The following is a 243042-nucleotide window of genomic DNA, read 5'->3' as shown; positions in this document are numbered from 1 at the left end:
AGGGGCCCGGCCCCGCTGCCTCCGCAGCTCACAGACTAGTGCGGGAGAAGCCACAGCAAGATCTGAAACCAAAAATGCACTTAAGTGACATATTGTATGGTCGACTGAAGACCCAAAAGACAGCAGGGTCGGGGCAAACTTTTGAGCAGACTCCTAAGAGTTAGAAGGTGCTCTACATCCTCCCTCTGGAGTCTTCACCACTGCCCTAAGTGTTTTTGGACAACTGTAACCGAGGGAAGGTTTTTATGTCAAGCAGAACCCAGGCTCCTAGTGCAGAGGCTCCCATGTGGCCTTTCACATGAAGCCACACAGGGTGATTAGCTGAAGACAGTCTTCCTGTTCCCACTGACCCCCGACTCCACTGCGGAGGCCCTGCTCTCCGGGTTCTAAATGCAGCTCCAGTCCTTGTTTGGTGGGCAGGATTTCCTAACGGTGGGTGCTGCTCTGAGCACCTGGGGACTGTTCTCAACCACCAGAGGCCAGGAGGTAGATGAAGGGAAGCTGAGGCTGCTCTGGCAGTTGGAATTTAGAGACAGTTTACTCAAGCAGCTTGCAAACTCCTGGCTTACTCCAGCCAACTCCTCAAGCTGGCTTTTTGTTACTCTTTGGCTGCCTTTGATGGTCACCAGAACCGGATTTCACTTGGAGAAAGAGAGTGAATTAGGGTGACCCGAGAACACACTGTGATTTGCCCCACGCCTGGCATTCCTGGGAGTCAGCCCTGAGGCAGGGAGTGAACAGCAGGGTTGATAAGAGGGAGGCGACCTTGGCAGAAATAAGACCTCCCTTCCTGTGTCTTTTTTCCTAGTCCTTTGCCAGCCCTGCCCCCAGGTTGTAGAGCACCTAGTGAACCAACTGTAGAGGGAATCACTGCTTGTTTTTTTGAGGGGGTCACCAACACTCATATATGTGTGGGCATAAAGGAGTGTGGGGAGGAACAGTCCTCATGGCTCACATTTATAATGAGCTGTTCCTCAACACACGCCTGACCCCTGCACAGCTATTTTTCCAGTAGGGACAAAACCCCAGCCCTCTGATGACCAACATTTCTCAGGGGTGTAAAAAACTAGGAACAAGAACCCCCCTCGGCCTCCCAAAGTGCTAGGATTACAGGCTTGAGCCACTGTGCCCACCCAGTTTTATTCCTTTTCTAGTGCCTTGTTTTAAAGGCTATTGTACAATTTTGGGTAGGGATTTAGATGGGTCAGTCTGAACCTTGATGGGTTTAGCTCCTGTAGAATATCAGTAAAATTTTTATTTCATTTTACTATTATTTTTAATTTATTATTTTGTTTGTAGAGATGGGATCTTTCTGTGTTGCCCAGGCTGGTCTTAAACTCCCAGCCTCAAGCGGTCCTCCCACCCTGGCCTCCCAAAGTGCTTTTCTTTTTTTTTTTTGAGACGGACTCTTGCTCTGTTGCCCAGGCTGGAGTGCAGTGGCACGATCTCAGCTCATCACAACCTCCGCCTCCCAGGTTCAAGCAATTCTCCTGCCTCAGCCTCCCGAGTAGCTGGGTCTACAGGCGTGCACCACTATACTCAGCTAATTTTTGTATTTTTAGTAGAGACGGGGTTTCACTATGTTGGCCAGGTGGTCTCGAACTCCTGACCTCATGATCTGCCCGCCTTGGCCTCCCAAAATGCTGGAATTATAGCCATGAGCCACCCCGCCCAGCCTACAAAGTGCTTTGATTGCAGGTATGAACCACCCACCACACAGGGCCAGTAGAATTTTTTGACTGTAAGAGAGCTTCAACTTAATGTTTGATTTACACACCAAAGTACTGATAAATCAATATCCAAATTAGCTATGACCTTATTATGGACAGGAAGGGCCTCAGGGACTAGAAGGAAAAAAGCCTCAGGAGAGCATGTCATGTGGCAACTCCATTCACATAATGAATCCCTCTCTATTAAGTTATTAAAGTATAGTGTCACAAAGTAGAAGAGAATGCCCCTCAGTTGAAGGTCCGAGGCACGGTTTTAGGCTGTGGCCTAGGGAAGTTGTGTTGAGGATGATTAGATAGGCGTATGACCCAAGAAGTGTATTGATATTAAAGGAAAAAAGGTATAATAGTGATCAAGTTTAAGATTGATATTTTGTGCCTATATCCATCAAGTTTGTAAGTTGTCCTTTATGTTTTAGAGAAATGTTTCCTTATGGGTTTAAAGGCAGAATGGGAAATTGAACACCTTCATCGGTGACTTGATTTTTGCTTTTAGTTTCTTAATTCTAGGGTTCTTTCAAAATGTTCAAGGAGGTTTTGGCGATCTGGCCATGGGGCTATTTCCCATTCTAGTTTTTGTTTGCATAATAAATCCCCTATTTCTGGTTTAAGGCCATTCATAAAAAGAGAAAAGAATCCCATCACATCCGCTTCAAGATCTACTCCAGAATTCTGCCACTAGATAGTAAAGGACCTAGCCCTGAAGTCTCCATCAGACTTCTCTCTTTTACATATATATATATGTATTTTGCTTCAGTCCATGACCTGCTGAACAGACTTCTCTCTTGACAAAGAATTAATTAGAGCACATTTTGGTTTCACAGGGAAGACTGAGGATAGCCTCCAAAAGACCTTGACTAACATTCACAGCTTCCCCAAACCCCTTCAGCTTCCTACGCAATCCATGGTCTTTGAAATCACCGTTGGGCCAGGCATGGCAGCTCGTGCCTATAATGCTAACACTTTGGGAGAAGGAGGCGGGAAAATCACTTGAGCCCAGGAGTTCAAGACCAGCCTGGGCAATCTAGTGAGACCCTGTCTCTACAAAATAAATAAAAAAATAATCATTGGGGGGTTTTCCATTCTGACTTTTTCATTGAATGTTTTGCATCTGAGGCTCCAACTGGCATATAAATGAATTGCTATAAATCTGGCTGCTCTGGATTATATGTTTCTAAAACAATTCGAAGTCCCATTTAGGCCTTTGTACAAGGGCTTTCAGCTAAAAATGAAAACGGGGCTTAAAATCCCCCATAGAGTTTTATTTATTTATTTATTTTTCTATTCTGAAGTTAAGTGAGCTTTGGGGTATTTAGCCAGCCAAGAGGAAAGGGCCCGAGGTAGGGAAAAGGGCAGAGATGGAGGAGCATAGGGTAGGGGAAAAGAAATAGGTCTCAGCTGTGATATTGGGGCAGGGGAGGTCTAAAAGATAGTTTTAAGTAGTTCAGCTTTTTATTTTGCTTTGGCCAAGCAATCTGTTAAGGAAGTAATTTTTGGGGCTGGGTGTGGTGGCTCACTCCTGTAATCCTAGCACTTTGGGAGGCCGAAGTGGGCAGATCACTTGAGCTCAGGAGTTCAAGACCAGCCTGGGCAATATGGCAAAACCCCATCTCTACAAAAAATACAAAAATTAGCCTGGCATGGTGGGCAGGTGCCTGTGGTCCCAGCTACTTGAGGGGCTGAGGTGGGAGGATCGCTTGAGCCCAGGAGGCAGAGGTTGCAGTGAGCTGAGATCGTGCCACTGCACTCCAGCCTGGGTGACAGAGAGCCTATCTCAAAAAAAAAAAAAAAAAAAAGAATTTTGGAATCCTATTTCTTTTGTATGCTTGCTCATGCTAATGAAAAAAATGAAGACCATTGGATGTTTAGAATTGTGTTCACTTTGCAATCTAAAGTGAATACTTTTGTTCATATCAGAAATTCCTCATAGTGGCTACTGCAATTCTAAATTATATTTGGGGAAATGATGATGCTATCTAGACAAGTAAGTGTACACATTTGGGTGACAGCATAAATACATGCAAGAAGCAGAAGTCTGGCCTGAGGAAGCCATAGACAGGTTGATACTGAGACAGACCCATGAGAGTCTGCGAATGGTGAGCTGACAGTTGCTTGTGTATCCTGTGGCTCAGGACTCCCCAGCCTCATAGCTAGACCTTTTCCAACTGTAACCCTGATGAATTTACAGTTCCCAGCAGACAGAGGGTCCAGAGAGATTGTCCTGAACCAAACTCTTTTTTTTTTTTTTTTTTTGAGACGGAGTCTCGCTGTGCTCCCAGGCTGGAGTGCAGTGGCGTGATCTCGGCTCACTGCAAGCTCCGCCTCCCGGGTTCATGCCATTCTCCCACCTCAGCCTCCCAAGTAGCTGAGACTACAGGCGCCCGCCACCACGCCCGGCTAGTTTTTTGTATTTTTAGTAGAGACGGGGTTTCACCATGTTAGCCAGGATAGTCTCGATCTCCTGACCTCGTGATCCACTCGCCTCGGCCTCCCAAAGTGCTGGGATTACAGGCTTGAGCCACCGCGCCCGGCCCTGAACCAAACTCTTAAAGACAAAATAAGACACGTCTGAGAAAAGTTCTCATAAAGTTTTGATCAGAGACAAAATTTGTCCCTGGGCCAGCTAAGGGACAGACTTACTGAGACCTACACTTGTCCTCTTCATTAAAAACTTTCCTCTTACAGATGCACAACAAAAAATGACTAGGATGAACACAGACAAGTAGTAGCGTTGTTAGTAATAAGGCAGATATCCACCAAGGAGAAAATATTTTCAAATATGGTCAGATAATCAAAGGGTTCTTTATTGGTAGAAGAGAAAACAGGCTCAGTATTTGGGAAGCTAAATAAGCAGATATATTTATTTCTTATTATTGTTTATGTTTTTAGAGACAGGGTCTTGCTCTGTCACCTGGGCTGGAGTGCTGTGGTGCAATTATAGCTCACTGCAGCCTTCAACTCCTGGGCTCAAGCCATCCTCCAGTCTCAGCCTCCCAAGTAGCTGGGATTACAGGCACACGTCACCACCCCCAGCTATGTTTTCTAATTTTTTTAGAGACTGAATCTTGCTATGTTGCCCAGGCTGGTCTCAAAACTCCTGGCCACTAGCAATCCTCCCACCTCGGCCTCCCTAGTCTCTAGGATTATAGGTGTGAGCCATCACACCTAAGAGAAAAATTAAAAAAAGAAATTGGAGCTTGGGTCCAATGCAAGACTTGCATCTCTCATTGTTTCAGTCTGAAAGAACTCCAAGCAGGAAGCTTAAGAGTCTCAGAGGATCACCCTATTTCTGAGTCAGGGGTCTTGGACTGCAGTGTTGAGGAGGTCTCAGTTGGATCACTGCGGGCCTCAATAATTGAATGCTGGCTCCCTAAAAATACCATCAAGACAATTTTTACGATAACACAAAGCTTAGCTTGTTCTCATGGCAGGAAGGGAGAACACTACCCTGACAGAGTCATAGCAGTATCTGGAATAGGGAAAGCAAAGTTGGAATAGTTATAAAGTGTTGAGGTCTGTTTTATTTTTTTATTTTTATTTTTTTGCTTAAGCTCAGTGGCAAGAAAGGAGTTTATTTTAAAGCAGCTCTTCCAATGACGGGACTTGATTAGGACTGGGCAAGGATCATGATACAATAGTATCATAGCTCACTGTAGCCATGAACTTCTGGGCTCAGGATGAAGGAGTGTGGGGAGCAACAGTTGTCATGGCTCACATTTGTAATGAGCTGTTCCTGAACACACGCCTGACCCCTTCACAGCTCTTTTCCAGCAGAGACAATACTTCAGCCTTCTAGTGACCAATGCTTCTCAGGGGTGTTGGTCTAGTAATCAAAGGCCTTAAAGAGCAGTAGTCTTAGGGCCAAGCATGGTGGCTCACGCCTGTACTCCCAGAACTTTGGGAGGCCGAGGCGGGCAGATCATGAGGTCAAGAGATTGAGACCATCCTGACCAACATGGTGAAACCCTGTCTCTACTAAAAATACAGAAATTAGCTGGACATGGTGGTGCACACCTGTAGTTCCAGCTACTCGGGAGGCTGAGGCAAGAGAATTGGTTGAACCAAGGAGGCAGAGGTTACAGTGAGCCGAGATGGTGCCACTGCACTCCAACCTGGCGACAGAGTGAGACTCAGTCTCAAAAAAAAGAGCAGTAGTCTTCATACCTTGTTCCAGGATTGGGATTGTTGGGACAGGGCAAAGCGATGGTTTTGAAGTGAGGGTTTTTTTGTTTGTTTTTGTTTTTGAGACGGAGTCTCCCTCTGTCATCCAGGCTCACTGCAACCTATGAGGGGAGGGTTTTTAAAGTGTTTTAGAGAATAAAAAGCAGTTTGAGTCTATCTATTGAAAAGTCACAGGCCGGGAAAGGTGGCTCACGCCTGTAATCCCAGCAATTTGGGAGGTTAAGGTGGTTGGATCACTTGAGGTCAGGAGTTCGAAATCAGCCAGTTCAAGACCAGCCTGGCCAACATGGCAAAACCCCATCTCTATAAAAAACACAAAAATTAGCTGGGCGTGGTGGCATGCATCTATAATACCAGCAATTCAGGTGGCTGATGCACAAGAATCGCTTGAACCCAGAAAGCAGAGGTTACAGTGAGCTAAGATCGTGCCACTGCACTCCAGCCTGAGCAACAAAACAAGACTGTCTCAAAAACAAAAGTCATCGAGTTCATTTAAATGGTTTCTTCTGAAAACTTCTGCAAAAAAACAATGAAGTTATTTACAACTTTTATCATCCTGGGTAAGAGTTTCCTGCATAGTAATACCATGTCAATGTCAACAGTACCCTGGGTGTAGATGGTTTCTGTTCTTCCTGTGTACTGACTTAAAAATTTACTTTGGATGATTATTATGACATTCTCCTCGCCTTCATCAAATCATTCTTATACTAGTTGCCACAGTGGCTGTGAATAGTTGGGCTGGAGGTCACAAAGTGCCCCCAGCCATCAGAAGTAGAGCACCAAGTCTAATGAGATGTCCTTCCCACCTTCTACTCTGGCCTCTTCTTTCATAGTTACCATGTGGGGTCCCCCAGAGCCCTGTGTTCCCAGCACATGCTAGATTTCTGACCAGTGCTCTGCCTTTTATGACACTTCACCTTGCTGTCACCCTAGAAATCCTAAATTTAAATATGAATTAAACATTTGCTTCATGATCAACAGTCATTTCAGCCACTCAGATCATCAGTATATGTGATGTAGAGCACAATGACAACTGCCTTCCCAATTTTATGTAGTCATGTGCATAGCCCAGGATCCTTACATTCAGAAATCAACTTTTACTCATTACCATGATCATTGGCTCAGAGCGTATCTTGCCCATGTTATCTTATGTCTTACTTAATTTCAACACTGAACCAGCCCTCCCAGAATGTTGACATTAAAACTCTGACAGGAGCTCGCTATATGGTCTTTTCCTTTGACAGCTGCCTGAAAAACTACATGTAATCATTACGCTAAGAGATGAAGTCCTACAAAGGCAAGCTTCAAAATCATGAATTCTTTGTGCTGGCACATAGTAGGCACTCAGTAATTATGTTATATTAATTTTAGAATCTCAGACTGTTGAAGATTTTCCCACACTTGGAAGACAAGAGCTTTGGGGTGTTTTTTATCCCCAGTCACTCACTTCATGATTGAGATACCAGTATCTCTCCACGCGCTACGCGCTGCCCTCCCTCCCACCATCCCAGTCCCTTCTGTTCCTCAGGGTCCCAGGTGACTCCTGTTTCTCGTTAGTGGCTTCTGTGTCATTTTGCAAGACTGCTACAATGGGCCCCTCTCCAGAGCAGGAGCCCATGATTTCTCCATCTTGCCCAGTGCTGGTTCTCTGCCCAGCTACTGCCATCCTGAGGGAGAGAAGCCACCCCAACCCACAAGGGCTCAGAGCCTTTTCAGTGCAGCTTGGCTGGTCTGGTTTTATGTCCCACCACTCCTAAGGCTAGCCTTGAGTGTCTAGCCACTCAGAGATTACAGCGGTTTTGAGCCTTAAAACACAGCTTTGCTCCATCTGTTTTTCTTTTTTGAGATGGAGTCTCACTCTGTTGCCCAGGCTGGAGTGCAGTGGCACGATCTGTGCTCACTGCAACCTCTGCCTCCCGGGTTCAAGCGATCTTCCTGCCTCAGCTGCTTGAGTAGCTGGGACTACAAGCATGCACCACCACGCTTGGCTAATTTTTGTATTTTTAGCAGAGATGGGGTTTCACCTTGTTGGCCAAACTGGTCTCCAACGCCTAACCTCAGTGATCCACCCGTCTCGGCCTCCCAAAATGCTAAGACTATAGGCCTGAGCCACTGCACCTGGCCTCCACCTGCTTCTAAATTAATCTGTCTTTCTCTTTCTTTTCTTCCTCTTTTTCTTCTCTTTTAAAAACATTTTTGTTGGCCGGGCGCGGTGGCTCAAGCCTGTAATCCCAGCACTTTGGGAGGCCGAGACGGGCGGATCACGAGGTCAGGAGATTGAGACCATCCTGGCTAACACGGTGAAACCCCGTCTCTACTAAAAAATACAAAAAACTAGCCGGGCGAGGTGGCGGGAGCCTGTAGTCCCAGCTACTCGGGAGGCTGAGGCAGGAGAATGGCATAAACCCGGGAGGCGGAGCTTGCAGTGAGCTGAGATCCGGCCACTGCACCCCAGCCTGGGCGAGAAAGTGAGACTCCGTCTTAAAAAAAAAAAAAAAAAAAAATTTTGTTGTAAAAAATAACACAAAGGAAAGTGCATACATGTAATTATTATACAGCAAACTCTTATTAACCATCAACTAGGGTCAATAAATAAAGTTTCAGGCTGGGCACAATGGCTCATGCCTGTAATCCCAGCACTTTGGGAGGCCAAGGTGCGAGGATCATATGAGGTCAAGAGTTTGAGACCAGCCTGGTCAACATGGTGAAACCCCATCTCTACTAAAGATACAAAAATTAGCCAAGTGTGGTGGGGGCACCTGTAATCCCAGCTACTTGGGAGGCTGAGGCACAGGAATTGCTGGAACCCAGGAGGCAGAGGTTGCAGTGAGTAGAGACCCCGCCACTGCACTCCAGCCTGGGTGACAGAGCAAGACTCTGTCTCAAAAAAAAGAATCCCAGAAGCCCTACATTGCTTTCTGATATCTTTTCTCAGATTTAGGAAGTTTTTTCTATTCCTAGTTTGGTAAAGGTTTTTAAAAAACATCATGATTGAAATTGAATTTTACGAATACTTTTTTGCACTTACTGAGATTGTCATATGATTTTTCTCCCTTAGATCTATTAACATGGTGAAATACTTTGATTTTCAAAGGTTAAACCATCCTCACATTTCTGGAATCAACTTAGTTGTATTAATTTCCTATTGCTTCTGTAACAAATTAGCACACATTTAAATGGCTTTAAACAACATGTATTCATTATCTTAAAATTCCTGAGGTCAGAAGTTCAAAGTGGGTCTTATGAACTAAATCAAGGAGTTGGCAGAGCTGCATTTCTTCTCAAATCTACTACTGATAATTTGTCAGGGATTTAACAATTTTATTGATTTTTTTTTTCTCTGTTTTTGTTTGTTTTTACCCCAAAGAACCAGCTGGCCTCTAGAAACATGAATAGAGAAGATCAGTTCTAGAGGCCAACTGCATTCCTTGGCTGGTAGCCCCTTTCTACATCTTCAAAGCTCATCACTCCAACCTCTGCTTCCAAGGGCACCTCTACTCTCTGACTCTGACCCTCCTGTTTCCTTCTTAGAAAGACTCTTGTGATTATACTGGGCTCATGGAGATCATCCAAGATAATCTCCCCATCTCAAGGTCCTCAATTTAATCACTCTGCAAAGTCCTTTTTGCCATGTAAAATAACATTCGGTCTGGGCATAGTGGCTCATGGCTGTAAAACCAGCACTTTCAGAAGCTGAGGCGAGAGGATCGCTTGAGACCAGGAGTTCGAGACTAGCCTGGGCAATATAGCCAGACCCTGTCTCTGTTTAAAAGAAATTATATTTAATTAGCTAGGCATGATGGTATATGCCTATAATCCCAGCTGCAGCTGAAAGCTGCAGTGAGCCATGATTGCACCACTGCACTCCTAAATAAATAAAATTCATAGATTTCAGGGATTAGGACATAAACATCTTTGGGGGCCATTATTCTGTCTACCACGTTGATCAATATGTATTTTCCTTTTTATATACTGTTTGATTTCAATTGCTAATAAAATGTTTTGTTTAGAATTTTAGTATCCATGTTCATGAGATACGGCTAAATTTTCTCATCTGGAACTGTGTTCACTGGCTTTTGGTCATCAAAATTGTGATAGCTTTGTAAATGAATCGGAGAGTGTATATATATATTTTTCTTTTCTCCAAAGAGTTTGTATAAAGCATTATTTTTCCACTTAGCTATTTATGGGAAGGTTTAAAAAATACTGATTGGATTTCTTTTAAAATTATAGGACTTCAGGCCGGGCGCAGCGGCTCACGCCTGTAATCGCAGCACTTTGGGAGGCCAAGGAGGGCGGATCACCTGAGGTCAGTAGTTTGAGACCAGCCTGGTCAACAGGGTGAAACCCTGTCTCTACTAAATATACAAAAATTAGCCGGATGTGGTTGCAGGCGCCTGTAATCCCAGCTACTAGGGAGGCTGAGGCAGGAGAATCGCTTGAACCTGGGAGGCAGAGGTTGCAGTGAGCCGAGATCATGCCATTGCACTCCAGCCTGGGGTACAAGAGCAAGAATTCGTCTCAAAAATAAATAAATAAATAAAAATTATAGGCCTTCAAATTTCCATTTCTTCTTTGGTCAATTTTTGGTAAGTTTTTTTTTTTTTTTCCTAGGAATACATTCCATCTAGCATTTTACGTTTTAGGCATGAAGTTAACTATAAAATCCGCTTATCTTTTAAGTGTTTGTAGAATTTATAGTGCTATTTGAATTTTCATTACTGGTATTTGTATTCATTATTTGTGCATTATCTCTTTTTAAAATTTTTCTTGATAATTTTCCAGGGATTTATAAATTTTATTACTTTTTTAAAAACAACCAGTTTTTGTTTATAACGATCCTCTCTATTACATGTTGCTTTCCACTTCATTAATTTTGTTATCCTTATTTTTTCATTTATCTTATTGTATTCAAGTTTCTTCTATACTTATATAACAGTAGGGAAAGGTTCTAGAGGCACCCAGGCTAGAAGCGTTTTTTTGTTTTGTTTTTTTCTTTTTTTGAGACAGTGTTTCACTCTGTTGCCCCAGGCTGGGGTACATAGTAAAAAAAAACTCCCCCCAAAATCTCATGGCTTTCACCAACTTAGTTTATTTCTCACTCATGCCACCTATTCCACCCAGCTTAGCTGAGTTTTTCTCCACATTTTCACTCTGGAGCTCAAGCTAGCAAAGCAGCCACTGTCTAAAACATTGACAATTATTATGGCAGAAGGAAAAGAGATGATATGGTGAACCGTATATTGATTCTTAAAACTTCTGTCTAGGTGTGACACATTTCTGTACATATTCCACTGACCAGAGGAAGAAATATGACTCAGCCTAACACCAATGCCCAGAGATGGGCAGTGAATCTTTGTGAATAATAATATAGTATCCCATATCTTATTTTTCTAGCTTTTTGCAATTCAATCTCAGCTCATTTTCAGTCTTTCTTATTTTTAAGATATATGCATTTAAGATATACATTTCTGTGTTAGCTGTACCCCATAAGCACTGATACACAGAAATTTTGTTAACATTCAGTTCAAAAATTTTTTACATTTCCTTTATGATATCTTATTTGACCTACGTGTTATTTAGAAGGGCTATTTATTTATTTATTTATGTATTTTGAGACAGGGTCTTGCTCTGTCGCCCAGGCTGGAGTGCAGCTGCGCTATCATAGCTCACTGCAGCCCCAAACTTCTGGGCTCAAGCAATCCTGCCTCAGCCTCCCAAGTAGCTAGGACTACAGCTGTGTATCACCACACCCAGGTAGTTTTTAAATTTTTCCTATAGAGATGGGGTCTGGCTCTGTTGACCAGGCTGTCTCAGAACTCTGGGACTCAAGCAGTCTTCCTACCTTAGCTTCACAAAGTGCCAGGATTACATGCATAAGCCACTGCACAAAGTCTAGAAGTGTTTTTTTGTTTTGTTTTTTTCTTTTTTTGAGACAGAGTCTCACTCTCTTGCCCCAGGCTGGGGTGCAGTGGTGCGATCTTGGCTCACTCCAACAGAGAAGTCAGTGAGGTCTTACTTGCATGTAGTTGAAGTCACAGGAGGAGAGGAGAGAATGAGCAAAGACAGTAGTTGAAGAGATAATATCTAAAATTTTCCAGAATCAATGAAAGATTACAAGTTCGGGATCAAAAGAGGTTGAGGCTGCAGTGAGCTGTGATTGCACCACTGCACTCCAGCCTGGGTAATGTTGTCAGACTCTGTTTCAAAAGAAAAAATAAAAAAGTCCAAGGTTTGAAATCATGTAAGTTTATTCACTGGTATAATGCAGTTACACCAGGGGTAGGGGGAGCAGGGAGCTTTAAAAGCCACATTTATTTTGAAATTAAAAAACACTTCTAGTCATGCCTGTAATCCCAGCACTTTGGGAGGTTGAGGCGGGTGGATCACCTGAGGTCAGGAGTTCGAAACCAGCCTGGCCAACATGGCAAAACCCTGTCTCTACTAAAATACAAAAATACAAGAATTAGCCAGGCATGGTGGCAAGTGCCTGTAATCTCAGCTACTCAGTAGGGTGAGGTGGGAGAACCGCTTGAACCTGGGAGGCGGAGGTTGCAGTGAGCTGAGATCGCGCCATTGCACTCCAGCCTGGGGGACAAGCGCGAGACTTTGTCTCAACAACAACAAAAAGGAATCTTGTGGAACACATGATTCCTATGCTGAACACATAGGAAGTATGGGTTGTATCCACAAAAGCCACTTTATTTTTATCTTCCATTGACTTTTAATTCCTTTCAATGGGGGTTAACCTGGTCTTTCCCTAGCTAGAATCAATTATTAATGTTGCTTAGGGAAAAATATAAAATAAACATGGGTTTTTTGGGGGGAGGTGGCAGGGGAGAAGTCAGCTTAGGAACTGGTTTGTGAATTGCCTTTTCACATCAAATGAGTCAGTTGATACAGTCAGGTTAATTTATTCTGACCAGGCATGTATCAACATTTTATTGATTGATTGACTGATTGATTGAGCCAGAGTCTCGCTTTGTTGCCCAGGCGGGAGTGCAGTGGTGTGATCTTGGCTCACTGCAACCTCCGCCTCCCAGGTTCAATAGATTCTCCCGCCTCAGCCTCCCAAGTAGCTGGGATTACAAGCGCCCGCCACCACGCCTGGCTAATTTTTGTATTTTTAGTAGAGATGGGGTTTCACCATACTGGCCAGGCTAGTCTCGAATTTCTGACCTCAAGTAATCCACCTGCCTCAGCCTCCCAAAGTGCTGGGATTATAGGCATGAGCCACTGCACCCGGCTCAACATATTGTTAAAAAAAACACAAGTGGCTATGGTGGTGCATGCTGGTAGTCCCAGCTACTCAGGACGCTGAGGTGGGAAGATCGCTTAAGCCCAGAAATTCAAATCTAGTCTGGGGAACATAGCGAGACAACCCCCATCACTGAAATAAATTAAATAAATAAATAAATAAATAAATAACAAGTACAGTGCAATGAATAGATCTGTATTATAGAAAAATACTGAAAGCTGAATGGCAGCAGCCCACATCCCTAAAGGCCAATTTGTTGAAGGATTAGTTAGTTCAATATCCAAGCTACCCCATTTGCCAAACATATGATTTACCAAAAACTAAGAGTACTCTTGAAATTTCCAATGAAGGCTGTGGCATGGTGGCTCACGCTCATAATCCTAGGATTTTGGGAGGCCAAGGAAGGCAGATTGCTTGAGCCCAGAGCTCGAGACCAGCCTGGCCACCATGGTGAAACCTTGTCTCTACAAAAAATACAAAAATTAGCCAGGCGTGGTAGCAGTGTGCCTGTAGTCCCAGCTATTCCAGGGCCTGAGGCAGGAGGAATGCTTGAGCCCAGGAGGTTGAGGCCACAGTGCGTTAAGATCATACCACTGCGCTCCAGCCAGGGTGACAGAGTGAGACCCTATCTTGAGGAAAAAAAAAAAAAAGAAAGAAAGAAAATATCCAATGAATAGTAAGGTACTCTTATGAATATCACATGGAATATTTTTATTCAAGATTTTCCTCAAGTTTTCTTCTCATATTCTATTAAAAACACCATGCTCAATATATTTTATAATTTTTCTTTAGAATATTATTATACGCACATACAAAATATAAATTCTTCACAAATATGATTATATTCCACAAATGTAAAACCCAAGCTTTCAGTTAATTGGAGAGCTAAGCTCACAAGAAAGTAGGGAAAATTCTCAATATTCAAAAAATTAAGAAGGAGTTAACTTAGTGGAGAGAAGGGAAGAGTGTTGATGAACTGATACTAAAGCTTCCCTGGGGGGTTTACAGTTTTACTGGTTTACAGGGACTTTGAGGTTTTTTTTGGTTCCTTTAGTTGGGTTTTTTTTTTTAAAGAGACAGGATCTCATTCTGTCACCCAGGCTGGAGTGCAGTGGCAGGATCATAGTTCACTGCAGCCTTGACTTCCTGGGCCCAGGCGATCCTCTCATCTCTTCCTCCTGGGTAGCTGGGACTACAGGCCCACACCACCACGCCTGGCTCTTTTTCTAAAAATTTTCTATAGGCTGGGGGTGGTGGCTCATGCCTATAATCCCAGCACTTTGGGAGGCTGAGGCGGGTGGATCACCTGAGGTCAGGAGTTTGAGGCCAGCCTGGCCAACAAGGTGAAACCCCGTCTCTACTAAAAATACAAAAAAAATTAGCCGGGCGCGGTGGCAGGCACCTGCAATCCCAGCTACTCTGGAGGCTGAGGAAGGAGAATCGCTTGAACCTAGGAGGCGGAGGTTGCAGTGAGCTAAGATCGCGCCACTGCACTCCAGCCTGGGGGACAAGAGCGAGACTTTGTCTCAAAAAAAAAAGTTTTTCTATAGAGACAGGGTTGTCCTATGTTGCGCAGGCTGGTCTCAAACTCCTGGACTCAAGCGATTCTCCAGTCTCGGCCTCCTAAGGTGTTAGGATTATAGGCATGAGCCACCACACCTGGCCAACTCTGAGTTTTAATGGAGACTGCAACAAGAGAAGAAATTTGGGGTTAAAAAGAGTAAAGAGACAGATCTGATACTTTCATATATGACTAGGACTCTCCAAGGCCTAGACCTTCTGTGATATCGTGAAATAATTATATTTGGTCTTTGACCCTGTTTTCTAGCATACAACTCCTACAATCCTTAAGAGACTCCGCGGTGATGTCTTCTTGTAAGCTAATGGTTGACTGATGGCTGGCAGACCCCAGGTAACTTCAGAACAGCAGCTCTTTACTGGAAAGACCAAGGTGTGATCAGAAGGTTGGGACTCTCAGCCCCACCTCCAACCCCCAGGGAGGAGAGAGGGGCTGAAGGTTAAGTTGATCACCAATGACTAATGGCTTAGTCAATCGTGCCTATGTAATAAAGCCTCCATAAAAACCCAAAAGAACAGGGTTTGGAGAGCTTCCAGAGAGCTGAACACATGGAGGCTGACAGGAAGATGAATGAGAAGACATTCATGGGCTGGGAGGGTGGTGCATTCCAACTCCATGGGGACAGAAGCACCTGTGCTCAGGACCCTTCCAGACCTCACCCAATGTATCTGTTCATCTGGCTGTTTATTTGTTTTCTTTAAAATAGCCTTTGTAATAAACTGTAATAAAGAGGGAGTCTTGGGAACCCCATCTAGAAGCTGTTCGGTCAGATGTTTTAGGGGCCTTGGACTTGTGACTGGTGGTAAGGGGGGGGCTGTTTTATAAAACTGAACCCTCACCCAGCAGTTTCTGAGGCTATCTCTAGGTAGATGGCATCAGAACTGAATTGAATTGGAGGCCCCCCAGCTGGTGTCTGCTGCAGAATTGATGTGCTTGCTCCAGTGTGGGAAGAGCCCCCCGCCCCTCCCCACATTTTGGTAGAGATGTCTTCCGTGTTTTTTGTTGCTGAGTGAGAGAAACTCTGAGTGGTTTCTACCTCTCACAACTTTAGGGATTGAAGTACCTATGAACCAGAAACAAAACTTGCAGAGATGCACAGAGAAACACAGTAAAGCTGTATGTCTTGGCCTAGCCGCTTGACTGGGAAAAATAAAAATTTCCCCTAAGCATTTATAATTACACTCTGCCCGCACTCAGGTCTGGAGTTTAGTCTAATACTACCTATATAAACCAGGGACCCACAAGTTAAAAAAATAACTAAAAATGTATAGCAGGCAGATAGAAGCTAACATCAAATCTCTTTGAGGAAACACAGCCTTAACCCAGGCCACACAGGACTCCCATAAACAAAGCCCCACTAAAAATGAACTCATCAAAAATTATAAAAATGCTCAAGGAAATAATCCACCCTGAGTAATTGCTGAGAAATTCTGAGGAGGAAATGGTATAGGGCTAACACAACATTATAGTATCAGCCTGGCACCAATACTCCACGGTTAAAATCTCCAGGTCATCAGAATCTATGTAAGTAACTAAAGTTGTTGTTTGATGACCCTGGCCAGCCTGCGCAAGGGCACGCTTCACACACTAGAATCTTTGCTGGATGCCAGCTAATCAGCTTTCCTCCACTCAAATATAAAACCAAAAAAACCCAAAAACTTATTGTTCCCAGAATGTCTTTAGTTTTTTATTGTTATTTCTCTCTCTTATTTCTTACAGGGGCCCTCACCCACTGACTAGTGTGGGTCGGCTGCACATTAGGAGGTAAGCACTGGGTGGGCCAGCGAGCATTACCGCTTGAGCTCTGCCTCCTGTCAGTGTCAGATCAGCGGTGGCAGCATGAGATTCTTATAGGAACGCAAACCCCACTGTGAAGTGTGCATGTGAGGGATCTAGGTTGCACACTCCTTATGAGAATCTAACCAATGCCTGATGATCTGAGGTGGAACAGTTTCATCTTGAAACCACTGTCCCTTTCCCTACCACTTCCATGGAAAAATTGTCTTCCATGAAACCAGTCCCTGGTGCCAAAAAGTTGGGGATTGCTGTCTTATAAATCCTTTTTTTGTTTATATAGTTTAATGGCTATTTTCTTTAAAGTGAGCATATCCTTTGCATGAAGATAACTATTGTCTTTGAGTTATGCTTTGACAAGAGACAAGAGTAGACACTATTGCAGGACTAGAGCATAAGAACTTCAGAGAAGAGAATGACTAGACTATGAAGAGAAAGTATCCTTCAAATAACTAAATTAGACTTGCCCCTGAGTATTTCATGTTCTGGGATGCTATTATAATGGTATTTTAAGCATTTCCATTTCTACTTGCTCATTGCTAATATATAGAAATACCATTAATTGTATATTGTGTCCTGTGACATTGCTAAATCAATAGCTCTAGTAGCTTTTTTCTACGTTATTTAGGATTTTCTATGTGCATGATCATATTATCTGTGAATAAAGGTAGTTTTACTTTTTCTTCTTAGTCTGTATGCCTTTTACATCTTGTTCTCTAATGGCTCAAAGCTCTAGTATAATGAATATACTAAAGCATTTTCAATAGTGTTGAAGGTGGACATCCCTGCTTTGTTTCTGATATTAAGGGAAAAGCATTCAGTCTTCCACTCTAAGAATATTAACTGTGGGTTTTTAACAGGTGCCCTGTCAGGTTGAGAGAGTATCCCTCTATTCCCAGTTTGCTGAAAGGTTTTTTTTTTTTTTTAAATCATGAATAGGGATTAAATTTTGTCAGATGCCTTTTTAAAATTATCATATAGTTTTTCTTATGATCATATATTTCTTTAAGTACCGAAGGAAAAGAACTCGGAAGTTTTGTAGACAGCCACATTTTCATTTTAATGTGAGAGTAATACAGATATCCTCAGGCAGGGGAGACCTCAGAAGTTTGCCACACAAAATTCACAATGAAAATGCCTTTGAAGGAGGTGTTCAAGTAGATAGGCAAGTTCAGGAGAAACTTCAAGAGATATGGGATGTCGGGTGATCAAATTTTTGATAAATGTATCTATTTTTTTTTCTTTTTAAAGGTTAAGACTAAGGCCAGGCATGGTGGCTCACGCCTGTAATCTCAGCACTTTGGGAGGCTGAGACAGGTGGATCGCCTGAGTTCAGAGTTCGAGACCAGCCTGGCCAACATGGTGAAACCCCATCTCTACTAAAAATACAAAAAATTAGCTGGGTGTGGTCGTGGTTGCCCGTAATCCCAGCTACTTGGGAGGCTGAGGCAGGAGAACTGCTTGAACCCAGGAGGCAAAGAATACAGTGAGCCGAGATCGTGCCACTGTACTCCAGCCTGGGTGACTGAGCAAGACTCCATCTCAAAAAAAGGGTAAGACTGAAGAAGAGAATGTTTATCTAGAATAACTAATGTCAAAAACCCCAAACAAGAACAACATGATGAAAGAAGAGAGGCAGGCAAAAGGGATATTAAGGAATGCTAATTTATGTGACTTAATACATACATTGTGTATTAATGTATACATAATTAATACATATACCTTCCCCCTAACATGAATTTGAAGAAATCAACACAGACTTTTCATTAGGAGTGATGTGTGCTTTGATAAAGTCAGAGATGGAAGAACCAAGGTCATCAAATGCAGATGGCCATCATTTTCACCACCCCAGTTTATAGTATATCTGAATTCAGAACACCACGACACATGCCAACATTCCAACCTTTTAACACCACAGTTCACCCTTATCAGAAATACGAATAAGGGAGAGAGAAATACAAAGCCCCATCCCAGCTGACAGCAGGGCCTAGAACATGTAACCCATTGAGGTCACCCTCATGCAATGCAAGGGTGACAGAGCAAGACCCTTTCTCTAAAGAAAAGAAACTGCAGTTTTTTTGGTGGCAGTGTATTAAGTTCTCATTTGGAGAATCTGGAAACCGCACCCTTGTTTTTTCCTCTAGTTGTGCAGAACGCACACCTTTTGCATCCTACTCCCTGTTGGAAGGAATTTCAGGGTTCAGAGATTACCACAGGGCTGAACAGCAACAGACTGTTGTTGACCAGGCTTGAGATTTTAGGGACACAGGATTACCTCAATCATTTGTTAGACTTCCGATCAATTTCATGTATCGTAATCACAAAGAACTTATCTAAAATCTTATTTATTTATTTAGAGACAGAGTTTAGCTCTTGTTGCCCAGGCTGAAGTGCAATGGTGCGATCTCTGCTCACCTCAACCTCTGACTCCTGGGTTCAAGCAATTCTCCTGCTTCAGCCTCCCAAGTATCTGGGATTACAAGCATGCGCCACCACACCCAGCTAATTTTGTATTTTTAGTAGAGACGGGATTTCACCATGTTGGCCAGGCTGGTCTCGAACTCCTGACCTCAGGTGATTTGCCGCCTCAGCCTCCCAAAGTGCTGGGATTACAGGCATGAGCCACCTCACCCAGCCTATCTAGAGTCTTTAAATTGTTTTTATGCAATATTTTTCTATTTATTTTTCCAAATAAGTAATACATAGTTTACAAAATCAAAGCAATACTAAAAAGGTGTAAATTGAAATCTTATTCTCACCCCTATTCTCATCCACTCTAGAATCCCCTACATAGGTAAAACATTGTCTTGAGACAATTCAAAACAGCTGAGGAAGGAGATGCCGCCTAGAGGCCATTCTAGTATCTTAGGATGGCCGTCCTATCTCCTGATAAAGCTACCTCTTTGTCTCTACTTGTACTAGTTTCAACCTGAGAACACAAAGTAAATGGGGTATTTCAGCAAGGTTCCAAGTTATGAGACTCTCAGCCAACTTAAATAGTAGGCTGCAGGTAAAGAGATCCTCTCTTACCAAGTCCTTACTTTCTTTAATCTCTGCTTTCAAATTAGTTATTTCTAATCTAGAGTTGCCCCTCTCTTGAAGGAGTTTGCTGAAAGCTACTAAAAAAGGCAATACTCACTAATGTTCCACATTGCTCCTGAGATTTCTCCAAAAATATAGCTTTGGTTGGCACGTAGTCTGTATCCAAGGTCCAGCAAGTGACAGTTTCACTACTGCTTATAAGTGTCACCAACTTTCCAGTTTGAAATAGAGTCTTTTAACACTGGCTACCTTAACCTCCAGTTAGCCAATTCCACATTTTAGTATCTTGTTTTTAGCATCCTGCTGCTGTACCAAATTATTTGCCTGTTAGGAATGGGTTCAGCTACAAGTTACAGAACACCCACCTATAAAATGACTTAATCAAAGGTGGCTTCTCACTCATGGACCATAGTGGGGCAAGAATGGAAGTAGGATGGTCAGTTAGGAAGCTCTCTCTCAAGTAGTCCGGCAGCATCATCTACTACTGGACTAGAATGGTTTAGTGGAGGTGGAAAGAAGTCAAAGACTCAGGATATACTTTGATAGCATCAACAGGCTTTGCTAAAGGATTTAAAGGTAAAGGAATGAGAGAAATCAAGAATAGCGCATAGAATTTTAGCTTGAACAACAGAATAAGTAGCAGTGACATTTACTAAAATGGACAAGACTGAGAGAGGTGCAGGTTTGGGGGTGAAAATCAAGATTTTAGGGGGACACATTACGTTTGAGATGCCAGTCTGACATTCATATGGAGACATCAAGTAGGCAGTTATTTACAGGAGTTAGGAATTACACACAGAGGTCACTGTCAGAGAGCCATATTTTGGAGTCATCTATTTATAAATGGTATCTAAAGCATAGGACTAGGTAAACTCACACAGGAAGAGAGGGTAGAGAAGGTGACTCAGGACAGAACCCTGGATACTTTGATATTTATAGGTTGAGAAGCCAATTAAGAAGCCCAAGAAAGGATAACCAGAGAGGTAGCAGGAGGACCCAGAGTGTGTGGTGTCAGAAAACAAGAGAAGAAAGTGTTTCTAAGTGAGAGTGGTTGGCTTTGATAAAACAGTGTTGAGAGGGCAAGTAAAATAAAAACAAGAGATCAAAGAGACCACTAGATTTGCATGGAGATTGCAGTTTCAGTGGTATGGTGGGGGAGAAAATAGAGCAAGTTTATATGTTGATGGGAATTATCTGGTAGAGAGGGAGTGACTGTCGATTCAAGAGAGATGTAACAGAGGATAACATCCATAGGAAAAAAATGAAAGCAATGGCTAGAATGAGGACACTTTATCCATCTACCAGACACTAGCTTCTTGACACTTCATTTGTCTTATTTATATCTCTAGTAGCTCCTAGTAGAGTGCATAGTACATAGAAGATATTCAAGAAATGTTATTGAATTAATGAATAAATGAACAAAGGGAGGGGTGGATGAATGGATGAAGAGATGGATGAATGGCAGGTGCAGGGTAGAAGGAACTAGATCAAACTAACCCAAAGTTCAGAGTAAGGAAAGAAGAATGGGTCTTGAATTAATAGAGTTTCCTCAAAACTTAGGGATTCTTTGTCCCGGTGCGGTGGCTCACCCCTGTAATCCCAGAACTTTGGGAGGCGGAGGTGGTGGGAGAATTGCTTGAACCCAGGAGTTCGAGACGAGCTGAGCAACATGGAGATTCTTTTCTTTAAAAAAAGAAAAAAACATTAGGGATTATGGGATTTTTCTCAGGGATGGGGTGACAGATTTCAATCTCAGATGAAGGTGGGAAAAGGTATGAGACAGTCAATGGCAGTGGCGTTAGCCAACTTTCAAGGCATCTAACTACTTAGCTACTTCCTTTGTCTTTCCTGTCCGGACCCAGGCTCATCTGAAAAACGATTATGCACCTTTATGGACAGAAATGGGAGAAGCGTTTTAAAAAAAACCACGGTCCTGCCGGGCGCGGTGGCTCACGCCTGTAATCCCAGCACTTTGGGAGGCTGAGGCGGGAGGATCAAGAGGTCAGTAGTTCGAGACCAGCCTAGCCAACATAGTGAAACCCCGTCTCTACTAAAAATACAAAAATTAGCCGGGCATGGTGGCGCGCGCCTGTAATCCCAGCTACTCGGGAGGCTGAGGTAGGAGAATAGCTTGAACCTGGGAGGCGGAGGTTGCAGTGAGCCAAGATTACGCCACTGCACTCCAGCCTGGGACAGAGCGAGACACCGTCTCAAAACAAAAAAACGAAACGACCGTCCTACACTATTTATCCATCAGGTTAATAGATACTCACTGAATGTTAATCTTGTATAGGAGCACAGGTGTAAGGGCAGGATTATACAGGGATGATGTTTTCGTTTCCCTATTTGTTCGTGAGTCTGTTTTTAAGTAATTTGTCCTCTCTTGAATGACAAAAGCTGCTGACTTCACGAACGGTACAGGGAAAGTGGTATTTGAACTGGGTCGCATAGTCTTGCTGGGACTCCTGTGGAAGCGAACAGGTAGGTACAGCAGCTGCCGCAATTTGTGCAGTGGGGCTGGCACAAGCTGGAAGCAGGCAATCTTGAAACGTAGCGTCCAAGGCCGGCTCCAGCGTGTTCTGGTCATTTCATCAGGAAGGAATTAGCATTCCTATTATCTTTCTTCCCAACTTGCTGCAGGACGAACCAAGAGACCTGAACCAACAGCCCTGTATAGCAGAGGTGGAACGGAGTTGGGAGCCGGCCTTGGAGTCCGCCCCATCCGGATCCGCCATCCTACGTCGCACGTGGAACTACGTCCCTGAGGGCTTCCGGGGTTGCCTAGCAACCTGCCGGGCCCCTAGGGCGTCCAGCGGCCCAACTGGAGTGGAGCCGAGTGTCGCCCTCGGGAAAGCAGGTAGAGGAACTACGTCAGTCCTGCCTGTGCTGGGCGCGGGCCCATTACACGTGGACTCACGCGAGCCTTCCTCACAGCCCGCCGTCGCGCAGCGGGAGGGGCGGCGGCGCCAATGGGCGAGCGGTAGGGAGCGCGCGTGCGCAGGCTAGGTTGGGGGGGGGAGGGGGCGGGGCGAGGCCGAGGAAGAGCGTTCTGGGGACGGGGGCTGGTGAGGCTCACGTTGGAGGGCTTCGCGTCTGCCTCGGAGACCGTAAGGGTGAGTGAACTAGCGCACAGTCCTCAGCGGCCGGGATCCCGGCGCCTCTCCTTTGGGCTGGGGGCTTGGGCTCAAGATGAGAGGCTGGAGCGGTCTAGGGGCGGGGGCTGGGCCCCCAGGCGGTCTCGGGACGCTTAAACGGCTAGGAGCACGGCCTGTCTCCCAGGGCGGAAGCCTGTGCCCCATCTGGGCTCTGGAGCCAGACAGGGCCGGCTGGGCAGATCTCCGCCCCCTTCGCTGGTCCCTGGGGGCCCCAGGATCGGCCTGTGGGACCAGCTGTGTCGGGTGGACACTGCTCCTGGCCCGGACCAAAAGCAGCGGGCTGGAGGCGTTACTCTCCATCTGCTCCTTGTTCCCCCATCTCCCTCTGGGGGAAACCTTGGGTCCTGTCGTGCCCGGCGGGGGAAGCTGATCTCCTATTGTATTCCCTCTCTGGGCATGGCAGTGCCATCCACCCAGGTGCCCAAGCCAGAACTGGGCATCATTCTCACTTGCTGCACTTATTTACCCACCCACATCTAATCCCTCGCAAAGCTGTCTTGGATACGTTCATTCTCCAGTCCCATCCCCCTACCCTACCTAGTTCAGGCCACCTTTTCTCCTCTGAACTACTTCGGTGTCTTCCTGATGATGCCTGCATCTCTTCTTCATCCTTACAGTTTGTACTATACAGAGAGGCTAGAGCTGTGGTCTTAAAACAGAAATCTGATCATGTCATCAGAACCGTCCCCCTCTTCCCTTACCACCCTTCGTTGGATTCTCATTGCTTTTCCAAGCTCTTGAACAGAGCTTACAAAGCCCTTCATGACCTGTCTTCTTTTAACTTTAGATTCATTTGTCTCCACTCTACTGTGTCTTCAACCATACTGTATCTTTTTTGGTTCTTGGATCAGAACAAGTTCCTTCTGGGTTTACATGTTCCTTCAATATGTTCGTCATGTCTGAGGCACTGTCCTTTGGTTGAAATAATCCTTCTTATCCTTCATGTGTTATTTCAGTTGTGAGTTGGTGATTTGGTGGTACCCCATGGGTGTCTGCCTGCTGGTCTCTCTTTTCTGCCAGGTTGTAATCTGTGTGAGAGGAGTTTATCGAGGTCATATTACTATCTTCAGCACCTTGTGCTATTAGTACGGTAATTAAATGTATAAATGAAGCATGGGTGCTTCTTGGGCTCCCTAGATGAACAAATAGATCAAGTTATTAATATTAAATACCTGCTCAACCCTCAGTCCGTGTAGAGGTTTCTTTAGCCTAGAAAGTTGGTTATTTTCTTGCCTTTGTTGCAGAACCATAACAGGGGTAAGTGAGAAAGTACTGGTCAGTTTTTCTTTGGCATTGGCTGTGGGTACAGGATGTCTGGATGTTGGTGAGTGTGGCTGCTTTGGGTTTGAATTCTTAACCAAGGGCCCCTGATCTGAGGGAGAAGCTGCTACTAGCTGCTGGCAGGAAGGCTGGCCCCAAACTCTTAGTGCTGATAGGACTGATAACACAACAGGAGGGAAGGGTTGGGCCAGGTCAAACCACTGGAAGTCCCCAAAGGAAGTTCCAACTTAGGCTAGATCTGCTGTGGGATAGGGAACCATACACCTAGGTGCCAAGACTCACTGCCCTGATTCAACCATGAGCCAGGTCAGCTCAGCAGAAATCAATAAGGTAAATGAGAGACAGAGGAGCGAGGGTCCTGACTCTCAGAGAGGGAGAAAAAGAGAAAAATGGAAAAGGAGAACAACCTGTGATCGTATGTTCAGGTCAAATGAGTGTGAGAGGCTGCAGACTGAGGTCGGATGAGAGATCAATTGGTGTTGGCTGGAAGAATCCTGAGGTGACATTTGAACCTGTCCTGGAAGGAAGGTGGAGATGGACAGATGGAACCAGTAGGAGGGGAGGCTGTGGTCCAGGAAGAGGCTGGCAGAGCACGAGGGGAGCACTGTAACAGCCAAGGCACTGGGAGGCGCACTGCTGCTGATGGTCCAGCACTGCCCTCCCAGGACTGAGGCTGCGCCTTGTGAGGGCTGTCTCAAGGTATGGGTTGTGCTCTGAAGTCCCTTTGCAGAAATCTCTCCTCCCTTGCGTTTTTCTTCAGCCTGGCCTTTATAATTTCCTAAAAAAGGCCAATGAGCTGGGGCTTATCTTCAGGCTGTTTGCCCATGGCCTTGAGCTAAGTAGTTAGAGCATGGATGATGCAACCTGTTATTTGGGCAGAGGGAGTTGCTTATGCTTTCTTTTGACTGTCAGCAGTTTAATTTGTTATGTGGCAGTTAGATTCCCTGTTTTCTATCTTTTCCTCCCTTGCCTGCCTTCCTTCCTTTCTTCCTCTCTCTTTTTTTTCTTTTTTTTTTTTAATTAGAGAGGGAGTCTCGCCATGTTGTCCAGGCTGGTCTTGAACTCCTGGGCTCAAGTGATTCACTTGCCTCAGCCTCTCAAAGTATTAAGATTACAGGCATGAGCCACCATGCCCAGCCTGATTTCCTGTTTTCAATGTACCGCTTGGAGGAATTTTTTTTCTGTATGTTTATCGATTCGGCTTTTGTTACATTCCAGTAGTTAGAAACCTGCAACACCAAACCAAAATGAGACAAGTTCAAAAATCAGTGGTTCTTGGCCTTTATCCTGCCTCCCTTAAAGAAGGGATAATTTGGACTCATAGTTACTACATTATTAATCACTTGGTTGCTTTTTGATGTTATCTAAATAGAATTTCCCCTGCCCCCGACACACACACACCAAATGGATATGTTAAGCATCCAATCACATAGTTGGAGGAAATGGTGCCATGGGTTCCATGATAGATATCTCCAAAAGAAAAGTTTCATCTTCAGTTACAGTGACATTAAAAATTGGCAGCATATCTGCAAAGGTGGTCCCCCCAGCTCCCCAAGGACCGTGGCACACAGGCTAAGAACGAGCAGCTTCTGTTCCAGGCACTGTGCCTCATACTAGGAATGTGGATTCAGTCCAAGTCCTCTCGAAGCCCGTCCAGCAAGGGGCACTGACAAGTAATCAGGCAGTTTTTCAAGAATTCATTAACACACAAGAAAACAAAAGAAAAAAAAAAAGAATTCATTTGCAGCTGTCATCACTTGTGGACAGGAGCGTTCTGAACGGAAGCACTTGGAAGCCTGCAGGAAGAATACCTACGCTAGACTTGGAAAGGCCTCACTAGAGGAAGAGACATTTGATGTAAATGAGTCTAAAAGGCTTAGGAGGAGCTGGATTCCCTTCTCTGATCCTTCCTGTCCCAGAACTCTAAGATGTGTGGTCAGAACAAGTTGTTCTGCTATGGCCTAGGCAGTCACTGCTAGTAGTTACCTGAAGCCTTGTTTTCTGGTACCAGGTACAGTGGCAGTGGCCTTATCAGGGTCTGGACACTTTTTTTAAAAAATTTTTTTGAGACAGTCTCATTCTGTTGCCCAGGTTGGAGTACAGTAGTGTGATCTTGGCTCACAGCAACCTCTGTCTCCTCTGTCTCCTGGGTTCAAGCGATTCTTGTGCCTCAGCCTCCCAAATAGCTGGGATTACAGGTACACGCCACCACGCCCAGCAAATTTTTTTTGTACTTTTAGTAGAGAGGGGTTTCACCGTGTTAGCCAGGCCAGTCTCAAACTCCTGACCTCAAGTGATCTGCCCACCTCGGCCTTCCAAAGTGCTGGGATCATAGACGTGCGCCATTGTTCCTGGCCAAGGTCTGGGCACTTTTATTTGGTAAAATTGTAAGTGTCGTTTCTGTTTCTAAATTATTTTCTGGAGATAAGAATTAACCGGAAACTCCTTTTGTATCCCATCCATATAGTATTGGGACAAAATTATGGGATAGATTACATTGAATACATATTCATAAAAAAATGTAGCGATTGCAAGCTCCGCCTTCCTGGTTCACGCCTTTCTCTTGCCTCAGCCTCCCGAGTAGCTGGGACTACAGGCCCTCGCCACCACACCTGGCTAATTTTTATTTTTGTATTTTTAGTAGAGATGGGGTTTCACCATGTTAGCCAGGATGGTCTCAACTCCTGACCTCATGATCCACCCACCTTGGCCTCCCAAAGTGCTGGGATTACAGGCGTGAGCCACCGCGCCCAGCCGAAAATCACAATTCTAATCTCATGTCTCAAGATAATTTTTGTTATTAGTGTATGAAATACACATTTTTATTGTACAAAAGTGTAATATTATTTATAGCTTTTTTGCAGCCTGTTCTTTTTCATTCAATATACATTGAGCATTCTTTCCTATTACGTATGACAGATTGCTTTTTTTTTTTTTTAACTACGGGTATGAAAGGTCTGAGATGGCCGGGCATGGTGGCTCAAGCACTTTGGGAGGCCAAGGCGGGTGGATCACCTGAGATCTGGAGTTCGAGATCAGCCTGGACAACATGGTGAATCCCTGTCTCTACTAAAAATACAAAAATTAGCTGGATGTGGTGACACACACCTGTAATCCCAGCTATTCTGGAGGCTGAGGCAGGAGAATTGCTTGAACCTGGGAGGCAGAGGGTGCAGTGAGCCAAGATTGTGCCACTGCACTCCAGCCTGGCAACAGAGCAAGACTCCGTCTCAAAAAAGTAAAAATTAAAAAATAAAAGGTCTGAGACAGATTGCATTTCGATGTCACTGTTTAGGAGTAGACTAGATTCGAGGTGCTTTTTAGCATCTTGGAAGTTTCTTTCTTTTTTTGGTAGTGGGGGACACGGTCTCACTCTGTTACCCAGGCTAGAGTATACTGCAGCCTTGAACTCCTGGGCTCAAGCAATCTTCCCATCTCAGCCTCCTGAGTGGCTGGGACTATAGGAGTGCACTGCTACGCTCAGCTAATTTTTTATTTTTATTTTTGTAGAGATAGGGTCTCGCTGTGTTGTCCAGGCTGATCTCAAACTCCTGGCCTCAAGTGATCCTCCTGCCTCAGCCTCCCAAGGTGCTGGGATTATAGGTATGAGCCAGCATGCCTGGCCTATCCTGGAAGTTAGACATCCCAGTGACCATTGTCCCCTTTAAGGAGGGGGCCATGGGAAGCAATACTGGTAATGGGAAAAATGGATTTGGGAAATTTTTCTAAGTGTTGTAGGGTGGCACACTCACACTCTCAGGGTTCTGCCCCGAGAGCCTTTTAGGATGGGTAAGAGGGGCTATAACACCTCTACCTCCCAGCCCCAGGCACAGAGACAGCTGCAGCTTCGCAGCTGAGCCCTGTGTGTAGCGTGTGTAAGGGGATGACCAGTGCCTTATGGTTTGTTTTTACCACTGCTGGTTTGGGGCTGTGGACTACAATTGGCCTAATAGAAATCCCTGGCCTTGTTATCTAGCAGAATCTGTTTTGCCTTTTGGGAAGCGAGTGTTTGGTCAGGTCTTTTGTTTTTGTATGTAGGTCACCTGGCTACCCTTCACCTTCCTTTTTGAGGTCAGTCTGTCAGCCCTAGGACAGACCAAGACTTTCCATTGAATCAACAATTATTAAAGGCCTGCCTGACTCTTGGCAGGTAATACTGTGGGATTAAAGTTCTCCCTGCCCTCTGAGAACTTGCTCTGTAGCTGACTGTGTCATCTTATTGACCACAATTCCAAGTGTGGCCAAACCCTGGGAGTCCCCGATAGAATCCTGATTTCTCTGTAACTTTCCTTTCCAGTGCCTGCTCACCGTGGTTAAGTTACTTGCTACTGTCACCGACCAGGAGGTACAGAAGGAGGAGTTAAGGTGTTCTCCTTGTCCACTGCCACAGACCTTGATCTGACCCGCCTTACCACTTCCCTTGGCTACCATGCTTCTGCCTCTAGTCTTGCTTTTGCCACTTCATGCCTTCCCCGCTATGCCGCCAGATGAGTCATTCTGAAACCAAGCTCTGATCTCACCTCCCATTCACGAATTGTAAGTGACTGTCCTCTTTCTCTGCGGGAGATGTCAAGCCCTGGCCTAGTGTGCAAAGCCATGTCCAGTGCAGCCTGTCTAACCCTTGGAGCCACCTCTGTCCTGTCTGCTTCCTACCCTGTAGGCTGCAGGCCAGCTGAACTACTTGTAGTTTCTTTCCCGCTTGTGGGCACCTGCCACTCTGCTCCCACCATTCCTGTGGTCCTTCAGTCCCTGCATATCTGTCCAGACCCAGCTGCAGTGTCACCAGCTCAATCAGCCTTCTCTGATTTTCCTTCACCCGGAGGAGATTTCTTCCCCTGAACTCCTAGAGGGTTTTCTCTTTCTCCGATATTCTGGTATAACTTGCTGGCTGCCTTTCCTGGTGCTCTTGGTAGAAAATATTTCTTTCAGTGGACTGTAGCTTCTGGGAGGCAGGAATAATCTTCCATTCCCTTCAAGCTTTCACGTGTTGCTTGGCACTCTGCAGGCACTTCAGGAAACCTCATGAGCCTTCCTCTGCCATTTGAGTGACTTGGAGTGCCCAGGGTCATCCCGTAGTCTCAAAGCAGAGCTGGCATTGGGCCCTGTTTGACAAGCTCTCTTCCTAACCTCACTGCTTCATCAGGTTTCCCAGGATCATGCCATGTCAAGCCCTGAACGAAACCTTGGCTCTGATGCTCTGCCTTCCTCTTCTGTGTTTCCCGTCTCACAGATATTGATGACCATGAGATCCCTGCTCAGAACCCCCTTCCTGTGTGGCCTGCTCTGGGCCTTTTGTGCCCCAGGCACCAGGGCTGAGGAGCCTGCAGCCAGCTTCTCCCAACCCGGCAGCATGGGCCTGGATAAGAACACAGTGCACGACCAAGAGTACGTATTCAGCCCGGGCTGTGGTCCAGGGGCCTTCCCATCATCTGCAGCTGAGCCAGCAGCAAGGGCATGCTCAGTCCTCCTTTCCTTCTTCCTGTTTCTATGGCTCCTTGACATTCTTCAAGGATGATTCTTATTCCTTATTGCCACCTCTAAGTCAGGTATTCTTTTTTCATCATTGTATCACAGGTGGAAGATCTTTAGGCCCAAATGGGACAAATTACTTGTCTGAATCCAGTCTCTCCTTTTTTCACCACAGACAGACACACACACATACAAATAGACACACAGGTACACATACACAGTCGTGGTAGCAGAATTCAGAAAATAGCTAAGGTTTCTTGACTATAACAAGACCTTTTTTTAATCAACACGTTCAAACATTGAATCATTTCTTGCAGCTTTTGTCTTGCACCAGTTAGCCTCACACATTATACTCAGTTATCCTTTGTTTTTAAGGCTGGGTGCAGTGGCTCACACCTGTAATCCCAGTGCTTTGAGAGGCTGAGGCAGGTGGATTGCTTGAGCCCAGGAATTCGAGACCAGCCTATGCAATATAGGGAAACCCTGTCTCTACTAAAAAATTAAAAAATTAGCTGGGTGTGGCAGTACATGCCTATGGTCCCAGCTGCTTGGGGGGCTAAAGTAGGAGAGTCACCTGAGCTTGGGAAGTTGAGGCTACAGTGAGCCGAGATCACGCTCCTGCACACCAGCCTTGGTGGCAGAGTGAGTCCCTGTCTCAAAAAAAAATTGTTTTAAAAGACATATTTTTAAATTGGTGGCCTGAATATGTTATAACAAAGTTTTAATAATAAAGGGGAAAGAACACCCTAAATCTACCAGCATAACAGATGGTCTGTTTGACTTTCCCTGCTCCTGTCAAGGCCCTGTCTATCTCTATGTAATCCTCGAGTGTGGTCTGCCATTGCTGGTGTTTTTCTGAGCTGGAGGAAGTTTAAGAACTTGAACTTTTCAGAGTCCTTAAGATTTCAGCATGATCCCCGTGTCTCTGCCAATTGGCCTGAACCTGACTGTTGATTTTTAGGCATATCATGGAACATCTAGAAGGTGTCATCAACAAACCAGAGGCAGAGATGTCACCACAAGAACTGCAGCTCCATTACTTCAAAATGCATGATTATGATGGCAATAATTTGCTTGATGGCTTAGAACTCTCCACAGCCATCACTCATGTCCATAAGGAGGTAGGTGTGGCGGTGGTTTGGGGGGCTATATCACAGAAAGGCCTCCCTTTGTTAATTTGGTCCCTCGTCTTGTTGACTTGTGTTGTCCTTATGTGCCAAGAGTGCTGCTTCTCCACTGGGCATGGTGGCTCACATCTGTCATCCCAGCACTTTGGGAGGCCAAAGTGGATCACTTGAGCCAGGAGTTCAAGACCAGCCTTGGCAATATAGTGAGACCCTATCTCTACAAAACAAACAAAACAAAAATTAAAAAAATTAGCCAGGCCTGGTAGCACATGCCTGTAGTTCCAGGTACTCAGGAGGCCAAGGTGGGAGGATTGCTTGAGTCCAGGATGTCGAGGCTATAGTGAGCCATAATCATGCCACTGCACTTCAGCCTGGGCAACAGAGCGAGGCCTTGTCTCAAAAAAAGAAAAAGAAAAGAAAAGAAAGGTGCTGCTGCTTCTTTCTCTTCTGTGCTCTGCCTCTTTCTGTTCAGCGATCCTTCCAGAAAAGGATAACTTGCTGAGGCAGAAGTCCCAGGGCTGGGCATTTGTATCTTTAAGTGCTACAGGCATTACTGTTACACACCAGAGTATGAGAGTTAGTGCCTAAAAGACAGACCGCATTCAAACTGCAGAGCAAGGGAGAAGTTATTTCATTTGGGAAGAATGGTGAATTGAGACCAAGGGATTCAGGGACATGGCAGTAATTGAGGGCTATGTGATACTGTACAGTGCTCCAAAGTTTCTGAAGCACTTTCAAGTAGGTTAGAGATCTCGTTGGATCTTTGCAATCTTGAGTAGGCAGTGGCAGGCATTGTTAATACTTCCATTTGCAGTGGCACGTGCCCATAGTCCCAGCTACTCATGAGGCTGAAGTAGGAGGATCACTTGAGCCTGAGAGGTTGAGGCTGCGGCAAGCTGCGATCTTGCCACTGAACTCCAGCCTGGGCAATAGAGCGAGACCCTGTCTCAGAAAACAAAAAACAAACAAAACCCTCCCGTTTTCTAGGTGAGGAAACTGAAATCAAGATCTTGTGCCAGGCTAAGCACAGTGGCTCATGCCTGTTATCCCAGCACTTTGGGAGGTTGAGGCAGGAGGATCGCTTGAGTCCGGGAGTTCAAGACCAACCTGGGCAGCATGGCGATATCCCATCTCTACAAAAATTAGCTGGGCATAGTGATGCTTGCCTATAGTCCCAGCTGCTGGCGTGACGGGGGTGGGAGGGTAGTCTGGAGGAACACCTGAGCCTGGGAGGTCGAGGCTGGAGTGAGCTGTGATCATGCTATTGGACTCCAGCCTGGGTGACAGAGTCAGACCCTGTCTCCAAAAAAAAAAACAAATCCTTGTGCCTCCATGTTTAATGTCATTCCCCTTCTGCCACACTGCCCTCTATAGAGAGGAAGCAAGGCAAAGTCAGCCAGGTGGGTGGGGTTACATTGGCTGCTAGGAGTGCAGGTGAGGTTTGAAGGCAGCAAGGAGCATGAACGGTTTTGCCCAGGAGAATGGCATTATTTAGGGAAGATCCTTGGCTGTGGGAGACACACCAAAGAACATGAGGAGAGACTAATGTTAGGCGGAGGAATTAGCGTTCGGCAGTCCTGGCAGATGAGGATGGTGGTGGTAATAGGAAAGGGAAGGGTGAATGTGGGAGATATGACAAAGGAAGAACCAGCCAAGGATGTGAGCGGCCTCAGCCCACTATCCCTGGTCTTGGAGCATGGGAAATACTTTCTCCTCAAAGATCGTAACAGGTTCTGCTGATCAGCAGTGCCTGCTTCCTCTTGTTTTGATGCCAACTTGTTGTCCAATTCGTCACTATTTCTATTTTATCAGGCAAATTTGTGCACAGAACTGACCCTCAGGAGGACTGGCACTTTTCCAATTAAAAAAGAATGAGCTGTAATGAAACAAATAAGCAAAAGCCTATTTCGAAGGGCCTTCTTTTATCTGGCAAATGTAATTTCTCAACTGGATTATTATAAATTGACTCAATAATATATATTCTCTCTCTCTATATATATATATGTATATATATGTGTGTGTGTATATATATTCCTAGAAGTCGCCCCATACTCCATTGAAAGTTTTTGGACACATATGAGCGTGGACATTTGTTTTGTTTTTCTTTTTTTTTTTTAATAAACACTGCCCATGAAAGAACATGGATATTTTGGACATTAGCTAAGCACTTCTGATAAAATGTGCAACTCATCATTGTTTAATTTGTATTTTGTAGGAAGGGAGTGAACAGGCACCACTAATGAGCGAAGATGAACTGATTAACATAATAGATGGTGTTTTGAGAGATGATGACAAGAACAATGATGGATACATTGACTATGCTGAATTTGCAAAATCACTGCAATAGATGTTATTTGGCCATCTCCTGGTTATATGCACATGTGACCCGTGAAAATGTGATTGAACACTTTAGTAATGCAAAATAACTCATTTCCAACTACTGCTGCAGCATTTTGGTAAAAACCTGTAGCTATTTGTTACACTGGGGTGAGAAGAGATAAGAGAAATGAAAGAGAAGAGAAATGGGACATCTAATAGTCCCTAAGTGCTGTTAAATACCTTATTGGACAAGGGCTTGCTTAAAGCATCTGTATTAGTCTGTTTTGATGCTGCTGATAAAGACATACCCGAGACTGGGAAGAAAAAGAGTACTTGGACTTACAGTTCCACATGGCTGGGGAGGCCTCAGAATCATGGCGGGAGGCGAAAGGTGCTTCTTACATGTCGGCAAGAGAAAATGAGGAAGAAGCAAAAGCAGAAACCCCTGATAAACCATCAGATCTTGTGAAATTTATTCACTATCACGAGAATAGCACAGGAAAGACTGGCCCCGATGATTCAATTACCTCCCCCGGGTCCCTCCCACAACACGTGGGAATTCTGAGAGAGACAATTTCAAGCTGAGATTTGGGTGGGGACACAGCCAAATCATATCATTCTGCTCCTGGCCCCTCCAAATCTCATGTCCTCACATTTCAAAACCAATCACGCCTTCCTAACAGTCCCCCAAAGTCTTAACTCTTTTCAGCATTAACCCAAAGTCCACAGTACAAAGTCTCATCTGAGACAAGGCAAGTCCCTTCCACCTATTAGCCTGTAAAATCAAAAGCAAGCTAGTTACTTCCTAGATACAACAGGGGTACAGCTATTCCAAATGGGAGAAATTGGCCAAAATAAAGGGGTTACAGGGCCCATGCAAGTCCGAAATCCAGCAGGGCAGTCAAATTTTAAAGTTGCAAAATAATCTCTTTTGACTCCAGGTCTCACATCCAGGTCATGCTGATGCAAGAAGTGGGTTCCCATGGTCTTGGGCAGCTCTGCCCCTGTGTCTTTGCAGGGTACAGCCTCCCTCCTGACTGCTTTCACGGCTGGTGTTGAGTGCCCGCAGCTTTTCCAGGCACACGGTGCAAGCTGTTGGTGGATCTAACATTCTGGGGTCTGGAGGACAGTGTCCCTCGTCTCACAGCTCCACTAGGCAGTGCCCCAGTAGGGACTCTGTGTGGGGGCCCTGACACCACATTTCCCTTGTGCACTGCCCTAGCAGAGGTTCTCCATGAGGGCCCCTCCCCTGCAGCAAACTTTTGCTTGGGCATCCAGGCATTTCCATACATCTTCTGAAAACTAGGCGGAGGTTTCCAAATCTCAATTCTCGACTTCTGTGCATATGCAGGCTTAACACCACGTGGAAGCTGCCAAGGCTTAGGGCTTCCACTCTCTGAAGCCACAGCCCGAGCCGTATGTTGGCCCCTTTCACCCATGGCTGGAGTGGCTGGGACATAGGACACCAAGTCCCTAGGCTGCACACAGCCTGGGGACCCTGGGCCTGGCCCATGCAACCACCTTTTCTTCCTGGGCCTCCGGGCTGCCCTGACATGGCCTGGAGACATTTTCCCCACGGTCTTGGGGATTAACATTAGGCTCCTTGCTACTTATGCAAATTTCTGCAGCTGGCTTGAATTTCTCCCCCAGAAAATGGGTTTTTCTTTTCTGTTGCATAGTCAGGCTGCAAATTTCCAAACTTTTATGCTCTGTTTCCCTTATAAAACTGAATGCCTTTAACAGCACCCAAGTCACCTATTGAACGCTTTGCTGCTTAGAAATTTCTTCCGCCAGATAACCTAAATCATCTTTCTCAAGTTCAGAGTTCCACAAATCTCCATGGAAGGGGCAAAATGCTGCTAGTCTCTTTGCTAAAACACAAGAATCACCTTTACTCCAGTTCCCAACAACTTCCTCATCTTCATCCGAGACCACCTCAGCCTGGACTTTATTGTCCATATTGCTATCAGCATTTTCGACAAAGCCATTCAACAAGTCTGTAGCAAGTTCCAAACTTTCCCACATTTCCTATCTTCTTCTGAGCCCTCCAAACTGTTCCAGCCTCCACCTGTTACCCAGTTCCAAAGTCGCTTCCACATTTTGGGTATTTTTTCAGCAATGCCCCACTCTCCTAGTACCAATTTACTGTGTTAGTCCATTTTCATGCTGCTGATAAAGATATACCCAAGACTGGGAAGAAAAAGTGGTTTAATTGGACTTACAGTTCTACATGGCTGGGGAGGCCTCAGAATCATGGCGGGAGGTGAAAGGCACTTTTTACATGGCGGCAAGAAAAAAATGAAGAAGCAAAAGCAGAAACCCCTGATAAACCCATCAGATCTCATGAGACTTATTCACTGTCATGAGACTAGCATGGGAAAGACTGGCCCCCATGATTCAATTACTCCCACCCCCACCGGGTCCCTCCCACAACACGTGGGAATTCTGGGAGATACAATTCAAGTTGAGATTTGAGGGGGGACACAACCAAACCATATCAGCATCCTTTCAAGAATATTGGATAATTGCAGCTGAATACTCAGGAAGTTGACTGTAGTAGAAGACTGCTAGTTTCTTAATTTTAATTCACGTTACCTGAAAAGTAAAACAACAGGCTTTGCCAAGTGGATGCTTTTCAGTAACAGTGAAGGAGTGGAGTGAATGCCAAATGTTTGCTCTGGTGGTTCCTATCCAGGTAAACATGGTCAGTATTCTGTAAAGTTCCCCTGGCCTAAATGATTACTTGTGCTGGACAAGTGGATATTTATTAGGCTATTTCAAAGCCACAGCATAAGAATGTCAGCCTAGCCACAGAGTCTAAGATTCTGAGTTCAGCCTAGCCACAGAGTCTAAGATTCTGTATCCTCTGACATTTTGGAAATGATACACTACTGGCTTAAGTGATGACTCTTTTTCAGATTTTCAGTATTTTATACAACTACTGCCACATCCTTATACTTTATTGCTTTTCTGTCTTCAACCTGGGAGAGACCTTGAATTTAAGTGTGTTCTCTAATCGATAGTGTTTTAGCTTTCTTAATATTTCTATTCCACTCTTGTTTCTAGGGTTTTTTATTTGCAGTTTAGGAACTATTAGGAATGTCAGGACTTTATCAGCAGGGGTAAAACTACCACCTGGCCTAGCCTAAGTAGGAAGTGAAAAGATAATTCACCAAACAATGATTAATCAGATAGAAGTTCTAGTCAGGAGGGATATTGTTGAAGTTACCTCTTTTAGCCTAGATACATGGATTCTTTTCAAATCAGGAAAGATTAGAAAAGGAACCCAAAAAACCCTTTAACAGTGTGAATCTTAATAGTATTTGAAAATGAGAAGAAGCAAAAGATTATAATTTGGTTTATTGGATGTGATGGACGTTCTGTAATAGAAAACCTGAAATGATAATTGAATGGGAAAAAGAGACTACATAAAATTTGCCGTAAGATGTATACAGACTTATTTTCTTTATTAAAGTATTATAAGAAAACATGTATTTGTAAAAATGGTTTCCTGTGTCAAGTATTTGTGTAGTCAGAGCCGACTTGTAAACTATTCTTGTAATAGCTCATTATTTTGAAAGATTTATATGATGAATTCTGGATAAATGACCAATAAAACTGATGAAACAAAACCTCGAGCAGTTGATTTTGTTCACATCAGCTTCTCCTGCCACATGAAGTGTGTGTTTAATACAAATGTTCACACGTACCTGCTCTTATCATAGTTCCTGTGACTATCCTCGGCTATACCCTGTTCCTTTTGCAGGAGTAAATTCTCAGAATTCAAAGTTCCTTTCCCCTTTTAGGCATTTTTTTCTTCTGAATGAAATCACTCTGGGATCTTCATTCTCTGGCCAAATTTAGATTATGACACCATTCTCTAGGAGAATGCATAGTGTTTTCCCCTGGTCTGGTGACTATTTTTTAATTTGATAGCATTATTGAAAACATACTAGACCCAAGCAAAAAACAGTCTCCCCTGGCATTTTGAGAAGACACACTTTTTTCTGCCTTTTGAAAAGGAAATTATCATTGCCTCCGTCCCCACCCTCTGAGACCCTGGGACCTTGCAGTGACCCTTCTTCATCCAGAACTGCCCCTCTGGATGGATCTGGTGAATGGGCTCACAGTTGTTGGCAGCTGGGAGAGGGAGAGAAGCAGATCCTCAGACAGTGGAATCACCCCATCAAACAGACAAGGGTGGAACCTTCCTTCTCCACAGCTGGCTGCTGTTAGTAACCATTCCATGCTGGCCCTTGTGGTCCTGCTTGCCTGCCTTTCCTTATAAAAAAATTCTCCTGATGGGAGAGGTTCCTGGCACATCAGAGACACAGCATGACGGGTCTTTCCCTGCATTTGCCCTTTGTCTCCCACACATGAGGCCTTGGCTTCTTGCAGCCTCCCTCAAGAATTCTCCAGGATGTATAGGGAACATCTCTGCACCCCAGTTTCCTTTTCTCTAAAATGGAGGTAAGTATATCCAGCAGAGGCAGCCTTCTATGAGGAAAGAGCACAAGCTTTGGACTCAGGCAGGCCTGAGTTGAAATCCTAGGCCTGTTTCTTAGCATTGAAGTTTCTAGACTTCAGTTTATCATCTGAAATATAACTATAATAAAAGTTCCCTGCAGAAGGTTAACAGGATTAGCAGATTGAGAGAAAGTAGATAAAGCACCTAGTGCTGTGCCTGGTACAGAGTAGGTGCTAAATAAACAGTCATCTGTTCCCCAGCCTGGCTGAAGAGCCTGGGCTCCTTCCTCATTGAAAACTAGGGGCTGGAGGGGCTTTGCAGAAATTGATGACTCTTTAGGGGCAAGGATCAAAGGGTCTTCTCAGCTTCTTATATTCCTCCATATAAATGCCAAGTGAATGAATGGATGAATTAATGAGTGACTTCTCTCAAGGAGGAACTAAGGGTCATGGCAAGTACAATGAACAACACAAAAGTATTGACATAGGCCGGGCGCGGTGGCTCACTCCTGAATCCCAGCACTTTGGGAGGCCGAGGCGGGCCAATCGCAAGGTCAGGAGATCGAGACCATCCTGGCTAAAACAGTGAAACCCCATCTCTACTAAAAATACAAAAAATTAGCCGGGCGTGGTGGCGGGCGCCTGTAGTCCCAGCTACTCAGGAGGCTGAGGCAGGAGAATGGCGTGAACCAGGGAGGCGAAGCTTGCAGTGAACCGAGATTGTGCCACTACACTCCAGCCTGGGCGACAGAGCAAGACTGTGTCTCAAAAAAAAAAAAAAAGAGTATTGACATAGGAGCCAGACCAAAGGAGTTTGTGGTTCACCTGGTCTGACAGGTGACTTCTCTGTCTCTTCAGAATACCAGATGGAGATTCACTGAAGAAACTGAGTCAGAGAAACTCTCAGCTTGGAAATCCCAAGCAGAAGAGAGTGGGAATGAGAGACCATGCTGAAAACAGAACAGCAATGCCCTGGGAATGAGGTTAAAGGTTCTTTTTCTGGAGAAACTGAAACTGCCCCCAGGGAAAGGACCTTCAAGTCCTGACATTTAGGAGTTCCTATGAAAAATCTGGCTGGCCTCCTGCTCTCCCAGCAGAGAAGCCACTAAACTGAGTCCTTCCATGCCTCGACAGCATCAGATCAGCTTTCTAGTGTCTCACACTTAAATCTCAATGGATTATTTAGGATCATAAGACAGCTGAAGGAAAGCTATTTTTTTTTTTTTTTTTTTTTTTTGAGACGGAGTCTAGCTCTGTCGCCCAGGCTAGAGTGCAATGGTGCAATCTCGGCTCACTGCAACCTCCGTCTCCTGGGTTCGAGCGATTCTCCTGCCTCAGTCTCCCGAGTAGCTGGGATTACAGGCGCCCGCCACCATGCTTGTCTACTTTTTGTGTTTTTAGTAGAGACAGTTTTTCACTGTGTTGGCCAGGCTGGTCTCAAACTCCTGACTTCATGATCCGCTCGCCTCAGCCTCCCAAAGTGCTGGGATTACAAGCAGGAGCCACTGCACCCAGCCTGAAGGAAAGCTTTAAGGTGAAACAGAAATCAAAGCAAACTGAAAGGAAACATGAAGGAGATAATGCAGGGACTAGAAGATAACTTTTAAAAATTATAAGGCTGGGTGTGGTGGCTCACGCCTGTAATCCCAGCACTTTGGGAGGCCGAGGCGGGCGGATCACGAGGTCAGGAGATCGAGACCATCCTGGCTAACACGGTGAAACACCGTCTCTACTAAAAAATACAAAAAATTAGCCGGGCGTGGTGGCGGGCGCCTGTAGTCCCAGCGACTCGGGAGGCTGAGGCAGGAGAATGACCTGAATCCAGGAGGCAGAGGTTGCAGTGAGCCGAGATCGCACCACTGCACTCCAGTCTGGGCGACAGAGCCAGACTCTGTCTCAAAAAAAAAAAAAATTATAATCAGTATCCTCAGAGAGGTAGGACTTCATCATATCTATGAACAACATTCACATGCCAACAAAAAAAAGGAACAACTGGAAAAGAGAATCTAGAAATAAAAATGATGATACCCGTCTCCCATGCTTTCTCTTAAAAGGGTTAAAACATAAGCTCAGGGAAATCGCCCAAAAAGCAGAACAAAAAGACATATAGATAAGTGATAACAGAGAATGGATGAGAAAATAAGAGGATCTATCGCGGACATTTAATACCCAATCAATAGGAGTCACTAGGAAGAGAAGACAAAATGTGATAGGAGGAGGAGAGTAACCAAAACCAACTCAACCTGGAACGAGAAACAAACGGGCCCAGGAGGTAGGAATGTGAGAATTTTTTGGCCAAATTATGAACTGGCTTCAGACCAGACCAAGTCTAGAGCTCACTGTGCCACCAGGCTCTGCTCTCCTCCCTTCAGATCTGCATTCTCGGGCTCCATGTAGGGGCAAGATGGCGGCGCCTGCTCCAGAGTGTGCCCTTCAGCTTCAGAAAAAAACCCATCACGGCACACCTATGCCACACACCTGTGCCACGGCTGACCTAGAAGCCTCCTGGCATAGTGCTAAGAGAATGAACTCTGGCGTCAGACTACCTTGGTATCAGTCCTGGTTTTGCCATTTATTAGCTGTGTCGCTTGGGCATGCTACTTAGTGCCTTTGTGCCTCAGTTTCCTTATATGACAATAGGGATAATAATGATGGTATCACCTCATCTGGCCACTGTGAGGGTTAACTGAGTTAACATATGTAAAATCCTAACAACGAAGCCAGGATAGAGGAAGCACTTTTTCAGCGACAGCCAGCATTATTATTCTCAGTCCATCCCTGGACAAATCACTGAGGCCAGGGCCATGCTACATGGGCCAGTTGGCTCAGCCCTTGGTTATGTGCTGTGTCCTGGGTGAGGGGCTGCAGCCCCACTCGTAATAAAATGATTGACAGTGGGGAGGAGGCATTTCAGAGAAGGAAATCCGGGTACAATTACTGGAAGAGGCAGGTGGGGAGGTGCTGCACTGGATGCCATAGAATGATGGGCAATGGACCATTCGCTTCTTTCAGAGAAATATCCTTCCTGCCTGCTATCTGGTATTCTGGCCTCATGGCTCGACTGAGACCATTATTATACTGTAATGGAAGGCTCAGGCCTTCAGCAAAGCAGTTCAGAGGGCCGTGGGCACTGTATTCTCGCCTGTGCCCCCACCATCAACAAGAGGGGAAGCTGTGTTGCCTATTCTTTCTGTCAGCACATCATCATCCAGTTTTGTCCCCTGACTGCCGGGAATCACTCAAACTTACCTTCCAGGAACAAACAGTAGTTTTCAGACACAATCCCCTCTAAAACCATTTTAGGAAAACAAAAATTGTTCAACTATGCAAGGGCCATTTGAACAGATCTACATCTCTCAACACCTTAACCCAAAGCATCTGCACTGGGTTGCTTCCCCTCACCCCAGGCATTCCTTAGCAGGGAGGAGTGCCTGCTTTGCAGCCAGGAGACTGACAGATCCCTTCAGTAGGATACTTCCTGAGCAAGTGGGAAGGTCTGCCTACAAAAATTAAGTCATCCACCCAAGTCCTATAGACAGGAAGAGAGAATGGAAGTATGTCAAGAAGGCGCATGAGAGATGAGATGGGAGGCAAACAGGAAGGTCAACCATGTTCTGGTCTGTGCCCAGGATTCGATGGCACCAGGGTGCTGACTTGCAGATGGGGACAGGACTGGGAAAGTCTACAGGATATTGTGTGAGGATGAACATTTAGCAGGGGAACTCAAGGGAGGGGAGTCTGTATGTCAGATGTAATTGATTTTTACAGTAATGCTCTCTAAAATATATAAATGTGACATCTTTTCCCACTCTGCTTGACTACACAACTGTAATTCACTCTGTCACTCTTGGTGCTAGAGGAATAAAATGCTGGTGTTTTATTATAAAAATAACACACTCTCATTAAAGATCATTGGAAAGTACAGAATAGAGGAGGGATGAAAATACAATCTAATTGTCCAATATAGCCACTGTATTATGGTCTATCTCCTTTTGATGTTTTTTTCCTGTTTCTATTTTGTTTGTTTCTTACATAGTTGTAATCGTGGTATTTATACAATTGTATGTTTGTTTGTTTTACCAAAGGCATGCTCATGCATAAAACCTTTTCTATTTTTACCATTAGTTCTTGAGGAAATTGAGTTATTGAGGTTTGAGCAATTTTAAACCTTGGTCAATATTGCTAAATTGCTGTCCCAAAGAGTTACTCTAATTAAAACTTCATTCACATTGTATATAAAGAGGCTGTTTCCTTTAGCTAGACTCATAGCATATTCTAACAAGCATTTCCCTAAACATAGAGCAACGAGATATTAGTGCTTTTAAATTTCTGGTCACATTAGTGCTGTGTACACCAGCACTACATGTATCTACCATTTTATTCAGTTGTGTGTTTGTTTATTTGTTGATTCATTCACTGGATATTTATTGCGTGTTTGCCATGTAACTTCTTTGGTCTAGGCTCTGGAGTTAAATACTTTCTGAAGAAGAGAAAAAGAAAAAAGACCTTTTGTTTCTCATTTTTATTTTTTGTAGAGAATGGGTCTCACTGTATTGCCCAGGCTGGTCTCAAACTTCTAGGCTCAAGCGACCCTTCCACCTCAGCCTCCCAAAGTGCTGGAATTACAGGTGTGAGCCACCATGCCCAGCTTAAAGGCTTCCCCTGAGAGTATTTTCATCAGAGGACACAGATGTATTTTTGCATAGCATCCTCAATAAAAAGAGCTAAGTCACTTTTCTACCTCAGGAGAGAATTCATTATATTAAGAACTCTATCTATCTATCTATCTATCTATCTATCTATCTATCTATCTATCTATCTATCTATCATTTCAACCACGGAATTAATAGCAGAAACCATGAACATTATGTCTGAACTTTTTGGATCTTTAAAAACCAAACAGGACTTCTGCTTCTAGACAGATGGAGTAGAGGCACTTCCCCCTAATTTTTCTTTCAAATTACAACAAAAACCCTGGACTTTACAAAAACAACAACAATAAGATTCTGAAAAGTGGAGAAAAGAAAGCGGACTGTCCAGGGACCTTGAGGCCTGAGCAACAACGTAGTAATGAGTTTCCCAGTTTTTCCTTTTGCCTCATATATGTAGACTTGGAGCTAAGGAAACAGGAGCTCAGAAACACCAAAGGATGTAGAAAGGCCCTAACAAAAACTTGCTCTCTCTACCCAAAGGATGAAGAAAAGGACAAGCAAGACAGACAGCTTCCAGATAATAACCGCTCTGCTCCAACCAAACACCACAGGAAGGCCGTGGCCTCCCCCTGCATCCATGGCAGCAGAGTGGGGAGCCTAGCCTTCCACCCTCACCAGGGCTCGCCAAGGCACCCCACCTTGTTCCTGCTGTGGTAGCATCAGAGGAGGCCAAGAAGGAGCTGGGATTGTCCTGGGTGGTAACGAGTCCCCCTTTTGCCACTGGGTTAGTGGAGAACATACAAGAAGCCTGGACCCCTAACTGTCAATAGGGAGGCTCCCCTCCCCTTCCTGCTTGATGGTGTTGGAAGAGGTCTACTGGAGAGTGAGGACTTTCAGCACCGCCCAGTGATAACAAGGTCATGTCCACCACAGTGTCGGGAGAGACCACATGGGAGCCCAAACTCCTGCCCCTGCCTAGCAGTAATGATGAGTCCTTTCCTTGAGTGTCACTGGAGGCAGAGCAGGGAGCCCGGACACTGTCAGTGATAGGGAGGTACACCTCCTTTCCCCTGCCAGAGGGGTGTCCTAGAACACCAGCTAAAGCAGAAGGTTTACATAAGATCCAGTCTTATAACATATGATAAAAATGTTCAGTTTTCAGTGAAAAAAAAAATCACTCTTCATACCAAGAACCAGGAAGATCACGAATAAAGGAAAAAAGATGTCAACACTGAGAAAACAGATATCAGAATGATCTGATGAAGATTTTAAAGCATCCATAGTTAAAAGTGCTTCTGTGAACAATTATGAACATATATAAAACAAATGAAAACAACACAGTTCAGAAAATAAAGAAGATATAAAGAAAAGTCAAATTAAAATGTTAGAACTGTGACATACAATAATTGAAATAAAAAACTCAGTGGGGCCGGGTGCAGTGGCTCATGCCTGTAATCCCAGCACTTTGGGAGACTGAGGTGGGTGGATCACGAGTTCAGGCATTTGAGACGAGCCTGGCCAACACAGTGAAATCCCATCTCTATTAAAAATTCAAAAAATTAGCTGGGCATGATGGCAGATACCTGTAATCCCATCTACTTGGGAGGCTGAGGCAGGAGATCACTTGAACCTGGAAGGTGGAAGTTGCAGTGAGCCGAGATCTTGCCACTGCACTCCAGCCTGGGCAACAGTGCGAGACTCTGTCTCAAAACAAAAAACAAAAAACAAGGGGTAGGCTCCATGGCAGAATGGAGGGGACAGAGGACAGAATTAATGACGTGGGTGACAGAACAATAGGTGTTACCCAGTCTGACCAACAGAGAGAAAATAGACTGAAAAAGGCACACCCAGCATCTTAGGGACCTGTGGCCTATAACAAAAAACCTAACATTCCTGTCATCTGAGTTCCAGAAGAAGGGGAAAAGAGAGTTGGACTGAAAAAATACTCAAAGAAATAATGGATGAAAACTTCACAGATTTGGCAAAAGACATGAAGCTATAGACTTAAGAGCTGAGCAAACCCCAAAGAGAGTAAACTTAAGCAAAGCTACTCCAAGACACATCATGGCCAAACTTCTGAGGACTAAGGACAAAGCTCATGTATAAAGGAAAAACAATGGAATGACAGCAGCTATTTCAACAGAAGCCAGAAGGAAGTGGCACAACATTTTTCAAGTGCTGAAAGAACTGTCAATCCAGAATCCTATATCCATTTCAAGTATCCTTTAGGAATGAAGGAGAAATCAAGATATTCTCAATTAAAGGAAAACTAAGAGAATTTGTCCCTAGCAGATGTACCCTAAAAGAGTGGTGGAAGGAAATTCTTTTTTTTTTTTTTTTTTTGAGACAGAGTCTCCCTCTGCCGCCCAGGCTGGAATGCAGAGGTATGATCTTGACTCACTGCAACCTCTGCTTCCCAGGTTCAAGCAATTCTCTGTCTCAGCCTCCCGAGTAGCTGGGATTACAGGTGCCCACCACCACACCTGGCTAATTTTTGTGTTTTTAGTAGAAATGGGGTTTCACCATCTTGGCCAGGCTGGTCTTGAACTCCTGACCTTGTGATCCAACCACCTCGGCCTCCCAAAGTACTAGGATTACAGGTGTGAGCCACCGCACCCGACCAGAAATTCTTTTTTTGTTGTTGTTCTGTTTTGGTTTTGTTGTTGTGGTTGTGGTTTTCTTAGCATCTACATTAAGGGCACAAACTGAAGGAAATTCAGAAGCAGAAAAACAACACATAAGAGAACCTTAGAATATCAGGAACATGGTAAGCAACAATATAGATAGACACAATAGACTTTCTCCTCTTGAATTTTCTAAATGATGGTTAGGGATTGAAGCAAAAATTGTAACATAGTCTAATGTTCTAAATGTATGTAGAGGAGATATTTAAATGGGGGGAGGGTAAAAGAATGTAAAGAAAAGTAAGTTTTCTATCTGTCACTTTAAGTGGTCAAATGACAAACATAAAATGGTAGAGCCACCCTGGAAAACAATTGTCAGTTTCTTAAAAAACTAAACATGGAACTACCATATGACTCAGCAATTGCATTTTGGGGCATTTATGTTCACACAAAAACCTGCACATGAGTGTTTATAGCAGTTTTATTTGTGATAGCCAAGACTGGAAACAGTGAATGGTTAAACGAACGGTGGCACATCTGTTCCATGGAACACTACTCAGCGATAAAAAGGAGCAAACTCAGTAGAAAGGAAACAAACATGCTACAGTCTGGATGAATCTCCAGAAAATTACACTAAGCAAAAAAAGCCAATCCCAAAAGGTTATATACTGTATGATTCCATTTATACTGGATTCCTCAAATGACAAAACTATAGAAATGGAGAACAGATTTGTGGTTGCCAAGGATTAAGGAAGGGGTAGGAACAGGAGGGCGTGGGCATAGCTATTGAAGAGCAACAGGAGAGATCCTGTAGTGATGGGGATGTTCTGTTCCTTGACTGCACCAGGGCCAACATCCTGGTTAGGATATTGTATTATGGTTTTGGAAGATGCTACCATTAGGGGAAAACAAGGTCAAGGGCACGCAGGATCTCTCTCCGTTATTTTTTACAACCACATGAGAATCTACAATAATAAAAATAAAAAGAGTAATTAAAAAAAAGTGTTAAGGCCGGGTGCCATGGCTCATGCCTATAATCCCAACACTTTGGGAGGCCAAGGTGGAAGGATTGTTTGAGCCCAGGAATTCAAGACCATCCTAGGCAACCTAGTGAGACACTGTTTCTATTTATACTTTTAAAAATTAAAACAATTAAAAAGAAGTGTTGAAGGCAACATAATCTTTTCAACACCACAATGGCAGTTTGAAACTTCAGCCCTCTGGGACAGTGTCTCACTAGGCCCATTACTTAGTGTTTAACCCCAGGGACTGTATTGGTAGTGCTCTCGATAAAAGCCTGTTTCAGAGGCTCTCAGAGAATTTGCTTTGCTCCAACAGAATTGAAAGGAAACCTAGTCGCTGGGCATTTTCTGTCCATGGATTTCCAGTTCCCCTCTGGGTGGCTGGAGAAGGACTGCAGGTCATCCAGAGTGATGAGGCCCCGCTGCCCAGGGAGGGGAGGGAGAGTTTGAGGGGGTGGTATAGGGCTGGCCTCAGTGGCTCAAGTACCACGGGACTGAAGCAGGCTGAGGGTCCCCTGCCCCCAGCTGAGGGTACAGCCCAAGAGGAGATGAGGGGGCATGGCCATTGACGGCAAGCCTGAAACCAGAGATCCAACAGGCATGCAAATCAAGGAGATCTTGAGGAGAGATCCTGAGCCTCCTGCATGCCAGGGAATCAGAGTGCAGGAGGTAGTGAAGGCTTAGCCATGAGGGGGTCTCAGGTGTCTGTAGTTAAATTCCTGGGCTCTGGCCGGTGTGAGAAGGGAACGAGGTGACCGTCTCTAAAGGGACAAAGATGTGGTGGATGCTAAGCCAGGTGCCCCTGGACTTTTTTTTGAAGGGTTTTGGAAGTGCCCATTCTTGTAACCTGGGGGTTAATGGGAGCCCAGGAACCCATCCATGACAACCTCATCAACAGTCCAGCCTTGGGGTCCTGGAGCAGGTCATGGGATGGGAAGAAGGTGGTGCAGATAGAGCAGAGGCCGATGGTAACTGCGTGGAGGCCAGCAGGGAAAGTCTGGGGCCACAGTTGACCACCTCCCCTGCCTCAAGGTGAGGCCTCCAGGCTACAGCTGGGTACCTGTGTGCCTCCCTCTCTGCTCTTCTCACAGTTCATCCCCTCCAAGAAAGCAGACCTGCCTAGCCTCACTGACCACAGCTTCAGAGCCAGGCCTGGATTCCTACCCAAGTTGGGCCAACACATCATCTCCCCTGGGATTTGACCGGGCCTGAGGAGCACAGCAGCAGGCAGGAGGAGTGGGAAGGCACAGGAGCAGTAGAGCTCCATGCCCTTGCTACTCAATGTGTGGGCCACGGACCAGCAGTGTCACCCAGGGGTTTATGAATGTGAAACATCAGGCCCCATCCAGATCAGCTGAGTCAGAATCTACTTTTTTTCCCCCCAGATCCCATAGGACTGAAGAATCTACTTTTCAACAGATCCCCAGTGACTTGCATGCTCATTTAAATTTGAGAAGCTCTGCTCTGGAGAGGTCCCACAACACTTAACACCAAGAGGCCTGAGCTGCCCGGTTCCTGCTGCTCTGAGAGCAGGTGTTCCACGCTCCCTTGGATTCCAGGGTCCTCCTATTGAATTGCCTTTTCCTAACTCTGGCCAGCTTGGTTTCTGTATTGCTTTTAACCAAGAAAATCTTATCAATGCATAGGTGCAGGTCTGGTGGGGACAGTATGATTCAAGGGGAGGCTGACCTTGCCCAGAGCATCAGGCAGTTTGCCATACAACCAAACACCACCCACAGAGGCCCAGTCCTTTGTGTTCACGAATGTTTTGAGTCAGGGGAAAAAATAAATAGGCCAGGTGTGGTGGCTCATGCCTATAATTCCAGCACTTTGGGAGGCCAAGGCAGATGGATTGCTTGAGCCCAGGAGTTTGAGACCAGCCTGAGCAACATGGTGAGATCTTGACTCTACAAAAAATAAAATATTAGCCAGGCATGTTGGTATATGCCTGTGGTCCCAGCTATTTGGGAGGCGGAGGCAGGAGGATCACTTGAGCTTGGGAAGTTGAGGCTGCCATGAACTGTGATCATAACACTGCACTCCAGCCTGGAGGACAGAGCAAGACCCAGTCTGAATAACAAATAAAATAAACAAATAAATGCTTTGAGTCTTGTTAAATGAAAATCCTCCTGAAATGAAAGTTTCTAGTCATTTATCCTTTAGTATGAAGTATCTTCTCAGATTCTTGCCAAAGACCACTTTCTTGGTTGGACATAGGAGAAGTCACAGAAACCTTTCTATTTTTATACTTTGGTTAAAGGCCTGGCCCTGCTTTCTCAGAGAAGGCCTGTATTGAAATTGCTCTGGGGCTCTCTTTATTTATTTATTTATTTATTTATTTATTTATTTATTATTTTTTGAGACAGCGTCTTGCTCTGTTTCCCAGGCTGGAGTGCAGTGGCGCAGTCTCCACTTACTGCAAGCTTGCAACATCCGCCTCCTAAGTTCAAGGCAGTTCTCCTGCCTCAGCCTACTGAGTAGCTGGGATTACAGGTTCCCACCAGCACACCTGACTAATTTTTTTTTTTTCTTCTTGAGACAGAGTCTTACTCTGTTGCCCAGGCTGAAGTGCAGTGGCGTGATCTTGGTTCAAGGCAAACTCTGCCTCCCAGGTTCAAGTGATTCTCATGCCTCAGCCTCCCAAATCGCTGGGATTACAGGCACCTGCCACCATGCCTGGCTATTTTTTTTTTTGTATTTTTAGTAGAGATGGAGTTTTACCATGTTGGCCAGGCTGGTCTTGAACTCCTGACCTCAGGTGATCCACCTGCCTCGGCCTCCCAAAGTGCTCTGTTTATTAAATAAACTCTGTTTATTAAAAGAGAGCTCCTGAGGCTCTCTTTTAATAAAGTGCAAAGTCCTCTGTCTTTTCTCCTCTGGGAAGCCTTCTCTGCCTAGTCCAGCCATAGTCACCTGTCCCCTCTCTGAGGCTCTAGAGCAGTGATCCTTTACCTTTTGTGTGTTGTGGACCCCTTACAGAACAATGTTTTCAAATGCATAAAATGAGTGGATTTTTATGCATTTCAAATGCATAAAAGGATTTCGAAGAAATCAATCATATTGAAATGTAGGCATCAAAATATTTTTAAAATGAGTGATTTAGTAACATGTGCTTATTATTTTTCTTTTTATAAGGCTTTGTCAGAATATATGTGTTTCTTAATTAGCATAGTATGATCTAGTAGCAGGTCTACCAATCTCTTGTCAATTCTTTCTTTCTTTTTCTTTTTTTTTTTTTCCTTTTTTTTTTTTTTGAGACAGAGTCTCGCTCTGTCCCCCAGGCTGGAGTGCAGTGAGGGATCTCGGCTCACAGCAACTTCTGCCTCCTGGGTTCGAGCTATTCTCAAGCCTCAACCTCCCAAATAGCTGGGATCACAGGTGTGCGCCACCACACCAGGCTAATTTTTGTATTTTTAGTAGAGATGGGGTTTCACCATGTTGGCCAGGATGGTCTTGAACTCCTGGCCTCAAGTGATCTGCTTGCCTCGGCTCCCAAAGTGCTGGGATTACAGGTGTGAGTCACTGCGTTGGGCTCAATCTTTGTAATTTCAAAGTAGTGAAGACTAAAATGATTTGAGATATCTGCAACAACCATAATGTGATATGGAAATATTTATAATTTCTGTGAGCGATGAAGTTGCAGATTCTACATGACTTTTTGCGTTATTCATAATTGAAGAAAATGTTAAATTTCAGTTTGACGTTCATCAAAACAAAGACATAATTTTTTTCCACCCAAGTTTATAAGTCCCTGAACAGTACATAGAAAGGGTTGATGGGCCAAAGGTTAAGAGCTCTTGCCTAGATGGCACAGGTTCAGTAACATATAATACATTCATTATAACCACCAAAATAATGTGTTTTTAAAAATGCAAGCCAAGTACATGTGTACTAAAGTTCAATCTCCATCACATCTTCAACCCACTTGCCTAATTCTATGGGGTGGTGGATTCTTGTGCACAGTGGATCCAAGTCTGTCTGCTTTTGTTCCCAGAACTGCACTCCTACCCCACTCCCCGCATTCCAGTGCCTGGCAGGGGCTGGGCCCAGAAGGAATGTTCATTCAGCATTTGTTGACAATCTACTTGTGATAACTCTTTGATCGCCAACTTTTTAAGATTCCGAAGTTCTTATTATCAATCCTGACAATCATTGAACCCCTTAGTTCTCTTAATACAACATTTGTCATTTGCAGATGAACCACTAGATGGGAGCAGTGTCCCACAGAATGTCGTTTTCTAGGCCTTAGTATCCCATCCAGGGTTTTTACGTGTCACTTCTATTTCATTCCTGTAAAATCCAGGAATGACTGCTCTTCACCTCTCCCTGTATCAAATGGCCACCAGAAAAGCTCCACAACACACACACACACACACACACACACACACACACACACCCCAAAATCACTCGAAAATGAATAAGAATGTGAAAAGAATCAAAACGCTCACACTGACCTGCTTTGGGGAAAGGAATTATTAGCCTTTCCCCAAACAGAAGTGATGGCCAGAAAAGGGAGAGGTGATGGTGGCGCTGTGGACCCCGTAAACCCTGAGCTGTCCAAAGCAGTTTGCGCCTAGACCTCGAAGACGGAATCCACGTCCTGTCAGCTCCCAAGCCACTGTGCTTTCTTGCACCAATGCAAATGCTTCCTGAAAAATTCCAAACTGGTAACAGCTGAGCAGAAGGGAAAAGGCATTTTCCCCACCCTTTCATGAGGATGGCTACCCAGGGGAGACAGCCACCCCAGGCGCTGCAGTGAGTGTGGGGATGAGCAGACGAGCGACATGGGATTCAATGGCATGCAAGCTGAATTTGGACAACTGGGTAGATTGAAAGGGCCAGACCCTGAGGGAGAGGGAGTGAGGCTCTGACTGCTTTGCTCCCTGGGGCTTCCATGGGAACACGAATCCTTTAGTTTTAGTTTCAGCAAGTCCTCCAGAAGTTACCAAAGTCGAGAAAACCCTCCTGCTACCATTCCTCTTCAAAAAGTCTGAGAAAGCTAAAAGTCCAACGGAGGTGAGAAAATAAGGTAACTTTGCTTTTTAAAATGTTAGCCATCCTCTTGCAATACAAGCACCAAAGAGAAATCAAACAGATTTATTTATTGTCAAGCCTTGAGAAACAGACTAAGATAGTAGTGCTGTACAATTCTATTTTGTGAACTTTTTTTTTGAGACAGGGTCTCACTCTGTCACCCAGGCTGTAGTGCAGTGGTCTCAGGTCACTGTAGCTTTGACTTCCTGGGCTCAGGTGATCCTTACACCTCAGCCTCTCAAGTAGCTGGGACTACAGGTACATGCTACTATGCCTGGCTAAATTTTGTAATTTTTCTAGAGATGGGGTTTCACTATATTGCCCAGGCTGGTCTCGAACTCCTAGGGTCAAGCGGTCCACCTGTCTTGGCCTCCCAAAATGCCAAAATTATAGGCAGGAGCCACTGCACCTGGCCTGGTGAAAACACTTTAATATCTCCAAGGATTTCTCCATATTGTGAATGGTATCAGGAGCTTCTGACTTGGGATTCAAGTCCCAGGCAGGGTTCTTACTAGTTGCATGGCCTCTCTAAGCCCCAGTTACCTTTCCTGTAAAGCGGAGAAAGTCTGGCACTTACTTCATCGGATTGTTATGGAAATTAAATAGAAAGTGCTTGGTGCAAAACCTGGGGCATTTACTGATGACTAACTAATAAATTGTCTATTTTTATATTTTGCTAGGCGTGTATTTATTCAACCAAGCCTGCTGGATCTCTGAGGACATAAATTAAGATGAGTAAGACCCAACTTCAGCTTTCAAAGAATAGAGTATTTACTGTGCTATTATAAAACTGGGAGATAAAGGAGTGTATATACACCCACTGATATCATATTTCATGATTCTGAGATGTACTTTTTCATAGTTTAACATCTTTGACAACAGTTTTTAATTCTTGGTGGTAAAAAAAATAATAGTGTGACTTACAATCAGCGGAATCTTAGATTCGGTGAAAAGCAGCATAAGCGTAAAGAGAGTTTAATGATAGGAACAGAACAATCAGCTTACCACCATAATTCAGCCCGTAGGCACCCAATCAGAATTCCAGTACAGGGGACAGCTACAGAATGCTGTCTTCTGTCTCCTGGGACATGTCTGCTCCTCCCTCCACTGCTTTTGGGAGACAGGAGTAGGAGAGGCCTTTGATCTCAGTGCTGAGGGCTGGGTGGTACCCAAATTACAGTGCATGTATAGGTCTTTTTCTAGAATGCAGATCCTCAGCCTCTGCCTCAAAGGATCTGGTTAGGTTGGTCTGAGGGTGGAGGCCTAAGTGATCCAACCAGCTCTGGGTCCTTCCTGGTGTGAGGGGATTCTTTGCTTGGGGAGGAGTGTCACTGCCCTGGGCTTAGGAAATGATTTTTACCCAAAATCAGGAAACCTGAGCTTGCATTCAAATGCTGCTCCTCCAGTAGTGCCCGGAGGCTGGCTCATACCCGTGTGCCTGAAATCAGCCACAGTGGGAGCATTTACACCACAGTAATTGGCAAACTTTTTTTTTCTGTCTCTTTCTTTAGAGTCAGTTTACCAGCACAGAACTGCAACTTTTCTTCAGTTGGGTAACCTTGAAGATACTACTGAAAATCACTCCAAGCCTGTGTCTTTCCATCTGAAAGGGGATTATTATATTTCTCACCTCCTAGAGCTGTGGAATAAATGAGTCTTCAAGTATGAGAAAGCATTTAGCCCAGTGCTAGGCTCTAGTGATTAGCAGTTTATTCTTTTGCTCTAGAAGTTTCCTATAATGTTTTCTCCTTGGGAACTTACTGGGGAGAGAATGAAATGAAATGAACATACTTCATGATGAAATTCAAATCTCAGTGTGGATGATTAGCATTTAGCGGGAAGGATAATAGTAACTTTATGTAATCTTTTACAGTTTAACAAGCTGTATTTCATGTGGCATAACCTTACACCACAGACATTTTCCAGATGAGGAAACCAAGGTTCCTAGAAGTTGACTTGCTTAGAGTCATGTGGTGTTTAAGTGAGGCAGGAACAGAAACTTTTGATGTACTGTTGTCCCTCAGTATCCATAGAAGATTGGTTCCAGGACCCACACCCACGAGGACACTGTGGATACCAAAATCCATGGATGCTCAAGTCCCTGATAAAAATATTGTATTATTTGCATATAATCAACACATATCCTCCCGTGTACTTTAAATCATGTCTAGATTACTTATAATACCCAATACAATGTAAATACGATGTAAATAGTTGCTATGTTGTATTGTTTAGAGAACAATGATGAGAAAAAAAGTCTGTGCATGTTCAGTACAAACACAGCAATCCATTTTTCCCCTGAATACTTTTGATGTGTGGTTAGCTGAAATCCACGGATGTAGAAAACACAGATACCGAGGGCCAACTGTGCTTCCCACCATCCCATCTCATGACAGCAGAGCCTGTGTACAGAGACCTGGGTGGATAGGTGGTGTTAAAACAAACCTAATACCCAAACCAACAAAATTCCTAACCAAAGCTTAAAGTTTAGTTGGAAAGCTTAAATACCCACGTGGGAATCTCCTGAGGATGATGACCAAGTCAAGCCCTGGAGGGCTTCGCCATTGGCAGATGGGCTAGTGAATTCCCTTGCACAGACACATCGAGAGCCATGCAGGATAGTCTCACATCCTTCATACGAACCACCCGCACAGGCACCGTCTTCCTCGACCGGATTCCTTGCCTGCATTATGGGTCTCTGATCGTCACCCCCATCTTTGTAGGAAAAGCAGCACTCAGGCTGAAGCAGCGTTTCTTCCTCATTCCCTTGGCTGCACTTAGCCTCTCAGTTTTCTCCAAGACAAACATAAAATTCCTGAGAGCTGAGACTGTCCACCCTGGGTGTGAATGCAAATGGCGATTTAGCTTTTGGTTTCTCAAAGTCTGAACTTTACTGCCCAAGCTGCTTATTGACTTATGAGCTGATTAAAAGAAAGGAAAAAAAACAAAAAAACAAAAAAACCTCTCCCAGCTGAAAACACGCCCCGGACATTTCCAAAGTTTAAGTGAAGTTGAAATTCAGCAGCAGTTGGGCTGCAGTTGAGACAAGGGGCTTTGAGCCAGATCCAGCCTTCATAGTAAGAAGGTATTAAAGGGTCCAGCCTTGTAGCTCCAGGAAAGACAGTGTCTTCCCTTTAAGAGAGAAAAAGCTTTCAAAGTGGATTCTCTCAACCTTGGGCTTTGTGGAAAAGGTAGAAGCAGCTACCTTTCCTTTCTTTCTTCTTCGTTTTTTTTTTTTTTTTAGAGTCGTTGTCTTGGTCTGTGGCTCAGGCTGGAGTGCGGTGGTGCGATCTAGGCTCACCGCAACCTCCGCCTTCCAGGTTCAAGCAATTCTCCTGCCTCAGCCTCCCAAGTAGCTGGGACTACAGGCGCCCGCCACCACGCCCGGCTAATTTTTGTAGTTTAGTAGAGACAGGGTTTCACTGTGTTGCCTAGGCTGGTCTCAAACTCCTGAGCTCAGGCAATCCACCCGCCTCAGCCTCCCAAAGTGCTGGGATTACAGGTGTGAGCCACCGTGCCCGGCCCCTGCCATTTCTTAAAGGAGCATGCCACTACAATTCAGAGTTGCCACCATTTCCCAATTTTTCCTGCCACTTCACTCATCTGTAGAATAGACACCCATTAAAAAGTCTTTCAGCTTAAGATTCCATGATTAAGAGATTTATGATTCATCCACATTTTGAAATACTAAAATCATTTTGTTAAAAAATGCTTGCTGATGTGGGAAAATGCTCACAATATAATGCTGTATACAGGGCTGGTACTGGGAAGTCATGCACTAAAATGTGAACCATGGTCATCTCTGGGCTTTGAGATCACCAGTGACTTGCGTTGTTTTCACTGTCTGCATTGCATGTCATTATAATGATTAGTTTCTCTCTGATACTCTACTCTCGGGGAGACTGTAAGCTCTCTGAGTACAGGGTCTTTGACTAATGTATTTCTTGATATATCCACATCCCTAAGAACCAGAAGGCACTTGATACATATTTATTGAATGAATGACTGAATGAAAGGCTTCTTGAATTCAATAAATCACGGCACAATGAGCATATATAACTGTTGGAGGGCAAGGGAAGCAGTAGATGCAAATATTAATTTAAAAAATTAGTGTGTTCTGATGAAAATTCATACCCTCAAATGCTTTTATTAGAAAACAACATCAGAAACGAAAACCCGCAGAAGTTTGAATATTGTGTAATTAACCAATTGTTAAACAGAGCTTATCCTGTCACGTCAGTTTCTAGGAGAAGTCGTCAAGTCAAGTCCAGGAAACTGTAGGCTGGCGTCTCCAGCCATTGGGAGTCTCCCAAGAACACACAGAATCTTTCCAAGGAGTCAGTGCTGAACACACCTGAGAATCCAGAGCACAAGCAGTTTAGGAGCCAACTCAGGCCTGATCGGGCTGGGAGTTGGCAGGGGCAATGTTTACATTGGGTGAGAGTTTGAGCCTTTGATATGCAATTGAACTAGACTTTTTTATTATAGAAATTGGAGGCTGGGTGCAGTGGCACATGCCTGTAATCTCAGTACTATGGGAGACTGAGGCAGGAGAATCACTTGAGGCCAGGGTTTAAGAGCAGTCTGAGCAACACAGTGAGACTCTGTCTCTACAAAAGCAACATATATATTTATATACGTATATATAAATTTTAGTATATACATATGTAAATATATATGTGTTTCTATATGTGTATATGAAATACATATATATATAGCTGGGCATGGTGGTGTGCCTGTAGTCCCAGCTACTAGGGAGGCTGAGTGTAGAGGATTGCTTGAGCACAGGAGGTCCAGGCTGCAGTGAGCTGTGAGGATGCCACTGTACTCTGGCCTGGATGACACAGGGAGACCCTGCCTCTTCCTGCATCCTCCCGTTCATCAAATGAATGGATTCGCCCCGTCATGTGATGAGAGTCACTGTGGCCTTGAGGGCACAGGCACAGCCTCCTTTACCTCTGTGTCACTAGCTCACATGGGCAGCACACTGCCCAGCACCATCCTGGTGCTCCTCACATGCCTGAGGTGGTCTGCGAATGTTTGTAAATGGAATGAATGGAGATTCTCAGGCAGGTGGGTCCGCTGCCTTTGGATATTTGATGAAAGGCAGAGGAAAAAGAGAGCAAGACCAAGAGGACATGTGCGCATGTGACGATGGCATTGAGGGGCAACGGTTGTGTGCAATGGTGGGAGCCCCCAAACAGATCCAAGTTCTATGAAGAAAAATAGAATTGGCGAATGAGGCCCAGCAAGGAACAAGTGAATGAGAAATGAATGCATGTGAAACAGGCAAGGACAAAAGCTTGTTTGCTGGGCCAACAGGTATTGCCTCAATTTCCAAAGCTGAGAATGGTGAGCAGAAAACTAGCGCGATCCCCACGTAGCTCCCAAGTGCCCTCTGGGCCTCTAGGCTTGGATTGGATACAGCTGCTGCTCCCTAAGGTGCTATGTATGCCCTGCACTCTGGCCTCCTCCCAGGGTCTCTGTTGCCCATAGGGGCTGGGAGTCAGCAATCTGGCATCATGTACACAAGCCGCATGGTCAGCTTCTCCTGGGTAGAAACTCTGTCCTATTTCTGATTCCCTCCCCAGTTTGCTCTTGCTAGAAGCTTGCTGCTTGGTTGATTGGCCACATAGGGTAAGGTCCATTTAGCTTTCAACCTCAGCTGTGCATGAGAATCACCTGGGCAGCTTTTAAAGTCCAGGGCTCATGCTCCACCCAGAACAATGACATCAGACTCTCTGGGGTTGGGACCTGGGCAACAGGATGTTTGAAAGCCCTTCTGCCACCCTTTCCTTCAGAGTTGCTGCCAATGAGCAGCTGAGGTTGAGAGCCAGGGGTTTACCTGAACTTGGCTCTTTATGCTGCCTGCCCTGGCCTAATCCTGCTCTGGCCAACCCGGGGTGCTCCCTCCAAAGGCTTTCCTGGCAGTTGGGAGCTGGGGTGACCCTGCCGGCTGTCCAGGGCAGGCTGCCTCTGGCTGTAGAAGAGGTAACCATGGTCACCAGCCTGCGTGCACTGATTTCTCACAAGTGCAATTTATCAGGCAAAAATTTCTCTCTATATAGAAAAGTCCCACGCTTTGGTCATGAAGGGTAATTGAGGCTTTTAGCTTCTGTGTCACGGTCATTATCCATTTTCTCATGAGCCTAGTGACTATTGCCCACAGGGATTTAAGTTACATTCTCGGTCAATGAGTAACAGAGAGGATATGAAATGGGCATCCAGGCCAGGTGACTCAGCCAGGATCCCAGAAGCCCTGGCAAGCATCTCTTCCTAGACCCAACCCCTTGGTTGAAGTTTAGAATGGGCCTCTGCATCCTTGTCTGTAAAAGAGGGTGAGCGTTCACTTTTTGAGGTTGTGATGAGGGTTAAGTGAAGTAATAAACGGGTAAGTCTGGTGCATAGTGAGAGATGGCTCGTTTTAGCCACCTGACCACTGCTTTCCATTCCATTGCCTTCCCCATACTCCACGGGGCCCAAACACATGCACCAGCACACAGTTCATTTGCAGCAATGGCAGAGTAAATGTTTGGCAACCGAATTCCAAACAGCTATGAGTTAGGGTTGGTGTTGCAGGACTTCCAGCCCATGCCCTGGTCCTGCCAAGGCTCCCTGTCCACCTGTCAGCATCAGCACACAGTCCAGACAAGGCCTGCCCCTCCTCCCACTGAGGCTGAATGGCCCACAACTCCCAGCCTGCCTCCTCACCTCATCTGCAACCCTGTGTGGGGTTGAACCTGGGAATAAAATGTGTATTATTCTTCGTACTGACAGATAAGGAAACATGCATCAGCGGAAGTCAGCTATTTGGCCAGGTCACAGAGTCAGTTTCTCTTTTCCAAGTGTTTTTCCAGGGCTGTCTGCACTCAGGAGCAGGGCGTCCCCTGGAGGATACTCCCCCTTTTCCCTGGGGGAATGGAGCCTGGGAGGGAGAGAGCTGGTGCTGGGTCAGGGTAGCAGCTGGAGATGGGGCGGCAGGGCACATGCTGAGACAGCGTGGTGCACGTACGAGCATCTGGAGTTGGTCCAGGCCAGGTCTACCGCTCCAATGCAGCACACCTACTCACCCAGAAAAAATGGTCAATTGCTGACAAATGAGTGGGGTTTGTTCCTGGAAAGAGCCCTGGAGTGGAACCAGACACACCTGCATTATGATTTCAGGGCTGCTCCTGGCAATCTCAGGACACTGAAACAGTCATGTTTGGGAGAGAGCATGGGACAGGCATGGCAGGGGTGAGAGGTTGGACTAGGCACAGGTGGGAAGGGTTCCTAAACCTGGCTCTACCAGTTACCAGCTGAGCGATCTTGGGCAGAGTTAGCTAACTCTCTGTGCCTCAGTGTTCCCATCTGGAAAGTGACTATCTCTGGAAAGTGACAAATTTCCATCTAGAAATTGACTATCTCTGTCAATGAGTTGTTATGAGGATTAACTGAGTTAATACATAAAAAGCACTTGCAAAGTCCTTGGCCCAGAGCAAACCTCTGCAAACGTTTGCTATCATTCTAATGTCCATGAAGGTGCTGGCACATAGAAGGTTCTTGTTTCTCAGTGAATCTGAATTCACTGGTTCTTTTCCAGGGAGCAGGAGACAGCCAAGCCCTCTGTCTCCAGTTGCCCCATCCCATGGCCCCATGGTCCATGTCCACGACCCAGTTCGGCCTGGTCAAGGTGGGCAACAAGGTTCAGGCAGCCCAACCTGGTTTCAGGTTTCAAGCATAGAGGACGTTCTCTGTGTGCTTTTTGTGTTTGTTTGTTTTGTGTTGTCTGGGTGAAATTATAATTTGTTATAATTTGCATTTTCCTGAATACCAGTTCTACCCCTCCCCCACTCCACCACTTTGTTTATTGGGTTGCCTTCTAATTTCAACCCAGAGACATATGTAATTTTGCATAGCATGTGACTTGAACTTGACAGTTTACGAAGCACCCTCATACATAAAAAGCTAACCCAGTCCTCACAACCAGGAGATGGACGTTTTCTTATTGTTCCCATTTCACAGAGATGTGGAAAGCAAGGCTAAGACATTACAATGACTTGTCTGAGATGCAAGCGGCCTTAATACAGTTCTTCTAATATCCAAGCCTGTAGTGTCCCCTGGTCTACCAAAATACCTGTCTCCTGGTTTTCTGCATAGCTCTACACACTTATGCATTTTAAACTCTTTTCTTACCTAATATTATTTTCAGAAATGTGGTTATCTTTGTCTATGCTACCACTCTAGTCATCATCTGAATGGCTGCACAATTTAACATTTTAACTTAATTTACTCAGCAGCCCAGGTCATGGCTCAGGCCACTCTGATTTTGCTGTATTAGAAGCAGTGCTACTGCAAACTTTGGGGACCAGAACAATTTTCTTCTCCTGAATAATTAAAAAATGACGTTAAGGATTCAACAAGTATGAATTTATGCCTCTTGATTCACCTTAGTGTTACTGGCCTAAATAAAAAACCCTGGGCCTATTTACTCTTACCCTTACCCATAAATGCATGCATTCATTACTTCACTTAGCCATCCATCCATCCACCCATCCATCCATCCATCCACCCACTCACCCACCTACCCACCCACCTAACCATCCATATATCCATCCATCCACTCACCTACTCATCCACCCATCCATCCATCCATCCATTCATCCACCCACCCACCCACCCACCATCCATCCATTCATCTACCTACACATCCATCCATCCATCCATCCATCCATCCATCCATCCATCCACCTACCTACTCACCCACCCATATATCCATCCATATATCCATCCATCCACCCATCCATCCATCTATCCACCCACCCATCTATTCATCCATCCATCCTTCCACCCATCCACCCACCCACCCACCCACCTACCCACCCATCTATCCATCCATCTACATATCCTCCCAATATATGCCAAATTTCCTCTAAGCCTTAAATATATTGCAGAAGTTCCAAAAAAGTGTACATTCTGGCATATGTGTGTGGATGTGGGATTACTGGGGGAGTTCCCTGCCCTCCATCCTATTCCCCAATGTCTACCCTTTGGCTGAGGAACTTTTCTTAGAGTAGCCCTGTCGCTGCCCTGGCAACCCCTGCCAGCAACATGTTCCCAGGCTCTGCCTCCACCTCACTGCCCTCAGCAGACTCCCTCATTGATGCTGGCCGTCCTGGTTCCCTTGACTTTCCTTTGCTTATTTTGGAAGTCCTGGTCATTTAGCAGCAGGCACTGCAGTCATTTGGTTCCAGTTGTTTCCCTCGGGCCTGGCTGGTGGATGGTCTGTGCTGAAGACAGCTGGCCTGAGTTGGGGGAAGTCGGGGCCCTGCGGGTCAGAGACCAGCAGAACTCTGGGACATGCTCGAAGGCCAGTGGCCTGTTGTGGGAGAATTGACTGGGGTGGGCTTGGCTCCAGCTACCCCTTGGGGCCTTTGAGGGTCACAAGATATTTCTGAGGCGCTCTTTCTCCTGCCTATAGTCTGTAGCCCACCCAGCCCAGGCGGACACTGTGTGTGTGTGTGTGGTGTGGTGTGTGTGTATGTGTGTGGTGTGTATGTATATGTATGTGTGTGTGTGTATGTATGTGAATGTGTGTATGTGTGGTGTGTGTGTGCTATGTGTGTGTGTGTGGTATGTGTGTGGTGTGTCTGAGTGGTGTGTATTTATTGGTAATGTGTATATATATGTGGTATATGTATTAGCCGATATGTGTGTGGTAATGTATATTATTAATGTATGAGTATATGTGAGTGTGTGTACCTTGTAGTATATCACATTATTAGTAGTGTAATTATGTGGCAGTATTCATGTGTGTGGGTAATGCATGGGTGTGGTGAAGAGTATAGGTGTAAGGTGTGTATATGGTGTGTATGCACATGGGTGTAGTGTTGGCACAAAATGTGAATGTATGTGTGGTATGTCTGTGTATGTAATGACCTATGAAGTGTGTGCCATGTTGTGTGTGTGTATTTATGTATGTGTAGTGTATGTGTAAGGTAATATCTCTATGTATGTGTGTGTGTGTGTGTATGGTGTGTATGTGGGTGGTGTCTATGTATGGTGTATGGTGTGTGGTGTGTATGATGTGTATGTTGTGTGTGTATGTGGTGGCAGGTGTGTGAATGTGTGTATGTGTGGTGTGTGTATGTATGTGTGTGTCTGTGTGTGTGTGTGGCATGTGTATTGTGTGGCATGTGTATGTGTGTGGTGTGCATGTGTATGTGGTGAGTATGATGTATATATGTGTGTGGTGTGTGTGTGATGCGCGTGGAGTGTATGTGGTGTGTGTGTATGTGTGTGGTGTGTGTATATCAGTGTGATGTGTATGTGTGTGAGTGCATCTATGTGTGTATGTGTGTGGTGTATATGTGGTATGTGTGTGGTGGGTGTGGTGTATGTGTATGTGTATGTGTATGTGGTATTGTGTGTGGTGTGTCTGGTATGTGTGTGATGTGTATGTGTGTATGCATGTAGTGTATGTGTGGTGTGTGTGGTATGTGTGTAGTGTGCGTGGTGTGTGCATGTGTGTGGGTGCAGTGTGTGTGTACAGGTATGTGGTGTGTGTGTGTGGTGTGTGTAGTGTGTATGTGTATGTGTGGTGCGTGTATGTGTGTGAGTGCTTGTGGTATGTATGTGTTTGTGTCTGTGTGTGTGTGGTGTGTATGTGTGTGAGTCGGTGTGTGTGTGCGAGTGTGTGTGTGTGCGTGTCTGGGGGATATCAGGAAGCTCTCCAGGAGACTCTTTTCTCCAAGAGAATCTTGGCAATGGGTTTTTCTTTTTTAATTTAAAAAACCCTCCATTTGTTTATTAAATAGGTAAAATATTGCCATGGTAGAAAATACTGATAAGGAATCTTTTAAAATCTCTCTGATTCCACCATCTAGCAGTGCCCAGGCTAACACAGGACACAACCTCCTCTAAGGCATTAGTGTGGCTACCGCGTGGGGACTTGGCTGGGTGGAGGAAGGAGTGAGGCTGGAAGACGGGGGCTGGGGCCAGATGGTTCGGTGTCATAGATGGAGAGACAGAAGCCACATGGAGAAAGAATATGAACCTTGTCTTCAGACGAGGTCACAGCCTGACTCTGGCCACTCCTTAGCTCTGTGACCTTGGACAAATTACCCAACCTCTCTAAGCGTTCACTCGCTCATCTGAATGAGAACAATCATGTCTACCATGTAGGACTGAATGAGAGCAGACCTATCTTGTGCCTGACATGCGGTAGAATCTATTCAATAGCTTTCAGTCCTTCCCCAGGGAGTTCGGATTTTCTCCTGCGAAGCTGTATTTTAAGCAGCAGAGGGCAATGTTTATTTCTTATGACGGATGAACTGACTCCTTTAAAAGTATTTGTAGGATCATAGAGGCCAGTGTTGGTGCAGGTGTGAGGGAATGTGCACTTTCATAGGCTGCTGGAGAGGGAGCAGTTTCACTGGTACAGTCTTTTCTTGCAGAGTGGTTGGGTATTGTCAAATACATTTAGAAGAGCTCATTGGTTAGGACTGAGCTCCTGTGCTAGCATCGGACAGACCAAACCAAAATGGAGTCGCTGGTGCTGAAGCTCCACCCCAGAAAGCCGAAAATAAATTGTTTATCTGACCTTCCCAGAAATCAGGAGAGTGAGAGATAGTAGCCAGATTCCCAAACAAGCCAGTTCTAGCAGGCAGAATAAGGAAATCCCCTCTATTTTAACCCTATAAGGAGAGTAACTTTAAAATGACCGATCCACTTTTTGTTCACTGTTCCTTTCCTCAGCCCTTTTCTGTCTATAAAGCCAACCTCCTCTGTTCAGCTATTTTGAACACTCGTTCCAAAAGAGGTGTTGCCCGATTCATGAATTGCAAATAAAAAACAATGAAATTCTTTAAACTAGATTTGGTGTAATTTTATCTTTTTTTTTATTATTATTATTATTATTATTATTATTATTATTATTTATTTTGAGACAGAGTCTCACAATGTCACCCAGGCTGGAGTTCAGTAGCATGTTCTAGGCTCACTGCAACCTCTGCCTCCCCGGTTCAAGTGATTCTCATGCTTCAGCCTCCTGAGTAGCTGAGATTACAGGGTCACACCACAGTGCCTGGCTAATTTTTAGTAGAGATGGGGTTTCACCATGTGGGCCAGGCTTGTCTCAAACTCCTGGCCTCGAGTAATCTGCCTGCCTTGGCCTCCCAAAGGGCTGGGATCACAGGCATGAGCCTCTGCACCTGGCCTAATTTTGTCTTTTGACAGTGTTATGCATCAAAAAACTTTTTAAAAAAAGGTCTACCTTTTAGTCCAGCAATGCTACTGTAAATAACTTATCCAGTAGAGATGATCAGTCCAGATGCACTTACAACACTATTCATTCACAGCGTTGTTTCAATGTAAAAATAACAAATAAGATAAATATCCAACAACAGGGCACATGCATCCAGCTCTGACACAACCTTACCATGGAAACACAACCGGTCATAAATGTCAATGTACCAGTAACTAGTATATATCAGTAATGTACAGCTAGGTTTATTAACATGAAAAATGTAAAATGTTATTGAATGAAAATAGGTCACAAAAGAAAGGATGTACAGTATGATTTCATATTTGTAAAAAGTTGTATGTACCCGCATTGTATAAAAAATTTTTGGAAGGTTTCCAAGGCCCTCATCCCTGGTTTAAGAGACACCCTCGATTCCTTAAACTAAAGAATGTCAGCCATAGGGGACTTTAGTCACTGGTAGTCAAACGCATCACAAGCAATTCAGAAACTAGCCCCTCTGCCTGCAGCATTCGAGTTCTCCAGAAGGCACCCCTGGCAGCCACATCGTTAGAGTAGAAAGCAGATGCCTTCTGCCTCAGTTTCTCCAGGATAGGGTCAGGAAAGCATGTGAAGGAGACCAGCTATTCTTTACGTCATTAACTGAGGGGAATTCAGGCTTCCACAGAGACAGGAGAGACCAAGATTAAGCCTGGCTCTTTCCTCCTAAAAAGAACAGAAAGAGACAAGGTCAAAACTGGCTGTAGGACACAGCAGTTTGGATTCATCAGTCCCAAGGCATTTATGAGCACCATTATGTGCGATGCATTTTGCTAAGTGTAGAAAGGTCACAGAGCCAGAGTTCTTGTTCTTAGGGAGCTCATTCTAGGGGGAAACAAAAATAACCTTGATGTGACTGGCAAGAAGAGAGGGAGGTGACCCAGGGGGGAAGAGGTGTCCTGCATGGGGAAATAGAGAAAGGCCTCACTGAGGAGGTAAACCCTGAGCTGATCTTGAAGGATGCAGACAGGACAGGGGATTGATGTTAAAACAGGACAAGTGGCAAGGACAGAGGAAGAGGCTGCCCGCGCAGTTTCTCTGGGTGTCTGGGCATCTAGGCATTCATTGTCTCTCACAACAGCACCTCTCTGCTTCCAGCTTGCAGAGTGGGGAAAACAGCCAACCAGAGCCCTCAATTTACATGGCTTCTGGCCAGTGCAGTTGGGCCAAAGCTGGAATTGTAGTCCCAATTCCAATTTTCCATGTCTAATGCCCACTCCTGGCCTTGTAAATTGTGTCCAGGTGAGGGGGACATTGTATGGACAAGATCCAGAAGTCTCTGTAGCTGTAACCAAGAGAACTGGTGGGTGGAGGGCATTTCCCAGGGAAAAGGAGTGGGGTGGGATGCTGAGTAGACAGCCCCTAAACCTCCATGTAACCTCAGAGGGATGATTCCAACCAGAAACTGATGCCCATACAGCCCACGTGCCCTGTTATCTTTGAGACACAAGCTTCTGATTGAAGGACAGTGATTGTTACCCCAAATGTGTTAGGAAATAGTAATCTCCCAGATATAAGCTGTCCTGTGCACTTTGGGCTGGGGGCCCAAGCACATGGGTGTATGTACACACACATATACACACACATACGTGCATACACATGTGCATGCACCAGTCCACACACCCAGAGCAAGAGGAGGAACTCAACTCCTCCTGCAGTCTGCCTGCATCTGCAAAGGATCACCAACACAAACAATGCAGGGTGACTCATCACCTGTGACTAATAGGCCTGCGGGTCCTAAGGTCCTCACGGCAAATTTCTCATTATTGTCCTTTCAAACCTTCCGTGATGGGGGTCTCCCTAACCTGGCCTCCACCTCCAACCCAGAGGAGCCTGGAGGGAGAGATCTCGTTCAGTTAGGAGGGGAGGGGAAAGCCTAGAGGAATTCACCAGATCTGTGCAAGGGGGTGCTGGTGGGGGTGTTACTTCATGAGATGATTTACTGAAGATGTGCTTCAACACAGCACTCTGCACTGGAAATTCAGAACAAGGGATAATTTCCCCATAATCGATTTCATGGCATCTTTTCAGAAATCCACGGATGGTGCAAAGTGAGATTGGAGTGTTGAGCATGAGAAATGTCTCAGGGGGACCAGAAATTGCCAGTTTGAAAGCCATCATCAGCTGATGCCTGTAATACCGGCACTTTGTAATCCCAAAACCACTGCCCTGCCTGTGGTTTTGGTTAGCACGTCCACCAGCAGATGGGCCCGTCCAGGGTCCCGGTTGTGGAGTTGGGAAAGCATCTATTTATTCAACAAAGGAGGAACAGGAAGACCAATGTAACCGAGGATAAGAAGGAGGAATGGGAGACAGATTCAAATGATCCATGGAAGCCATCCTAGAGGTCTGCTATAGTTGGGATGTGATTTGTGCTCACCAAATCTTGTGTTGAAATTTGATTCCCAGTGTGGTGTTGGGAGGTAGGGCCTAGTGGGAGATGTTTGGGTCTTGAGGGTAGATCTCTCATGAATGGTTTGGTGCTGTTACCAAGGTAATAATTGAGTTCTCACTTTAGTGAGAGTAGATTGGTTCCTGCAAGAGTGGGCTATTATAAAACCAAGATGCCCCTCGGGCTTTGCCTTTTCAGATATGTCCACCTCCCCTTTGACCTTCCACCATGTGTGATGCAGGACAAATGCCCTCACAAGGACCTGAGCAGATGCTAGCACCATGCTTCTCAAACTTCCCAGCCTGCAGAACCAAGAGCCAAATAAACCTCTTTTCTTTGTAAATTATCCAGCCTCAGGTATTCCTTTATAGTAACACTAAGCAGTCCGGGAATGCTTAGGAGTGAGAACTCCAGGAGAAAGACTACTTCCTACCAGTCTTAGCAAGTTGGGATCAAAAGCTTTTCTAATTTGAATGAAAATTAGGAGAAAATATGAACTTCTTCTGAACTTCAAGCTTGTCAAGGGACATCCTGATTGCTCACATAATGCATCACATAGGATAGGCCAGGTTATGCTAAGTCACAAACAGCTTTAGAAAATCTTAGTGATTCAAAACAACAAAGGTTTCTTTTTTGCTCACAATGACATGTTCACCACAGATCTTCAGGTACTCAGCCTGTCCTAGTCAGCCAGAGGGCCAAGCAGCTATTATTTGGCACTTGGACAATTGTCATGGAAAAGAGTATGCTGACTTTAAAAGTTTCCACCTGGAAGCAACACTCATCCTTTCTGCTCATGTGGCAAGTCACATGGCGCCGCCTAACTTCAAGTGGACCGGGAGTAACCCCTTCCAAGAGTCCAGAGGAGGGAGGGCTGGAGTATTTGTGAACAGCCCTAATAACTTGCACGCTCAACCAGAGGACATGGCATGCAGTTTCCCGGTACAGACTCTATTGGCCTCAGGAATTCCGAGAAGGGAGACAGCATCATGGCTAGATTCAGGGAAATCTTCCTGGAGGAGGTGAAGTCTGAGGTTAACTTTGAAGGACAGTTCAGCTTTAGACCTATTAGATAAGGAAGATGGACCAGAGAGAATAGCCTGAGACAGTAGATTCGGAAGGTGACCAGGTCTGGAGGCCATAGTAGTTCTGTATTTACATCTTCTCCGAACCCTGGTCTCTTTCAAGCTCCAGAACGCATGCTGGGGAGGGCCGAAGGAAACGATTGGGCCGAGGCCAAGCAGAGATGAAAGTTCTAGTGGTTGTTTTCAAGGGTTAACCTGATCAGGAGAGGATAGTTGGTGGAGACCCCTCAACATCCTCGGCCGCAGGCCCTTCAACACCCATACTCATCTCCAGAGGAGTTCCAGTTCAGAGAGGCAGGCTCTAGCCAGACTGGCAGCTGTGCTCTCTGTCCCTCACTGACTCTTTCCTCCAGCAGATGGGCCCCAGGGCCCCACTGTCAGGCTATCTCCAGAACGAAATAAAAGCATTTTTATGAAAGAAAGAGACAGAGGGGGAAGTGAGTCCTAGGTTGCACCGCTGGTCACTCACCCAGAAAAAGCACCAACTGGGGGTCTTCATATAGTCCTGTGGACTGAGTACCGTAGAGAGAAGGAAAGACAGGACCTTGCTTGGGGCTGTCCTGGTGTGGAGGAGATGTGGTCCTTCCTTTTGAGATATCCTTAGGAAATGCCTTCAGGGTATTCCTGGTCTTAAAGGGAAGATAGAACTTCTCTGCGTCCTGTTTCTCATCCTTCATAGCAATTAATTGAAATTGGCAACAGGAACCCAAGATGGTCTGGGAGCAGGTGTTGGGAGGACTTCACACTCCTCCCAGCTGGGGCTGCTCACAAGAGAAGCCTTAGACTTGGCCTATCTAACTGCTGGGTTATTGCAAGGAGTAAATGAGCCCTTTGATAAGAGAGTGCTAAACAACAAAAACAACATTAGGAACAGATCATTCAAAAGCCAGGGCCTGCAGATTGGATGGCTTGATGTCAAGGCTCTGAGGATGGTTAAGGACTAGACTCCTCACTTTCCCTATAAGTGACTGCCCAATAGTGCCCTGGTGATGGGTAGTCTTCTGTGGGGCCAGCTCCTGGGGGATAAAACAGGAACCACAGGACAGAGGTGAGGAAGAAAGAATGGAGTGGGATGGCTGAGGTGGGCAGGATGGGGATGGGTAGGAAGCACAGGAACTGGAAGAGAATAGGGCAAAGTGCCTCCTGGGGTTGAGCATGGGAGAGGGCCCCACAGTTGGTTCTAGGGTGGGTAGGGGATGAATCACAGTTCTGGGATGAGGGGATAGAAGCCTGGTATATTGACCAGGCGGGAGGACTTGTGGCAGGAGATGGAAATTGTGGTGAGCTGTGTGAGTTTCAGATACACAGGGACAGCCAAAGGCAAGAGTGAAGACAGTCACAGCCTGGAGCAGAAGGCTGGCCTTCCCCAGGCTCGGATTCTGATGCCCTCACGCCTCTGGCTCCGAGTCAGGCTCACAAGCCCTGTGGGAATGTGTGGATGCTTCTGAGGCACCAGAGGGGCTGGGTACTGCTGAGAAGGGGAAGGTGGGGCTGAGGAGCAGACAGGGGCTTAGAGCAGGAACAGAGATGGGCTCCAGGGACTGGGCGGTGAGCTCCGTGGTCTCTTTGTGGACCAATATCAGGGCCAGGTTTTCACCCTCCCTAGAGCTACGTGTCCAGGAGCAAAGAGCTGCTTGGATTTTCCTCGGAGCACTGCATACGCTAAGAGGAGGAACAGAATGGCGTCTGCCATCAAAACTGTCTCCCTTCATTCTCTCATTCAGTCAGCACTGGATGCACCGTGGGTGGAGGCGTTTGGGGTGCTCACCTAGGATCCAGTCAGGAGATGGGGTGGTCTTCACCCCTGCACAGACCGCTAGGTGGCCAAAGATCGGGACTCTAGTGCTCAGACTTCAAAAGTGAGCACAAAGGCACATAATAACAAGAACAATAATAATAATAATAATAGTAGCAACACATTCTTATCTTGTGCTTGGCACTGCTCAAAGGACTTTACAGCTGGAACCCCTACCATAACCCTGCTATTGGCACCCACGTTTTACGGATGGGGAACTGGGCACAGAGAGGTGAAGGAATTGCTCCAGGTCCCAGGGCAGGAAGGGGAGCAGTTGGATTCCAGTCCAGACAGCCCAGCTTGTGGGCCTGTGCTCCCATTGGACAGGTACTGATCTGCTGGAGGGTTTCTGTTACAGCCAGCAAGTCCTTCACTCAGAAGATCCTGCCAAACTCAGGGCTGGGCGCTGTTGGGGCTCTGGGATCAGTGCCCTGGAGTCCTGGGCTTAGGAGTTGGGTGAGGCCTGCCAGGCAAAGGGGCCCTGGGGGTCCGAGGCAGGCAGGTCAGCTGAGCAGGGCTTCAGGGTGCAGAGGGAGGGGCAAGACACAGGCCCAGGCAGGGAGTGGGGGCAAGAAAAGAGTAGGAGGGAAGAAAGGTGGGGGACTCTCCAGACAGCAGAGGAGTGAGTTGGGAGAGCTGGGAGTGAGGGTTAAAATGACAGCAAATGCAGGCCTCATCTGGTCTATAAACAAATAAAATTGGAGCCACAGGGGGACCCAAACAATGTCCTGGAGACAGAACAAGTTGCCACACGCCCTGAGTGAGGCTGGACGAGGGTGGGCTTGAGAGCTGCTCCTATTAGACGCCTCACTGGGCCACAGTGTCAGAGACTCAGAAATGTGGTCAGTTCCAAACTCATGGGCTGCCTGGAGTTGGGGATGCTGGAAACGGGAGATAAGGACCTCCTCAAACTCGGGCAGTCTCTGACCTTCAGTGAGAACTCGGGAGTCTGCGGGGACTCTGTCCAGGAGGCACACAGGGAGCTTGGCCTAGAAGGCCAGAAATAGGGGCTCCAAGTCTGGCCCTGCTCCTGCCCGTGAGGGACCTTGGGTAGTTCACAGCCTGTCTAAGCCTCATTGGTGACATGTGCACTATAACTATTGCTATTATCAGAATTATTCTCATCAGTGGAGAGCCTTCTGGGGAGCCCTGCTCAGGCATCTGGGCTCCTCCTGGCTTCTGTGGGCAGGACCGCCCCTGACACCCCTGCCTACAGCAGGGCTTCTCAGCCTTGGCACTGGTGACATTTTGAGCTAGAGGCTTCTTTGTTTTGGAGGCTGTCCTTTGCATTTCAGGAAGCAGAATCCCCAGCTTCTACCCATTAGATGCCAGTAGCACCCCATCATGACAACCAAAATCCTCTCAAGACTTTGCCAAAGGTGCCCCTTGGTGAGAGCCATGGGTCTAAAGGGAAGACAGGTGAAGATGAGCCACAGGACAGATGAGCCAAGGGGCTGCACTGGCAGATCCTGGGGTGGGTCCCTTCATCTCTCCCAGGTCCTGTTTCCTGCTTCTTATCATGGGAAACAGAACTCTGAGCCTCCAAGACAGAAGGAGAGCTGCTGTTTGGAACCTGGAAGCTGTTTTAAGTTGGGTTGGGTGGGCTAGGGGAACACTGACTATCCCATCAGGAGAGCACTAGGAGGGAGGCATGTGGTCAGGGACACCTGCGTGCTTTGCCCCTACACGTAGTTCCACCTCATCCCTGGTGCTCCTCTCGTCTTCATTTCAGTTCAGATCCTTGCAGTTTTCCTCTGTACTATGCTGTTTCATAATGACGTGCCTTTGTACATTCTATTTCCTCTGCCTAGAGAAATTTACGTGCCTTGTCAATCTGTTGATCTCTTACTCATTCTTCAAAATCCAACCTAGGAACCATCTCCTCTGTGAAACCATCCCTCACCTCCCTGATTGAGTGAATTGCTCCCTTCATGGACCTTGTCTCTTGCCCTTCTCTCTAGAACGCCTGGCCTCAAGCAATCTTCCCGCCTCAGTGTCTCAAAGTGCTGGAATTACAGGCATGAGCCATCATGCCCAGACCTGCCCTTCTCTCAGTAAGGTTTTATTGTCTGTCTATTCTACTAGACTCAGAATTCCTGGAGGGAAGTTCCTTGAGTTCAGTGACACTCAGCACAGAGCCAGGCATGCCGATCGGCCCAATCAATATTTGTCGAGTTGAACATAATTCAGAGGCAGAAGGAGATTCAGCCCATTAGGAAGGCCAACGCCTCTGCCAAGGTAGGCTCTGAATGCCCTTTCTTACCGCAGGAACTTGTAGGACACCCCAATATAAACTAACGGAGAAACCACAACAAGCTGTTCATGGGGCACCAGCTGGTCCCAAAAGTGGAATTCTAGAACCTTAAAATTGCAAGGGGGCTCTGAGAGCCAACCTTCTTTACAGGCAAGGAATCTGAGGCCCAAAGAAGTGACAGGCTCTGCTCTAGCACACCCAGGTAGTTAGTGACTCAACTGGAACAAGAACGTAGGTCCCTGCAATCCCAGCTTGGGGCTTAGGCTGCCTCAGAAAGCAAGCTGGGCCAGGAGCCATGGCTCATGCGTGTAATCCCAGCACTTTGGGAGGCCGAGGTGGGTGGATCACCTGAGGTCAGGAATTCGAGATCAGCCTGGCCAACATAGTGAAACCCCATCTATACTAAAAATACAAAAATCAGCTAGGCATGCTGGTGGGCACCTGTAATCCCAGTTACTTGGGAGGCTGAGGTAGGAGAATCTCTGGAACCCGGGAGGTGGAGGTTGCAGTGAGCCAAGATCGCGCCATTGCACTCCAGCCTGGGTGACAAGAGCAAAATTCCATCTCAAAAACACAAAAAACAAAAAACAAAACAAAAAAAACCCTGACCCCTCCAAGGTGTAGCCCTGACTCTGAGGAGCTACGAGGTAGGAATCAGCCTCACACATGTGCACAGTGGCAACAACAGCACCTGCTTTGAAGGAGTCGGTAAATGTTACGAGGCACAATGGCAGCACACAGTAGGTCTTCATTAAGGCGAGGGCCCCCCGCCACCCCCACTTCCTGCTCCTCCTGGGAAGGTGCCAGCACTGAGGGCCGTTGTACAGTTCAGAATCAGGAAGTTTGTCACAGGCGAGGAGCCAGGGTTTACAACAGGAACTGCTGTTTCCTGAGAACTCAGTGTTCCCAGAGGCCAGCCCTCCCCTCCTCTCTCTGCTTAGAGCCCATCCACCCCCACTCCATCCCTACACAGAGTCACCCATTACTGTATGTTCAATGTGTGCTTTCAAATTTGCAGCCCCAGCCGCAACTTCACTCCCGAGGACCCGGCCCACATTCCTCCCTGCCAGCTGGACTTTGGCCTTGGCTACCACATCCTCACCCTAAAGACCGAAGGCCTGAAACCAGGCTCTGGTCTGCTATGGGACACATAGGCGGTTTGTCAGGAGCTGCTTCTAGCCCTTCCCTGCTACCCTGGGATCACTAGACTTGTCTATAGAACATGAAAGGATTGGATATGAGTCTAGGGGTTTTGTTAGCTCCATGGGGCACAAGACGTAGCTGTCTCTCCGTGCTCCTCCTCCCCATAATCTGCCCTCCGACCTCCAGCTTCTTGTCTTTCTTGGACTTGTCACCCTTACAAAATTAAATGCTTTTAGGGTCAGTGACCACATGCCAGGGAAGTGGGTCTCTCAACTGCAAACTCCCAAGGGCCAAAGACACAACCTTTTTATCTCCAAAGGCTCAAGGACACCGCCCACTCTCCTGTTTCTTTCTTTCTCTTCTTTTAAAATTTCTTTTCTTTTTTCAGTCGCTGCCACTGTCCACTCCAGGGGTCATGGTGAGATGGAGATGGCTTTAGATGCATATTCCATCAGAGGACTCAGAAGTACTCAAATCTTTCCTAACCTCTCAATCCTTCACAGAAAAATGTAAAGCAAAGTAATAGGATACCCTGTTGCCAGCTGGGGCTTTGACCCCCCTGCCCCAACCTAGGAAGCGATGCTGGGGCCACCTTTCTCCTCAGCCTGTCAGGCCCCATAGCCTTGCACCAAAGAACCTCTTTCTCCTACGGCCACACCTGAGTCTTAGGTGAGCAGAGGCTAGCACCAAGAAGCAGCAGGTGCCTCGATGTGTGGGCCTTTGTGGTCCAGGTGGCCTGCCAGGGAACAGACTTAGTATCACACTGTCTGAATGGGAGTGGACTTGCAGCAAGCAAAGAAGAAGGTGCAAGAAAGAGATGTCTCGGGCTACTTGGAAGCAGGTCGGGGAGGAACCTCGACAGAGAAACACATGCTGTAAGGGAGAGCAGCCCCTGGGCTTTCCCTCCCTGCACTCTGCAAAGTGAATGAGGGCTGGGGAACCAGCCCCAGGCTCAGCAGTGCCCTGGCAGAGCCAGAAAGGGGCCATGCCCATGTACGCTGAGGTTTTTAAACAGGCACAGTGACCCCACCCACTAGTGCAGTGACCCAGTTGACGTCTGAGTTGGCCCAGGAAGACAGTGAGAAGGTACAGAGAGACATTTTTTTTCCTGCAGAAGGCCACAGCAGTACTCCCTGCCCCAATGGGCCTGGCTTGCTTCCATGGGGTGACTTTGAAGGCTGTTCTCCTTTACCAGGTTCCCCCAAATCTTGATGGAGAATCAGGTAGCAGACAAAATATGTCACAGATGTAGGAGGTTGGGAGGGTTCTGCAGACCACACCTTCTTTCCTTAGAGAAGGCCCAGGATGCCTGGTGACCTCTGAATCCTGGCATTGTGTCCTAATTTGTGATGCCCCCTTCCCACACCTCAGAGTATTCCTGATTCTCACAAATTCCTCAAAAAAATGACTTACATAAAACAAATTTGCAAGCAGTTGGCATAGTGAAAAAGTGTGGACTCTGGATTCAGATCTGGGTTGCAGTTTCCACTTTCCTGATATGTAGCAGTGAGACCCTGGACAGGTTCCTAGCTCCCACAGCCTGCGTTTGCTCATCCCAGGGGATGGGGATGTTATCTTGCTGGTGGTTGTAAGGATCGCTGTGGAGACAACCTGTAGAGTGTCCAGGTTGCTCTGTGAGATGCTCCGTAAGTGGTAATGAGCAGTTACTTCAGACTTAAAAAGGAACTCAGATAGTAGTAATAAAAACCAGCACAGGGAAAGTACACATTTTATGCCAGACACTAAGCTAAGGACTTAAATCTAATCTTATTTAACACTCAGAATAGCTCTATGGGGTAGATACTATCTATTATGAACTGAGTGTTTCTGTTCCTGAAAATTCATATTGAAGCCCTAACCCCCAACGTGGTGGTATGGGAGGTGGGGCCTTGGGAGGTGATTGGGTCATGAAGGTGGAGCCCTCGTGAACGGGATTAGTGCCCTTATAAATGGAGGCCAGAGGTCTAGCTAGTTCTTTTTCCACTGTGTGAAGACACAGAGAAGTTGGCAGTCTGCAACCTGGAAGAGGCCCTCGCCAGAACCTGCCCATGCATGAAACACCCTGATCTTGAACTTCTAGCCTCCTGAACTGTGAAAAATAAATGCTTGTTGTATAAACCACCCAGCCGATGGTAGTCTGTTATGACAACCTGAAATACTATTTCCATTTTACAAAAGGAATTTGGGACACAGAGAGGTAAGGAACTGGTTCAAGAGCAGAACCAAGGCTTGAACCCAGAGATACTGACTCCAGAGTGGCCATTTTAGGAAGAGGTAGCAAGAAGGGGCAGAAATGAAGTTGGAGAACTAATCAAACATGGCCCAGAAGTTTGTCTGTTCTTAAGGATAGGATCCCCACTGAAACATTTGGTACAGATCTCATTTGGGAGGAAGCTCCAGGCAGGTAGCCCACCCCTATCCCCCGTGTTTGCAGACCTTGCTCTCTGAGCCATCCCAGGTGGGTTTTGGGTGGAGGGAGTGGTCTCTCCTGTCTTTTGGGGTCTCTGTTGAAAGAGATCATTAACCTCTCACCCAACTCTGATATATCCCAGGCAGCTCAGACCCAGCTAGTGTGGGAGGGGGTGGGGGCAGGGCCTGGCATCCCTCAGAATGTGGAGGGAAAGGTCTTCAGTAGCACACATGCTGGGAGTTTGAGCCAGCAGCTGTGATGGCAGCACTGCTGACTTGCAAAAGACATCTGTTGGCATGCAGGCGTTGTGAAGGAAAGCTTGTAATTGCAGCTATAAATCAAGTGCGGACAGAAGAAAAACTGTCAACCTCCTTGGAGTTATTTTGTAGAGTAGAGTAGAAAAATGCAGCTGTGATGTGATAGCTGGGTTGGCTGGATGTTGGCAGAGGAAGGACTCCTGGGGCCGTGGTGGAGGAGGGGGTCCCCTACCTCAGAAAGCATTGCTGTGCCCTTCACTTTCAGGATGACAAAACAGCCGGACTCCCAGAGGAAGAGGCCTCTTCACCATGGGGGCTGTCCTGGGAACAGCTGTGAACTAAGCCCAGTTTATCTTTAGCATCCTTGTTCTCTCTCTGGATTTGAGTTCTGGCTCTGTCACTTACAGCTCTGTGCCCTTTGGCAAGTCACTTAAAGAAAATAACTCTATGTATTGAGTTCCCGCTATCTGTTAGCTCCTGGGATTGGTCTTCTCAGCTGGAGTTTACCTTCTTCCTCACTAACAGAGACTGATTTTATTCGGGCTTCCACCTTCTCCCAGCCAGCCTCGGGCTTTAGCCCAGCTGGGGCCATCTCTAGCCCCTGAAGGTGGATCCCAGTTGGTTTCGAGCCAGTGAGAACCGTTCCACTTTTCTTACCTGTGACTGATTTAGGCATGGGCTTGTGACCCAATCCTGGCCAGTGAGAAGTCTGTAAGGGGTACTTTGGGAAGGTTTCTCATTTTATTCTCCTGAGATGCCCTGGATATTGTGCATGGAACCACTATAGGCATCCCGCTGCCAGCCTGAAGCTCACAGCAGCACTGAGGATGGCACCTGAGGCCTTGATGACGCCACTGAGCTTGCTCCTTTTCTGGAGCAAGGCTACCTGTGGTTTCTTGTTATAGGAGATAATAAATTTCTTACTGGTTAAGCCTCTTTGAGTTGGGTTTTCTGTTGATGGCAGTTAAAAACATCCCTACTGCTTCTTGCCTCACTGAGAAAGGGGCAGGAAAAACATGTTCTCTCTCCCACATTAGAGGATCCCATAGCTGGGTGGCTTGGTTTCTGAGGTGTCATTCTCTTATAGCTTTCACATAGCAAGCTGTCCCTGCCACCACTCAGGGTGCAAACACATCCCTTTGATGGCAAGATGGGTGGGCTCATGTAACAGCCATTTTGCCCTCCCAACACGCAGCCTGTTTTGCTGGATAAGGCCCATTGTGGCAGGTCTGTTCTCTCAGGCAGATGAAATGATCTGAGGAAGTGTTTGTTGCATAAATGTCTCTCACTGCTTGTTTTATGAGTTACTGGGTATGATGAGATATGTTACATGCAAGCTTGTGTTGGACAACATCGATGAATTATTAAGTATCCACTATCTAGTTTTGCCTTGGAATGTCTTGTGCTCCCTGAATATAAGATGAGGACTACAAACTCCACTGATCCCTGCTGGATATCTCTGACCTACTCATAATGAATGATGGGGACACTGCCCCATCTGGGACTCTCCCAGCTCAGCTTTTGCCTGAGGGAGGAACTGATTAATACGGGACTGATTAATGTGGGATACTTTCTGGTGTCAAAAAGAGGAAGATTAAAGGTCTATACCTTCTCCCTCTCCCCTCCACCCACTTCCAAGCCAGACAGCTGAGACCACTGAGATGCTTGTCCCATGTCCACCTGTGAGATGCTGAGTGGGAGGAGTGCAGCTGTGGTCAGAAAAAGTCCATTTCTGCCTAAGAGGACTCACAGCTTGCATCCCTTATTTGATAAACGCATCCTAAACAAGTAGGCTTCTGTTAAAACCCTGGAGGTCAAAGAATTCAAGCCAACAGCTCCCAGAGAGGATTAGGAAGACTGAAAATGGACTGTCCCCACTGCTGTCTACAATTAATTCCTTCTAGGGAGCTCTATAAGTCCTAGGCTGAATATGGGAGTTGTTGATGCCCTGGGGAGGTCAGGGCTACAGGAGCTCTGAGTCCAGCTAAGCCCCAGTGGGGTAAGAAAAATCTGTTCACTTCAGGGCCAGCCTCATCAGCTTGCAGACAGAAGTGGACCTCAGCCAGGAGAAGTCAGGGAGCTCTTTTGGACTTCACATGACCAGTCCTGTCGTCCTCATGAGGGCTTCATGTTGCTTAAGAAAATCGATCTTGTTTTCCTACAGGCAGTAGGTTCTTTCCCTGCTACCTTTAGCTAGAAGGAAACTCAGACCAGCAACTCAGACAGCAGCCTCTGGAATCTGCCTAGGTTCAAAACCTGGCTGCACCGTGACTATCTGTGTGTCCCTGGACTTTATGTGGCCACTCTGCAACTCGGCTTCTTGTCTGTGCAATGTGGAGATCACAGCATCCCTCATGGAGTGGCCAGGAGGGTGAAAGAAGGTGGCACAGAAGCCCATTCGGATCTGGCACATAGTTGTGAGCTCCCATGCGGGTCTCACAAAGCTGGGCTGTCTCCCAGGACTTGGTGACCTAGTTGCTTTGAGGTTTATCTGCCCCCACCCCATCTGTGAAACACACCTGCGTGCCTTGTGCTCGGAGCTCATTCCTGACTCTCATTCCGCCCTCATATGGGCTTTGTGAGAGGGTGGTCCTGTGTTAATGTTTCCATTTGAGCAATTTCCAGAGGTTAAGAAGGTTTGGGAGCAGCTGAGCATGTGTCCCCATAGCAACCCTGTGAAAGGGGGATGGGTATGTATTTAGAACCCCCCATGTGGTCCTGCCTGCAGTCCCCATGAGAATAGAGAACAGGCAGCACCTCCTAGTCTGCAAAACTAAGGTGTGGAGGGCCAGGGGCTGAGCAGGGAGGGGCCGACAGGAGGATGAGTTGGTGGACAGTCCTGGGGCACCAGAGCAAGGGCTCCAGCCGCAGACAGGGAGAGGGAGAAGGACTAGGGCAGGCAGCTCACAGCCTCACCTGTCTCATCCAGTAGAGAGGAAACTCACATACCTGTGAACCTAAGGCAAGAATACCGGGCAACAGATGTCACAAATGATGTCTCCCCAGGACTCTGGAGAAGAAGCGAGGGATGAGGGATATTAGGACAGCTCCCCAAGCTTTTATTCTTCTCAGAGCTGGGCCCTGGGTGCTTGGACCCATGTTGAGACGGAGTCCGGAGCTGGGGGAAGCACCCATCATACCCAGAAGGTCACGCTCTTGGTCTATCCTTTATCATGAGAGAACCTAGGGGTGAAGGGCACAGGAGACCCGGATATCTCTTCTCTGATGGAGCTTCAGCAGTTCAAAGGTGCTGCTTGCCCCCGTCTACCACCAGTCTGCCCCAACAGCCTCCCTGCCCCCAAGCTAGAGTAAGCTGTTTCGTTTGAAAAGTCTGCCTCTGGACTGGCTCTTTTTAGTCTAAAACAATACGACCATATCTGAAATAAATAAATAAATAAATAAAATAAAAGCTTGGGGAAAACAAATCAGCTGCAGTCCTACCAACCATGGTCCTTGTTCCCTTTTTCTCCCAATCTTGGTCCAGGTGCTGGCCTACCTTCACCATGCTGTTCTATGTCCTATTTGTGTCAGGAGCCTGGGTCACCCATCTGAAGATACGTTACCTCGGCTCCACACCCCTCCCAGATGTGCGAACACCCCTGTCTCTCCACGTTCGTCACCCTGCTCTGGACCTGGGAGGCTGGCCTGTCTTGAATGTACCCACTCACACCCCTGCCCTCTGGCCTTGGTGGGGTTTGGCCAGAGGGGAGCCCCAGCCAGAGACAATAAGGAGGAAGGAAGGAGGTTTGGGGATTCACTGTATCTGCTCGCTAGGGCTGCCATAACAGCATACCACAGGCTCAGGGGCTTAAACAACAGAAATGGATTCCTTTCGGTTCTGCCTTCTCCCTGTGTCCTCACACAGTCTCTCCTCTGTGTGTGTGTGTGACCCCGGTGTCTCTTAATATGTCTGGATTACCTCTTCTTCCAATGACACCAGTCAGATTGGATGAGGGCCTCAAATTTTAACTTAATCATTTCTGTCTAAGCTCATTTTCAAACATGGTCACATTATAAATTACTGGGGGCTACGGCTTCCACATATGGATTTTGGGGGAACGATTCAGCATAACATCACCTCCCTCCTTCCTCTTTGTGCGGTCACTGAGGGCCGGCTGTGTCCCATGACAGAAGGTCACAGCTTTGTCAGGCAGCGCCCCAGCTCCCTTAACCCCACTGCTTTCTCTCTTTCCCCACCTGCCCCCAGCCAGGTGGAATTAACGGTGCTGAGCTTTACCGCCTCTGAGGACTGCATGACCGACTGCATCTGGTTTCCCCCAAGCCTGCCCACACCATTGTAAAATGGTCCCTCTGTAACCCTGCTCACTCATCCACTCTGAGTGGTGCTGTCTCCTGCTGGCCCTGCCTGACACCTGGGTATGTTAGCCCTCCAGGCTGCTCTGAGGATTTCCATGAGGTGGGGCTGGGGGCCACTCCCAGTTCAGCTCTCCCTCGCTAGGAGATTCTGCCCTGGTCGCTTACTAAAGGCATGAGGATCAAGAGGGCCACGACCTTATGTGATAATAGATCTAATGACTAAAACACAACGTCCCGCACCTCCAAGACTCTGGCGTGAGGAATCCTCTGTGCACGCTCCTTCACAGACACCCGCTCGATGCCTGGATGTCCTACTGGGCAGCTCCTGTCTCCTCCAGCAGCCAGCCCCAACTCTCTCAAATTCCTGCTATTTCTTTTAATTTAATAGCCATCCCCCCACCGTCCCCTTCACATTTTGTGTTTCCTTTTATCCCGTCAGGGCCATTCCCTGGGGGCTTCACATTTCACACCAAAGAGGCCTCCTGGTACTGGGCCAAACAGATGCTCTCTAGGCAGACTCCACACCATCTTGTAAACCAACAATTCTCCTCCTTCCGCATTACGGCCTCTTTTTACCTCATATTCTACCATGACCCTCTTTCTATGTGTTGTGTAGTCTATGACATTTGGAAGAGGTAGCCTGCCTTTGTTTATCTGATCAGGCACCCTGTTGTTGGATATCTATGGCATTTATACTTTGTTAAACACATTTTTAGATCCAATTCCTCCTTTCTTCATTTCCCAGTTCTCAGGCATCGTGTATGGTTAAAATTAGGAGACGCTCAAAGTATGATTTCACAAATCACATGGTTTATTGCCCTACAAAGATGATATTTGTCCTAGGTTCACAATGCTTAAGGAGGGGGAGAGCAACATGAACAAATCTCACAGGGAATGCTCTGGGTAGACGGGGTGTATTAGTCACAGAGTGACTGAGTTCCAAAGTTACTAAAGTCTACTTGCTCAATTAGGATGCAAGCAGGCCTCGGTGGAGAGCGAAGGCTCATTAAAGTGTGGCGTGTCTCTTTTATAAGAGCAGCTCTTGGGAGAGAAGCCGTACAACACAACGGAGATTCACAAAGACACATACGGTCTGTCAATGCTAGAGGGCGGCACCAGTGTTGGCAGGCGAGGCTTCCAAGTTCAAAGGCTAGCAGGGTGGGGCCCTGTCGAAGAGAGGCTGACAGAGTGTAGCTTGCCACAGCCCAAGCTCTCAAAGTGTCTGTCAAACCCTTAGGTTTTCACATAGTTTGAAGTTCAGTGGTTGAGGTTGGTAGCTCATGCATACAATCTGATAAGGTGTGATGTCACATTCTTGATGGGGGAAGGATTACACTCCAAGTTCTTATCATAGAAAAACATGTCACTCACGTAGCAAGCTATGTTTGCATTTGGAATCATTTCCAAGCTCCATAATGTCAGGAATGCTGCAGTGGTCTGTGTATGTGGTTTCAGTCACCTTCCACATAGAAAGCTTTGACTTCCCCTGAGTTAATTTGAGCAGATGGTTATAGGTGGTTCTTGCTCAGGACCGTCGTTCAGAGGGACTCATGGAGACCAGAGATGCTCTCTTAAGACCTTGGAGCTCATCCGAAAGGGAACACCTCATGGGCCTGCTGAATGTGAAGTCCATGCTGAAGGAACCACGACAGGAGGAGCTGCGTCCCCAAACATTCTGATAGCTGCTCCTTGCTTTCCAGGCATTTCTGGGTAACATCCTACAACGTATGCAACAAGAAAATGAGCAATGAGAAGCCTTGTTGTGTTGAGCCTGACAAAGACCGAATTCCCCAAAGTCTGGCACAAACACCAGTCACGTGGCATCCTCTCAAAAAAAAGTGTTGAGTGGTCAAGGAAGTTTGGAAAACACTTTACCCACCATTAACGCATTTAGTGAAGTCTCAGAATCATGCATAAACTTTTTTTTTTGAGACAGAGTCTCACTCTGTCACCCAGGCTGGAGTACAATGGTGTGATCTCGGCTCACTGCAACCTCCGCCTCCTGTTCAACCAATTCTCCCACCTCAGGCTCCTGAGTAGCTGGGATTACAGGCATGTGCCACCACACTCAGCTAATTTTTGTTTTTGTTTTTGTTTTTGAGACAGAGTCTTGTTCTGTTGCCCAGGCTGGAGTGCAGTGGTGCAGTCTCGGCTCACTGCAACATCTTCCTCTTGGGTTCAAGCGATTCTCCTGCCTCAGCCTTCTGAGTAGCTGGGATTACAGGTGTGCACTACTATGCCCAGCTAATTTTTGTATTTTTAGTAGAGACAGGGTTTCACTACGTTTTCCAGGCTGGTCTTGAACTCCTGACCTCATGTGATTCACCTGCCTCAGCCTCCCAAAGTGCTGGGATGATAGGCGTGAGCCACTGAGCCCGGCCAATTTTTGTATTTTTAATAGAGATGGGGTTTTGCCATGTTGGCGAAGCTGGTCTCGAACTCCTGGCCTCAAGTGATCTGCCTGTTTTGGCCTCCCAAAGTTAAATATATTCATTTTAAAAATCCAATATTTCCCAAACTTATTAGACTTTTTAATGTATATAAAACACCAATTAACACCTCACAAAGCTCAAGATTCATGGAACAGACTTTAGCAAACATTGCCCTAAGACCCTAGAAGGCTCTTCTGAATAAAAAGAGAAAAACACGATTATCAAAGATGGTCCTTGCTTTACAATAATCCTTTGAAAATTGTTGATACAGATATGAGAGTTAACTAGAGTGTTGGATTAATGAGGCCACCCTCATCCTTCAGTTGGGCTAATCAGTGGTAGCCCTGCAGTATAGAGTAACACAGGAGAAAATACTAATTAGGTCAAGGAAGGCTTAAAGTCTTGAGCAACAGGCTGCATTTTTACTGCTACACAAATAAAGAAGACATTGGGAATATTTGGGACCTACTGTGACTCTTTTGAGAGAAAGTCAACAAGAAAGACTCGTAGTCTTCTCCAGACTTTTCCTTACCACTGTTTTTGAAGCCTGGCTCCTGAACTGGGGACAGGACAGGGGCTATGTTCTTAGATTCCCATCTAATAGGTCACCTGGCACTGTCATGCTTAGGCAGTGCAGAGGCAGCCTGGAGCACAGGCTCACCTTTCCAATTCTATTTATTTATTTATTTATTTATTTATTTATTTATTTATCTATTTTTGAGACAGAGTCTGGCTCTGTTGCCCAGGCTGGAGTGCAGTGGCAAGATCTCAGTTCACTGCAACCTCCACCTCTTGGGTTCAACCGATTCTCCTGCCTCAGCCTCCTAAGTAGCAGCTGGGACTACAGGCACCCACGATCATACTCAACTAATTTTTTGTATTTTCAGTAGAGATGTAGTTTCACCATGTTGGCCAGGCTGATCTCGAACTCCTGACCTCAAGTGATATACGCGCCTCGGCCTCCCAAAGTGCTGGGATTACAGGGTGAACCACCACGTCTGGCTCCAATTTTCTTTTATTCTTTTTTTTTTGAGGGGGGTGGTGGGGGGACGGAGTCTTGCTCTGTCACCCAGGCTGGAGTGCAGTGGCGCGATCTCCGCTCGCTACAAGCTCTGCCTCCTGGGTTCACGCCATTCTCCTGCCTCAGCCTCCCGTGTAGCTGGGACTACAGGCACCCGCCACCATGCCCGGCTAATTTTTTGTATTTTTAGTAGAGACGGGTTTCACTGTGTTAGCCAGGGTGGTCTCAATCTCCTGACCTCGTGATCCGCCCGCCTCAGCCTCCCAAAGTGCTGGGATTACAGGCGTGAGCCACTGCGCCCGGCCTGGTTCTAATTTTCTTCAGAATGAAGGTATGTGAAGCAGATTGTCCCAACTCTGTGCCATTTTAGTGCCTGCATTGCTTGAGATGGTTTTCCCAGGTGCGAAACAGGACACAGCAGGGTCATAAGCGCTGCAACCTACCTCCTTCCCTACCCTCCTACTCCCACCCTTATCCCTAGTTCCAGCCTTTCCCCGAGGTCAGGACCCTGCGGAGAGAGGCTGGTGAGGGTATTCAAGCTGTAGCTCCTGGAGGCAGAGGCTCAGGAACCACTAACTTCCCATCAACCCTGGAGCTGCAGCAGGGAGGTATTGACTGCTGCTAACAAGGGACTCACCTTAGAGAGACGGAGAGAAAAGGGAGGGGAGTAGGTGAGATACGAGGTCTGAAACAAAAAGGTCAAGAACTGGGGGTGTGTGGCTGGCCCGGGCACCCTGTTCATGCATTTCCAGGAGAGACCGACCTGAGGCGAGCACAGAACTTTCCCCAGCTTCCCACTGCAGCAATCCCTCAGTCACGGGTGGAAAGGCTGCCTGGCCGTGGGTGCTCAAGGATAGGCTTTTGAGTCACCTAGTAGGACTCCTCGCCCATGGGGCTGACCTTGTGCACACGGGCTTCCTTGTGAAGATGCTCGTTTAGCTGCAGGGAGTCGCACGGATGTGCAGGTGTCTCCGGTTCACAGCTGCAGAGTGAGAGGCAGGGGACAGCAGCAGCCCCAAGGAGGAGGGTTGCAAAGAAATCAGAGGAGGAGAGAAGATGCTCACAGCCAACAGGCTCTACACAGAGAGATAATGCAGCTTTTGGAGAGGGGCAGGGAGAGGGCACAATACTCTCAAGCCCGGTGGCATTATTCGAAGGACCTCATAAGAATAACAATAAAAACAATAATAAGAACCATGACAATGATAATGAGAACAATAACAAAATAATCATAATAGCTTCTGCCTCATTCATTTATTCAAGTAATATTTGTGGAGTCCCTACTGGGTGCCAGGCACATGCTGGGCACCCAGCATACAGGGAGGCAAGGTCCCTACCCTCCTGGCACTTACAGTCCAATGTGGAATCCAGTGAGCTTGCGAGGATTATACATAATCATGCACCATAATGGTGGTGACATTTATGAGACAGCCTCCCTGAAAGGACTGTGCTCTTCACCCGCGCTGCCTCGCTGAATCCCCACAACGAATCTCTGTGGCTAGTGCTTTTACAATTCTGTTTTGTAGTGGAAGAAGTGGAGGCTCAGGGACATGAAACCCCTTTCCTTCAGACATAAAGCCAGTATGTGACAGTGTGGACAGATATGGCCCGGAGTTACTAGCCCCCTTTCGGCAGCTCTTGGAGGGGAGGCTAAATTCTCACACAGAGGTGAGGAGAGCAGAACATGCCTGTGGAGGTCGGCAGGTCATGGGAGGCATCAAGCGGCCACACACAGAAGCCAGGCCCAGGCTCCAGGAATCTGGGGGTGAGGCTAAGACCATGGGGATGAATTGTGTCCAGGATGCTTTCAGCCTCCTTCTCTCACCTCCCCTTGGTGCTCAGGACCTGTTCTCTGCACCTCCACCCAATCTCCAGTAGATCCCCCCTAAGCTGTGGACTGACACAAGGGTTCTCCTGCCAGGGGGATTTGCATTCCACAGGAGATGCCTGAAGACTTTGTACACTGGTAAGCCAGAGAATGTTGGGTGTGACTGAAGTCTGGAAGTAGGAACCCGCTGGGCATTTGGGGTGGGGGGAGGGCAACCTGGTGGGGCAGGGTCCACGTGCATTGGGGAGAGAGAGAGGAAGATTGAAGGAAGATTGGGAATAACCTTAAGTGCCAGCATGAAGCCCTTGACTTTATCCTTTTGCCAGCAGAGCCATGGATGGCGTAGGCTGGACGCCCTGACAGCAGATCACTGGTACAATCCAGCTGGAGGCCTTGGGCCTCTAGGCCGGGCACGGCGTGGGAGAGTTGGGTTGGTGTCGGAGGGCTCTGGGCTGCCTGTAGGTGAATCCAAGGGCCTTCTCCTTGGAGGGGCCCACTCTCTCCCAAAGCCTGGCCCACTTCCCCAAGCTGCCCCCTTGTCAGCTCTGTGTAGCCGCCAGGCTTCCCTGCAGGGATTTGCTTTTCGCAAATAACAGAAAAGGGAGAAAAAAATCTCAAGCTCCCGGGACAGCGATAACTGGTTGTATCTGAAATTCAAGGGATTGACTAATAGCCCTCTAAGGATCAGGGTGACGTCAACACCTTGAATTACTCACCTGGTGTAAAATGGCCCCAGTCTCTCCAGCCCAGCAGCTGCTCATCATTGCTGCACAGTGGATTCATCTGAGGAACCAAAATACGTAGATAGATAGATAGATAGATAGATAGATAGATAGATAGATGCCTGGGCCCCATCTCCAGAGATCTCGATTGATTGGTCTGGGGTGCAGCTGGGATTGGGGTTTTAGCCTGTGCACAGGGCTGAGGACCATGGCCTCACAGACTTCTGCAGCGTGGTAGTCGGAGATGCCACCGAGGTTGGTCACAGCTCTTTCAAATCAAGGTACTTCCTGGAGGCCTCAGGGGCTGATTCTTGCTATATGAAGCGATTGTATTATTATGGTTCCTGAAATGCCCTGAGGTCCTGGGAGGAGAGTTCTGGATTCTCACCAGAACATTCTGAGACCTGACCTGAAAGGGCCCTGTCCTCAGCCTCCTGCCCTCTCCTCTCCATCGTGACTATTCTTTCCTGCCCTGACGTGGGATCCTTACTCCGTTTTGCCTCCCAAACCATTTATTTTGGACAATCATTAAAGATAAATGTTTAAAAAGTCATCTAAGAAAACATGTGTATCCCACTGGAAATTTCAAGGCAGTGAGTCATCACCCTCCTGGTCCCCCTCAAATTCCCATCTCTTATGTAAGGCTGAGTCATTTTTTTGTGAGGTCCGTGCATTACAGAAAAAAATTGGAAGGCTCTCAAGATGAGTGAGTGTGTGTGTGTGTGTGGGGGGGGGGGGCAGGATTGATTCATGTTATTTGCAGCTTTAGGGGACTGGTGGTATCCCTGAGTTAACATCAGAGATTCCTCATCCTCTGCACTCATTCTTTTTCTCTCTACTTCAATTTCCATCCAGCGATGTTTTTGCTCCAGAGTGCAAATGCAAGCCTTTGTCGTCCTGCTGTCCCAGCTCAGGACCACTGTCTGTCATGGGGCCTGAGGACAGGCAGGCCCATTGAGAGGGTGCTCCACTCCCCAGCGTGCACACCCTGAGCAGGCCCCAGAGCCCGAGAGGTGGATGAACTATGTCTTCGGGTCTAGCTTCCAGGTCTGGGTTCTGGTTATTTCTGATTTTCTCAGAAAAACACAGAGGCTATAGAGCAGGGTCCAAGAGAATAAAGAATTGCAGGTATTTCAAGGGAGCAAACTGAGGGAGCCCATTCTCTAGAGGAATGAGGTTGCTCTTTGGGAGTTTGACCATAAAATTGACACATAGAAATCAAAGCAGACAGAGGCCAAGCCATGCTAAAAGGAGACAGAATGGGACCCAGGCCAGTGGGACCCACATATCTAAAGGAAAAGATGCTGGTCAGAAGGGGTCAGGTCTGCAGCAGAGAAGTAGAAAAGAGCCAGTCCTAGGCACACGGCCACATCCACATCCCACACTGCCTGGGGACAGGGAGTCCAGTGTCCCCATTGGCAATGGCATGTCTCTGTTGGGGGGGGGTGCATGCCTCCCACTTTTGTAGCCTGAGATTTTCAATCATTTGCACTCAGTAAGGAAAGGTCCTGGTTCTGAGCCCAGAAGTCCAGGCCTGGCTCCTTAAGCACTGTGCCTACAGGAAAGGGAGGGACTGAATGTAGGGACGAGAGAGAGCAGCCAGCTGCTTGCCTCTTTTCTTGTGAATGAACAAATCCACTGTATTAGTCCGTTTTCATGCTGCTGATAAAGATGTACCTGAGAATGGGTATTCACAAAGGAAATTCACAAAGGAAAGAGGTTTAATGGACTTAACAGTTCCACATGGCTGGGGAAGCCTCACAATCATGGTGGAAGGCGAGGAGGAGCAAGTCACATCTTATGTGGATGGCAGCAGGCAAAGAGAGCTTGTGCGGGGAAACTCCCATTTTTAAAACCACCAGATCTCGTGAGATTCATTCACTATCATGAGAACAGTGCAGGAAAGAACTGCCCCCATAATTCAATCACCTCCCACCGGGTTCCTCCCGCGACACATGGGAATTGTGGAAGTTACAATTAAAGATGAGATTTGGGTAAGGACACAGCCAAACCGTATCATCCTTCTGGTTTGATACCGCGTGAGCTGATGTTGCATGAATTCCTCCCTTCGTCACCATGAGGTCACCTCTCATGGATGAAACGTAATCAGGAGAGAACCTGGAGGGGGTGAGGCCATCAGGTGAATACCATTCCGTGGGATCCACTGGCCTCCCCAGAGGTGTCCTTGGCTTCGCCAGAGGCCTCACCCCTTTCTTCTAACTTCCTGAGCTGTGCTGTCCAATATGGGGGTGGCCACTGGCCCCATGTGGTTGTCAAGCACTTGAAATGTGGTCAGTCTAAATTGGCATGTGGTACACAGGTCAAATACATATAGAATTCTGAAGACTTGGTGTGAAAAAAAAAATGAAGAATATCTCATTAATAATTATCTATACTGATTGTACATTGAAATAATATTGTGAATATACTGGATCAAATAAACAATATTATTAAAATTAATCTCACCTGTTTCTTTTTACCTTTGATCCTACCCAAAGGCCTGCCAGAATGAAAATAAAGAACAAAGACAACAAAAAAACAGCCGACAGTGACAGGATCTTGTGAGCCAAATATCAGGTGGGTGAGTGGTCACTGCACTCAACATTGTACTGGGCGAATAGTGTCCCTCTAAAACTCATGTCCACCTGGAACCTCAGCATGCGACTTTATTTGGAAATAGGGTCTTTGCAGACGTAATTAGATAAGATTGTACTGGGTTTGGCTGATTATAAATCCAGTATCTGTTCTCCAAGGCCACATAAAGACACAGAGACACACGCGGGAGGAAGAAGGCCTTGTGGTAATGAAGGCAGACGTGGGAATGATGCAGCTACAAGCCAGGGAAAGCCAGGGATTGCCAGCACCAAGCCAAGCTGGGAGGAGGCATGGAGGGGTGCTTCTTGTAAACAAAAAAGTATCTGAGTCAGATATCAATCAATCAATGTAGAGGTTTATTTTGCCAAGGTTAAGGACACACGCCCAGGAGACAGGTCTGTGCCTTTCTCCAAGGATGATTCTGAGGACCTCAGAAAAGGAGGTCCTCAGAGAAAAGCAGGCTCGAGGGGAAAGAGGTCACATAACTGAATCCATATGTTGCAAGAGAAAAGTAGGTAGGGGAATGGCCAATTATGTATTCCTTTCGAGTTCACTGTAAGATAAGGTGAACATTCAGTAGCTACTGTGGAGGTATTTTACTTTTTATCTGTCGCTATCTGCTCAGAAAAAAAAAAAAAAAAGAAGAAGGCAGCCTCTTCTATGACTCAGCTTCAGCTTAATATGTTTTTCTTTTGGCAGGGTGAATTAGAGTCCCAAGTTCGTTCTTTCTTTTCTTTCTTTCCTTCTTTCTTTCTTTCTTTTCTTTCTTTCTTTCTTTCTTTCTTTCTTTCTTTCTTTCTTTCTTTCTTTCTTTCTTTCTTTCGTTCGTTCTTGCTTGCTTCCTTTTTTTTTTTCTTTTTCTTTTTCAGGGTCTCACTCTGTCACCCAGGCTAGAGTGCAGTGGTGCAATCTCAGCTCACTGCAGTCTCAACCTTCTGGGCTCAAGTGATCCTCCCACCTCAGACTCCTAAGTAACCGGGATCACAGGTGCATACCACCATACCCAGCTAATTTTTGTATTTTTCATAGAGACAGGGTTTTGCTATGTTCCCCAGGCTGGTCTTGAACTCTTGAGCTCAAGCGATCCCCCTGCCTCGGCCTCCCAGAGTGTTGGGATTACATGCATGAGCCACCATGCCCGGCCTGGGCTCCCAAGTTTTTACTTTGCTTTCACATTCCCTGGAGTCTTCAGAGGGAGCATGGCTCTGTTGACACCATGATTTCTGACTTTTGGCCTCCAGAACTGTGGGACAATACATGTCTGTTGTTTAAAGCCACCCAGTTTGTGATAATTACAGCAGCCCTAGGAAGCAATACATTTAGTATGGAAAAACAATGTGAAATTTCTCATTAGTAACTTTTTATATGAATTAAATGATTGATTTGATAATATTCATTTGGGTTAATATAAAATATAGTATTAAAACGAATCTCACTTTTTTTTTACTTCTTACGAAATTATGGTGATTAAAAAACACTAGGTTGCATGGGTGACTCATTTATGGCTTGCTGTATATTTCTATTAGACAACGCTGTCCTAGAGTGTACCAAACAAGGGACTCTGAGGTTCCTGTGTGTGAGACCCTGTGCCTCTTCCTCTGGAAAAGAGATAGTGGAGAAGCTTTTAAAACAGAAGCCCCGGCAAGGCACAGTGGCTCACACCTGTAATCCTAGTACCCAGGCCAAGGTGGGTGGATCACTTGAAGTCAGAAGTTCAAGACCAGCCTGGCCAACATGGTGAAACCTCATCTCTACTATAAATACAAAAATTAGCTGGGCATGGTGGCAGGCGCCTGTAATCCAAGCTACTCGGGAGGCTGAGGCAGGAGAATCGCTTGAACCCAAAGGCAGAGGCTGCAGTGAGCTGAGATCACGCCACTGCACTCCAGCTTGGGTGACAGAGTGAGACTCTGTTTCAAAATAAATAAATAAATACATAAAAACATAAACAAACAAACAAAACAGAAGCCACACAAAGGCAGGAAAGGTTTCTCCACAAAGTCCAGCAGCAGTGTCCCCAAACACGAGGAAATATCAACATTTCAGCCTGAGGTGAGACCTGCAGGAGAATGGAAGTCCCTGGATAGGCTGGGACGAGGAGTCAGGAAAAGTCTTCCATTATGAGTGGGATAAGCCATTACGGCTTATAATGGAAAAGTCTTCCATTATGAGTAGGATAAGCCATTATGAGCCGCATTATGTGCAGCTCCTGGCCAGGGTGGGCTCTGCCTTTGAGGACAATCACAGTGCCCCAAAAGGGAACCCTGTGCAGAGAAGGCTAGGGTAGGTGGAAGGCCGGACGGCCACAGGGAATGCTCCTGTCTCCTTTGAGGAGGGCTGGAGCTAGAGCCCCACACCTGCTACACTTTCAAAGTCAGCAACCCACAGCCAGGCCAAGGTTCTAGAATCCTGCCGGCATGCCTTTGCTGGCCGTAGGCTGTGTGGGAGTGGGGTCTTGGGGTTACCCAAAGAACTCATTGGCTGTGGAGTTGGGGGTGTGGGGATGGAAGGTGGAGAGAGGGAAGCCACCTGGCTTAGCCAGACCTGACTCATGTTTTCCTTGGCTAGAGCTGGGATGCCTTTCAAGGTTTCTGTCCCAAGATAGCATGACTGAGCTGGGCAGCGGCTGGATGCTGTATTTCACTGCTTGTCCAGGCTGAGAGGGGAACCAAAGATGGTCCCAGAATGTGCGTGGCATGAAGGTCTCCCTTGGCGCTCGAGATCCCAGCAGGAGCTATTAGATTGCCTTTGGAGGTGGGAGTTCAATGGGATAGGAGTTGGATGGGGATCTGACCCAGGACCCCCAAACAGCCCTCACTTTTATGAGGGCCCTGGGATGCAGAGAAGCAGGCCAGTCTGGTTCTTTTTCAGGGATCGGAGGAAGCCCGGAAGTGACCTTGAGACCACTCTCAGGAGGCCCTGTCAGAAGAGCCCCTCCCTCTCTGCATAAAGGTAGCACTGGTTTTACTGTTGTGGTTACTGTTATATGGCTTCCCTGAAAACACCCAGACAGGTTTAAGAGCACAGCTCACCCCAATTCCCCCATGCAAGTCATCTGTACCTAACCGAGCCACTCTGTGTTTGCTTTGAGGGATACCTGGTTGCTTTTTCTGAAATCCCTTCTCCAGGAAACTGGTCCCAGCTCAAATGCCAGCTCGTTCCAGGAAGACTAATACAGCAAGTTATTTTTTTCTATAGATATTTACTGAGTGCCGCAAAGCCACGTGCCAGACCTCATCTAGGGACCAGGGCGTAGCAGTGAACAGCGCTTCATGAAACTCCATCCCATTCTCCCTTTCTGGGTATAAATAAAGGAGTCCTCAGGGGGTGGGATGGTACCTGCAAGGAGGCTGCTCAGGGAGCACGTGTTCTGACCAGTGAACAACTGGCTGGACCAAGGGGTCAGGCTCTGGTGGTGGCTTTGGACCCTGACTCAGCACTGTGTCAAAGCAACGGCGAGAGGTCCCCTGCCTGCGTGTTCATCGGCGGCAGGGTCTGGATGCCTCCGCCTGCTCTCAGCAAGGAGCCCGCTTCCCTCCCTGGGCCCAGCTCCAGTTCTCAGACTTTCTCCGTCTGCTTCTTATCTCTGTCTCCAGTGTTTAGAAAATGTCATCTTGAGCAGTCAGGGCTGTGAACAGCCGTGGAAACAAGGAGAGGCTTGCAGCAAGGGAACAGGGGTCCTACCAGGGCCCGGCTTAGAGCACAAAGCTGGTCAGAGCTGGAGGGGCCCTTGGAGACCAGCCTCTCCTGCCAGACACCTGCCTGTTCCCTCCCCGACCCCCACCTCACCGTGGGGAATTGGAGATTTGCAGTTTTGAAAGGTGGGGGAGAGAATGAGACTTTTTCTCCATCCCCAAACTTCCTCCCACCAGCACTAACTCAAGGGATATCCATTCTGTTTTACTTGATCGGAACAAGAAGACCGATTGGATCTGCTTAGGAAGACAAACCTCCCAGGGGCACGCTGTTCAGTCCACTCCTGCTGGGGACAGAAGACCTGCAGGCAGCCCTGGCTCTGAGACTTGCCCTTTCTCGGGGCAGCACAGGTTTCAAAGAAGGGGTGCCCTGGGGTGAGGGACAGAGACCCCCAACCTGCTTTCCCTAACATTCCAGGAGAACCCAAATCACCGGCTCTTCCAGTCTCTTGGCCACTTTCCAGTTCCCATGAGGATTAAAAGGAAGAAGTGGACTTTAACTCCAGCGATGGGACTGTGGATAGACTGAGGGTGGGAGTGCCCTGAGACCCACGGAGTCCGCCAGCTGGTTAGTCATAGACAAACACCTCCCCCTTGACTTAGGTGTGTACCTAGTGGGGGCAGAGCCGAGAGATAGATGTTTTCTCCAAATCTTTCCAGCCTTATGACTCTTATAATTAGACCTGGAAAAACATCTTTTCCTTTCTTCGTTTTTTTTTTTTTTTTTTTAAGACCAGATTGTCTCAAACACAAAGTGATCATTTGGGCCTTTGAAAAGCAAAAAAAAGAGAGAGATGACCTTTTGGAAACAATGCTTTATTTCCACATTCTGCTCCCCTACCCGCTGCCTTCATGCCCTTCTCCCCCTCTCCCCCACGGCCCCCGAAAATGCCCTGCTGCTGTGGCTCTGACTCAAGAGGAGATGGAAGATGACACCCCTGGGTTTCAAAGGCGTTTCCAACAAGGGCTCAGTTTCTTGCAAAGCCTCTGAGAAAACCTTGGCCAGTCTCCTGGCTCCCCACTGCTAGCCTCGAAACTGAGGCTGCTCTGCCTGTCAGGAAGCCTATAAATCCCCAAGTCCGCAAGAAGCTGCACTCTGGAGCTCTCCCCATTGCCATTGCTCAGACACCTGGCTGCAGGCCCTGGGCCGACTTCAACCAGTCTAGAAGCTGGTGTAAATAAGCACATTTATCTCAGACAGACCTCATTTTCTGACGAAGTGGATCCCCTCGGGGACACTAGCAATCAAAAAGTCAGTTGTTCCCTATGGGACCACAGCTCTTCCCCACTTGACAGCTGATATTTAATTGATGGCTGCTGTCCTCCATAAGAATATCACATGCTGTTCTTAGAGTTCCAGCAAAATGATAACTCCTTTGTCCCCAAGGCAGGGGAGCAGTGGCTCTCCACATATCTATCTAACCTGGGGTAAATATATATTAGGGTAACTGCCTATATATCATTGATCAAACATTCCAATATGCTGCTGCCCTTCTTGAAACTAGAACCAAGCACAGTTTGCAGACAGGAGTTCCTGGGAGTTGAGCAATCTGGGAGAGTTGTATTACTCAGAAATGTTTCAAGTCTGGGAGAAAAAAACAGGAATCTTAGTCTTAGAGAGAAAGATCTGGAAAAACATCAGCCTGGAAGCCTCAAAGATGTGAGACGTCAGCATTAGAAGGACAGAAGTCAGCAGTCGGGGTGGAATTCAGAGCCTCACCAAGGCCATCATGCAGCAAGATGTGGGGCAGACAGAGCTAGGTAGCTCCTCGGACGCTGAGCAGAGTGGCAGGCAGAAGGGAGCAGGAACATCCTAGGAAGGCCCAGGCTGCTCTGGGGAGCTCTGACAGAGAGGGGCTGTCCGACAGCCTGGCTGCCCAGATGCCTATGTTTCAGCCTAGTCCCACTCCTCAGTGGCTATCTGACCTCAGGCGAGTCCCTTGGTCTCTGTGCTTACTTCCTTACCTGTGGCAGGAGATGGAGATGCTCAAGTAAATGACAGAAACACGAAGGTCATGAACAATACACAAGGCAGGAGCCAACCGAGAAGGGCCGGGACCACCAGCCAAGTCTCACCAGCTGAGTTCCATCTCAGGCCCTGGAGGGAGCAGCATTTACAACCACAAAGCAGCATAAACGTGGCCAGCCAGAGGCCTTCTGCCCCTGGGGTGGGTCTCAGGAGCTCTTGCTGTACTGATGTTGCCCTAAGAGATCCTGGCTGGGCCTCTCCCCCTCGCCCCACTCCTTCCTGCTCGTGTGTTTGGGATTAACATTCATCCCTTGAACTTTTTCATTTTTCTACTGAGATGGAAACTTGGCCAGTGACCAGGCCTGGTTGTGCTCACAGTACGGCTGGGCTCAAGCCAAACTCACGGTAATTGTAATCATATGCGAGGTGCCGGCTCACTGGGCGCCAGGGCTGGGGGAGGCGCAGGGTTGCCAGGCAGTGAGAAGGTGAGGGAAGGGCGCTGGGCTGGGCGCCAGGCCCTGAGCCAGTGTGCAGACGGTATGGCCTTGGACTCCTGCCCTCACCTCTGTGAGCCTTGATTTCCTTGTTAATAAAATAAAGGGATTGGCTTATAGGAACTCTAAGGCCCCTGTCCATGCTGTGGGAATTCAGGATATTGTGGGATTTGGACCAGATCTCATGTACTGCCTTTAATTCCTACAACTCCGGCCTGGCCTTTCCTATCCACATAGAGGGACCGTGACCAGAGTGTCACGTAGGAGGGTTCCAGGTTCCCACCCCTGCCCTCCCTCATCAACCTACCTGCTTTCTCACAGGATACAGAGCAAGGAGGAGCACTCCGAGTCAGCAGGAACTGCAAGTGTCACTGTCCCAGGAAGGCAAGCACGGGAGTAGCAGAAGGACTAGGATACCAAGGTGAGATGGGGATGCTTTGAGAAGAGTCTGGAAGGGAGAGGCCGAAGATTATCCAAGACAGCCTTCACCAGCTACCCTGGGGTTCAAGGGCAAACCTAATTCCCATTCCCCATGAGCCCAGGGCTGGGGCTACCCTTCTGCTTGAGTCCACCCACTCTCCAGGGGACCACTGCTCTGCATTGCTGGGGCAGCCCAAAGAATTCTTCACTCCGTGGGTTTCTATGTCTTCTGTTCACACTGCAATCTCAAAAGCCTGAGAATAAAGAACAGGCAAAGGGCTGTGAACGGTCGTTACCTGGCTAATTGCTATTGCCCAAGAGTAAGGGTAACCTTGTAAAGCACCGTCTGAGGAGAGATTATGAGAAGTTTCTCCAACTTTCCAGAACCCTTGGAGTTTCTCTCTCCTCTCTCCCTTTCTACTTCAAATAAGTCTGCTCGCCTCTTCCTTTGTCCATCTCCATCATGTCCTCCCCTGCTGCTTTTCTCTTTCCTCTTATGCCTGCTTCTCCCTATCTATTAAGAGAAGCAGAGTAGAATGATCTAGCAGAAAGAGAATGGCTTGGGAGTCAGGCAACCTTGACCTCTTTAGCCTCAGGCTTCTAATCTATGAAACTGGGAAAATGACAGTCTAACATCAGCACTGCCGAGAAGATTGAACAGGATGTTTCCCCCACATCATTTTACGTAGCTTCTTTATCTGTGCCAGTGTGTCAGTCAGAGTTTGGTTATAATACTGGAAGCTGCTCTAGATATTCCAAATACACAGGGTTTTCATACAAGGGATTTAGAGGCATTCATAATAGACGGAAGGGCTGAATTAGGGAAGATCAGGGAAGCCACTGTCAGACCTCACAGAATCAGGAAGTGCCAGATTGCAGAGAAGGCATGGAGATCATTTCAATTGCCTGTAGCACCAAAGCAGAAAGCAGACAGCGTGCAGGAGCTTGTCTGAAAGCTGCCGTCTACCACGCATCTGCCCAGGCCAGTTCAGAGAAGGACTTTCTCTCTCCTTCAGCTTCTGACGCTTGTGCAAGTGCATCTTACTGCCAGAATCTAACTTAGAACCATGCTGGAAAGGAATGCTGGGGAATAAAGATCCCTGGATTTCCCTACCCCGGGAGACAGAGGACAGGCAGAGGGGAAGTGGAGGCCTGCTGAGCCTGGCAGCATCCCCCGTCATCAGGGCATAGTCTCCTGGTCCACTCAACCCAATGGCCCTTCCCACTTCCTCAGCTGCATTTGGCAGGAACAAAGGGTTCATATGCCATTGTGTTCTGGGAAGACGGGTAAGGGCATAGGAAAAGAGAAGAAATAGAAGAGTTATTTTACCACTTGTGGAGATGTGAAAAAAGGCAGTTAAAAAATAGTTGTCTTTCCAGAGGGCACACCATGAAGTCCTAGACATATGGGATGTCAGGAGCAAGCAGCTGGCTGCAGAAGTACCCCGGGCAGGTCCTCTTCTGTGCCCGCTCTCTCCATATCTGCAAAATGAAGGAGCTAAACTCTAAGGTCCCTTTCGGGGCTAAGCTCCCGTGACTCTGACCAGTGAGACAGAAAGATGATGTGCTTGGCATCCAGATGTGATGTTTCAGGTCCCCTCTCCCTCTCCCCTGGGTTCTTCTCTCAGCCTATACAAATACTCAGGTTTTCGCACCCTTTCAAGACAAACAACCAAACACAGCAACGCCTCCTGATGAGAGAGGGGATCTTATAATCCTCTCCTCAACTGCTGCTCCATCCTGCTCCTTCTTTTTACTTCCAAACCTCTTGAAAGACTTGTGCATGCGCACACTCAAGAGGAGACTGGTGTTCGAGCCCTCTTGGATTGCAGGTCTCAGGCCTTAGACGGGAAGAGCTGAAGAATTCGTCCACTGGCAGGTGAATAAAGTCAGTGCTGATGTCACCTGTATGGCTACTCAGCCTTCTGGAAGAAATTGCCTGACCGTGGGGTCCTGTGGCCCAAGAGGCTGGATTTTGAGCAACGTATTCGTTTTCTAGGGCTCGTGTCACAAATTACCACAAACTTGTTGGCTTCAAGCAACAAAAGTTAACAACAAAGAAAACAAACAACCTAATTCAACAATGGACAAAGGAACTTGAATAGACATTTCTCCAAGGAAGATACACAAACGGCCAATAAGCGCATGAAAATAGGCTCAGTATCATCAGTCATCAGAGAAATGAAAATCAGAAGCACAATGAGATACCACCTTCCACCTCCTAAGATGGCCATAAAAACAAAAACAATGCAAAACAAAAAATTGAGAAATAACAGGTGTCGGCAAGAATGTGCAGAAACTGGATCCCTTGCACATTGCTGGTGGGAATGTAAAATGGTGCTGCTGCTTGGAAAATGGTTGGGCAGTTCTTCAAAATGTTAAACATACAATTACCATAAGATCCGGCAATTCCATTCCTAGGTATATAAGCAAAAGAACTGAGAGTTGGGACTCAAACAGATACCTGTAAACTAATGTTTATAGCAGTATTATTCACAGCAGCCAAAAAGTAGAAACAATCCAAGTGCTCATCACCAGATGAATGGATAACCCAAATGTGGTATATATATACAGTGGAATACTATTGACCAATTTAAAGGAATGGAATTTTGATATATGCCATGACATGGATGGATCTCGAAAACAATATGCTTAGTGAAATGAACCGGACACAGAAGAACAAGTATCGTATGATTCCACTTACATGAGGTAGCTAGAGTAGTCAAATTCATAGAGACACAGAACAGAATAAAGTTTGCCAGGAGACAGGGAGAAGACAGAAGGGAGAGTGTTGTTTAATGGCTAAAATTTATGTTGCACATGATAAAAAAAAAAAATGGTGGCCGGGCGCAGTGGCTCACATCTGTAATCCCAGCAATTTGGGAGGCTGAGGCAGGTAAATCACCTGAGGCCAGGAGTTCGAGACCATCTTGGCCAACATAGCAAAATCCTGTCTCTACTAAAAATACAAAAATTAGCCTGGCATGGCAGCACATGCCTGTAATCCCAGCTACTCAGGAAGCTGAGACATGACAATCTTGAACCTGGGAGGTAGAGGTTGCAGTGAGCCGAGATGGTGCCACTGCCCTCCAGCCTGAGTGACAGAGCAAGACTCGGTCTCAAAATAATAATAATAATGTAATAAAAATAAAAAGAATAAAGAAAAAGATAATGATGATAACATAGCCTTGTTCATGTAATTAATGTTACCGAATTTTGCACTTACAAATGGTAAATATGACATAATGTTATGTATTTTTCACTACAAGAAATGTTAAAGCAAAACAAAACAAACATAAATGTATCCTGTCACAGTTCTGGAAGCCAGAAGTCTGAAATGGCAGGATTGGCCAGGCAGTGCTCCTCTGAAGGCTGTGGAGGAGAATCCTTCCTCGCCTCTTCCGGTCTCCCGTGGCTCCAGGCATTCTTCAGCTTGCGGCTGCATCATTCCAACCTCTGCCTCCGATGACATGGCCTTCTTCTGTGTCTGTCTTCTCCTCTGTGTGTCTCTCATAAGGACACTTGCTATCAGAATTAGGGTCCACCCTAATAATCCAGGATGATGCCATTTCAAGATTCTTAATTATATCTGCAAAGACCTTTTCCCCCAAAAAGGCCACATTCACAGGTTTTGAGGATTAGTATGTGGACATATCTTTTGGGAGGATCATTATTCAACCTATTGCAGTTCCCTCTCCACACACACACCTCTCCGGGTGACTGGATGGGATGTGAGCCTCTAAGCTCAGGGCAGCTCATCCATAGCATGGCCAGCTTCCTGTGATGTGGTGTAGACCGAGTGCAGGAGCTGGGTTGATCAAGCTCATTCTTTCTGAAACGGGAGGTGGGAAACATGGAGAGCCTGAGCCAGTTTGCAGCAGGGCCAGAAGGTGAAATGTGCTTTCCATGTGTGTCCAGTGCAAGCAGAAATTGCGAGGGAGCCGGTGCTGGACGTAAATAGAGGAAACCAATGAGCAGAGAGGAGAGTGAGGAGACACACAGTGAGGAAAGAGATGTCACAAGGGAGATCTTGAAGCCCACCGGAGAGACAGGCTGCTCCCAGGGATGGCTTTGGTTGCTGGCAGCCCTTCAGGTACATGGGAGGGCCACGTGTACCTTCAAAAGTTCCCTGAGACTTTTGATTCCACTTTTGAGTGACTGACTTTTGAGACACTCGCAAAGTCTTTTTGTTGGGGCCACTAGATCCTGATCAGAACAAGGGCAGACAGACATGCCTTGTTCTATATAAAGGTGCCTCAGCCTGAGGTTACCGTGGAAGACCCTTTATGAAGATGGCCTCAATAATTCCTCCTGTATAATGTGCCCCTTTCAATGTGACTTTGCTGCTCTTCCCATCTAGCAGTGAAGTTATTTGTCCTGCCCTTGAATACGAACTTGGCAAGGCGATTTATTTTGGCCGAGGGAATATTAGCAAAGGTGATGCAAATAGAGGTTTGAAAGTACTTGTTCATGGGGTTTGTCCTCTCCTTGGCTGTGGTTAGAATGTAGAGACCATGATGTGAATGAGCCTGAGCTAGCCTGTTGGAGAGACCACATGGAGAACTGAGGCCTTAAGCTGGTCAACTGCCAGAAATGTGAAGACATCTTTGACCAGGCAGCCCTAGTCAAACCACCAGATAACTACAGCTGCATGAATGACCCCAGGCAAGACCAGCAGGAGACCCACCAGCTGAGCCCAGCCAAATTGCCGACCTACAAAACTGCAAGCCAGTAAAATTGTTGCTTCAATCCACTACATTTTGGGATGGTTTGCTGTAGGGTGGTAGATGTGTTCTATAGTTCTCACCTAGCCAAGCCCCCAGCACCCCTAAGTGCAAAGCCAGGCTGTAGAGGCAGCTAGCAGGGGTGTGTGGCAGAAGCTATAGTTTGCCGTGAGTCGTCTCTCGTTTGTCTTTTTAGTAATAGCACAAGTCTACCCAGCTAGAGACTATATTTTCTAGACTTCCTTCAGCTAAGTGTGACCACATTTTTACCAATGGAATAGAATGAAAGTGATATATGCAACTTCTGTGCTGTTTATTTATTTATTTATTTATTTATTTATTTAGACAGAGTCTCGCTCTGGCCTGTGTTGCTTCTTTAAAAGGAACTTGCTTGCCCTAGACTTCCTCTTCCTGCAGGCTGGAATGCAGAGCTGGTGCCAGCAAGGGTGGAGCTCTGTGACAACCTCTATGATAGGGCTACTCAAAGTCTGGTTCACGGAACTGGCGACTTGATACAGTCAATGAGAAGGTGAGTACAGAAATCAAGATGAAGTGTTTACAAACTTTCATAACAAATTGACAAACTAATATTAGGCCTATTGACTATAACAGTAGAAAAAAAAATGGGATTTTAAAACCGTGTTTGGGCTGGGCGTGGTGGCTCACACCTGTAATCCCAGCACTTTAGGAGGCCAAGGCAGGTGGGTTGCTTGAGCTCGGGAGTTTGAGACTAACCTGGGCAACATGGTGAAACCCCGTTTCTACAAAAAAAAAAAAAAAAACCAAAAAACGAAAACATTAACCGGGCATGGTGGTGTATGCCTGTAGTCCCAGCTACTCGAGAGGCTGAGGTGGGAGGATCACTTGAGCCTAGGAAGTTGAGGCTGCAATGAGCTGTGATGGTGCCACTACACTCCCTGGGTGACAGAGTGAGGCCCCGTCTCAAAAAATAAACAAATAAGTAAATAAATAAACTGTGTTGGGGTTTTTTTTTTTTTTAAGTTTTAAGTGTATTCCACAGAAGTACTATTACTTTATAGCAAATTGGGCAAAAAAAATCTGGCTTTTCCTCTAGATAGCCTGAAAAGCACTGCTCTAGGGGATGGTGAAGTAACAAGTCACCCTGGAACTTAGAAGTGACTTGAGCCTTGCCAGGATACCGTCTTTTGGCCTGTCATTTTCAGTATACCACCTTTCTGCATACCACCTTTTTCCACAAGGCAGGACGTCTAGCAGCATGAAGGTCTACAGTCTGTCCTTCCAGCCTTACACCCGAAAAGGAAAGAGGCCTTCTCTCCTTAGCTCTATTTAGAACAATTTCTGGGAAGTCTGTGGCTAGTCTGGCTCAGGTCAGATTGCCAACCTCACAACCCATCACTGGGACAGGAAGGAAGGATCATGAAAGATGAGGTCTCCCCAGGAGTTCAAGACCAGCCTGGGCGACATGGTGAGCACCTGTCTCCATTAAAAAAAAAAAAAAAGATGGAGGCTCCCATTGGACCACACAGCTGAGGGTAGGAGCAGCTCCACAAGGGGGTGGTGACTGCTCCCAGGAGAAGGAAAGTACAGGGCAGATGAGAGATAAGTGTCCACCACAGGGAGTTCCCTGCTTTCTCCCAACTTCTTTATCTTGTTCCCCAGCCTCCTACAAAACCTTTCTACCAGGAACAGCCTTCCAGCTCCTAAACCAGGGGATGGGGAAAAGAGAGGGCAGCAGAGGCAACAGCACATGCAAAGGGCCGGAGGGGAGACGGGTCACACTACTTTTGTGAATGGAAAGCAGCTCAGGATGGCTGGTGTGTTCCAAATCCGGGAGCAGGAAGATGTGGGGCTAAAGACCAATTCTGAAGGGGGGTGGCAGGGAGTCCCCAACTGGCTATAACTTAAACAGAGGACCCTGCCTGCTATGTAGAGGACTGATGGGGGGCCAGGCTGGCAGCGAGAGACCAGTTAGGAGGCTGTTGGAGTCATCCAAGTGACAGATGATGGTGGCTGAAGAGTGAGTGATGTGGGGGAACAAGACAAGTGCATTCAAGAAACATCTGGAAGGAATAATGGGCAGGATTTGGAGATGAGCTTGCAGTGGGGGATATGGGAGAGGGAAGAGTCCTGAGTGACTCTTGGGGATGCCCATGCCGCTCACGAGGAGAGGGGAAACAGACAGACAGGTACGGATGGGGAAAAATGAGGCTGGCTTCCATCGTGGACAAGCTGGGTTTGGAGGTGCCAATGGAACATTCAGATTATCTTTGTTTTTTGCATACACCATTCCAGGAGCCTCTTGCCTGGCTGTGCACCATTTATTTTTTTCTTTTTAAGTTAAATTAATCTGACCTTCAGTGGTTTTCTACTTTCTATACACTTCCATCTAAGATCTTATCCTGGCACCTGAGGCCCTCTAAGATCTGATCCCCACCTCCTTCTTCTACCACATAGACTACTGCTTCTCTTGCCAGGCCTGTGTCCTGGCTGCATGGAACCACTGACTTTTCCCCGTTTGGAGTTCGCTCCTCCACACCTTTGGTCATATAGTTTTCCCATCTTGGAGTGCCCTCCTCTCACGGATGCACACACAAAATTCCATTCTTCCTTGAAAGTCCAGTTCATAAGCTACTTCCTCCATGAGGCAGTCCCTGACTCTTTATATGGGAAAAACCCCATGTATTTTAAATGATCACAGTATTTTATCTAAACCTTTGCCATCTCTCTCATGTCCTATCTGCATTATATATGTAAGCTTAGATGGTGATTGATGGGCTTGGTACTGGGGACATGGGTTATTTTGCTTGTTTAAGTGGCAGCTCTTCTGTTTTCCTTTGGGGAGTTTTCCTTTGGGGAGTTACCCTTTCTCCTGTGCTGAGCTCCTGTGCTTTAGACGGGGCTGACCCCACCGGCTCCCAGCGCAGCAAATCAGCACATTTCACTCCCTGGCTGCAGTGAGCAGTTCAAGGCTGGGCTCAGGACTCTTCAATCCAAGGTGAGCCCGGGCAGGACTTTGGAGGAAAAGGGCAGACGGAGGCTGTCAGCGGGGCTGTGCTAGGCAGGGATCCTTCCTTCCTCTTCCTAGCTTCTGTTGGCTGCTGGCAATCCTTGGCCTTCCCTGGCCTGTCCCCACATCACTCGGGTCTCTGCCTCTGTCATCACATGGCCTTCTCTCCTATCTCTTTGTGTCACTTCGTCTCTATGTCTTCAAGTCTCCCTCTCCATATAAGGACACTAGTCATTGGATACTGGGCCACCCTAATCCAGTATGACTTCATCTGAACTTGATTTCATCTCTGTAAAGACTCTGTTTCCAAATAAGGTCCCATTCACAGGTACTGGGAATTAGGACTTGAACATCTCCTTTTCGGAAAGACAATTCAACCCACAACAGACCCTGTCTACCCTGGGGCTCTCATCGGTCCCATGGGACACCTCCAGGCCTCCTCTCTCTCAGAAGACTCAACTTTCGGCTAAGCTCAGCACAGCCACCTCCCCTTCAGCTCATCCCTGAGCAGCTGGTCAGCCACGCCATCCCCAGCCCTTCAGATTTCTCAGGTGGAGGCCAGGTGCAGTGGTTCACACCTGTAATCCCAGCACTTTGGGAGGCTAAAGCAGGTGGATCACTTGAGGTCAGGAGTTCGAGACCAGCCTGACCAATATAGTGAAACCCCGTCTCCACTAAAAATACAAAAATTAGCCAGGCCGTGGTGGCACGCACCTGTAGTCCCAGCTACTCAGGAGGCTAAGACAGGAGAATTGCTTGAACCTGGGAGGCAGAGGTTGCAGTGAATCGAGATCACGCCACTGCACTCCAATTTGGGCGACAGAGCGAGACTCCGTCTCAAAAAAAAAAAAAAAAAAAAAATTTCTCAGGTGGAGGCCAGTCCACTGGGGCCCCAGAGTACAGGCATCCTGGCTCCTCTTTCAGAGACATTCTGATGAAGCCACCCTCATAGACTTACTGTGAGAGGCAGGTGCTTTCCACTGTCTTTCCTGCAAGAAGAGGAACATGGCATTCAGTAGGCAATTCCTTTCCCCCTTAATCTCCAACAACCTGACCCTCAGCCATAAGTAGGGCTGCAAGAGTTGTAAAAACCTAGGTTTTAAATATTTCCTTATAAAATTTGCATTTTGCTCCAATGGCTCTGGGAGCTGATACCCAGCATCTTAACATCTCCGTGGAAACTTCCGTTTTAACGTGATATTACACCCTCTCCTAAGGCCTGAGGAACTGGAGACCAAGCAGCCTTCACAGATGGCCTCCCTAGCTGGTCAGACCAGACCTTCCCCGGGAGAGAGAGGCCTCCGGAGCTCACCCTAAGCCCAGCTCTGCCTGCTCTGCGGACTCCCCTATAGCAGTAGAATGCTGTGTGGTGGGGAAGGAACCTCAGTGGACCCAGTGGATTGCTACTTCCTCATTCTGTGACCTTACACAAACCATTTATTTGGTTGAGCTTTGTTTTCCTCAGCATAAAATGGACATTAAAAAAAAATACAGTCCCAATCTCCCAGAGCCATTTTCAGCATTAAATGTGTACTTGTGACTCAAGTGGATGCAGCGAATATATTCAGCTCCCCGGTAACAAGTCTTAGTTGAAGCTTTCTGGCCAGCCCAGGGTGGGGGAAGGTATGGGGGTCTAATCCTTAGAGAGCTCACATCGAGTTGGGTGGATGACATGTGCAAGACTGAAAACAGAAATAACAACCGATATTGTGTAACAGCCACCGGGGAGATTCACAGGCTGGCCACGGAGCCCTAGGTACATTGGTGGCCCAATCTGACCTCTGTAGGGATTTGGAGGACGGGAATAATCCTGGTTTGGAATGGAGGTGGGCCTTAGGCAGGGCCCTGAGGAGAGTAAGATAAGCCGGGCAGAGGAGAGAGAAGGGCACCATCTCTCCCTGTGGCCTCCCTGCAAAGAAGGCCTGGACAAGTGTGAGTGGCGAATGGAATTACGCATTTGCTCCAGTTTAGGTTCATAAGTCAGCCGGCAAAATGATCCAGGGGCTGGTAGCACTTGGCCTTGGCTGCTCATTAGAATCAGCCGGGGAGTTTTAAGAACCACTGATGCCCAGGTCCTGCCCCATAGACTCCCGTGTAATTGGCGTGGGGTTTGGAAGAGCACCCCAGTGGATTCTAATGTGCAGCCAGGGTTGAGAACCGTTGTTACCCCTCACACCTCAGCAGTATGGCTTCTGTTTAAAAAAAAAAACAGTGCTAAGAGAGAAGGCAACTTTAATTTTAAATGTTAAATTGCCAGGGTGGGTTGGTGATGTCAGATTTCCCTGCCACCTTTGCCTGCCTCTAGCCGCTGCCCCCACATTTTCCCAGCTGCTCCAAAAAAGCCAAGCTCCTGCTCAAAACACTTTTTTCCCTTCTCTGAAAAGTCCTGTTCCCAGGAAATTCCTTCCTGACCCCCTCATGTCTCCTGTGGGAACACCTCGTTCTTAATGCTTCATTCTGCTTCTCAGGAGTGCCCTGATCCTCCAACATCATGCAGTTTTGCTCAAATGTCATCAGGTTGCAGAGAATTTTCTAGAAGGATCAGAGGGAGCCTTCTAAAGAGGCCACTGCAGCAGCAGAGGCCAAGTGGAAAGTATGCCGGACGGGGAGCCAGGATCCCCAGCCCAAGTGCTGACGCCGCCACTCATGGGCTCTCCACTCTGTGCCTTAACTTCCACATCTGTGAAATGGAGTGGCCCAGTGACCTCTGAGGTTCCTCCTCACCCTTGCTCTCTGAGACTTCAGAAACTGCTCCAAGCTGAACACAGCTGGGCCTGAGGCACGGTTCACCTCCCAGACTCTGCTTCCTGGGGCCTCAGCCAAGCCCCAGGCTTCCTGCCTGGTGAGCCACAGGCACAAGGGGCCTTCACAGAGTCTCTGCAGGGCTGTCCTGGGGAGCTGGGGGTGGGGAGGCAAAAAGCCTGTCAGAGCTAACACAGAGGCTTCGTCTGTGTCCAGAGCTGCGGAAGGAGTACACTGAGCAGCGCATAGGGACTCTACCTTGCCTCTCGATTTTTCCATGGCTTTTTCAGAACCTTTCATTTGCTCAAGTAACCCCTCAGCAGTAGAGACCAGTAAGGGCCATTAGCTCAATTTGACATATGAGGAGGCTGAGGTGCCGTGAGGAAAGCGATGCTGGAGGAGGCAGCATGTCAGCGCAGGTAAGAGCATCTGCTGCTCTACCACTTAGCCTTTCCCAGCCTCAGTTTCCTCATCTAAAGTTGCCGATACTCTGGACTGCTCTGGCAGGCCTGCCCATGCTCCTTAGAGAGGACAAGGAGGCCCAGGAACACCTTTGATCTTGGGGTGGGACCCAGGAGCCAAGTCAGTGCACAGGCAGGGCCCCGAGAGATCCATGATGGGTCAGGTACTTTTCTAGAACATTCCATACATTGTCTTGTATTATCTTCACAGCTGTCCTGTCAGTCAGGCATCCTTTGCACCATTCTTCAGAGGGACAACTGGAGTCTGAGTGTTCACACACAGCCAGGGTCCAAACTCGGTTTCCAAGTCATGTTCTTTCCACTACTCTGGGCCATCCTCCTTGGAGGTGGGTCCAGCGCTGGAGAGTTGAGGCAAGCTCTGATTCTGTGTTGTCTCCTTGTAGACAGATGGACAGCAGGTCTCAAACTCTTGCCCTCAAGTGACCCTCCCACCTTAACCTCTCAAAATTCTGGGATTTCAGGCTCAGGGCCCAGTCCAATGCAGGCAAGGAAACCAGAGAAGAGAAACTACTGAGTTTAAGAAACTTCTGCTTTGAGATCCTCTTCTTTCTTCAATCAGAAGGAATTTTTACCCAGAAATTTTACATGGATTAAAGTTATTAATACATACTTTTTAAAAACCAAGGCAAACTAAAAGAGAGACTTGAACAGTTACCAAATCTCTGGAGGGAGAATGTCTTTTATTAAACTTAGAAATGATTGAAGAGATCACAAAGAAAAATTAGCAGGTTTGACTACAGAGAAATGTAAATTTTCTGTATTAGAAAAAGACTGAAAAGGGGCAAGTGGGAAAAATATTTGCAGCATTTAAGGTAGATAAATTTAAAAATTATCTGCTTTTATTGATATTCTATTTCTTTCCTAAAATGTTTTGAGGAGGATATATTACATAAAGAGTCCATACAAACTGATAGTTACAAACAAAAAGCCTTATATGTATACAAATAAGCAAGGAGCATAATGAAGCAATTTACATAAAACAAGTTATAACTAGTAAATGGATTTACAGAAAAATGTGCAGCCTTCCTAATCACCAAAGAAATGCAAAGTTAAGTGGAAAGTTTAACTTGACACCCAGAACTCATGAAGATGTGATAAAATAGCTAGCCCCATACATTGCTGACCTGAGAAAATTGTTACAATTCTCAAGGAAAATAATATGGTGAAAGATATCAAGAACTATGAAAATATTTTTTATATTCAACGGTCATTTTAGAACTGGGAATTTATGCCAAAAATTCAACAATGTGAAAAGAGTTATGTGTACAAAAATCCTCACTGCAGTGATTTTTTGGGGTTTTTTTGTCTTTTTTTGTTTTTGAGATGGGGTCTCCCTCTGTTACCCAGGCTGGAGTGCAGAGGCGCCAACTCGGCTCACTGCAACCTCTGTCTCCCAGGTTCAAATGATCCTCCCACCTCAGCCCCCTTGCCTCCCAAGTAGCTGGGACTACAGGCACATGCCACCACGCCTGCTTAATTTTTTGTATTTTTAGCAGAGATGGGGTTTTGCCATGTTGGCCAGGCTGGTCTCAAACTCCTGAGCTCAAGAGATCTGCCCACCTTGGCCTCCCAAAATGCTGGGATTACAAGCATGAGCCACCATGCCCAGACTTCGTTGCAGCATTTTATTTTTTTTAAAGGGAAAAATTTTAAATGACCTAAATGTTCTAAAGTAGCGAAATGATTAACTGAAGTTTGTCCCATGCATTCAGTGGAATACAATATAGCCTTTTAAAAAGTGTATAAAAATGTATGGCAAATAAAAATGCCTGTGACAAAATGTTAACTTTAAAAAGCAGAATATGTAACTGCAATATTCAGAATATATAATTCATAGTATGAATATAATTATGTGAAAAAACACATGCATACAAATATGTGAAAGGCAGGCCTTCCGCCAATGTGTGCAAGGCCTGGGGTGGGGTATAAATGGAGACAACATGCCAAATGCCTAAATATTAAAAAGTAATAATTCAAGCTAACAAGCTGTCAAATCAAATATTTCACCTTCCTACCTTGTGATACATTAAGATATATATTGTAATCCCTAGGGTAGCCAGTAAGAAAATAACTCAACAATTATAGGGTAAAAATGAACAACAAAATTAAAATGGTTTACTAGAAGAATATAAGTTTAACATAAAAGAAAGCAATAAAGGAGCAACATAGAAACAAAACAGACATGAGACATGTAAAGAATAAAGAGCAAAATGATAGATATAAATCCAATAATATCAATAATTACTGTTATTGAGTGAATGTTTGTGTCCCCCACTGTAAATGTATATGTTAAAGCCCTAATTCCCAATATGATGGTATTTGGTGGTAGGGCCTTTGGAAGGTATTAGGTTTAGATAAGGTCACGGTGGTGGGGATGTGATGGGATTAGTATCCTTATAAGAATTGGAAAAGAGACCAGAGGTCTACATTTGAAGACACAGCAAGAAGGCAGCCTTCTGCAAGCCAGGACAAGAGCCCTCACCGGGAACTGAAATTTCTAGCACCTTGATCTTGGACTTCCCAGCCTCCAGAACTGTGAGAAATAAATGTCTATTGTTTAAGCCACTCAGTCTGTGGTGTTTTGTTATAGCAGCCCAAGCTAATCAAGACAACTACATTAAATTATAACAGCATTATTTATAATTACCCCAAACGCGAAATAACCTAAATGTCTGTCAAATAGTGAATGGATAAACGATGGAATACTAGTCAGCAATTTAAAAGGAACAAACTACTGATAGTTACTTCCATGTCAACAAACTTCAAAAACACTATGCTGAGTGAAGGAAGCCAGATGCAAAAGATGACATGTTATGTGATTTCACTGACACAACATGTCCAAAACAGACAAATCTACAGTGATTGGTGGGGACTGGCAGTGTAACAGGGATTGACTGCAAATGGCCACAAGGTATTATTGGGAGGTGATGGAAGTGTTCTATCTAAAATTGGATTATGGTGATTGTTATGGTGATGAACAACCCTGTACATTTACTAAAAATCATTGCACATTTAAAATGGATGAAATGTATGGTACATGAATTATGCCTCAATAAAACTGTTTTTAAATGCTAAAGTTAAAAAATATTGTGTGCTTATGATAACATCAAGAAATGAAAAGACAGCTCATTAACTCTTTAAAGTACACGCGTGTTTTTTTCTGTGATATGTGGTTCAGCTAGGTGCATTTTCTGGCTTCCCATAACACAGGGCTTCACAAACTTTTCCTTAAAAATCCAGATAATAAATACCTTCAACTCTGCAGAGGTATCTGTTGCAATGACTCAACTCTGCTGCTGTTGTTCAGTGAATGAGTGTTGCTGTGTTCCAATAAATCTTTATTTACAAAAACAGACCACTGGCCGGAGAGCTGTAGTTTATCAACCCCTGACAGTGTTTCCCACTGACAAAATCACACAAGAGCAAATGCAAGATCTACATTATGCTTATATTGTTCCCTGATATACCAGTCATGTTGGAACAGGTTCTCATTTCCAAAACAAGCATCATGGCAGAACAGACTGAACTTGATTGGCTGTTATGAGAGGGAAATGACCTAGTGCCTGTAAAGTCCCAAGTCACTGAGAGATTGGTGGCCCATGGATGTTTGTGATTATTATTAGCTATGTTTTATGGTTGTTGTTGGCATTACATTTGACTATTTATGTGATACACTTAGAACAGTGCTTGTGGCCAGGTGTGGTGGCTCACCCCTGTAATCTCAGCACTTTGGGAAGCTGAGGCGGGTGGATCACCTGAGGTCAGGAGTTCAAGACCCGCCTGACCAACATGGGGAAACCCCATCTCTACTAAAAATACAAAATTAGCTGGGCATGGTGGCACATGCCTGTAATCCCAGCTACTTGGGAGGCTGAGGCAGGAGAATCACTTGAACCTAGGAGGTGGAGGTTGCAGGAGCGAAACGCCATCTCAACAACAACAATGAAAAGGACAGTGCTTGCAATTTAGTTATTTTTTAAAGACTCCTTTTTGGAGTAGTTTTAGGTTCACGGCAAAATTGCGAGGAAGGTGCAGAGCTTTCCCATATACCCCCTGCCCTCACACTTGCATAGCCTCCCGTACTACCACTATCCCACTCCCACCCCCAGAGTGGTGCATTTGTTATAATTGATGAACCTACAATGACGAATCATCACGCAAAGTCTGTATGTTACATTAGGGTGCACTCTTGGTGCTGCACATTCAATGGTTTTGCACTAATGCATACTGACATGTATCCATCATTATAGTATCATACGGAATAGTTTCACTGCCCTAAATATCCTCTAGCCTGCACCTATTCATCTTTCCCATCCCGCTAACTTCTGATAACCACTGATCTTTTTACTGTTTCCATAGTTTTGCCCTTTCCAGAATGTCATATAGTTGGAATCATTCAGTAAGGAGCCTTTCAGATTGGTTTCTTTCACTTAAAACCTAGCAATTTAAAAAAAAAAAGCAGCCACCATTTTCATCAAATCTAAGACCTATAGCTTATAAAATTGTGGTAAAATACACATAAAATTTACCGTCTTAATCATTTTACAGTGCACAATTTGGCAGCAGTTAGTACATCCACAGTGTTGTGCAGCCATCACAGCTGTATCGTTTCAGAACATTTTTATTATCCCCAAAGGAAACCCCATTCTTATCAGGTAGTCATCCCCCTCCTCCGTCTCCTAGTCTCTGGAAGATACTTTAAAAAAAAAAAATCACTTCTTCAAACATTTGAGATTACACAGTACTTACAATCAAAAACGTCTTTTTCTTTTTCTTTTTTTTTTTTTCAGGGCAGGGTCTCACTCTGTTGCCCAGGCTGGTGTGCAGTGGCACATTCACAGCTCATTACAGCCTCGACTTCCTGGACTCAAGTGAGCCTCCCACCTCAACCTCCCTGGTAGCTGGGACCACAGGCATGTACCACCACACCTTGCTAATTTTTGTATTTTTTATAGAGATGGGGTTTCTCCATGTTGCCCAGGCTGGTCTCAGGCGATCCGCCCACCTTAGCCTCCCGAAGTGTTGGGCTTACAGGTGGTATGAGCCACCACACCCAGCCCCCAAAAAATCTTATAATTGTTGTTTATCCTATGGCGTTCCCACATAGTTGTCATTGCCTGAATAAGCATAAATTTGGTCTTTGCTCTTTAGAGCTATGAGTTCTAACCGAATGCATAATTTTGTCATTCCTACATATTTTATGTGTTGAGTTTAACTGCCTCTAAACTGCCTTCAAGAATGCTATGGCTCAACAAAGAAATGAAGATTCGTTGAATGTGAAGAAGAACGTGAAACCAAGCGGCAGGGCATAAACTCGATATTAATGGGCAAATATTCACCAACAGAGGCACTGCCAGAGTCTGTGCCTCTTCCAGAATCACAACCAGGTACTTTATGGGACAGGAAAGGAAGATATAAACAGATGAAGTTGTGCTATGTTTTGTTACTGAGATATGTCTGAAAAGACGGCATGTCACATATCAAGCAAGGCAACCAAGGGCCAGAGGAATTGTGAAATCCCTTGGAATAGCTAATAAACGATTTCAAAGTAAAGGGAGGTTGGTGTATCTGGTTCATGTATCACGTGAGACTATCGTTAAGGTATTATGATTCAGTTTAATGGTAGTATATTTTTTCTTGAGAGTACATAAAATAACAGTACATATTACAATTGATAGCACCTTAAAATGATAATATAACATTATTATCATCATCACATTGCATTGTTATTTCCACTTACTTGTCTGTTCCTCCCACTGAACTGTCAATGTTTTGAAGAAAAGGAATCTCTCTTATTTGCTACTGTATCCTCAATGCCTTGACAAATGTCTGGTATGTAGCAGGAGCCAACAAATGAACAAACACAATTTATTTGGGAGATGAAGCTCACAAATTTAATTAGTCTTAACACCTGGTTTTAAGGTTGCTGTGAAAATTAAATGAAAAACAGCTTTTAAAACCTCACCTATTACAGGGCTTGGCACAAAGTAACTACTCAATAAAGACTCATTGGTTGGTTGTTGTTTTTGTACCAGTTAGGATAGTATTTGGCTAAAGTGACAGAAGACCCAAAATATAATGGTGTAAACGAGAGAGAAGTTGATTATCCCTTCAGATAAGCAAAGTGTAGAAGTAAACATCCCAGGTATGGGAAGATACATGACCACCAGCATCTCAAGTTCCTTAGTTGTATTATTGTGCCATTCTCACACACAGCATCCACCTTATGGCCCAAAATGGCTGTTTGAGCTCCAGCCATCATGTTCACATTTCAGTTGGAAGGAAGTAGAAAAGGACGGCAGAAGAATGGTACCTCACCATTTATCAATACTTTCTCAGAGTCGCAATGACACTCTGTTTAGCTCCCATTGATCAGAACTTGACTACATCTAACATATGGTGTCTAGAAAATTCAGGCTTTTGTTCCTACACACTTTAGATGTTCAAAAAACAAGCAACTGTTACCAGGACAGACCCCAAAGCTTGGAAGGGGAGGGTTTGGAGTGTGCACTTCCTCATGCCTGCTCCAGGTGGCTCACCACTTGTGGATCCCCTTGGGTGGGCATGGGATGTAGGGGGTGAAGGCACACAGATAGTCCTAGGATGTGAGACAGTGACAGGAAAAATTGGGGGAGGGCAGACCTGGATTGTCCCAGTGCCTGTTCCCCTCCCACCCCCACCAGGAAGCACCCTGTGTCAGTGTCCTGTGCTAGCCAGGGGCCACTCCTGGGACCTCTGAGCCTACTATAGTCAAGTCAGCAGGTTGCTAGGCTGACTCTGGAACAGGTCAAGCCCTCGGGGGCATATGCCTTCTTCACATTGCTGTGGGAGTCTCTGTGGCAGAAGCCAGAGGCCACAATAGGTGAGGGTGTAGAGGGGTGCAGAGTGCAGGGCAGGGTTGACCTTGGTCCAGGTCAGGCCTGGAGTCTCACCAGGCTGCTGCCTCTCCTACAGAGGGGCCAACAAGGTTGAAATACCATCTGAGTCATCTTGGGCTGCCACAACAAAATATGGTAGACCAGGTGGCTTTAAACAATCAGGGTTTGTTCCTCACAGGGTTCTGGAGACTGGGAAGTCCAAGATCATGGTGCTGTCTGATTCAGTTTCTGGTGAGGGCTCTCTGTCTGGCTTGCAGTTGGCTGTCTTCTTGTTGTGTCCTCACATGGCAAGGCAGACAGCACTCTGGCTTCTCTTCCTCTTCTCATAAGGGCACTAATCCCATCATGGGGGCCCCACCCTCATGATCTCATCTAAACCTAATTGCCTCCCAAAGGCCCCATCTTCAAATACCATCACCTTGGGGGTTAGGGCTTCACCTAATCTCCAACATGCATTCCATAGCAGACATCTTATTCCATCTGGACCCCTGCTTTGGCCCTGGGTTCCTGCTTTGTCCCTATACTTGGCTGTCCCTTCAGGACATGCCCCATGGCTGGTGGACTTCTGCTCTAGAAGTGTCGGGCAGGGGAGCTGCACCAGGCTGGTGCCTCTGCTGAATGCACAGAGACTGCCCTGGAGGCGGGAGGGTGGCAGCTGCGAGGGTAGGCAGACCCTGCAGCCACATGTCAAGCTGACCAGGTTTTATTGTGATGATAAAACCACATAGTGCCTTCTCTTTCCGTTTTTTTCATGAGATTGCTGCAAAGTGGGTTGTTAAGAGGAGAACTCTGGAGGGGAAGGAGAGTCCGAGAACTGGTCAGAGAGAGACAGGACAAAGAGGCACAGAGTGAGAGGGAGGCAGAGAGTGGCATGAGGACCTGGAGAGAGTGGGGGACACAGGCATAGACACAGAGAAAGAAGGAGCCAGAGATAGAAAACAGAGTGACAAGGTGGCAGAGATCCAGAGACACATGGAGAGGTGAGGTCAGTAACGCAGTGCAGAGAGCACTTGAGGCAAGTGAGGCAGGACAAGGAGGATGGGGAGGACGGGGCATTGGGGGAGGGGAGGCAAAGGGCACGGGGGCCTCATCCTTCTCAGAGGCCCCTTCCCCAACCCAACCCATCCCAAGAGAGGCAGAAACAGCAGCACCCAGGGCAGAGCTGCCCACTGGGCATCCGTGTCTCCCCACACTCTTACCTGGCTGCCTGTCTCCTCCAGCCCAACACCTCACCTCCAAGTTAGGGGACCAGGGCTTGAGTGAGGAGGGCTGTAGGACCCCGAGGTCCCAGCTCACAGGGTGGCTGATCTCATGGGTGCAGTATGGCCAGGCCTACAGGCTGGGGATGAGGACCTCTGAAGCCCCTCGTAGCCCCCAGGCTGCCTGGACTGCAGTGAGGACTCACTCACACTTATGTGCTGTCGGCAAGGAGATAAGATGAAGGCTCAGGGCTGACAGGGTGGTGAAGAGAGTGCTCAGATCACCCTCAGACATCAGCGATGAGTCACCTTCCCTTGGGAGAATGTGGGCTTCCTGACCCAGGTGGCTGTGAAACATGCCCACCGTGAAGTGGATCAGTGGCCAGGCTGTTCCCTGAGAGCAGTCCCTGCAGGGCAGGGCAGGACCCAGGGTCCAGGCCTGGCAGGGGCAGGGAGGTGGCTTCCCTAGGACAGAAGTTCTGCTGGGGAGCCCCAGACGGCAGGAGCTTGGTTCTGGACCCAGGATTGGATGTGACCAGAAGCGACCAGGCAGGGCAGGAGACTAGTGTGTGTGCGTGCATGTGTGTGTGTGCACACATGTATGTGTGTTTGCATGTGTGAGTGTATGAGAGTGTGTGTGTGCATGTGTGTGAGTGTAAGCGTGTATGAGTGTTAGTGTGTGTCAGAGTGTATATGTGTGTTTGTGCCTGTGAAAGTGTGTGAATGTGCATGACTGTGTGTATGTGAGTGTCTGGGTGTATATGTGTGTATGTGAGCATGTATGAGTCAGTCTAGCGCCAGCGCTGTGCACACATACACTGTGTGTGTTTGTGTGTGTGTGGTGTGTGTAGGGGTGCTGGCTGTCAGGGGATCACAGAAAATAGGACAGGAAAACCCACCATAAGCCAGAGGGTGAGGACGGAGGAGAAGCAAGTTCACCTGCAGGAGCGGGCGGGGCCACCTCCTCCCTCTGCCTGCTTCCCCACGCGTCCTCAAGTGAGTGTCGGAGCGAGGCCCTTGGCACTGGCTCTGAGCCATCATGGGGAGTGGCTGGAGCTGCTGCGGCACCTCCTCAGGAAGTTCCCTGGAGCAGGGAAAGGTAACAGTGTTGTTCATAAACGAAGATGGTGATGAGGGAGGCTGGGGCTGACAGGTCCTCCGAGATCGGCTGGTCTGACCCTTGCAGTGTATAGAGAGGGGCAGGCACTCGCCCAGGTCCATCTCCTGACGCCCTGTTGGCTACCCTTCCACCGCCTCACAGCGTCTCTCCTCCGACTTGCCCATGTCTTTCCTGTCTCGTCTCAATGGCTCTCACAACAGCCCTGAGATGTGGGTAGGGTTGTTCCCATTTTACCAGTAGGAAAACTGAGGCCCAGTAGGTGACCTGCACACACTCGGGCCATCTGAGGCAGAGCTGGGCTAGCACTGACAGGGGTCTGGGCTCCCTGCTCAGCGCTCTCTCCACCTCGGCTGTGATGAGGCGGCTCATCTTCCACGGTGGGTGGCCCTCACTAAGCTCACATCCCCAGGCTTCCCTCCCCACCTCTCAGCCCCAGGCAGAACCTCCCTGTTGTGGCAGAGAAGGCGGTCAACTCTGAGTGGAGCCCCCACTCTGTCTCTCTGACTGGACCACTCCTTCATCTGAGAGATTCATTCCTTTGGCAGAAGTCTTCTTTTCCATGAGCCACTCTTAAATCTGCCCCCGCTTCCTCACCGTCTGCCCCAAGCCATCCTCAGTTCCTGACACCTCAGTGTGGGTGAGTGTGTCAGCCACTAGCCTTCCGTGGCAGGAGGCTTTGGGGGAGCCACAGCACGGTGACGCACGGGTTAATGTGCAATGAGAATATTTTAGATCTGAGTTATCCTTCCAAGACTGGAACATGTGGCTGCCAGAGGCCAGAGGGCACTGGTTCCCGAAGAGGGGAAAGGAAAGGGAGAAGAGTATTGAAAGGGCAGAGAAGATGGCAGGGTGGGGCAAGGACAACCTAGCAGAACTCGAGACATCCTAAGGGCTGGCCTTAGCAGGCCACTGCCCTCTGATGCACAGGGTCAGTCCCTCCCAGGCCCTGGAAGCCCACTTTTGCCCTCTCAGGAGCCCCCGCCCCCAGCACGTTTCTGCAGCACCAGTAACACGTTTCTATTTACCCCTGATTCCCCTGTGTGGCCCGTTCCACCCCACCAAAGTGGGCCTGCGCACCAGATGTGTCCCTCACTCCACTAGGAGATGTGTGGGAGACAGGGGCAGTCCCATTACCTCATCCCCTAGACCCCAGGCTAGGGGATCCCGGAAACAGGATGGCAGGGCCCTGAATTCATCAACCACCTGCAAACCTGCCCATCTGGGTTGGGTGCCCAAATCCTGTTTGGGGCCAGCTGGGCCAGGGCCCTTGCATAGACAGCACTCAAGAAGGAAGGGCAGCCCAGAGGAGAGGCCCAAGGGTGGCCAGTGAGCAGCCAGAGGGTGACACCGTGGGTAGCTGCCCTCCCCTGCAAGGCAGCCTTTTTAGTTTGTCAAGTGGAGTCAGATGGGTGGGGGAATGGCGGGGGCGGCGCTCAGTTCTGAGGCCTGGAGAGGCTGAAACGGCTCTGCCTTCAGGGCTTTTGCAGAAGCGCATCCTTCCCAGAGCAACCAGATGAAACTCAGCGGCCCTTAGGACAACCGCTTCCCTCAATGAACCTCCTCCCAAGAAGCTAGCTGTTGTGCCAGTTAGCCACCACCCCAGACAGAGTCCCTGCATGGGGCAGAGTTTCCGAGCAAGCCATCCAGGAGAGGCCAGCCCCCTCCTGCCCGCTATCTGGTTGCCTCTCAATTCCCGGTCTAAGCCCTTGGAGCAGGTCGTAGATGTGGTTTTGCAAATCACCTGGCACCAGTCATAATAGCTTTATGCGGAAAGAACTGCCTGGACCCTTTCTTTCCTCCAAGGAGCTCTGAGAGAGGCAGGTGCCAGAGCTCCTCGGGATGACACCTGCCTCTCTCAGAGCTCCTTTGGTATCCTGGATCTCAAGGCAGGATTTCTTCATTCATTCAGTAAACATTTATTGAGTGCCTGCTGTGTACCAGGCTTTGATAATGCAGGGGATATACAGTCCTTGGCTCTGCAAGGTTACTCCTTGCAGAGCCTTAGGAGTAACCCATGATTACAATCAAATTGGCGAGAACAGGGAGTTTTGGGAGCTCTTGGGGATCCTGATTCAGTACTAGGGGTCAGGGAAGATCGCCTTAGAACATGGACACCTAAGACAACGGCCGAATGATGTTCGTTAAGCAAGAGGGGAGCAGGGAAGAGCCTTCCAGGTAGAGAGGATGGCCTTGCAAAAGTGGGTATGGTGCTTTCCAGAAACTGCTCCCAGAGCAGGCGCTGGAGAGAGAGGGACGCGGAGATACCCAAGAGCCACTCACAGAGGGCCTTGCAAGCCTGGCGTGTTTACACCTGTCTCCAGTCTTCAGCCAGAATTTTTCTGGGCCTCCAACTCCAGCAGGAAATCCAGTGGGAAAGAGTTATTTCCTGCCCTCAGAGAGAAGAAAACAAAAACCCCAGCAATTTCTGCCTAACCCCAGAATGTGAAAGTTGACTCCTGCTGGCTGGGGTGACAGAGGATGAGAGACTTTTCTCTTTCAAAAACAGCGCTTATGCTTTTCTGTTTAGAAAGGTAACACGCGCCCTATGTAGAAAAGTGTACAGAGGAAGGTAAAATCACTTAGAATCTTCATGTGGAGATAACCAATAAAATATTTTGTTTTTCCTTCCAGTCTTTTTTTTTTTTTTTTAATGCACTTTTGCATTTGTTACATAGCTGTGGCAAAACTATATAATGCAATTTATTACCTGTCTTGTTCCCTTAATGTCTGTTTTAATGTTATTACAAATTCTTCGTGGTGTTTTTTTTTCAAACGGAGTCTTGCTCTGTTGCCTAGGCTGGAGTGCAGTGGCGCAATCTCAGCTTACTGCAACCTCTGCCTCCCGGGTTCAAGCGATTTTCCTGCCTCAGCCTCCTGAGTAGCTGGGACTACAGACGTGCGCCACCACCCCTGACTAATTTTTGCATTTTTAGTAGAGATGGGATTTCACCATGTTGGTCAGGCTGGTCTTGAACTCTTGACCTCAGGTGCTCCACCCGTCTCAGCCTCCCAAAGTGTTGGGATTACAGGGGCGTGAACCACTGTGCCCAGCCAAATTCTTCATTTTTAAGGGCTGTATAGTATGCTGCCATATGGCTGTATCATAGTTTACTGACGTTCCCTCCTGGGCACCCTTCCCATTGTGGTTTTCCTGGACTTTTCTAGGGTTCCCCCTCAGCCCACAAGACCCCAGCCCTCAGCAGCCCCAGAACAGCAGTGCCAGAGCCAGCCAGGCTTTGGAGTCACCTGCGGGGGCTGGGGAAGGCTCACAGGCTTCGAATAAGAATTGAGAATGTGGGGCTGGGCGTCTACATTTTTAAAAAGCCCCTCAGGATGCTGTGAAGCCACTCCCACATCAGCATTTGGAAGATGCCGTTTTAAAACCTTCTAGGCTGCATAGCACCTGCATAGCCACATGGATTTGATATAGCTCATTTTAAATTAGACAAATCACACCTATTTTGCAGAATTGCTGGGAAAAATAGAGATATGACTTGTGAAGCTCAGGGTCTGGCATACCTTAGGTGCTCAAAAAAATTGTGACTGCAGTTGTCATAATTCCAGGCAGAAGTCTTTGCATTGTGTCCCACTCAGAAGGACACTCTTGGTTCCTATACCCATCCCAGGAAGGGATTGTCTGCCTTAGGACCCAGTTCTCCTCATTCTCTTTTGCATCAAATACAGAATCTATGCTCACCTTTTCACGAACACATCTACTGTAGGGCAGTCAATAGAAAAAATCAAGCTGGGAGCAGTGCCTCATGCCTGCGTAAATTGGTGGCTCATCCCAGCACTTTGGGAGGCTGAGGCGGGAGGATTGCTTGAGGTCAGGAGTTCGAGACCAGCCTGGGCAACATAGTGAGACCTCATCTCTACAAATAATAAAAGTAAAAAAAAAAATTAGCTATTGTGGTGGTTCACACCTGTAGTCCTAGCTACGAGGGAGGTTGAGGCCAGAGGATCGCTTGAGCCCAGGAGTTGGAGGCTGCAGCATGAGCTATGATCATACCATCACGCTCCAGCCCGAGTGACAGAGACTCTGTCTCAAAAAAAAAAAAAAGTGACCCAAATCAGAACACATTGCCCATGAGCCAGAATACGTATAGTCAGGACTGTTCCGTATCGCATATGGTATTAGATGACCAGGAAGGACCTGCAATGGGTGGAGAGGTTCTAAACAGACGGTGAGGGGCTGTCGGAATCCCTCCTCCTATCTAATCAAGGAGGAGGTCAAACGTGAGGAAGGAAAAGAGGGAAATTAACCTTTATGAAAGTGTCAGCTCCAAGTGTAGTGTGGTTGTCGTGGTACAAACCAGTGGCACAAACTGTTACTGGTTGCTGATGAGCTGAGCACAGACATTGAGAGTGAGCACCTAGAACAATTTTACAGCGATTTTACATTGACATTACCACGGTACCCAAGTGTGTGATCGTTTTTTTGGAAAATAACTTTTATTGCATTTTACAAAAGCATTGATCTGTGACTGATTATATATTTTAAAAATTGATTCTTCACCACAGAGAGCTTGAGAGGCACTGACTTAGAGACTGATATTATGAGATCTCACACCACCTCTGCAGGGTCTTGAATTAGGGATTCCGTCACTTCTCCTATTGCCCCTCTCAGGAAGACAGCACCCATCCCATGCTTGCTTGCCAGGCTTTGGCCAGAGGAAGGCAGCCCTGTTCCCGGGTCCTCCATCCCACATCAACCACAAGGCAGGGGTCAAGACTCCCCAGGAAGAACCCAGGCAGAGTTTGGAGGATCTAGATTTCCCTAGGAGGACAGGGGTGTGAGACCCCCAGGACAGACCGATGTAGGGGGACTGGCATGTTCCTGAAGCTTTACGGGAAGGAAATTCCCTAGATAACTTCTGCCCTTCGGTTTAGAATCACCCCTCCTCATCAGGGAGCTTTCTCTTGTGTCTGATCTCAGTCCCTGCTGCTGGAGCTGAAGTCCTGCTCCATGCTGAGGCTGGTGCTAGCTGCTCTGGGGGCACATGCAATGGAGATATTTTTGTTAAGCACTTACTCTCATTAACTCATTTACTTTTCCTATGATCTCATGAGATAGGTCCTATTTTTATCCTCATTGCACAGGAGAATCTCAAGGAGGTTAAGGGACTGGCTTAAAATCACACAGCTAATAAGTAGGTTGGCCTCCAGCCTGCCCTACTCCAGGACCTGAGCCCCGAACCACAGTCTGACACTGTGACCTGCTTTCAAGAAGCTTACAGTGTAGTTGGGTCTATGAGACCCTTGAAGAATCCCAGCAGAAGCAGGTAGTCCAGAGTGTGTGGCCCAGGAACCTAGAGGAAGGAGGGACTCTGGGAGGAGGCAGCCAGCCCCAGGCCTTGCTCCTGGCTCCCCGTGCTCCCTTGGGAGGATGCTCATATCCTGTGTTTCTGCCTCCTCCCTCCCCAGATGTGATCTCACTCCTCCTCTCCCTGGAGGCCTCAGAAAAGTGGCTATTGTCTCCTCCCACACAGAGAGCTTGGGGACCCATGAGACCCTTCTCACTCTTTCGGGGGCAGCTCAGGTTCCCAGCAGTGGTAGGGTTGGGTGGTGCCCCTCAGCCTTCCAACTGTACCTTTTATATGGGTTTTTCCTTCCAGAAGGGTCTGCATTAGGAATCTAGAGGAAGGAGCCCTGCTGGAGTCCTTCCTCTTTCCCATTCTCCTGTTCCCTACCCCCTACTTCTGGTATTCCCTGCTCTTTGGATGAGGCAGAACAGGGCAGAGCAAGTGATATCAGGAGAGCCCAGCCAGTGTCCTGCTGTCTTAAGCTCTCAGTGGCGAGTCACTGAAACTCTCAATGTGCTCATCCAATAAAGGGGAGTTTGATGATCCAATAGGAAATGGCTGTGGAAGCTCTGCTAGCTCTAAGTGGCTCTGTCTGGTTTGGCTTCCCTCTCATTCTAGGCTTATTCAATTCTTTTTTTTTTGTTTTGTTTTAGATGGAGTTTTGCTCTTTTGCCCAGGCTGGAGTGAAGTGGCACGATCTCGGCTCACGGAAACTTCCGCCCCCCTGGGTTCAAGCGATTCTCCTGCCTCAGTCTCCCGAGTAGCTGGGATTATAGGTGCCTGTCACCATGCCCAGCTAATTTTTTAATTTTTTAAATTTTTAGTAAAGACGGGGTTTCACCATGTTGGCCAGGTTAGTCTTGAACTCCTGACCTCAAGTGATCTACCTGCCTCGGCCTCCCAAAGTACTAGAATTATAGGCGTGAGCCACTGCGCCTGGCCGACTCACTCAATTCTTCCAGCCTCCAAAGCTCGGCTCAAGTCCACTGCCTCCAGGAAGATGTCTCTGACTACACAAGTCTGGACCCAGTCCTCAGCCTGGAGGGGTAATTGTCCACACTTAGTGACACGAGGCTGTGTTCCATCAGCCCTAGAGAGCCATGGGGACACCAGCCAACCCTATCATGACCACGGGCTGGAATCTGCCATGCTGCCCCACAGCCCCAGGCCCCACACAAGCTCAGGCCTGCTCTGCTCAGAACTTCTATGCTTTAGGACTTGATGGTTTTTCATGTGCTTTACCTGGGATCACCAGATATGGGGGAATCTCTTAACTCAAAGGGAGACAGTTTGAGAAGAGATCTTTGTTCTTCTCACCACGCTGGTGAGGAAACTAAGGAAGGACCTGGGCAAAGTCACAGAACTGGTTTATGGATTGCAGAGTCAGGACTCGACCCGAGTTCGATGCTCCCAATATCCCGCAGGCTGCCACATTTGCCCAGGGCCTGAAGAAAGCCACACAACACAAGCGTGTGCACCTGGGGCTCATTAGACCTCTCAGTGGGCTTTTGCCTTTTCTTTGCTTCACCAATTGCTCCTCCTGGCATTCCCAACCTCTCCCAGAACCCTCCCGCAGCCCCACAGGGAGCCGGGCAGAGACAGTGATGGCTGGAACAGACCCTACACACTACATATATGGGGATCCCAGGCCGCAGCGGGTGCGGCTTTGCTCTTGGCAGGACAAACAGTCCTGGTTCCGAAAGGCCCCAGCGGCCAGGACAGAGTTTTAAATAGCCAGCGACAGGCCGATTGTGAGGCCCGGTTTAAATTAGTTGTCAGGGCTTCATTGAATCAGGTTTAATCGTTGATTGGTGCTGAAATGATGAATGAGATGTGGCTTTAAATAGGAAGCATAAGTGTTTCAACCTCACCCTGGGCTGGAACTGCAGGCATGATCTGGTGTCCTCTTATTCAAGGAGTTCTCTGGAGGAGGAGAGGCAAGAGGAGGAGTGACTGAGCGGCCTGGGCTGGCCTGGGCTGCTGCACCTGTTTCTGGGTGGGCTAGTGTTCCAGGACAGACATAAGGATCACCTGATGGAGGCTCAGGGAAGTAAGGTCTCAATAATTCAATCAATCAATCCTTCTTCAACCCATCTGTCCACCATTTTCCTTACAATCCTTTGACCAAGGGTGCTTATTCCCATCTGTGCCTTTGGAGGGGTCCCCAGACCAATCTTGCTGGAGTTGACAGAGGAAGTGGGGGGACAAGGCAGAGAGGAAAAGTCCACCATTCTTGGGAGGTCCTGCATTTGGAACTCATTCTGTCCCTCATCAACTGTATGGCTTTGAAAAGTCATATGAGCTCTCTGAGCCTCAGTTTCCACATCTGTAAACTAAGACAAAGCTTGCCCTGCCTCCCTCCTCCAAGGAGCTGTTGAGGGATCATGAGGGTTAAGGTGGGAAGGCGCTCTGAAAACTGTGATCGCTGCATTACTGAAGACTGATCGGCACCTCCCCTGCCTGGCCCTGGGCCAAGCTGGGGTCAATGGAGGGTGGAGTGTGAATGGGGAAAGGGAGCCCTCTATGTGCCTTTTGGAGCCCATGGACTCCCCTCACTGGCCCCCAAAAGGTCACTGCCTACTCAGTGGTGGTTTGGTACCTTCCCCAGGGTTGCTGGACAGTTCCAGTTCTCTGGGCCAGGGCCGGGTTCCCCACCCACCCTTCTCACCTGGGACCTCCCTGGTGGGTTCCCCCGGCTGCATCTTCCATCTCCAGCTTCCTCTCCACTTGGCCCCTGGAGCCAAGTGGGGCAGTCAGAAGAAAGGGCAAGAGAAGCCCCACAGAGCCAGGGTTGTAAACGCCAGTCTTCTTGGTAGAGGAAGCTGGAGGGCTGATTTCTGGGTTTGCCTCTCAAAGCTGGAAGAATGACAGCAGGTGGGAAGGAAGGACCAGCCACTGGTGAGGGAAAGCTGGGTAGCTCCAAGAAGGCACTGGAAACCTCCACAGTGGTGTTCCTGGGGCTCAGGGCTGCAGCAGCTGCTGCTAGTAATACCCTCCTGAGAGGGCCAGGTAGTAACCCTCATACCCATGTCAGCTGGCTCCTGCTACCCCTGGCTACACCAGACTCAGCAGAGTCCTCTTCATTAAGAAGGCAACTGTCCTGAAATGCCACATTCTTCATGATGTCACTCCCCGAGTTGGTTAGCAGCTCCCCATGGCCTGTGGGGTGGCGCCAAAGCCCCTGAGCTCACCTATGACAGTCCTCATGGTCAGCTCCACCTGTGGGTTTCCCCTCTCCACTTGTACTTTCAGCGGCAGAGGGGTGCACTGAGTGGACACAGGATTCCACACTGGAGTCCAAGCTCACATGTCTTGTTTTTGTTTTTTGAGACAGGGTCTTGCTGTGTCGCAGGCTCGCCCGTCTTGTCTTTGCTCCCTCACTAGCTGTTATCTGGTCCCAGCCTCCTCACCTGCTGGCATGAGGAATATTTGCCCCAGAGCAGGGCCATGAAGGGTTGGGAGGGGCTGGGAGTAGTTGGGAGATGGCCCCAGGACAGCAGCACAAGGTGCACCTGAGGAGCTCAGGAAGGGTGTGTTCAATTTCTTTCCTCAACTTGCAGGCTTGGTGGGATTGTTCAAGGAAAGAATCTACAGGGGGAAATGTGCTTCTGAAAACTTTTAAGAACTACACAAATTCTGGCCTCAGGAGCCCCCTTCTCCTGGATTTCAAGCAAAGGGGACTGTGCACTCCAGTAGGGCCTCCCAGCTGAGGTGTGGGCCACCTTCCTCCACCCCCAACATCCTCCGATTCCTACCAATTTCTCTCCCACCCTCCAGATCAGTGGCCTTCGGTTCCCTGTGGACACTAGCAGTCCTTTCTGCACCTGCACACCTTCTCTGCTCTCTGTCTTTGAGATGTGTGCCATTTCATCTTCTACCCTCAGCTGTGTTTTGAGTGTTACCACCTCCAGGATGGGGGATTTGAATCACCCTTGTTATGTTGTAAAGGGTGGGAAGACTCCAGCTGACCCCAGGGTGCATGTGGAGGTAAAAAAGAGATAAAACACTTTTCTTTTGTTTTTTTGTTTTTGGTTTTGGTTTTGGATTTTGGAGACAGAGTCTCACTCTGTCACCCAGACTGGAGTGCAGTGGCGTGATCTCGGCTCACTGCAACCTCCACCTCCCAGGTTCAAGCAATCTTCCCACCTCAGCCTCCCAAGTAGCTGGGACTACAGGCGTCCACCACCACACCTGGCTACTTTTTTTGTATTTTTAGTAGAGACAGAGTTTCACCATGTTGGCCAGGCAGTCTCGAACTCCTGACCTCAAGAGATGCACCTGCCTCAGCCTCCCTAAGTGCTGGGATTACAGGCGTGAGCCACTGAACCTGGCCAATGAAATACTTGTCTATTTTTATGGGTTTTTTTTTTTTTTCTCTTTAGCTTAAAAAAGTTTGTTGGGGCTGGGGAGTGGCCTACAGAGGAGATGCTTTTGAAGAGAAAAACATCACAACCCTGAAAATTCTGGTGAAGGACAGAAGGCTCAGGAAACAGGCTCCCCAAAAAGGTGGTCAGGGTGCCAGAGCGCGTGACCTGCTTTTCACGGTTTCTGAGCCCTCTCTGCCTGCATCATTGTGCGTTCCTCCCAGACATGTGAAGCTGGCATTATTGGAATGCCCACTTGCGTTGATGGAAACGAAAGTAGGTATTGTAATTCCCACTCCATAGAAAAGGAGCCAAGGTTTGGAGAGGTTAAATACTATCGATGATAAAACGACAATAGCTACCATTGGCTGAGAGCTAATTGTGTGCAGGCTCTCGGGGAAGTGCATTTGAGACATCCTCTCATTGAGTCCCTTAGCCATCTGGCAACGTAGACACAATCGCCCCCATTTGATGGAAACTCAGAGATGTTAAGAAATGAGTCCACATTTAGGAAGTGGCAGGGCTGGTTCTAGGACAAGGACAGGGGCAGCCAAGGGTCATCTGGGGCCACCTTCTCATCTCTGAAGAACAGACATGGCCAAGGGCAGAGCTCTGGCTTTCCTCCCTCTGCCTGGAGTTAGATTTAGGACTTATAGGACCCATAGATGAAAGTGACAGAGAGGTAGGTTTCAGTTCAACCCCTAAAAACATTTTAGATGAGACTTTCCTTAGAAATAAGGAACACCCAAGGAGTTCAAAGTCTGGATGAACCTTCTACCTGGAGTGTTGTAGAAGAGACTCCTCCTGTGCCTGGGACAGACAGGGCTTGGTCTCAGAGCTGGAAGACCATATCCCAGCACTACCACTGACCTACTCATGTCATGACTTTGAGCCAAGTACTTGACCTCTCTGAGCCACAGTTTCCACATTTGTAAAAATGGGAAAGTAAGGCCTTTCCAAAAAGATTGTTGTGTGGATTCTGAAATATGAAATAACAGATGCAAAAGCACTCCTGGCTTGGCCCAGGGTTGGCATCTGGTAAATACTGGCTGGATCTGAATCTAAGCCTGGTCGGGGCTGGGATCAGAGGACAGTGACAGTCCCTTGCCACTCTGAGTGTCTACGGCTTCCATCACCACACTGACCATGGGCCCTGCTTATTGTATCTGCCACAGGTAGCCAAATACCCAGGTGAGGATGTACCCACAGGATTGAGAAGAGACCTGCTAAGAGTATTGAGTTTAACTGCAGCACCACGTCCTTGGTTCAACTTCTTTTTGGAGGGGAGCGTGGAGAGAGGAGGGGAAATCTTATGATCCGTCTGAAGTGGAAAGAAAGCTCTTATCTCATTTCCTTCTCAGAACTACATGTGATGGCTGTGACTCGGCAGTGGACGTGCTGGGGAGAGTAACGGGAACTGACAGAGGCCTGGGCCGCGTTCTCTAGTCCTCTTCCCACAAAGGCTTCCAGAGAAGGGGAATCGGGCCCTCTTTCCTGTGCCAAAATAAACTCGCACTGTTTCCAGCTCCACGAGAGGCCTCGAGTGAAGCAGCCTTTGCCAAACCCTAAAAGGAAGGCAGGCTGAGCGGGGGCAGGGAGGGGGCCCTGGATGGGGGATGCACCCACCACCTCACTTTCTCCTGACTTTCCAAAAACTCCATGTGGGCAAGCTCTAAAGCAAATCTCAGAGGGCACCGTGAAAATCTGCGCTTTCAGGGGAGAAAGAAAGGACTGGAACTCCCATTTGTTAAGGGTCTACTACGCAGTAGGTACTTTGTTCATTAAGACTCATATTGGTGGGCTGGAGGCACATGAAGACCTGGGTTCAAATTCTGACCCCGACCCCATTTGCTAACTATACGACCTGGGCAGCAAAGAACTCTGAGCTTCCATTTCTCGCAGGTAAAATGGGCCTGTTATGTAACAGCAGTACTTCGGAGAGGTGTTGTGAAGGTTAAGTCGGGTAATGTGGTAATGTATGTAAAGTTCTCAGCATAGTACAGGGCATATAAATGTACTCAATATACATGAGTTATTATTACTGTTATACAGCTGCTACTCATAATAATGTCATTTTAAAACTTTCATGAAAATGCTGAGAGGTAGGTATCGTTAAATAAACACGACAGGTATGGAAAGTGGAGGCTCAAGAGAGGTTGAGGCACTTTTTCAGGGTCTGACAGTTAATGAGCGGTAGGCTCAGGATTCAAACTCGGGTCTGCCCAGCTTGAGGGCCATATGTGTTGCACCTGCATCTGAGATGAGGGCTGACTGGGTTTTCTGATACAGATGCCAAGTCGTTCTGAGGCTGGAAAGCTGGAAAACAGCAAAAACAGAGACTGCTGGGCATCACTTTCACGGCCCAACTGCTCCCCAGACTTCATAGGCTCAGCCACTCTCCAGCCGGGCCTGGCTGACCACCAAAGCCTATGGTTCTCCTTGCCAGGCCCCGGGGCTCCTCTGTCTTTCAGCATCCATCTGGAGTGAGCGTCTGCAGCGTGGACCCCGTCTGCACCACTGGTCCCCAGGCCCTGCACAGTTGGCCTCCTGCTCCCGCATGGACAGCTTGTTGGAGCTGAGCCAAAGCAGCCTGGGACTGAAATCCTAGCTCTGTCCCTCACTAGCTGGGTGACTCTGGGCATGTTCCTTGCTCTCTCTGAGCCTCAGTTTTCTCATCTGTAACTCTGGAGCAATAGTACCTAGTGAGCATTACGGGAGACAATGAAAATCACAGTAAGTGCTCCGAAGGTGTCAGCTCTCCCTCCTCCCATTCCCTGCCTCTGGAAATGGGTGCTCCTGGCTCTCCTGCTCACTCAAGATCATGAGGCTGTGAAGCCCCAAGCCAGGACCCATTTTTCATCCTGATATGTACTCTCTGCACGTCATCCTTAATGAAAAACGAATAACTCATGTGTTCGTTTCATTAAATGCTGCCCCCACAAAAGTGTGGGCTTGTGCAATTCTCCAAAGACTGTCAGCTGGAAGATATCTCAGAATTCCTCGTAAATCAAAAGGTTTCATTTTGCTGCCAAGACAGTCAACTCTCTTTGCCTGAATAAGGCGGTGGGCGGTGCTGGGCTGGGATGGAGTCGGAGACTTGCCTGCTTGTCCGGGCCTTGCCAATTACCCACACAGGAAGGGGGCAGACTGCTTGTGACTCTGGCAGAGAAATGGGTGGGGTGGGGTGCTGGATCCTACAGGGTCCTTCCTTCTCCTCCTCCGGTTCTAGAATTGTAGACTTGAGCTTTCCTTCTCCTCCTCCCTCTCCCAGCCCCCTCCCACTATGCTCCTCCCCCTCTGCTCCACAATCCCTGCCTCTCCAGTCAATCAGGTCAAATCAGCTCAGGGCAGAGTCTGCAGAGAAAAAGCATCTATGCATTCCTGGCAGAGGATGATCTTCTAATGCCCCTTAGCGCAAAAGCAGCCCTCCTTAGGGGTGAAAAGAAGGGCAGCCAAAGTCTGTGTTTCTATTGTGGGGTCCAGGAAGAGGGGGGCATTTGCTCACGGAGCTAAGGATGGATACATTTCGAAGTAAAAAGAGGGTTCCTCTCCTGCCTCCAGCTTTGGAAAGGACTCCCAAGCCAGCCCAAAGGGGCTTTGTGGTCACCTAGTGGAGCAGGTTGCAGGCCACCCAGAGGGGTCTGCACATTGTGGGTGGCAGTGGGGTGGGGAGTGCACAGGGTGAAGGTCCCAGAGGAAACTGGGCCTCCTAAAAACCACAGTCAGAGCTGGTCTCTTGGGGAGGGGCGATGAGGGTTGCAGAATTAAGTTTCAAGGTCTTTACTGCTGGACCAGCCGACTGAGAGTAGGAAATAGACGTAGAGGACCCGAAAGATCGCTTCTGAGTGCGGGGATTGGGAAGGAGAAGGAGACAAAAGAAGGACAAGGACAGGACAAGGATAGGAAGAGAGAGAGGCTGAGGGGACCAAGAGAGAAGTGAGGGGGGCAAGAGGAAGGAAGGGAAAAGGAGGCAAGAGGAAGAGAGAAGGGAGAAGAAGGAGGAAAAAGGGAGGGAGAAAAGCAGGCGAGAAGAAACAAAACCAGAAGGAAGAAGAGTGAGGAAGGAAAATGTTTCCCAAAACATGTCATCTGAGTGCCGCCATCCTTGACAAGGGGGTGGGAGGTGCGTCGAGCCAGCCTACATGCTCAGCTCACGTCCTGGGCCCATTGCTGTGCCTGTCACTCCAGAGCCTCCCCAAAAAAGGTGGGCTCAGAACCCGCCCATTGCACAACTCCAGGAACACGATTTACCTACAACACAAAGGGAACACGTGCCCTGGAGCGGTGCAAGGAGGTGGCACACCCTGTGTGGCTGACAAATCCCAGCAGCATAATAGTACAGGGACATAACAGAGCACTCAAAATATAGAATGTGTTGTCCTATTCGCTAAATCATTAAATATGCTGCAGTCTCTGTTTATACCACACTAGCACTTTTATGTTTATAAAACCACTCTATTCCCCATGGGAGGCTTAAAAAATCCCTTCACTAGTTCTGAAAATAAAATCCCCTATTTAACAAAGACCTGCAACCATTAAGATGTCTATCCATCCATCTACCTGTCCATCCGGTCATCTGGAGTCCATGCTTTCAGTGACCTTTTAATTGAGGATCTACAGTGTCAGGCACTCTGCTTTGGTACAAGCATGAAAATGTCCCAGTCCTTGCCCCCAGGGGACTCATCTTCTGCTGGGGAAGCACACTTAAGTAATTTATTATATATCATTATAAGTGAAGTCATGGATAAATAAATTTACCATATTCAGCATTCCGAGTGGAATAATAATTATATTAGCAATTGTTATCTGGGAAAAACAAGACAGAGCAAGACAAATCACGTGTGTGGAGTGACCATTATAGGTCATCTGTGATGTGAGTCCCCGATCCTTCAGCAGCAGGGGGCCTGCTCTCTCTACCTCTCAACTGTGCCCTGAGCTCTTGCTTGGCTGTGTGTCCTGAGTTCAGAACTCGCATCTAAAATGTTATTTCCTCTTTTTATTTAAAAAATAAAATCATTTAAAATGCAGGAAACATATGCATAGTTTAAAGCAGAACTATAAAGCAAATATTGGCTGCACATGGCGGCTCACGCCTATAATCCCAGTACTTTGGGAGGCCAAGGCAGCAGGATCACTTGAGCCCAGGAGTTCATGATCAACCTGGGCAACAGAGCAAGATCCCATCTCTACAAAACATTAAAAATTTAGTCGGGCATGGTGGCACATGCCGGTGGCACCAACTACTTGGGAGGTTGAGGCTGGAGGATCACCTGAGCCCAGGAGTTGGAGGCTGCAGTGAACCATGATCTTGCCACTGCACTCCAGCCTAGGCGACAGAGTGAAACCCTGTCTCTAAAATAAATAAATAAATAAAGCAAATACTTTTGTAACCACCCATGAGATAAATATATAGACTAGAACATCGCTAGTACCTGTGAAGTTCCCCACCTCCATCACCCCAGGTCCTTCCTCAGTCAAATCTCCCTTCCTTTGCCCAGAGGTAACACTATCCTGACTTTTCTGTTAATCAGAAAAAGTCCTATTGAATCTTGCTTTCCTTTATGGTTTTACCATTTATGTATGCACCCTAAACAGTATTAGAGTGAATGATAAATGCCATTTGTAAGAGAAAAGTAGCTGAATATCTGCAAATTCATACAGCTTCATATAGTTTAACCTACTCGTCTATTTTTAAACTTGGAAATAAATATACTGTATGCATTCGTTGATGATTTGCTTCATTTGGTCAACATAGCTACAGTTTCATTGTATATATTTTCACTGTTGAGACAAGCTCACAGTTAATGCATTTTATGTTTGATGGACATTTGAGTTGTTCCCAGTGTTTGGTCCTTACTGACAACGTTGTTGTAAAGCTTTCTTGTCTCCTGGTGCGCACGTGCATGTGTTGCCCTAGGGTATTTATCTAGGAATAAAATTGCTGGATGACATGGTCTTCAACATGACTAGATCAAGTCCAGTTGCTTTCCACATTGGTTGTACCAATTTATGCTCCCAGAGGCATCCGCATCCTTGTCATCTCTTGGTATTACAGACTTAATTTTTCCAATCTGGGGGGTACAAAATGGTATCTTATTGCGGTTTACATTTTTATCTCCCAGATTATTAATGAAGTTGAGTTTTTGTTTGTTTCTTCACCGTTTGGATTTCCACTTTTCAGACTTGTCTGTTATCTTTAAAAAAATTGTTTTTTTCCCCTCGATTTTTAGTTCTTTCTATGTTCTGAGTATTAGTCCTTCATTGCTTAAATGTGTAGTTCCAGTTTATGGTTTGTTTTCATCTCTTTATAGTCCCTCCTTGATCTCGCTCTCTCTCAAAAATAATTTACGATAAAATTCCAAACATATACAAAAGTAGATGGAATAATATGATGAATCTCCTTGTACCTATCACTCAGCTTCAACAATTACAATTTCATGGACAATCTCGTTGCACTTATACCTTTTCAACGTCTGCTCCTCTAGTTTTATTTTTAAGCAAATCTAAAACACTATTCATCATAAAATTTTGAGGATTTATCTCTAAAAGATAGTCTCTCTCTTCATAACATAACCACAATACCAGTATGACACCTAAAAATTTTTAAAAGAATTTAATATCACCAACTTTTATAATAACTTTTGATAAACAGAGGTGCTTAATTTTAATGCTGGTCTGCTTCATGGACCTATTTATTTATTTATTTAATTTTTTGAGACGGAGTTTTGCTCTTGTCACCCAGGCTGGAGTGCAATGGCATAATCTCAGCTCATTGCAACCTCCGCCTCCCGGGTTCAAGCAATTTTCTTGCCTCAACCTCCTGAGTGCTGGGATTACATGCATGAGCCACCATACCCGGCTAAGTTTTGCATTTTTAGTAGAGACAGGGTTTCACTATGTTGGCCAGGCTGGTCTCAAACTCCTGACCTCAGGTGATCCACTCACCTCAGCCTCCCAAAGTGCTGAGATTACAGGTGTGAGCCACCACACCTAGCTATTTCTTTACTTTCATATCTCATTAAAGAACTCTTGCTCTGAGACCACGAAGGTATTTGCTTCTCTCTCTTTTTTTAAAAGGTTTGTAGTTTTACTTTTCACATTTAGCTCTTTATTCCAAATTAAAGAGATTTTAGTATGTGGTGTGAAATAGAGATTCAATTTTTCCCCCTTATAGCTCTTTCCCGTCCCCCCTCCCCGGTATCATTTCTTAAAAAGACTTTTCCCCACTGCCCTGTAATCTGCAATCAGTCATATATCAAGTATCCATATATGTGTGGGTCTGTTCATGGCTCTCTCTTCTGTTTTATTGATCTATTTCTCTACGCCTGTGCTAATGTCACACTCTCTTAATTACTATGGCTTTATAATAAGTCATGATATCTGGTAGGGCAATTCCATCACCTTGTTTTTCTTATAATTATTGCACTTTCATGTGAGTTTTATAATAAGCTTACCAAATTCTACATGCAAAAATGTGTTGGGATCTTTATTGTGATGCATTGAATCTGCATATAAATTTGGGGAAAATGGCATATTTACAATATAGACTCATTCATCCATAAACATAGTATGTCTCTGAATTATTAATGCATTCTTTAATGTCTCTCAATAAAATTTTATATTTTTATACAAAATTAGCGTACATTTTGTTAGACTTATTCATAAATACTTCATTTGTGTTGCAAGTGTAAATGATCACTTTAAAATGTTTTATCTTCTCAATGTTTACGGTTCATATATTGAAATAAACTCATGATTTGCATGTTAACTTTATACCCAGCAATCGTGCTAAACGCTTTTACTTGGTCTAATAACTTGGGTTTTCTATTTACACAATAATATTGTCTGTACACATCTAACATTTTATCTCTTTTTCCCCAAACTTAAGTCTTAACTTGCTTGCTTTCTCGCTCTTTCTCTTTCTTTCCTTCCCTCCCTCCCTCCTTCCCTCCTTCTTTCCTTCCTTCCTTCCTCTTCTTCTTTCTCCTCCTCCTCCTCCTCTTCTCACAATAATATTGTCTATACATATTTATAGTTTTGTCTCTTTTTTCCCCAAACTTAAGACTTAATTTTTTTCTTTCTTTCTTTCCTCCCCTCCCCCCCCCCGCCCACCTCTTTCTTCTTATTCTTTTGAGGCAGTCATTCTATTGCTCAGGCTGGAGTGCAGTGGCACAATTGTGGCTCAATGCAGCCTTGATCGCCCAGGCTCAAATGATCCTCCCACCTCAGCCTCCTAAGTAGCTGATAGAACAAGTGCATGACACCATGCCTGCCTAATTTTTTTTTTTTTTCCCCCAGACAGAGCCTCTATTTGTTGCCCAGGCTGATCTCAAACTCCTGGGTTCAAGTGATCCTCCTGCCTTAAGCTCCCAAAGTGCTGGGATTATAAGCATGAGCCACTGTACCCAGTCTTCTCTTTCTTTCTTTCTCTTTCTTTCTTTCTTTCCTTCCTTCCTTCCTTCTTCCCTCCCTCCCTCCTTTCCTTTCTTCCTTCCCTCCCTTTCTCTTCTCTTCCCTTCCTTCCTTCCTCCCCTCCCTTTCTCTTCTCTTCTCTTCCCTTCCCTTCCTTCCTTCCTTCCTTCCTTCCTTCCTTCCTTCCTTCCTTCCTTCCTTCCTTCCTTCCTTCCTTCCTTCCTTCCTTCCTCTCTCTCTCTCTTTCTTTCTTTCTTCTTTCTTTCTCTTTTTTCTATTTCTTTCTTCCTTTTTTCTTCTTTTTCTTTCTTTCTTCCTTTTTTTGAGATGGAGTCCCACTCTGTTGCTCAGGCTGGAATGCAGTGACATGGTCTTTGCTCACTGAAACCTCCATCACCCAGGTTCAAGTCATTCTTCTGCCTCAGCCCCCTTAGTAGTTGGGATTACAGGCACGTGCCATCACAGCTGGCCAATTTTCATATTTTTAGTAGAGACAGGGTCTCAACATGTCGGCCAGGCTGGTCTTGAACTCCTGACCTCAAGTGATCCACCCACCTCAGCGTCCCAAAGTGCTGGAATTACAGGTGTGAGCCACCGTGGCTGGCCCTTTTCTTTCTTTATTGAAATGGGTAGGATTTCTAGTACAATATTAATAGAAGTAGTGATAGTAACCATCCATTTTTTTTCTCCATCTCAAAGGCTGGTTGGACAAGATGATCTCTTTCCAATGTAAAGATCTTGATTTTCCTCATAATCATCTTTCTGGCTCAAGCAACTACCCACAGCCTTCTAGAGGGAGACTCTATAAATCATAATTTATATCCAGACTTTATGTTCTTGAGACAAGGTCTGGCACTACTGCCCAGGCTGGAGTGCACTGGCACAATCTAAGCTCACTGCAACCTCCACCTCCCTAGCTCAAGGCTTCCTCCCACCTCAGCCTCCCGAGTAGGCGCAGACCACCATGCCTGGTTAATTTTTGTATTTTTCATAGAGACAGGGTTTCACCATGTTACCCAGGCTGATCTTGAACTCATGAGTTCAAGTGATCTTCCCATCTCAGCCTCCAAAAGCGCTGGGATTATGGGCATGAACCACCCAGCTATATCCAGACTTTTGATAGTTGCATATCTCTAGCCTGAATGTGGAAGATCCTGGAGTCTGATCTCTTCTCCAACATTTCGTATTGGTTGAGTAATTTCCTCTCAAAACCCCATTCCTCCTCGAACTCCCAAGTCATTTCTGGTTCATATTTTGAATCATGACTAATCGTCAAAAAAAAACCCCCAAAAAACAAACAAACAAAAAAACTGTGATGGCTGAGAGGTTGGCTGTGCCCATGTCCCTTTTTGAAGCTCTCTCTGCCCTCCTCCAGGGTGAGAGAGATGGACTGTGCCTTTGTTCCCACATCCTAGCACTGGCTGAAAGAAGTGATATGTGCTATCATCTCTGGGGTATCTAAGTTGCATCCAGATGTGAGAACACCAGATACAGCACAACTAGACTCACCAGGATCAGCCCCTTTCACCAGAGAAGTGCCTAATGTTCTGGTCTACTTATATTGAGGCTTGATAGAACAAACAGCTATTGGAAGAAGGTTTGCCAAATAAATACTGGAGATGGTGTTCATTATATTGTTCGACGTTCCCTACATGAGGACTCATATATTATGTTTGGAATTAAGTGTCAGTATAGTTAGTCTCTCCTGTTGAACTAACATGGTTCTGCAATGGGGTTAATACTTTCTGGAATTGTTTTTAGATACATTTTCATGTCCTGTAAACCGTGTTGTTCTGGAGTTTCTTGTACATTGGAGTAATGTCTGAGTCTCAGACAGAAAGCTAGATGTTGAGAGAGAAAAGGTTTACTAAATTCTTTGGACCCTCATTTAGCACATCAAGAGGTAGGCCTGGCTGACTACATTTTAGAAGATAATGAAGGAAAGCTTATCCCTCTATCCTCATAGACTGTGGGAAGGGGGAGGGGGATAGAGAGGGAACAGGTAGATCAGGCACCGGAGCTCTTCTCTGTCACTACCATGATTACCTTCCCCACCTTCCCCACCACTGTGTCAGGGCACAACCTAGAAAGTTGGGAGCTTTTAAAGACATGCTTTTAAAGCATGCCTGAAGGCCACAGGGAGTGTCTGGGCTGGAGGCACCCTTCTCCAGGTACGCTGGGTCCAGGAGAAGCACCCACACAAAGGGGTGGAGGTAGCACAGGAAGTAGGAAGTAGGGGAGCCTGAGACAGCACCTGAGCAGGTTTTGAGAATGCCAGTAGAAAGGCAGAGGCCTGGCGATAGGACTGAGTGACCACTAGGATAGCTGGCAGGGACCTCGGGCTCCAGCGACAGCTCCAGGCACAGCGCCCCAGAAAGCAAGATGAGGCCATTACATCACAGCGGTCATGAGCTCAGGGGGCAGGCTGTGAAGATCCAGGCAATACCACGGGAACCCAAGTGCCTCCCTCCTGGGCTGTACAAGACTCTGGTCAGAATCATCTGCCACACGGGGATTCAGCAGCCACAGACGGCCGTCTCCAAAAGGCTGACATTTACGTGAGTCAGTCAAATTATCTATGAAAGACAATTTTGAATCAAGCTTGAAATTTAACAAATTGGATAAAAGTTAGGATTTTACCCTCCTGCTTCCCAGTGGAACTGATAAGAAGACATTCATTATAAACAAAATTTTAGCCAGGTGTAGTGGCATGTGCTACTTGAGAATGTGAGCTACTTGGGAGGCAGAGGCAGGCAGATTACTTGAGCCCAGGAATTTTAGTCCAGCCTGGGCAACACATTGAGACCCCATCGCTTAAAAAAAAAAAGAAAGAAAGAAAATTGTAAAAGTTACATTTTTTCCCCAGAATTGCACTGTAGAGTGAGTAAATGTTTCCCCATTTCCCCACTACACGTCACTACACATACTTTTTATGAAACTAAGAATTATTTATCTCATTGTGGCCTCTTTTTAGCTACAGAGCTGACTCGCGTGTTACATTCAGTGACAACAAATGTTCTTGCACAAGTGTGGAAGGGGCACAAGAGTTGGAGTTTGGCAGGCCTGGGTTTGTGGCCTGGGCTGGATTGTGACTTTTGTAGACTCCAGGCACTTTTACAGTTGTGGACTCCTTCTTCCATTAAAAAAATTAAATATATTTTACCATTGTGTTGGCATGAGACAAATCTATTAATATCATATGTTAAAACATTTTTTTCAACTTGAATGTTCCTTTCTTTTCTTCTGATTTTAAAAGAAATTTTAAAACATTTAGTTTTAGCCCCTGAGTATCCTGGGCCCTGCGCCTATTGGAGAAGTGAGCCCTGCTTGTACCTTTGCCTGCCCTGGACATGCCTCTTTGCTTGTCTTCCTCATCTGTAAAATGGGGTTGTTGGACTAAATGATGGAGTGCATTCAAGGACACGGCACCTGGGGTAAATAAATGTGGGTTTCCTTTCTTCATCTCCATGGATTTGATTTTCTATTTCTATTTTCGTGATCTTGCTGCATATGTGGTTTTCATTGTGAGTCACCTTCAAAATTCTCTTTGGAAGTAGGTGGGGTATAAATTATAAATAAAAATTCCTTTTTACTTCCTCAGCACTTAGCACAATGCTGAGCTTTATATTCCCAATCCTTGTTTGTTGACTGTGCCGGTAAATGGCTCCCTCCTGGCCAACCTCCGCCCACCACCCTGTCCCACCCCAGCCTGACTGCTCTTAGAGGAGGCATCCTTTCTGTCTTTCTTTGGCCTCTTCTCTCTCCCTCAGAATTCTTCTTTCCTTAGTGGCCTGTGCTCAGCTGGCTGTCAGAGTGAGGAAGGTGCCCACTAAATGTCACACGGTGAGCTGGGTAATCTTCCCATAGCCCCACAAGGCACGGTGCGTGCCCTGCTCCACCCTGGAGGACGCTGTGGCTCAGCAAGGAATTGGCTCCATACGTGGTGGGACTGGGACTTGAACCCAGGCCTGTCTGGCCAGGCGGTGGCATGGTATGTTAAGCCTCCATGATTTGCAGTTTCCAGAGATCTGAGGGGGTTTCTTGGCACTGTTCAAATCAAACACTACTGGAAAACGTGGAGGTCCCTTGAGGTGTGTGCTTAGCTTTGTCACCATCCCTCAGGCCCCACCATTCACCTAGCTGGAAGTTTGTGCTGAAACTCTCTTCCTAAATGTTAGAGGGGAGCAGTGCCACAAGCAAGTGGGGAGGAAGCGGGAGCCACACAGCTCACGCTGGAGATGCAGTGGTGTGCCATCAAGAGGGTGGCCACCAAACACATTTCCTTTATTGGCCGGAATTTAGAGTGCTCAGCTCCAGGGCTTTAAGACGGCACCAGAGTATTCAATGAGCTCACATATGTGAGGCGCTTACAACAGCGCCTGGCATACGTGTTGGCTGGAGCCAAACCGAATGTACCGACTCATTCAGCGCACATTGAGCACCTACTGGGCTGCGTGCTGGGAAGATGCACATGAATAAAACATCTTCCCACTTATTCAAGAGAAGGCAAAATAAAAATTGCCCCGTGATGGGATAGAATCTGCAATTAAAAAGAAGAGCATGTGCAAGTTTATTTATGTCCTATTACACAAGCTCCTCCATTCTCCACCCCCACCCCCACCCTCTCAATCTGTCGCATTCAGGGATCTGGGGCTCTGAGCATTTGCTTGAATTAAACAGATTCAATGGCATGTCAGGGTTGGGAGGAGAAATGGAGAAGGTGAAAGAATGAGATGGAGCAATAAGTTAAAAAGAGAGATGTTGGTAGTCAATGCACAGATGCCTCCTCCTGGAGAGGAGACGAGGTCAGACAGACAGACCTGGAAGGTTCCCGTGGGAATAATCATATTATTAATAACTGTGGCAACGATGCATGTTACTGAGTGCTTCCAGTGCCAGGCGCTGCTCCAAGCCCTCACACAGATGAGCGTATTTAATCCTCCCAATCCCCTAAGGAGGCAGCTTCTATCATAAATCCCATTTTAGAGCCCAGAGGCTCAGCAGGGAACAGTGACTTGACCAAGGGTACCGTCGCCAAGAGGCGGCCTCCTGCCTGGAGCCTGCACTTGTCCTATGGCCTTCACACAGGTGCCTGTGACATTGTGGAACAGGTGAAGTCAGGGTGCGGTGTACAATACCACTGCAGCCTAGTTGGAGTTTAGAGCAGAAAGCATGAGGTCGGACTGGAGGAGTTTGAATCCTGGCCCACCACGACCAACTCTGTGACCTTGGCCAAGGTCTTTCTATGTCTCTGTTTTCTTATAAATGAAATGAAGATTGAGGATGGTGATGAGGACACCACCTCCTGGAGTGGTTGTAAGGCTTTAACACCATTCTGCATACATAGGGTTTAGCAGGGCCTGCCCAGACGAGCGGGATACATGGCAGGCATCCCTGAGCTCATGGTTTGTCCCGAGGAGAGCTCGCCCTGCCATCATCCGGGCAGATGAGCTCAGGCTTGCAGGCTTCTGCACTCACAGATGAGGGGTCCAGCTCAGGACAGGCAGTGGGAACCACAGAGGGAGAAATGCTAATGAGAAGTGACTCCACCCATGGAGCCTGTCCCCAAACTGTTAGCATGTTGGGAAATGTGCCCAAGTGTGGCAGGACCTGGCCTGTGGAAATGCCTTAGACAGAGGCAGCTGATGACTGGCCATGGGGATGCTGGAGGACATCACCTGGCCTCTGCCTCCAAGCAGGGCACCATCTGGCTGGGGACAGAAGACTCTTCACACGAACCAATGAGTGGCCCAGGTGGGGTCTTCCCAAGGGTCAACTGCAGCGTGTGGTTCTGGCCATCGGAAAGCAGAGTGACCAGTGAGCCATGGGCTGGGAGCAGGTATGGGCAGAAGGCCAAGGGGCTGTGGGAGGTGGCATGTGTGTGGGATGCTGTGACTCAGCCACCCACCCCAAGGACTAGCTTCAGGTCTCCCTGCCCCACCTTCATCAGGTCTCTACACTTTTGACCAGGCATTTCTGATTTTCTCTCCTTTTCCTCTTTTTGATGAGAAGCAGCTCTGTTGTCATAAGTGAGGCACAGCCAAGGCCAAGGTCTTCCTTTCCAGAGCTGTTCTGGGCTGGGCCGACTCTGCTGTTTGAATGTACAGGGCTCATTCTACAGTATGCCAATAAATGTGCCCATGAAAAAGAAGACCTTTAGAGATGTGCTCATGCAGATGAGTCTATCCCACCTGTCACAGAGGGAGGCACGGCAACCATCTGCTAGATTCTCTATTCCCACCCCACCCCTTACATTTTTAATCACAGATTTTCACAGTTTGCCTTACTTATTTAAATCTGTTATTTAGAAAGACACATGTATTGCTAAGTAAGGAAACGGCAGCTTTTGCCCATTGAAGCCTGTTCTTCCCATATTCTGTAGCTGGCTGGGGTCCGCTGAGAGACCCTTATATGTCCTAGCCTGGGTGTCCTTTAACCAGGCTGGATTTAGGACTGAATCCACTCTGGATTATCCAGTGCTCTGTACTAGAGGAGGAGGAGAGCTGACACTTAATGTCTTATCTTGCAGAGTAACAGTGAGACCCCAATCTCTTGGTCTCTACTGAGGGGGATGTGGATCCCTCCTTTAACCCAGAGACAATACTGTGTGTCCAAATGCTATGCTCCTGAAGTCATGCTGCACAGCCAGACCATTGATTCAGTTATTCGGTGCCTACTGTATGCCACACATCATGTGCCAGGCACTGGCAATGCCTCGGGACGAGATGGAGTCCCCACCCTCATGGAACTGACACTTTTGTGGGGAGAGAAGAGCTAGAAAGCCCAATGCAGACAAATTGTGTTAAGTGCCCTGAAAGGAACAAACTGTGATAGAGAATGTAGAATAGCAAAGAGGACTGGGGGGAAGGAGGGCCTGCAGAAGAATGATGTGGAAGCTGGGCCCTGGCTAGGGAAAGGCAGGAAGAACTCAACACGTGCAGAGGGAAGGCAAGTGCAGTCCGGGAGGACAGGGAGCTTTACATTATCTGGGAAGCAGGAGAAGAATCTGGTCCTGGGCCTCCTCCCTACCTCCTACCTGCAAGCCCCGGGGTCCTCCCTGGCCTTCTCTGTCTTTGCAGCTCCTTAGAGTGGGAAGGACCAGGCCCTGTGCTTCTGCCCATGGCCTACAGAGCTCCCTAGAGAGCCTGGGCTGCCTGCTCACCCGGTAGTTCCAGGCTATGCCAGAGCCTGCACCTGGCCAGAGTCCCAAGGAGTTCCAAGACCTCCCCCTGCCCACACGACACCCCACCCCATCACACCCCGCTCGAGTAACAGAGCTTGCAGCCTCACAGCCACCGCTGCCATCTCTTTGGGCCTCTGGTCACCTCCACATAGCCTCATCACCCTGATCGTTTCTGCTGCAGCTACAAGGCACCACTCACTGCCCTGCCACGCCTTCAGCCTTCAGCACGCTCTCAGGAATGTGCTACTGCCTATTCCCCTTCTTTCTGGTGACATCTGGTGACTTCTTTGAGATCTCTTCTAATGCTGCTCCCTTCTGCACCCCCTCTCCTACGCTTTCCTGCCTCCTTCCCCTCTGTTACTGGCACTTCACTATAAGGCTTACTTACCCTGTTGTTAGCTATTTGAGTCTCTCCCCGGCTTTCCAAGGGCAAGGTCTGAATCACTTTTATACTTGCAGTCCCAGGAGCTGATGCAGAGAGTAAATCATCAATACAGCTTTGTTGAACGAATTCTTCATGAGCCCCTTAGAATAATAATCTCCTTCATGTATTCAGCATTTAACAAGCTCATCCAAAACTTTGGGCCATTGTACACTTGCAACACCATAAGAGTAGGTGCTGACCGGCTGCACAGGTAGGGAAATGTGGAGAAAGGTTACATGATTCATGTTCGATCACACACAGATTGGTGGCAGGGCTGGGGCACGGTCCTAATATCCTCACTCTTACTTCACTGCTCTTCATTAACTTCAGAGCACTCAAGCCTGGAGTCAGAGAAAAAACACATTTCTCAGTAACACATCGTAAGATATAAGCTGAGTGTATACCTGTTTTAACACAACCTAAAAAAAAAAAAAAAAAAACTACACTATATTTGATCTTGGGCTTCCCAAGCCAAATAAACAAATTAATTAAAAGTGCACTATAAGATATGAGGTAAGCCTTTATTGAGCACCTATTATATACTGTTATATACAGAACTCAGTATTCTGGGAGACACAAAAGCATTTCAAGACTCTCCTACATAATACTCACAATTATTCAGGGAAAATGAGCCAGGGACAAACACAGCAATTGGAGATAATGTATGGGTGGGTAAATGCAGACGCTCTTGGAGCAGAGTTGTTTCTGAAGTGCCCATGGAGAAGGCCGTGGGAAGTCATTCCCATCCATGGGAGAAGAGGAGTGATAGCAGAGAGGAGACGTGGGGATGAGGAGCAGGGGTGGGAAGGTGCACAGGACAAGGAGGCATCCCAGGGGCTGGCCGGAGGGAGGGGCTTTATAGGAACACTTGTGGGAGTGCTCCTCTGAGGACCAGAGAGGACCCAGATGTGGTCTTCAGGGATGTTTCATCCACAAGTAAAGCATGACTCTTTCTCAGTTGCCAGAAACAGTTTTGAGAATAACAATCTCTAGCATTGGAAAGGGTGCCTCATCCCCGGGGATTCTAAGAGGGTAGGATTTGTCTTTCCAACTCAGCTCAGCTTCATTCAACTCAGTTCAGCTCAACTCAACTCAGCTCAGTTTGGCTCAGCTCAACTCAGCTTGGCTCAGCTCAGCTCAGCTCAACTCAGCTTAGTTCGGCTCAGCTCAGCTCAACTCAGCTCAATTCAGCTCAGCTCAGCTTATTTTAGCTTGGCTCAGCTCAGCTCAGCTCAGCTCAGCTCAACTCATTTTCACTCAGCTTGGCTCAGGTCAGCTCAACTTAGCTCAGCTCAACTCAGGTCAACTCATCTCAGCTCAACTCAGCTCAGCTTGGTTCAACTAAGCTCAACTCAACTCACTGTAGCTCAGTTCTGCTCAGTTTAACCCAGCTCTTCATATTGCCTGTCAGTCATGGATCAGCACTTCCTATCCCCAACTGCCACAGACAAAGCTAGTGAAGTAAGACACACGAACAGAGGTTCCTATCTCCTCTCTGTTCAAACTGCAATCATGACATCCATTCCCCGTTACCTCCACCTACCCCCATTGCAGGTGCTCGTAACAACGTCCAAGGACCCAGCTTTGTTACTGAATATGGAACTTGCGGGATGGTTGGCAAAGGCTCCAGCCCTGATGGAAAGCCCTGGAGGACACGCGGCTCAGCTGAGAGTGTGATGACTCTTCTCCCATTGCAAACTGAGACCATAGTGAAATGGACAGAAGGAGAGAAGGGGTTGTTGTAGAGCTGATGGCCCTGCCTGCCTGGCCCCAACTGACCTGGCCATTGAAGTTGTGCTAGAACCCAGGCAAGTGTCCAAGGTGTCCCTAGGTGAACTTCTAAGGTTGTAAGGAGGTTTCTGAAGGACACATCGGGGCCTCATGGAAAAGTAGGTTTGGTGAGGGCCTTTCTCTATTCTCTCTTTCAAAGCCGTGTATTGGGCTGGTTCAGGGCACCAGGCAGGGCTCTGCTTCTTTCACTCTGTCCTCAGGCAACAGTACTGCATTTCAGCAGCTCTTTAACCTCAAAGACCTGTGAGTCAGTGTAGAGCAGGTCACACACAGAGCATCCCTAGTTGAGCCCGCTGGCCTCATCACAATGCCTGTGAGCTGTTCACAGGCCTATAGAGTTCATGCCCCTCCCCATGTGTCAACACAGGAGCTAGTCCACGCTGAGGAAACCATTTATTGTATCTTTCCCCAGCAGAGTTTCTGTGGAGAGATTCTCCACCGATTTTCATAACTTCTCTCAAAGCTTCACAGCCTTTGTTCAGCTGTAACCTGGATCTAACCTCCTACTACAACACAAGCCAGTTCTCTTTGGTCTGATCCTCAGAGACAGGCCCTTGAGTGAGAAACTCCAGGATGTACACCATCACACTGGGAGTGGGAAGGTGGAAGAGAGAAGAGACAAAAGAAAGGGGGAAATGCCTATAGCCACTGCAAAACCAACAAGCAGAATGGTGGTAGAGACTAGCCTGGCCAACATGGTGAAACCCCATCTCTACCAAAAATACAAAAATTAGCCAGGCCTAGTGGTGTGCACCTGTAATCTCAGCTACTCAGGAGGTTGAGGCAGGAGAATCACTTGAACCCTGGAGGTGGAGGCTGCAGTGAGCAGAGGTCATACTTGGGTGACAGAGCAAGACTCCGTCTCAAAAAAAAGAAAGAAAGAAAGAAAACCCAAAACCATTTGTGGAGAATGTATTACATGCCAAGCACTATTCTAGGCATCATGAACATACATGAATACAAACAGGTGGACACATATCTGTGCCTCACTCATTTCAGAGTTGTTCACAGAGTCACAGCTGCAGTGGAGAGAAGCAATTATGCACAGATGGGTAAGAGAGCCCAGGGATGCTGAGTGACATGCTTTTGGTCACCCAGGAAGTTGAAAGGCAGAACCAGGTGTCTCGACTCTTGACCTCTCCTTGTTATTCCTCTCATGGTTGGAAGTGAGCATTTCCTAGGAAGACAAAAGAATCTTTTATTTTCTGGGTTCCTAGACAGGAAGTCCTGTTCACTGCTTTGGAGGGGTTTTCCTCGCCCAGGGAGACCCTGGCAGGTCAGCCCTTGTGTTCATGGTGCCTGCTGCTTGCAGAGCAAGTTATGTTCCTGGGCCTTCATCTTCTGGAAGTATGTAAATGCATGACATTACTTTTTTTAAATGCTTGGGATTTCTGAGATCTTTTCCCCCTGAGGCTGCCCCATGTTCTGAAATGTGAACATGGTAAGCAGGATGGATACATTTTTGGAGCAGTAAGTACAACCAGATGTGTGGATGGGGCTGAAGAAACACCAAGCTTTTGTGAGGGATGCAGAGCCCAGAGACCCAGCCTGTTTCTCTCCTCTCAGGGGAAATTAGTTTAAAACTGGCAAAAAAAAACCACAGGTCAAGGTGTTACCTGCCTACCAGTTTCACATACTCCCTGCCAGACTGCGAATCTGGTCTTGCTCCCATTCACCCAGCTCTCAGTGACAGCAGATGGCAGCCAGGTGCTGACACAATTCTCTCATTTCACTCTAACAATACCACCCAATAAATGGATAAGCAAGCTGAGGATCAGTTTCGCTAGGTAACTTGGCCAGGGCCACACAGGTAGGCAGCAGGAAGGGCTGAGATGCAAACCAGGACAGCTAGGCTGCAAAGGCAACTGTACTATCTTTGCAGACCAGCCTCTTTCCCCCAGGGACTCCCTGTCCAGTGGCAGGAGATCTGCAGGGTTCCAGCAAAGATGGGAGGCTCCATCCCAGGCAATGAGAAACACCTCCTGGCAGTATTGTAGCAGCCAGTGGTGAGGTTTCAGTGGAGAAAAAGTAGTACTCATCCTTGCAGGATTCAAAAGCAATGGTGAAGCAAGACACAGATGCATCAAACGAGTTGTGAATGACACATGTCACCACACAACCATGCTTAATTTTGGAGAAGCAAGTGGTGGATGCTTTAAGAGTTCTGCACTGTGACCTGGAGTAACCTGGAAAACATTCAGACTGGAAGGATTTAAGCTGCATGTTGAAGGATGGGAGGAATTTGGAGAGGCAGCGAGGTATGAGAAGCATATGAAGTTGAGAGTGTGTGAAAAGAGCAGGAACACAGAGAGAAATTAAAGAGGTGGTGCTGGTGAGATGAGAAATAACATTTACTAAGCACCTATTGTGTACCATGAATGGTGCTGGGGCTTGTGCATATTATCTCGTTTATTAAATCAACTATATTTAGTTTTAATTTACATATATAAGAAAAAGCATACATTTGAAGTGCACAGTTCAATGAGTTTTGGTAAGTGTATATACCTGTGTAATCATCATTACAATCAACATACAAGACAACATTCTGTATCTGCAGCTCCCCTTGTATGAATTCAACCGACTGCAAACAGAAAATATTTGCAAAAAAACCACAATAAAAAAATAACACTACCACGCCTGTAATCCCAGCTACTTGGGAGGCTGAGGCAGGAGAATCACCTAAACCTGGGAGGTGGAGGTTGCAGTGAGCCAAGATTGTGCCACTGCACTCCAGCCTGGGCAACAGAGTAAGACTGTCTCAAAGAAAAAACAAAAACAAAAACAAAAACAAAAACAAAAACCCATATATATATATACAGCAATGAACAACAATATAAATTTTAAGAACAATAGAGCATAACAACTATTTCCATAGCATTAACATTGTATTAGGTATTTTAGTAATCTAGAGATGATTCAAGTATATAGAAGGATGTGGGTGGGTTATAGGCAAATAGCACACAATTTTATATAACGGACCTGAGGACCCGAATTTTGGCATTGGCTGGGTTCCTAGAAACAACCTCTTTGCTGGATATGAAAGGACAACTGTATACATTTCCATCATTCTCAAATTCCATCATTCTCATGTTTTTTTTGTGATCAGTTACCAGCTCCCTCCCTCCAGCCAATCACTGATCTACTTTCCATCACTGTAGATGAGGTTTGCTTTTTCCAGAATTCACATAAATAGAACCCTACAGCAAGTGGTCTTTCATGTTTGGCAACTTTGGCTCAGCATATTTCTGAAATTCATCCATGTCGTTGCATGTATCGGTAGATATTCCTTTATAATACTGAATAGTATTCCATTGTAAGGCTATCCTCCCACCTATTTGTGAACATTTGAGTTGTTTCCAGTTTAGGGGTTTAATGAATAAAGTTTCTATGAACCTTTGTGTGCAAGCCTTTGTGTAGGCATGTTTTGATTTCTCCTGGATAAACATGAAGAGGTGGAATTGTTGAGTCATATGGTGAGTGAAAAATTTTATAACAAACTGATGAATTGTTTTCCAAAGTTGGTTAATCATTTTATATTCCCAATAGCAATGTATGAGACTTCAAGTTGCCCCACCTACTTGTCAACACTTTGTATTGTCAGTCTTTTTAAGTTTAGCAATTCCAGTAAGTGTGTAGTCGTAGTTCGTTGTGGTTTTAATTTGCATTTCCCTGATGATTAATAATGTAGAGTATTTACTTGTGTTTATCGACATTTGTATATCTTCTATGAGTGTCTGGATTAAAATTAGTTTAAATAATTAGGCCACTTTAAAATTGGGTATTTGCCTTCCAATAATTGACTAGTAAGAGTTGTCTTTAGGTGTTCTAGATACAAGTCCACTGTAAAATACATGTATTGCCAATATTTTCTTCAAGTCTGTTGCTTTTTTATCTCCTTAAAGAGTAGTGTTAAAGAGTAGAAAATTTTAATTTTTATGAAATCAAATTTATCAATTTTCCTTTTGTAATTTGTGTTTTTTGTGTCCTATCTAAGAAATCTTTATCTATCCAGAGATGGCTGAAGTTTTCTCCTGTGTTTTCATCTTGCTGTTTTACAGTGTTAGCTTTTACATTTAGGTCTATAATCCATTTCAAGTTAACTTTTGCGTGGTGTGGGGTAAGGGTTAAAGTTTGTCTTCTTCTATATGATATCTAATAGTTCCGGAACCACTTCTTGAAAAGAATATCCTTTCCTCATTAAATTGCCTTGGAAACTTTGTTGAAAATCAATTGACCAAATAAGCGTGGGTCTATGTTTGGACTCTATTCTGTTCTATTGATCTATATTTCTGTACTTATGCCAATACCAACAGTTGTGATTACTACTGTGAAACAAAAATGACATCCAAAGCTCCCTGACTGACTAAACAGACCCCTTTTGGCCAAAGAGAGCCCCAAGAACCTTAAAAACTAAGTGTTCTGACCAAGACCAGATGGGAGGTTGGTCACGCCCCATTTACCCCCTCCCTTGCTAACCACCATTAGACTTTTTCCCTAAGAGTTAAACAGAAACCAGCTCTGGAAAACAAAGAAGAGAAGATTCACTCAACAACCTGGTACCTTGGCCAGGCTTCCCTCCCCTTTCAGTTTCAACAGAACAATCAACCAGCATTCCTTCCTGATAAGAGACTGCTGACCACGGACTGGCTCTGGCATGCCCACGGAGGCTGCACACGGAGCACCTGTGTGTCCTTTGTTTTAACTTTTGATGTGTACAGCCTAATTTTACTGCATTTTAATGTTAAGTCTCCACTCCAAAGTGAACAGGGGACATACATAACACATGTTTGCTTACTCTGCATGCGTGCAACGTCCCCTCATGCATATTCATGGCCCCTCCTGTAACCTGTTAAATATGTATGTCTATCCAATTGACCAAGCATGAGACTCCTGTAACACACTCCCTCCCTCGAAATACCTGCTTTCAGTCTCTGCCAGAGGCTACACCTCCAAGTCTTTAGGTTGCAACCCTTTATAAGAAATAAAGTTATCCTTTCCAAACTTACAAATTTTGTGATTTTAAGTGAACACTACTATTAAGTCTTGAAATCAGGGCATCTAAATTATGTAATGGTATTTTCTTCTCATTTTTTTTCCTAGCTATTTAAGGTCTTTAGTATTTTCTTATAAATTTTACCATAATTTCCACAAAATAATAATTTTGTAGAAATCTTATAAATTTCTATACAAAAGCCTGCTAGGATTTTGATTGGGATTGCACTGAATCTGTAAAGCAATTTGGGAATAACTGACTTTTTTTCTGTTTTTGTTTTTGAGACAGGGTCTCATTCTGTTGCCCAGGCTGGAGTATAGTGGTGTGATCATGGCCTACTGCATCCTCAACCTCTCGGGATCAGGTGATTCTCCCACCTCAGCCTCCTGAATAGCTAGGATTACAGGCACATGCCACCATGCCCAGCTAATTTTTTGTATTTGTTTAGAGATGGGGTTTTGATATGTTGCCCAGACTGGTCTTAAACTCCTGGGCTCAAGTGATCCACCCACCTTGGCCTCCCAAAGTGCTGGGATTACAGATGTGAGCCACTGTGCTGAGCCTTACACTTTAAACACTATTGCTTGTATTCATCCAAGTTCTCCAGAGAAACAGAACCAAAAGGTTGTGTGTGTGAGCATCTGTGTATGTCTTAGTCCCTTCTAGCTGCTATAACAAAATAACTTAGACTGGGTAATATAAACAGTATAAATTTATTGCTGGAGGCTGGGAAGTCCAAGACCAAGGTGCCAAAAGATTCAGTGTCTGGTGAGGGCTTTGCTTTCTGCTTCAAAGATGGTGCCTTCTTGCTGCATCCTTACATGATGAAAGGGACAAACAGGCTTCTCTCATAGCTTCTTCTATAAGGTAACTTTTTCTATAAGACCTTATAGCTTCTTCTATAAGGTCACTAATCCCATTCAAGAGGGTGGAGCCCTCCTGACCTAATCACCTAAAAGTCACATCTCTTAATACTACTACAATGAGGATTAAATTCTAACATGATTTTTTTGGGGAAATCAACATTTAGACAATAGAATACATATATTTATTTAGAGAGATTTATTTTAAGGAATTGGCTTATGCAATTATGGGGGCTGGCAAGTCCAAAATCTGCAGAGTAGCCTGGTAGACTGGAGATCCAGAGAAGAGCCAATGTTGCAGTTCAAGTTCAAAGGCCATCTGCTGCCAAAATTCCTTCTTGCTTGGGGGAGGTTAGTCTTTGTTCCACTAAAGCCTTCCATTGATAGTATTAGGCCCACCCACATTATAGCATATAATCTACTTTACTCAAAGTCCACTGATTTAAATGTTAATCTCATCCAAAAAGAAATCTTCACAGAAACAGCCAGCCAGTACACTGACTAGCCCTCCAGTACAATGTTGAATAGGAGTAGTGAGAATTGATATCCTTGCCTTGTTCTTATTCTTGGGAAGAAAGCATTCAGTCTTTACTATTATGGATGATATTAGCTATAGGTTTTTCCTAAATTTTCTTTATCAGGTTGAGGAGATTCCTTTTTATTTTCAGTTTGCTGAGAGTTTTACAATAAATGATGTTGAAATTTGTCAAATGTGTTTTCTGCATCTGAGATAACTGTTTTTTATTTTTTACTTTGTAAAGATGGTGAACTACTTGATTAATTTCTGAATATTAAATCAACTCTGCATTCCTTAGATAAGTCCCATTTGGTCATGAGGTATTATTTATTTTATATATTGCTGGATTCTTTATGCTAATGTTTTGCAGGAACTTTTGTGTCTGTGTTTGTCAGGAATATTGGTTGGTAATTATCTTATAATATATTTTCCTGGCTTTAGTATTGGTAATGCTGGACTCCTAAAATGAATTGAGAAGCATTCCCTCCTATATTTTCTGAAAGAGTTTGTGTAGTATTTGTATTTCTTCCTTAAATGGTGGATAGAATTTCACCAGTGAAGCTACCAGGGGCTAAATTTTTCTTTATGGAAAGTTGTAAATCAAAAATTCAGTTTTTAATAGATATAGGGCTATTTAGATTTTCTATTTCTTCTTGATTCAATGTTGGTAATTTGTGTTTTTCAAGAAATTTATTCATTTTCTCTGCATTGTCAAATTTATTTAAAATTGTTCATAGTATTTCCTTATTATTCTGTTTATAAGATCTTTTAATTTATATAGAATTCCTGATACTGGTAATCTATATTTTCTCTCTTTCTTTCCTTGATCAGTCTAGCTAGAAGTTTATTACTTTTGTTGATATATATGAAGAAACAATTTTTTCATTTATTTTATTCTATTATTTGTTCATTTCATTGATTTCAATCCATTTCATCGATTTCCACCTTTATTGTTTCTTTTGTTCTACTTACTTTAGGTTTGATGTACTCTTATTTTTCTACACTCTTAAGCTAGAAGTTTAGATCACTGATTTTAAAGCTATTTTCTTTTCTAATATAAGCATTTAAAGCTATAAATATCCCTCAAACACTGCTTAGCTGCATCTCACAAGCTTTGACATGTTGTATGGTCATTTTCATTTGGTTCAAATATGTTTCCATCCCCTTTGTGATTTATTCTTTGATCCATGGGTTACTAGAAGTGAGTTTTTACATTTCTAAGCATTTCCATATTTTCCACATCTTTCTGTTACTGATTTATAATTTAATTTCAAATTACTATGACCATTCATATTAGTATTAGTACTTTGGATTATTTAAGTTATTGTAAGTTTTTTGAGACTTACTCTCCATCTCAGCATCCAGTCTATTTTGGTAAATGTTCTATGTGTACTTGAAAAAGTGTGTCTTCCGTTATTGTCATGTGAGGTGTACTATATATGTCATTTCTGTCAAGTTAGTTGATAGTATTGTTTAAGTCTTCTATATCTTTGTTTTCTGATTATTTGTTTTATCAGTTACTGAGAGGAATTTTGGGATCTCCAGTTACTATTGTGGATTTGTGTCTTTCTTCTTTCAGGTCTGTCATTTTTTTGCTTCATGTATTTTAAAGTTTTCATATTGGGTACATATACATTTTGGATTGCTTTGTTCTTGATCTATTGACCCCCTTATCATTATGAAATGTTTCTCTTTATCCACAGTACTACAATATTCTTTGTTCTGAAGTGTACTTTGATATTAACATAGTTACACTGACTTTTTAAATAATTAATGTTGTGCATGGTATTACTGCATGGTATATCTTTTCCCATCCCTTTCCTTTAATCTAACTGTATCTTTATATTTTAGGGTTTTCTTTTTAAAGAGTGTATAGTAGGGTCTTGCTTTTATATCCAGTCTGACAATCTACGTTTATGAATTATAGTGTTTAGATAATTTACATTTAATGTAAGGATTAAGTCAGATATATATCTACCATCTTGCTACTTGTTTTCTATTTGTCCCATCTGTTCTTTGTTCCCGTTTTATTCCTTTTTGTCTTCTTTTGCATTCATTGTACATTTTTTAGTATTCTATTTTATCTCCACTATTGACTTGCAAAATATATCACCTTGTTTTATTGTTTTTAGTAGTTGCAATAGGGTTTAAAATATACGTAATTAATATATCACCTCTACCTTCAAACAATATTATACTAATTCACATATAATATAAAAACCTTCCAAAAATATACTTTCACTTTTATATTGTTGTCATGCACATACTTTACTGCTGCATGTTATTAACATCACAATACTTTCTTTTGTTTCAAATCATTGTTTTAAAAACTAATTTTAAATAAAGGAAAAGGAAAAAAGGTAGTTTCTTCTTATCCACATATTTGCCATATCCTAGTCTCTCCAGTTATTTGTATTGATTCAAGTTTCCACTTGACATCATTTTCCTATTGCCTAAAGAACTTTCATACTTTTTTAAGTCCGGTACTCCTGGGAACAAGTGCTCTCATCTTTTGTCTACCTGAAAAAGTCATCATTTCACCTTCATTTTTAAAGTGGGTTTGGGCCATAATCTTAAAAGACATAATCTTAAATGCCATAATCCTGTTAAAATCCCAAGAGATCAAAATCCCTAAAGTCTAAAGTCTTAAAAATCATAATGCTGAAAGATCAAAGTCTGAAAATCTAATTTTGGAAAAACTAATTTCAAAAAATTCTTTAAAGATATTTATTTACATTTTTAAAGAGAGATTTCCTTGAGAAACATATAAAGACACAACAGAGCACTTAATACTTTACCCAATAAAATGGGCAATCATAACATACAAATTTTTACAAGCATAAACACTCAGGTATACTAACAATAGTCACATGGATATAATAGTTATAAGCAGATGAATCATATTCATAAAGGAATAGGTGAAAAAGCAAAATGTATGCATGCATGTCAGTATGGTCAGTAATTGTGTGTGCCCAGCTTTATAACCTCTGTCATTTGAAATAACATGATGGGCAACCTAAGTCTTTTGATGAAATCAATCAAAAACCTCGGTGGGTCACCATTGTATATGCAGTGGCCCAAAGAGCCAAGATTTTGAGACATTTTATCTTTCTTAAGTGCAGATGTACAAAAATAACATCTTTTCATTTGCTGAGGAAGTTTCAATATTTTACATCCATGGACAATGCTTATACGACAAAGTCAACGCTGCGATAATGCAATTTTGTGGAATTACATTTGCAAAAATTTCATAAAACAAATTAGAACTCACTAAAAGTCTTTACACAATTTATACTTAGTACTGGAAATGATGTGAAGATGAAATACATAGCATAGCAAATTGGTGTTATGTGTGAAGGGGCAGAAATCACACACAATTGAATAATTTAGCAGGGGAGATTTCTTGTATTTTTTGCCTGCATTTTCACTTCTTTAATCTTTGAAACACTCATTGAACTTGTATTTGGAAAGTGGTCGTGGTGTACAAATTTTGTAAGTATATGATGTCCTTTTGAAATTCTGGTTATTGCTTGGCTGTTGCAATTAAGCAATTTTCTGTTTTTGCAGTGTCAAAAATAATTACTTTTTTTTTTTTTTTCCTGAGACGTAGTTTCACTCAGTCGCCCAGGCTGGAGTGCAGTGGTGCGACCTCGGCTCACTGCAATCTCCACCTCCTGGGTTCAAGCAATTCTCCTGCCTCAGCCTCCGGAGTAGCTGGGATTACAGGCGCCCACCACCATGCTTGGCTCATTTCTTGTATTTTTAGTAGAGATGGGGTTTCACCATTTTGGCCAGGTTGGTCTCAAACTCCTGACCTTGGGTGATCCGCCTGCCTCGGCCTCCCAAAGTGCTGGGATTACAGGTGTGAGCCACTGCATCCAGCCATAATTAGCTTTTTTTTTTTTTTTTTTTTTTTTGGAGATAGGGTCTCGCTCTATCACCCAGGACTGGAGTGCAGTGGCACAATCTCAGCTTACTGCAGCCTCGACCTCCTGGGTTCAAGTGATCCTGCCACCTCAGCCTCCCAAGTAGCAGCTGGGGCTACAGGCTTATGCCACCAGGCCCAGCTAATTTTTTAAATTTTTTGTAGAGATGGGGTCTCTGCCATGTTGCCCAGGCTGATCTCAAACTTCTGGGCTCAGGTGATCCTCCTGTCTCAGCCTCCCAAAGTCCTGGGATAGCAGGTATGATCCACCATTCCTGGCCTAAAATTAGCTTTTAAATTTGTATCTTTCATCATTAAGTAACCTTGTACACTTTTAACTTTTCACCTTTTTTTTTGTAAGGAAACAATTTCACAGCTCTTTACTATTGTTCTGTAAGGAATACGGTAAGAAGGAATGATACTTGGCTTCCCCAGTACCAAATCTGTATTAGGCAGTGTTCTCCAGAGAGATAGAAGAAATAGGATTTGTATATAGGTATATGAGAGGAATTTATTAGGGGAATTGGCTCATGCAATTATAGTGGCTGAGAAGTCCTATGACAGGCTATCTGCCAACTGGAGACTGTGGAATATGGGAAGTGTGGTTCAGTCCAAGTCTGAAGGCCTCAGAGCCAGGGAAGCCAATGGTGTAACTCTCAGTCCAAGGCTAAAAGCCTTGGGATCCAGGCGGGGGCTGCTGATGTAAGGCCTGGAGTCTAGAGGCTGTCAAGTCTGCATCTCTTATGTCCAAAGTAGTAGAAGAAAAGCCTGTCCTAGCTCTCAGAGACAGACTCATTCACCTTCTGTATCTGTTCTCTCTGGATCCCTGGATGACTGGATGGTGAATACCAACAATGAGGGCAGATCTTCCCCACCTCGTCCACTCAGACTCACACAGCAATCTCCTGTGGAAACACCCTCACAGACCCACCTGAAATCATGCTTTACCAGGTTTCTAGGTATTCCTTAATCCAGTTGAATTGACACTTAAAATTAAGTGCACAATTCCCCTTGTCAATTTGGCACATACACGCATCTCCTTAAACCAAACTTAATTTCCAAATAAAGACAATAACAAGGTAATAGTTCTGCCTAGCATGCTGCAGCCAACATGATTCAACTATCTTGTGTACAACTGAAGATGCACTAATCCCTTCTCCAGAATTTGGCTTTCAGAATTTCAGTTCAGTTTGAGATTTTAATCTTTTAGGATTATGATTTTTCAGGATTTTAGACATTAGGGATTTTAATCTTTATTTTTTTATTTTTTATTTTTTGAGATGAAGTCTCACTCTCTTACCCAGGCTAGAGTGCAGTGGTGCAATTTCAGCTCACTGCAACCTCTGACTCCTGGGTTCAAGGGATTATCCTGCCTCAGCCTCTGGAGTAGCTGGAGTAGCACATGCCACCACACCCAGCTTATTATTATTATTATTATTGTATTTTTAATAGAGATGCGGTTTCACCATGTTGGCCAGGCTGGTCTTGAACTCCTGACCACAAGTGATCTGCCCGACTTGGCCTCCCAAAGTGCTGGGATTATAGGCATGAGCCACCATGCCAGGCCAGATTTTAATCTTTAGGATTTTGATATTCAGGATAATGGCATTCAGAATTATTATTGGCAACATTTTAAATTATATTTTTGCTAGACTTAGAATTCTAGGTTTGGTTTTTTCCTTTCCATACTTTAAAATGCATTCCATTGTCATCTGAATTGCATTGTTTCTGAAGAGAAGTCTGCATTAAGTTTTATCTTTTCTCCTTTGTACAAAATGTTTCTTTTGTCTCTGGATGCTTTAAAGATGTTTTCTTTGGAGCCATTTTTCAGAAATTTGGTTATATATTAATAACATCTTGGTGTAAGACATTTGGCTCTATACATTTATATTTCTCCTCAAATTTAGGAGGAAATTCACTATAAAATTTTCAAGCTTTTTTCTATTTCCTCCTCTCTCTTATCTTTGTGGCACTCCAATTTCATGGGTACTAGACTGCTTCATATTGTCCCACAGGTCATTGAGGCTACGCTGTCTCTCCCTACTCCCCCGCAAGTTTTCTTTCTTTCTTTTCTTTGGTTTAGATAAGTTTATATTGCTATGTCCTCAAATTCACTGTTATTTTCTTCTGCAGTGCCGAATACGCTGTTAGTCTCATCCAGTGAAATTTTCATTTTATCTCTTGAAGTCCCATTTAGTTCTTTTTCATATCTTTCATTTCTTTCTCATTATATTCATTTTTCTTTGACTACATAAACTTATTTATAATAGCTGTTTTAAAGTTTTTGTGTGCTAATTTCATCATCTCTGTCATTTCTTAATTTTTATCTACTGATTTTCTTCCTGGTTATAGGTCACATTTTCCTGCTTCCTTTCATGCTTTGTAATATTCTTTTGGATGCTGGACATTGTGGATTTTATTTTGTTCTGTGTTGGATTTTGTTATGTTCTTTTGAAGAATGTTGATCTTTGCTCTGGCAAGCAGTTAAGTTACTTGCAGAATAGTTTAACCCTTTTGAGGACAGTTTTTCAGCTTTGGTAGCACTTCTGCTAAGGTGTGACTCTTTTGTGGTCTCTAACTGAATGACTCTGAACCTCAGTGTGGACCTTCTATGCCGGCTGGTTGAATGCAAGTATCTTGTAGCCCTGTGTGACTGCTGGGAATTGTTCAGCTTATATCTGCCTAGTAGTTCTTTACTTAGTCTCATGGAGTTTCACCGTACTCAAGTTCAGCTTAGTGTTCAGCAGCAGGTTCAAGGGGACCCCTCTGCAGATTCTGAAAGTTTTCTCAGCATAACTCCCTTCTTCAAGGTACTTTGTTATGCAAATTCTGGCTGACTCAGCCTCCCTGAACTCTGATCTCTGATACTTCAACTCAGTAAGACCATCATGCTCTCCCAGGATCCTACTCCCTGCAATATGGTCCCAGAAACTATCCCCAGGCAGAAACCTGGGGCAATGAGAGGGTTCATTTTTATTCTCTCATGTATCATAGTCCTGGGTTGACTGTTGTCTAATACCTGAACATAGGTGTGGTATATAATTTGTCCATTTTTATAGTTGGTTACGGTAGGAGGCAAGTTTGGTCCCTGTTTCCCCAAAATAATATTTATCATTTTTAAGAAAATGAAAAATTACAAGCACAAAGAAAAATATGGAGAAAATTCAACCAGTGAACATGTTAAAATTTGCCATATGTGCTTCAGCATTTTTTTTAAAGAACAAAAGTATTCCAGATACAGCTTAAGTGCTTTAAATCTTTTTTGATTTTTATAATGACCCTGCCAGGTGGTGATAATTATTTGAATTTTATCCAAGGAAAAAGAAACTTTCCAAGGATAGCATAGCTGGTCACGCACAGAGCTGGGTTTAGACCTTTTTAGGCCATCTTCAGGCTACAGAAATAGACTCTCAGGTGACCTGCACATCGTGTGTGCAGGAGCAAGACGGTGTCTGGGCTGACCGGGTGGCAGTGGAAGGGTCCATATGGAGTAGTGGGAGAAATGACTTTAGGTTAGCTGGGTGTGCCCACCGACAGACTCTTGAAAAGCACACAGGAAACTGGCTTTCTTACTATGAGTCAATGATACGTGAACCTCTTTAACATGCATATGACTGGGCTTTTGAAATGAACTCCAAAGCAGTGTGACTTAGCCAGGGCCAGATGGCTGTGGGAGGATGTGAATAGCCAGTAGGTATGGATGAACTCATTCCCATACAGGATTTTTCCTCAGGTGCTGCCATGAATGAGGTTAAATAAGGCTCCCTGGAACATCCCTATCATCACCTGAAGTGACCAATTTTGCTAGGTCTCTGTGGCATCACTGTCATGGGGCTCCTCTCATTGTCTGTGATTTAGTGACTGCTTTCTTCCAAATGGCTGCCTTGCTGCTCATGTGATCCACCCACAGACTGCATGGCTCAGGTCCATGTTGAATTTCACAGATTGTTTCATTATCAAATTTTAGTAGTTGGAGAGGAGGTGAAAGTTTTCACGCAGGTGTGCAAAGTTCTAAGGAGGATATAGGAGTGGGAGGTGTCATCTGGAGCCCTCCATGGATGGAAGAACAGTTCTTTTTAACCAAAGAGCCAGATTAAGCAAACACTAATAATCATGGATATCATTAAAATTTCCTGTTTTGTTTAGGGTCCGCTTCCTACTTTCTGGGAACCATCCCATCCTCTCACTACACAGCTTTGCGGGGAGGGGGACAGTCATATCCTTATGTGGCTTGGCTCCTGGCCATAGTTGTTCTCTCAAGCTGGGCCATGAACCCCTTCCCAGGACCTCTGGACGTGGGACCTAGAGTAGCATTGGTGTCTCTCTGCGAAAAAGTTTCTGTGGGCTGTCAACTCTGTCAAATGTGGGGCAGTCCCCACATTTCCCACCCTGGGGAAGCAGAGGCTGCTCGTCAGCAGAGAGAAAAATGGAGCAGGTGCTTTAAGAGGTACACAGATAAAAGACGGAGAGAGCCCCATCCTATGGCTGAGAGCCTGGTGGCGTCCTTGGATCTTATGACACATCCCAGGTTGTTTCTTTTTTTAAATCTCCATCTTGTGTAAATTCAATGTGAGATTATTTAATAATAAAATCTGCATTGGGTCTCCATAATGGTAAACATTACATACATAATCTCACCTAGGGCTAACAGCAACTATAGCACAGCAACTGCAAGGGCATGAAGAGGATTGCTGGGGGCAGGTGAGAGGGTTTCCCTGGGGTAGAGTGGGGGCTTTAGAAGAAGGTCCATTTTAGCTGCACTTGTTGAGGCTCAGCATGCCTGGAGGCAGGAGATCACGTGTGTTAATTCCTTGAGACTTCAATTTCAGTATTGGAACTAATTAATGTGATTGCTAAAATATCTACAGTTCTTCTTTCTGGGATATTTCAGTATAAGGCAGGGTATCCAATAGAAATAGTTAATATAATAATGTGAACCACATATGTAACTGTAAATTTTCTCATGGCCCCGTTAAAAATGTAAAAAGATACAGGTGAAATTAACTTTAATAATATCTTTATTTAAACTGATATATCCAAAATATTCTCATTTTAATATAATCAATATAGAAAAAATATTAGTGAGATATTTTACCTTCTTTTTTTGGCCTTAAGTCTTCAGGGTGCAGTGTGAATTTTAGACTCACAGCACATCTCAGTCTGGACCAGTCACAGTGCTTGAGCTATAAGTGCTTGAGAGCCATGTGTAACTAGTGGCTGCTGCATTGGACAAGGCAGGTTTCTAGCATTATTCTCAACTAGCCAGGAGACCTGCCCTTGATAAGCAGAGGTTCAGAAACAGAGACTCCTCCTTAAGCTGGCTCAGAAAAGAGGGGTTTTGTGCAAGGATCTATGTTGAAGAGATGGTGTCTCAGAACAGGAGCCTCGGCCTGGGTGGCTCTCATGAGAGCTGGGACTGAGAGGGCAAAGCCATCCCAAGCTAGGGCCACATTCCCACCTTTCCAGGAACCTGTGGAGCATTGACCCTGCTCTCTGAGCATCTGTTCCATTCTCTTGACTCTGCTCCTGGCTCCCTGATGCCCTCACCTGCACATGACCATCATGGAGATGACCTATTTCTCTTTGCTTCCCCGCTTTCTGCACCAAAATCCTGCTTTGGCTCTCACTTCAAATGTCAACGGCCACTCAGTTTCCCAAACTTATGTCCTGAAGGAGGAATCTTAAGAGGCCAGGATCATCTTTTTCACCAGGCCACAACGCAGTGGCCTTGGGAGAGGCTGCCCTTTAGTCAGAGCGCACCCTGATCTAGCTAGTTATAGCTAAGAGGTGAGGAGGGGCAGATTCCTATGGGGGTGGTCTCTGGGAGGGTGATACAAGATTGGCCTCTCATCTGACATCTTTTTCCTTATGGGAACAAAGGAGACAAAAGCCACTCTTTTGTCTTTCGAGGCTTCAAAGATAGCCTTCTCTATCCAAAGGGAAGAGAAATGTCCTCTCTACAGGCCAGGTCACTTCAGTGGCAAGTCTAGAGACTTCACAGGGAAACAGTCTCTGTATGGCAGCAGCTAGACTCAGACTTGAGGGTTTAAAAGGAGCGAGAGACATGAATTCCCAGTCATCTGTGCCCTTGTGGAGATCTAGGCACAACAGCACAACATTCACAATAGACTCTTATTAGAGAGCTTCCTTTTGGTCTGATTCCAGCAGAAGGGTTTCGTAACTTGCATTGTTGAGTCCTCACTTTCCTGGGAGGAAGATGGAAAGGTTAGAGGAAAATGCTGGTCAAAAAGGTCACAATCCCTGGAGTTGTTGGACATGACAAAGAAGCTGGTATTCCAGTAGAAAGGGTACCAATTTGCCTACTCCTTGCCCCCCAGTTGGGAGACGTCAGGGCACTCTAGGATTCGGAGTTTTCCCTTCACATGGGACTGAGCAGGACTGAGCAGCGGGGCCAGGCCTGGAAGGGCTTGGAGTCTGTGGTGGGTGGATGCGGCAGGTCCCTGCTTCCGGCTCCACAGCTAGCCCTGCTGGGAAGGCTTACGGCTGCTCCCTGGCCTTGACCACCCCTGGGGAGCAACAAGCAAAAGGTTCTGAACCAGGGCATTGGTGCTGCCGGAAGGGCCCCAGCATCCTGCCAGAACTGAACCTGACATGGCCACCCAGCAGCCCACCTCCCCCAGGTTGGGGAAAGCAGCCTCAGAGATCACATTCATTCGGCCTCAGAGACCACACTTTATTAGGATTGCTTTCATCATATCAACACAAGCAATAACAAGTGCTTTCAACATCCTAAACCACACATCTGAAAGCTGCACTAGGCCATATAGATATAAACCCTTCAAAGAACCGGCCACTTGTCCAGGCTTTAAGAGGCTCTAATGGACTTCAGGCCTGTCTCATTTGATCCTGAGCCCAGCCCCACATCACCATGCTGCCCTGCCCATGCACGGCCAGGTCCCACGGTCATGACTGCCCAGGCACCAGCCAAGCCTTAATATTCTATCCAAACATTGCCATCCCTAGAATCAATAGAAAAAAAACAGGACTTGGAAATCTCCTTGGTAAAAGAGCTTTCTGCTGTTAGAAAGTCCAGTCGGCTACAGTGAGGACTCAAGAGGACAGGTGGGTAGAAGAGAGCTGCATCTATAGGTGCTGGCTTTCTGCCCCTGGCGGGGCCAGCCCAGCCCACTCCTGGAATAGCGCTGAGTCCGCCAGCAGAGGGCCGGCACCCTTGGAGCCTGCCATAGGAGTGAAGCTGCATTGATAGGCTCTGTGCACTCCCCTGACCCACGCTACTCACAGCTGGGGTGCTGTGAACACATTAGCCAGCATCTCAGAGGTGGGCTTATAACCCTTGCCTTGCTCACTGCACAGGGTGATTTTAAAAGGACAAAATGGAAGAGCAATGTAAGTGGCTGGGTGCTGAAAAATGTAATGATGGCACTTGCTGAAATGCCATTTAACCTGCAGAACATATTTTACTAGCTGCAAAAGTGTAGTCTCCTCTAAGGAGTAAGGACAATGGAAATTCCAGGGCAAAAATGTAAAACAAGAAATACTGGGCCAACAGCAAGCCAGTAAACGGCATTTCTGATTCCACTCCTTAAAAGCCTTGGCTGAGCCTCTGGGTGAACGTAGCCTCCCTGGCATTGGCCCTGGGGCCCACTGGCACAGTTCCCTTTGCTGATAGAGGTGGGCTCCCATCCCCGATTCCTTCCCCACCACCCCCAAGGATGTCCACTATCCCCAACCTCCCTCTTCCTCTCACACCTTCCACGCTAGGCTCCTGCCAGAAATGCCATCTGCCAACCTCAAAGCCTCACCTCATCCCTCCTCAAGCCACACCTGAGTGTCTCCCACTCCTCCAAACTCAGCCCTGAGCCCCAGTCCCAGGGGGTCCCTCTGGCTCAGATGTGCAAAACCTTAGGACAGCATTGCTGTCTTCCTCGGTATGCCCCCAGAAGCAGACCCTGAGACAAGGATTCGGGTGCAAGTCGTTTATTCGGGAGCTGATTCCTGGAATCATGGAGAGGTGGTGAGGAAGACAGCCAGGGAAGGAGGAGAGCTGCTGAGGGCCACGCGAATGAGCTGTGGCCAGGGAGCCACTGCAAGTCAGTGTAGGATGCATCTCGGAATCATGCCACCAAAGGCACGGAGGCTGGAGTGGTAAGGAAGCTGGGGTATTTCCACTCAATCTGGGCCCTTATTGCTAGAGAGGTGCCTCTGGAAGCCACTGACCCCTGAAACTTTCAGTCTAACCTGCCCATGTGCAGATGGTGTCAGAGAAAGCCCTCAGGGAGAGAGGCACAGTTCCTTGGGGAAGGAAGTCATCTGCATGTACAGAACTGTCCTCCAGTAGACCAAGGGAATGTGTGCTGGACATAAACACCACCACACTGACCAAGGCCCCAGAGGAGCTCTGGAGCCGGCAGGCAGGTGCTCAGTGCTCGACAGGTGAAGGCCTGCAGGATTCAGAGTTGGAAGATCTGAGTGGGAATCCTGGCTCTGTTCCAGAGCAAATCTTGAGCAACTTCCTTTCCCTCTAAGCCTCACCTCCTTTGTTGAAATGGGATACTCATACTTTCTCCACAGGATTGCTGTGAGCCCTGAAGCCAAGACACCAGGTACTATTAGAAACTGGCCTTCAACCTTTCAGATAATGTCTTTTTGAAGTTACAAGTTGAGTGCTTCCCATTCTTACCAAAAGTTACTCATATTTCTGACTAACATTACTAATGCCAAAGCAATCATGCTTTGAAAACATAGCTAATAACTGATAGACAGTATACTATTAAATGGAGGAAAGTAATTAAAAATATACATACATATATACATATACATAAACATATATATATAGAGAGAGAGCAAGAGTGTGTGTGTGTGTGTGTGTGTGTATTCAGCCCTGGCTGGGAAAATGTTACAGGTTGGATTCACCAGAAACAGATAATGAGGCAGAATTTCAGGTGCAAAATTTTATTAGGGCTCAACATCTATGAAGGACAGAGGGCGTGAGTAGAATGGGAAAGAAGTTGAGCTGCAACAAGATCTTGGCCAGTCTAGCAGGAACTCTCGAGTGGATATTGTCCTGCACAGCATATGAGATGGCTGTGCTTTCACACCCCTTTCACACCCCTGCCTCTGCGTGACAGGATGCAAGCTGCCACCAGAAGAGCATGACCTAGTGCAAGGTGGCTCTTTGAGCAAGGCAACTCTTTGTAGGGAGGCGGCCCTTTGCAACAAGGCAGGCCCCGAAAGAGCTGATAGCTGCAGGTTGGCTGCTGATCAAGCTTTCAGTGGATGGACAGCAAGTCCTTTAGAGGAAGGGGATCTAGGCTGTGCATCCCCACACCTAAAATGGCATTAACTCTTGGTCATTTTATTTCAATAGCTTCTTTTGGCTAACCATAACATCCTGGAATTTCCCTTCCACCTCCCTCTGCTGCCCCCCACCATTTCTCTTGGTTTACTTTCGATCCTCCTTGCTAAACCAAAGGCAAATAGGGTAGGAGAGTGAAGAAAGAAAGAACTATTCCAGTCTGCTCCTTCACCTCTCAGCTCTGGATATGGCTGTCTGCAAATATTCACAGCACCAGTGACCTCCATTCCCTCAAGCTAAGCTCCATCTTCCTGCCTCTGTACCCTCATCCAAACTAATATTCTCTTGGAATGACCCTTCTGCTCTGCTTCTATCTATTTCTATTTATCCTTCAAGGCCTTTTTAAGTCTCACTTCTGTGAAGAATGAAAATCTCTTTGTGTGCCCTATTCTCATTGTTTATAAGCTACATTCAAGCATTTGATTACATTTGAGGCAATATTTACACATTTTCTTAAATCCCAGTCTGGAGTGCAGTGGTGCAATCTCAGCTCACTGCAACCTCTGCCTCCTGGGTTCATGAGATTCTCCTGCCTCAGCCTCCCCAGTAGCTGGGATTACAGGTGCGTGCCACCACACCCAGCTAATTATTGTACTATTAGTAGAGACAGAGTTTCATCATGTTGGCCAGGCTGGTCTCAAACTCCTGACCTCAGGTGATCTGCCCACCTCGGCCTCCCAAAGTGCTGAGATTACAGGCGTAAGCCACTGCGCCCAGCCGCAAAAATTAATACTTGAGGAGTAGGATATGCACCTTTTGTATTCCCTTTAGTACATGGATAGTATGGGTGCCTGATATGTACTTATGAATTTTTACATTAAATCAAAAGAAATTGCTTTTAGAAGGAATGCTCAAAATGTAAAGTGATTAAATTCCAACCATATGCAACACTTCTAATTGCTGCAGTTTCCGCTTGTGTGATCATGAAATGATCTGGAGAAGCAACATGTGGGAATTTAAATCCATTCATTTATCAACAGCAAAACAGCTATTTCCAGCTTTTTTCTTTTTTTTTCTTTTCTTTTTTCTTTTTTTTTTTTTTTTGAGAGAGTCTTGCTCTGTTTGCCAGGCTAGAGTGCAGTGGTACAATCTCAGCTCACTGCAACCTCCGTCTCCCAGGCTCAAGCAATTCTCCTGCCTCAGCCTCCAGAGTAGCTGGGATTACAGGCGTGTGCCATCACGCCCAGCTAATTTTTTTTTTTTTTTTTTTTGGCTTAATTTTTAGTAGAGACGGGGGTTTCACCATGTTGGTGAGGCTGGTCTCGAACTCCTGACCTCAGGTAATCTGCCCGCCTTGGCCTCCCAAAGTGCTGGAATTACAGGTGTGAGCCACCGCACCTGGCCTGTTTCCAGCTTTTTAACAAGGACTGAATCAGGGCTTCCAGACTCATGATGCAAAGGTAGAAGGAGTTAATGGATCAAAATGAGAATTCATGGCTCTTGAACTGTTAACCTCTGATGTCTCTTACTTCATTCAAAGCATCAGCAGCTCCTGAAATCTAATTTTAGGTTCTACAAGGTGCATCAAATAAAGAAAGTGTAATAAGCATATTTAAGATAATCAAAACTCATTTAAAACTGATGGCTCCCTAGACCAGTGATTCATCAGACGTAGTCTGGGGACTCCAGGGGGCGCTAAGATCTTTTCAGGAGGACTGTGAGTTCAAAACTATTCTACAATAATATGAAGACATCATTTGTTTTTCTTGCTTTCATCCTTTCTTAAGAATATGGTAGAGCTTCCAGAGGCTACACGACCTAGTATGCTTTGTTCTGTCTGGCAACAAGTGCTTTTCGTATTCTTGTGTTTTTTAGAATTTTCTAAGGTGGTAGATTTAGAATATATATATGTACATTTTTGGAGATTAACTCAGTTTATTCTTAATACTTTGACTGCAGTATCTATCTTTCATTATACCTGCTATAATTTCTGTAACCTCATATTGTCCAATGTATTGTTGTTTCAAAATCCCAAATTTCCCTTGCATCTATTTGAAAACTCAACAACAAATAATATTCTGTGTTGTTTTGCAACATTTTAAATTTTTTCCAAAACTTCATAAAGTTAAAAAAAATCATCTAGGCCGGGCGCTGTGGCTCAAGCCTGTAATCCCAGCATCTTTAGGGGAGGCCGAGACGGCTGATCACTTATAGGTCAGGAGATCGAGACCATCCTGGCACACGGGGTGAAACCCCGCTCTCTACTAAAAAATACAAAAACTAGCCGGGCTGAGGTATGGCTTCTGTAGTCCCAGCTACTCCAGAGGCTGAGGCAGGAGAATGGCATAACCGGGAGGCGGAGCTTGCAGTGAGCTGAGATCCGCCACTGCACTCCAGCCGGGCGACAGAGCGCAGACTGCCTCAAAAAAAAAAAAAAAAAAAAAAAATCATCTAAAACTGTTATTGCTCTAAAGTTCAATATTCTAAAATAAAAAGAAAAGTTATTTATAGAATATTTTTCTTACCGTTAAGGATAGATCATTGGCTTGCTTTCTCAATTACCACATGTAGCACCTACATGTCAGATGCTGACGTACCTGAACCTGAAATATCAGAGTTCCCTGACTCATGGAAGGGTGGATCAACTTCAAAAAAAAACTGGAGGAAGAAACGAAAACACAATGAAAGATATCTTCCCCTCCCTTTATGGTTACTAATAATTCCCCTTATTGTGTCTTATGCAACAAAACAATTTCAAATTGTCATTTTGAGACTGATAAGAGTATAAAGGAAAATAAATATTTTTAATGTACAAAATATGAGCTTTTTAAAAGCTAAATATTTCTTCAGGTTTTCAAACTAGAAATGAAAAAGACACCAAAGCATCCTACAGGGTGAGTTATCATATTGCATTGGCTGGAAAAGTACATATACTAGCTGAATGACAAAGCCTTGCACAGCTGACGTTGCTCAATGCCTGCTGAAGGACAAGTTAGTAAAAGAAACCAGTACCACTTCCCCAAAACACGGTAACTCGTCAAATTTCGGATTTCACTATAAACATGAAGACTAATATATCATCTGCAGAATTGCACTTGTGCTTTAAAAACGGACACATCTACAGATATAACTGTATTTGTTATTTTTCTTATTTTTGTTCTTATTGGCCCCAATTAATGATTGAAGATATTTTATTACATAAATGCTTGGCAACAAACACACATGTGCTGAAATAGACAAAGTGTTGAATAACTGTTGGAATCTTATGGTTTATTCTGATACAACTGCGTTGAAATGTGAATGGACGGTGCAAAAGCAATTATCAGCAAAAGTCATGCCTTAGCATCAATGAAATCAGTGTACTAGGAGTTAACTGACTGTTTACTGCTATGGCCTGGCAAAAGCAAAAGAAAGTCAGCTTCACTCAAGAATATCCTGGGGCCAGGCATGGTGGCTCATGCCTGTAAACCCAACACTTTGGGAGGCCAAGGCTGGAGGACTGCTTGAGGCCAGGAGTTTGAGACCAACGTGGGCAACATGGCGAGACTCTGTCTCTACAAAAAAATTAAAAATTAACCGGGCTTGGTGGTGCACACCTGTAGTCCCGGCTACTCAGGAGACTGAGCTGATCGTGCTACTGCACTCCAGCCACTCCATGTCAAGAAAAACAACTGACAGTATTTGTTGCTAATGATAAAATTTGAGTTTTCAACCAAAAATTGGAATTTGGGGGAAATTTGTATCCAATATTATGAGTTTCCCAGTACTTAAGGATGAGATCGGCGGTGCTATTATTAAATAGGACTTAAAAATATTGTATACTGAAATGACTAAAAATTTGGAAGAATTGTGTGACTCAGTGAACCAGTATTTTCCAAATGACCAATGCAATGCCTGATGCTACAAAATCCACTCCGAGAACAAGATAGATCAGTGCATTTTAATGTAATACATTTTCACAGTTCACTGATCGGGTTTCAGATTCTACTTTGCAACCAGCCTTTAAGAAACTATGATTTGTCAAGTTTTGCTCTAATATCACACAATTATTTGAAAGAATACCCACAATTATTTGAAAAGGCTATCAAAATACGCCTCTCATTTTCCAACTACATATCTATGTGAAGCCAGATTTTCTTCATATTCTTTAACCAAAGTAATGTATTGGAACAAATTGAATGCAGAGGCAGATAGGAATATCCAGGTGTCTTCTATTAAGCCAGATATATATATGTGTGTGTGTGTGTGTGTGTGTGTGTGTGTGTGCCTGCGTGTGTGTGAGAGAGATAGGGTCTCTGTTGCCCAGGCTGGAGTGCAGTGGTGCAGTCATGGCTCACTGCAGCCTCAACCTCCCAGGCTCAAGCGATTCTCCCACTTTAGCCTCCTAAGTAGCAGCTGGGACTACAGCCTCATGCCACCATGCCCAGCTAATTTTTTAATTTTTTGTAGAGACTGGGTCTTGCCATGTTGCCCAGGCTGGTTTCCAACTTCTGAGCTCAAGTGATCCTCCCATTTCAGCTTCCCAAAGTGCTGGGATTACGGGAATGGGCCACTGTGCCCAGCCTAAGCCAGATATTAAAGAGATGTGCAAAGATTAAAACAATGCTGTTTTTCTCATTTGTTTTACAAAATGGTTATTTTCCAAAAACATATTATTTATGTTAATGTATGTTGGGCTTATTGTTATTTATAACCAAATATATATTTCTAATTTGTGTTTTAATTTTTAATATGGTAAATATTGCTAGGTAAATCCACAAATAAAAGCGTTTTGGGGTCATCAATAATTTTATGGCATGTAATGGGGTCTTGAAACCAAAGAGTTTGAGAAGCACTGCTGTAAACTGAGGGGAACCTAGGGTACGTTGAGAAGTGGGCTCAAGTAACTTGAGGTGTGTATCAGTTAGAGGAAAGAAGTGAGTCCACCTAATTCCAGAAAGAGACAAGAGAAAAAAGGCACAGGCCAAAGACCACATACCTACCACACCTTAATGTGTTTCTTGCTACAACTGGTGGGGACTAGAGCAGAGCTTTCAAGTTCTTTCTTGGAGGAGTCATTTACTGGACAGAGAGGTGGTGAGCATGAGATATCCTTTTCCAGAGATGTGAGGTTCAGAAATTCCAGATGGATGATATTTTTTTAGCCACTTAATATATTTAACCAAAAAATGCAAATTAAGTATATTTTGGGCCATTAGATTTTATCCTTTCATTCGATAGCAGAATAAAATTACCACAGAATCAAAGACTACATAAAGTTTTTAAACAGAAAAGAACTAGCCACCCAAAGAGCCAGAGAATCAGAGATAAAGGGATTAAGATCATTTACTTCTTTCCTCAAAATTTTTCTGATTTGATTATGTAACTCACATGACATTGGTTTTCTTTTTTGTTGTTGTTGTTTTTGAGATGGAGTCTCAGTCTATCACCCAGGCTGGAGTGCAGGGGCGCGATCTCAGCTCTCTGCAACCTCTGCCTCCTGGGTTCAAGGGATTGTCCTGCCTCAGCCTCCCAAGTGGCTGGGATTACAGGTGCACACCACTATGCCTGGCTACTTTTTGTATTTTTAGTAGAGGTGGGGTTTCACCAGGCTGGTCTTGAACTCCTGATCTCAGGTAATCCGCCCACCTAGGCCTCCCAAAGTGCTGGGATTACAGGCGTGAGTCACCCCACCCGGCCTTTTCTTGTTTTTGAGTCAGAGTGTCACTTTGTCACCCGGGCTGGAGTGCAGTGGTGCGATCTTGGCTCACTGCAACTTCCACCTCCCAGGTTCAAGCAATTCTCCCACCTCAGCCTCCCAAGTAGCTGGGACTACAGGTGTGCACCACAATGCCCGGCTAATTTTTGTATTTTTTGTAGAGACAGGGTTTTGCTATGTTGGCCAGGCTGGTCTTGAACTCCTGACCTCAAGTGATTTGACCATCTTGGCCTCCCGAAGTGCTGGGATTATAGGTGTGAGCCAGCACACCCGGCCAAAGCATTACTTTTAATTAAACTTTTCGACATAAGGCAAGGTAAAACTAGCAGACAATATTATTCTTTCAATTCTTCTGAATTGAAGCCATTTAGTTTTAGGGCAAAAGACCATGTTTTATGCTTTTGAAATATTTATACAGTAGATAATTAAATATTTTTGAAAATTAATTCATTTTTCAACAAATATTTACTGAGGGCCTACCATAAGCCAAGCACTGCGCTGGGCTCTCAGGATGCAGCAAGGGCCAGGATGGTAAGGTCCCTGCCTTCAAGGAGCTCCCAGGAACAACTAGCACGTGTGTAAAAGGAAGGAGGGACCAGCAGAAATTAGATGAAAGGGACACTTGGGAATCTTCCCAGAAATTTCTGTCGTAAAAGGAAGCACAGTGGTTTTCAAAGTCTTAGGCAGCAGCTGAAGACAATGTAGATTTCCCACAGATGACACACTTGTGATGATTAGCATTAGTGGGAGAAGATGGTAAAAGAGCTCTTATGGCTACTGTAGCCATGTCCCAGGTCATGTCGTGTGTGTGTGTGTGTGTGTGTGTGTGTGTGTGTGTGTGTATGCTTCCTGGTCCTATACTCATAGCCAAGGTTACAAAATAGGATGGTGCATTTGGAGAAAAAAAATTAATGAAACTTTCATTTTTATGTGTATTGCTACATTTCTACCAGGATGTGAAAGCATAAACTAAATTTATAATGACTATATTTCTATTGATTCCAAAGATAAATTCTTTCACTTGATGGAAAACTAAAACATTTATGAGTATTAAAATAAAAATTTGAATAGAATTATGGTTTGCTTTTATACTACATGCTTCCTAGTAATTTTCTGAGCAAGATGTTTTATAGATTTTTTTTTCTATGAAGATTTGGAGATAATGTTTCAACATTTTGCCTCTGTCCTTCAATAAAACTCCACAGTAAACCAACAGTATATAGGAGAATTACCAGCTGAATTTACATTTTAGCCAAGCCTTAGGCAGAAAAAAGAAAGACTGCAATTTTGATCAGGACCCCTGGATTCCAGGACTGCGTTTCCACAAATGGACTAGCATGCATAGATGGATGTAAACACAAAGAAAATGATAACAACATTTACCAAGCACATATGCTATGCCAGGCCCTGGGCTACGTATCTCTCAAAGATTATTCAGTTTACATTCCCACACCACGATGAGGTAGGTGATGAAGAATCCACGCCTGGGAAGAGTTAAGAAACCCACCAGTTAATAAGTAGCTGGGCTGAGCACAAGCCAGGCAGTCTGATAGCAGTTCCACAGCTACGGAAGAAATCTGAGCTCTTCAGAAGAAAAATGTTACCGAAAGAACAGCTTCTCAGCTCAAAAATTATTTTAAGTAAATCTGCTCTGTCTTATATTAATTCATATACATATGTTACAAAATGTCCATCCTTCCCAAGTGCCACAGTTCTGAAAACTAATCACTGGTACTTTATCTGTCATTTCTTATCTGAGATGATTTCCAAATAGAATTCACTGGTGTAGGCAGGTGTTGTTTTCTTCATGAGAGGAAGACACAAAGGTCATTGGAAACTGTGATCTGACCAAGATGATGAAGTGACAGCCCCCAAACCTTGAGTTGGCACAATTTGCCAAACCCCACCATATCTCGACTCCCAAAGATCTCATACAACTTCATCCAATGTTTATTCAAGGGCATTGTTTTTCATTAAAAAATAAACGACTTTCAGTATCATATAACTTAGGACCTGTAGTTTCACAGATACAGTTACCTCTAATTAGATAAGCCTTAGTGTTTTCCAGCATTCATTTGTTCTGTATTATGCAGACTTCTCCATTCATCACAGGAAGACCAACATGTTAGTTATCTACTTGTCTCTTTTCTAAAGACAGTTTTGTGCCCATACTGCAAGAGAGGACACAGTACCCATACCTACATTTCATCCATTCAGATGTGAACGTAGGGTTCCCTTGAGCCTCATTTATTAAGGTTGAACAGAGTAAGCCTGCACCTGTCCACTAGAGGTCAAGATCAGCAAATTGAGACTGTAATCACAATCCACTTGAAAACATCACACCACACTTTGGAGTATTTCTCCATTTCCAAAGCAGCACTTTTTCATGGTTTTACTGAAGTTCTAAATGGTTTTAAGATGCTAGTATAAAAGCAATCACTTTTTATTTTTGTATTTATAATACACACACCCCTTTGTGTTGGAATTCACAAAAAAATTACCCAAAGAAATTTGAAAAAGAATATGTATAAATAAAAAATCTCTTAATGTATAAAGGAGAAAAATATTTGAGTGTGAAAACAAGATTGAGGAAACAGGTGAAGAAGGAAAAACAGATTTGTCCATTTAATTTTATCACTCATCGGGCCCTGTATTCTGGATACTCAGGTAGAGAACACAATCTAGATTTTTTTTTTTTCCATATGAAATCTCCTCCTAAACACTTTCTTTTCTTTTTCTTTCTTTCTTTCTTTTTTTTTTTTTTTGAGACAGGGTCTCACTCATCTCATCCAGGCTGGAGTGCAGTGGCGCAATCTCGGCTGACAGCAGCCTCTGCCTCCCAGGTTCAAGCAATTCTCCTCCCTCAGACCCCCGAGTAGCTGGGATTACGGGCGCCCACCACCACGTCCAGCTAATTTTTGTATTTTTAGTAGAGACGGGGTTTTACCATGTTGGCCAAGCTGGTCTTGAACTCCTGACCTCAGGTGATCCACCTGCCTTGGCCTCCCAAAGTCCTGGGATTACAGGCGTGAGGCACTGTGCCCGGCCTACTCCTAAACACTTTCTAAAGTTTCAGATGTGGCAAATTTCCAATTTTCTAACTTTAGTGAAAAATACCACTCTGCACTCTTTTAAATATCTAATTATACTTATAGCAGCTACAAAAGTGTATTTTATCTTAAAATGCAGACTTTTCAGGAGGAACTATTTGAGAATTACCTGTTTTTGCTAGACAGCCGTGGCACATTTTAAAAAGCACTTATAAAGATATCTGATCTTATTACCTTTGGAAAGTATTTTGATTACAAACACACACACACACACACACACACACACACGGTTTTAGTTATGTCTGAGACAGACTATCAAGGAAATGGTAAATGATATAATGTTGATAAATGATGGAAAGCTCGGCGATCCAATTCCTATTACACTTCTACTTTTTCTGGAAAAAGGCAGAAAAGCTGGCAAGAAGGAATCAATGGTCTGAATGGGTGAGGGGATTCTAGAAAAAAAACATAGTTACTATAAATGTTACAATGTCCTGGCCTGGATTAATTTCTTCTAGAGAACTAACAGTCTCCAGATTAAGTCTCTGCTGGTTGTCATCAGAGGTGCTGAGGCAAATGAAAGGCAGGCTAGAAGACCAGAGAGAGGCGATTCTCATCTTTAAACAAGGGGAGTCAGGTGGTCCCACAACCTGCAGACTGATGAACTTGACATCATCCTGGACAGCATTCTGGGATGGATGATTAAAGGTAGGGCCTGTGAGTATTTAGGGGAAAAAGTGTCATCTCCAAGAACCAGCATGAGTTTACCAAGAATAATTCATGTCAGATTAATCTTATTTTTCATAGAATAAGTGGGAGATTGTGGAAATATGTGAAGCAATCTAGATTTTAGAAGGACAAGCAATAAGGGTTTCATGACTTTTTTGTGGGTAGACAGGAGAAATAAATACAAATGAATTAATTATTTGTTCATTTAACAAATATTGGGTTGGTGCAAAATTGTGGTTTTTGACATTAGAATGGCGAAAACTGCAACGTTGCACCAACCTAATAAATACCTGCTCTGTATTAAGCACTATACTAGGCATTGAGGATCGAAAACAGCAAATGATAGATATGGTCTCTGTTCTCAGTTTCTCAAGAGGGACAGTCAAGACCCAAAAGCCCAAATAAATAACATATGCGCAAGTTTTTTGTAATACAGACGATAAAGAAAACAGAGGCAGGGCAGAGATAAGAGAATGCGGGGGAGGGGGGGCAATCTCCTTTAAATAGCATGAGCAGGTCTCTCTGAGGAGGAGGCACTTAAGCTCAGGTGTAAAGAATGAAAGGAATCTACCTTGCTATAAGGAACAGTGGGAAGAGGACAGTTTCAGGAGGGGTAGCGTGTGCAAAAGCCCAGAGGTGGGAAAGATATTGCAATAAGGGAGCTTTGAAAGACGGCCAGCGTGTCAGGAGAGTGGCGAGTAAGGGGGATAGTTGTACTAGATTAAAGTTGGAGAAATCGGCAGGGGCACTCCCCAAATAAACTGGAGAAGATGAATGAAGGAGATTCTAGTGGCCAGTTCTTTCAACTCTTTTACCAATGGTTTAGAATCCATTTTTATCAGTTATGTATAGCCGATTGTTTTGGAATACAATAAAAGAGAACAAAGCATTGAAAGAAATGTTAATTTGGTTGACAAAATTAGAATCCAAAGAGCAAAGTATAATCGATCAGCGCTTAGGCTCTGGTCTCAGACCAGTGTTTGAAATCTAGCTCCAATATTCTCTCTATGGCCTTGGACAAGTTATCTAATCCCTCTAAGCCAGGTATCCAAGACAATATAAAGGCTGGCACAGTGGCTCACACCTGTAATCCCAGCACTTTGGGAGGCCAAGATGGGCGGATCACCTGAGGTCAGGAGTTCGAGACCAGCCTGGCCAACATAGTGAAACCCCATTTCTATTAAAAATACGAAAATTAGCCGGGCATGGTGGTGCGTGCCTGTAATCCCAATTACTAGGGAGGCTGAGGTGGAAGAATCTCTTGAACCTGGGAGGCAGAGGTTGCAAGTGAGCCAAGATCACACCACTGGACTCCAGACTGGACGACAGAGCAAGACTCCATCTCAAAAAATAAAAATAAACATAAAAATAAAAAATAAAAAAGTACAGGATGAGACCCAGGCAGCTCAGTTAAATCTTCTATATTACACAATAATCTGCCTGTTGCATCAAGTTACATGTGGCTCGTTTGGTGATCGGGAAACTACTGTGGCAGCTTTCCCCCAGGATTATTGTAAGTACATTGCCCAGCCTCTGACAGAATTGTTTATAGACCAAATGTAGGCCCTTATATTTATTTTGCTTATATCACCAATAAACTATACGGCCTCTCAAATTATCGGTTTGAAGGATTGAGAAACTTAGCATAGCTAAATTCTAGAAATTAATTTTAGCCTTTCAGTTCTGTTCTCATCATTGGGAAAGAAATTGCTAAAAGTTAACACAATATTTTAAAGACACAATTTGTAAATTTATATCATTCAGTGTTGGAATTACTATACCCAAATATTTCTCTATTCCTTTAGTGCCATTAAAATTTAATGCTGTTGCAATTACACCCAAGGATACTTAAAAATACTTTTTAAATTAGGTGCAAAGCTTTAAAGTATTCAAGTTCGGCCTGGCACGGTGGCTCACGCCTGTAATCCCAGCACACTGGGAGGCCAAGGTGGGCAGATCACGAGGTAAGGAGATAGAGACCATCCTGGCTAACACGGTGAAACCCCGTCTCTACTAAAAATACAAAACATTAGCCGGGCGTGGTGGCGGGCGCCTGTAGTCCCAGTTACTCGGGAGGCTGAGGCAGGAGAATGGCATGAACCCGGGAGGCGGAGCTTGCAGTGAGCCTAGATAGCACCATTGCACTCCAGCCTGGGCGACAGAGCAAGACTCCCTCTCAAAAAAAAACAAAAACAACACAACAACAACAACAAAAAATTAAGTATTCAAGTTCAATTTTAAAAAATGACTTAAAGGGTTAAGAAAAGCACAATAAATTTAAAATAATTCACCCTTTGTAAATTAAAGGAAATAAAATGTTAGGTAGGATTAAGGGCATGATTATTTATATATTAAAGACAGGTAAGAAGAAATTAAACCATTCAGTGTAATGATAGATTTACATTAGGTAAAAGACAAAAACAACCCTAAAATCTTGGGTTGCTAGCTGGGAAGGAATATTCAGTAAAAATACCCAGAAAAAGAAATGTCAGCCAGTAATGCTATATATTTCTAAATATACTACTACTAAGCAACAAAAGTTCAAAAAAGGCCGGGTGCAGTGGCTCACGCCTGTAATCCTAGCACTTTGGGAGGCCGAGGTGGGTGGATTGCCTGAGCTCAGGAGTTTGAGACCAGCCTGGCTAACATGGTGAAACCCCATCTCTACTAAAATGCAAAAAATTAGCCGGGCATGGTGGTGCGCGCCTGTAGTCCCAGCTACCTGTAGGCTGAGGCATGAGAATTGCTTGAACCTGGTAAGCAAAGGTTGCAGTGAGCCGAGATCATGCCACTGCGCTCCAGTGTGGGCGACAGAGGGAGACTCTGTCTCCAAAAAAATAAAAATAAAAATAAATTTAAAAAATTCAAAGCAGTTTTCATACTTAGTATAATTGAGAAATGAGAAAAACTACATCAATTATAATAGTGTTTTGGGGATTAAATTCAGTAACTCCCTCTTAAGATTTAAGGTTGTGCCACCTTTTCTTAGCATTTTTGTCAAGTAAAAGTTTTTTCGATGTTGCTTTAACTTTTTTTCATGTTCTTATTTTCTCTACTTAAGCAGAGTTAGCAGTGATAGTTTTCCTTATTTAATCACATCTTATATGTTTTGCATTAAAATATGCCTTTTAAAATGTTATCCATAATTAAAATGTTATCCATAGAAAAGTTATCCTATTTTCTCTAACGTAAGCATAGTTAGTAGTGTTTTCCTTATTTGATCGAATACTTTTTGCATTAAAATGTCTTTTAAAATGTTATCCATAATTGGATATCCATAATATCCAATATACATCTTACTTTACTGTAAACTTATGATTTACTTTACTGTTGGCTTATGATTTGCTTAAATTTGGAGAAACTATGACTTATTTAACTAGAAGTCTCCTAGGCACGCATACTGCTTGCTTTTCCTTACTAAAAATTATGCTGATTTTTCTTCTGCATGTGCTCCTGTTTGATTCCAGTGCTAGCGACCTGATCTAGGCAAATTTCACAGGACTTCCTAACTCCAATCCCTCTTGGTTATAGGCTGTCTTACAGCTGCTGCCATAATTTCTAATTCTTCCTTGCTGCAGAGCCTAGATAATTTCAGACTGTTCAGTCCAGCGTATGCTACAAGCACCTGATTCCTCCACCTCAATCCTGCCCCTCTTCTCTTGCTACCTGCCTCTCTTACTTCTGCACCTGGCCTCTCCATCATCTTCTGCTAAATGAAATTCTCATTCTTGTAATAAAAGAAACCCAATACCTTTCCAATCATCCCTACTCCACTTGGGTCACTTTTCTGTTTTTCCTTATCACCAGTGAAACCAGTTTTTACTTAATTACTTTATTTCCATATATTCTCATAACCATACATTTATATATTTGCCTACCTCCCCACCAGTTTATAAACTTAGTAAAGTAAGGGTCTTAATCTTCTACTGAAATCCTATTTCAAAAAAATCCTTCAGTAACTGACTCAAGATGTACAACTTTATCTTTTATGTGATTTTTTTAAACTGTTAAAAATACATGAAAAAAAAAAAAAAAGAAACGGAATGTACCAAATATTAATAGCAGTTACCTCTGGAAAATTTCAAAATGGGAGTTGGAAGGGGCAGGAGTAGGGTTGGTCGTAGTAATGTACCTCAATACATACCCGTTACCTAAAATGGTGACTGGCACATGGTCTTCAATTAATATTTGTGGAATGAATGGTCAGAGTCTAAATGTTCAGTTAACAGTATGAATGTTTTTTGGTAAGTTCTTTTATAATCTTTAGTACTTCTTAAATATTCCATAACGAACTTGGATTTATCATATAAAAACTCACACTAAAAAAGATACACAAGCAAATCTGACATGGAAAGCATGACAACCAAATTTGACACGGATAAAGTTTTAAGATTCAGCGCAAGGTTTGATCCCAGTATCTTAAAACTTTTTGGAAGACAAGTCCTCTATTGAAAGCAGACGGCTTTTAAAAGCATCTAATGATACAGAATCTTGAATTGACAAACTAAATGTTGTCATAATTATTTCCTCCAAAGAAATTCTTAATCTCATGCAAAATGCCTAGCTGTTGCATCCTGTTCTGTGGCTTCAAATACTATCAATATAGTGATTCCCCATTTCATTTTTAATATTTTTTTAGAGACAGGAGCTGGCTCTGTCTCAAGTGATCCTCCTGCCTCAGCCTCTCAAGCAGCTGAGACTACAGGCGCATGGCAACCCACCCAGCTAATTTTTATTTTGTAGAGATGGGGTCTTGCTACATTGCCCAGGCTGGTCTCAAAATCTGGGGCTCAAGTGATTCTTCTGCCTTGGCCTCCCAAAAGTGCTGAGGTTACAGGTGTCAGCCACCATGCCTGGCCTAGTGATTCCACATTTTAATTTTCTCCCCTAAACTCTACACTCATATGTCCAACTGCCTACTACACAATGTCTCTGTTAGAATTATTAATAGGAATCTCAAAACTCAATTATGTTCAAGGCAGGATTTGATTTATACCCTCCAATTTGCTCCTCCATTGGTTTTCTTAAATCGCAGTTAATGGCAGCACCACCCCTCTAACACCAAACATTGGAGTCATCTTTTGATCTTTTTCTTCTTCTTCACATCTAATCCATCACCAAGTCTTATCAGCTCTACCACTAAAACATACCCCAATTCTGACTTCTCCCCATGACTATCACCCCGGTCCAAGGTCCCACCATCTCTCACCTGGATGACTATAAAAGTCTTCCTTACCTTGTTCCTCTAGTCTTTTCTCCACTGACTAGTGAAATTTACAACACACCACACATCCCCTTTGCTTAAAACTCTCCAGTGGCTTCTCATCACACTCAAAACAACATCCTAAATCCCTCACTGTAGGTGCATAGCCCTAAATGGTCAGGCTCTTGCCAATCTCTAGAACTTCATCACCTACTATTCTCCTCCACTCAATGGACTTACCTTACCGGCATTCTTTTTTTTTTTTTTTTTTTTTTGAGACGGAGTCTGGCTCTGTCACCCGGGCTGGAGTGCAGTGGCCGGATCTCAGCTCACTGCAAGCTCCGCCTCCCGGGTTTACGCCATTCTCCTGCCTCAGCACCGGCATTCTTTATTTCTCAGCAAATAATTCCATTTGTGCTTTCGGGACTAGTTTTATTGTTCTCTTCATCTCAAACGTTTGTTCTCTGATCTTGGTCTAATTTTCTTATCATTCAAGCTTACGAACCTATAAAATTGTGCCCCAGTCCCTCCACCACCATATTCTGCCTCATTTTACTCATAGCTTCGGAAATTACCATTTCATTGCTGTCTTATCTACTATAATTCAATAAACTCCAGAAGGCAGTAAAGCTTTGTCTTGTACCCCAATGTACATCCAATACTTAAAATAGTGAGTGGCACATGGGTCTTCAATAAATATTTGTTGACTGCATGGCTGAAGAGAGTCTTAATGTTCAATCAAGCATCCAGGGCATGAAAACAAAACAATTGCTCCAACTCATCCACACTTTGCAATAGCAACCTCTCCTCTCATCCCCAACAAATAACCAGCTACTTCCCACAAAATTTCCATCCCAAACCTCTTTAGAATATACTATTTTAAAAGTCTATGTTCTGGATCAGCTGTTGCAAAATTATACAACAAAACCAGAGCCTCAAATATATGTAGCTTTTATGCACATGGGCCAAGCAGCATTGCCCTCTTTGGAACTTTCTTACCCTCAAGTCAGCCCTTGGTATACATTTCTATCTAATTTCATCTAAGTAAAACTGTATGTGCTGGGGTACAGGTAAGCAAACAAATCAGTGCTATTTGCTTTATGTTAACACTGTCAAAGGCGGACCTGGTTCTGTATCCTTCTTAGGAGGGTCCTATGGCCAGGCGCGGTGGCTCACACCTGTAATCCCAGCACTTTGGGAGGCTGAGGTGGGCAGATCCCCTGAGGTCAGGAGTTCAAGACCAGTCTGGTCAACATGGTGAAACCCCGTCACTACTAAAAATACAAAAATTAGCCGGCCGTGGTGGTGGGCACCTGTAATCCCAGCTGCTCAGGAGGCTGAGGCAGGAGAATCACTTGAACCTAGAAGGCAGAGGTTGCAGTAAGCCAAGATCGGGCCACTGCACTCCAGCCTGGGTGACAAGAGTGAGACTCTTGTTACCAAAAAAAAAAAAAAAAAAGGGAGGGTCCTGATTCAATCACAGGCTCTTTGGCTTGACTAAAAAGCAGTATTTGCTATAAAAATAAGAGATCTAAGACCAGTCTCAATAAAACTTACCAAATTAATGCCGAGAGAAAAGAAAGATTTGAAATAAACATAAATAGCAACCAGATCAAAATGTGAAATTAAAAAAATCTTAAGCTTTGGATTTTGTCAAATGAAGCTTAAAATTCAAGTATCAGTTCTTATGGTTCCGGCCATTACAAATCTTATGTAAACATGAGAGCTAAAAACAGATTGGTGTGTGGAGAATGATTATAATGATTATTTGGGCCCAAGTTTTGTCTAAGAAACATAAATTTAATGATAGTTCTTAGTAACTATTTAATCCAAGCTGTTTTGCTTCCAATATTTTGTACTGTGTTTAGCCAGAAAAGAAAATACAGATGAACGCTTTCTCTTTGTAAGGTGACTGTATTATAAACAAGGCTACAGTAGCAAGACTAAACTTTTAGTGCAGATAATAAAATCTGAATAGTACAAGAATACTCTTCAGGTAGTATCTATAGGATAAGATCTCTAAATGTTTTTGTATCAGGTGGCAATGCCATCTAAAGTAATATTAACAACACAAATGTATATATGTGCATACATACACACTTACACATATAGGCGAAGGGAGAGGGGTGTGTGTGTGTGTGTGTGTGGAAGAGAATGAAGAGAATGAATAAGAATGGGTACAAATCAAAGCAACCTTTTCTTGGGTTAATTATTTCAACTATAAAGATGTATCTCAACTTCTAAAGAAATTCCTGGTTTGTATTTAAATGCACTTTAAAAAGACCATAACACACTCAAATTTAGTTGACAGGCTACAATGGGATTCAGAAAAGGACACAGTGAATATAGACTTAGGTGCAAGTTCATGCTGGTGATTTTTGTTTTTGAAAATGTAAGCCACTAATATTTTAAGGAAAAAAATTTAAACCAAAAATTGCATATTATTATACACAAACTGAAACATAAGTGACTTTTAGCACAGTGTATACATGCTTACATAAACTCAAACACATTTAAAACAATTTCCATTTAACATATGAAAGTTTTGAAATACATAAAAGCATTAATACTTTCTATAAAACTACAGTTAGAACATCAATTTGCTACAAGCATATAAAAACATCAAGTGCTTTCTTGGAGTTTCAAGTTTCCTCTCTACAACACAATCTTGCTCACATATATAGTCCTTTTCCAATAATCAGTATGAACTTTTTGTTTCTCAAGAGGTTTATTTTCCAGGTACATTATAAGCTCAAGAAAACAGACCCAACAATTATGCGATATAATTATGTCATAACAACTTAATTGCACATAATGCTTTAAAGTAGGTTTGGATGAAGTTCTCAAACACTTTGGTATATGATCTTCAGGGACTTTAATTAGAAACAACAGAAATTCTAAGTCCCTTCAATCCCCATTTTGCTTTAAAATGGACAAGTCTTTGGTTAAAGTTCTACATTTTGGGCATTTATTCTTAATTAAGATGGTCCCCAAACCAATAAATGGTACTGATGTATTACAAATTCACAAGACTTCATTTAACCTGCTTCTGATGCAGTGGGAGGTTACAGATACTCATTTACTATAATATGTCATTGGATAGTTTCAATCTTTCACTTATAAGCAGAGAAATCAAAAGATTTATTACTTCTCTGTCAGTTTTCTGTTATAACCTAAACTGTACAGTAATTTGCAGTAACTATACTGCTCCACAGTATATATAATTATGACTGATAAGATGTAGAGCATTAAATTTAGAGTTAGCTTATTTTGATAAGTCAATATTAGACTGTACAGTAAGTCTGCATTAACTATGAAAAGGTTGTTAGTTAATGCTTATTTAAAAACCCCAAACCATTCCATTTACAAGAGAAATTGTTGCAAATGTATAAAACAGCAGATATACAAGGAGAACACCAAACATACTTTATTAGCACAAAAAAAGCAGCCATAACAAGGCACAGCAAGCAGAAACATACATTAGCAGTCAAAGGGTTAGTGTTGCATACAAATATAGCTCTTCTTTTTTGTAGCCTTGGCAATAGCCATAGGGATGTAAAATAACATTCTGTAGCAGCAGGTAAGGAAACTATGGAGCACTCACCAGTGGTACAGAGCACATTAACAAAAAGACACAAGAATGGATTCGGCTACTGTAGTGCAAAATGTCTAGGACAGAACTGTAAATTCAGTTCAGTTACTAAGAAGCAAACACTAGAACTTGATATAACTTCCAAAAGAGCTCACTCAAGTAGTAGTACATATTATTCTAAGTGACAAAAAGGTGCTAAGTAAAGTTATTTACAGATATAATGGTTGTACAGTACCTTTTAAATCTGCAATTTAGGTTTCAGATTTTCCATTAAGAATTAACTGCACTGAAATTCTATAAATTATACTTAAGCAATTCAGCTATGAGAGTTTACAAAAAAGAGACAAATTCTGCCATCCAAATTATTAATTACAGTTCAACAATATCTCAACATCAGCAACCACTGTAGTTACTATTATCTGACTTGTTTGGGCATCTTCTAGTGTCATGTACTTCATGGTTCACAAAATCATCCTGGGCATAGGAACAGATCCAACTTTTAGGAAACAACAATTAGACTGCACATCAACTTAAAAAAAAAAAATCACACGCAAGACTACATTGCAGCAGCTATTCCAAACGCCTGTTTTAAGTTAAAGCACTCATTTAAAAAATTAATACCTAGGGCCTTTCAATAAAATTCTACTACTAGCTTTGTAAGTCTGAAATTTTAAGAATGACTATTTAGAAAATCTGGTTTACTTAACAGTACCTTTTGCAGAAGAGAAAAGGCATCTGATTATAAACTACATCAACACGTAAGTGAACTGCACTATGCCCTTGTGGCCAGAAAATTGCATTTTTTTCTAAAAGGAAGGCAGTCTTTTATTCTTTTTGGACTTCCAAAGCTTGATTTATAGTAACTACAAACATCACTATTTTTGGAAGGTTATAGAAAAACTCTTAGAAAAAATAATTTCAAACATTAGTCACACTGTTGAAATACTCATCCAATATTAATAATTTGTTCTTCAGTAAGAAATAGAATTCTTCATAACAAATGCCCCAGAGTTGCCTCACTCAAATACTACAGCCATTAAAAACCAAACTGTTAGCGAAATCGGCAAAATGTTTTTGTAGTCTTACTTAACACCTGTAGCTCTATCCTCTGGTGTTCCAATAGGCACCATATTTATCTGAATAAGTAACAGCAGGTCGCATCTGACAGATACTAACACTAAGCTTATATACTGTATGAAAAAGCCTAACACTGCTACGTGTGCTTGCTATAGGTGTACTGTCTGATGCACATGAAAGCGGACCTAGTTAACACCCTTTGGGGACCGGAAAGTTTACTTTGCCTTGACTGGTTCTCGTTCTAACCAGCGAACTCTAACTTTTTGTTTATAATGATACTCTTTTAAAAAATCCTGTAACATTGAGGGTAGAGGGAGCCCATCAATTCCATCATACGTAGTGCACCTGCAGATTACCGCGCGACAGATATACTGCAGGCTAAAAGGAAAAGTCCTATTTAGTGATATAGTAAGCAATGGTTCAAAAAACATGCACGAACTGGGATCTTTATAATGTTCTAAAAGTCCTGTTACAGTGGAGGAGTGAAATACACAGGGGTCATGGGCATCGAAACTAAAGTTGTGATTCCACTGCTCAATTCGGGCATGCAGGGATCTGTTGTAGCGGCGGAAGCTCACAGAGAAGAGGTAGTCCTCTTGCGCAGAGTCCCTGAGCAAAAACGTGCCTTCAGGTTTCCCTTCGAGAAGGGCTTCTGCTTCATAACGGTCCATCACTCCCCAGTAACAGGGATTCCCTGTAATTTGAAGCAAATCAGGCACGAGGCAGTGTATGTAATCAATCTGTGTGTGGACTTTCCAAGCTCCCTGTCTGCTAACATGGGTATGGCTGTCTCCAGATATCTGGCGCTGCTTCTGCCTCCGTGACTGCAAACACAGGGTGGTTGTATCCTCTTCCGAGTCACAATTAGCTTGTGGAATTGCAGAACTGTCCCCACTTATTTCAGTCATTCCAGGAGCTAACTTTGGTCCCAGTTTATATAATGGATTAACCTGTGCAGTAGCTTCAAATGTATGTATTTGTGCATTGGGAGGGGGATCAACCCCTTCTTCAATACTAAGCCGCCTTCTCTCTCTAAGCCTATCTTCTTCATCTTCTGTAGAAACCAAAGATGGATCAAATGTATCAAAAAATGTTGAATGTGGGCTCACAGGAGCTGTATGCTGTTTAATCAAATGCCATTTTTGGGCTAAATCTGAGCCAGCAGGAAATGGGCATTTCTCAAGCATTAATTCAGACAGATGGATTTTTCTTTTATTGGAAAAGAGAGGCTTTGACTGCTTGCTGTAAGTTCTCATGGGAAAACACAAGCCCACAGTATCCTGCAACCTCTGTCTCAGAGAGCGACTTCCTACAGTTCTGCTGGAAACACTGTCCATGTCGTGTACAGAACTTACGCCGTAGCGCCTCTCTCTCCTTTGAAGTCCACTTCGAGTTCTACCAAACTTCTTATCAGCATCCAATGAACTCTGGGTCTTTGTAGAACAGGAATGTTTTTTCTTCCCACCCCATGGAGCATGTCGAGAGTAGGAATCTCTTCGTGCAAGTCTTGTTCCTGGGGTAACACAAGAATCATTATCCTTTTCGATGCTTATTTCAACAATTTGAGGGATTTCTGTGGCACAATTTTGATTTCTCCTTGAAGAATTCTTTGAAGGGCTTAATCCCAGTTGTAAGGCAACATTTTCTCTTAAGGGACTGCTTTGTTGCTGAGGAGTTGAGTCTCCTATGCTGATGTTTTTCTCTCTGACAGACAAACATCTGTTGGAGTTCATGTCCACATTTTCACTACGGCTTCCTCCCTCATGACCGAAGAGATTCTGACACCTGTATTTGAAGTTATTCCACATTTTCCCCACTTTATCCATTGATTATAAAATCTAAAGACAAAACAGGAAAAAGAGAAAAATAAATTAATCAGAGTAGCATGTGAAGGTAGCTAAGGCAGTGCCCACGTCCCTTTCCATTCGGAATTTCAGTGATACTGGCCAAGAGTTCATCTACGCTGCCCTGCTGAAGTGATGAGGCGTGTGTTCTGTTGGGCAGCAGGAAGGCCACCGGGCCTTTTAGGCACTGACCTTGTTCAAGCCAGTCCTTACTTCCCATTTCCTTTCAGGCAGAATATTCCGAACTCAGGTGAAAGGAAATAAACACTCTTAAACTCTGGTTTCTTTTTCCCGTGCTTCAACCTGTCTCCTTAACTTGAATATTACAAAGGCAAAATATGTTCCATATTGTTGAAACACATTTGTATTCAACTTTTCAAAAGTTATAACCAGGACCACATTTTGTAACACATTAAAATTAGTTCAAAAACCTTTCATTAGTAGCAATCTTCCCAATTTCACTTAACCAGTTCCTTGCAATTCTAAGGTTTACAGGTTCATCACTTGTGAAAAACCCGTATCTTCCCTCCCACCCTGTAATGCATCAAATTTATCCATGATTTTGAAGAAGCGGTTTGAGTAGAAAAGAAAGAAAAATAATGTAATATTTAGGAAAGGTGTCTTTTTTTTTTTTTTTTTGAGAAGTCGTCTTGCTCTGTTGTCCAGGCTGGAGTGCAATGGTGAGATCTCGGCTCACTGCAACCTCCATCTCCCAGATTCAAATGATTCTCCTGCCTCGGCCTCCCGAGTAGCTGGGATTACAGGCATGCACCACCACGCCTGGCTAATTTTTGTATTTTTAGTAGAGACGGGATTTCACCATGTTGGTCAGGCTGGTCTTGAACTCCTGACCTCAGGTGATCCACTGGCCTTGGCCTTCCAAAGTGCTGGGATTACAGGTGTGAGCCACCGTGCCCGGCCAGGAAAGGTGTCTTAAGCTTTCCAATTCTTAATCCTGGAAGAGTTTGGAAATTATAATAGAGTAATAGAAAGAAAGGCTATGGTACTATAGTAATCACAAAAACAAAAACCAAAAACATACAATTTGGCATCTTTATTCTTGTTCCTTAAAAAAAATCTAGGCTGGGCATGATGGCTCACACCTGTAATCCCAGCACATTGGGAGGCCAAGGTGGGCAGATCACGAGGTCAGGAGATCGAGACCATCCTGGCTAACACGGTGAAACTCTATCTCTACTAAAAATACAAAACATTAGCCGGGCGTGGTGGCGGGCACCTGTAGTCCCAGCTACTCGGGAGGCTGAGGCAGGAGAATGGCATGAACCTGGGAAACAGAGTTTGCACTGAGCCGAGATTGCGCCACTGCAGTCCAGCTTGGGTGACAGAGCGAGACTCTGTCTCAAAAAAAAAAAAAACAAACAAAAAACTAAAGCAGTGTATGACACTTTACAAATAAATTCTTTTAAGACTACAATATCAACAGGCACACTGTCTAGTTCAGTAACTACAAATCAACATTAGAAGAAATGGAAAAACCTAAACTTAAAATTCAATTGGTTTTGTCACATTATGATAGCAGAAAACTCTGGCTGATCTTGAACTTTGACTAGTTATTTTTGTCATAAACTCTTATATTTTCAAGAAGTTGACTAGGAATAAGAGAATAACAGAGAATAAACTTTCTTAGAATGAACTGTAGGTCTTCCCATTAGTTTCTCACAGAAAGGGCTCTTGACTAATGGAAACACAACATAGAAAATTAATGTCCATGATATCATAAAATGTACTTTCAGATGATTTAATTCTTTATTAAAAGCACACTGTCAGGCACATATGAAGTTTGCATGGTAGTTGGCATCTATTATAATAAAATGTATTAGACAGAACTGTTAAATCTCAGCAAAGTCTATTTTAGAACACGGCCTCCTCTGTCTTGCAAAAATCTTTCTCGTAAGCCTTTTTATGAGGTTTATGCCATTTGAACTTCACGTGCCTTGTTATCATTTATTCTTCTTCTTAAATTAAGATTTCAGTTCCTTGCCCATAGTCCTGTTAATACAGCCGAATTCCTGCCATATTCTTGGTGACTCCATTGTCTTTGTAGATGTTCTCTTCCAATATCCTAGCCCCTTTCTATCCTGGTTTCTTCTCATTTATTTTAAAGTTAGTTTTTATTTTTACCTAATTCACATATTTGTAGTTTGAAGGTCAAATACCACCACAAGACTCTTAACAAAAAATAGCACCACCACCCACCATGTGACTACTAGAAAATTTAAAAGTAACATGTGACTCAGGTTACATTTGTATTGAACATTACTGATGTACAGCAAGGGCCGGCAAACCAAAGTCTGAAGGCCAAATCTGGCCCCTGGCCTGTTTTTGAAAGGATCCCCGCTCAGAAAAATTTTTACATTTTTAAAGGGATTAAAAAAACATACACACACAAAGAACATTTGACAGAGACCACATGTAGTCTGCAAAGCCTAAAATATTTTCTATTTAGCCCCTTTCAGAAAAAGTTTACTGACCCTACTCTACCTATTTGAGATAAACCACATCACTCTAGACACTAGAAGAGCCGTATTCAAGAAGTTCAAGAATTTAACTCTTCTCTGTTTATAAATTTTGTAGCTATCTAAAGATACTTCTCTGACAAGCAAATTATACCCAAAAAATAACTTTTAAAAAGTTACCTAACCTAAAACCACTCATCTCTTTATATAGCTCTTTATAAGTTGTATGAATTAGTATGATATGCAGAAAACATCTGCACTTGCCAAGGCACAAAAGGCAGTTTCTAACACTGAACCCTCCGGTTCAGTTTCACAGAGCATGAAATTTAGTTATTTCTGTATTCTTATTCTGGAGCATGTTATCAGATTGTGTCTCACTCCATGGAGAAAGACAGTTGATTTTTCTTGACATGTGAAATGTGATGTGGGCAGTTTTAATATCAGGAAGGAAAAAATACTGACAGTAATTCATAGACTAGTCGACATAACAATCAGGAAGGCATTTCAACTATCTTGGTATTAACAATGTCAGATTCAAAGCTCTTTTGTTTGTTTTGTTAAATTTTTAGAAATGTGTTTAGGACAGAGCTGAAACCCTTTGAAATCTAAATTACAACTCTATTACTTTATGGTTTTATATAAAATTATACAGGGCTAAAAAAAGTGTAAAATTTCAATTGCACTGATTCTAGAATAAAAGTTTATCATCCATTACAATCTCTTAGATTTCTATACATGCTTAGCTATTTGAAAACTATCCAAAGCAAATTTCTAAAAAGTTATTCTTTCCCCCAAAGGATAATAATTTAAAACTGATTTTATAATGCTTTTGGAAGTTAAATAGCTTTTGTTGAAAAATTATATTTAACTGGATAAGCTACAAATTAGAATTATGGAAAATTAGGTCAAATTCCATCACTACATAAATTTACATATATAAAAATGAAATAGTACAGTCAATGGCCCTTCTTAATGCCAAGTAGTATCTATTATAAAATTTACACAAAACAAAATAATTGAAATAGTTCCCAGGAGTTTATTTCAATGGGACTTAACCCATGCTTTATGAGAAATAAATTAAGTTTAATGTGCTTTAAGAATACAGTGAGAGAGAACTATTAAACTTACATAATTATAACAGTTATATTCTTAAAATATACAGTTATAACATAACAGTTATATTCTTAACGTTGAATGCCATAAAGAGGAAGAATGTGACAACTCAAATCCTTCCTCTTCTTCAGTCTATCTAGACTTCTTAGCCATAACACCTTTCCATTAGAAAGTCCTTCAGTTACAGTAACAAAAATTGGGACAGGTAGACTGATTAAAAGTATTTCTGTATCAAATTCAGGCACAAGAGGCAGTTTAGGAGACAAGTTCTGATTGATATTTTGGTGGCATTTCGATAATTTTTAGAAAAAGAGAATACATTTGACAGTAAAACTGACCCAGAATTTCAGGAATGTGTGGCTGTCATAGCTATAGCTTCTTAAAAGAATCTAAGAATCACCTGGCTTTTTAAACATGATTTATTTTTGATTGTTATTTACACATCATATTGTGACATGATCAATTATTATCTAATTGGATGGCCATTTATCCTTTATACTGTTATTTAATATTAGGTTGAACTATATAAAATTGCTATTTTGTGGGTAAAACATAAACATATAATTCAACCTCAGAGTTACACTATTACAGTGTACATAATTTGTTAATGCAGTAGACCATGTACACTCAAAAAAAAAGGCAAGCCCTCTAATCTAGTATACCCAGACACTTCTGGTTCCTAGCAGTGAGTTACACTTTTAGTTGTGTTTGGTTCCAAACCTGTTCATACCATTTATATTATTGTAACTGTGTGATTTAATTAAATGTTAAGTAACGTAATGACGTATGGAAGAGTGGGGAGTTTTATAAAGTTAAATGACTCTGAAATACTCAATAAAAGTGAAATACTTACGCTGCTGAATTAGGTATAGGCCAAGAAAATAGTTCAAAGAAATGGAAAAAATATTGCAAAGATCTATAAGGATTCTAAACTAAGAATTCATCTGAAGAGCCTAAATTATTGTTCTACTTAAAAAACCCAAACTGGAATCTTACATGATACATTATGGGTATGGCTTCCCCAACACAGGTAATATGGATCTACAACAAGTAGACCTACTCTGAAAGAAAAGACCTTGGCTCCTTCAGAGGTGTTTGAACTGGAGCAACCCCATCTTGAATAGGGCCTGGGTAAAATGAGGCTGAGACCTACTGGGCTGCATTCCTAGGAGGTTAGGCATTCTAAGTCACAGGATAAGACAGGAGGCTGGCACAAGATACAGGTCACAAAGACCCTTGATAAAACACGATTGTGGTAAGGAAACCAGCTAAAACCCACCAAAACAAGATGACAACCGAAGTAACCTCTGGTTGTCCTCACTGCTCATTATACATTAATTATAATGCATTAGCATGTTAAAAGACACTCCCACCAGCACCATGACAGTTTATAAATGCCAGGGCAATGTCGGGAAGTTACCTTACATGGTCTAAAAAGGGGAGGAACCCTCAGTTCCAGGAATTGCCCACCCCGTTCCTGGAAAACTCATGAATAACCCACCCCTGTTTAGCATATAATCAAGAAATACCATAAGTATACTCAGTCAAGCAGCCCATGCTGCTGCTCTGCCTATGGAGTAACCATTATTTTATTCCTTTGCTTTCTTAATAAACTTGCTTTCTCTTTTCTATATTGACTCACCCTGAATTCTTTCTTGTGCAAGGTCCAAGAACCCTCTCTTGGGGTCTGGATCAAACCCCTTTCCAATAACAGCTCCTTAATCAAAAGACTGGCAAATGAACATAATTATATTCTTAAAATTAGAATAAACTAAGGTATGTATCCCTTCTATGATTTATTGCTTTATTAGACTTTATAGACAACTAGTTCTGACTGAATCAGATAAGAGGCCTCCTTCAACAATCATAATTAAAATTTATAGTAGTAGTACCAGGATTGAGTAGCAAGTAACAAAGTCCTAAAGATAACAGGGAAACGTGACCTAGTTTCAGGGTTGGGGAGCAAGGAAGACTTTTCTGAGGAGGTGATATTTCAAAATTTTATCCTGAAGGATAAGAAGAATCAGGACAATGTTCTATAGGCAGAGGGAGTAGCATTTGCAAAGGCCCTGAAGCAGGAATGAGCATGGCATGAACAATGGCTGAAGTTAACACAACCCAGTGAGTGAGGGGAAGTGTGTCAAGATGAAGTTGGAGAGGTAGGCCTCATAATCCGTGATAAGAGAGCAAGGGTGGATGCTGATATGGCACTGAAGACTACCGCAGGAGTCCAAGTAAGCACCCGACTAGGATGGTGACAGTAGAGATGGCTATGAGATGTTCAGATGTCAAATCTATAGGATTGAAGATCAATTGAAAATGAGAAATGAGGAGAGACTGATGTCGCAAATGACACTAGGAGTCTAGCTTAGGCAAATAGATGAATAGAGATGCTGTTTCAGAGAGAGAAAACATGAAATAAAACAGTTTTGTCAGGTAGGGGTTTGAAGAGAGTCAACAAATTGAATTTTTAAAATGTTGCTGTTGTGACTGTCATGGAGATATGTAAGTAAATGCTAATTAGTCCGTTAGTATACATTCATACAATGGAGCACTAGGTAGCAGAAATGATCAACTACAGCTACCTGCATCAATATAAAATGTAACACTCAAATCATAATGCTTAGAGGAAGAAATTATAAGAGATGAATATATCCATTATGAAACAATTTACCTTTTAAACAAGCAAATCCCCAAATATATTGTTTAGGTATACATACATATATAATAAAGATACAAAAGCAAGGGGATGTCAGCAAAGTTAGGATAATGGTTGCCTATTACGGGGAAGGGTAGAGAATTAGAAGAGGCACTCAGAGGCTTCTAAAACAGCAGTCCCCAACCTTTTTGGCACCAGGGACTGGTTTCATGGAAGAAGGTTTCAGGATGAAACTGTTCCACCTCGTATCATCAGGCATTAGTTAAGATTCTCATAAGGAACATGCAACCTAGATCCCCTGTGCGCAGCTCACAACACGGATGAATCCTATGAGCATCTAATGCTGCCGCTGATTGGACAAGGAGATAGAGCTCAGGTGGTAATGCTCACTTGCTGAAAAAAAACATAGATTAAAAAACAACAACAACAACAAAACACTGAACTACATAGGTTTCTCTAATGTGGTGCAGGGCTCAGCAAACATTTTCTCTAAAGGGCCAGACAGTAAATGTTTTTTTTTTTTTTTTTTTTTATTATTATTATACTTTAAGTTCTAGGGTACATGTGCATAACGTGCAGGTTTGTTACATATGTATACTTGTGCCATGTTGGTGTGCTGCACCCATCAACTCGTCAGCACCCATCAACTCGTCATTTACATCAGGCTTAACTTCCAATGCAATCCCTCCCCCCTCCCCCCTCCCCATGATAGGCCCCGGTGTGTGATGTTCCCCTTCCCGAGTCCAAGTGATCTCATTGTTCAGTTCCCACCTATGAGTGAGAACATGCGGTGTTTGGTTTTCTGTTCTTGCGATAGTTTGCTAAGAATGATGGTTTCCAGCTGCATCCATGTCCCTACAAAGGACACAAACTCACCCTTTTTTATGGCTGCATAGTATTCCATGGTGTATATGTGCCACATTTTCTTAATCCAGTCTGTCACTGATGGACATTTGGGTTGATTCCAATTCTTTGCTATTGTGAATAGTGCCGCAATAAACATACGTGTGCATGTGTCTTTATAGCAGCATGATTTATAATCCTTTGGGTATATACCCAGTAATGGGATGGCTGGGTCATATGGTACATCTAGTTCTAGATCTTTGAGGAATCGCCATACTGTTTTCCATAATGGTTGAACTAGTTTACAATCCCACCAACAGTGTAAAAGTGTTCCTATTTCTCCACATCGGGCCACACAGTCTCTATGGCAACTACTGAACTCTGCCACTGTGGCCTGAATGCAGCCATAGGCGACATGCAAGTGAATAAGCATAGCTGCATGTCAATATAACTTTACTTATGGTCAGTGAAACTTAAATTTCATATAATTTTCCCTTGTCACAAAATATTATTCTTCTGATTTTCATTAACCATTTAAAAATGTAAAATCCATTCTTAGTTCATGGTGGGCTGTACAAAAACAAGTGGTGGGCTAGATTTTGCTCATTCGCCATAGTTTGCCAACCCCTGATGTACTACATAAAACATTTAAGATTATGTTTGCCAAATCTAACAGTCATTCTATGGAACAGTTTGAAGATCAGTACTCTAAGAAGATGATCTTAAGTGCATAAAGTAAATGGATGATCAGTAGGGCATAAAGTGATAAAATAGAAAACTTTCTTAGAAAAATAGTACACACACAGAATAACTAAAATACTCCAGAAATACTTTTAAAAATCTAACCCTCATTTTAAGTCTCACCACCTAGAGATAATCACTGTTAATATTTTGGTGAGTATCTTTTCACATGTTCTCTTTTATGCAAAACCTGTACATAATCTTCTCTTACAATAACAATTAAAAAAAAACTCTTCCATGTCTGTGTCTACATTCCTTTTTATTTCTTATAAAGTGTATTTTGTTTTTAAGTAAACTATGTCAGAGATGGAATCAGGCTAGCAAAAGAGATAAACCTCTGGCAATTACATTTTTTAACAGTAAATCTAAGAGTCTTTGAAGTAAGTAATCAAAGAAATAAAACTCTGGAAAAAAGCTGAATCTTGAAAAAAGAGAGTAATAATGATTATAGTAATGGCTGTGATGACAATTTACATTACTGGGGGCTAACAATGTACCAGACTCTGACATAAGCATTTTACTTCTCCCAACAACCCTACGAGTAATAATCATCTCAATTTTATAGATGTAGAAACCCATACATCTGAGAGATTAATAACAACTTGGACTTCAATTTCTTCTATTATTATTTAGTCTATTCAGCTTCTCTCCTCTTTAGTCAATTTTAAAATTGTATATTAATTCTTCTAAGTCCAAGTACTATAGTGTCATTAAGTTGTTTAAAACTTCAGAGAATACATCATTTCCATATTTTGAATTATTGGAGACCATAAAAAGATGGAATATATCTCAAATTATTATACAAACTCAGCATCACTCCAACATGAAAATTTGACAGAGGTAGCACATGCAGACTCAAAAGAAAATTTCTAGCTTATTCCATTTTAATTGTAATGAAACAATACTCTGACCAAAAGAATCTCAAGTATATTCATGGGCCTACCAACAATGTTTTGGTATCTCTACTCTATATGCCTATCAACTATTAAACCCACAACCCTTTGTGTAGGCCTGTATACCACTCAGAAATGTTCTGGTACTATTGTAACAAATGGTTCTATATTAATAAGTTCTACTGCTTCTCTGAATACTACTTTTAATTATATGGTCAGTTAAGAATGTATTTTGTAGTCATATGCCTAATTTCAAGGGATGGAGTTTAATAAGTTCTTATATTTTTCTCTGTACATTAATATAGTGGTCCATTTTTAAAAAGAAGACACAGAACCAAATTAAGAGTCATGTGTTATATAGTCCCTACAACCCTACTCTCCAAAAAAGACAATTTTAGGGCTATTTCTTTTTCTAATTAAAAAAAAAAAAAGTATTTAATTTTACATTTCCAGTTCCTAAGTTTTATCCATCCACACAATTCTAACTTCTAGTATCATGTAGGAGGACGCACCAGGCCTAGCAGAAATCCTATTCTTAAGCCCAAATCTCTTGTAAGATACTGCCTATGCTTTGCTTAGGGCACCAGAATGAAAAGCGGACAGACAATGAAATAATCAAACACTTGGGAGGCAGGAGCAGAAAGGATGAATTCCAGTATTACCATTTAAGAATGCTAGAACCTTGAATGTCTTTCTTCGTATTTCTGAACCTAAATTTGCCCCTTGGTACAATGAGGATAACATCTACCTTATGGTTTGGATGTGACGATAGAAATAATATACATAAAATGCTTGGCTCGTAGGAGACCCTCAAAAGACAGAGAGGTTTTAAAAATGTTACCAGCATCTAGCATCTAGCATCTTCAGCTTTTCTCTCTTTTAAAAATTATCTAGCATCTTCAGCTTTTCTCTCTTTTAAAAAACACTTCTTTCAGTTCTTCTGGATCATGCCACAAATGTCATTTTCCTATGTACAGTATCTGCCACAGTGAAAGTTCTATCCATGACTCCAACTTTCATATCATAGCCTAAGAAACGCTATGGAGATTTTCTTATATAATATATCTTATATAATATACTAACAAATATACCATTCATTGAAATGTTTCTTATTTGGCCAGCATTACTGGCAGACTGGTATAACACAAATAACATAAGCCTTAGATTTAGCAGGACCTAAAATCAAATTCAAGCTCTCGCTAGCTGTGTAAGAGACCTAAGTCTTGGCCTTTCCAGGATAACATGACATAAGGTAAGAACAACTAAGCATATATAATAGCGCCTCAAAAATGATAGCTTCTGATATACAACCAATCCAAAGCATGTTAATTCATGTTAGTGACAGTAGCAAAAAGTAAGGCTATTTTATGCTTAGGGAAAGATTATTGCTGAGTCAGTTCTGCATTGATATCCCACCTCCAGGGAGACTACTTCTGTTAGCAAACCAACTTAGTAAAGTAAATAACATTTTACTCAGCTTTATAACCAAATGTGACTAGTACTGTCAGCACTGCCTCTACTGATCATGCTTACTACAGCACAGGGCATCAATGCTTCCTACAAATCTCCCTTAACATAAAAGGTAGTTAAATATAAACAAAAAATCCAACAAAGTAAAACAACTCTCAGTTGAGGAATTTAGTAGATAGCTTAATCCAGCAAAGAGTCTCTGATTGGGGGAACTACTTAACAGTGAGCTCATTATGATCCTGCTAATAATTTACAAATAATATTCAGTTACCAATGGTAAGTGAGCAAATGGAATCTGCACCACTTCCTTCTCTAGGGAGGATAACCATTTTATAACCCCAGCAGTTTAAATCAAGTATCACAAGAAATACAAAGACTCTAAGGACTAAAATAAAATAATGTTTTGATAATAACAACTTTTTTACTTTTTATCTAAAACTGTTTAGACTACATTTACTAATCTTTAACAAACTTAAAGATATTACTATCTCCTATGCCAACTTTTAGCTCTAAAAAAAAACTAATGGAAAATAATTTGACAACTTGTAATGAATCCAAGAAAGGAAAAAAAAAGAAAGAAACCAATCAGGACAATGTGCACCCCTTTTTGGATCTACCTTCCCTGACACCATAAAAAAAAGGAAAATTTGTCCGGACACAGTGGCTCATGCTTACAATCCCAACACTTTTGGAGGCCAAGGCAGGAGGATCACTTGAGCCCAGGAGTTTAAGATCAGCCTGAGCAACACAGAGAGACCTTGTTTCTACAAAAAATTTTCCAAAATTAGCCAGGCCAGGTGGCACGCATCTGTGGTCCCAGCGACTCAGGAGGCTGAGGTGGGAGGATTGCTGGAACCTGGGAGGCTGAGGCTGCAGTGAGCCAAGATCGCACCACTGCACAACAGCCTGGGTGACAGAGTGAGACTATGTCTCAAAAAAAAAAAATAAAAAAAAATAAAAGAAAAGAGAAAAGACAATAATGGAAACATCTTAAAATTAGTCTTTAGAAGGATATTTGAGAAGGGTATCAGGAGAAGTAAAGGCAAATAAGGATAACTTTTAATCATGTAAGAAAACAAATGTAAAGAGAAGCATGTTGAACAAAATCAACTAGAAACTTCAAGTAATACAGTTTAGTTTTGGTTTTACCAATTAGCATGTAACATACAAATTTAGTTTTTAGAATTAGGACAATCAAGAAATCTTTAGTTTATTAACAACTAAAATTAAACATAACCTATCAAAAGCTGAGAAGCTGAAAAGATTTTTAAAATATTCATTTTAACATTTGCTGAGTACCACATGTGGTCAACATGATGATAAAGTTCAAGCTCTCAGATGTGAATATTTAAAGCTCTTTCTCTGTGTCTATTTACTCTAAATTCACCTTCGATTTAAGCAAACTATTTGCTAGATACCAAGCGCATACTTAGAAACTGCAAATTAGAAGGGGTGGGGATGTGGTAATAGAGGAGCACTACATGTAAGTACAATGACCACAGCAAGAGAAGACCAAAGAAACCTTAAAAAGTGTAACAGTCCAGGGCCACAGACTACATGGACACATTATGCAAGAATAAAAAAGGGAACACATGGAGACATAAAGATTTAAAAGATAAAAGACCAGTTGGGCACAGTGGCTCATGCCTGTAATTCTTAGCACTTTGGGAGGCCAAGGCAGGCAGATCACTTGAGCCCAGGAGTTTGAGACCAGCCTGGGCAACAAGGCAAAACCCTACTTCTATATACAAAAGTTAGCCAGGTGTGGTGGTGTGTGCGTGTGGTCCCAGTTACTCTGGAGGCTGAGGTGGGAGGATCACTTGAGCCCAGGAGGTCAAGGCTGCAGTGAGTTGTGTCTGCACCACTGCACTCCAGCCTGGCCAACAGAGCAAAACCCTGTCTCAAAAAAAAAAAAAAAAAGTAAGAGACCAAGACCACTAAGCAAATAAATTTAAAAACTAAGAAGAAATGACTAGATTTTTAGAAAAACATAAATTACCAAAACTGACTGAAGAAGAAATTAAAAATCAAAAGCCGTTAAAGACTTTGAAACAGTAATTAAAATCCTTGCTGAAGGAAAACGCCAGCCTATGCAAAGTGTTCCAGGCAGAAGAAACAATCCTGTCTAGCAACCTTGATGTGTAATCACTGATGGCCAGAACAAGAGATCAAAAGACATGCAACAGCCAGCTCAATAAGGCAAGAAAAAGGAATAAAGTCATGCAAATTGGAAGAGAAAATAAAACTCCATTTTCTGATGACACAATTGTCTACACAGAAAACCCTAAGGAATCTTAAGAAAGAAAAGTAAATTTTGCAGTTTAGTAGGGTCACAGGATATAAGATCAACACACAAAAATCAATTACATAACTATATGCCATACTAACAACAAACATGTAGAAACCAAAATTAAAAGAGATGCAACAAAAAAATGTAAAGGAGACAGGCTGATGGGATATTTCTTTTCTTTTTTTTTTTTTTGAGACAGCATCTCGCTCTGTCACCCAGGCTGGAGTGCAGTGGCGTGATCTCAGCTCACTGCAAGCTCTGCCTCCCAGGTTCACGCCATTCTCCTGCCTCAGCCTCCCGAATAGCTGGGACTACAGGCGCCCGCCACCACGCCCAGCTAATGTTTTGTATTTTTAGTAGAGACAGGGTTTCACCGTGTTAGCCAGGATGGTCTCCATCTCCTGAACTCGTGATCCGCTCGCCTTGGCCTCCCAAAGTGCTGGGATTACAGGCGTGAACCACCGCGCCTGGCCCTGATGGAATATTGCTATACTCCAAAGGAGAAGATTCAAATGGCAAGAGAGAAAACATGCTAGATATCCTAGAGTTACCACTGTCTTTGTACTTACTCTGGGGAGTGGTGAATAATAAGAATGTGGGTCTATAGTCTACTTCACAGCCATATCAGGCCTATCCCTCCTCTCTATTTCCACTGCCCCCTAACAGGTTCAGTCTTCATCATTTGCATGGATGAATCAGATGCCTAAAGAGTCTACCTTTCTCCACTCTCACTCCCTTCTGGAGCATCCTTCATAATACTGATCCCAGGATTTCAAGCATCAAAGAAAAAAAAAAAATCAAAGTGCTCTGTGTCTGGCTACTTCCTCCACCCTTTAAAAACTGGGAAGAAAAAGTACAGCAAAACAACAGTTAAGGGTACTATAATTTAGGAATATTAAGATAATATAGCTGGAATTATGCCATCTGGAGAATGAAGGTGATCAAATGGTTGTTTTTACATATACAGAGACTCTTTCTTTAAAAAGAGGAATTCTGACTGACCACTCTTTGATCCTTCTAAAGACCAAAGACAAAGAAACTCTCAGGAAAAAATTAACTTTCAAATGATTAAAAATGTAAACAAACAACCAAAAGAGATTTGTGAAGAGTCTTTCACGGGAAATGTTAAAGAGGATAAACAACGCTCTGTCTCTAGCCAGCCCAGGTAGTCCTTCCTCTACACGCAACTCAATTAACCTCAAAGAGCTGTGATTTTTCTTTTAATATCAGAATTTTTAAAATAAGCAGAGTATTCCACAAATGGAATCAAGTTATTTAAGGTCTAACATAGCGTAACAGTTACAACTAATTTTGATCATACTACTCTCCAATTAAATTAAAGTAAAATCCTAATGTATAATACTGAGTTATTTAAATAGTCTCATACTCCATAGCTGGACATGTTTTTGATCAGGTACAAATTTATGTTCAATTTGAACAATGTAAATGCAGTGTCAGATACAAAAATATGTAATCAAAGAAATGCTGTTCTTCCAACACAAACTTTCCCTTTCCTGTCTCCCCCTAAAATAACTTCCTACACAGTTTAAGGTATAGTCATTTCCCATAAACATGGCTTGAGATTGAGACTTCTTTTGCAGATAAAGAAAAGGAGGTTTAAACAGTCTCAAACATAAACTGAGTAGTTTAAAGCAGAATTCTCAATATTCTTTGATAAGGATGTAGTGCTTCATTAATATCCCCAAAATTCTTAGACATTCTCTGAGATGTGAAATGAATTAACACTTACTATTAACTTAAACAGTTCGCATCATAATTGTTTGAAGTGTAGTGGGTAAAAACCCTTTCTCATTGCTTGCAGGTCAATCCTGGAAATCCACTTAAATGGGATGATTCTACATCTTGTTATATAGATTTTCTAATTTTCACAACAAAATGTAAAACTTTCCAGGGGAAATACTTAGATCTAATATGGATGAACCATTCCACAACTATTTTCCAAGTACTAAATAGAAATCACAAATACACGTAAAATAAAATCAGGTCAAAAATCTTGATTACGGCAGGGGATGGCGGCTCATGCACGTAATCCCTGCACTTTGGGAGGCCGAGGTGGGTGGATCACCTGAGGTCATGAGTTCAAGACCAGCCTGACTAACATGGTAAAACCCCATTTCTACTAAAAATACAAAAAATTAGTGGGCATGGGGGTGCATGCCTGTAATCCCAGCTACTCGGGAGGCTGAGGCAGGAGAATCGCTTGAACCTGGGAGGTGGAGGTTGCAGTAAGCCAAGCTTGCACCATTGCACTCCAGCTTGGGCAACAAGAGCAAAATTCCCTCTCAAAAAAAAAAAAAAAAAAAATCTTGATTATTATTTTGAAATAACTAGTTTGGGACTATCTCACCACCCACACTGATTTTCTATGTTCTACCCATTATCAAATTACTTCACCAGAAATATATATATATGTGGTTTGTATTATTTTGGCTCCCTACACAAATACTATACCAGAATTACAACTTAATGTTATGCTCTCAACTTCTTAAGAGTGTATCAAATAAGTGGTCTTGTATTATTCCAGGTTCTATAAAAATGGTATCAAAGGGCTAGGTGCAGTGGCTCATGCCTGTAATCCCAGAACTCTGGGAGGCAGAGGTGGCTGGACCACTTGAGGTCAGCAGTTCATGACCAGCCTGACCAACATGGTGAAACCCCATCTCTACTAAAAATACAAAAGTTAGCCGGGTGTGGTGGCGCACGCCTGTAATCCCAGCTACTCAGAGGCTGAGGGAGGAGAATCGCTTGATCCCGGAAGGAGGAGGTTGCAGTGAGCTGAGATTGCACCACTGCACTCTAGCCTGGGCAATAGAGTGAGACTCCTTCTCAAAAAAAAAAAGGTATCAAAGACATCACCCCTGATATAAACACCTACACAAAAATTTCCTCTTTGACTTTACTGCCAAGGTTTCTCTTTAAAAAACTGATATGCTTCCTTTATGCAGAAAATTGAGAAAAATACAACTCATTGTGTTTCTCCTTTTTCTCCTATTACCAACAGAAAATACAAATGGAAGGCCTTTGCTTAAATTTCTGATATATTTGGAGATGCTCCCCAGTTCCTTGTATGACTTTTAATCAATCATCATTATACTAAATATTCGAGTATACGTATGTTTGCCAGAAGCATATGAACCATCCTGAGTAGGGGTTGGGTAAAATGAGGCTGAGACCTACTGGGCTGTATTCCTAGACAGTGAAGGCATTCTAAGTCACAGGATGAGATAGGAGGTCAGCACAAAATACAGGTCATAAAGACCTTGCTGATAACAGACTGCATTACAGAAGCCAGCCAAAACCCCCGAAAACCAAGAAGGCCACAAGAGTGACCTCTGGTTATCCTCACTGTTACACTCCCATCAGCACCATGACAGTTTACAAATGCCATGGTAAAGTCAGGAAGCTACCCTATATGGTCTAAAAAGTGGAGGCATGAATAATCCACCCCTTGTTTAGCGTATCATTAAGAAATAACCATAAAAATGGGCAACCAGCAGCTCACGGGGCCACTCTATGGAACAGCCATTCTTTTATTCCTTTACTTTCCTAATAAACTTGCTTTCACTTTACTCTATGGACCCACCCTGAATTCTTCCTTGCGCGAGATCCAAGAACCTTCTCTTGGGGGTCTGGATCGGGACCCCTTTCCTGTAACATGTTGATTATATACACACACACATATATATATAAAATAGAGATATATATATATGTGTGTGTGCCTATATATATAAAATAAATACAAATTTTATATGGTGGTGGGCAGATATATATATAGTGGAGGGAGGGAGGAAGTAGACGAAAAACTTATAAAAAGTGAACAGTCAAGTTTTCTGAAACTAAAAAACTATACTTTGGGGCCTAAAATTGAGTAATCTCAAATGTTCCCATAAGATGAATGGGTAAGAATTTCAACGGATTGTAAAAACATAAACCTACCATTAAAATGTAGTAAACAGGCTGGGCGCGGCAGCTCATGCCTGTAATCCCAGCACTTTGGGAGGCCGAGGTGGGCAGATCACAAGGTCAAGAGTTCGAGACTAGCCTGGCCATCATGGTGAAACCCCGCGTCTCTACTAAAAATACAAAAATTAGCCAGGTGTAGTGACGTGCACCTGTAATGCGCGATACTCGGGAGGCTGAGGCAGGAGAATCACTTAAACCTGGGAGGCGGAGGATGCGGTGAGCAGAGACCGTGCCACTGCACTCCAGCCTGGGTGACAGAGTGAGACTCTGTCTCAAAAAAAAAAAAAAAAAAAAAAAGTAGTAAACATAGAAAAACTTATGATTTCTCAAATAAGAGATGAGAAGGCCTATTTAAGCAAAATGCTGAAGCAATAAACCAAAAGACAATGATCAAAAGACTAAATGACATAAAATTTAAGACTTCTGTATACCAAAAATGTCATAAACAAAGGTAAGTGATAAGCTGAATAAAACATTTTCAACATGACATATGGAGATGACATATGACAATATGTTGTCATATGCTGAAAATTAATATATGTAATTTATAAGAAAAAGATATGCCAGACGCAGTGGTATGCGCCTATAGACCAGCTACTAAGAAGGTGGGAGTGGCGGTGGGGGTGTGGAGAGGATGCTTGCTTGAGCCCAGGACTTCAAAGTCCAGCCTGGGCAACAAAGCAAGACCTGTCTCTATTTAAAAAAGAAAACAAGACAAAGAAAATGGTAAAACACAACAACTCAATTAAAAAACAGCAAAGGATATCTCCAGAATAATCACAAATCAGATGTATACTTGGCCAGTAAATATATGGAAAAAAGGTCATTCTTGGAATTTGTCAAAGACATCCAAATTAAAATGTGATACAAGATTTATCACTAACCAAACTGGCAAAGTCTGCTTTTATTTCTTTTACATTTTAATGGTACTATCTAGCATGGGTATTGAGAAAGTAGCACTGTCACACACTAATGTGAGAGCATAGATCCACATGACATTTCAAAAAGGAAACTGTATATTATGTACCAAAGCTTTAAAACTATGCACATCTTTCTATCCAAGGCTTCACAATTAGAAATTTATTCCAAGAACATAATCAGATAAGGATACAGATTTATATGCAGGAAATATTCATCATAGCATTAGTTATATTAGGAAAAAATTGGCAATAATCATATTGCTCAGTGAACAGAGGACTGGTTAAATAAATTCTGGTGCCTTTATATGCTGGAATAATAGACATAAAAAACCATGTTTCTGGAGCATTTAATATTCTGGAAATGTTCATGATATTAAATAAAAATGGTTATAAAACAGTACAACTAAATAGACCGTAACACACATATACACCACAAACATTTTTAAAAAATATATAGTTAGGAAATAACACTGTGGTTATCTCTGGATAGTTCCTATTTATTGTAATTTCATTTTTTTTTCTTTTTTGTACTTTCAAAATATTAAATCCAATTATTTTTAAAATGCTATTTAAAAAGGAAATAGATCTTGGGGCCAGGTGCGGTGGCTCATGCCTGTAATCCCGGCACTTTGGGATTTGTAAAAATACAAAAATTAGCTCAGCATGGTGGCGCACACCTGTAATCCCAGCTACTCGGACACTGGAGTAAAAGAATTGCTTGAACCTGGGAGGCAGAGGTTGCAGTGAGCTGAGATCATGCCACTGCACTCCAGCCTGGGTGGCAGAGCAAGACTCCATTTCAAATAAATAAAAAGGAAGTCAATCTTGAAAAAGATCAATCTAATTTCATATTATAAACTCAAAGATACATGCAAAATGCAGAAGAAATGGATGATGAAATATTTTTAAAACTTTTTAAAGATGAAGCAACAGTGAAGAAGTAAAGACACAAATAAATGGTGGATTAGAGGGGCAGAGAACACAATCAATGGAGAAAGGAATCACAAATACAGGTCTCCACTCAAGCCAGTGTGACTTTCTCAAACAGTATTGGGAGTAAGTGGTAAGTAATACAACTAATGAATTTCAACTCATTTATGAGTCTCTTCTGGTTGCAAGGTTCTGACACACTAAGGGTAGACAAATGTAGGTGTGTATGGCTGAGGAAGGATCCTGATTAATAAGCATGGATTTGATAGTCAGAAGTCCAAGAACAAAATCAGTAACACAAGTGGGTCTGGGCCTCAAGAATACTGGGACTGAGAATGGGTGTGGTTCCAGGTCTGCCCTAGGAGGCAGCAAGAGGAGCAGTAGGCAATGGCAGATCCTCATCCTAGAACTTTGGTTCTTACTGGCACCCAGCAACTCCCTGGGTATCAGCTTTAGATATGTGATTTGCCTCCAGCCACCAGCTGTATCTCTGCTTCTAGACTCTGTATTCTTCTACCTCATAGGTGCCACTTTCTCATACCTTTTGCTAATTCTTGGTCTATCACAGGCCCCTCCTATCTCTTTCTCTTGATTTTTCAAATTCTGCTTCCAATACTTAACTGCCTATCTCTATTTCTTTTTGTGAGTTTTATGATACGCATCATGTGTATCCTTACAGTAACCAGCACTCTACCTTGTTTATCTGGAGTACATCCAGACAGAAAATTAAAAGCAAAAGCAATAGTTCTTTAACCAAATATAGCCAATTGTAAGGCCTGTCAGAACCTGATTGGTTAAGCTCATTCCCATTTGGAGACAACTTTCTGTGCTAGTCCACCTGGTTGGGCAGTGTCCGACCAATCACTGGTGACTTTAATTTGGATACCCATGCCAGTCCAATCACCTATTGCCAGGTAAGGTAAGGTCTTTCACGATCTAAAGCACAGCTACCTTGGTTTACTCCCTCAGTGAATGTTCTCCTTAGACATGACTGTAGGAATAGCAGGCACTGAAATTCCTCAGTGACAGAATGCAATAACAAAAGGTCTTATCCAGTACTTCATAACTCATGTTCCCTAGAATTCTAGTATATCACATGATATTAAGAAGTATTCTACAAATAAAGGTATCCATTTGAATACGTTAATACCTTCGTTCTCTGAGAGAGGTGATCCTCCTGGGCATTATTTCAACTGGTCACAGCTGCGTTTTTCAGTGTTATAAAGTAGAGCAGAATACATATATTATATTGATACAATGGAATAGTATATGCACAATGGATTAGAGAAATAAAAATATACACATGAATACTGACATGTATACCTATGTGTGTAGACATGTGTACAAGAGAGGCAAAACTAAACTGTACCATTTAGGGATGCACATGTAGATGGTAAAAGTTTAAAGAGAAAGAAAAAATGATGTTCACAAAAGAATATAGTTACTTTTGGGGGATGGGATGCGGTGGGGACAGATGGAGTTTGACTGGGGAAGGGCACACAGCAGGCTTCTGGTTCACTGGCAATATTCTATTTCTTAATCTGGGTAGCAAATATGCTTTATAATTACTCATTAAACTGCCCCTTTATAATATATTCATTCTTTTATATATGGGTTACATTTTACTACAGAAAAGGAGAATAACCAAAAAGCAGCATACACAAGAGAGACAACAAAGAAAGCAGAAAGTAGTACTGTACTTGTACTTGGAGGCACTCACAAAGTGTTACTAACAACCACCTCAGGTATCCTTCAGTGAAACCCCAATAATAGTCCACCCCTACACAAGACTATTATTTCTAATTATATTACCTTTCTAATTATCATTCCTGTAAGATATTACTTCTTAGGACAATTTACAATCCAATAACAATGGATATAGTCTTCTGCCAAGTTTTTTTTTCTCTTTTAACTCTATATGGTTATATATGTTTTGCTATTTACAAAAAGAGTCATTCTGAGAGAGAAAGCCACAAATAAAATTTGGCACAGTCAATCCAACTAAATATTCCACCAAAGAAAAACATGAAACATCCACTTTCTACTGGTACATTACCTCAAATGTTGTAAAATTAAACGTGTTAAATAATTCAATAATTTACAATAATGAAGAATATAATGTCATACCAAGGATATGTTTATTCTAAGATGTTGCTCCTTAAAGAATCTGAGTTCTTATCCTGGTTCTGCATCTTTCTTACTGCTAGCAAGATGCAGCTTACTACCTTTCTTATTTCACTGTATGGGGAAAAAACTTCAGTTTCCTGGATGTGATTGATGAACTTCATCTATTTAACCATCCTAGTTCCTTCAAGTGAAATGATGCTAATGGGGAAAAAATTTTATTTGACTTAAAGATTTTTAAACATATACATAGAAGCTATGAGAACATATGTTCCTGCCTTTACAGTTATAAACAAGTATTCTCTAGGACCAATTTTCACCTCCTCAAATACAACTGGATGTGTATGGGAAACACACTTCTAGTCCATACATTCAACACACTCTTTAGTCCACTAACAGCCTAAAAGTCTGTTCCAATCTGGCTATTCTCCACTGCACCTCAAATTAACTATATCCAAAATTAACAATATGTCTCCCCAGGTTTGTACTTGAAATGTCATTTACCAGGTTTGTACTTGATTTCTTGGGAAAATCTTAGAGTATCTTACTCTTCCTCCACTTAATACCACCATATTTAATGCTACCTAGTTCAACAGTTTCTTTTTTCAAGATGTCCCTCCAATGTACCTTTTCTGTCTACTTTCACCGCCAGAAACTTTGTCCAGATTTCTTTTGTCCCATTCCTAGATTTCTACAACACCTTAGTCTCTCTTCGGTCTTCCTGAACTCATAATACTGCCAGATTCCATTTCTTTTAGGAACATTCAACAGTTGGAGCATCTTGCGCCTCGCATTCACTCATTACCACCCATAATCAGGCCCTGCTTTATCCAAACTAATTTCTCCTTACTCTGAAATACCTCCCTTAGTTGGTCCTCTACCATTCAATTCTATTTTTAACATCTACATCAAGTTCAAATGTCTCCCTGTTGATTTCTCTAAAAGGGTTTACAGTTAATACCACAATTTGTTCTCATCTTTTCAGATCATTTCAAGCATATCAATTTTATCTCTACAACTGTAAGATTCTAAAGATAAAAAATGGTCTTATATTGCTTCTTAAAACCCAAAGCACATAGGAGAGGGATGGAAATTTACATCCCAATATTTTTTTTTCTTTTAGAAAAGACAGAAAGTATCAGAGCCAAGGTACTATATTCTATTCTGTTGCTTTGATCTTGGCTCAGGTAACTGATTATACCAACAGCTGGTGTGTGAGTTGGCCAGTAAAGCATGACTCACCATTTTGCCAAACAATCAGCTTCAATGGGAAAGCGTCTATGAAATTCTGTTTAAACCACTGGATATGTATTCCATGTAAATGCATGAATTATTTGAAATCTTTATCAGATAATTTTAATAGAAGAATTTGACTGCTAATTTGGGCTATGTGCCCATTAGGATACAGATCCCAAATCAGAATTTTCTAGGCATCAGGCAAAGTACTAGCAATCAAGCATCCAAAAATAATTACTGTCACCAAACTGATAATAATCAGTTATCAGATTGCTATCTGATAATAAAAGTCACGCAGTAAGAATGGAGTTAATTTTTCTTACTCTACCCATTAATAATCTTTTTCTCTTCAATACCAGATGAATTTTATAAAAGCAAAACCATCAAGCTACAGCTATATTTCTTCTCACTCCAGTCATGATAAAATCTTCATAGTTCAAAAGAACAGAAATTCACAGATTGTATTGTCCTGTGTCTCTCACCAAATAATTAAGAGACTCTTAAAATTTAGTCTTTTATTGTGAAAGGCCACTGTATTTCTCTAATTCCACTCTTGGATCTAATTTTAAGATTTGACACCTAGATAACATTCTTCATAACTTTCTTAGTTTACATTTCAGAAGCTAAGATTAGGAGAGGCGATAAATTACTTGCTAGAAAAATAAGTTCTCAATATAGGTGAGCGTACTTTTCTTAAATTGCCTTTTAAGAAGCTATGTGAGTACAGGTTGAGCATCCCTAAATCAAAAAATCCGAAATTCAAAATGCCCCAAACTCTGAAACTTTCTGGGTGCCTACATAATGCTCAAAGGAAATGTTCATTGGAACATTTCAAATATCCACATTAGGGATGCTCAACTGGTAAGCATAATGCAAATACTTAAAAAAAAATCTGAAATCCAAAACACTTCTGGTCCAAGCATTTCAGATAAGGGATATCAACCTGTATGTGGCTTGTGTTTGTGGGTAATAGGTGTTTGGGGGTAGCACAACAACCCAAGCATCCATCAACATATGCATGGACAAACCAAATGTGGTACATACGTAATGGAATATTATTCAGCCTTAAATAGGGAGGATATTCTAACACATGCTACAACATGGATGAACCTTGAAGACACTGTGCTAAGTGGAATAAACCAGTCACAAAAGGGCAAATACTGATGATTCTTCTCATGAGGTTCCTAGAGTAGTAAATTCATAGAGACAGAAAGTAGAATGGTAGTTTCCAGGGGCTGGGGGGAGGAGGAAATGAGGTTAGTTTTTAATGAGTAGAGAGTCTCAGTTGGGGAAGATGAAAAAGTTCTGCCGATAGATGGTGATGATGGTTGCACAAGAACGTGAATGTGCTTAATGCCACTGAACTATACCCTTAAAAATGGTTAAAATGAGCCAGGTGTGGTGACTCACACCTGTCATCCCAGCATTTTGGGAGGCCAAGGCAGGAGGATCACTTGGGCCCAGGAGTTCAAGGCCAGTTCGGGTAATATAGTGAAGCCTTATTTTTACAAAAAAAGTTAAAAATTAGCTGGGCATGGTGGCACACACCTACAATCCCAGCTACTTGGGAAGTCAAGGCAGGAGGACAAATTGGGCCCAGGAAGTTGAGGCTGCAGTGAGCAATGATGGCACCAGTGCACTTCAGCCTGAGCCAGAGAGAGAGACTGTGTCTCAAAAGAGGGAGGGAGAGAGAGGGAAAGAGAGCTAGAGAAGGGGAGAGAAGGGAACGGTGGGGGGGAGAGAGAAATTGTTAAAATGGCAAATTTTGTTATGTATATTTTACTACAATAATAAAAAAAGTATAACACAGAGAATCATATTATCTTTTAAATAACCCTATGTTCTATGTGGTCAATTTTGAGGCATGCCCTCTACTATTGACTGTGTCTATTCTTTTCACATAAGGGAAAAAACAGGAAAAAAATTAAGTATAAGAAAAGACATCAATGTCTACATAAGCAATTACTTTTGTACACATGGGTATTTAAATACTGCCATCTGCTTATGTCTGATATTTTTGCTGTACTCTTCCCAAATGTCTTTATCCATTCATTCAACAAGTATGAGCAGGGACTATGTGCTAAACTTTATGTAAAGTGCTAGAGATAAAAAGATGAAAAACACAGTCTCTGATAAGTCCAGAATCCAGCAGAGAAGGCAGATGACAACATAGCCTAAATGTGAAATGATTAGAATGCTCTGGGAACACAAAGCACAAAGCAACTACATCTAGTTGGAGTAATGTGGCAGACTGCCAATTGTCCCCATACCTGTTCTCTTTTCTTCCATAATAATATAACATTCCTTGTGGCCATGGACTAAGTTCTGGCCAATGAGATGCAACCAGATACATGGTGTGGGAGGCTTTAGGGAAGCTTTTTAAAGAAACAGCTGGCGTATGCCCTTTGTCTCTGTTTTCTTCCATACTGCTGCTTAAAACAAAGATACCTCAATTTTGAACCATGAGGACAAGGGTCAAATCTGAGAGCTTCCAAAGCCATGAGCTGAAAATTACTTCGTGGAGCAGAGCTGTCATTTTAGCCCTACACTGCAAACTCTGAACTTTCATAGGAAAAAAATTCTCATTTTTAGGCCATCCTTATTTTGGAGTTTCTGTTACTTGCTACCATACAACTAATCCTAACCAGTGCAGGGGGTCAGGAAAGGCTTCACAGAAAAGGTGATCATGAGCTAGGTTTTAATGACTGAATAGCTACATGCCAATGGCATTTCAGGCAGTCGCAAAGGCATGGACTCAGGAAAGGGCCTGGCTCTCCAAAAGACGGAAAGTGATTCAGATGGCTGATCACGGGGTGGATGGTGTCAAGTAAAAGACAAAGCAACCTGAAAAGTGGGGAAGAGAGAGACTCTCAAGGGTCTTCCATGCCATGTTTAAAAGGCGATTTTATTCCTGGATGTGGTCTTATTAAATGACTAAGACTTAATTTCTCTGCATATGCTAGAAGAACCAAACGGCTCAGCTGGAAGACAAAGCAGTATGGATTACGTATGATGAGGACAGGGGTTCAGAAAAAAAAAATCTTATTTCTATAAGAGAAGGGTACACTATTATTTTAGTAAATACTGAGGACTAGAAGAAATATTATATGACATGAAGAAAAGATTATGTATGACTCTAAGAGTTAAGGGAGAAGAATATGGATAAATGCATACTTTGGTAATGTCTAGATTAAGTAAAGATTCAAATATCTGCCTATTAGAGTGAACTAAGGCCAACGAATTATGGTATAACTGTAACCGTCTATCAATAATAAAATTCCTTTTTATTATATGCCTACACCTGTATGTAGGTTTCCTTTCACAAATGGCTGTCATAGGTTAGTAAGTGATAGCTGAACAGCATCTTACTAGTGGCAGAAACTTGGTATTTGATGATCTGGCCCCTATCAAAGAGTTACAAAGAAAAATCAGTGCTTTTAAAGGTTATTAAGAGCTTTAATTTTTATTTATACAAGTAGCATTCTTTTATTTTCTACAATGATTGTATATTATTTTTCTAATAATATACTTTTCTATATTTGTTTAATTATATATTTAATATATTATTAGTTTAATACATATAATTTTAAAATAATATAATTTTCTATATCAGTTTTCTAATAAAAAAAACCAGCACCAACTATTGCTCTACAGAAGTACCAGAGACAAATTACGGAAAGGGTATATGGCCTCTGTGAATCCCTAATCCATTAATTATACTCTCCAAAGTTTCAAAGATCAGAAAATTCAAAAGTCCCACAATGTTTCCATTATTTCTTCCTAACTCTCCCTTAAGTACTACATTTTAGTCTTTTAATAAATAGTTACTGCATACTGATTACATCCTAAATAGAGTATGTGATAGTTTATCAACTAGAAAACTGTAGGACATGGTTTTTATGTTTTAACCTGATATTCCTGCCTTCAATTACTTTTAGTGTGTCATTAGTATCTTCAACCAGATTATGAGTTTTCTCAGCACCTTACTCTGTAACAGGCACCAAAACACTTGCCAAGGAGCACTGTGGGAAAATACTGATTTTTTAAAGAGTGGGATATATGGCTTATTTCATTTAGATGTGTTATTCAAGTCATTTGTATCTAATTGTAACTTTTGCTTGAAAGAATGTTACAGCTTTTTTTAACCTTGAATTTTACTTGCTTATTATTTATTCATCCTTTACAATGGTTATTTCTTTTTTTTTTTCTTTTTGAGACAGGGTCTCAGTTTCACTCTGTCACCTAGGCTGGTGCAATCCAGGATCACTGCAGCCTCAACCTCCTGAACTCATGCGATCCCCCCCACCTGAGTTTCCCAAAGTGTTGGAATTACAGGCATGAGCCAACACACCCAGCTAGTCATTCTTTATTATAAAATAATCTGGGACTGGGCATGGGAGTTGACGCCTGTAATACCAGCACTTTGGGAGGCTGAGCCAGGTGGATCACCTGAGGCCAGGAGTTCAAACCCAACATGGCCAACATGGTGAAACCCCGTCTCTACTAAAAATACAAAACTTAGCTGGGCATGGTGGCGCGCGCCTGTAATCCCAGCTACTCAGGAGGCTGAGGCAGGAGAACCACTTGAACCCGGGAGGCAGAGGTGGCAGTGAGCCGACATCATGCCACTGCACTCCAGCCTGGGCAACAGAGCGAGACTCTGCCTCAAAAAATAAATAAATAAAATAAAAATAATTTGGGCAAAAATAGGAATCTAGTACATAAAGAGGCCTTTGACCCATGTAATTATTTGCCAATGGATACACATTAAGATGTTAAAATCCTCCAATTATGATTCACCACACGATTTTTAAACATTGTAAGAATAAAGCTAACAGTGAAACTAGCTATTGTGAAAGCTGGTTATAAATTCACCTGACTCATCACCATATAAAAGGCTAACTCTCATGGCCCTGGCCATTAATACCAAGAGATGAAATTACAGTGATAATGATTTCTAGGAACAAAGAAAGGACACAGTTGCCAGTGAGCATCTATAGCTTTTACAATATTCTCAAAGGGGCCAAGCCTATTAAAGACACACATTTGTTCTTCCTTACCTCCAGATTCTGAGTCCAGCTGGCCCTGCTTCAAACTATCTTCCATGCTGTCTCCAGGAGAGCCACATAAATCAGCACTGGGACATGGTTTCTGTTCAAAATTCTTCAGTGGTCTCTCCCCCTTGAAGGATAAGATGTAAATTCTTTCAAGTGGTACGTTGGGCCATGATGAATTTGGCTCCTGCCTAACCGCTAAATTTCATTAACAGTGTTTCTTTTTCTTTCCAAGTTCAAACTACATAGGAGTTTTCTGGAGACACGAGGCTTCCTTCTGCATGCTATTCCACAAGCTGCTGTTCCCTCTGCCTGGAATGCCCTCCCTCTACTTATACTATACCTGGCAAAAATATTACTACACTCATTCAGCAAGTCTCAGTTCACTCATCATCTTCCCTGTAAAGGCATCCAAGACTCCTCCAGGCTGACGGACAGCTCTTTCCAGTGGTGTGCTGGTAAGCCAGCTCTCGGAATGGAATAAAAGCCCTGATACAGTTAGTTCTACTGTAATGTTTGTTTTGAAATTTACAATTTGTTTCAATGTGCTGGTTACACTAGGGCACAACATGAGCACATGAATCCCATTTGCTTATGTGCCATTTAACACTAGACAGATGAAATAAAACTGCATCCAGCCAGAGCCTGAACATAGGAATACATAAAACATATACCTCAAACATCTCCCAGCTACCTCAGTACCTCTCTTATGTTACCAGCCACAGTCATCCACATCTGGTGTTAACTTTCCCTCAGATTTCAGGCAACTGTCCTTCCACCATTACATAGTAACTCACAAGAGGCATCTTTTCCCATGACTATATTCAAAAGCAAACTTCAGGTCTTTTTAAAGGTAAAGTGCCATATTTATTGTAGTTTTTATGTTTCTCTTAACCATTTTAACATGTAAAACCATTAAAACGGTGCTATCATTTTTATTAGGTTCCTACTTCTTTTAAAAATGTGTTACTGATGAAACTTTTATATGTTGTGCCCCAATCTTATTTTTCCCTACACTTGGTGATTTTTAAGAATGTATACATCTCATTATAGCAGAACTGACTGGATGCAGTATTTTGCTGGTTTCTGTGGTATATGTACCACCAACAGCACATCCACAGTACATATCTGTATCATAGCAATCACATTTTTGGCATAAGTCCTTTCCTGTTTATTTCCATAGACAGTAAACTCCTTGAGGGCAGGGTCCTTGTCTTAGTATCAATATTTTCTGGCTGTCATAGCGAAAACACCATAAACAAGGTGGCTTATACACAAAAGAAAGGTATTTCTCATAGTTCTGGAAGCTGAAAGTATAAGATCATCATAGCACTGGCAGACTTGGTGTCTGGTGAGGACCTGCTTCCTGGTTCAGAGATGGTTATCTTCTCACTGTAACCTCACACAGTGGAAGGAGAACTCTCATCTTTTCAGCTCCGTATAAAAGCACGAATCCCATTCATGGGGGTACCACCCTCATAACTTAATCACCTATCAAAGGCTCCACCTCCTTATACAATTGCACTGGGGATTAGGTTTCAACATATGAATTTTGGGGGGAATACAAACATTCAGTCTAGAGCAGCCCTTTCTACCTTAGTACTGATACTCCTTGAAGAGTATCCAGCAGATAGTATGCATCTTGCTAATGCAGACACCTTGGAGTAATGAACTTAAAATTGAATACAAAAACAATGCCTATAAAGCCTATTTCTACAATGGAGAATTAATAACATCTGCTCTGCTCCAAACCCCCACCAACCTTATTAGTAAAAGGAAAGCTCAGATTTAAACACAAGTGTTTCTGACCCCAAAATTTATCACAAAAGAGACAATGGTCCATAATTAACCTTCACATCTGAATATACCTGCTAATCCAATATTCTAGCCTACATATACTTCAAGGTAAATGAAAATTATGGACTAATTAAAAAAGCAGACTTTGGAAATGTGGTTGACAGATTTTTTCCCATCAGTTGGTAAGTGTATATAAAATGTCTTATAGGAATATGCAAATTAAATGTAGTTATACATTTAATATTTTGTGGGAAAAAATTCTATGAAATAGGACCCATTCTCCAAATATGGGCCATTTAATCTTTTGGAGACAGAGTCTCACTCTGTCACCCAGGCTGCAGTGTAGTGGCACAATCTTGGCTCACTGCAACCTCCGCCTCCTGAGTTCAAGTGATTCTCCTGCCTCAGCCTCCAGAGTGGCTAGGATTACAGGCACCCACCAACATGCCTGGCTAATTTTGTATTTTTAGTAGAGATGGGGTTTCACCATGTTGGCCAAGCTGGTCTCAAACTCCTGGCCTCAAGCAATCCACCCACCTCGGCCTCCCAAGGTGCTGGGATTACAGACATGAGCCACCATGCCCAGCCAACCTAATCTTAATCTGAGCCAATCTCAAAAGTTACCCTGAAATCTAGGACAAACAGTATTAATATCCTGAAATTTAAAATACAGGGCATTACACAGAATAGTAGTTACCAGACGTGAGGTGATTTGTTGGCAGAAAACCGTATCTAAGATTGATTTCTTTACATATACAGTCATGTGCTGCATAACGACGTTTGTGTCAATGAGAGACGGCATATATGATGGTGATCCCTTAAGATCATAACAAAGCTGAAAAACTCCTATTCTAGTGATGTCTAGATGATCCTAACCAGGTGTATGCTCAGGACAAATGTGTGTTTGTATCTTAGTCTTTAACAAAAAAGCCAAAAATTTAAAAAAACATTAAAAAGCTTATAGAATAAGGATATAAAGAAAAAACATTTTTGTACAGCTGTATGTTTGTGTTTTAAAATAAGTACTACTACAAAACAGGCAGAAAGTCATAAAGAATTAAAAAGTCTACAAAGTAAAACAGTTACAGGAAGCTAAAGGTCATTTTGTTATTGAAGAAAGAGATTTTTAAGTAAATTTAGTGTAGACTAAGTGTACAGTATTTATAAGGTCTACAACACAGTAATGTTCAGGGCCTTCACATTCACACACCACTCACTCACTGACTCACCCAGAGCAACTTCCAGTCCTGCAAGCTCCATGCAAAATAAGTGCCCTATACAGGTGTGCCATTTTAAAATATTTTATACTGTATTTTTACTGTATCCTTTCTATGTACAGATGTTTAGATACATAAATACTTGCCATTGTGTTATAACTGTCTAGACTATTCAGTACAGTAATGTGCTACACAGGTTTGCAGGCCAGGAGCAACAGGCTACGCTAGATGGCCTAGGTGTATAGTATGCTATAACATCTAGGGTTGTGTAAGTCTCGTCTATGACGTTCGAACAATGAAATCGCTTGACGATATATTTCCCAGAACGTATCCCTGTTGTTAAGCAACACATGACTACTTTTGGAGCCCCTATTATATGCATACATTTAAATTTTTTAAGTCAAAGTATTTATATTTTAACTACTGTTGTCTTGAGTAACATAGAAAAGTGTGAATTTCAAGCTATATGTCAGTGATGTTAGTAAAAAATTAGATTTTAGCATACTAGCATATGTCTCAAACAATAGTGAAAAATCAGTTTCTTTTATTAAGGTTTTGCTAAGAAACTAAACCACACATAGTGCTTGTGAAGTTATACAGCATAGAGAAATGGTTCTCAAATTTAGTATGTATCAGGATAACAGATGGCTTGTCAAAACTAATTACTGGGTCCCACTCCCAGAATTTCTGATTCAGTAGATCTGAGGTAGAGCCAGAAATTTTGTGTGTCTAACAAGTTCCCAGGTTGATTCTGATGATGCTGGCCCTGGTACCACACTTTGAGAACCACTGGCATAGAGGCAAATGGCAAAGCTTTGGGGGTCAGAAATACAAATCCCTGGCCAGTGTGGTGGCTCATGCCTATAATCCCAGCACTCTGGGAGGCCGAGTTGGGCAAATCACTTTGAGGTCAGGAGTTCAAGACCAGTCTGGCCAACATAGAGAAGCTCCATCTCTACTAAAAATACAAAATTAGCTGGGCATGGTGGCACATACTTGTAGTACCAGCTATTCAGGAGGCTGAGGCAGGAGAATGGTTTGAACCCAGGAGGTGGAGGTCACAGTGACTGAGACAGCAGCACTGCACTCCAGCCTAGGCGACAGAGCAAGACTCTATCTCGAAAAGGAAGAAATACAAATCCCTGCTTGTATTTAACATCTATGGACATAGGTTAACAGTTTTACCCTTAAATTTCCTCATGTCTAAAATGAGGAAAATTATTGGAGAATTAAACAAATAATATATGTAATAAGTGCCCAATACTTAGTAAGCACTCAAATGATAGCTATGTGTGTTGGCTGAATAAATGAATGTCATAGTTAACAGTACACATTGCTCCAATGCAAACCAAGATAGAGTAAAAACACTCCATCCTGTCTCTCCTACTGAATATAGCTACAAAACCCCGGAATGCTTGGAGCAGCTATTTAAAGACTCTGAAAAGTAAATGGTGGGAGGTAGATGGCAAAATATCAAAATTCAGTGGTAACATGGAACCAGTGTTAAGTTTACTTCTTTCTCCTCTTGTATCCTGCCACCTGGACTTGGGGAAAACCTGGAAGTGGAAATCAATGCAGAGATCCAGGAGAAGCCCTCCAGTTCAGGCTTAAGAAGCTGGGAAAAGGATCCTGGTAGTTAATAGTTGGGCGCCCACAGGTACCTAAAAATCTGAGGGAGGGAAACATTTCTCCACAATCCCAGAAGCTGTCATTTTCAAGAGAGTGGGCAACCTCTTTCCATCGACTTTTTTTTCCCTCTCTGTACTCCTACCACTTAGCCCTGGATGTGGGTGCAATCACAGGAAGTGAGCAGAGTAGAAAAAGACCCAGCTTTTCCTCTCAAGGACTGAAAAGAGGTTGGGAGCAGACAGCATAAAGGAAATTGCTGAGAGGGAGGAACTCACAGAAAAGTGAATCCATAAAGTTGATTATAAACTCCAGGCTTCATCCCAGAGTTGAACATGGCATGGATCTCAACCTAAACAGCAAACCAAAAACTATGAGAACTGAACTAAGAGAGAGATTACCACCTATCTCAAACTGGAACAGTATCAAAGTGATACTGCACACAGAACAGACCCAAACAGCAAAGCAGTACAGGCTTTGAAAACAAACTGTCATTGAAATCACCACCCACAGAAAGCTGGCTGCAACTTGAAGGTTGAACCTAACAGAGTCAACTGACTGCTAAAACACAAATAGCAACATTCTCCATGGAATTTAAGTAAGATCCAGAGTCTTATAATGTAATATTGAAAATGCCCAGGATGCAATCTAAAGTTACTTGGAATATGAAGGACCCAGAAAATATCAACTTGCATGGGACAATAAACAGACACCAACACTGAGATGATACAGTGTTTGAATTATCTGACAAACACTTTAAAGCAGCTATTATAAAAATGCTCCAACAAGGGAAAACACTCTTGAAACAAATAGGTCTCAGCAAATAAACAGAAGCCATGAAATAGAATAGAATGAAAATTTTAGGCTGGGTGCAGTGGCTCATGCCTGTAATCCCAGCACTTCGGGAGGCTGAGGCAGGCAGATCACCTGAGGTCAGGAGTTTGAGATCAGCCTGACCAACATGGAGAAACCCTGTCTCTAATAAAAACATAAAATTAGCTGGGCGTGGTGGTGTATGCCTGTAACCCCAGCTACTCCGTAGGCTAAGGCAGGAGAATAGCTTGAACCCAGGAGGCAGAGGTTACGGTGAGCCGAGATCGTGCCATTGTACTCCAGCCTGGGCAACAAGAGTGAAACTCCGTCTCAAAAAAAAAAAATTTAGAACTGAAAAATACCGCAACTGAAATTAATCACTGGATGGGCTTAATAAGCAAAATGGAGATGACACAGGAAAGTCAGTGAACTTGAAGATAGACTGGTAGAAACGATCTAGTCTGAACAAGTGAAAAACAGTGAACAGAGCCATAAGGACTTTTGGGATATCAAAAGGTCTGGTATTCATGTCATTGGTATCCTGAAAGGAGAGTGAAAGAGAGCAATGGAGAAAAATATTTGAGGAAATAATGGCTGAAACCTTTAACAAACTTGGTAAAAGATACAATGTATATCAGATTCTAGAAGCACAGAGAAACCAAGTAGAATAAACCCAAAGAGGGCCGGGGCGCAGTGGTTCATGCCTTGTAATCCCAGCACTTTGGGAGGCCGAGGCGGACGGATCACAAGGTCAGGAGTTTGAGATCAGTCTGGCCAGTATGGTGAAATCCTGTCTCTACTAAAAATACAAAAAATTAGCTGAGCATGGTGGCGCGCGCCTGTAATCCCAACTACTCAGGAGGCTGAGGCAGAAAAATTGCTTGAACCGGAGAGGTAGAGGTTGCAGTGAGCTCCAGCCTGGGTGACAGAGCGAGACTCCGCCTCCAAAAAAAAAAAAAAAAAAAAAAAGGATTAACCCAAAGAAACCCATGCCCAGACAGTCAAACTGGTAAAAAATAAAAACAAAAAATTTTGACAGTAGCAAGAAAAAAAAAAAAGTGATGTATTACTTACATACATTATACATTTTATGTGACTGCCTATAAATTATATACATTAAATATATACAATAAAAAAGTGATGCACCTCTTATATACATTATACATTTTATAACTTGACTGCCTATAAATTTCTAACCAGAAACAATGCAGTTCAAAAGGAAATAGCACATTTTTAAAGGGCTGAAAGGAAATAACTGTCAACTTAGACTCCAGGGAAGTAAGCAAAATGAGGACACGTTTGGATAAAGGTAAAATTATGAGAATTCATTGCCAGCAGACCCACTCTGAAAGAGTTACTAAATGATAGAAGAGAAAAGATATCAAGGGAAAAATGTATTATCTATAATTAAGGAAGATCAGAGAAATGGTAACCATCCAGTGGATGCTGAGATTTAAAAAAAAAAAAAAAAAAAAAAAAAAACACACAGTAACCATCAGGTTGAAAGCAGAAACTATATAATTATCTGATGGGGTTTTATATGTATGTAGATGTAATACAAAAGACAATACAACAAACAAGGAAGAAGGCAGAGAAATATATATGGTGTTAAGATTTCTACAACCCACTTAGATGGAAAAATACTTATTCTAAATAGACTATACAAACTTAACTATATATGTTATAATCTTAGAGCAACTACAAACACACACTATAATGAGATGTAATAATTTTTAAAAACCCACAATAAAATTAAAATAGAATACTAAAAACTGTTTAAATAACTCAAAAGACAGCAGGAAGGGGGAAAAGAGGAACAATAAAGAGAACAAACAAACAAACAAACAAAATAAAGAGGAACAATAAAGAGAAAGCAAATAATAAAACAGCAGAGCTAAATCTAAACATATCAGTAATCATATTAAATGTAAATAACCTAAAATACCAATAAAAGACAAAATTATTAGATTTTTTTGAAAAGGATGACCCAACTGTATGCCACCTACAAGAAATTTATTTCAAATATGATAAGTAGGTTAGAAATAAAAAGGATGAAAAAAGATATACCACAGAACTATTAATAAAAAGAAACCTGACCTGGCTATATCATTATCAAATAGGTACATTTCAAAGCAAAGAAAATTACCAGGAATAAAAAGAGCTACAACATAATAACGAAAAGGCCAATTCACCAAGAAAATATAATCCTAAACGTGTATGCACCTAACAACAGAACTTCAAAATATATGAAGCAAAAACAGACAGAAATGGAAGGAGAAATAGACAAATCTACAATTACAGTTGTAGATTTCAACACCCTCCTCTCCAAAAACTATGCAACAAAAATCTAATAGACAAAAATATCAACCAGAAGACAGAACACCATCAACCAACTGTATCTAATTGATACCTACAGAACATTCTACCCAGCAAGAGCAAACAAAATACACTTACTTTTCAAGTACATGCAAAATGTTCACCAAGACAGATCATATCCTAGGCCATAAAACAAATCTTAACAAATTTGAAAGAACTGAAGCAACATAAAATATGTTCTTTGACCATAATGAACTTAATCTACAAATAAATAACAGAAATAATCTCCAAAAATTTAGAAATTAAGTGATGTACTTATAAATAATCCACAAGTCAAAAAGGAAGTCTCAAATGCAGTTAGAAAATATCCGAACTGAAAAGGAAATAAAAATACATCATTTGCATGATGTAGTTAAGCAATGCTCAGAGGAAAATGTATAGCATTAAATGCTTATATTAACAAAAAAGAAACTTATCAAATCAGTAATCTAACTGTCCACCTTAAGAAGCTAGAAGAAAAAAAGAGCAAAACAAACCCAAATCAGGTAAAACGACGTGCCTACAGCTAACGTCATGCTTAATGGTGAAAGCCTGAATGCTTTCACTCTATAATTGGGAAAAAAGCTTTCCTCTCTATAATTGGAATCAATGATATTTACTCTTGTCACTTCTATTCAACATTGTATTTGACGTTCTAGCCAGTGAAAGGAAGTAGGGGAAAAAAAAAGCATACAGATTAGAAAGAAATAAAACTATCTCCATTTGCAGACATATTTATTTACATAGAAATCTCAAAGAATCTACCAAGCAAACCTCTTAGAACTAAAGAGTAAGATGACAAGGTCACAGGATACAGGTCAACACACAAAAGTCTATCATATTTTTATATATTACCAATGAACAGTCAGACACTAAAAATTTTAAAACCCATTCATAATAGCTCTGAAATACTGAAATATCAAATCTAACAAAACATGTACAAGAGCTTGTTTGCTAAAACTAATAACACTATGAAAGAAATAAGAAAAGATGTAAATAAGCAGAGAGAGATACCACGTTCAAGGGCTGCAAGACTCAACACAGTAAAGATGTCAATTGTTCCCATCTGATCTACAGATTTAACACAATTCTAATCAACCCCTCCCCAGGATATTTTTCAATACAAACAAACTGATTCTGAAACCAAAGGCAAAGGAACTAGAATAGCCAAATAATTTTGAAGAGGAATAAAACTGAAAGAATCATACTTCCTGGTTTAAAAACATAATAAAAACCAACAGTAATTAAAACATTCTGTAGTATAGGGAAAGGACAGATACACGAAAAGAAGAGAGCTGAGAAAGAGACCCACACAAATGTGACCAACCGATTTCTGACAACAGTGCAAGATGACTCAATGGAGAAAGGGCAGTCTTTCCCTAAACAATAGGTGCTGTAACCATTAGACACCCATAAACCAAAATATATGAACCTTAAACTTCACACCTTATACAATAACTCAAAATGGATCACAGATCTAATGTTCTGTAAAATGCAAACCTATAGAACTTTTAGAACATGAGATAAAATAATTGTGACACGGAGTGAAGCAAAGTATTTTTAGACAGGACACCGAAAGAACCATCCATAAAAGAAAAAAAATTATGAACTGGACTTCATCAAATTAAAAACTTTTGTTCCATGAAAGACAGTGTGAAGAGAATGAAAAGCAAAGTATAGACTAGGAGAAAATATTAGCAAATGACATATCTGACACAGGATTTGTATCCTGAATATGTAAGGAACTCTCAAAATTCAACAGTAAGAAAGCATATAACTATAGCCATTAAAAAATGGGCAAAAGAACAGAGTTCACTGAAAAGAACAGATGGAATGCAACTGAGTACATAAAAATATTCAACATTATTAGACATTAGAGAAATCCAAATTAAAGCCAAAATGACATAAGAACAAATAAGATAAAAAGTGGTGGCAACACAAAATGCTGGCAAGGATGCAAAGCAACTAGAACTCTCATAACATTGTGAGTTGGGGTGTTTTCAGCTATTCTTGAAAACAAGTTTGGCAACTTTTGATAAAGTTAAACGTACATATGCCATATGACCCAGCAATCCCAACCCTTGGTATTTATCCTAGAGAAATGAAAACTGTGTTCACACAAAAACCCATATATAAATGTTTATTCATAATCGCTCCAAATTGGAAATAACCCATATGTCCTTCAACAGGTGAATGGATAAACAAACTGTTAGTGCAGCTATACAAAGGAATACTATTGAGCAACAAAATGGAATCAACCACTGATACATGCAACAACCTGGTTGAATTTCAAAGACATTATGATGAATAAAAGAAGCAAGCTTGAATATACCCACTAATCTAACCTACTAGCCTACATACACCTCAAGGTAAATGTGAATTACAGACTAATTGAAAAAGCAGACTCTGGAGATGTGGTTGACAGATTTTTCCCCCCTGACTGGCAAATATATATAAAATGTCTTAAATCTTTTGAGTATATGTGCATCAGTGAAACAGGAGAATGAAGACAGCTGGAAGGAGACTTTAAAAAATTACTTACAAAGATATGACATGGGTATAAACTCTACACTGAGAAACAAGCGTATCTTCAACCACCCATAGAGGCTATTAATACTTAATATCAACTAACCACAAATATTTAGTATCACCATGTAAAAAAGAGAATTTAAGACAAAGTAAAGAGTATATACAAATCAAATAGAAGTTTAAATAAAGGTTATATATTCATACTCAATATTCATTGGGTCCTTGAAACAGAAATGACAATACTGTCCATTATTAATATGGAATGTGCCTTGTTTTTTCTAATAGCAGTTACAGATTTATACCAATCTATCCATATTTTTTTCACCTAATTCCCTCTGACACCAAAACAGCACTCTGAATGCTGACTGGGATCAAGTACTAAGACTAGTCACAGTTGTACCCCTCTGTAAAACCATCCTAAGAAGTCATTTTCCTCCAAGATAAACCCACAGCAAATCAGTACAACAAAACACACAGAGGATTATAATTCATTAGAAGACAGCTATTCATTATTTGTAACTACATATATTTTGGGATGATGCCACAAAAGTTAGTAGACTAACCAGATGACTAAAAACTATTTAAATAAATGACCTGTCTCACTCTTCCTAATTTTAATTCTTAACATATTAAATATAAGTCTTATGTGGAAGCACTAGGCTCCTCTTAAATGACAACAGCAGTAGATAACTTCTCTATCTTAAACCTTCTGAGGATATGAACTTTAAGTAGCAAATCTAGCTCTTCATAGGTTTTCCATTATGCTAAAATGTAAAATTTGGTGCAATTAAAAAACTGATAACAAATATTTACCTATTAATCAAGTTAATTATTGGATGCTTAAAACATCCCATGCCCTAAGGGTCATACAAAAGCGAGATCAAAATGATACAGGGTCTCAGGGACTTGGCTAAGGAGACAATGCAGATCTGAGATAATTAGACACCAGGACTGTGCATAACAAAGTACTATGGAGTACAGTTAGGGAATAACATCTAAATAGATGTCAAAACATTCTTTAACAAGACTCCCATATAAATCTCTTCCATGGAAGAGAAAATAAATTAATTTAAAGTAGAGAGGCACTGTGATACAAAGGAGTCTCAGCTCTACCATTAAAATGCTCTTAGATAAGTCTCAACTGCTGTACAGTGTCTAGGTAGTAGACATGACACCTGACACAAAAAAGACATCTGTTCATTCACCTCTGATTTGGATTTGGCTAATCAAGAAAGCAGGGGCAGGCAGGGGTTCCTCCTAGAACAGACTCACTCAGGATGTCTGCACCTTGGGACAGCAAGCTCGCTGCTTAATTCAATACTGCTTTCTCAGAACCGTGTGAAAGAAAGGATGCTGACACCCAAAAGGAGGAGTTGGCTCCTCTCCCTGCGTCCTTCAGAGTACACACACTTATATTAAGGGCCTCACTGTTCTGGGCCCAGCTGCACTGGCACCTCACAGTCCCAGGGACCCCCTATGATGCATCAGCTGTCTGGCTTAGTTTCACTCTGGTTCTCTGTAAACTCATCTGAAAAACAGGGAAATGGACCAGATCCCTTACAATACCACAATCTACAAATACAATGAATTAGAAACACTAACCACAGAATACTAATCTTACAAATTTGTCAGCTATTAGTAAAAACCGCTTATTAAATTTGCTACCTGGATTTTACTTCTGGTTTTATAAGAAATATCAAGCTGTTTTAGAAATGCCAAATTGGAAAAGCAAATACTGCTGAATTCTTTAAAAGAGATTCTTACCATAGACACAAAGTAGTAAAATAGCCAGATCTCACGGTAAGACATAATCTGTGCAAAAACTCATCGTAGTTTGTTACTAGATTAAGTTTTACCACTCAGAACAAAAATATTCTTGTAAATGAAGTAATGTTAGTATCCTACAACACCAAGAGCAGTACAGTTCCCAGCAATGTCTGCAGGAATCAAGAAAAGATCAAGTGAACCTTTAAGTTCAAGACCTCAAATTCAGATGTACAGGAAAACTATCTGAACAGCAAGGATGTACAAGGAATTGTACTAATCACTTTACTTCGATTATCTTTAGTTCTCACAACGATCCTGTGAGGTGCAAGTTTTTATCACCATTTTAATGATGAGAACATTGAGGCTCAGGTTAAATAATAAGACTTCAGAACAACATGCTCTGATCAGTGAACCCAATCACTCACATCCTTTCAGCAGATATAACCCTACAATGAAAAGGTGGGCCATCAGACTATCATGGCTTGATACTGTTTCTCAATATAAATGTTTAAAATTAGTTTTGCTTTCTTTACCAGTTTTCCATAAATCTACTTAGAATGGAATCAGTTCCCTGACCAAACTGAGTTTCTAGATCTGTGACTGCGGAGGAATAGACTCCAGAGTCTATTAATGACCTTAGGTTAAGGTCATTCTTTGAGGTCTGGTATGAATGATGCTTCCTTGAAGGACGCACTTATTTCTTTGTTCATTAACCACAATAATGCTTTGACTTTTAATTACTAACTTTCTGCTATGGATTTCCAACATGTTCTATATATAGCAAAATATGTGGAGTTGAGTCACTACAGTGAGTTCCTGAACAGCACCAGGTCCATATGCTTAAGACGCCAGGGATACAGACAGCAAACATAATATTTTGTTGAGAAAACGAAAGACTATGACGTCCATTCTTTCTTTAACATAAGGACATTCACACCTGTAAGGAAGTGGGCAGAAACATTGGCTGAGAAAGCAAGATCAAAACTTCTTTAAAACCAACTCTAGAAATAAGAAAAAAGGAAAGATAGCGATATTAAATTTGTTCAATTGCATAAAGAACTGTTTGATAGAAACTCATAATTTTAAATTATGAAACATGAGAGACTGCCTTTGTTTGGAAAAAGTTCAGGATACATATTACATGTACAATGTAAGAATAAGTGTTCCTTTCATTAAATCTAATTATAAAGCTCAATAAAGCTCAAGCTAAAGTATCTGCAAAAACGGAAAAAAGGATTGGACATATATCACCCTGCTTTTATCATTCACTATATTGTGAACAGTTTCTTATAACCCTCAAAATCCAAAAGCTCTTAATTTTTCATCTCCTGTCAGTTATTTTTATTACAATCAGTACACTACACTAAAAAATTGTAAAGAACATGATTTGTAATAGTTTTATGGTATTTGGTTACACAACTAGAGCATAACCTAATCATTTGAGGCTTCTAATTTTTTTAACATTATAAATACCACTGTAATGAATAAGTAACATACATATTTGTGTGCATCTCTTATTTCCTTATAATAAATTCCTAAAAATTAAACTTGGGCAAAGGGTATGAACATTTTAAGGATTCTGAATATTGCCAAACTGCCATTTAGAAAGCTGTATTACTGCATGTTCCTACCAGCAACAGATATTTGCCAGTACTTTATTCTTTTCTGTGTGAGAGACCTATTGGAGCACACAATTATTAGTATCGTAACTCTAAGCTCTTTGGCTTTTTCTGTAATCTTATTCCTTAAGCCTAGAGAAAAATCTTTTAGAAAGTATTATCTCTGGTAGTAAATATTTATCTGTGGTTGAGCAGTTTTTCCCGTATTGCTTTTATTTAACAAATTTAGCTCTGTTAAACTTAAATGCTTTATATCAGAAATAGTATGAATGGCATTTTAAAAATAAAATAATTATCCTTTTATGAGTAGATGTGCAATAAAAGATGCCCAAAATGATGTACAGATAACTGGTAAACTTTGGGTTTGGAGATAGAGTTTTTTCTCCTTTTTAAAAAAATTTCTTCTGTAACTCTCTGTATCACTTGAAAATTAAAATATGAGCTGATATGATTTTTAAAAATAAGGCCATAGCCTAAAAAGTATAATATACCAAAAACTGTAAAGTTTTTAAAAAGAAGAAGTAAACTCCTATATTTCCACTTTCAATTATGATGGAGGAAACTGTATTGGGCTAGATCTTCTGTAAACAACTATAAAACTCGGCAATATACATGAAATATTATTTTCAGATGTCGGACAATAGGTAGCACAGGGCTGTGATTCCTGAGAAAAGAGAAACAAAGACTCAAAGACTCACAAATGCCCTGGCTTTCTGCTTATACCCCATAGAGGGGAAACACAAAAAAACACATGAATCTCACTGAGTTGAGGAAATACAGCTTGAAGTTTGAGGCTACTGAGGTTGCTGGAATTTGAGCAGCAAAACTAGAAGGGAGCTGTGGAGACAAAGCTTCAGAAATCTTTAGAGAGATCTCCTGAGTTTTTGCCTAGAGACTAAGCTGCACATGTGCAGGCAATACTCCATCAGACCAGTGAAAGAATAACATCTAGGAAAAGAGCAACTAAAGAGTATGAACCAAACAACTACCTGAGCTTGTAAGCACAGGTCCGGAAGACATTAAAATTTCTAGCAGCTCAAGTGAAAAGACCTTGTTGAATTCCTCATGCTCTCAACACAGACTCAGAAAAGGCATGCCTCTATATTAGAGGTAACCTAACCCTAAAATTTACAAAATTGCGTAAAACTAAAGATAAAAAGAGAAATCTTTAGAGCAGTGGGAAGAGAAAAAAACACATACTGCATCAAGTGAGCAATGCTAAGAAATACCACTAACTTCTCATCAGAAATAATATAAGCTGGAAGATTATGAAATGATGACCTTAAAATATTGAAAGAAAAAAAAACTGTTAACCCAAAATTCTATATCTGGCATGAATATCCTTTAAAAATGAAGGCAGAAGACTTCTTCTTCTAGTCATGAGCCAGAAGCAAAGTCCAGAATTGTCCTGTGTTATAAACAAGTAGAAAACGAGACAAAATATCAAACAATAGTTTTCACACAAGATAAGAAGAAATACGAAAACATGATCCCCTAAAGAAGGAAAACAAATAAGGGGAGCCCTATGATTGCTCCAGTTTTCTGCATAGAACCAAAACACAGGGAGAGGAAGCCAAATAGAGTCAGTATTCTCACTAAGTTGAGGTGACAGAGCTCAGAATTTGTAGAGTCTGAGGCAGCTAGAATTTGCAGAGCATCAAACCACAAAGGAAGAAGTTACACAGAGAAAGTGCTCCAAAAATATGCAAAAGGGGTCTTCTTGAGTTTCTGGCCAAATACCAATCTGCATACATGTGGTGTGTAACTCCATGAGGCTACACAAAGAAAAACGTGCAAGAAAATAACAAATACTGGGACACTCTCCAACAATTTAGAGTTCACACAGGGCCAGGATCAATAACCAGCTGGGATGAATAAACCTTGATGAATACATGGGGAAATTAAAGGAGACACAAAAAAGTGCACACATCAGTGGTGGGCCCAAACGGGCACTAAACTAAAAGCTATTCCACATCTGTCCAAAAACAAACAAAACTTCCCCAAACAAAAAACCCTGAAAACAAAACTTGAAAGTTCAAGTTGATCCATAAAATTGGCCAAGCGCAGTAGCCCATGCCTGTAATCCCAGCATTTGGGGAGGCTGGGGCAGAAGGACTGCTTGATAGAAGTTCAAGACTAGCCTGAGCAACACAGAGAGGCCCTGTCTGTACAAAAAAGTCAAAATATTAGGTGGGTGTGGTGGTGTGCACCTATGGTTCCAGCTACACAGCAGGCTATGGCAGGAGGATCTCTTGAGCCCAGGAATTCAAGGCTGTAGGAAGCCATGTTTGCACCACTGCACTCCAGCCAGGATGAAAAAGTGAGACCCTGTCTTAATTAAATGTATTAGTTAATTAAATAAAAATTTTTAAAAGTTGATCTATAAATAAACTGCCTGCCAGGACAAAACTCAACAATCAAGAAACACCATACTCCAAAAAAAAAAAAAAAAAAAAAAAAAATCAAGACATTCAACATCATGAAATCCATAAAAAATTACCAGACCTATGAAAAAGAAATAATAACCTATAATAAGGACCAAGAAATGGCTGGGGTAGGTAAAGGACATTTGAATAAAAGACCTTATAACAGCTATTAGAAAAGAATTTAAAGACATAAAGAAAAACATCAACACAATGAAGAAAAAAGGAAATACCTCATAGAGAAGTAGAAACCATATATATGTAAGAGGAACCACATGGGACTTCTAGAACTAAAAAAAAAAAAAAAAGGGATATCTGATATGAAAAACTAACTGGACAGGCATAACATCAAATCAGACAAAGAAACTATTAACAAAAAAATCAGTTACCTTGAACACAGGGCAACAGAAAAATTCCAAACTAAAGGAAAAAGACACAGATTGGAAGAAAAAATGTACAGGGCCTCAGGGAACCTGCGAGTTAATATTAAGTGGTTGAAAATATGTGGGATTAGAATCTGTAAGAGAAAGACCCCTGAGAAGAAAAAAATTTCAATATAGATGGCTAAAAATTTTACAAATTTGATGAATACAATACATCCACAGATCCATGAAGCTCAATAAACTTCCAAAAAGCCACATCAAGGCACAACATAATAAAGTTGCTGTCAATCAGTGATACAAAATCTTAAAAGCAGCCAAAGGAAAAAAAATATTATAAACAGAGAAACAAATACAAGAATTACAACAAACTTCTTGTCAGAAACTATGCAAACAAGACGACAGTGGAACAACATCTTTAAGATGGTAGTGGGGGATCCTAAAAACCTACAATTCTATATCCACACCAACAACTTTCAAAACTGAAAACAAAACGAGAGGAATGTTGTACTACAGGAAATGTAACAGCAAGCTTTTTTAAGCAAAGGGAATATACTAGATACAAACTTGGATGGATACAAAGATATAAAGATCTAAAAAAAAATGATTAAATGAAGTAAATATTAAAGACATATTTTTTTCTTCTTGACAGGTCTCACTCTCTGTCACCCAGGCTCAAAGCACAGTGGCATGATCTAGGCTCACTGCAGCCTCAACAGCCCAGAGCTCAAGCAATCCTCCCACCTAAGCTTCCAGAGTAGCTGGAATTACAGGTATGAGCCACCATGTCCAGCTAATTTTTGTTATTTTTTGTAGATACTGTGTTGCTCAGGCTGGTCTTAAACTCCTGGGTTCAAGCAATCCGCCCACCTCAGCCTCCCAGAGTGCTGGGATTACAGTATTTTTGTCACTTTTAGTTGCTTGAAAAGGTGACTGCCTGACAAAGCAAAAAGAACATTTAAACTCAAAATGCATGTCAACAAAGCACAAAATATGGAAAAGAAGAACTGGAAGTAACTATGACGATTCTTGAACTACACACTAAGTGGTAAAATATTAGTTGAAGGCAAATCATGATTAACTAATTAAGGCTGCCAATAAAAAAATTTAAAGAGATATAAGTTACAAACCAACAGGAAAGATAAAATAGAATCATAAAAAATAATCCATCCAAAAACAGGTAGAAAATCAAGGAAAAAAGAAACAACACGGACCAACAGAAAACAAATAGTAAGATGGCACATTTTCATTCAACTGTATCAAAATTACATTAAGTGCAAATGGTCTAAGCCATCGGTTGGCATGGGGGCGTGGCTATGTTCCAATAAAATTTTATTTACATAAACAGGTGGCAGGCCAGATTTAACCTGCCAGCCATAGTTTGCCAACCCTGGTCTAAACACATCAATTAAAGGAGAGATTATCAGACTAGATAAAAAAAGTGAGACCCAACTACATACTCCCTACAAGAAATCCACTCTAAATATAATGATATAAATAGGTTAAAAGTAAAACGATGAAAAAGATATATCATGTAAATACTAATCAAAAGAAAAGTTTGTATCAGACGGAGACTTCAGAATGACGGAAACTACCTGGGATAAAGAGGACCATTTCATGATGACAGAGGGGTCAATTCATCAATAAGACTTAATCTTAAATGTGCATGCACTCAACAGTGCTGTAAGCTATGCTTGAAATAGGAAACAAAACCTAATAGAACTAACTGAAAGAAGAAACAGACAAATCCAAAACTGCAGTTGGAAACTTCAACCCTCCTCTCACAATAGTTGACAGAACCATAGACAGAAAATCAATAAAGATGTAAGATATAAGAAAATCAGACTAACCTAACTGGCATTTATAGAACACCCCACCTAGTAACAGGAAAATAAACATTCTTTTCAAGCACCCATTGAACATTCACCAAGACAAACCATGTTGGGCCATAAAACAATCAAAAAGTTTATATTGGTTGAAGTTATTAAGAGTATGTATGTTCTCTGATCACCATGGCATTAAATGAAAACACAGTAACAAAAAGATACCTGAAAAATACCAAATATTTGAAAATTATTTGGAAACATTTTTTCAAACAACCCATGGGTCAAATAAATTACAAGAGGAATTTAAAAATATTTTGAATGGAATAATAATTAAATCATCAATATCTGTGGGATGCAGCTAAAGAATGCTTACAGGGAAACTTACAGCTTTAAATGTTAATAATTGTTTTTTAAAAGGAGTTTTGAAAATCAATGATCTAAGCTTTCACTTAAAACTAGGGAAAAAGGAGCAAATTAAACCCAAAGCAAGGAGGAGGGAAGGAATTAAAGAGCTCAAATCATGAAACGGAAAACAGATAAACCACAGAGAAAAAGCAATGTCAAAAGTTGGTTCTTGGAAAGGATTTATGAAATTGATATTCTTTTCTCAGTTAGATTAATCAAGGGGAAAAAAGGAGAAAAGGCATCCAATCTCAAGAATGAAAGAAGGAAAAGATCCTACTGACATAAAAAGGAAATACTGTTTCATAAAATTTATAATTTATTTTCATGCTGATAAATTCAACAGATTCTCCAAAACACAAATTACCAAAACAGACATAAAAAAGAAAAAGAAAATCTGGGTAGTCTTATATTTGTTTTAGACCCAGAGACTCATTGTGTCACCCACCCTGGAGTGCAGTGGCGTGATCACAGCTCACTGCAGCCTCCATCTCCCAGGTTCAAAGGATCTTCCTGCCTCAACCTCCTGAGTAGCTGGAACTACAGGTGTGCACCGCCACGCCTGGCTAATTTTTAAATTTTTGGTAGAGATAGGGGCCTATGTCGCCTAAGCTGGTCTCAAACTTCTGGGCTCAAGTGATCCTCCCACCTCAGCCTCCCCAAATGCTGGGATTACAGGTGTGAGTCACCATGCTAGGCCTATATTCATTATTTTATAAATTAAATTCCTTAATTAAGAACTTTCCACAAAGAAAACTATAGGTCCAGATGGCTTCATTGATAAATTCCATCAAACATTTAAGAAAGAACATCAATTTTACCCAAATTCTTCCACAAGATAAAAGAAAACGCCTCCTAATTCATTTTATAAAGTCAGCATAACTCTGATACCAAAACAAGATAAAGGCCTTAAAAAACAAACAAACTACAGACCAAGAATAATCCCTCATTGAATCCAGAGGAAACAAAACAAAAAACAAAAACAAAAAACAACAATACATCTCAACCAAGTTTATCTCAAGAATGCAAGGTTGGTTTAATAATCAAATACTAATCAATGTAATTCACCATCTTAATAGAATAAAGAAGAAATACCAATAAGCATCTCAATAGATGCAGAATCATTTTTTAAGAAAGCTAAACATCCACTTATGGGGGGAAAAAAACCTCTAAGCAAAAAGAACTTTTTCAATCTGATAAAGGACATCTATGAAAAATGTATAGCTAACATATACAATGGTAAAAGAGTTCTTTCCACACTAAAAAAGAAGATCTAAATAGAGCTATATTATGTTAATGTTAAGATGGTAATTCTCTCCAATTCATACATTCAAATGCAACCCTAATAAAAATTCCAAAAGGCTTTTTTGTAGATATTGATAAGCTGATTACAAAATGTATGTAGAAAGGTACAATTTCCACCTAAAAAAAAGAAAAAGTCTAAACAATCTTGAAAAAGAACTAAACTGGAGAAGTTCTATTACCTTATTTCAAGACTTAATGCTACGGTAAATCAGGACAGTGTGATAATGGCAGAAAGACAAGTAGATGAACAGAATAGAGTTTAGAGACAGATCCACACTTACTCCATTAACTGAGCTTTAACAAGGTGCCAAAGCAATTAATGGGGAAAGGAAAGTATACTGTGTTGGAACAATTAGCTATCCATATGGTGGCAAAAATCTAATCCTAATCGATAACTCGGCCTCAATACACAAAAATTACTACCATAAAGCATCTGGAAGAAAACACATGATAATATCTTCACAACTGTGGGGGTGGCAAAGATTCTTAGACAGGACCCAGAAAACACTAACATAAGAGGAAATATTGATTAAACAGATCACTAAATATAAAACTTTTGTTCATCGAAAGATGCCACCAAGACGATCAACAGTCAAGCCACAAACTAGGAGAAAAATCTGTAATACATTTATGTGACAAAGAAGTTGTATCCAATTAGTATACAAATCCTAACACTTAACAGTAAAATGACATAAAAATGGTAACTGGCTAGTGTCTTGAACAGACATATCACTAAGGATGATAAGCAAAATAGCCTATAAGCACATGACAAACTGCATGACATCAATAGTCACAGGGAAAATGCAAATTCAAACCACAATGAGATAACCCAGTAAGATGATTAAATCAAATATTGATGATAATAAGAAACAGAACTGTCACGGATTGCTAGTGGGAATGTAAAATGGTAAAACTATCTCAGAAATTGAATTGTTCTGCAAGTTTCTCATAATGCTAAACACAGACCTACTTTAAAACCCAGCAGTTCCACTTCATGTATTGACCCAAGAGAAAAGAAAACGTGTCACAAAAAGACTTACACGAGAATGTTCATGGTAGCTTTATTCACAACAGTTGAAAACTAGAAACAATCTTTTCCACAATAATAATATTCATACAATGGAATACTACTCTACAACTAAAAGGAACAATTATTACATGTAACATGGATGAACCTCAAAAACATGCTGATAAAAAGAAGCCAGACTCAAAAGAGTACATACTGTATGACTCCATTTATATAGAATTCTAGAACAAAGTTAATCTTCAGTGAAATAAATCAGAACAGTGACTGCAGTCATGGAAAAGGAGAAACAGGAAGGACTCAATGGGAAGGGAGCACAGGGGCTCTTTCTGGGTGACAGAAATCATAAATTACAAAGAGGTATTAATTGTCCAAACTAATCTTGAACTTAGGTGTATCCTGAACCTGGTATATATCCCTATTTACATCCTTAAATTTTCTTTTTTAGTGTAGAAAGAACTCAGTCTTTCACTACTGAACATGATGTTAGCTATAGGTTTTTCATAGATGCCCTTTATCAGACTGAAGAAGTTCTCTTCTATATTTAGTTTGCTTAGAGTTTTTTTTTTTCACAAATAGATGTTTGATTTAAGGTTATTAAAGATACTTAGTGTATGGAACTGTACATACACTTAATATCTGTGTATTTCACTATATGTAAATTATACTTCCACTTTTTAAAAAAATTAAAGGAGGCCAGGTACGGTGGCTCACACCTGTAATCACAGCACTTTGGGAGGCTGAGGTGGGTGGATCACAAGGTCAGCAGGTCAAGACCAGCCTGAGCAACACGGGGAAACCCCATCTCTACTAAAAATACAAAAATTAGCTGGGAGTGGTGGCACACACCTGTAATCCCAGCTACTCGGAGGCTGAGGCAGGAGAATTGCTTGAACTCAGGAGGTGGAGGTTGCAGTGAGCCGATATTGCACCACTGCACTCCAGCCTGGGCAACAGAGCAAGACTCTATCTAAAACAATAAAAAAAAAAATACACAATTAAAGGAAAACAACAATCAAAAACTGAAATTCTATCTTCTTACTCTTTGCCCACCCTCTAGAACAGTATCTCCTACACTTTGGTTTGAGGACCATATATATCAGAATCACTTGAACCCTTGCCTTAACTTTTAATGAATCAGAATTCAAGCATGGGGGTGGGAGACTGGAAATCTGTATTTTAAAAAAGAGCCCCAGGTAATTCTCATGTCCAGGAAAGTTTAAGAACTGCTGTTATAGAATGTAAGGAGAAAACAAAAATATACAAGGGATTTAAAAATAGTATGTAAATTAAGTAATCAGTGCTACAAACATCATAAACTGTAACAGTGGTCACTGCCCCTAAATTGCTATTTAAATTATGTTACAGTATCCTCTGTTCTCATTCAATTTTCTACTTAGTGCTTTAGGGAGTTGCAATTCCAAATTTTAGTCTTCAACCATCTAACCACCCGAATTTCTCATTAATCCTAACTCAAAATGTGCATTTTAGATAAGAACTCTTGTTCACCAGGTCCTTCGCTTCCCCCTGCTGCCCCACCCTTAATGTTCTATTACTTTCTTGGTACTGTTTTCCCCATCTCTTAATAGTGTTATTCCTACTTTTCTCTGCACAGCCTTGTCTTTCTACCTCCTTTAAAACAGAATCCAAAACTCATCTTTTCCACTAAGTGCTGAACACCACCTAAGTCAGATTCTTGCCAAATTCCCTTCAGCACTTGAAGATCTTCCTCCTAACAGACTTATTTTACTGAAATTGGACATCTCATCTTAATGACAAATTAACCCCATCTCTTGCTTTGAAAGTAGAGCCTTTGGGGGAGAACTGAAAAGATTACAGCCTCTTCTCTCAAGGTGTTTTTATTTTTCCCTCTTTAAGTTGCTCTAAGGGGCTGGAGAGGTAAACAGGCAAAGAGGGAAAGAGGCAAGGTGCTAGTTGCTTGGGGATGCTCTGAAATAGACACACAAAAAAGTGAAAGCCTGTAATGCCCGCACTTTGGGAGGCCAAGGTGGGCGGATCAGAAGGTCAAGAGATTGAGACCATGTGGCCAACATGGTGAAACCCCGTCTTCATTAAAAATACAAAAATTAGCTGGGCGTGGTGGTGCATGCCTGTAGTCCCCACTACTTGGGAGGCTGAGGCAGGAGAATCGCTTGAACCCGGGAGATGGAGGTTGCAGTGAGCTGAGATGGTGCCACTGCATTCCTGCCTGGCGACAGAGCAAGACTCCGTCTCAAAAAAAAAAAAAAAAAAAAAAGACTTCAGGATTCAGTATCTGTTCAGACCACTTCACAGCCCAAAAAAGCAAACAGGGATTCCAAAAAGAAATTCTAGTTGAGGGATAAGGAAGTGCATTTGTGCATTTGTCTAAGAATCCTGTATTGTTCTGGATAGCTAGCCAGGATACTGAAGGCAGGAAGCAAGATCCCAATTGGCACAGTGTTTCAAGGACACACAAATATTTCTGGCTTTCTGGCAGCAAATATTTTTCTGTATTTTTTGTAAGGCTAGGTAGCAGAGTTTGGGGTGGCAATGGGTAACAGGTAAATATTATGAAATGTCTACACTCTTGAACTAAGTACCAGTAATGGCAGTTACTTTTTTTTCTGAACACATTATCATTTAGATATTATGGGCATTACTCATCTATTTTCAACTACAAAGTATATGCCTTCAAAATCGTATCTATAAACCTGACCACACTCCTGATCCAGACCCATATTTCCAACTGACATTGGAAGTAGTATCACTACTTACCTAAAAAGTATTATCACTTACCTGAAATTAAACTCAGTATTCTCTCTCTCCCAAACTTGCATATATTATTCTATTGCCAAGGCAGGAACCTTATACTCATATACAACTTCTATCACCTTCTAACATTAACAAAATCTGGAGGACTCAAACTTTTAAATATCTCTGAAATCAGCAGTGCTCTTGTTTCCAACCCCACTACAAATTCCTTAATTCAGACCATCCTGAACTACAGCAGAGCCTTAAATGTCATCCTTGACTGTCATCCATCTACCACAAGCCAAAGAGAATTGCTTCATTCACTCACCTTGCCCATGTGTATTACAGACAGTCCCTCACTTACAATTGGGTTCAACTCACAACCATTCTGTTTTCCATTTTCAGTACAGTATTCATTAAATTATATAAGATATTCAACACTTTATTATAAAATAGGCTTTGTGTTAGATTATTTTGCCCAACTACAGGCTAATGTAAGTGCTCTGAGCACGTTTAAGGTAGGATAGGCTAAGCTATGGTGTTTGGTAGGTTAGGCATATTAAATGCATTTCTGACCCAGTGATATTTTCAACTTAGGATGGGTTTATCAGGACTAACCCCATTGTAAGTTGAGGAGCATTTGTATTTGCTCAGTAATTATCTGGTAATGTGTCCAATCTTTTCTCCTCCAGAATATTCTCTTTATTACTGCTATGATCAATTTTCATAAAACACAAAACTGTTCGTGTCACTTCCCATCTATAAAACTAAATAAAAATCCACACTCCTAGTATGGCTACATACAAAACCCTTCACAATTTGTTCCCCTCCTGCCTCGGTCCTAGTCTGATTTCCTAATTTTCTTTTGCACTAATTTAGAAAAATCAAATAGCATCTTCCTCCTTAAATACTCTATGTCCTTTCATGTCCAATAATCTACAATGAATAGTACTTCAGTCCAGCTTATTTCATTTTTATGAGCGCTCTTATACTATTTACAATTAGCTAAACCTATACAGAAGTAATGAGTGAAGAAACAATCAGACGACACACTAATTCTCAATTAGCTTATTTTCATAGCCTTATTATGGCCAATATAGACTAAATGAAAAGTGATTAAAATGTTTCAACTATCTCCTGAGCTTCCACTTTACAGTAAATTGTTGTTAAAATTCTTCCGTTATAGATGTAATACCTACCTTGTGATTGACAGGCACAAAGAGAACTATAATTCAACTTTCTCCACATTTGTCCTTTCCCTCTCATCTTTAACACCTCCCTTCCCCACTTCTCCTCCTCTGCCTTCTGTGCTAGTCCTGCCACCTAAATTTTCACCGCATCCTCTTTGTCCACTCTGCAAAAGGAACATCAGTATTCCTCTATCCTCATTTGTACAGCATTTAAAGTCTGTAAAGCATTTTTACATACACTTACTCACTTGATCCTTACAATCTTACTTTTTGAGATTCCAAAATCAAAGGCTGCCCTTGGTACTTTCTTATATTTTATCTCAATTTTGAGGAAACTGCAGTTCAAACAAGTTCAGTGACTCATCTAATATACTGCTATTCCCTCTGCCTGCAACTCCACAACCCCTCTTCAGACTGGCTGATCTCTCAAGACACAGTTCAAGCTTTCCTCTACCTCCAGTGCAAAAAGAATGTTATGCTTATTTCCATGCCATCCTAATGTTTTTCACATCACTACTTTATACCACTAGAACAATCCAGGTCTCTGGACTCCTATTCTGGTGACTTTTCTATTAAACAATATTTTCCTTGTTAATTAATGTTCCTTTTATTAATATAACCATTCAGTATTTTATAAAGTCAAAGGGAGAAATGTCAGGGGTCACCAGAGGTGACTAAAACTGTACACCAAGACATTCCTAGCTTTCCTTAAAAATCAAGAATTTAAGGAATGTCTCTAAATCCTCTCAAAGTATTTAGATACCATCCTTGTGGTAAAATGACATCCAAAGCCAACCGTAGCAAACAGTAAAAGAGCACTTCACAAACCCTAAATTAAATTATTACAAGTTTTACGTGCTGCCTCCTAATATCCTGGGAAATGTCTAGGATTAACAACCAAAAGACTAGCACATTAGTCCCAACTCTACCACACATGCGCTGACTTGTAAAAGTCACTTAACCTTCCCGTGTCAAACTTGCTCTTCTATAAAATGGGATAATGCCACCCACCTTTCTGAACTAAGAGAATTAAATGAAAGAACGGTCATAATAAATCACTTAGCCTGGAACATAATAAACAGTCAAAATACGATAACCCCTTTATTATTTTTATATAACATCATTTTTATTTTCAGAACCATGCCCAACATGTTTAACATATCCTTGGACTTTCTGGCCCAGCAACAACCACAATAAATACCTTCAAGGAAGTCATCTAGATAACTTCTGGATCCCCTTCCTGGGTCACAATTCAGGTCCTATAAATATAATTTGGAATATCTTCCCCTAAGTGCATTATCTTGTTCTGTGCCACATGAAAACTCATCAGAGAATATCCCTGTAGCTTCTCCTTGCTGGCTTGGCTTTTAACTACCTGGAACGCACATGGAGTCAGCTGCAAATCTGGCAACTGTCACTGCCAGTCCGTCTTTTAAATCATTTATAAAAATGTGAAATAAAACTCATCCTAGTACTGATCACCTGAAGGATAATGGGGTTGGACTGCTGTTCTCATGTAAATAGCCAATGTCAAAAACTAAATAATTAGATAAATGAGCTCCCCTCTGGCCATACGCATATTTTAACCGTAAGAAAGTGCTTGAGCTTCTCCTTAAAAGATTATATTTAACATTCAGTGGGTTTATCCTTTAGCTTTAAGTACATTTCAGATGCTTTCCTGTCTGGTAATCTGTAGGAAAAAACAAACTCAGTTTCTTCACACTGTCCTTCAACAATCAACACAGAAGACTTTTGTGACCTCAAAACATATATGTAGGGATTTCTCTCTAGCAAAAAGCAAGCAATCAATTCTAAAGTGACTACCAACTGGGTGTCTCTAATTCAAACCCATTCTGACACCAGCTACACCTAGAGAGAGCGTGAGATTGCACAGGTTGAGGACTCAGTCCCAAAAGACTGAGCTCCACTTCTGATGCCAATCCCAAGCTCCATTATTTTACCTGTGCTTTTCTGACCAACTGGCTATAAACTGGGTTTCCTACAACCCTCTCCTTGAGTTTGATTAATTTGCTAAAGCAGTTCACAGAACTCAGGGAAACACTGTAAAGTAAGTAATAGTGTTTTACAACACTTTTGCTGGTTATTACAAAGGGTATTTTAAGGATACAAATAAACAGCCAGAAGTAGTGATAAATACGGCAAGGTCTGGAGTGCAGGAGCTTCTGTCCCCATGGGGTTGGAGTGGGCCATCCTCCCAGCACATGGATGGGTTCTTGTTCATCTTCCTGGAAGCCCCCACAGGTCTGGCCCTCTCTTCTCCCCAGTGGTTGGGAGGTGGAATGGAAGTGCCAACCCTCAGAGCCCAAGGCTGATTTCCCTGGAGGATCAACACCTCCAACCAGTGTTTACCTAGGGACTTTCCAAAAATAGCCTCATTAACATATGCTCAGGAGCGTTTGAAAGGGCTTGTTGTAAATAACAAAAGACTATCTTTCACCTTTATTGCTCAGAAGCGGTTTCAGAGCTGCTTCAGGAACCAAGGATAAGAGGCCAACTGCTTTAACAAAAGATATTCTTATTGCTCTAGTGCTTAGGAAATAACGAGGCTTACAGGAGCTGTGTTGAGCCAGGAACCACAGCCGAAAAGCAAACTGTATACAGTACATAATAATATTACATCCTGATACAAAGGCGCGCCAACCTGTGGGATTCAGGATTTACACTACGGTTAAATTCCTACAAAATCCAGTTTATCTCAACACTTTTCTCTATCCAACCTCCAATTCTTATCCTAACTCTCCTTCCTCCAACTACCTACCATATACACAGGTCTAACCTGCAGTTCCCATATCATTTCCATTCCACCATTCTAGTTCTCATCGTTCCATTTTCCCTATATCTATTATTTAAATAAGCTTCCATCCTTTTAAATTGCTTGAAATACTTCTAACTCAAGGATACTGCTCAGAATAGGAAGACTGGACATTGTTCCTGTTTATGGTCATCTTCAAATAAAATAAGGAAGTCAATTTAAAGACAATCCCAGAGCACACAAGCCCATTTCAAATACAATTTAAAAAAAAATTATCTTCATTACTGCTTCCTCTTACCAGCTTTGATAAAAAGATTACTGTATGAAAGTTCATCAAAGTAAGTTAAATTTAATTTTGGTGTTAAGCAGCATATGAACCTGTGAAAATATATTCTTGCTATATTATATTTCATAATACAGTATGGTCTCTCTGAAATCATTCCCTACAATTTTTCACCTACATATAAAGGCAGGAAACTAATTCTCAGGTCACTAAGATGCAAATTTATCCAATATTAACATGAGTCAACAATCCAGCCTAATTACCCTTTCAAGATTACTTCTGCTCTAACCAGATTCAAAAGCCCTCTCCCTCCCCTCCCCTTGAAAGTAGGATAGCTGGCTAACTCAGATGAAGAATTTGTTAAGATGGACAAGGCAAATAATTCATATTTTCCCTCTTTCATTCTCTAACAACTGCACTGAAGCTAAGAAAGTAATTTGTACAGTCTACACCTACTCAGTTCACATACCCATGAATTTTAAATATGAATAACAGCCCATTCACAATGGCATAATTATCTTTAAATGTATAAAGAAAACTCCAATCTAATGAAAAAATGAGCAATGGTTGGTTATATTTTAACATGACATGCCTTCTAAAACCATATTTAACTAATTTATTCACATGATTAGATTATGTAATAGACTTGAAGAAAGTACCTATGAAATTCCTAAAAGTATGTCATGAATGCAATAGATGTCCAATAAATTGTGGTAACTTCATAATCCTTATTATAAGCGTTAACCAAAAGATTATTAGAAATTGGTCACCCTTCACACACTAAAATTCTGTATCAGTGAAAAACATAAGTAACTGTGGAAACTTGTGATGGCTGCATGTGACTTTCTTAGCCCTGCTAGCGTCGCTTTGGACTAAAGAGTTGGCCCAGGTATTTATCAACTGAAGTACCACCAACAGCATGCCTGCCTGAGATCTAAAACAATAGCAAGACTATTACTAGTACAGTAACAATGCTTTTGAGCTATAGCTTGTTTCTAATTTTAATCCTTCACCTGTGAAATAGACTCACTTCAATGAAACTCTAAAAATAAGAGCAATTAAAAGACATTATGTGAGATACATTTAAAAATAATGAAAATTAATGTTAAAACATAGTCATTAAAAAAGAGCTCTTGCAAAACAGATAAGAAGTTACATATTGTGACAGAAGGCAAAGATGCTGTAAGGAAAGACACAAAGATGCATGAGAATCAAAGTTAAAAGGACTACAGATGGAAGAAGGGCTGTTACAAAAGCAACAGAAAAACCTGAGAAGGCAGAACCATTGAACACCAAGAGGAATTCACCATTCTTTAGGTGATACACCATTAACAAAGATTCTGAGATAACTTATGACTCAAACTATCACCGTCAAAAACATTTGCTAAAACACATGGTCATGACACTAGTTGGACCTGGGTTACAGCAAATTAAAAAAACCTTATGTTATAAAATTGGAGTCACACAAATTTTATCACTAAAATCTCAGCTTAATGAATGAAGTCATCAAAATATTCGCTTAATAGAAAACTGGGTTCAATGATTTTCCCATGGTTCCACTGGCAGAGAAGAGCTGCGATCAATAATTAATAATTCCTGACTTATAATTCCTGACTTCCTCACCTAAGCGTACCCAGCAGGTCTCTAGTACTCTAGTACTGTATTTTCACTAGAATACCTGCAATTCAATTATTAATATTTTTGTTCTAGAATAATGAAACTGCAACAAGGATCTCCCAACGACATTCAGAAACACTAACACATTCACTCTAATTTGATATGCAGACCTAATTAAAGGTCCAAGGTAAGCAGAGAAGGAGAGCAATACCAAACATCAGAGCATCATTTGCACCAAGCACCCCCTTACCGAAGACTACGATTTGATCGTGCATTTTTCCAGGAATTTTTGTAACTTGTAAGTGCGCGTACAGCAAGGAAATAAATGGGCACACAACTGCCTAATTACACTTAACGAACCACAGAGAATAATGTCTAATATTTGCTGTACCCTTTCTCTGTAGTAGGTAGGCACGGTTAAACCTCACCACTATGCTGTGAGGTAGGTACTTTTAACACCCTCCCTTACAAATGAGTAAACTCAGGTACACAGTGGTTAAATCACTTGCCTGAGATATGTGAAGGGGCTGGGATACAAACCCTGTCTTTCTCTATTACAACTATGATAGGAATGATGTATTCATAATGACCATGTAATTCTACTCTCTTTTTAAAGGTACTAAACTCATTTTAACAAAACCCCACACTAACTGAAAATAATAATTTTCATATAATTTACTTTCAAAATATAAAAGCCTTCTGAATTTTGAAACTCTTTTAAGCAATTAATTTTTAGCATAAAAATTACAGAATGCTGAACTACTCTAAGACATTCATTGAATATTTTCATCTAAATGACAGTTTGTCTCTTTCCAATGACAGGGAACTATCAGCACTAACACTAACAATGCAGCGTATTGTTTTAAACTTTTAAATAAAAGCTTATCCAGTTTTACATAATGTCACGGATAAAAGTAGTCAACTCAAACTTCTTCATCCTTAGAAGGGAACAATATCACAAATAATCCAAAAACCATTAATAGTTGGCACGAGAATGCTTTCGAAATAAACAATGTGAAAGTGTTCAGTAGAAAAATCTCTGTACTGGAGTCCATAGACCTGCCCACCAATCCTGGCCCCACCACTAAATAGCAATTTAATCCCTTCAACTGCTCTGGGCCTTGGTTTCCTAATCTGCAAAACATCATCTCCATGGTCTACCCTTCCAGCTCTAGAAGAAATGTGACTCATACACATACATCTTCTTTCCAAGCCTCCCATTCTCATTCTGTTTAGTTATTACTACAACTTTACAGCCAGTAAGTGTTATTTTTCCTTAGTTCCACAAAAGGAGAAAACAGCCCAGTCTAACTAAACAAAGGTGATAGGGGAAAGCTTTCCTGACCACTGGTTTGCCATAGATGATTCTCAAGGTGAATAATGTAGAAGCTATTATAATGTTAAAAGGTGTTAGGTTTCAATATTTTAGGCTACTGTTTTGCATGCCAGTACATTCTCCCTGAGGACGAATAGTAAAATTCAAGGACAATAGGGAGAAAATATATATAATTATCCACTAGTTATTCAAGAACTTAGAAGGTGCCAACTGAAAATATTAACACCTTTCTGCAGAAATGTTTTCTCTGATGGATAAAAGGGCCAAAATATGATCTACAAATTTTTCCAAAAGATGTTCAAGAACGAATCAGCTTTCATTTTGTAAACCGTAAAGTACTCTACAAATGTAAAACATTACTAACATACATAAAATTAAGAAAATATTCGTAAGATTAAAGATCTCTTCTCAGTGAAATGAAGAACCGCCACGGACTGCAACAGAGGTGCATTCTGGGGACCACCACTGCCTAAACCCGGTGTGCATTTTCTATGTTCCCAACCCACTCTCAAGAGTGCTATATAAATGAAAAATTATTAAAATTAAACTAAACAACTGACATTAAGATTACCAATTGTCAGGAAACTCAACCTGATTTTAGTATTGCTTAATAGAGTTGCTAGCTTACCACCTCCCTCCCAGTCAACACAAGTTAAAATATTTTAAAACTTCTATAGAATCCGTAGTTCAATTTTGCATGATCTTGTAGAGAAACGAAAGTAAGGAAAAGAATGTGAATTACTTATTAGTCCTCTAGAATAAGAGCCAGTAGTACATAATAGCACAATCCATTCTAAATGTTAAATAGGGAAGAAGTAAGCCACCACTATGGATAGAGAGGTTGCTACAAAAATTTCAAGGTGTAGTTATGAGAATTTCCAGAAAAACTTGTAATTGATAGAATATCATCAAACATACACATACATTTTTCAGTAAAAGATAATTGACAAAGTCCAGCAGCCAGGCACGCTTTAGTTGGAATGCCACAAGAAACGGTCAAAATTTCCTTGTGACTCCAAACCCTCAAGCCTTTCAAAGTTCAGAACCAAACCAAGATGTACTTACACTGTTTTTTAGCATCCTTCTTTAAATGCAATTCCCTCTCCACAGAGTCACTCCGCTTCTCCTACTCGGATGCCCAAACCCCACATCAAAGACTCTTAGGAGCCCAAGTAGTTGCAGAGGGGTCTTCCAGCTCCCGCCTCCGCATCCCTTACCCACCTAGGTTAGTTAAACCTCCCGGGGCACTCAGTTCATTTCCCACATCTATACTCCTCGGTTCCCTCCCTCATCCCCCAGAGGATCTTTTCTCCTCGACCTTGAAGACCCCCAGATCGGGCTCTTGGAGCCCCAGGTGACTTGGTCGGTGCTCCCTTCCCTTCAGCCTGCGTAACTGCTTCAGTCTCCAGTGGCCTCCCCGCGACCCCCCACGACCCTGATCACGAATGCCCTCCTACTGGCCCCGGACGACTCCCTTCCCCTTAGGTACCACACGTTCCTCCAACCAGAAAAACAATTCCACAGAAACGCATCGAGAGCCTACTAAGCGCAAGCTCCCACTGTGCGCGGCATGGTCTGCACGGGGCTCGCGGCCCGGGCTCGCCGTCCTTTTCCCGGCCAGCCCATCCCAGCCCGAGGCCGGCGCTGCCTCCGCCGGGGTGCGGGGGCGACAGCCGGGGGCGGAATGAGCCAGGCGCGGGCACTGGGGCACCGAGAGGCGGCCGCGGACAACGGCGCGGGGGCCGCGGTCCAGGCGGCGGGCCGGGCGCGACCGCAGGGACACTCACCGTTCGGGGCGCGCGGGGCGGCCTCATCCAGGGCACCTGCGGCCAGGCAGGACGGGCCCGGACGGCGCAGTCACCGACAGGGCGAGTCCGCCTGCCCTCTGGTGCGTCCTGTCCCCTCCGACTGCCCAGCGAGCGCAGCCTCGCTTCCTCCGGACGGAGCCCGGAGACCCCAGCTCCGCCGGATGCCCCCGCCAGGCCCCCACCCCCTTCCCTGCCGCCTCCCCCTCTTCACCCGTTTCCCCTCCCCCCTCCCCCCAACCCCCACCAGAATGGAAAATACCTCCCGGGGCGGGGGGCGGGGGGCGGGGAGGGGCACGCCTCTCTGAAGGGCAGCCTACCGTGACCAATAGCAGGCGGGGCTTTAGAGGGGCGGGATTCCTAGCGGCCAATCCGGAGGCGGGTAGGTGAAGGCCGAAGGAGGGAGGCAGGGCGCGAGAGTGGGGCGGCCCTGGAGTCAGGGAGGTCCGGCCGCTTGGGTGCGCGCTGTGCGCGGCTGCCATTTTGGAGTCGGGCAGCTGCGACGGCGGCCGTGTCCGGCCGGGGAAAAGGAGGAGCCAGTCAGGTGGGAGAGAGGCGGTCACGTGGACCTGAGAGGCGGGGTAAAGCGGGCTGCGGCCCGAAGGGAGGGGTCGACGGCGTTGAGTCTCGGGAGTTGGGGGGATGTCACGTGGTCGGAGAAAGGCCAGCGGTGGGCTTGTGGGTGGAAGGTCAACCTGAAGTAGCAGGTGGGGGAAAGCTTTGTCCCTGGTTTCAAGTCTTAGGGAGAAGGAGAAGAAAGTGCTGAATGGAGGGCATGAGTGCCGGGTAGGAAAATGTGAATGAGTCTCCCTAGCGCCCTTCAGCATGGAGCCACCCAGTTAACAAGTTCCAAGATCCACGGGAAACCGGGCACCTCCTGCAATTCAAATATTCCCATCCCCGCCCCCAGCTGCCACAAAAATGACTCACAAATCGGAGGGAGGGGTGTCGGTCTCCCTCGTTTTGTCTGCATTTTATATGGAAGGGCCCCCTCCCTGGAAATGGCTGAAAGGGTAGAGGAAGAGAAGCATAATTCACGCCTGCAAGGGCTGTTCCCGCTGGCTTTTTTTTTTTTACTTCTTCTTTTTTTGGTAGACAGTGTCTTCCTGTGTTGACCAAGCTAATCTCGAATTCTTGGGTTCCAGGGATCCTCCTACCCCGGCCTGGCAAAGTGCTGGGGTTACAGGCGAGAACCACCGTGCCCGGCCCCACTAGCCTTTTAGAAACCTTGTCGTCGTTCACAAACTTACCGGTCACTTCATAAGTGT

The 243042-nt window shown here is 43.4% G+C and overlaps 2 protein-coding genes and 1 long non-coding RNA gene across 12 annotated transcripts; 2 read left to right on the top strand and 1 right to left on the bottom strand.

Annotated features, from left to right (window-relative positions):
• Nucleotides 1–22311: 22311 nt before the first annotated feature.
• Nucleotides 22312–33262, top strand: MCFD2 (multiple coagulation factor deficiency 2, ER cargo receptor complex subunit). Of its 3 annotated transcripts, none has more exons than XM_003908622.2 (4): nucleotides 22312–22439; nucleotides 29249–29403; nucleotides 30449–30608; nucleotides 32830–33262. In XM_003908622.2, exons 2-4 carry the CDS (start codon nucleotides 29255–29257, stop codon nucleotides 32959–32961), a joined length of 441 nt encoding a protein of 146 aa, XP_003908671.1. In that variant the 5' UTR covers nucleotides 22312–22439; nucleotides 29249–29254; the 3' UTR covers nucleotides 32962–33262. The 3 variants fall into 3 exon arrangements, with proteins under 3 accessions (XP_003908671.1, XP_003908667.1, XP_003908668.1); XM_003908618.3 differs by lacking the exon at nucleotides 22312–22439 and adding an exon at nucleotides 22556–22695; XM_003908619.2 differs by lacking the exons at nucleotides 22312–22439; nucleotides 29249–29403 and adding an exon at nucleotides 22594–22695.
• Nucleotides 33263–79453: 46191 nt separating this feature from the next.
• On the bottom strand, nucleotides 79454–242312 carry SOCS5 (suppressor of cytokine signaling 5). 8 transcript variants are annotated; one of them, XR_001894083.3, is made up of 4 exons: nucleotides 241757–241965; nucleotides 93729–93869; nucleotides 84663–84729; nucleotides 79454–80383 (listed from the first exon to the last, which is right to left on the bottom strand). XR_001894083.3 is itself a non-coding variant. In XM_021925257.2 (3 exons), the coding sequence occupies exon 3, from the start codon at nucleotides 182200–182202 to the stop codon at nucleotides 180592–180594; it is 1611 nt and encodes a 536-aa protein (XP_021780949.1). In that variant the 5' UTR covers nucleotides 182203–182214; nucleotides 208961–209081; nucleotides 241757–241938; the 3' UTR covers nucleotides 177487–180591. The 8 variants fall into 8 exon arrangements, 5 of the variants coding, with proteins under 5 accessions (XP_021780949.1, XP_021780948.1, XP_021780946.1 ...); XR_004178391.1 differs by lacking the exon at nucleotides 241757–241965 and adding an exon at nucleotides 139626–140792; XR_636384.3 differs by lacking the exon at nucleotides 241757–241965 and adding an exon at nucleotides 102513–106139.
• On the top strand, nucleotides 89926–105019 carry LOC103876922. Its single transcript, XR_004178393.1, has 5 exons — nucleotides 89926–90017; nucleotides 90135–90215; nucleotides 93743–93842; nucleotides 98911–99094; nucleotides 104969–105019. It is a non-coding gene; the product is annotated as an uncharacterized LOC103876922 (long non-coding RNA).
• Nucleotides 242313–243042: the final 730 nt, after the last annotated feature.

Source organism: Papio anubis, chromosome 14, assembly GCF_008728515.1.
Source record: "Papio anubis isolate 15944 chromosome 14, Panubis1.0, whole genome shotgun sequence".
In the NCBI taxonomy this organism is placed as follows: domain Eukaryota; kingdom Metazoa; phylum Chordata; class Mammalia; order Primates; family Cercopithecidae; genus Papio; species Papio anubis.
Note: the sequence above shows the minus strand (reverse complement) of the source record. Positions and strands in the feature narration are given on the sequence as shown.

Bases quoted from the DNA above. Each gene is read 5' to 3' on its own strand.
- SOCS5 (XM_021925256.2), bottom strand. From the start codon at position 182,202: ATGGATAAAGTGGGGAAAATGTGGAATAACTTCAAATACAGGTGTCAG.
- MCFD2 (XM_003908622.2), top strand. From the start codon at position 29,255: ATGACCATGAGATCCCTGCTCAGAACCCCCTTCCTGTGTGGCCTGCTC. The intron at 29,404-30,448 runs GTACGTATTCAG...GTTGATTTTTAG, and splicing joins AACACAGTGCACGACCAAGA to GCATATCATGGAACATCTAG. The intron at 30,609-32,829 runs GTAGGTGTGGCG...TGTATTTTGTAG, and splicing joins TCACTCATGTCCATAAGGAG to GAAGGGAGTGAACAGGCACC.